Source organism: Balaenoptera ricei, chromosome 2 (genome assembly GCF_028023285.1).
Source record: "Balaenoptera ricei isolate mBalRic1 chromosome 2, mBalRic1.hap2, whole genome shotgun sequence".
Taxonomy (NCBI): domain Eukaryota; kingdom Metazoa; phylum Chordata; class Mammalia; order Artiodactyla; family Balaenopteridae; genus Balaenoptera; species Balaenoptera ricei.
Window position 1 is genome coordinate 25,696,840 of NC_082640.1, and position 218,685 is coordinate 25,915,524.

A 218,685-nucleotide genomic window follows, 5' to 3' on the forward strand; every position below is an offset into this window, starting at 1 on the left:
AAACATGAGGCCAGGGGCTTCCCTGGTGGCACAGTGGTTAAGAATCCGCCTGCCAATGCAGGGGACACGGGTTCGAGCCCTGGTCCGGGAAGATCACACATGCCGTGGAGCAACTAAGCCTATGCGCCACAACTACTGAGCCTGTGCTCTAGAGCCCGCAAGCCACAACTACTAAGCCTGTGAGCCACAACTACTGAAGCCCACGTGCCTAGAGCCCGTGCTCTGCAACAAGAGAAGCCACCGTAATGAGAAGCCCGCGTACCACAACGAAGACCCAATGCAGCCAAAAATAAAATAAATTAAATAAATTAATTTCAAACAAACAAACATGAGGCCAAGGGAAGGGCTGGACTACCCACCTCCCAAAACAGGGAGACAGACAAACAAACAAGTGCAAAATGTTTTGTCAGTGATCACAGCACATTTACAACAGGTACAGAAGAGAATGGTCTACTCTACTTGTGGGTGAAGGCCATAAAAATTCAGAAAAGGAGAAAGATGGGCTGACTTTGACAGATGAGGGGTGGAGGGACTTTCCAGGCAGAAGAAGCTTGAGAAAAGCCAAGGAGGTATGAAGTGTGGCCTGACACACTTAGAGAACTTTGGGGAGTAGTATTTGGCATAGTTAGTTGCTCAGAGGAAAGAAAAGAGGCTAGATTACAAATGCCCTGTAGGCCCTGATAAGGATTTTGGAATTTACTTCCATGTAACATAGATCGTGATATAATCTGATTCCTATTTTAGGTGGAGGTGCAGACGATGGAGGAGCTCGGGTCAAGGGGAAGGATGCTGAGGACCTGAAATAAATCCACTGAGTGGGGAAAAGAGGTGATGAATGTAGAAGAGTTAAAATCCAAAGGACTTTGACCATCAACGGAATGCAGAGGAAGTAGAAGAGGAAACGGATGAGTACTAGAGTCCCAGTTGCTAGGCCGGGCGACCTTTGAAGGTGACAAAGGTCACGGAGTCCGGGAGAAAGACTTGGGGGAAAAGATAATAAGTTCAGTTTGGGAAATGTTGAGTTTGAGAGATGATGGGCACCTGGGTAAATCTCTCAGAAGCAGCCTGATGTATTGAGCCGTAGCTGAGAGGGAAAATCTGGGCTGAATGTATAGATTTACAAGTGATCAAAATAATTAAAGCTGTGGCTAGACAGAGTGAGAATAGAAAAGTACTCCCCTTCTTGTTGGAGGATTCTCTGTCCCTGCCTGCTCTCTTTCTTGCGAGTTGCAATGCCTCTTGCCGAAGGAATTTAGCTCCCCATCCACTGGTGTCATGCCGGGGCCACGCAACTTGCTTTGGCCAGGGGTATGTGATGTACACTGCACCCAAAAAGCCCTAAGAGCTATAGCGTGTTCCTGCAAGCTCTCTTGTGTCACAAGGCTGGCACGTGCCAAACAGGGGTTGATTTTCTAGCTGAGATCTGAGCATGAAAAAATGAGGACAGAGCACAGCGTTAGTCTAACCTCATCCTGGAGGAGAGCCACAGCCCATGGCAGGGCTGTAGATGACCCTCAGTTGACATGCAGCAAGAATGAGAAACTTTTGTTGTTAGCCATTGAAACATTGGGGTCATTCATTACCATAGCAAAACTAATACCCACTCCTACCTCTCACTCCTTCTCAAATCTACTAGAATGTCAATTCCATGAAAAGCAGGGGCATGATTTTGTTCATGGCTATTTCCGTGGGTCCAAAAATGATGACTGGTCCATAATAGTTGCTCAATAAAACTTGTTAAATGAGATGTCTTCTCTAATACCTCTGTCCTCCCCTCTCTCTTAGGTAAGGACCTTGCTTCTCATTTCACTGAGAACATAAAGCAACAGAAGAGATTCATCTCACCTCCCACAACCACATTTACCAGCAGACCTACCTCTGACCCATGATTCACTCTCTTCCCCCTGTTACAGTGGAAGGACTGTCTGTGCTGCTATCTCAGGCTGGTCCCTTCATCTCTGCACCAGATCCTCTGACTGTTCTCTTACTCAAACTTTGTGCCTGCAATCTTCTCTTTCTCTCTCTCTCTCTTCCCCTCCCTTCAGCATTTTAATCAGCATACCACTATACTGTAATAACTCCTTCTTAGAAAACAAAATAATCTTTTGAAAAAGCTCGCTAATTGCCGGGGTCAGTGGGGGAGGGATGAACAGGTGGAGCACAGAGGACTTTTATGGCAGTGAAACTACTCTGTGTGATACTATCATGGTGGATACACGTCATTATATATTTGTCCAAACCCATAGAATGTACAACCCCAAGAGTGAATCCTGATGTCAACTGTGGACTCTGGGTGATGACGACGTGTCCATTCAGCGTCATCAGTTGTAACAAAAGTCCCACTTTGGTGGCGTGTTGCTAGTGCATGTGTGAGGGCAGGGGGTCAATGGCAAATCTCTGTACCTACCGCTCAAGTTTTCTGTGAACCTAAAACTGCTCTAACAACGTCTTTTCTCCCCCCAAAAGCCCCTCCTCAACAGCCCCACAACTCCCTCCAGCTACTGCCTTACATCCTCTGCTCCCCTTTAGGACACAGCCTCTCAAATGAGTTGTTCATGAACCAACTACACCACATCTCCTCCTGGATGCCAAATAGCATGGCCAAAACAGAACTCTTGATTCCAGTTCTCCCTCAGAACCCTAAACCAACTCCTACTCATCTTCCCAATCTCAGTCAATGGCGACCTCTTTCACAAGTACTCAAGCCAAAGGTCTGAGTCATTCTTGATTCTTCTATTTTCCTGACGTCTTCATCCAATCAATCAAGCAAGTCCTATGGGCTCTACTTTTTTTTTTTTTTTTTTGCCAAAATGATAGAAATTTATTTCTGTCTCAAACAATCAAGAGCCTAGAGGCTGGAAGAGAGGTTTCTCAAAGTCGGCATCAATCATTCTTTCTTGCTGTTCAGCCGTCTTCTTCCAATGACTTCTGCTTCATGGCCCAAGATGGCTGCTTGGTTTCAGCCCCCAGGAGGAGAAAGGGACAAAGAAGTGCATATCCTCCCTTTACAGACACTCTCCAGAACTGCACACCATACCTGTGTTTACAGTGTTAGGGTCAGAATTTAGTCATCAGATAGGCAAGATGGCGGCAAGGGAGGTTGAGAACTGAGTCTTGATTCCAGGAAGCCATGGGCCCAGCTAAAGATCAGAGGGAGGGGACAGTGGATATGGGAGGATAACTAGCAGTCTATAGCTCAGACTCCTTAAATGTGTTCATGATTTCACTAACTACCCTGGGAGAGAGAACTTGTATCTCCCATTTTACAGATGAGGAAGTTGAGGCAGTGAGAGACTGAAAGATTTGCCCAGCATGCTTTCTGTCCTCTTTCTCTCCTTCCTTTGCTAACTTCCTTGTTCCTGCCCTGGACCCAGAACATAACTCTCAGTTCCCCTTGATTATTTTCAAGGAGCAGGGTCTTTTCTGACTGATCGTGGGTTTGGTCACTAGCAATCTGGGCCACCTGTGGATCTGTGGTACCTGTTCCCTATGGGCTCTACTTTTTAAATGTATCCCCAAAGTGGGCACTTCTCACCGCCTCCAGACCAAGCCACCATCATCTCGCTTGGACAATGGTGATAACCTGGTCACTTTACTCCTCTGCTTTCAACTTTCCCGTGGCTTCCCATCGACTCAGAATAAAACCCCAAACTCCTGACCTGGTCTACAGATCCTGAAACAAGCCACCCCTCTTAACATTTCCAAATGCATCTTACCTCTGTCCTCTGGCTCATCCACTCACACCATCCTGCTTTCTGTTCCTAAATGTTGAGCTCATTCCTGATTTCCCCCCCAAATAGTTACATGCCTTGTTCCCTCACTTCACCCAAGTCTCTGGCCAAGTGTCAGCTCCTCCAAGGGGCTTTAAAACAAAATTTTTTTTTAAATTTTTTGGCTGTGCCACACAGCATGCGGGATCTTAGTTCCCCTACCAGAGACGGAACCCGCGCCCCCTGCAGTGGAAGCACAGAGTCTTAACCACTGGACCGCTGGAGAAGTCCTTGAAGGGCCTTTCTTGACCTCTTCACCTAAAGAAGCATCCTCACCATCCCCATCCCTGGCCTGCTTTACCTACCTGTATTGTTTTTCTTTGTAACGCTTATCACCATGGAACACTACACTGTAGGTTCATGTGTTTATTTGTTTATTGTCTGCCTCACCAGAACTTAAGCACCATAATAATGGCAAGGATTTTTGTCTGTTTTATTCTCACTATAATGCCAGTGCAATGTGCCTGGCAAACAGTAGGTATCAATAAATAGCAGTGGTAACAGCAAATGAGCTCAAAAATGAGTTCAGCAGAAAATGAAGAATTCCTTTCTTTGTATAAAACAGCCAAGTCACCAAGGTAGGAAATACAGGTAACGATAGGCAAGATAGGGATTTTTCAGAAAAAGACAGGTGAGTAAACTAGAAATTAGTCCTGTCTCCAGCCAGGATGAAATTAACCTAGTCTCAACAGCTCTCAATCTTGTCATTTTGCAGACAAGAAACAGAATATGTCACAGTAGTTTGGGGAGGAAAAATATGAGGTTACTCAAAAAGTTTTGAACTTCTCAGAAAGAAATAATTTCATCAATTCGAGGTATTGTTAATACCCCATCTAGCCATGACTGATGAGACAGATATTTGGATTCCAGGAATTTAACCACTTGCTAATGTCACTTCTAGATTCTTCAAATGAGCTCCTTTGTTCTGTATTTGTCCTCCAGGTGTCATAAAAAAAAATTTGCCCATTATGAAATAATCTTCTGGCTTCATTACCCCCAAAAGTCCCTGCTTTGTTTTTATTTTTGTTTTGTTTCATTTTGTTTTCTCAAGCTCTGAAACTAGAAGTTGGCAGAAAGAATTGTGGAAAAACTGCAAGTTTTTAAACAGAGGATCAAAGTTGCTCAGAACCTAAAGAAGCAAAATGTTATATACTTCTCCCTCCAGGCCCCTCCCCCTGCTTGGCCTGCCCAGCTGAGTTCCTGGAGGCCCATCTGCTCTTAAGAAGAGGTGAGTCCAGAGCTTAAGAGAACACACTCAGCTCCTTACATCAGCTGGTTGATTGCATCCAATTCTCTGGATTCTTGGTTGAAAATACTGACCATCCTGCCTCCTAAAACTGAAGGTGTGAGTATAAACCAAACTCTTGGTGTAAGTGTGGACTCAGATATGCCACAATCAAATGATTTCTCCCGAAACCCAATTTCATAAAGTAAAAGCCTGATGAAAACCAGTGAAGACTGATACCATATTACTCTTGTCTCTCAAAAGCAGAGCTCTGAATGGGTTCCCCATGCAATCTTCATTCAACAGATTCTTAGTGAGTTTCTGTTCTGTGCCAGGTACTGCTCTGGGAATGAAAGGGTACGTGGAGGCATTTCCAGCCTCTAAGACACGTAGAGTCGAGTAGGAATGATCAGATGTGTCTCCAGAGACCCTGGACACAGCTGTAAATTGGGAAGTGCCCTGAGAGTGATGGGATGTGGCGGGAGACCTGGGGACCCAGACATGACACCACTCCCAGCTAATTGTAAGTGTGGGCATTTCACAACCACAAGGAGAGTCTGTCTTCATTTGTAAAATGGAAATCCTGATAGTACAGGGACCTCATCCAATTTCTGTGAGAAGTAGGTGAGACAATACATGTGAAAAGCTTAGCACAGTGCCTGCCCTGTAGCATGCACTTCATCAACGTCAGTGATTATTATTAGTATTACTGAGACACGGGGAAGAGAGGGCACGTCCAGACAGAGGGATTAGGTGAGATTCCCTTTAGGACAGATGTAGTGTTTGAGCTGGATCTTAAAGAGTGAGTTAGATTTGGACTTAAGGATTTGGCAGACAGAACCAAGAACAGAGGGGGCCATGCTAGGGGATTAGTGAGCAGTTGATGATTTTCATTTTGTTTGTTTTTTCTGTAGCAGAGACAGCATGAAGGAGAATGGGGTGGGGGGGTAGAATTCATGTTGGAGAGATAGGCTAGGTCAGATGATGAAGGATCTTGAATGCCAGGCTAAGGAATCTGGGCTTAATTTCAAGGACGTTAAGGACATTTCTAAGATTCTAAGTTTTGGATAAAAGAAGGGGGAAAATTACCGTGCTCTTCAGAAAGATTAAGCTGAACATAATGGGTAAGAATTATGGAGGAGTAAGAGGTATTAATACATTTGAGCCAGGGAGGCCACTTGGGAACCTAGGTAGAGGTCTAGACAAAAAATGATACAGGTATTCCTACATACCCCCTCCAAATACCCACAGCCACTGAGCTCAGATGGAGCCCAGAATCTGCTCCAGGCAACTATTGGTAATTGATCAGCACTGGCTTGAGAGATAAAATGCATTACTACCCATCCCTGAACTACAGCCACAGTGGAAGAGGTGAGGGGGTTTTGCTGATTTCCATCTAGCAAACATATCCTGCTCTCAAACAGAAAGGGAGAAAAGGAACCTCACTTTTTGACAACCTCTGTGGCATCCAATAGGAATAGTCTTCATAAGCTACAAAATGATAGCAAAGTCAATTTTTAACCATTAGAGACGGAGGACTTGGTTTTTGATTCATACAAACCAACTGTTTGCTCCCAGGATTTTATGGGCAGGGCAATTCACAGCAGTCAAACAGTTCCTTAGAAACTAGACGTGTGAGTAGGGGAAGAGGTGTTTGATTCAAAGTGGATTTTGATTTTCCACGGCACCCTTCTACTAGTAAGATCTGGTGGAAATTACAAATTGTAGAAATTCAACTCAGCGTCTCAATAACAGGATGTACCTGTAGATTTCGTAGAATTTGCAGCAGCATTCTCTTGACACCAGTTTGAGAGAAATAAGACTGTTTTCACAGAACCAACTGGGGCCAAATCTGAAGCAGTATTACATCAATACTGCTCATCCTCTCAATGATGGCAGGCATCAGTCACAGCAGATACGGTCCACCATCTAACAAACACGGACTGAAGACCTCTGCGCTCAGGCCTCTCTTGCATTGATTGATTCTCTACTTGAGGGATTATCAATCTGACAGATATGTTTGCAGTTAGCTGGGAGCTTTTCTGATTCCCAACCCCCAAAATTAGATGGTGGGCTCTTTGCGAGCAGGAACACTTTTAAATTCCTTTGTGCATCTCCCAGTACTCACTGAATTGGATTATACTAAAGAATGCTCCCCCAGAGTGCAGGAACTATGGAATAAAGTAAATTGCGGGACCGCCAGTGGAGATTTCAGGTCCACAGCTAAGAGATAAGGGGCAGAAAGGCCTGGGGCACCACAGGCCTGAGAAAACCACCTCTTATGGAACCTCATAAGGCATACCCACTATGTAAACAACAGGCTCCCTGCACCACTTGTGGTCATCACACTGCCACTATCCAAGAAAGCAAAGGTTCTCTTCTCTTGGATTCTGACTCTGAGACCACAGCTCAGCACATCGCTCTGCTAGAGAAAGCAGGGTGTGAGATGAGAGAGCAAGGCTGCTTTCATGTGGTGCAGCTGGGTGAGGCAGGGCAGGTCTGGGCGGCTAAGCATCCCTGCAAACCCATCAGTCATTTCCCTTGTCAAGGGCCCACCTCTCTTCCTCTTTGAGTAGATCGTGAGCACCCTCTGAGCAGGGATGTGCCCTAATTTCTTGGATTCCCCAGGTCCTATCACAGCATTTGTTTAACTATAGGTGCTCAGTCAACATCTGTAGATGGATGACTTGACAGAAGTGAATCCTTTTATCCAAGTCTCACCTTCTCTCTTTCTTGGACTTCCCTTGAAGATGTTAGAAAAAATGAAATGGTAAAAAGGGCAGAAGCAGGAAAGAAAGGAGAGAAATCATGTGATTCTGAGCTAAATAGGCTTCCCTCTTTCCCAATCTCATAGAGAAAGCTGTGCTCAGCATTTGAACACATCCTCAAAGCGAATGCAACTCCAAAAGGCATGAACAAGAAATGGGCATTTGACTCAAGATTTTTGTGGAATGTTGGAGTAAATGGTGAACATTGCAAAGCAAATCGCGAAGTGTTATCCTCCAGTGATTTTTTAAATCTCTTCTGAGCTCTCTATTGTCCCCCCAAAGTTTCCCTTAATTTTTCACTCTATCCTAATCCCCTCTCTGCCACTTTCTCTCAACCCTCCTTCCCCCTCATTCATCCACCATTTCTTTTTTCTGTGGAGCAATTTTTCTCGCCCTTGGCTTCTCTAATGTGCATACTCATACCCATCCTTGCAAGGATGCCCTGGAGAACTAGTGTTTTAATACCTGAAAACAGTAATACGTGGATTCAGTAGAGAGCTCACCCTAGCAAACTTTAGTCTCCAGGATGACCCCCTCCCACGATGATCAGGGGCTAGCATCACCAGGTGGGACTCACCATCGCTCACTGTGGTCACTTATCTCTTTCTTCCTTACCCCAGCCTTCTCTTATTTCATCCTTTTTAATTTCTGCATTCATTCTTTCACAACCCACTTTTTAAATCTTTCTTTCATAGGAGAATCTGTGCCACTTGGGACTAGGGGCATTGTTGAGATGACCATTGACAAGCCATAATGGTAAGTGAAGGAAAAGTGAAAGAAGGTGATTGATTTCTCACCGCCTCTTCCTCTTTCACCTGCTACTCCTTTACCCCCTCCTCCCCAATCTAGATTCTGATAAATAGAAACAGTTTGTTATAAGCTCTTCATTAGTGGGATGGAGGGAGAGATTGGAGAGCCAAGGCTTAGGATGCTCTGGGTGATAAACAACAAAGACAAAGTTCCTGTCTTCAAAGACCAAACAAGAGAGTGGGAATGAGAGAACAACTAACATCTATCCATTAATCCAGCTTTTTGCCACTCACCTAACCTCAGCCTCACACACCTGGATTGAATCATCTGCCATCTTCTTCCACCTCCCCCCCACCCCATGCCCCACGCCCCAACACGCTGCCCTCTTTGTTTCACATTTACTAGCAACTCTGCCTGGGAGTGTTCAAGGGAAGGAAAAGATGAAACTCAAATCAATGAATTTCACTTCTGCCAAAGGTCACAACTTCCATCCTCTACCTCTTGTTTCCAAATACCAGGTATTAAAAATTGCATTTTTCCTTTGCAAGATATTCTGACATCAATCCTTCTGCCATTCCAATTTGCATCATCACCTCATTCAGGTCCTCATTATTTCATGCCCGAAGAGCATCTCAGCATCTCTGTCCCTCTAATCTCCCCTGCAACTTAAATCTCTCCTGCACCAGCTCAGGCTAATTATGTCACTTGAATTATGTCCCACCCCTCTTTAGATATTATCAGTGGCTGAAGTCCAAACATCTCATTCTGTCCTTTGAGGTCCACCTCAGTCTAAATCCAACTGACATTTCTACCCTTGGCTCCCACCACCTGTCTACTATCTCTGTTTCTATTTGGCCATAGACCACGCCTTCCCACCTCAGTACCATGCCTTCCCACCTCAGTATCCACCTACCAAGGTGACAGCCATGTTTCAAGGACAATTCTTAGCAGGTCCCGATCATATCAACCCAGTAGTTTTCCCTTCTTGAATTACTATTGCTCTTAACATGATCGTTACTGTTTGTCACCCTTTACTGCTACAAAATTGTCACAAACCTCAGATAAGGCAGTGTGGGTCAGAAATGTGTTGTCTGATGCAATGAACAGTGTCTTCTGGGAAGTACCAAGTGTTTCTGATAATAGAATTGAGCAATTTCCTGAAAAATTGAGATTCAACTTGCACAGTTAACCATCTCTCCTGGGAGGAACTTAGTTACCTTTCACCAAATGTTCCTTTCTTGAACATAATCAATGTTATCTAGCCACCTTTTCTTCCATAAAGAATCTCTCCCAGGAAAGAAAACTTCGACCTGGATTGATTGGAAATTACCTCCTTGCAGTAGGCTTGAAACAAACCTTCGACACATGCTCACAAAGAATTTGTCTGAAATTGCTTGAATAGATGCCAGTTATATTTTCATGGGTATGTATCTTAAAAAATAGCAGTTGGATACCCATGTGTGTTACACAGTGTGTTGGGTCATATGAGTTCAGCTTCCTAGAGGCCCATAACTTGGCATGAAGATCTTTAATCTGAGGTCCTCAAAGTGACCGAGAGTCTCCTGAAACGGCCTGCCAAATTCCTGGGGATTTGCTGATGTACATTTTTTCCAAGGGAAGAAATCAGAGATTCCATCAGATTCTCAAAAGCCTAACGTCCCTCCCCCCACCAAAGATTAACCACCAGACTAGAGGAAAAAAAGGCGTATGAATAGTGGATGATAGCGTCAGTCTGTTATGGAACCAGGTTCATCTTACCCAACACAGCAAGACAAAAACGCTGGGACGCTGAGGTTTGAAGCAGAGAGGGATTATTCACAAGGCAGCCAGGCAAGGAGACGGAAAAACAAGTCTCAAATCCAGCTTCCCTAAGGCAAGGGGCGGGGGCATTTATGGGATGGAGACTAAAGAAGCAGGGTGGTCTGAGGCGTAGGGAGCGTGGGGAAAGCTGATTGGGAAAAGGTGTGATGATGGTCGTTCTGCGCAGGCGTAACTAAGCTACAGGCCTCTGCACGTTCAAAAGGTCACCACGTGGACACGTGCACCTGCCCAGTTGAAGGGTCAGTGGTCCTGTTTAGTCATAACCAGCTCAGCTTGAAATAGACACAGCCAACTCCAAACTCCTAAAAGACAATTTGGGCAAATATCTTATTGTTTAGGCTACATGCCACTTCAAGGACATGCAAGTCTTAAAATGACCTTGATGAGTGAAATGGATTTAACCCAGGGTTTCGAGGATAAAGGATTAGAAAGTGACAGTCAAGTGTCTTTCCTTCTTAATCGTAAATCCACTAAGGGCAGCAGCTTTGCTCCATGGAGCCTCAGTACGAGATTCTACACAATTCACGACAAAACGGATCTGCTTTCTCCTCCTCTCCTCCCATCTCTGCCTCGACACTGTGCTGTCAAGGTCAGGAGACAAGACTGAAAGTTCAGCTCAGTGCAAACTGTAAAAGATAACCAAGTTATCTGTCTTACATGAGTCCATCTTAGTGCCGAGAGAGAGCTGGTCTTCTTATTTTGTTAGAAAAATTCAGGGGACTTTGTAATATATTTTTAAAGCTTTTCATTAATATGAATGTAAATATTTCATCATTGCAATCCATTAAATACTTAAAGATATTTTTTCTGCTGCTGTACTAGTGGACTAGGTGTTGCTTAGCTACTTGAACTTCAGCAACGTCTTGGTTCAGAGGTCAAGACGTTTCTGTGAAACTTTAAAATAATATTAAGAAGAAACCTGGATTGAATAACATGTCAAACAATTGAATCATTTAGCTAGATTTTGTGTTTAGAGCCCTACATTTTGAAAAGGTAAGGTAAAACATTTTTGGTTAGAAGCTCACAAAATGCTGGGGGTTTTTTCCATTTATGATGAGTCAGACTGAGGCTATTATGATGGTTGTTCTTACAGGATTTGAGAATGCCTGAGTCCTTCCTAAGCAAGCCTGCTGCCCCAAGGAAATCACCGATACAGGAGCATGTGATGTTTGATCGGTCTGTTGGGACCAATGATATTAGTCAGGGTAAGCTAAGCTGCTGTAACAAAAGACCCAACAAGAATGTGACTTGATGTACAAAAAAATCTACCACTTTCCTATATAGCAATTTGAGGTACATGTTCCGGGTCATAGGTAGCTGTGCTCCAGGCATTCAGAAACCCAGGTGGAGCACCCAACTTCCACGATTACTCTGGTCACAGCATTCCAGCCAGCTGGAAAGAAGGGAAGCCAGGCAGAGGTGCTAAACATCACTTCTGCTAATGTCTCCTGGCAAGAACATCACCACAGAACCACACTTAGCTCCAGGAGGCCAGGGAATGTGTTCTAATCATTCGCCCAAGAAGAAGGGAAGGATGATTTGGGGGACCTGCTGGCCGTCTCCATCCCACCAACTGTCATGGTGTGGTTGTCAGCTTATTGGTCTCTAGTCTCTGTTCTGTAACTGGGGTTTTAATTTCATCATGTGTTTATGATATTATTCAGTTTAACGAATCCCCACATTTATATCATGTTGACTTGGCTCTGTGACTAAAAGAGTTTTAACATGGTTCTCCTAACAGGACTGACTTAAACAACACATCCTAACATTTCAAAGTGAAAATGAAAAATTCCAACCTGAAATTTCTTAAAAATGGAGAAGTGAGCTTCCCAAGATAAAACAACTGATCATTTTTTTGAGCAGTGTGCAATTTCTACATTCCTCCTTTTTCCTCAGCATTCCAGTGCAGGATAAGATGTCAAATGCAAGCCTCTGATACGAGGCTTTAATTCAGCAACACCACTCATAAAAATTATAGTTATTTGACTAAAAAGACCTCCCAGACAACTATAGGAAGAAAACCTCCAGTTGAACTAATATGAAATCCATCTGCTAATTGGCGGTGGGGGGTGGGAATAAAGCTTCTAAATTATAAAAAAGACCCCCCAAATCACTATTTTTGTTTTCATAGTTTGTATATTATTTTTAATAATAAAAATGTAAAATAAAAGATGTTTAATCTATTTTGCTATTATTTTGTTACTAATAAAATAAAATGGATTTAACTCTTCTAATTATTGTAAGGAGGGGTTGAGGGAGGTTCTGTTGTAAAGCAAAAAAAATTACAGTTCAAGTTTTGATGATTTTACATAGCAGTGAATTAATCTGTGAGATTAATGTTTGCTACTTACTTCAGTCCAAATGTACCTTATAAGTCCTGGTTAATATTTCTTTGATCCTCAAAAATTTGTAAATATGTATCGTTAAATTTAACTTTACTTTAACTTCATAGAAGAAAAAGAAACTGATATAAAACTGAAGGTTTTGAGGACTTCCCTGGTGGCACAGTGGTTAAGAATCCACCTGCCAATGCAGGGGACACGGGTTTGAGCCCTGGTCCAGGAAGATCCCACATGCTGTGGAGCAACTAAGCCCGTGCACCACAACTACCGAGCCTGCACTCTAGAGCCCGTGAGCCACAACTACTGAAGCCCACGCACCACAACTACTGAAGCCTGCGCGCCTAGAGCCCGTGCTCAGCAACAAGAAAAGCCACCGCAATGAGAAGCCCGCGCACCGCAACAAAGAGTAGCCCCCGCTCACCACAACTAGAGAAAGCCGGCACGCAGCAATAAAGACCCAACACAGCCAAAAATAGATAAATTTTAAAAAAAATTTAAAAATAAAAATAAAACTGAAGGTTTTAGTAAACTTTAGGTAACTGTTACTTTCCAAGAAGAAATATTAATTCCTAAGACTCCCTAGAGTTTAAAAACATATGAATCACCTTAAAAGCTTGGAGGTCATTATGGTTTGTTTGCTTCTTCATTGCATGTGTGCTCATTCTCTGAGCTTGGCTGGATTGCACATTTGGCCTCCTTTTCCTTTTACTGCTTTACTCTTGAAGGGTGGGCACTAACCGTCCTCTTCTCCTTCCCTTTCTGAATAATTCAGCTAAAGCTTTCTGGTGGAGCAAAGGAGGGGAGACAACTGTGTGTCAGGTAGGAGGTGACAGAGTAGCCCAGAGTTGGGGGGCAGTCACAGCCCAAAGGGGGTGAGGAGGGTGTCTTTATGGGGAGACCATCCAAGATGAGGAGTCAGGGTCCAAGCAGAGTGGAGCAGCGGTCCCCACAGGGAGCAGCCCAGCGGGGGGAGTCAGAACCTGATCAGGGTGAGGGGGGTTCACAAAGACAGGCAGATACACTAGTGTTATCGGAGCCCCCCACGTGGGGGGAGGGGGCTGACACCTAGTGCTGGTGGCAAGGGTGTCAGACCTCACACAAGGGGAGGAAGTCATCCCCAAGGGGAATGACTTGGGATGGGGGTGCAGCACCCAAGCAGGGTCAGAAGGACGTCCATGGGGGCAGGGAGGGGGTGACCTGGTAAGAGCTGTCAGAGCCTGATCAGGGCGAGGGGGCCATTCCCTCAGAGTCTGGGGGTGGGCTCAGAACAGGGATTCAGAGCCTGAGTAGGGAGAATAGGGTACCTGTGTGGGGAAGGGGATGGCGGCAGAGATGAGAGACTGGTAACATACAGTGGGACTGATCAAATGTAAACAGACAAGGGCTAACGAAGCCGATTTCCCACCGTCAGGCAAGAGAGTTACCAACACATACAGAAAAGGAAAAAAACTAGAATTCAGTCCTGTGGTGCTCAGTTGGAATTGGGATGTTGGGATGTACCAGTGTGAACTCATGGTTTCCAATATGTGTAGATGGATACAGAAATAAATATAGATGTAAAGGGTGTGTGTGTGTGTGTGTGTGTGTGTGTGTGTGTACATGCATGTATTCCTTAGCTCTGTCCCTAGCTCTGTTCATTGGGAGAGCCTAGGAGTAGTGCCACCCCAATAGCAATGAGCATATCTTGGCATCAAAACACTATTTCCCTCTGAAGGAACCCGGACTCTTTGGATTAACGGCTGATTCCAGGGCTGGGACAGAGAAAGTACAAGATGAGCCTGGAAAAATCTCCTTATGCTCCCAAAGCAAAGAAGTACAGAAAGAATGATGGAGATGTGTCAAAAGGACACAGAAGCCACCTTGAATGGACTCGCAGTGGACAAACAGGAGACAGTTTGAGCACTGAAATAAATGACAGCGATAGATTATAACCCAGTGAATAAAATAGAAAATCCTGAGCCTGTACACGTAAATAAATGAATAAATTGAAAGTTTGATGTGTAACACGATATTTACATCTTATCACCAAGTCCTTATTTATCACAAAGAGGGTTAGGGTCAGGGTTATAGTGACTGTAAAGTGGGGGCCCCTGGGAGACACCGCTTGCATCAAGGGATCAAAGTGAACATCGTCAATTCTGTATTTGGAACATCACAATGGCAGCTACTCTTCCATGGTTTTGGGGGGGGTAGTTATTTATATTATACTTCCAATTTTTCTGTAAGTTTATTTCAAAACTATATGATGATAACCGTAGCCAGGCAAAATCTCCAGCTTAATAACAGGGACAGCCCGGCAGGTAACAGGAACTGCTGCACTCATCCACACGGTTGAAATGTTGCCAGCAATGAGGGTAAGCCTGCTCTGGAATCGTAGAAGATGATCCTGTCACATTTCGATAAAGTATTTCACTCCCGGAAAGAGATCAGTTCATGCTTTTCTCTGCAAACTCTGGTACTTACCCTGGAAACCACTCTTAGTTCATGTGCAGCCTTTCAAGGCCCTTTTCAGAGATCGTAATTGCCTTTCTTAGAGAATATCAGAATGTTCTTAGAGAATTATCAACAACACATATTGGAACCATGAACTGCTTTGGCTTGCCTGGATGGTTCTTCCTTTTGTCAATATTTTCACTTGCTTTCTAATATTTTTTAAATTGTATTTTACTATAACTACGTGATTACATGAATTTCCACTTAGCAAAACACAGTCAACCATTTCGTGAAAATCAGAAGATAGCTCTGATCTCTAACAGGGAAGGGATTTCCCTGGCGGTCCAGTGGCTAAGACTCTGTGCTCCCAATGCAGGGGGCCCAGGTTCGATCCCTGGTCGGGGAACTACATCCCACATGCCGCAACTAAGAGTTTGAATGCTGCAACTAAAGATCCCACACACGGCAGCAAAAATCCTGAGTATCCCAACATCGAAAACCAAAGTCCACATTTTAGTAATGATCCTTGTTTTTTGGGTTTTTTTTACAAATTTATTTATTTATTTTTGGCTGCATTGGGTCTTCATTGCTGCGTGCAGGCTTTCTCTAGTTGTGGCGAGCAGGGGCTACTCTTCATTGTGGTGCGTGGGCTTCTCACTGTGGTGGCTTCTCTTGTTGCGGAGCACGGACTCTAGGTACACGGGCTTCAGTAGTTGTGGTGCACGGGCTTAGTTGCTCTGTGGCATGTGGGATCTTCCCGGACCAGGGCTCGAACCCGTGTCCTCTGCATTGGCAGGCGGATTCTTAACCACTGCACCACCAGGGAAGTCCCCAGTAATGATCTTTTAAGAGAAAGACACATCTGGTGGCAAAACATCTTATAAAATGACAACTCACATGCAGGAACCCAGAGCATCGTGGTGAAATAATTATGGCTAGTACTGATTATAGATCTTGGGAGAGTATTCCTGAGTTCTGAGTATGGAGACCCCACCTGGATGCCCACTAGACTTTTTAAAGGGATCCGTGGTCAGACAGCTTTAGGAAACTCCTGTCCAGGACCAAGACTGCTCTCCCACACTCCTGGCATGACCTTGCCCCCCATCTTGTGTGGCACCTGCCCACTCCTCGGGGAGCTGCAAGTCTGGGGAAGGACCTCAGTTTCACAGTGACATCAGTTTATGAAACTCTAGCTGAGACCACTGCCAAGAAGTGCTTGCTCACCCTCCATCAACGGCAGGGGGAATCTCCCTCTCCTTTTCAGGGGGAAGCTGAAGAAAGGATTCATACACGAACCCCAATCCTTCTCACCAACCCCGGCCCACACCTCCCAGCAACTGAACTTGAAAAAAAAAAAGCTGGTTAAAACCACTTCCTATATTTGAGACTAGAGAAGAGAGTGGTAGGCACGATTTCCTGACTGAACAAACCAGGCTAATACTTATATAGAGCAAGTGCTGACTGTCCTAGGGACGGATGGACCAGCGAGGATGACAACCTGGGCGGACTGATCCTTCCCCAGCCTCCCAGCGCGATGCCAGCAAGAGGCTGAAAGGAAACCCAGCATTCTGCAGAGAAGTATCTTTTCTTCCTGGCCCCCACATCGGCAGCTGATCCCAGGGACCCGGAGGATGGAGCCAGGTTTGCTGATGTGGGGATTCTTCGTATTCATTGTTGTACCCGGCTGTGTGACAGGTAAGGGGTCACTGGTGCCCTCGGAGTCCTGGGAAGGCTAAGGATGTCGACTCTCCCCAGCCACAGGATCCGAGAGGCACCTAAGTAGAAAGTACGGGGAAGGGGGTTGAATCCTGGGTTCTACCCCTATGTTCACAGCCCACCGGGGGGCCCTTTTTATGCCTCAATTATCGCCGACCTATAAAGAGAACTTGGAACGGTGGGCTCTTCTGTCGCTCAAAGTCTTTGACGGCTGATTCTGGGAAGAAGAGGGTGATGTGATATTTGAATGTTAGCAGATACTAATGAGCAGAGTCCTCAAGAAACTGGATTTTCCACTGAATTCAGTTTTCCACTGCACCCACCAAGTTGTAAGACAATACTAAAAATCTACTAGGAGTCTCTCTAAGACCAGGTGAATGTGCGGCAGATATCACTAACTCATATATGAAACATTGGGATCATTTAAGAGCTCAGAAAAGTTAAGCCTCAAGGATGTATACTTTGTTTTTTACTGCCTCGGGAAATAATACCTAGGAAGTTTCTTATATGTGTAACTTTATAGAAGTTTAAAAAAAATAAGCATATGACTTTCAGAACATCAATTCTTCTTATGTTCTTATGTGTATATATGCATGTATGTATGTATGTGGGTATATATATATATATATATATATATATATATATATATATATATATATATGAAAGTTTTGAATTCCTTTCATCCTTTCAAAAGGGTTTGTCAGGTTTTTTTTTTTAAGCAATAAGAAACCACCAACTTCTACCTCAAACCTCCTTCCTAATTGAGTGTGAACTTTCTAATAACGTCTTCCCTTGCTTATGCAGGAAAACGGGTAAGATATCAGAGTCTATGATTTTATATCCTTCGTTTCTAGATATATAATGACGCTAAGTGGCCACAGAAAGATATGTTAAGAAGTGAAACAGGATGATGCATAAGGAGTCTTTTTTGCTTGCTTAGGGGAAATGACCAAGTCACTGGGCTGTGAACTGACCCAGGTGTAGGATCTTCTTTACTTTGAAGTGAAAAGTGGGCGTGATTTTAGGAAGGCTTATAATGAGATTTCTACCTCCACAGGGTCTTTGCAAAGTGGGAGGTCAAGCCAAGCCAGAACAGAAAAGTCTTTACAGTTAATCATGCCCCATCTCTGGGAGACACATTTCAAGTAAACGCGTGTTATTGCCGGCCGATGATGACTTATCTGAAGATGTGAATGGTCTTGTAGCAGTGAGGACTGCTTCATACACTCACATCTTCAAAAATCTATCTAATACGTCTTGTTCCCCTTTTCAACACTGTAGGAAATACTAAAATGAACAAGACATAGCCTCACTCCTTAAGAGAGATATAACCTAGTAAGGGGAAGAAAGGCATAGATATAATAACAGCAGTATGGGTGGAATGGGATAAGATCTAAGGGAGCGGGGGTGTATCAGGGAAAGCTTCGTGAAAGCAGCAGCAAAAAGTGCCCTGAGGGGGCAGTGAATTTCCCTGAGTGGAGATTCCAGATAGAGAGGCCCACAGGAGCAAAGACACAGCAGAGCATCAGGGAACAGCCCCCAGCCTTGGACGGGGATGTGGGGTTGCTGGGGATTAAGACTGGAAAGGTAGGATGGCGTCAAATGAATGACCCAAGGCCTTCGTAGCAAGTTTAAAAATTTAAACTTCATTTGGGAGTCAATAAAAGACTACTAGAAAGTAAAAATGACCATTTATAGAGTACCTTCTATGTGCCAGACGTATAAGTCTTCTTTTACTCTTCATAGCCCCTTTGCAAGGTGGACGTCACCAACCCATGAGATGAAGAAGACCTCAAAACTCAGAGGTCACACAGGCAGTGACAGAGCCAGGACTCAAACCCAGTTTTCTCAGCCATGTGCTCCTTCTGTTCCCTGCAGACAGGGTCCGAGCTCTACAGAGATGATTCCGTAGAGAGAGTAGGTGCACAGACAGGGCGTGAAATTGTCCCATCCAGAGGCAAGTGAGGACTTGGTAGCTAAAGAGAATGACACGGGCTGAGTTTCTGGGATCCACATATGGCTTAGGAACCACTCCAGGGTAAGAAATAATCTCATCTCAGACTTTTTCCTCCCAGGGGAACCCAGTCTTCAAATAAACAAATCTTTTTATTCCTCAGAAGGGAGAGGTTGCTAACGAAATCAATCAGACTGTCAACAGATGCAATTTCTAGCTGATTCATAAGGCAGATTTCCAGTCTGAAAATTTCCAAAGCCACCATTTAAAATTGTGATGGGTGACAGGGGATGTATTAGTCAACGTGAGTGTTTTGAGTCTCTGTATTACTGGGTCCTGGGATGTGGCTGAAAAGAGAATTCTCCTGATGTTGCCAACAGGCACGTTATTGAAGGTGCCTTTCTCAGCACTGTGGAAATTCTGAGAGTTTATCTATGCCTTGATCATCTTTCTTTCATTCTAGGAATTCTGTGATCAAATCTTCATGCCCTAGACTCAAAAAAAAAAAAAAAAAAAACACAATGCGGAAACCCATTAAGATGATATTTTTGTCTAATTATCCCTTCTTGTAAAGATGACTGCCCACACTGGAATTTCCATCTTCACGTTTGTCATTAAAACACAAAATGTTTAACTCTTCATATTTAATCATTCAATTTCTCTAGATCCCAAGGTGTTATTACCACTGTTTCCTTGCTCACCTTTAAGATGTACTTTGGAGAAGATGTATATATATATATATATATAGGGCTTTGGTAAACTTAGGAAGTACCTCATGAAACAGTTGCTACTTTCTTTAAAAACAGCATGTCTTAAATAGGCAGTGCTGTTTATCACCCGTACATCTGCTCCTTTTGAGATCTGAGAGAATTAAGGCACCAAAAAGAGTTGACTTCACTGATGGACGGTCAGCTAGAGATGCTATAGAGGACAGCTGATAAGCTCTACAGCTCCTGCACTCAACTCCACTCATCCGAAGAGAAGACTTCTTGGCTTCTTTGGCTAAAGCCCTGAGTAGTCTGGAGGCTTCTGTGTTGTATCTTGTTAAAGTCATTCCTATCATAGCGACAGTCACCCTTAAGTCAGGCTAGCCCTCAACATGGTCATTCAAGTTCACTTCCCGCTCCCTTCATTTCCAATGATCAGTAGAAACGATAAAAATAAACAGAGTTCCTTTGGGAAGGGGGGCCATGTCACCTGAGGTCAGTGGAGAGAAGAGTCAGGGATACTGAACTTTGCAGGGAACAGAAAGTGGTCCAAGGCACCTCCGAACGACCATCGTCAGATGAGGTGAAGGGCATGATTTTTGGCAAATTGCTATACCTCCCTGGGCCTCAGTTTCTCTGCAAAATGAAAAGGTTGATGGAGCTGATCCTAAGACTGACTTCTAGCTCTATCGCTCTATGTCAAGAATTCTGAACAGGAAATAAAATAAGCTCTGTGGAAAGGCCTTTTCAAGCCGGCGTACTTTTGGATGAAAAAGTTTCCAAACCGAAGACATACACAGCAGGGTCTGGGTTAAGAGACCTTTGCGGGCCCAAGTGCCGAGGCTGACGTAACATTGTAGGTTATTTCCAACTCCTGGAAGGTACCGCGCAGCACTCAGGCGAGGTTGTAAACGTCAAGGCAAAAACACTTCTCACTGCTGGGTGAGGCTTCTGCTATTTGCTTTTTGGGCATTTTTGCCCTCAAATGATTTCCTTGCTTCTCACAGGGGAGGTCTTACATGAGTGGGAACCTCCTTCTCTTCTCTTTATCTGAGGCCATTCCCTATGAGAAAAGAAAAGAGGACCTTAATTCAATCGATTGTTTCAAAAAGCTATAAGCTCTGCATCCCTGAAAGTGGTCAAGGCTTTCCAGCCACGTCGGGGGAGCCACAGAGGGGCGCGTATGCTGGCTGGGAAGATGGACGGGGCGGAATTCCAGTTCTTCTCTGCTGCCCTCCAATCTCTATGTTTTAACTTCCCCTCCTAGAAAGTGAAATTAGGGATATGTGCCTTTCATACTTTTCAAATGTAAGAGCACCCAGATGGCAAACCAGTAGATTCTTGGCTTTAGGAGAGGATCTTGGCTTTTGTTCATCATCTGCTCCCCTGCCCCAGACTTTAGGCGGCAGTGAGAATCAGAAAAGGAAGGAGACTTGGGTGGAAAGGTGACAGAGGCTGGGTAGGGGATGCCGCTGAAAAGGTAAAACTTTGGGAACTTCCCTGGAGGTCCAGTGGTTAAGACTCTGCACTTCCAATGCAGGGGTCGCAGGTTCAATCCCTGGTCAGGGAACTAAGATCCCACATGCTGCGTGGCAAAGCCAAAAAAATGGTAAAACTTTGAACTGTGGGTTTATTCGTGTCTGGTGAGCGTCCAACAGCCAAACAGCGTAAAGAGTTCCTCTATCCTTTTCCTCTCCATTAACTCCTGGGCTCCCTTTCTCTGCAAGTGTTTAAGCAGAGCCTAAATGAAAATTTGTCAAAAGTGGTGTAGAGATTTCCCAAGCCAGGCAGGAGGCTGAAGGAATGGCCTCTGATCCTTTTGGACTTAGAATCTAGGATTCCTTCTCTCCAGGCTAACAATGTGTGTCACCTTGGTACCAGTCATAGCCCACCCAGGTGCCCTCTGAAGCCACTGGGGGTCTCTGTTCTTCATCCAGGCAGGTATCAGGGGAAGAGAGATTGGAGACCCTTAACGAGCTCCCTTATTCCCTCTTTGGCCACCCTTTCTAGTAATTTCTTCAGGAAGTTCTGCTTAGGTGGAGTCAGCCGCTGCCCCAAGTATTATCAAGGGGGCAAAAAAATGGTCCATAGAACCTCACCACATAAAGACAGACCTCATTTATCACTCCTATACATACATCCTGAATCTCCCAACAGGAAGAACAAAGTGATAGCAAGACTCCATCTGGCTTAACCTTTCTTGAGTGGTGAGTCCTTGAGCAAATTTGACGAGTGCTGTTAACTGTCTCCTTAGAAAACTGTACATATGCACAAAATTTTGTGGATAATATTTGGGGTTGTAGCCTCCCTATCAACCAGGGTCTCCAGGAAGGACCTCCAATGAGGTTCTTTAATATCTGAACAGCTATTGTTGTGAGCACAGAGGATGAGACACAGGAAGATATGCTCCCTGGTAAGGGAGCTATAGTTGGCTTGGCAAAAGCAACCTAAAAGGCCTGAGTGCCTAGATAGTAAGAAAAAGGTACCAAGGACACCAGGCAAGCAAGAAAAGTGGAGAGCCAGGACTAGAATCCAGGCTTCCCAAATTCCAGTCCAATATTCCCCTTAGGTCTTCACGTCGACTCTCAGTGACATCCATCCATCCATCTTTCCATCCATTGATCCATCCATCTTTCCATCCATCCATCCATCCATCCATCCATCCATCCATATGTTAGGATTACCAAGATGGAAAAGGTCTTTGCTCTCAAACTGCTTCTGGCCTAAGACTGGAGATAAAACATCTGCTGAGCAACTCCCACCTTGAAGACTTGCCAAGGGAGGCAGCAGTGTTTGCCAATGAGTCAACAGCCATCACTGAATCCCTCCCCCTCTCAGGCTTTCAAATAAGTCACCCATTTAGGGGAAAACAATAATAGAATCATCTCTAGATATTTTAGGTATTTTCCACTCTAAGATTACTCAGGAAGTTTTTGGCTGTTTGACTTGTTTGGAGGTTACTCTGGGATTCGCCTCCATCAGGGAGAAAACACAAGTCCAACTGGGAAATGTATTTAGAGCGGTGGTTTCTAGCACGAACTGCACATTAAGTGTGCGTCTGGGAAACTTTAACAAATGATGCCCGAGCCTCACCCAAGACCAATTAAGACCACTTAGGTCAGACTCTCTGGGGATGAGAATTGGACATAAGGATAGCATTATTTTTAAGCTCCTCAAATGATTCAAGATGCGGTTAGGATTGAAATTCACAGAATAATGATTCCATGGTTGGTCCAATTCCATTGTTTTATTTCTATTCACTAGGAATAGGTGCCCTAGCACAGTATTTCCCAAAGTTTAATCTATTACAGGTCACCTAGGGACTTGTTGTGAGGCAGATTCTGACTCAGGATGTCAGGGATGGGGGCTGAGATTCTGGTTCAGGCTCCCTGTGAGGCCCATGTTGTTAATGCCCAAAACCCATTTTGAGTAGCAATGCTGTCACAGGAGAGAAGAAATATGTGGTGTGTCCACCCCACACAGAACTTGCAAGTAAAATGGGAAAACCAGTCTGGGAAAGACACAAGATCAAATATTACAAAGTGGTATGTAGCAAAGTTGATGCATGCCACAGCGACCAAAGCGGGGTAAGGTGCTTCGCGGAGCGTTCAGAAAGGCTCCTTGGAGAAGGTGGCTCTAAGCTTGTGCTTCTGAATCTCAGAAGATGGCTGGAGAGTGGCGTTTCCTAATGATGTTGCTACAGTTGTATACGTGGGTCATGCTCCTTGAGTAACAACTGAAAATTGAGGTGTTAATGAGAGCAACGAAACAAATGACCCATATTTCAAATATTGGGTTGACCAAAAAGTTTGTTTGGGGTTTTCCGTAAGACAGTACGGAAAAACCCGAACGAACTTTTTCATATTTTGTGTTGGCTGCGTGCTGAGCAAGATGAGGCTCAAATGGCTAGCAATGATCTGATAAAAACTAGCACTTTTGCTCCGACAAGAAGCACCTGTGTTCGCCTCCTCTCATTTTGATCCTCTAGTGTCTACACACCTCGTTGGGGTCTGGTAGACTTCATTCCCACAACGGGTCACTGAATCAGCATCACCAGGGCCACATGACACCTCTGGGTAACAGTCAAGAAGTCCAGGGTCTTATTTCCCTACATCCAAATTATGTCCCGACCTAGCCCTGGCCAACGGCACACCACAAGGCCAGAGCTCTGGGACCTCCATCCTGACCACCCACGTGACACTTTGCCCCCACCCACCCTGGCCACGTGGCTTTCCATCAGCCACGGTGCCTGCACTCTGAACCCAGGGTCAGGTACCCAGGAGGATTTCAGGTAGCAGAAACACTAAGGCACCAAAGTGTGGATGCCATGGTTGGGGTTGACCCGAAGCTCACAAGGGACCAAGTAAGGTGAATAGCCTGGGTCACACTAGTGAGACCTGCTTCCTGGGCTGCTTTCCCCCCTTTTCCAATCATTCTGGATGCAGTGAAAGGGCAGGCTGGCATCAGGAGACTAGGAACAGTTAAATACTTTTTACCCAAGAGAAGAAGAAAGAGAAGCAGGTTTCTAAAGAATATAAAGTAAGTGCTAAGGAGGTGATTGGTTCCTTTAAAAGAAAGAGCGTGGAAAGCCCGCTGGTCTTCAGGAGGCCCTCTTGAGAGAGAAAGCTGATTGGTGGGCGAAGCTGTGAACTGGAGAACAGACGGCTGGCTGGGGCAGCCCTGGCACAAACCCTGATCCCAGTACCCACTTTTTCCTTTGAGGCTTATTTGCCTTCAGCCTTGTTGCAGGAAACTTTTTTTTTTGGCTACGCCGCGTGGCTTGTGGAATCTTCGTTCCCTGACCAAGGACTGAACCCAGGGCCACGGCAGTGAAAGCACCAAGTCCTAACCACTGGACCACCAGGGAACTCCCCAAGAAACATTTTAAACATGAATGATAATAACAAGAGCTAATATTCACAGCCTACATGCTCTCTTACAGGCATTATGTGAAAACGTAGTATTCCTTCGGATAATCCTCAAAATCAGGTCGGCCTTGTTCTCACCCCCATTTTGCACCTGGTAAACTGAGGCTCACAGAAGTGAGTAAGTGAGCCCATGGAACACAACCGGGGTGGGGAGCGAGGATGCGAACCAGGCTGGAGTGATGCAGAGCCCGTGTTCTTAACGATTCTCCTGAACCACGTTAGTAAACAAGTTTATTTTCACTTTTTTAAAAGTGGAAGAGAGTCTGCTCTGAGGAGGTCCTGCTGCTGCTGTGGTTGTGCGTAAATGAACGAGCCTGTTCCTACAGACTCCGACCCCAGATGCCCAGCAGTGATCCCTCCATCTCCTCTAGGAGCTGACCTCTTCAGGCGCACAGAGCCCCTGCAGACTTAAATTCTCTGAATCCCGCTCTCCCCCTCCTTCTACGCCCCAAACAGCAGCTCGGGGTGTCTTTCCTGCATTTGACTGTGCTTGAAAGAAAGCACTTAAGTCGAGCCACGTCTGCCCCAGACGCCCCCGAAACAGAGGAAATTCTGAGCACCTCCGGGCATGAGTCAACCCCACCACGTTCAGGAATCTCTGCCCACAGAATCACCCACTCTTTTCTGTTTGGGCCCAAAATAGATACCTCCTTCAGAAGTCTTGCTGCTTTTTGTATCCTCAGCAATAAGAAAACAAAGGCAAGGATAGGTGTGTCTCTGAGGCATGGTGGTGGGAGTCTTCTCTGCTGTGAAGTTTTTCAGAGTGAAAACACTGCTGCCAAGGTAGACAGACAGGATGGGTGTGACAGGTAGAGAAGGGACGCAGGAGGGTGGATGGGGACAGTCTTGCCTGTGGCATCACCTTCAGGCACTGCTTCATTCCTTTGTTGAGTCATTCATTCATTCAGGAAATATTTATTGAGCAACTACTATGTGTCAGATACAGGGTTAGGAGATGAATGTAACCCAGTCCTTGGCCTCCAGGAACACACCATCCAGCAGGAGAGAAATATATCGCACAGATAATGCCAACACAAGCTGAGATCTAAAATGCAAATACAAAGAAAGAGTGGATGGAACACACAGACAAATGTTTGTTCTTATACGAGTCCCTGTACCTCTTGAAACAAGAACTGCCTCACATTTACACTAACATTTGGGACAGAAAGGAGGGCTGAGAGCATTACTTGGTCATTATCAACTACTGAAGTTATTAAAATCAAACACCGCAGATTTTGAATTTATAACAACATAGTCAGAGGATGTGCAGAAGCTTTCTTTTGCTCGAGAAAGTCCCTGACCGAGAAAGTGGGAACATTTCAGGTGGGAGTAGTTACATTCCTTGAAGAAGAAACTGATGGCTCCCACAGGCCCCAGGTATTGCAGAAGTACCATTTATACACAGTGCTGACCGATGGCACGTCCTCAGTGGAGTGTGAACCACTCCCCCATTCTAAACACCCAGGAAGGACCTTCCTCTCCAAGGAAGGGATGAAGGGAACCTAGTCAGTCCGGTTACCTTATATACTTAAAAGCAAAGCAACAGTGTTTCTTTAAAACATATATATATATAGAGAGAGAGAGAGAGAGAGAGAGAGTATGTGTTTATATGTATACATGTTTGTGTATGTATACACAAACATACATATATACTAGGTATATATACATATATGTGTATATATGTACATATATGTGTGTTTATATATATACACACGTGTATGTAATATATGTGTATATATATATGTGTGTGTGTGTGTGTGCGTGTGTGTATAACTACATATACATAGTTTCATGAAATGAGGTCCTTGGAGCAAATTGGCCCATCTCCTCAGAGAAAGATCATGATACCAAATAAAGGGCAGAGGAATCATTTCTAAGAGTTTTGCTTGAAATCCCCGAAGGCTAAGTTGACGTCAGCTTCTTCCTGCCTCGGGGCTCTGTGAGTTTCCCGGGAGTTTCGGGGGAGGCTGCGCATCTGGCATCTTTCCTGGTTGCGGCCGGGGCTGTCACGGCGTCCCCGGCTGATGAAACCCGCCAGAGCCTGCACACCCAGCTGAGTGTGGTATCCGTTTCCGGTCCCTGTGGTAGTGACACCTCTGTTCAGAGCCTGATTTAGAATAAAAGGATCTTTGTGAAGAGAAAACTCCTTATTTTAAGTGGAAAGCAAAACAAACAACTACAAAAAAAATTACAAACCCCAAAACCTTTTAAAAATAAAAGGGCAGTTTCCGCTGACATCCTGCTGACACCCAGGAGAGCACGGGGACCGCAAAGGGTGAGCATTTCAGCTCTGATGTGCAAACGGGTCGTTGTTTATCTCACTTTTGACTTTCAACGCCTTTCACTGGCCAGGCCATCAAGTTTCACTTTCCCTCTTCCCAGGGCTTCGTTAATCTCACTCCCCTAGCCTGAGTTTGCAGTGGGCTTGTGCAGAGGGTCTGCGAGCAGAGCTGTCAGGACACCTCAGCCTCCCGCCCTCCTCCTCCTCCTCCTGGGAGGGTAACTGTGTGCGCTGCACCTGTTACCTCACAGAAGCCTCACAACGACCCTGTGAGTCAGGTACCACCATGATCATTCCCATTTTACAGATGAGGAAACTGAAGTCGTGAAGCAGTCATTCCCGTGCCCAAGAAAGTGATGGAGGCGGGCTACCGGCTCCATCCCTGTACAAAGGAAGCACACAGTCGACAGGTCTCATTAACTCCCCTGGGCTTCTTAGGTAAGCCTTCCAGGTCTCATTTTAAGTCACTCTTTGATCCATCCCCAAATTAATTCTCCTGAAAACAACTTTCGTGATGCCTTTCCCCTGATCAAAGAGCTCAAATCCTTCCCCGCTGCCTGTGGGGCACACTTCCTCTGCCTGGCATCCCATATTCTTCCTGACCTGGACCATCTGCATGTCTTCTGCACATCAGGCCCCCCAGCCCGCAGGTCTCCTATTCTGCAAACGTAGCTTCCTCACCTATGATTTCAAAGCCTAGGGGCATCCTCCCCTCTTATAATCTTCCGCATCTCATCAGCCTATTTGGGATTCTTTCCAACTGGAAAGCATCTTGGGAGAGCAGAAAGGGCTCATGAACTTGGGATTCTGCAGGCTTGGATTCAGATCCTGGTTTGAACTTGTGTGACTCTACTTTCCTTTAAAACAATCGCTGGGTACCATTCTCTGCAGGCTCCAGCAGGGTGGGGGCATCTGAGGGACACAGTGTGGCAAGCACTGTGTAAAGAAATGGCGGGTGGTTCGGGAGTGCAGCGGAATGCCCGAAACCAAAGAGACGGGTCCAGGAGGCTTCCCAGAGAAAAGTGACAACGAGGGAGGCCTGCAGGACAAGCAGAAGTCGAGAAGGTGGAAGCTAAGTCGTGAGCAAGGTTAACGACAAAAGACAGGGCATGGTCCACCAGGCCAGAGAGCTCAGGCGGGGGACAGAGGTGGAGGTTGTTGAGGCTGGGCTGTGAGCTATGTCATGGAGTCTTGCCAAGTACAGGGGCTTCGACTGTATCCTGGGAGGAATGGGTACCACAGAGCGGCGTGGGCAAGGGAAGGATGCGGTCTGGGCTTTAGAGCGTTGGCTCTGGCATCCGTGCGTATGACGGCAGGCGGGACAGGGGGAGGGGATGCAGCCCCGGAGGGCGCTGAGTGACCTAGTGGGGAGCTGGTGGTGGGCAGGTTCTTCTAACCTCCATGGGTTTCAGTTGCTGTGGGTATAAAGTGGGACGCGGCGGCCTGCCTACAGTAACCAGGATATAGTAGGCGCTCAGGAAACATGGCTTGCTGGGCTTCCAATCTGCACAGCCAAGGCCCAGAGCACCTCTCCACAGGGCTGTCTCACAGACTTCTCAAACTCAGTACAGCCAGAGCTGTGGCCCCAGGCCTACTCTTCCTCCTCTATTTCCCATTTTAGTGAAAGACACTACTATCCACCCAGCTGCCCAGGAACTCTGGGCAAAATCCTTGTTCCTTTCCCTTGGCTGGCCCGGCACTCCCTATGAATCCCCAGTCCCTGCGGAGTCCAGCCTGAATGATCTCTGTACGTTAGCACCCAGCATCTGCTCTCCAAGCTCCAGCACCCACCCCACCCAAAGATGCCCGCAATGGCCTTCCCACCATGTGGGACACATGTGGGACGGGGTGGGCGGTCAGAGGCTACAGTGGCCACACGAACAGGATGCAGACACAGGGAGGAAACTATGGGTGAACGGGGTCACGAGCACCTCCACCTGTGAGGCTGCGGGTCCAAACGCTGGCCTCACACCGACTGGCTGTGCGACTCCACAAAGGTCACTGACCCTGTCGGGCCCTCACCGCCATCGTGTATGACACAGAGCCAGTAAGAATGACTATCTAATAATTAATCATATTTAAATGTTTCTTATTTATAACTATACTAATCATACTGTAGTACTTTGTATATCTTAATTTATTATACATTTAATATTTTAATTATAATAATGTACTATATAATAATCATTGTATTAATTGTCATGAATATTCCTAACAGCCTACTTCATAGGGGGCTGTGAGGACCAGAGAGGTCCATATATGTACCCCGATCAGTGCCCGGTGTGCAGTGTCTCACACACCTTGGACAGAGCGGGCACTGTCTAAGCATGCGAGGAGATGGATAGAGAGGGTCTCTAAGCCCCTTTCGGTCCCGACATTGTATGGCTTAATAAACACCCTATAGCGGAGTGAAAAGTCATCCCTTCAGCCCTGTGCTGACCGAGCCATTCAGCCCCCCAGCGGCCGGCAAGCTCCCCTACCTGCATCCGGTCCGTTTGTAAGCAGGACTGAAGGTATCAGTTCACACTACGGAAGGAAGTCTATCTGGTTCACGCTACAATTACCACATCCTTGGCGAGCCCCATCTGTCCTTTTCAGCGCAAAGCAATTCCCAGTGAATCATGGTAACAGGTCTTAAGTTCCCATGTCCTTGGAAAGTGCTGCCACCTTGGGTTTAAATTCTATAAGAAGCCCGACACAAACGCCCCTTGCAGGATCATCACCTGTGGTCGTAAAACCTGAGGTGTCTGTTGAAAGGGACAGCACCCACCTACGGCACTGAGCAGAGGGCAGGACTTCGGTGCTACCTAAGAATTTAGGGAAGACAGGAATGGTGTAGAGCTGGCACTTTAAAGGGCGCTCTGGGGAACACGGAGCCTGTTTCCTTCAGTGCTGGCTGAGGGAGGACAGCCCAGGCTGAGTCCACAGACTGAATTCATCAAAAGCCTTTCAGCTGAGGCTGCTTTTCTGAGGCCAGTCCCTGGAGTACCAGGGAGGGCTTTGGGTCTCATTTAATCGACGATCTTAACATAACCTCCTCCAGACCCTGTGTCACCCACCCCATCATCCGCCCACTCTGACACATCCTCATCCTTCTATTTATGGGGCAGCACCTGCCAACATGCAGATTTGGGAAATACGTTCAGGCTGCTGTTTGTCTACCCTGAACCCGACTTAAGCGAGTCACAGTGGACAAGCAGATCAGGGCTGCCCCCAAAGCACCAAGAACCCCAGAACCTAAATCAGCACCTTCCCCTCCGGGCAGTCTGTGGCCTCCATTTCCATGTCTGGATTGACATTCTCCATGCAAAGGTCTCATCCCCATCCAAAACGCATGGTGATATCTTAGTCCGTGCAGGCTGCTCTAACAGAATACCAAAGCCTGGGGGGCTCAGAACAACAGAACTTCATTCCTCACTTTATTCCTGGAGGCTGGGATCTGAGATCAGGGGGGCCGGCGTGGTGGGGTTTGGGGGAGGGCCGTTGTGTCCCCACATGGCTGGGAGCAGAGAGGATGCCGGCTCTCTCGTGACTCCTACAGGGGCACAAACCCATCCCTGAGGCTCCACCCTCATGGCCTCATCTCACCCCAAGGCCCCACCTCCTAACACCATCACGTTGGGCAGTAAGGATTCGGCATACGAATTTGGGGGGCGGGGGCCTCAAACATTGAATCCAAACAGCACACACGTGTGTCTTGTTTAAAACTGAGTGTGATTCTTGAGAGCAGGCACGAAGCAGAGTGTCCCAGAGTTAGGGGTATGGCGGGCATCCCCGGGAGGTGGAGTGGGGCGGCAGGTGCGGGTTCCTGCTGGCAACACCTGACCCGGGTCCTCCCAGGCTCTGTACACGTGGATTTGGGGTGCCTGCCACACTTAGGGTCCGTGTCAGCATGGCCAGCTGCTGTTTGACACCCGAATGGGGCAACGGCTCTGACGAGTAACTCTTAATCTGGATGCCTCCATCGTGTCATGCGACCTTTTCCTTTTTCCTTCTTTCCCATGTTTCCCTTCGGATCTTGAGTTTCTACCCGGCATCACACTTACCCATCTGGCATTCTTTAGAATTCCAGTGGAAATTCCATGGTTATCCAGTTGAAAAATCTCCTCGACTCCATGGTCTAATTTCTCAGAAGACTCCCCTTGGGGAAGACAGTGGGTGGGATTCACCAACGTAGCACATTTCTACTAAAAACATTATTTCGTCCCAAGAAATGGGTTTCAAAGATTTGAAGGAAAACTGCTTTTCGATTTCAGAGAAAAAACACGGGTCTATTTCTATCCCCCTTGTTTTTCTCATCTGACAACCCTTTAATTTTCATCAGGTTGACATTCTGCGGTAAACTTGCGGTTAACCCTTTCACGTACAGAAGTTTGTTATCAGCTAAGACTCCCAGGCGCAAAACACAACCACCCCAAAAGTTTCATTCACAGAAGCGTTTGAGACCCCGAAACATGAGAGCTTTGATTCAGGGACAGCTTCTGGGAGAAATATTGTTGGTTCTCAGTCTCCTTTTTTCCCTTCCAAGGGAAAGAGAAAATAACTGGATTCCCACCCATCTCCCCCACCTTCTTTTTTCTTGGTAATAAGTGTTGATTAAGGAAGAAGATGTTCTCCAGAAGGATCTTACCCTGTGAGTCACTCATTCTTGGGTTGTGGAAATTCTGACTCTTTGGTCTGGGAGGCCCAGCCGGGTCTCAGAAACTGTGGGTCAGACACACACAGAACTCACAGATGAAAAATGCTAATTACTGCAGAATGAGCCCAGTTGCACTGAGATCTTCCCCTTCAGAGTACACAGCCCCCCCTCTTATTCCCACCCAGGGAATCAGGCACCTTTTCTTTGATGACATTAAGTTGCCTTAACCCGTCCCCCCAGCCCTGAGCACAAACAAACTTGGCTCTGCCACGTTCCCCTCAGCCTTTATGCTGAACGAAGATGGATATGTGTCTGAATTAATTGATTAATAGACCATAATATCGACGCAATTGCCAATACACTCAAGCATTCATTCAGTGCCTACGGCTGCCCACGTTGAAGAAACAGTTTAAATAAATAGTAGGTGACATGGACAGCCAACAACAACCAGAAATGACCAGAAGTTTTTCAAACTAAACCATGGTGAGCTAGTCGGCAGTGATCAGGAAGTTGACCATGTTTTATTAGATGTGAAGGCCATTGTGAATATAGGTGAGAGGATGGAAACGAATGCAGAATTCTCATAAATAGTCCTTAGAAGATGAAGTCAAAAGAGACTCCATTTTCTTGCTCTGACACAATCAAGCTTTAAGTAATTAACATTTTAGATAATTTTTTTCCAGCTCACAAAGGAACCTTACATATTTTATCATTTGGTCCTAAAAACAACACTGCTCGAGAGATAATAATCGCAACAATCAAGACTTGTGGGACATTTTACAGACATCAAGGTCCTTTCACTTACATTATTTCCCAGATACATTTCTGTCATTCACACCCTTGCCATTCACACTCCAGCAAACATTCCATTTATAGTCCCCTGAACCCGGCATTCCCCCTGCCAGGGTGACCTATTCTGCTGAACCTGCCAGGTGAACCCCGTTCACCCTTCCAATGAGGTACAGTCAGGAGCAGCCTTCCTCCTTACCTGGCTCACAGGCCAGGAAGGATTCCACCCCCCCATCAGGGGCACCACACCAGGAGGCCCAGACAAGCAATCAGCATGGCAAAGGCAGTGACCTGGAGTATCTAAGAAGCTCCTGTGGTCACAAGCTCCTTAATGGCTCTGAGGAATCTGCCATCTGCTATTTGATTGGCAGACTCAGTCCCCAAAGCAAAGCAAAGAAATGCTGTCAATCCCTCCCGACAGGAGGGAGTCCAGTGTTTGACAAACCCACTTCCCAGGTTAAAGGAAAAAGAGGGAGGGGCGGTTGTGGTACCCCGAGGTGAATCACGGAGGCAGAGAACACCTCACCTGCAGGCATTTACTGTGGCACTAGCGCATCAGCTCTGTGCTCTGGGACCCTAGGATGCTTGGCTAGACGATATTTTTAAAGACATATTGGAGGCTGGGAGACACGGAAGGTGCAGGGAAATGATAAGAGGCTACTGCTCTGGCGGGTCTGCAGTTGGGAGGGCTGCAAGAGAGTGGTGAATGTTACAGAAGAGAGGGGGCGTGCGTGAGGCTCCCGCAGAGGTCCAAGCAAGGACTTTTGAGAAGGGTTTGGACCTGACGGCAAAGGAAAGTGAAATTTAAGGGAGATGCTGAAGTGTCACATCACAGGAATGCCAGGGTCACCAAGAGAAACAAGGACAAGAAGAGGAACAGAGGATTGTTTGTGTGTGTGCTTGTTTTTAACTTTTTTTATGTATAAAGTTTTTATTTTGTGATTTTCTCAGGATACATTTCCAGATATAGGATGCATGGGTAAAAAAAAGATTATGAAGATTTTGATAACTATGTATTGAAGCTCTGTATTGTAACGGTTAAGATGTTGGGCTTTGGAGTTTAGAATGAGCTGGGTTCAAATTCTAGTTCTGCTTGATCTTGGACCAGCTACTGTAAATCTATGTTTTTAACATTTTATTTTGAGATAATTATAGATTCACATGCAGTTGTAAATAATAATATCGAGAGATCCAATATAGCCTTCATTAAATTTCCCCCCAAATTATAGCATGATATCACAACCAGAAAACTGACCTTGCTACAATCCATCAGTCTTACTCAGATCTCACCAATTTTATATGCTGTCATCCGTGCATGTGTCTTTGGTTCTACACAACTGTCCCACATGTGAAGATTCATGTGACCATCACCAGAGCCAAGATACACAGCAGTTCTCATCACAAGGATCCCTCCCGCTGCCCTAACCTGGCCACAGCCACAGGCCTCCTTCTTCTCTAATCCCTGGCAGACACTAAGCTGCTCTCCATCTCTATAATTTTGTCATTTTTAAGACTGCAAAATAAATGGAATCACACAATATGTAACCTTTGAAACTGGCCTTTTTCACTCAACCTATTTCCCTTTCTGCACACAATTCTCTTACGATCCATCTTTCTGAACATAATTCCCTTGTGATCCACCTTTCTGCACACAATTCCCTTGTGATCCATCTTTCTGCATTCCTTAGCTGGCATTATCCTGTAAAAAAAGTGTTTCTTCCCTACCTACCCCATGCCACACTTCTTTAGTATCACTCTTGATTGCTATCTTTTAAAATTATTTCATTATTTTATTACTTCCACCATTGATTCTCTTGGGTTTACTAGACACACTACCGTATAATCTGCAAGCAGAGATAGCTTTATTTCTTTTCTTTCCAGTTTTTATGCCCCTACATTCTTTCATCTGATTGAATTGACTAAAACCCCAATGGCAATGTTAAGTAGAAGAAGAAATAGTATCTTTACCTAGAAGTTTTGAACAGAGTTGAAGTACCAGAGGATGGCCAGATGGAAAGGCGGAAGGCATTCCGTCTAGACTAGAGCTCAGGGCTAGAGGTAGGAATTTAGAAGAGGCAGCACAGCATCCTGTCAAGACCACGGCTCGGAAGCCTAGATGAGCCTCCAGCTCCATCACTGTGGGTCCTCTAGCTGGGTGACCTCGCTGGGGGACCTCAGGCAATTCTTCAAATCTCGTTGTGCCTTGATGTCTCATTTGTGAAATGGCAGTAATCATGATAATGTCTACTTCATAGTACAGTTGTCAGGATCAGATCAGTTCATATGTGTGAGGGCTTGTTATTGTTACTTAAAAGTGAATTAATAAACATGTACTCACACTTTCTCAGTTTTAATTTCTAATATGGCAAAAACAACGATGGATATAACCCACAGAAACAAATGCTTTGGCGGGGGGGGGATGCTCCTCAGTAATTTTTGAGAGTGTGAAGGGGTCCTGATACCAAAAGGCTTGGGAATCACTGCCTTCGTCATACTGGTTGTTAAAAATTGAAATACTTCCAAGCTTGTTGGTAAACATCTGCTGCTCTGAACCTGTCAAATGACCCTCCCTACTCATTCCCCTGGCTCCTCCCACATATCAGCACTGAAGGGTTACTGTGTGGCAGACGGGGCTCCAGGACCCTCGGCTTCAACCTCGTTGGCATCCTTGGTTCCTGACCCTGCTACCCTGCTTGTTCAACATTCTGAATCTCACTCCTACAGAGAAAGCAACTGCATCGCCCTCTGAGCTGAGGTCCATGCAAACCTTTTCTCCACACTCTGTCCTCTTCTCCCTTGCTTCTTCCTGAGACATTTATGTTTGCTATTTGAAAGAATTTCCTGAAAGCAAAAGTGAGATTTTTTTTTTTAAAAGGTAGACATGAGGGCAGCAATAGTGGGCTTTCTTGTGATTCTGATCCCATCACCTTGAGCTGTGTGACTTGGGCGATTGACTGAATCTCTCTGAACTTCAATCTCCTGCTGTACAAAGTGGGGTGACAATATATGTCCCTCTGAGGGTTGTAGTGAGCATGGAAGGTGATCTCTACAAGTGAGCAGCACACAGGCAGGGCTCAGATGTCAGTTACTATTCTATAAATAGCCCCAAATGGAGGACCTGAGCTCCCTGACTTCAAAGATAATGATCTGAATTAAACCACAACATCTCACAAACACTTCCCAGTAACCCAGATACTTTAGACATAGCTCTAACTCCTAGCTAGAGAGAACCTTCCATAGCAGGGTGAGAAGTACACTCATTCCTGAAGATAATGATGGGAAAGCACTGAACTGGGAGTCAGGGCTCCCTTCTACTCCCAGGTTTGCCACAATTGGAGGAATGGCACTCAGCCTCAGTTTCCTTATCAACAAAAGGGGAGATTAGTCTAAATCATCTTTGGGGTTTCTCCCAGCTCTCAGATCCTGGGATCCTATTGAGAGGAATAGTCAACATGTCCTATAATATTTTATTTTGAACCCAAAACACCTGCTTTCTATAAGGCTCAGACTGCTGGGTGGATTTCCCAAGGAATTTGGAGACTGTCTTTGACATTAGGTATATCTTGGGGTTCTTCTCAGATCTGACACAGAAGATGAATGTCTTTAGGTCAAGAACTACACAATTTCTTTATCCAATGCCCCAAACTCTTGATGGACACCTATGTCCCTTGCATAAAGCTTAGTAAATCATCATCTAGAAGTTTCTGTGCTTAGTGAGTTATTCTAATGTTCATCCCCGATCCCCACTGTATAGACGGCCAAGCAGAAGGACACAAAGATGAAGCCATGCACTCAGTGCTGGCTGGGCTGTACGGGTAAACATAACTTGATCTTGATTCATCCACAGAGCAAAGAATCTTATCTCAGACCCTGTCCACATCCTTTTGAAGCCCCTTCCTTTTCCTTATCTTTCACGTTACACAGGCCACAAGGGCCAGATGAGTGCTCTCTCATTTTGAACAAAAACAGAAAAGAACTTTTAAAAAAAAATCACCTTGCCCACAGCCATTTTCACCCACCCACCTTTCCTCCAGCCAGGGGAGTTCTCTCTCACTGCACCCTCTTAGATGCTTTGCCTGGGAATGACGTGTTCTGTAAGCAGATTCAGCCCCGCCTGAGGGCGCCGCTCTCGGTCCCCTGGGGGAGGTGGGCCCTCCGGAGGGGGTAGAAGAGGGGGGAAGATGGGGCAGCCACTGCTGGGTGCGGCTACAGCCCCGGTAGCATCGGGGCGCTCGAGAGAGAGTTTCAGCCTCCACACTCACCCCACTGTGCCCAAATATGCATTTAACAAGCCCCCCAAGCCACGTGTACACACATTAAAGTTTGAGAAGCTCTGCTGTGAACAAGTGAAGCAGAGTCCTACCAGCTGTAGGAAACCGACTTCCCGGCTCAAAGGACCGACTGCCTTCCAGGTGTTGCTATTTCTGGTTAACTCGAGGAACACAAAAATATATCAGCACAAAATTTACCTTAGTTCTATTCCCCTCTAAAAACAAAACAGCAAGACACCAAGGGGTAGCTTTATTTAGGGAGTGGAGTTGAGGTCATATGCGAAATGAGAGAAAGGGTGTCAGGAATCCAGATCCAATCAGGAAGCCCTGGTCTGCACCTCTCGTCTCTCTTAGTGAGTGACAGGCCACTCAGAGGAAGAGAAGGGAGTGCCTCGTTTCACCAAGTTTCTCATCTTTTATTGGACACCCAAGCAGTAGAGGCTGTACGACTGTCCTTCTGGGAGCAGTGGCGGAAAGGAGAGAGCAGACACGCCTAGGAGACAGAAAAGCTGGTCTGAATCCCTCAATCTGTTGCTGTGTAACCTACGAATGCCTAATCTTTCCCTTCCTAGCATGGGCGTGGTGAGATGGAGGAGATGAGCCTCCAGCAATCCAGTGGAGGGAAAACAAAAGGCAAAACAACACAGAAAAAAAAGCGAAGCGTGTCCCAGGGTCCCTCACCCTCAGCCACCTTCCTCCCAGACCTGTGCGGTGACACAGCCCAGAGCAACGTGGCTCTCAATTACTGTCGCTAATGTCAGCTGAAGAAGCCAAAAGCAGTCATGAATTCCTGCATTTCAGTTGAGCAGGGAATTCCTGGAGGCAACAAGCCTACAAATATCCCAAGGGAAGATGCACCTGGGACAGTGTTTCAGGGACAGGGATGGAGGCTGGGTGGGGACAGGGGGTGGGACATATGGGGTCCTGCCTGTGTCTTTCCAGTTACCATTCTTAGCAAAAATTTGAAATAAGAAGTGAAACACCTTCAACATTGGAAGAGCTCAGTTTAACTCTCAATGCAAGTCCCTTGGGAAAATTCCTTGGGATTTTTCAGGATGAATAATAATTACTGGCTCTCTTTCCCCTCTGCCTACATAAAAGGTAGGAGGCAAGACCACATCAATGTTCCTCCGAGCCCATGGTAGGACCCCTCCAGGGGCCCCAGTGTCCCAGCTCTGAGCATTCGCCCCAAGTCCCAACACGAGGTTAGTAGTCTAAACTTTTTCCTCCAATCTGCAGGCAGCACACACTTTCAAAACTCTCAGAAGAGAAAATGACATCCAATCCGGAAATGCACCAATACTTAAAAATGACAGAGAGAAAAACATTTCCCTTCCCACCTTCCAAAAAAAATTCTGCATTTGCCTCCTGAGCTGGGAGAATGGGTCAGAGCTGAGAGCAGAGAATAATTTCTGTTAGAAAGTCAGAGCCTCTGGTGGAAGCAAGAAATAGATCTGGAAAGGTGGGTGCAAGAGTAAAGGCGGAAAGGTGGGTGCAAGAGTAACGGCGGAAAAAACCCGTTTGCTGAATTTCGAGAAATTTTAGAGCTTTTGGAGTAAAACTAGAGAATGAGGGCAGCTGCCATGCTGTGTGAAAATTTGTAAGTGATAATATGGGGAAGGAGGCTGTAAAGACATTTTGCTGAGTCACATAAACAGAACTGTCTTTCAATGTTCCTCTGCAAGATTTCAGGAAAGACAAAGTGTTTTCATCCTTTTTTTTAAGATGTTGCACTGCTGTTTCTTTTACGACACCGCCCTGAGAAGGGCTTTTAAAAATCCCAGATTTATTCCTGTTAAAAGAAACACCACCCACACCCCGGGTCTACCTTTCCTGCACACTCCCCTGCCCCCCAACACACACACTTTCTTCAGGTGATACTTGGAACACTCTTCACATGGTTCCAGGGAAAAGGGTTATAGTCAAGTTCTTTACTAGTTCTTAGCTATAGACCAGGGAAGTTTCAGTGCTTCTAGATTCCAGGAAAGATGCTTTTATAAAAGGAAAGTCTGTGGGAGTAAGAAGTTCTGGAAATTTCTCTTGTCCCCGCATGACCTCCTCAGATGCTTGGGCTAATTTATGATGATCCTGGAAATTTCCATGGCCTAATTTAGAAAAGCATATCATCATGTAAATAGTTTTTAAAGACACAAAGTTGCCCCGAAGGCAATCTGTCTGCCTTCTTTTCAAATTTCTGTGTTTAGAAACTCTCTTGGTTTGTGGTTGAGTCGTCAGATTCCAAATGCGTCTGAGGTCAATCCTTGATTATTTGTGCTAGTGGATAATCACGAGAATTGCTCAGTATACTTCTTAATGATTTTTTTGAAGTAAAATTACATGTAGTGAAATGCACAGATCTGAAGTGTACAATTTGATGAGTCTGGGCTGTTAACCAACATTTCAGAAACGGAGACCTGACTGAAATAAAAAATTGTTAATTGGGGTTTGTTAGGAATGCCCCAGTGACACAGATTCAAGAAGACCTTGAATTGTTTCTCCACCCCCTCCCTCCAACTACAAAATAGGGGACACTTATAAAGGCAAAACCCCACAAGGTTACAGTTGGTGACATGAGTTGTTTATCAAGAATTATAATTGGAGCTGGCAAGCAGTAAGGGTGCTTATTGAGTAAAAAGTGGTTGGGGTCTGAAATGGTTGCATAATTTCAAGGGGAGACCTTGAGACCATAAGGTTGCAGCTGCTGGCAGATATTGTTTTGAAAATGGCTGGTGGTGTCCTTAAGTTTGATGCAGTTCAGAGAAAATTCAAGTTCTCAGTGGTGCAGGGACATGTCTGAGACCGGGTCTTCAATGGCCTCCCAACTTGAACTGTGACAAGTCCATTATAATTTCAATTTGTCATCAGGGCAAAGATGTACACTCATGTTTCCATCCCCCTACTGTCTCCTTCCAATCAATCCCCACCCACCACAAGCAACCACTACTTTGAATTCTTTCTGCATACTAGTTTTGTCTTTTCATAAACTTCATATAAATGGAATCAAACAGTGTGTGTATTTTGTGTCTGTCTTCTTTTGTTCAACATAATGTTTTTGAGATTATTCAAAGCTACTATAAATGTTTTGCTTAAGTCTTTTTGTAGGCATGTGCTTTCACTCCTCCTAGATAAATACCAAGGAGTGGAACGGCTGGATCATAGGGCAGGTATATATTTAACTTCATTTTTAAAACTTTGAGTTTTGGCATTATTTTACACTCCCAACAGTAATGGAAGTGAGTTCCAGTAGCTCCTTGCCAACATTTGGTGTTGTCAGTCTTTCATCCATTTTACCCATTCTAATGGACTATTTCATGGTGGTTTCCAATTTGCTTTTTCTTGATATCTAATGATGTCTTCAGCACATTTTCAAGTGCTTATTGATAATCAGATATCTTCTTTGGAGAAGTGACCATTCAAGTCTTTGCCCACTTACTTATTGGGTTGTTTGACTTTTAGTATTGATTTGTATTTCTTTGTATAATGTGGACACAAGTCTTTTTGTCAGATATATGTGTTGCAAAGATTTTTCTCCCAGTCTACCTGTATCATTCATTTTTTTCATTTTCTTAATGTCTTAGGAAGAGCAGAAGTTTTAAATTTACTATTATTTTATGGTTAGTGCTTTTTGTGTCTTCCCTAGGAAATCTTTGCCTATCCCTAGCTTGCAAAGCTATTTGCCTTTATGTTCTTTTAGAAACTTAATAGTTTTATCTTTTATGTTTACATCTATAATGTATGGATTTGGTGTATGGATGGATCTTTTATGTTTAAATATATAATAAAATTAATTTTTGTATGTGGAGTGAAGTTCTTTTTTCCCTATACAATTATCATTTGTTCCAGAAGCATTTGTTGAGATTTTCCCTTCCCTCATTGAATTGTCATGGTGTGTTTGTAAAAAATCACCTGAATATACCTATGTCAGTCTATTTCTGGATTTTCTATTCTGTTCCATTAGCCTATTTGTCTATCTTTTATCAGTATGTACTGTCTTGGTCATTGAAGCTTTATAGAAAGTCTTGATATCAGATGATGTGAATCCTCCAAATTTGTACATCATTTTAAGATTGTCTTAAAATTCTAGGTCTTTGTGTCTTGCCAAATTTCTACCAAAAAGTGTGTTGGATTTTTTTTTATTGTAATTGCATTGAGTTTATTGATCAATTTAAGATAAGTTGACATCTTTAAAAAAAAAAACTCCCGGGGCTTCCCTGGTGGCACAGTGGTTGGGAATCCGCCTGCCAATGCAGGGGACATGGGTTCGTGCCCCGGTCCGGGAGGATCCCACATGCCGCGGAGCGGCTAGGCCCGTGAGCCACAACTACTGAGCCTGCGTGTTTGGAGCCTCTGCTCCACAACAAGAGAGGCCGCGATAATGAGAGGCCCGCGCACCGCGATGAAGAGTGGCCCCCGCTTGCCACGACTAGAGAAAGCCCTTGCACAGAAACGAAGACCCAACACAGCCATAAATAGATAAATAAATAAATAAATTTATTAAAAAAAAAACAAACTCCCAATCCATAAACATTGTGCATTTCTCCATTTATATAATTCTTTATGTTAGCAGTGTTTCAGAACTTTCAGTTTAAAGGCCTTGCGAGTTTTCAGTAAATTTATTCCTGAGTATGTTATGTCTTTTCATACTATTGTAAATGGGATTGTTTTAAAATTTTTAATTTTCTAATTGGTGGCTCACAGTATAACCACAAGTGATTTTTGTATATTGAGATTGCTAAATTTGCTAAGTTCTCATAGTTATTTTGGAGATTTCTCAGTAATTTCATGTAACCAACCAAGTCATCTATGACTAATGTTTCTTACTTTGAAATCTACTCTCTGATATAAATATAGCCACACCTGGCAACAGATGCCTGTTTTTGTAAATAAAATTTGGTATAACTATTCTTCTCTCAGTCTCCACAGCAGAGAGTTGGTTCTAAGTCACAGGGTCCTGCCCTGTTCATATTCAGCCCAGCTGCTGGATTAAAACCCCAAAGAGTATCCTCACACACACTTCTGCCCCGCTCCTCTCTAGAGCCCCATCCCACAAATTCCACCCATGCCAGCAGCCTAGGGCTCTGATTTTTTTCCCTCTTCAGGTCAGTGAGGCCACCACTCTGCTGGCTCCACTTTGGTGCTACCTGGCAGGAAAGTGCCCCAGGAGGAAAGCCATGGCAATGGTGGGCTCACTTCATGTGCTTCCTTCCTCTCAAATAATGCTGTGCTGCATTGCCCGTTGCTAAATGCCTGCAAATGCTTTTTCACATATTTTGTCTGGTTTTAAAGTTGTTTTCAGCAGGAAGATAAATTTTGTCATGGTCGGAAGCAGAAGTCCTCATGGGCTGTTTTTCTTTTTCCCTTCAATTATTTTATCTAGCTCAGGGAATGTCCATTGTGTGCTTGTAAGTTGTTCTTTTTTAACAGTTTTAGGTTCACAGTAAAACTGAGCAGAAGGTACAGAGATTTCCCATATACTCCTGACATCACACATGCACAGCCTCCCCCATTGTCACATTATCAACATCCCCCACCAGATTGCACGTTTGTCACCATTGATAAACCTACACTGATGCATCATCATTGCCCAAAGCCCATAGTTTACATTAGGGTTCACTCTTGGTGTTGTATATTCTATGGGTTCGGACTAATAGGTATCCATTATTATGGTGTCCTACAGAGTAATTTCACTGCCCTAAAAATCCTCTGTGCTCCACATATTCATCCCTTCCTCCTCCCTAACCCCTGGCAACCTACCAATTCTTTTTACGACCTTCATAATTTTTCCTTTTCTAGAGTGTCATATAGTTGGACTCATACAGTGTATAGCCTTTTAAGATTGTCTTCTTTCACTTAGTAATATGCATTAAAGTTTCCTCTATGTCTTTTCATGGCTTGAGAGTTCATTTCTTTTTAGCACTGAGTAACATCCCATTGTCTGAATGTACCACAGTTTATTTATCCACTCATTTACTGAGGGACATCTAAGATTGCTTCCAAATTTTGACAATTATTAATAAAGCTGCTAGAAACATCCATGTGCAGGTTTTTTTGTGGACTCAGCTTTTCAACTCCTTTGGGTAAATACCAAGAAGCATGATGGCGGGATGGTACATTAAGAGTATGTTTAGTTTTGTAAGAAACTGCCAAAACTGTCTTCCTAAGTGTCTGTACCATTTTGCTTTCACATCAGCAATGTATGAGGGATTCTGTTGCACCACATCCTCACCAGCATTAGGTGTTCTGAACTTTGGTCATTCTAAAGGTGTGCAGTGGCATCTTATTGTTGTTTTAATTTGCATTTCCCTGATGACATGATGTGGAACATCTTTTCATATACTTATTTGCCATCTGTATATCTTCTTTGGTGAGCTGTCTGTTCAGGACTTTGGCCCATTTTTTTCAATCAGGGTTCTTATTGTTGAGTTTTAAGAGTTCTTTGTATATTTTGGATAACAGCCCTTTATCATATAAATATTTTCTCCCAGTCTGTGGCTTGTCTTTCCATTCTCTTGACAGTGTCTCCTAAGAGCAGAAAAATTTTTTTTTCCGTTAAATCAGGATTTATTTTTTTTAAAGCATATGGTAACAAGAAAATAACACAAAAACAAACACCGTACTCCTCTTTTTTGTTTGTTTTGTTTTACTTGTTTTTACTGAAGTATAGTTTATTTACAATGTTGTGCCAATCTCTGGAAATTTTTTTATTTTAATGAGGTCCAGATTCTCAATTCTTTTTTTCATGGACTGTGCCTTTGGTGTTGCATCTAAGAAGTTGTCACCAAACCCAAGGTCATCTAGACTTTCTCCTATATTATTTTCAAGGAGTTTTATAGTTTTGTGTTTTACTTTTAGGTCTGTGATCCATTTTGAGTTAATTTTTGTGAGGGACATAAGATGTGTGTTTAGTTTTTTTTTTTTTTTTTTTTTTTTTGCATGTGGATGTCCAGTTGTTCTAGCACCATTTGTTGAAAAGACTGTCTTTGCTCCATTGTATTGCCTTTGCCCCTTTGTCAAAGATCAGTTGTTCTATTTCTGGACTCTCTATTCTGTTCCACTGATCTATCTGTCTATCCTTTCACCAATACCACACTGTCTTGATTAATGTAACTTTATAGTGAGTCTTGAAGTCAGGTAGTATGTCGTCCAACTTTGCTCCTTTCAGTCAATATTGTGTTAGCTATTCTGAGTCTTTTGTCTCTTCATATAAACTTAGATTCCGTTTGTTGACATCCACCAAACAAGTGGCTGGGCGTTTTATTGGGATTGCCTTGAATCTATAGATCAAGTTGGGAAGAACTAACATATTGACAATATTGAATCTTCCTATCCATGAACATGGAATATCTCTCCATTTATTTATTTATTTCATCAGAGTTTTATGGTTTTTCCTCATGTAGATCTTGTACATAATTTTTTTTTTTTTTTTTTTACTTATACCCAAGTACTTCATTTTGGGGGTGCTAATGTAAATGGTATTGTGCTTTTAATTTCAATTTCCTCTTGGTCATTGCTGGTATTTAGCAAAGAGGTTGACTTTTGTATATTAGCTTTGTATCTTGTAACCCTGCTGTAATCACTTATTAGTACGAGGAGGTTTTATTTTTGGTCTATTCTTTCAGATTTTCTACATAGATAACATGTCTTCTGCAAACAAAGACAGTTTTGTTTCTTCCATCCCAATCTGGATACCTTTTATTTCCTTTTCTTTTCTAACTGCATTAGCTAGGACTTCCAATATGATGTTGAAAAGCAGTGGTAAGAGGGAACATCCTTGCCTTGTTCCTTCATTTGGCTTTTCTGATTATTACACACATCTTGTTTTAGCAACAGATTTACCTTCCGATACTTAAATTGTTGGTTGGTATTGACGTATGATAAGTGCCAGCGAATGGTATTGATGATATGGGCTGTAGGGAGAGATGAACTTTTGCAGGAGTTAAGGGTTAAGGTAAAACTCAGCCCAGTTTCTATCTGGACATTTTCTTTTTCTGGACAGGAAAAAAAGGGAGCGGAACTAGTACCTATTCTTTTTCTTTTTCTTTTTTAATTAATTTTATTGAAGTACACTTGATTTACAGTGTTGTGATCATTTCTACTGTACAGGAAAGTGGTTCAGTTATACATACATATATACATTCTTTTTCATGTTCTTTTCCATTATGGTTTATCACAGGATATTGAATATAGTTCCCTGTGTCATACAGTAGGACCTTGTTGTTTATCCATTCTATATATGATAGTTTGCAACTGACTAGCATCTATTCTATGCCTATTATGTGCCAGGTGCTCTGCGAGTTACCTTAATATGTTATTTCATGTAATATTTAAAAGAAATCAGTAAAATAATTATTATACCCATTTTACAAAAAAGGAAGCCAAGTCTTAGATAAGTAAAAACAATAAAGCTGTATAGCTAGTAACCTGGTAGAACTACAACTTAGAAACCCATCCTTCTCCCCTTTCCACCATGCTGTGTTTCTTGCCTTATTATGATTATTATAATTCCTGGAATTTACATTATGTTACATGTTCCTCTACAACTGCTGGCCCAGTGAGCCATTCAAACTGCTTTTGTTTAGTCCCTTCTTGGTTAGAGGTGGGACAAGCTGTCCAGGTTCACCTCACCTTCTTAAGGGTGTCAGGAGGGTCCTGCATCTTGGATGGGGGTGGTTTCCAGGATGACAAGATGCTGGGCAGACTGTGAGGGCTCACAGAAGGTCTACTCCACCCCGAGTGATTAATAGACGATCGGCAGATGGTCCTCTGCCAGCAGCAAGTGCAGCAACCTGCCTGGACCCTGTGCCCGTTTGCTGGGTGGCGAGGCCAGCTGTGGGAGCCCCGGCTGCCTCCCTTTTTTCTGTTTCCTGTGGTCCTTCCTGTCTGCTTCCTTTATCCAGCCTGTGACTTTTTCCTGAAAAATCTCATCTCTTGAAGCAGGAGAGTTTGTCGCGAGATATACAATGGAATCATTGCTCTGATGAGACCAGCACCTTCTCCTCCCATAATAGTTGGATGTTCAGCCACTTTTTTGAGGGTCTTTAGTGGGAAGCCAGAGACCATTTTTGGGGGCGAGGGAGGGCCAGGTCTTCGTGGTGTGAGAAGGAATTTGGTAAACTTAGAGGTGGGTTGGTGGGTGAGAAACACACATTTCCTACTCACCAGACATTGAGTGAAGCACTTTACAAATATTTCTTCAAAAAAAACCTTACAGAATCATTAATTACAGAAAGTCAGACAATCTTTATTTCCTTCAAAGTATGTCTCACAGACACATTTCATCCCTCGATTAAATCCATGTGGTTCGTCCCTCCCTTTCCTCATATCCCTTGTGCCCCCTCATTCTATACTTGCTCGGCAGGAGGCATATTCAGAATAAAACCTCATTCGTTTCCATTCATTTAGTTTAAAAGACATTGTAGTTTGGAGATGAACTTGGCTGAAGTTAAATTTTGAACCATCTCTGATATGAAGGTTTCTAAAGAAACTTCAACAGCCTTAGTTTCTCTCCAGGAAACAGTGGGGTACATACAAACCCCTTAAATCGAGCGAAGGAACGTGTGATTCAATCATATGCCCACGTTTGGAAGCTCCTGGACTCCTAAGGTGCCTTTTTGTCTTGGCAGATGCTTGTGTTGAAGACCCACCGAGTCTCAGAAACGCCACGTTCAAGGTCCTCAGGTACGAGGTGGGCACCATGATAAACTGTGACTGCAAGAAAGGCTTCCGCAGAAGGTCGCCCTTCATGCGCTGCACGGGAAACTCCAGCCACTCTGCCTGGGAAAACAGATGCCACTGCGACAGCACCTGTAAGTGTTTCCATTTGTAACCCCGGAAGGAAGGAGAAAAACTGTAGCAAAGAGGGAGGCAGGGCTTCAACTATTATTCGCACAGCCCTACAGACAAAAACTGGCTGCCCCATCTACGTGAAAACTAATGTTGGTGGTTCCCAGAATAGTCATTCACTGAACAGATATTGAATGAGTGTCTCCTAGTTCCAAGACCTGTTCCAGGTACTTGGGGATATGACAGACCCAGCCCTCAAGGAACCTATACTTCGGGGGAAGGGAGGGAGGACAGACATTACACTAATAATTACTAAACAACTAAAAATAATTCTAGTTCACAATGATGTGAATGTAGCTCGTGTCACTGAACTGTACACTTAAAAATGGTTACTATGGTAAATTTTATGTTATGCATATTTTATCACAATTTTTTTATTGAAGTATAGTTGATTTACAATGTTGTGTTAGTTTCAGGTGTACAGCAAAGTGATTCAGTTTTGTGTATACACACACACTTTTTCAGATGCTTTTCCATTATAGGTTATTACAAGATATTGAATATAGTTCACTGTGCTTTACAGTAAATCCTTGTTCCTCATCTATTTTATATATAGTAGTGTGTATCTGTTAATCCCATACTCCTAATATATCCCTCCCCCACTTTTTCCCTTTGGTGACCATAAGTTTGTTTTCTATGTCTGTGAGTCTGTTTCTGTCTTGTAAATAAGTTCATTAGCACTATTGATTAGATTCCACACATAAAAGATATCATATGATATTTGTGCTTCTCTGACTGACTTATTTCACTTAGTATGATAATCTCTAGATCCATCCATGTTGCTGCAAATGGCATTATTTCATTCTTTTTTATGGCTGAGTAGTATTCCACCATATATATACATATATACACACACACACACACACACATACACACATATACTACATCTTCTTTATCCATTCATCTGTCGGTGACATGTTGCTTCCATGTCTTGGCTATTGTAAATAGTGCTGCTATGAACATTGGGGTGTACGTATCTTTTCGAATTAGAACTTTCGTCTTTTCTGGATATATACCCAGGAGTGGGACTGCTGCATCATATGGTAGCTCTACTTTTAGTTTTTTAAGGACATCCATACTGTTCTCCATAGTGGCTGCACCATTGTCATTGCTTTAGGAGGGCCTCTCTCTAGCTTTTAAATGAACTGCCTTGGGAAACAGAGGAGTGGGCGGGCTGTTGAATTAATAGCTCCTCTCACTGCCACACTCACCCCCACGTACAGTGTTGACGGGGTTGACGGCCAGAATGGAGTCCCTTTTGGAGAGACACACAGACACAAACAATTCCACCAGAAAAATCTCAGCTCCTTCAGAAACACATTGTAGGCCATTGACATCATGTACAGAAAACCTGACTGACAGGCCAGTGCTGCACTGGCCGTGAACAGGCCCCCTGAGAGCCCCCCAAGGGCAGGGTGTGTGGGGCTCATCTTTATAAGCCCAGTATCCCCCGATATTGCCTGGCACATCACAGGCCCTAGAAAGACGCTCTTTTTGAGCAAATGAATACACGAAGAGTGTGTTGTCTTTTAAACTTTTGTGAAGCTCTCTTCTTCATTCTATCCATACTCTCTAGCCTCCCCTAAGACCCCAGGAAAACAAGTTACTCCTGGACTCAAAGAACAGAATGAAGAAAAAACCACAGAAATGCAGAGCCAAATGCAGCCCATAGACCAAGCTAACCTTCCAGGTGAGAGGGGACCCATTCTCTTGCAGGTATAGGATGTGTGCCCCAAAGGAGGAGGATCTGTCCTGCTGTCCTCTTTCCTAAGGATGTCATGTGGACAAGAACTATTGTGTAGTGTCTGCAGGCTGTTTGCTCAGCATTTCAAGCCACTCTTACAGCAGCCAACCTGGGCTCTGGGTTGCCTCCGGGTTTGGGAACTGGCCAAATAGAACTCAATTCAATTCAATTCAACTCACTTCATTTCAATTCAATTCAAAAAGCATGTTTGGGGACAAACTGTGCCAGGCACTGCGGCCAGACAATACAAACCTGAATAGAAGGTCATCCCTGCCCTCAAAGAGATGCTGTGTTTTCCCCTTAAGTACAAGGCAGTGAACTCCAAGCCAAGCAATTTACTTCCAGACATTTCTTACAGGACAGGGTTATGAAGTGGGCAGTGCCACACTGGTGCCTCTGGAAGCTGCGGACAAACACCTCCTAGCTAATGGGCTGTGGCCCAGTGAGTTGCTGCCCCAACTTTCCAAAGTTAATAATGTTGAAGTCAAGCCATAACATCAGAAAGAAAGAGAGCGCATTAGGAAAACCTGAGCCTTGTTGGGGACCAGCTGACCTTACAAGACCCCATGGTCCTACGCTAATTTGATAACCTTACGAAGAACTTTACGACCTTGTATATAATCTCATTTGAACCTCAGAAGCCAGTGAGTCAGGGAGCAGGAAATATTACTTCAATTCACTGAATAAATTGAGACACAGAGACATTTAAAGACTTGGCTAAACTCACATAACAGGACTGAAATAAGGCCTCGGGTCTCCTGAATTAGAACAGGGATCTTGCTACTAATTATTTAAACTAGTCTGAGTTTATTTTCATCTTCTATTAATTAAAAAAATAAAAACCCAATGACTAATCCAAGGACTACGCTGCAACATGCTGTTTCCAGCCCTTTTCACTCTGACTTTGTGCTGGAACAAGGTTTCTGAACACATTTAATTATTTGTTTCTCCCTGTTTCTCCCGCATCACCTTCCACAATTACTGAAAGCTTTCTCAAGAGGTCAAAGTTTACTGTCCTTACTCAAGAGATAACCAGCTGGCTCTGGCTAAGGGATACTTCACGGATTGTCTTAATGTGGAGGTTTTCACTTGAAAGAAGCAAACCCAATTCAAATGGGTTCAGACGGTTATGAATTTTACTGACTGTAAGGCAATTTGATTCTGAGACTGAAACACACGTTCAGTCATGATTTGCAAGGTGCTGCACTGAGCAGACCACCCAGGACGGGACCACTCGGCCTCCTGCTGCAGAGGGTTACAGAGGGTGCTGGGAAATGTTATATGGGTCCTTGGGGTTGTGGAAGGTCAGAGCATATATGCAGTTTCACACTTCTGGGCTTAAAGGGACCTGTGGTCCATATGTCCAGATTTGGTGGGGGCGGGGGGGTGGATTCTGGGATTAAATCAGAGCAGGACATGATGTCTGAGGTTAAAGGTCAGCCAGGTTTGGGTTTTAGTTGGGTGAGTGGAAAGTTACTGGGCATGGGAGTTTTCAGAGCTCTTAAAAGGGCCCACCTGGGTCAAGCTTCAGGCATGGCTTGATCAGGGATCAGGCTCCATTTCTCCAAGATCATCTCAGTGCTCCCCTCCTCCTGGCTTTGGGTTTGTCCCCAGTCCTTCTGCCGCGGCCCCAAGATGACCACCAGCTGCAACTCACTTAGCAGTGGGGATCCAGAAGGTCTCCACATTTCATTGGCCCAGATTGGCTTGAGCCTGCCTTTAGCCCTAAACTGAGACCACCGTTCGCACGCCTGTCTACTTATCAAATCTCTCACCATCAGCAGAAGTAATTGCTCATTCCTCTGCATTCTGAGAGCAAGCGTCTGTCTCTTGGCTGTCATCCTCACCACGTTCTGCCTGTATGTGCTTCCTTACCAGATCCACTGTCTGCTCCTTGCAGGGGGACTGGGTCTTTATGCCTTTTCACCACGTGTCTAGCAAAGGTCCTAACACGTAGATGTTATCAATACTTACTGGAAGGAAGGAAGGAAGGAAGGCAGGGAGGAAGGGGACAAAGAAAAGAGTAAGAACCATGGTCCAGTCTCTAGGAAGAGGCAACCTGGACTCACAATGTCTCCCCAACTTGCCTTTGGAATTTCCTTGCCCTCTTCCAGGTCACTGCAAGGAGCCTCCACCATGGGAACATGAACGTGAACCTTTGAAGAGAATTTACCATTTCATGGTGGGGCAGACGGTGTACTACCAGTGCACTCAGGGATTCAGGGCCCTACAGGGAGGCCCTACCAAGAGCACCTGCAAGATGATCTATGGGAAGATGAGGTGGACCCAGCCCAAGCTTGAGTGCATAAGTGAAAGGGAGAACAGTCAGTTTCCAGGTATGGAGATGCCCCCCGCCAGGTCTACCACCTTGCTGCTTCCGTCGGGCGGACCAGGCTGGAATCCCTGACCCACCCGCTACGTGACCTTGGGCAAGTCTCTTCCTCTCTTGGGGCCTCTGTTTTTTCTCATTCTAGAAAATAGACTAGATAAACTCCAAGGTCTTCATCACCTGAGGTCCCCTGTACCCTGATGGGGATAAATAGCAGGAGACGGAAGAGGAAGAAAGGTCTTCCGAAGCCCCCCTGGGTGCTACCTCACTGGCGATCCTGCTGCCCCCTTTTCTAGCTGATCCTGAAATTTTCCTTCTGCCTCTAAGCTACCAAGACTTCCTCATTCAAAAAGGAAAGTCCACATGCCATGCACACATTTCCAACTTGCTGATACATAATGGAAATCCATTATTTGTGCCATGCCACACCATTAGCATGCCCCCTCCTCTTGTGTGAGTTCCACCTGAGCTTTGCCAAAGTGCACATGTGCAGGGAAGGGACTTTTCAAGCACAAACACACATGCACACGCATGCACGCTCATTCACACACGCAGACAAGCCACCTACGTTGAGGTCTTCTGCTATTTTCATTCTGAAATCGTCTTACTATTTCTACAATCAAAAGTCACTTCCATTTGACCCTAAGTGTTAGTGGTTTCTTTGCTCACCCTGGTTTCCCAGACCCCACGTCTCCCTCTTGGATCTTCTAGGGGGGCTGCTGTGTTTCTTTCCCATAGCCTGACCCCCATGAGCCACACTGCACGCCAGGCGTGTCCACGAGCAATGGGGAACCTGTCACAGAGAAAAGCTCTCCTTTTGAGCATTTCTACTTCGTTTAATGGTTCGATGGTATTTGTATTATGATGACCCGTTTCCAAGCCACAGAAGGAAACCAGAGCTGAGTAGGCAGCGTGGGTAGAAAGTTGCTCAGAGTTCTGTAGAAAGCCAGGGTCAGGGTCACAAAATTCCCTCCCTCCTGCTCTGCTGCGGCCACTGAGCCACTTCGCTGGGACCCTAATGGGGAACCGAGAACTGAGACTCACACCTCAGCTAGTGCATCTGGGGTCAGCTGAGGGGGCTAGGGAGGGGGTGGACATGAGACCTCCACTCGCACCTTCTGTTCCACAAGCATCCTTACTCTCTCCTCCAGGTGATGAAGAGCCTCAGGAGAGCACAGATGTTCCACCTGGCAGTGAAACTTCTTTTCCCTTAACAACGAGGATGGCAGGTACCACAGGTACAGCTGGAGTTTCTTGGAAGATAAAAGGTTGGCTATTAAACCATGATGCAGGATAAGGGGAGGAGTTGGCCTGGAGCTGCCCGTAGGTGCTAGAGATGATCACACACCTGCGTGCAACCTCCCAGTCCTCAAACACTGCCAGTGTCGGAGGAGAAACAGGATGAGGGCGGCACCTCGAGGCAGAAGAACGAAATGTTCAAATGTTGGCCCCAGGCTCCCCTGGTCTGTCCTAGCTCTCCAGTAGCCTCCGAGCCCCCAGCCCCGAGAAGCCTGGACTCTCCCAGCCCTGTGCAGCCCCACGACCAGCAGTGACTAGCACCCTTCTCTCTCGTTTGCACAGATTTCCAAACACCCACAGAAGTGGCTGCGACCATGGATACGTTCATATTTACAACCGAGTATCAGATCGCAGGTGGGTAGTGACAAAACGTGCACCAGACAGAGACCAGGGGACGTTTGCTTGGTGGGTTGGTGAGTTGCTTGGTTAGTTACTATAAACTAGCTCTTTACGCTATATAATGCTTATAAAAGTCAAAGACGAATCCAGATAGTAACATGACTCGGAATCACAGGCACCGGTTGTAGTGAGTTAGGAGTGAGGTCTCAAACCAGCCTCAGCCAGTGCCTCCTGACCAGATCCTAGAGGACGAAATACCCGGCACCTGCGTGTGAGGGGAGGTCAGGGTGCGGGGATGTGGTAGAACCAGCGGAAGAGAAGAAGCATGCCATCAACACTCCAGGTGTTTCCTGGTGGGAGGCAAAAACGGGCTTTGAGAAAAAAACAAAATAAAGACCAAAACCAAGCTCTTAGAAACAGAGCAGAATGCTGGTGACCAGGGGCTGGAGGTGGGGTAAATGGGGAGGCGGGTGTCAGAGGGCACAAACTTCCAGTGAGAAGAGGAGCAAGTCTGGGGATCGAACGTAGAGCGTGGTGATCACAGCTAACAACGCTGTATTGCAGACTTGAAAGTTGCTAAGAGTAAATCTGAAATGTTCTTGGCCCAAAAAAGAAATGGTAATTACAATACATTTTGCAATGTATAAGTGTATCAAAGCAACACATTGCACACCTTAAACTTAGACAATGTTACACGTCAATTATATCTCATAAGGGGCGGGGGGTGAGTGGAGAAAAACAGGATTTGAGGCACGTCTAAGACACATAGACAGATGGATGTATGGATAACTTGACAGTTTCAGGACCACAGGAAAGCAGCATCTGGGAAATAGAACACTTTCAGGAGATGCTAAGTGTTTATCATGTATCTTTATATTTCAACATTTCTTTTACCCATCGCGGGCCTCACTCACGTCCTCTTTAACTGAGGCCGGGACTCTGAACCTTTCTGAAGAGGGTGCCTGTCAGCTGCTCCCCGCGGAAAGAGTGGAGCCCCCCTGCGGAAAGGCTTGTGCCCTTCCAGTCCACACCCCCGGCCCTGGTCCTGGAGCCTCCAGGGAAACTCTGCCTGGAGGGAGCCGCGTTCTGAAAAGGGGAGGCACAATCCGCAGCTCTCACCTCTCCGCGAGCCCTTTGCTGGGGGCGGGGACGGATACAAGGGGGCGGGCTCTCAGCCCCGGGGGCCCCCTTCCCTGACCTGCCTGTCCGTCCACAGTGGCCGGCTGCATCCTGCTACTCATCAGCATCCTCCTCCTGAGCGGCCTCACCTGGCAGCAGAGATGGTGAGTCCCGGGTGAGCGAGGAAGCCCCGCCCACGCTGGGGGGAGGGAGCGCCGCGCAGGAAAGCACCAGGGCAGGGACCCCCTCCCCCCAGCCCACCCACTTCCTCCCTCACCACCAGGGGTTTGGGGAGCAGCAGAGGGAGAACTGGCCAGTGCATGTCTTCCCAGAGTCGACCCACAGAATTACAGCGGCAGGGAAATGGGAAAGCCAAGGAAGCGAACATCCACTGAGCGCCTACTGTATGCCAGGGTCCATGCTTATCTTGCGAACATTATGGCAACCTGAAACCTTTGCTACAGCAGCTCCGGCAGGTTAAGCAACGTGGACAAGGTTGCACAGCAGAGGCCCAAACTGCAACCTCTGTCTAGTGCCCAGGACCTCTTTGCCCCTGTCAGCCGGCAGCAGAGAACCAAGGGCAGCGTCCGCCCTGGTCCTCTCCTGCGCTCCCCACCCCCCAATGCAGATGCTCACACCAGAGCCCCCTAGACCGGGAACCTGACCCACGCGACCCCACGTGTGGACTTATTTGCATTAACTCTCCCCCGCTGCAGAGGAGAACAACCTGGAGAGATTTTAAAAATACCAATGCTTGGGTGGGCCCCAGACATCAGTACTTTTTTTTTTTTTAATTGAGATAAAATTCTTCATTTTAACCATTTTAAAGTGTGTAATTCAGTGGTTTTCAGCACTGTTGTGATACACCACCAGTATCTAATTCCAGAACATTCCATCACCCCAAAAAGAAAACCCACATTTCCCAATTCCCCATTCCCCCTGCCCCATTCCCTGGCCACCACCGATCTACGTTCCATCTCTATGGATTTGCCCGTTCTGGACATTTCATGTAAATGGGACCATGTACGTACTATATGCCCTGTTGTTACTGGGATGTTAGTACTTTTTAAAAGCTCCTCAGTTGCATCTAATACATACACATCCAGTTTAGATAACCCCGAGCTGGACCCGTGGTTCTGAAACGTGAGTGCCTCAGAATCTCCCAGGGGAGCTTGTTTTTTTTAATTGAAGTACAGTTGATTTACAGTGTTTCAGGTTTACAGCAAAGTGATTCAGATACATATAAATACACGTATATATACTTTTTCAGATTCTTTTCCATTATAGGTTATCACAAGATACTGAATATAATTCTCTGTGCTATACAGTAGGTTTTCATTGTTTATCTATTCTATATATAGTATCTGTTAATCCCAAATTCCTAATTCCCTGTGGGCTTCTTAAAGCAGAGCCTGCCAAGCCTACCCCCAAAGTCCCTGATTCAGCAGGTCTAGGGTGGGGCCTGAAATTTTACATGTCTAACAAATGCCCAGGTGATGCCAATGCTGCTGGTCCAGGGACCAAACTTTGAGACCCACTGCACTAACAGTGTTAAGAATCAAGAGAGTGAAATCATTTCACACACACACACACACACACACACACACACACACACACAGAGTCAGTCTCTTCCTCCCTTTAGACAGAGGACTATGGAGACCTAGCTTGTCACTCTCCCCACCTCCCAGGGCATCCCCTACCCGCTCCGCACCGAGTGCACTCTGCCAACCCTGATATAAACCCCCCAGAAGACCCTGAGAAGATAGAGTCACCCCCCCCACCCCCGCCAAGAACCAAAGCCCTCCGACCCCACAGCCTGCCTAGCCAGAGAGAAATCATCAGATTCTTCCATTCTTTTTTTTTTTTTTTTTTTTAAATTTATTTATTTATTTATTTATTTGTTTTTGGCTGTGTTGGGTCTTCGTTTCTGTGCGAGGGCTTTCTCTAGTTGCGGCAAGCGGGGGCCACTCTTCATCGCGGTGCGCGGGCCTTTCACTATCGTGGCCTCTCGTTGCGGAGCACAGGCTCCAGACGCGCAGGCTCAGTAGTTGTGGCTCACGGGCCCAGTTGCTCCGCGGTATGTGGGATCTTCCCAGACCAGGGCTCGAACCCGTGTCCCCTGCATTGGCAGGCGGATTCTCAACCACTGCACCACCAGGGAAGCCCTTCCATTCTTATCTTGATCGTCAGGCCCACGATAAACTCCTGGTTTTCCTTGTGTCAATTAAAAAGCACAAATGATTGCAACGCAAAGGAGAAACCCTCTAGGGTTGTTGTGTTAGGAATTATTCGCATACCCGGCAACCTACCAATCCCTCTACGTGTTAGCTGATTCCTGAGGCGTTTTTATAGGATTCCGTGAGATGATGCAGGTAAATTGCCCAAGACGTTATCTTTACCCCACACACAGATTCTCTCCTTCCCTCACTGACAGGACCTAATACCTATCAAGGATCTTTGTATTTGGTAGCTTAAAGACCCAAACCTTCGGACACAAAAGGATGAAGCTATTTGGGAGTGGGAAAGGTTTGGACTTGATGTTGTGAAACCAAGAGCTGCCTGAAACTATATGAGTTTCCAAGATCTCCCAGAATTGCAATCTTCCAGGAGACCTAGACAGACACCTCAAACTGACCCAGAGAGCTGGTCCCAAAGCCTTCCTAGAATTGAATTTCATCTGCTCGTGCCCTCTTGTGGCCAAACAGAAATACTACATTTGATTTTTTAAATTTTTTAAAGCAATTACTAGGTGCTGACTTACACCAGCTCCTGAGAACCAAAAGCTAGATGTTCTGGAATTTTGAGAACTGCTTTTAAGCATAGCCATTATTAAAAATTAAAGTATATAAACTTACAGTTAAATACATTATATTAAAAACAAAATCAGGGACTTCCCTGGTGGTGCAGTGGTTAAGAATCCACCTGCCAATGCAGGGGACAAGGGTTCGATCCCCGGTCCGGGAAAATCCCACATGCCGCGGAACAACTAAGCCCGTGCGCCACAACTACTGAGCTTGCTCTCTAGAGCCCACGAGCCACAGCTACTGAACCCATGAGCCTAGAGCCTGTGCTCCACAATAAGAGAAACCACCGCAATGAGAAGCCCACGCACAGCAACGAAGACGCAATGCAGCCAAAAATGAATAAATAAATAAATTTATTAAAAGAGAAAACAAAGTTAATAAGTACTCAAAATTAATCACTTTCTAATTGTTTTACTGCATTTTACTACTTTATTCTCAGGGTTATTTGCATCTGTGTATCTGTATTGAGGAAATACTATCTATATGATGGTTTTATATTGCACGTCTCTTCCCAACTCTGTATTCAAGGTAGCTTGAAAGTGGGAGTGGTGGGAGTTTTTACACCATGGAAACGGGCAGCCTTTTTCAGAGAGCTGGTTGTTAAACATTTGCCAACACACCAGTTCTTGGAGCCTTGCCCCATGGGAGCTCTGAGCAAGTTAGGAAGTAACCAGATGTTCCCATGGGCTGAGGAAGGGCTGGGGAAGCCTAGGATTGTACTGTCTGATAGCGTTGCCACTAGCCACGTGTGGATATTTAAGTTTAAACTTAAATAAATTAAATACAATTAAAAATTAGGTCTACGCGTTGCACTAGCCACATTTCAGGTGTTTGATAGTCACACGTGGCCGTGTTATTAGACAACATAGATACAAAACATTCCCATCACCACAGGAAGTTCTTATGGTACAGCGCCAGCTAGAAAACTAGGAGTTTTCAATTCATGAAAACCCCTTAGCACAGCTAGTTGGTTTTATTATTCCTTTTATGTAGCTATTGTCTTCCATATACTTCCAAAAAAATTTGATATGATATCTCCTACATAGATGCTGGTCAAAGGGTACAAACTTGCAGTTAGAAGATGACTAAGTTCTGGGGAATCTAATGCACAGCAGAGGTGATCATAATCAACAACATTGTATTATATACTTAAAAGTTGCTAAGAGACTAGATCTTAAATGTTCTCACCACCAAGAAGAAATGACAGTTATGTGATATGATGGAAGTGTTAGCTTTAACACCACGGTGTTCATTACATCTCAATATATAAATGTATCAAATCAACACACGGTACACCTTAAACTTCCACGATGTTCTATGTCAATTATATCTCAATTTTAAAATGACTACGAGAATATCTCCTATGTACCAGGCACTTGCCAGGGGCCTAAGGATGAATACGAATGGCCCCTGCTCTCAGGAGCTTACAGATCAGTGGAGGAGAAGGGGGAAAAAATTGAGACTTTAAATGTAATTTGTTAAAGCCTAAGATTGAGGTGTTACAGAAACGAAGAGAAAGGGCACCTAATCCTATATGGGGACACCCAGAAGGCTTTCAGAGCTGATACCGGCGGCCAGATAAAGAACGGCAGGAGAAGCTGCAAGGCAGAGGGGCAGGAGGAGAAGTAAGGCAGCCTGAAGGGCATGAGGACGTCTGGGAGGATCTAGCAGTTCTGAACACTGGGCTGTAAAGTGCACGGGGCAATGGTGACAGTGGTGCTGTGGGGATGGCCAGGGACCAAGTCCTGGAAGATCAGGCCAGACTGAGGAGTTTGGGCCCGATCCTGAGGACTACAGCGAGCCACAGAAGCTTGATTATGCGATAAATGGTAGCACTGGCCCTCTGAACAGTCGGCCACAATAGAGGCTGGATTTAAGGTGGGTAATGGTGGTGGCAGTTTGATTATGTTACGATGGAATAAATCCACACAGGGGACGAGGAGAGCATGAACTAGGTCAGTGGACATAAGTTAAAAAGGAGGAAAAGGACTTCCCTGGTGGCGCAGTGGTTAAGAATCCTGCCAATGCAGGGGACATGGGTTCGAGCCCTGGTCTGGGAAGATCCCACATGCCGCGGAGCAACTAAGCCCGTGTGCCACAACTACTGAGCCTGCACTCTAGAGCACGCGAGCCACAACTACTGAAGCCCACGCGCCTAGAGCCCATGCTCCACAACAAGAGAAGCCACCGCAGTGAGAAGCCCGTGCACCACAATGAAGAGTAGCCCCCGCTCACCGCAACTAGAGAAAGCCCACGTTCGCTGCAACTAGAGAAAGCCCACACACAGCAACGAAGACCCAACACAGCCAAAAATAAATAAATAAAAAATAAATTAAAAAAAAAAAAAGGGGCTTCCCTGGTGGCACAGTGGTTGAGAATCTGCCTGCCAATGCAGGGGACACGGGTTCGAGCCCTGGTCTGGGAAGATCCCACATGCTGCGGGGCAACTAGGCCCGTGAGCCACAACTACTGAGCCTGCGCGTCTGGAGCCTGTGCTCTGCAACAAGAGAGGCCGCGATAGTGAGAAGCCCGCGCACCGCGATGAAGAGTGGTCCCCGCTCGCCGCAACTAGAGAAAGCCCTCGCACAGAAACGAAGACCCAACACCGCCAAAAATAAATAAATAAATAAATAAACTCTAATCTCTCTAAAAAAAAAAAAGGAGGAAAAATATCGAGAAATACGTGAGTCAAGTTAGCAGGATTTGGTGGCTGATCAGAAGTGAGGGTTAAGGAAGAGGGTTGACTTGGGGATGACACCAGATGTTAGAGTGTTACGGGGGACTGTTGTCACTACACACTAGGATGACATGTAACGTGAGGGTCATGTACCCCGTGGGGAGTAGCCCTGGAGCAGACCCCCTCCTGTAGCCCCTTCCCTAAGACCCACCCAGCCTCCACACCTGTAATGGTCCGGGTCTCAGGCTCTTTCTCAGCCCCACTCACCGCACAGTGATTGGATCATCACACTGTGAGGACCACGGGGCTGCCAGTCTTGACCTCTAGAGGGGTGGTCAGCATGTGGGAAAGTCACAGTATCCTGGGGTGGGATTTAAAGTTAGCGGTCAATGGGGGCCTCTATTGAATGCTCCATCCACATCAGTTTGGGGTGCAGACCACATTCTTCTTGGTGCGGTATTACACCCATGACTATGACTTGTTATATCACTACAGGAAGAAGAATAGAAGGACAATCTAGAAAACCAAGGGCAAGAAGAAGCCAAGAAGAACCCGCAGATGTCATGGACCACAATCAAAATCAAGGCAGCTAAACACTCATCCAAGAGGCATCTCCTGATCCCATGGGTTCTGGAAAGCTCTGAAGTCACATCACAGGACACCAGGCACCTGCAACCCCATCGTGAAGCCAGCTCTGTAGTATCAACGAGTGAGCTTGACCTGCGTGTAGGCAGCAAGTCCAAGGTCACTGGAGGAACGGGGAGGAAAAACCAGAACTCTTGGTCCTATTTTCATGTGTATGTGTTCATTAAAGCATGACCGGCATGGAACTCTCTCCATACCATGTATAATACAAAGAAGAGTAGCTTCATGCTAAGTTCATCCCAACTTCCCAGTTTAGAAATCCCAAGGAAAACCCTAGCACTAATGTAAATAGACACACACGCTCTCTACCCTATGTAACTGGACCTTGTTCCTCAGTCCACGTAGGTCCTTTCCCAGCCTCTGGTTGACTAGCCCATTCTCCTGATCACATCCTTTAATGAATGCCCCCTAAGAACTCTGGACTGGTAACTAGGAATCCTTTTGACCTTAGCTCAGTGCTCTAAACTAGCCCCCCTCCACTGAACCTTCAATTCTGAGCTTCTAAAGAACAGAGTCCATGGAGGAATAGTCTTTGGGTAATACCAAAAGAGGGCAACCAAGCCCTTGGAACTGTAGAGCTTCAATATTTGAAAAGATTTCACTGGAGTTAATGTCGGGAGAAGGGGCATAAGCTAGGTCCTAGGTAATGGATTATCCCGGTCAAAAAGCTTCAGCTGTACATGACTGATGGGCCACTTCAAGAGTTAGTTTCTCTTGGATTGCTATAAATGATACTCTGTGTTTGCCCAGCACGAATTTGATGTTTACAGACAGACACACAATGTGCAAATGTGTACATTTTCAAAGAAGTGTCATAAAAACACTGATAAGGGAGCAATACATTCAATGTTTATGGAAGGAAAGAAAGAAGGAAGTTGGGGGCGGGGGAGGGAGAGCATGTAATTATGCACAAGGTCACACCAGTGATCCTCAAACTGTTAGCACAACGTTGAGCAAACCAAAATCACCTGGAGGCCTTGTTAAAACATAGAAGGAGGGACTTCCCTGTGCGCAGTGGTTAAGAATCCGCCTGCCAATGCAGGGGACACGGGTTTGATCCCTGGTCCGGGATGATCCCACATGCCGCAGAGCAACTAAGCCCATGCACCACAACTACCGAGCCTGCGCTCTAGAGCCCGCAAGTCACAACTACGGAGGCCGCATGCCACAACTACTGAAGCCCGCACACCTAGAGCCCGTGCTCCACAACAAGAGAAGCCACCACAATGAGAAGCTCATGCACCGCAACGAAGAGTAGCCCCGCTCTCTGAAACTAGAGAAAGCCCGCGCGCAGCAACGAAGACCCAACGCAGCCAAAAATAAAAAACAAAACAAACAAACAAAAAAAACACGGAAGGCTGGGCCCACCTCCAGAGTTTCTGAGTTACTAGGTCTGGGGTGGGGCCTGAGAATTTACATTTCTAACAGGTTACAGGTGATGCTGATGATGCTGGTCCAGGGCCACACTTTGAGAAGCACGGGGTTTATGCCTGCACCCTCAACTCTCACTGGAAAAATCAGCCTCAGGGGCTGAGATTTCAGTGCAGATTCAGACTCTTGCCAAAAATATCAATTCTCAAGCATTTAACTTAGATGTCCAGGTTAAACAAAATCACATAATGAAGATTAATGAAAAATTTAAATCAGCAGCCAGTTTTCATTTCTGAAAGGGCAGGAAAATGTTACGAAAAAAATGGGCAGGAGTCAGCAGGTCCATATCTAGATTAAAGAACCATTTTCTGTCCTTTCTGTGACCAACCAAGTACCATCAGGTTCCATCGTCAACATCCCCCAAGTATATGTTTTCTGGGGAAACTAATGTTAAGAGGAATTTAAGACCAGAAAAAAAATTTTTTTAATCTTATTTGTCTTAACTTGAATCAAATTGGATTATCATTACTCATTTTGGGGGAGCGAGGTCTATGAGATCAAAATTTTTCCATAATACAGTTGACCCTTGAACAACATGGGTTTGAACTACACGAGTCCACTTACATGTGGATTTTTTTTTAAAGTAAATTCTACAGTGCTACACAATCCATGGTTGGTTGAATCCGCAGATGCAAAATCAGGGATACAGAGGAAACACAGATACAGACAGAAGGCCAACTATAACTTACACGTGGATTTTTTACTGCACAGAGGGTCATTGCTCCCAACTCCAGTGTTGTTCAAGGGTCAGCTGTGATTAAGATGTTATTTACCTTTTTCACTCTCATTCTCTTACAAATGTATGGTGGAGTTTTCCAGAAGCTACATGATATGTGATGATGTCATCGCTCTGGTGTTAACATATAATGAGTTTATTATTGCTGTTTATAGAAGAATTAATAAATAATATTTTTTAAATTTCTTGGTTTTAGTGTCTAAGTATCACTAGATGTAACTACATAACAAAAAGTTTTGAGGAGCATCAATACTTTATAATAATATGAAGAGGTCCTGACAGATGGCTAACAAGCACATCATCATTGGTCATTTCAGAAATGCAAATCAGATATATATATATATAATGGAATATTACTCAGCCATAAAAAAGAATAAAATAATGCCCTTTGCAGCAACATGGATGAACCTAGAGATTATAATACTGAGTGAAGTAAGCCAGACAGAGAAAGACAAATATCATATGATATCACTTATATGTGGAATCTAAAAAAAATATATGATACAAATGAATTTATTTACAAAACAGAAAAAGACTCACAGACATAGAAAACAAACTGATGGTTACCAAAACGGGGGGGAGGGGAGGAATAAATTAGGAGCTTGGGATTAAAATATACACACTACCATATATAAAATAGATAACCAACAAGGACCTACTGTATAGAACAGGAAACTATCGTCAATATCTTGTAATAACCTATAATGGAAGAGAATGTAAAAAAAGAATATATATATATATGTATATATATATATATATATAACTGAATCACTTTGCTGTACACCTGAAACTCACACAACACTGTAAATCAACTATATTTCAATAAAAATTTTTTTTAAAAGAAATGCAAATCAAAAGCATGGTGAGATACCACTTCATAACCATTAAGACAACTTTAAGGGAAAAAAAAAAAGAGGAGATAACAAATGTTGACAAGGATGTGGAGAAATAGGAACCCTCATACATTGCTGGAGGGAATGTAAAATGGTGCAACCATTGTGGTGGTTGTTCCTCAAAAAGTTAAAGAATTACCGGATGGCCCTGCACTTCCACTCCTGGGCATGTTCCGCAGGAAGGAAGAAAACCCGTGTCTGCACAGAAGCTTGTATACGACTGCTCATAACAGCATCACAGCCAAACAGTCAAGAGATGGAAACAACCCAAAGGGCCTACCAACGGAGGAATGGATAAGCAAACCATGGTCTCTCCACATACTGCAATATGACTCTGCTGTAGAAAGGAATCAAGTCCTGATAAAGGCTACAGCATAGATGAGCCTAAAGAACATTATACCAAGTGAAAGAAGCCAGACACAAAAGGTCACATGCTGTATGATTCCTTTTATGTGAAATGTCTAGAATAGGCAGCTCCAAAGAGACAGAAAGCAAATTAGCAGTTTCCAGGGGCTGGGGTAAGAAGAAAACCCTGAACAAACTGAACACCAGTGACTCTTCTCAGATCCGTCAGTCACAGGGCAAAGCTCTGCCCCCAAAGTGAAGTGACAGACAGGTGGATGCAAAGAATCAACGGCCTCCTGGAGCAGAAGGCCAGGAGCAGACTCTGGGGCAGGGAAACCTAAACCCATGACTGCTGGAGGCTCGGTGTGGACAAGTCTGGGAGGTATAAACTCCAGGGGTCCAGTCATAGGGGGCCCGACGTCTCCATGAGTTTTACCTCCCGGGGGTGAACCAGGTCCTCACGGTGACGGTCAGAGAAAACCCCCTCATGCTTGCAGCAGGGGGAGGGGGCAAAGGAACCAATTTTGAAATATACCAGACACTCTGCTCTCCTTAAGCAGGCCTGTCCCTGGGAGAAACTGCTTCCCTAACTATCTTGGGTTTTATCTAAGCCTAAGGCACCAGAGGGAAGGGAAATGCCCAAGTCTCTGACCTGCTCTACCTTCCACATGGGTGAAGGGAAATATCAACTCCAGGCTCCTGGATTCCTATCCAGGCTTTCTATCCCACCTGAGGGGTTGGGGGAGAAGCACAGCCCCAGGCTCACTAAGGAGATGTAACCCCTAATTGTAAGACAATTGTAAGATAATGGTAAGACAATCCCTCCCCCACACCTCACCATCACATCAGTACAGCTCCTGTATGATAACAGGGAAACACAGCCCAAAGACCCACACATCTTAGACATTATTTAAGAAAAAGTCTCTAGGGAAACCCAGAGAAAACCCAGGGAAAGCCAGGGAGATAAAAAACAATGACACCATAGGCAATTTCAGCCTCCACAGGTATAGTAAACGCTAAACACAGCCTAATTCCTAGGCAGACACACACAAAGCCTCACACCATAAGGCCTACCTACCTCAGTTCCTTTTACCTAGTACATCACATCCAGCTTTCAACAGAAAATTACAAGGCACGCTAGGGAGTTGCCTGGTGGTCCAGTGGTTAGGACTCGGCGATTTCATTGCCAAGGGCCTGGGCTCAATCCCTGGTCGGGGAACTAAGATACCTCAAGCCTCGCAGCCCAGCCAAAAAAAAAAAAAAAGAAAGAAATTACAAGGCATGCTAAAAGGCATAAAATGCAGTCTGAAGAGACAGAGCCAGCATCAGAACCAAATTCAGATATGGCAGAGATGTCAGACTGGGAATTTAAAACCACTATGGAAAATAAATTATTCTGACAGAGATTGCTATGACCCCTAAATCCAGTCTTCCCTTGGTAATGAAAGCCCAGGTTTTAGTGGCACACAGCCCTCCCCCAGCTGAGGATTACGTTTGCCAGCCTCCCCGGCGGCTAAATGGGCCACGTGACTAAGTTCTGACTCGTGAGACATGAGTGCAGTAAAGTGAGCAGTTTCTAAGGTGCGCTTGAAGAGAACAGGTGTGCCTTGCCCTTCCTACCCTCTTCTACTGGCTGGCAGGTAGTCTTGGTGGTGGGAGCTAGAACAAGCAGTGGAATTAAAAACTACACATTAAGTTTAACAGGGAAATAAAACCAAAGGAGCCTGGATGTCTGACATGGAGGGGCCACGCCAGAGCTGTTTACTCTTGCACTGGACATGAGACAGAAATACCCTCCCCTAGGAATAGATTGGGAGTTTGGGATTGACATGTACACACACTACTATATTAAAATAGATAACCAACAAGGACCTGCTGTATAGCACAGAGAACTCTGCTCAATATTCTGTAACAACCCAAATGGGAAAAGAATTTGAAAAAGAATAGATATATGTGTATGTATAACTGAATCACTTTGCTGTACACCTGAAACTAACACAACACTGTTAATCAACTATACTCCAATATAAAATAAAAAGTTTTTTAAAAAAATAAAATGCAGATGTGATATTTATAACAGTTATAACTACCAAAAAAAAAAAAAAATACCCTCCCCTTTAGGCCACTGTGACCTTTGCCCTCATTAGAGCAGCTGTATCAACATCCCATAACAATCATCCACCCTACATGCACCTCCCCCAAATTTGGCTTATACAGTCATATCGGTATCAAAATATTTTCAGTGGAAAATGGGACAAGAATTAGCATAGGACTTTTTTTTTAATATTCTCCTTGTATTTTTTATTTTTTTAACATCTTTATTGGAGTATAATTGCTTTACAATGGTGTGTTGGTTTCTGCTGCTATCACAAAGTGAATCAGCTATACGTATACATAAGCATATGACATTTAAGCAGACTTTCAAGTAAGTACATGTTTTCTGTTCCACAAATGTTATCTAAAAAAATTCTCCCTCCAGGAGGTGAACAAGTATATCAGAGAAAATGGCATCAATTCTCTGCACTAATTTGACTACTCCCTTACTGATCTTCAGAGAATGACTGTAGTTAATTTAAGGTGTCCCTGAAGGCTTTCCAAAAATATGGGCTCACATGGGGATGTTCCTTGCAGACGGTACTTTCCAGCTAGTCAGGAATCAGAAAGAGAGAGCTGCTGAGATTTTCAAAGCCAATCCCTTTGTTATTCCATTCCTCCTCTGAAGGAGTGCCATGCAAAACCCATGACCTCTTCTTCTACAATGTTATCCTAGTTATATGATGTTATCCTACTGATACGAGGGTAGGTTAAGAGAATATTCCATCTGGAAAAAAAAAAAAAGGCTAATAACTACCTTCAAGCAGTCAGGCAAGGTGGGTGGCTAGGTGTTTTACATTAGCAGACTTGGAACAGAAAATCTGGCTTAAGCTCTTCAGATTACCTTGACAGAATAGACCCTAATAAGAGAAGGTATGAAGTGTTTGAAATCTTCAGTGGAGTAAATGCTTTAGAGCAAAGTGATTAATTGTGCAGGTAAATACCATTAATCAGCAAAGAAGTAAAAGATGCAGCAGCAGATATGTGATGACTTCCTGTCCTTCCATGCCCTGTTCCCTGCTGTCAGGGTCTGAGTCTTTGCAAATTACACTTCCCAGATGCTCTTGCCCCAGCCATGGGCTAGGTGGCCAGTGGGAAGTCCTAAGAAGAGTCTGGAAGGCAGACGAAAAAAGAGAAGCCATAAACATTCCTTTCTGCTTTTAGCAGCATCTCCATCAGCGAGAGATGGCTGCAGGCTCCAGCAGCCTTTGGCAGCCTTGGTAAAGAGAACAGTGGTTGACTGCCACTATAGGCTCCAAAATTTTTTGCAGTTACAACAGCATTGATTTCTATAGCAGCAATAGTTTCCTCCAGAATCAGCCATGAGTATATTCCCGGATATTCAACATCCCTTATCTTAGGGAAATGGAAATTAACACTACAATGGGATGCCACCTCATACCCATCAGGATGGCTATTATCAAAAAAACAGAAAAATGGGACTTCCCTGGTGGTGCAGTGGTTAAGAATCCACCTGCCACTGCAAGGGACATGGGTTCAATCCCTGGTCTGGGAAGATCCCACATGCCGCGGAGCAACGAAGCCCGTGCGCCACAACTATGGTGCCTGTGCTCTACAGCCTGTGAGCCACAACTACTGAGCGTGCACGCCACAACTACTGAAGCCCGTGTGCGCCCTAGAGCCCGTGCTCCACAACAAGAGAAGCCATGGCAATGAGAGGCCCACGCACTGCAATGAAGAGTAGTCCCAGCTCGCCGCAACTAGAGAAAGCCCGCGTGCAGCGACAAAGACCCAATGCAGGCAAAAAAATTTTTTAATTAAAAAAAAAAAAAAAAAGAACAAGTGGTGGCAAAAATGCGGAGAAATTGTGCACTGTTGGTGGCAATGTGAAATGGTGCAGCCACTACAGAAAACAGTATTGAGTTTCAAAAAACTAAAAAATAGAACTACATATGATCCAGTAATCCCACTTCTGGGTGTATACCCCAAAGAACTGAAAGCAGGGTCTCAAGAAGATATTTGTACACCCGCGTTCATGGCAGCGTTATTCATAATAGCTAAAACATGGAAGCAACCTAAGTGTCCATCAACAGATGAATGGATAAATAAGGTGTGGTCTATCTACACGATGGAATATTATGCAGCCTTAAAAAACGAAGAAAATTTTGCAATATGCAACAACATGGATGAATCTTGAGGGCATTGTGCTAATGAAATAAGCCAATCACAAAACACAAATACTGTCTGATTCCACTAATATGAGGTACTTAGTCAGAATCAGAGACATGAAGTAGAATGGGGGCTGCAGGGAGTAGGGAACGGTGAGTTACTGTTCAACGGGTACAAAATTTCAATTTTGCAAGATGAAAAGAGTTCTGAAGATGGATGGTGGTGATGGTCGCAGAACATTCTGAATGTACTTAATGCTACGAACTGTACACTTAAAAATGGGTAAAACGGTGCATTTTGTGTTATATGTTTTTAACCACAATTTTTAAAGAGTATTTACTGCTTGATTCCATTTATTTTATATAAATTTCTGTAAAATGCAAACTAATATACAGTGACAGAAAGCAGATTGTCAGGGGAGGGGCAGGGAGGGGCACAGTGAGGATTACAAAGGGGCATTTGTGTGATTGTGGTTTTACAGGTGCAGACATGTCAAAACATATCAAATTGTACACTTCAAATATGTGCAGTTTCAATTAACCCCCCCCCCAATAAAACGCTTTCTAAAAAATTCACCTCTGTCTGAAATTCCTGGCAGGGTTCAGGGTTTTTGGGGGGTTGGGGTGGGGGACTGGTCTCTGACTGAAATGTCTTCTGGCCTCACAAGCCAGTAGGTTCAGACCAAGCCAGGCTGTTGGTGATAACCCATAATTCCTTGCTCTTGCTCCACCTGCTAGTGTAGGACTTTAGCCCAGCACACACTCACGGGCACACGCACAACACTCACAGTCTCATACACACACACACACACACACACACACACCCCGTCTCACTCAGACACCTTTGGGATCTGCTTGTCAGGACTGTATTTGCTCTAAAACAAGTTCCATGTGCCCTGGAGTCTCACCAAGTCCTCCATGAATCCTGTACCCTCAGCTCATGCCTATAGCTTTTCCTGCCATCAGGTTCTCACTCACGGCCAAGGGGCCAGACCAACGGGACAGTCTCAGACAGACACAAGGATGTCCTCCCTTCCTCCCTATGCTTGTCCCCTGGGCTCACTTCTCCAAAACCGCAAATAGATTCCTGCATCCTGTCCCTATAGGTTCACCAGACACACCCAGAGACGTGAATTTCAGTGAGCGGGACATCCAGCCCACGGAGATCAAGACGACAGTGTTGAAACCTCTGTTAGGGCCCCTGGATTTTGAGTTTCCCATATATTCGTTTTACAAATATGTAGCACCACTCTCTAGGGAAAACCTGCAGACAGACGGCTCCATAGACGGTGTGAGAGGGTGATACGTAAAGTATGATGTTTTGGCAGAGCTAGAAATTAAGGCACCAAACTCTGCTCTGTGCCCCTGCAACCACCTACACTCGGACCCATGAAAACAAAGCCACCAGATGTTAATCTGCTGTTCAAAGAACACTCCACCAGGTGTGGGACAAAACAGGTGGGGGATTGCGGGACAACCGGGAGAACCGGTTTCCTTCCCTACACCCACTCTCCCCGGCCCTCCTCCAGGTTAAGGAAGAGAAGGGATGAGGTCTAGCTCAGCACCTCCACCTTCCCTTGCTCCGCACTCTGCGGAGGTGGGTAGGTTCTGATACAGGCACCCCATTAAATTGGGACACCCACGAACCTAGGGGCAACCGTAGAGTGACAGAGACGTTTGTTAGTGTGATCCTGGTAATATTTTCATAATGTATACATGGATCAAACATCAAGTTGTCCATCCTAAGTGTATATAATTTTTATATGTCAAAGATATCTCAATAAAGCTGTTTAAAAAAAAAAAAAAAGAGCCTAGGGAAGTCTGGCTGTTTTGAGAGTAGCCAGGAACCAAATCCTGCACCCCTAGAAGTGGGAAAAGCCAGAGAGAGCTTCCAGAGGTGGTCTAAGCTCTGAGCTCCCCTCGGGGCGAACGTGGCCTGAACAGAATCCAAATGTCTCCAGGTGCCCATGTGGGGACCAGAGGGGACTGCGGGCAAGGACCTCACACTCTCCAGGCCTCAGCGAGGAAGGAGCCTGGGTGCAGGGAGGGAGTTGAGGCCAAGAATGTCAGCGAATCTCCTGCCAGGACTTGATGGCACCCAAGGACCTGCAGGATGTCACCCTCAGGGCCTGGAACAGGACACCCTCACTTACCACCTGGAGACCTCGGGGCAGAAACGGAAGAGAGAAGTCCCCCCTCCACAGAAGCGGGTAATGGAATCCTGGGATAGAATTTGAAACAAAACTCTGAGTTAATAATTGACCTGAGAGCTTACAGAAGTGGACAGAGGGAAAGCATGGAGTGGGCGAGACAGGACGGAATGCACCTGGCAGGTCAGAGGTTTAGAATCAGAAATTATTGTCTCTACTCTAAAATGCTTCTGCCACCCGGGTCCTGTGAGGGCAGCTGTCTGCTCAGTCTACCTGGAGGAATCAGATGGCATCTTTGCTCCCCAAAAGTACATCTGTGGGGTTTGTGGGCTTTTCCTTTCCTCTTCTCCCGTAGTTCCCTCCCTAGAGATGTCTCAGTCATTTTAAATGGACAAACCTTGTGCTGGGACCCTTAGAGACAAAAATATTAGAAAATAAATAAACTGCAAGTACAGTGGGTCACACTGTGCCTCTAATGGGTACAAGTGCTCACAAATATTCAGCGCTCCACCATGCAGAAGGTTCCCTCGACCACCCTCTTAAACTCAGGCACGGCTCTGTGACTTGCTTTGGCCAATAAATAAGAGAGGAGTTGTGGACTGAAGTTTTAAGAGACAGCTGTGTTATCTGAAGACTATTCAAAAGTATGTAATTTGTTGTGTTTTATTTTCTCGTTATTTCATTTTTATACCTGAAAAAAGAGATAAAGGCTAAGGCCCAATCTGCTCTCAATGACCCTTAAAACCAAATCTCCCCATGAAGTCATGTAGAATCTGATGCAAGTACAAACCCAAGCATGCTTTCCTTCATAAACTCAGGAGTCCCATAAAAACTAGCATGAAATTACCTTAAAATATGGCTCTGACCTTCCAGATTAGGTCCAGGCTCAAGAAATCAGAGGTTAACAGCATGTTGCTGTGGATTAAAATGAAGGAAATAGGCATGAACCCTAACTGGGCACAGAAAATGTCCTATTTATAAGCTTTGCCCATGAAAACCCAAGTCAGCTAGACATCATTAAAATGCCAAGTAATAATTACTACTATTATTACTAAGAGTAATAATGATGACTAATAGTAATAATAATGAGCTGCTGAAAGATGTCAGGCCCTAGGCTAGGACCCTACCTGGAATCTCACTGTATCCCAAACAACCCCACTTCTGTTCCCACCTTGCAGATGAGAAAAGGGAGGCAGAGGGAGGCTCGTGTGCAGGAAAACTCAAACTCCAGCAGCCTGACTTCAAGCCCTATCGGCTCCGCAGAGCACCATAGCACTAGGGCATCTCAATACAACACCCAGCACTTCCCCTGGAGCAGATCCCTAGCAGAACCATCATGGAGTCCCCTTCAATAATAGGAGTGTTTCCTCAGGGCCCTAATGATTATTTCAATTCCTATTCTTGCAATTTGGATTCAGTTTTCTACAATTAATCTGGATCCTAAGTGAATGAAAAGAGAAATATATTCTTGTTAGTTCTTCCAGGTGGTCTTGGAAACAATCTTTCTGATTTCACAGACTGATTTGAGGAATTGCAACCGAACATTCATCAGGAAAGAACACGCCTGGTTGAGAGTATATTTCTTTACCCACAGCCAGAATCTGAGCCTTGTTCCCTCTACTTTCTCAGGTGGAAAGGAAGGTTAAATCTTGTTCTCCGTGGCTCATAAGGAAGCCAAGATTGCTCTTGTTTGCATGGATCCCTGGACCTCTCATCAAAGATGAAGGTGCAGTTTTTCAAAACTGCAAGAAAAGTTCTATATTTCATGGACACCTATCAGTCATCACATTTTCTTTATCATTTCACCCCCAGTATAAATGCGTGTATATATTTATTGACAAATACATACACTTTGGCTTTTTCTTGTTTGGGATGACTTGAAATAAAGTCGGTGTTCATCTGAGTCACCCAGCATATTTCACCAGAGATGTTGCCCTTCTTGATCCCGTGGAGACACACCTTTCCTGGAAGAGTTTATTTATGGAGAGTTAAACTTGGGAATGATGAAGGAGGTAGCATGGCAGAGGGACTATTCAATAAACAGCTAGAAAAAGTGGGTTTTCCATATTAAAAAAAAATGAAATTCGATCTCTATTTCATAGCATGCAAATAAGTTAACTCCAGATGGATTAAGTAAGGACTTCGTGGTCAAAAGCTGAACTTTAGGGCTTCCCTGGTGGCGCAGTGGTTGAGAATCTGCCTGCCAATGCAGGGGACACGGGTTTGAGCCCTGGTCTGGGAAGATCCCACATGCCGCGGAGCAACTGGGCCCGTGGGCCACAACTACTGAGCCTGCGCGTCTGGAGCCTGTGCTCTGCAACAAGAGAGGCCGCTATGGTGAGAGGCCCGCGCACCGCGATGAAGAGTGGCCCCCACTTGCCACAACTGGAGAAAGCCCTCGCACAGAAAACGAAGACCCAACACAGCCATAAGTAAATAAATAAATAAATTTTTAAAAATTAAAAAAAAAGCTGAACTTTAAACTTTTTATAAGAAAATAAAGATGAATATCTTTCTGACTTTGAGGAAGGAATTTCTTATTTTTTTTATTTTTATTTTTTGGCCACACTGCAAAGCATGCGGGATCTTAGTTCCCTGACCAGGGATTGAACCCACGCCCACTGCATTGGAAGCATGGAGTCTTAACCATTGGACCGCCAGGGAAGTCCCTGAAGAAAGAATTTCTTTAAAAGACAAAAAAAAAAAAAAAACAAATCCTCGTAACCATAAAGAAAACAAATTTTTAATTGATAAATTTTATCATATTAAAATTCAAATCTTCATCTTTTCATCTCTTGTTCATCTGTTTTGATCTTCTGCAAACAGTGACAGTTTTACTTCTTCCTTTCCAATTTGGATTCCTTTTCTATCTTTATTTTGTCTGATTGCTGTGGCTAGGGCTTCCAATAGTATGTTTAATAAAAGTGGCGAGAGTGGGCATCCTTGTCGTGTTCCTGATCTTAGAGGAATGCTTTCAGCTTTTCACAGTTGAGTATGATGTTAGCTGTGTGTTTGTCATATATGGCCTTTATTGTGTTGAGGTATGTTCCCTCTATACTCACTTTGTTGAAAGTTTTTTGCAATGTCTTCTTTTTTTTATATAAATTTATTTATTTTTGGCTGCGTTGGGTCTTTGTTGCTGGGCGTGGGCTTTTCTCTAGTTGCGGTGAGCGGGGGCTACTCTTCGTTGCGGTGCATGGGCTTCTCATTGCGGTGGCTTCTCTTGTTGTGGAGCACGGGCTTTAGGCGCGCGGGCTTCAGTAGTTGTGGCTCGCGGGCTCTAGAGTGCAGGCTCAGTAGTTGTGGCGCACGGGCTTAGTTGCTCCGCGGCATGTGGGATCTTCCCGGACCAGGACTCGAACCCGTGTTCCCTGCATTGGCAGGCGGATTCTTAACCACTGTGCCACCAGGGAAACCCTGCAATGTCTTCTTGATTAATTTATCCTGTTAGTATATGATGTCCCTCTTTATCCTAGGATTATTCTTTATTTAATATTCTTTATCCCTGGTAATATTCTTTGTTCTTTATTCAAAGTGTACTTTGAATTAATACAGCCCCAGTTTTCTTTTGATTACTATTAACATAGCATATCTTTTTCCATTGTTTTACCCTACTTCTCTTTATATTTAAACTGGGTTTCTTATGGTATATAGTTGGTTTTGCTTTTTAAATCCAATCGGACAATCTCTCTAATTTATTGGGTTGCTTAAACCATTTATATTTAACTTAATTGTTGATATAGTTGAGTTTAAATCTATCATCTTGCTATGTGTTTTCTATTTGTCCCATTTATTCCTTGTTACTTTTTTTTTTCTCATTTCCTGGGTTTTTTTGATTATTTTTTTATGATTCCATTTTTTTAAATTCCATTCCATTCCACTATTGTTTATTATCTATACCTTTTTTGTGTGTGTGGTTGCTCTAAAGAATATACATTTTCTACTTGTCATAGTCTATCTTTAAATAATAATTTAGCACTTCACTTTAAGTGTAATAATCTTTCAGCAGTACATTCCCAGTTCCTCTCTCCCATCCTTTGTGCTATTGTTGAAATGCATTTTACTTCTACATATGTTATAATTCCCATAATACATTGTTACTGTTTTTGCTTTAGAGAGTCAATTATCCATTTACGAGATTAAAAATAAGAAAAAACTTTTTAATATTTGCCCACATTTTTACCATTTCCAGTACTCTTCATTCCTTTGTGTAGATACAGACTTCTTTCTAGTCTCATATTCTTTCTGCCTGAATAATTTACTTTAACATTTCCTGTAGTGAAGGTCTATGGGTGATACATTCTCTTGGCATCTATTTGCCAAAAAAAAAAAAAAAAACCACTATTTTTCTTTCATTTGTGTGAGATATTTTCACTGAGTCTAGAGTTCTAGGTTGACTTTTTCTTCTTTCAGTTGTTGTTTTTTTTTTTTTGGCCATGACACGTGTCTTGCGGGATCTTAGTTCCCCGACCAGGGACTGAACCCATGCCCCCTGCAGTGGAAGCACGGTGTCCTAACAACTGGACTGCCAGGGAATTCCCTTCTTTCACTTTTTAATGATGTCACTCTATCATCTTCTGGTTTGCACAGTGCCTGATGTGAAGTCTTCAGAATGTAATATCTTCCTTATGGATTATTTCATTATTTCATTCTGGCTGTCTTTAAGATTTTCCACCTTATCACTGATTTTCAGCAGTCTGATAATGATGTGCTAATTGTGTTTTTATTTGTATTTATCTTGACCAGGGTGCTTTGAGATTCCTGAATCTGGAATTTGTTGTTTTTCATGCACTTTGGGAAAATCTCAGCTTTTATCTCTTCTATCTTCCTGTCTCTCATCCTTCTAGGACTCAGTAACACATATGTTAGACAATTTCATATCATCCCAAAGTTCTTGGATGCTGGTATTTTTTTGTCCTCCCTTTTCACTCCTCATGTTTCAGTGTGGATAATTTCTATTGTCCTTTCCTCAAGTTAACTGATTCTTCCCTCTGCTAATAAGCCTGTTGAAGGAATTCTTCATGTCTGATATCATGGTCTTATTAGTCTGCTAGGGCAGGCCTTATCTCCAAATGCAGCCACATTGGGGGTTAGGGCTACAACACATGAATTTGGGGGGAAGGAGGGAAGGTCACAATTTAGTCCATAAAGAAATGGTGTTCATTTCCAGCAATTTTATTTAACTCTTTTTTAGAGTTTTCATCTATCTGGTCAAATTCCCCATCATGCATGTTGTCCACTTTTTCCACTATACACTCTTAATATATTAATTATAGTTATTTTAAAGTTTCTGATTGTTTCAACATCTGCACCATCTCTGTATCTGGCTCTGTTGACTATTTTATCTCATTTCATTTTGTTTTGGGGGGATTTCTTGTCATTTGTATTAAATGTTAAATTTTGTGTGAACAAGAATAGTAGAGACTGAGGTAAACAATATTTATACCCAGAAATGAGCATGCATGTTCTTCTATCAGCTCTACAGGCAGACCTCAATTGATTGCACTTCATTTTATTGCATTTTGCAGATATTGTGTTTTTTACAAATTGAAGGTTTGTGGCAACCCTGCATCGAGCAAGTCTATTGGTGCCATTTTCCAACAATTTGCTCACTTCACGTCTCTGTGTCACATTTTGGTAATTCTCACAATATTTCAATCTTTTCCTTATTATTATATTTGTTACGGTGATCTGTGATCAGTGATCTTTGATGTTACTACTACAACTTGTTGAAGGCTCAGATGATAATAGAATAATTAGAATAATCTTACACATCTTATAACCTTATCAATGTTCTTTTAGTTATATTATAAATGTGATTATTAAGTTAATGTATAATAATAACAGACTCTTTTTTCTTTAAAAATACAACATAATTTTATGTTTTTTATAAATGAAATTAAATAAAATTTATTTTAAATCACAGAAGGGTAATAAAGATGTCAAAATAGGCTTAATAGTATCTCAAAATTGATGAAAATAAAGAATATACTAAATGTTTTTACTTGCATCAGGGAAATGAAAATACCAGGGCTAATAAAAAGAAAATCTATAAGGGAAAAAACCCAAGCCTATCTGGAACATAGTTTCTCTTTTTAGATGTATTGTTAGGATAAGTTTAGTTATAAGAAAAAAACCAAAAGTAGCAATGACAAACAAGGTAGATGTCTATTTCTCTTTCAGGTTCAACAAATTCAACGGGAGACAGTCCAAGCTGCTTTGGTCCTCCTGGTGTCAGGAACCCAGGTTCTTTCCATCTTAGCTCTACTCTATGGGTGGCCTGTGGCTCCTATTTTTGAGAGTCCTCATGGCTCAATATGACTGCTGGAGCTCCAGTCATTATGTCTGCATTTCAGCCAGCAAGAAAGAGGAAGGGTGAAGAATGACACATCCCTTCCTTTTAAGGCTATTTAAATCAAGTGACAAGATATAAAGCACATCTCTGTTTTCAGTTTTTTGTTGGTTTTTTTTTTTTTTTTTGCAACTACATCAGCAAACAAAAAAAAAATGTCTATTGGTTTTGGAATAGTGTGTAAAGAGATGGTCTGGAAGAGATGACCTATCTTTTAGGGATGAATAATCTTGCCTAATTGAGCCTCTCTGGTCTACCAGAATGCCAGATTTTAAATCTCTTATTGGTTAGTTATTTTGGAAACATTCTCATTTTAGAAGCCTGTTTACTTCAGGATTCTTATTTAAAATGGCTACTTTATACTAGAAGTATACAAAACTTTACACTAGAAGTATCCCTAATAAAATGGCCAAAGTAAACTTTCACTTGAAAGTATACCTGCAAAACCATATCAAAGCTGTTGGCTTGCCTTGTTTCAATTTCTTAAAATTACCCATGAGCTAAAAATTCCTGTTTGAAAACAAGGTGTTTAAGGTTGTCATGAGACTTTTTAAATTTAATTTTTAGAATAAATAATATGGGTCCTCCCTGGTGGTCCAGTGGTCAAGAATCCGCCTTCCAATGCAGGGGACGCGGGTTCCACCCCTGGTCGGGGAACTAAGATCCCACATGTCGCGGGGCAACTAAGCGCGTGCGCCACAACTACCGAGCTCGCGCACCTCAACAAGAGAGCCCGCGTGCCACAAAATACAGAGCCCACGCGCTCTGCAGCCTGCGCACCACAACTAGAGAGGAGCCCGTGCGCCACAATGACAGATTCCACATGCCCCAAAGAAGATCCCGTGCGCTGCAACTAAGACCCGACGCAGCCAATAAATAAATTAATTAATTAATTAATAATACATATTTTAAAAAGAATGTTTCAAAAATATGGAAAAAAGGGTAAAACTAAATGTATACATTGAAGCATCCCCCCTTAATCCCCATGTCCCATTTATTCAGTTACCACCTCCATAGGAATGCACATTTATTGCTTTCTTGTGTGCTTTTCCAGGGTGTTATCAAATATGTGTGCTAATACAAGCAAATATAAATATATTCTTATTTTTCTCCCTTCTGACATTAAAGGCAGCATATTATACATTGCTTTGCATATTGTTTGGTTATTTGTCTTCTAAACAATGTATCTTGGAGATCTTTCTACATTCGTAGAAAGAGAACTAACTTTTTTACAACTGCATTATATTCTCTTGTATGCGTGTTACATATTTTATCCAATCACTTTCCTGTTGATGGACCTTTGGGTTATTTCTAATCTTCGCAACTATGAAGATGTTTCTTAACACATTTTTTTATAACATATCTGGAGAAATCATTTTGCAAAAAAAAAAGAAAGAGAGAGAAAGAAATGACACTAACAATAACTCTAACCCCAAAGAAATCAGTAAGAGTTTTAGGTTAATAAATACCTTATCTTTCAACTCAGAAGCTATAAGTTCTTACATTAAAAAAATTACAGGGGCTTCCCTGGTGGCGCAGTGGTTGAGAATCTGCCTGCCAATGCAGGGGACACGGGTTCGAGCCCTGGTCTGGGAAGATCCCACATGCCGCGGAGCAACTAGGCCCGTGAGCCTCAACTACTGAGCCTGCACGTCTGGAGCCTGTGCTCCGCAACAAGAGAGGCCGCGATAGTGAGAGCCCCACGCACCGCGATGAAGAGTGGCCCCCGCTTGTCGCAACTGGAGAAAGCCCTCGCACAGAAACGAAGACCCAACACAGCCAAAAATAAATAAATAAAATAAAGAATTATAAAAAAAAAATTACAATGTCTATAAAATATTATAACTTGTAGATATTTTATTCTTAATATTTTAGGTCAAGGACCCTTTTGAAACAAACACTGATGAAAGTTATGGGTCTTTTCTGCAGAAAAGAGCATGCTCAAAAAAACTTTTGCAAAATGTTCCAAGAGGTCATGAGTCACCTACTGTGATTGGTCATAGATCTAAGATTTTAAAATTCGTGAACCAAACTCATTCCAATAAATTAATATTTCTGATTTCTAGCATAGTGGAGGAATCGAAACACTTTGAGTAGTTGTCAGCCTAAAAAGATTACTACACATTAGATGGTGCAAAGCCTACGAACGGGCTTTCTTGGGCTTGCATGGTTTTTTTTTCTAAAGCAATAGTCACTATTTGCAAACCAGGAGATATCACACAAGGACCTATATTTTCAACGTTTCTTCAAAAATTAAAACTCTAGTGGCCCTGGACACACACTACTCCCGTAGTCTGCAAGAGCTTTCAGCTCACTTCCTCTCACGCCCACCAACCCAATTCCAGGATAAATCATGGGTTTGCATTTTTAAAACCCTAAGGTTCTGTCACTTTCTTCCTTGGATTTATCCTGAGTTATTTATGGATGAACTAAAGAACAAAGGAGAAAGCAGGAGGCTCATGAAAGCTGTTCCTCTTCTTCAAGCCCTCCTCACCGGAGATGAGATAAGGGAGGAAGAAGAGGCTGGGCTGGGGGCAGGAGAGGAGGGGCAGATTTAAGGAACAGCCCCCAGGGTGACAGGCCAAATTGGGCTCTTGGGTGAACAGGGGTCAGTAGGGGATTCTCATGGTGTAATTGAAAGTGGAACACAAAGCTGATTCAGCTCGGGGAGGTTTGCTTTACAAGTTTATCATCTTAGTTGGCTGTTGTCTTGCTGTAGGAAGTGACAGCACAAGTGGGAATATTGGTCGCAGCTGTTGGAACTTCCACCCAGGGTGGAGTTTCTATCCTCACCATCTGTTCATGGGGCCTCCCTGTCTATCTTCTTGGTGCTTTGGTGTGATGAGAAAAAAAAAAACTATCGAGAAAAACAACTTTGCCTTCTGAGTTGCTGCTGAGGTATTTTACACTATGATAACCTTACTCACACCCAGAGTCTGGACATTTAGATAAAAACTTGAATTGAAGTTCCCACTTTGCTTTTCCTAGGGCACCCTTTAAAATAACGCTTTACAGTGAAGCCTGTGAAAAGTTAGTGACCTCCGCCCAAGCACCTTGAAAGTTAACAGGTGCCCGCTACCCTGCTCTCCATCTCCTGCTTGCCGCCACCTGGGACGGAGGACTGATTTTTCCCCAGGGTCACTGTGCCCCCTCGCTTCTGGGATCTGTAAGTAATAATCAGTCGATGACTCTACTTCCTTTGTGCGGGTGTATTGAAACTTCACCTTCAATCAAAACGACCCCCGTGGGTTTCGCTTCCCCAAAGCGGGAGCTGGGATGCTGAGAAAGCTGCCTGCCGACCCCCTGTGGGTGACTGGTGCCGTCTCGTTCAGCAGGTCATAACCTGCATATTCTTTTTTTTTTTTTTTTAATGTTTATTTCTTTTTTTTTTTAAACATCTTTATTGAAGTATAATTGCCTTACAATGGTGTGTTAGCTTCTGCTTTATAACAAAGTGAATCAGTTATACACATACAATATGTTCCCATATCTCTTCCCTCTTGCATCTCCCTCCCTCCCACCCTCCCCATCCCACCCCTCTAGGTGGTCACAAAGCACCGAGCTGATCTCCCTGTGCTATGTGGCTGCTTCCCTCTAGCTATCTATTTTACATTTGGTAGTGTATATATGTCCATGACACTCTCTTACCCTGTCACATCTCACCCCACCCCCTCCCCATATCCTCAAGTCTGCATATTCTTAATCCATTACACCAGCTCGGCTTCTCCACACGTCTGGTCCCCACCTTGGCAGCTGGCTTGGCTTAGCATCAGAAATAATATTTCTCCCAACCCTTTCTCCACCCCTAGCTTGTACTTAACATTTTTAGCTGATAACTTTCTCTACAATCATCTGAAGTAATTTATAAAGGACAATATATTATATATTACACATTGCGTATCATATATGTAACACTTATTGAGCATTTGTTATATGTGGGGCACTGTTCAAAATGCTTTTATTAACTCGTCTGATTTTCACAACCACCCTGTGGTGTGGGTCCTGTTATTCCCATATATGCAGAACTGGAGAGAATGGTTTCAAAGTCAATTAAAAAGTAAAAGTTCCAAGCCAAATCAAACAAAAACAAACACATAGATACAGAGAACAGAATAGTGGCTACCACAGGGGAAGGGATGGGGGGAGGGTAAAATGGGTAAAGGGGATCAGCTATATGGTGACAGAGGGAAACTAAATGTTTGGTGGTGAGCACGCTGTAGGGTAGACAGAAGTAGAAGTATAATGTTTTACAAATGAAACTTATGTTATAAATCATGTTACCTCAATTTAAAAAAGTTCCAAAATTAAAAAAAAAAAAAGTTCCAAAACAACTTTGAGTTAAAAAATAAACTTTAAATAGTTGTTAAACACACTCTACTCTGACATGTTTAAATCTTTAAGATTCAAAATCCATTTCATCGCTTAACTTTTCAACTACAAAAGTGATTAAATTATGGCTATGAGGCTGCAAATGAATATAACTGAGTGATCAAGAAATGGATTGGTCTCTTGGAGATTCTACTTATCACAGGGAAGAAAGTAAGGGGTGATTTTCCCCAAGAGCAGACAAGATTTTGTGTTCTACAGTGCGGGGCTCTCCCATCCCAGGGATGCAGTTTACAGATTATGTATTTGTTTGGTGTTTGTTTATTTGATTGCAGAGTAACAGGGAGGTGGACCCAAATAGGGCTTTTCTGGACAAAGACCTTGGCTAATTGAAAGAATCTGCCTAGATTGTCTGTGAGGCTGTACAAAAAAGGGGGTCAGGTAGGTCTGCTGAGACCAGAGGCCGAAGGGTGGGTCTGGACAACGACCATCCAGAAATAACCAAGAAGATAGAGGTGGCAGGCCTCTCCCTATTTTTCCTGGCAAAATCCATGGGAAGGGAAGACAGCCATTTGCCTTTGGAGGATGGGGGGAGAGTGATATCGGATTTGTGTTGATCTTGGCAACTGGAAGCTTGGAGCCAGATAGGAAGATTTACAAAAATAAGAAAACCTGGTATTTTGTATACTTTGAGGATTGAGAAGCAATTCCTCCCTCTTACAGCCAACATCTGTCTTTCTGCTCTTCAGCAAAACTCCTCCTGTGAGTGGACTAGTTTTCTCTGGGTCCCGCTGCCTCATTTTACTGCCTCGGTGCCCCCAGGTTGGCGGCAGCAGCTAGATGCCCACGTGCTGACGCCTACAGACTTATATTGTCTTAGCTCCTAAGTCAGCGTCTCCCAAAGCCAAGGACACTATCCTTTGGTGAGCAGTGGAATGATCACCCCCAGTCTGGGAACCAGCTGTGCCTGGTTCCTAAAAGGCTCCCCGAGTCTTCATGTTGTCCTTCAAGAATCTGAGAAATGGGGCTTCCCTGGTGGCGCAGTGGTTGAGAATCTGCCTGCCAATGCAGGGGACAAGGGTTCGAGCCCTGGTCTGGGAAGATCCCACATGCCGCGGAGCAACTAGGCCCGTGAGCCACAATTACTGAGCCTGCGCTTCTGGAGCCTGTGCTCCGCAACAAGAGAGGCCGCGATAGTGAGAGGCCCGCGCACCGCGATGAAGAGTGGCCCCCACTTGCCACAACTAGAGAAAGCCCTCGCACAGAAACGAAGACCCAACACAGCAATAAATTAATTAATTAATTAAAAAAAAAAAAAAGAATCTGAGAATTACCATGTGGCCCAACAATCCCACTCCTAGGCATACACCCGAGAGAACTGAAAACGTATGTTCACACAAAAGCTTGTATTTCAATGTTCATAGCAGTATTATTCCTAACAGCTAAAAGTTGGAAACAGCTCAAATATCCATGAACTGGTGAGTGAATAAACAAAATGTGAAATATCTATTTAATGGAATATTATCCAGTCATAAAAAGGAATAAAGTACTGATACACCCTACAACATGGATGAACCTTGAAAAAATTACAGAGTGAAAGAAACCAGACACAGAAGGACATATTGTATGATTCCATTCATGTGAAATATTGAGAATAGGCAAATCCATGGGGAAAGAAAGTAGATTTGAGGTTACCAGGGACTAAGAAGAGGTGAAATTGGGAGAAACTCCTAACAGGCCCTGGGTTTCTTTTTGGGGTGATGGAATTATTCTGGAATTCGATAGTGGTGATAGTCATACAATGTCATGAATAAAAACCACTGAATTATACTCTATATAAAGTGGTGAATTTACTGTTATAGGAATTATATCTTACTTTAGAAAGTTAAGATTCTAAAGCAAGAAGGAGGAAGAGGAGAAGGGGTTGGGGAATAATCCATTAGCCTAGATCCATAGCCTCCCCTTCTTGGTGGCCCAGTGTGACATGTTACCCTCCTATCCTGAGGGTTCACTGCCTGCCCCCCTCCAGAGGACAGCCGATGGCTGAAGACCCAGCTCCCAGGTATCATCTCTACTGACCCCACAGCCCCGTCCTCAACTCCAGCTCTGCTCTGAGTGGTGGCTGCTGACCAAGCCCCCCAGCCCTGTAAGGGGCCCTCTTATTTGAAGGCCCCAAACAAGCTCCCACCTGGGTCACCCTTGAGGTGCGGACACTGTACCTCAGGGATCCAACTGTTCTGCAGGCAGGTCAGTTCCTTTGGCCTGAGAAAACAGGTCTTGGACTTTGTTCTCAGAAATAAAGATACCATATTGTTATAGGTGGAAGTGTGTCACCCCAAAAAGATATGTTGAAGTCCTAACCCCCACTAACTCAGAATGTCACCTTATTGGAAATAGGGTCTCTAAGAGGTCACCAAGTGAAAATGAGGTCATTAGGATTAGGGTGGGTCCTAATCCAATACGACTGGTGTCCGTATAAAAAGGAGAAATTTGGACACAGACACGCACAGAGGGAAGACGAGGTGAAGACACACAGGGAGAAGCCAGCCACGTAACTGCAGTGACGCACTTACACACCCAGGAACACCAAGGATTGCCGGCAAACACCAGAAGCTAGAAGAAGCAAGGAAGGATCTTCCCCTGGTGCCATCCAAGAGAGCATGGCCCTGCAGACACCTGCATCTTGGACTCCTGGCCTCCAGAAGACCAGAGGACCAATTCCTGCTGTCATTAAGCCACCTAGTTCTTGGTACTTTGTTAAGGCAGCCCTAGGAAAATAATACACATACAAAAGCACAGGGCTGTTTAGGTTTGGATGGCAGAGATTCACATGTTTTTAAAAGAAGAAACCATCAGTACTGCTCATAAAAAGGAACAAACTACTGACACACAGCAACTTGAATGGATCTCGAGGGAATTATACTGAGTGAACAAAGCTGACCTCTACAGGTTACAAACTGTATGATTCCATTTACATAACATTATTCAAATGACAAGATTATAGAGATGGAGAAAAGATCAGTGGTTGCTAGGGCTTAGGGAGAAGGTGAGAGTGGAAGGTGGCTGTGACTAAAAGAGTAGTAGTGGGAGGAATGCTTTTGATAACTGTTCCCCGTCTTGACAGTGGTGGTCACAGACATCTACATATGTGATGTGTAGTGCCCAGAACTGAATACACAAGCTCCATTGAGTGCATGGAAAACGGACTAAATCTGAGTAAGGTCTGGGGGTTGCATCAATGACATTCCCTGCTTGTGCTGTCGTACTGGAGTTATTCAGGATGTTACCACTGGGGGAACAGATGGAGACCCGAGCCCAGAGACGACCCATCCTGCCTAATTTCACTCCCAGAACTGGGGATTTCTGATTGTGCGTCCCGAGCTTTCTCACTGCACACCCGCTTCTCAATAATGCCAGGCTTAACTGGAGATGCAAAGAAAAAAAAAAGCCACCTGCAAAGCAGCAGGATGGTAGGCTAGCCGAATCGTCTAAGGCACAGAGGTGAGTAAGGGTCGGTCCTCCCTCCCACGCCCGCTTTAGAGAGTTTAAATGTTCTTGGGGAAGAAAGATGCAGCAGGAGTAAGAAAAGTGGCGGTGCCGGGAGCCAGGCAAGGCTTGGGCAGGCGGCCTGGGCTTCGCTCCCGGTCTGGGCCTGGGCGCACCGGGCAGGTGACCGGGCCAGCCGCGCCGCGGCGATATCCCCGCTGTCACTCAGCGTCGCCGGCCCGGACCAGCGGGGCGCGCGGCCACTCGTTCGCCAGCTCCTGCTCCAGGACCTTCGAAGTCGGAGCAACAGGCGGAGACAAGCGAGGCGAGGGACCGAGTGGAGCCGAAACCAGGTGTGACGCCCACCGGCCGTGTTTACGGGAACTAGTCTGCTTCCCGACAGCTTCTCCCACTCGTCGCGGGGACACACGACGGAACGGACCGCTGGGGTCACCAGGGGCGAGGAGAGCAAAGCCGGGGAGGACCCCGGGCCTCCTCAGGGCACAGTCCGGGTCCCCGTCCCGCGCTGCCGGTGGCGCTGCGGGGACCGGGCGGTGGCGCGGGGGTCACAGGGGCTTTTTCCAGGGGAGGGGGTGGGGATGCTGAGTCACGGGTCTGTCACCGCTTCTCACCTCTCCAGCCCTCGGGGGCTAAAGCAAAACCGAAAGCGAATGCGGCTCGCGGGGCGGCCGGTCTCGGAGCTGCGCCCGCCGCCTGCTCCCGGGCAGTGGGCATCTGAGCGCGCGAGCGGCGGGGCGTCGCGGCGGGGGCGAGCCCGGGAGGAGGCCGGCGGGGGCGCGGCCGAGGTCGGGCCATGTCCGGGCGGCTCCGGGGCTGCGGGGTCGGCGCCCTCCTCGCGCTGCTGCTGCTGCTGCTCGGACCGCCGGCGACGCCGGGTAGGGAGCGCGCGGGGAGCGGGAAGCCGGGCTGGGGGCGGCCCCCAGCACAAGGCTGTGCGCCAGCGCGCCGGGGACACGTGGAGGGACGCGGGGGCCGTCGGCTCAGGGCCCCGCACCCCGGCTTGCCTGGCCTCTCAAGGCAGGGAGCCGAGTGGCCGGGCTTTTCATTCTACGTTTTCCCCAATTTCCGAGGCAAAGGGAAGAAGCCGGGGTTTGCAATGCGGGCTCGGAGTTGGGAGTTTTACAGCGATTTCGAGAAACGCATCAGCCCCGCGAGGAAGGCTGTGCGCGCGTTCATCCGCCGGCAGTCCCCCCGGGGGGCGGAGCAGTCCGGGGAAAACGACTGGTCTCTACCCTCCGACCAAAGCAGGTTATATGGGTGGGTGGTGGTAAGCCGGGGTACGGACTGCGTGCGTCCCGGAGAAGTGAAAACGTGTCGGGCAGGTTGCACACCTGGGGGACCTGGCAACAGCTACAAATTCTTCAGCATTAGGAAACCGAGAGAGTGCGCGGGGGCGGGGGGGGGGGCGCCCCGGAGTACGCGCTCCCAGGCAAACGGGGAAGAACGAAGTTGAGGATGGCTGGGTGTGTTCGGGAAGAACTTTAGGTCGCACAGATGTCATTTCCCGGTTAGACTCGAACGCGTGTCCCATAGGTTGTAGATTTTCGTCCCGAGAGCTAGACAAGAGGGAGGAGAAAGGAGAGATGGGTCTGGCTTTATCCACGTTGGCGCGCCTTTATCTTGTTACAGTCACGGAGCTCTCTGAAGGTCTGATGAAAGCTACGAACCCTCTCCTCTGAAAAATACATGAATGCACATACTTCCAAAACTTGCATATAATTTGGGGGTTTGGGACCCCAAAGACCAACCATGGACTCTCCAGGAGATAGTAATCCCATGATCTGTGTGTGTGTGTGTATGTGTGTGTGTTTAAGGCAACACTCCTAATAACTTACCTCCAGTCGGGCCAGTCTACCCATTACTCCATCAGAGGCGTCCATCCACAGTTGTGGCTGGCTGGCCTGCTGTGAACCCATAGCTCTGAAGGCTTTCCTAAAGTTTAATTTTCCTGAGACTATGTTCGCATTTCCCCCAACTTCTGAGAATCTGAGTTATGTTGGTGACGGAGTCAGTTGGCTAGCCAGTGTCCCACATGACCCTTGGGGAGATGTGGGGCACAGCCAGAGCACTGGGGCAACTCTCCTGGACAATGTGAAAGTGAAATTCAGCTTTAGTCAGAACCCAGCAAAGATGAGCCATCTGCTTACAAATGCAGAGGACACTGCAGGCAAGCTCTCTAAAGCTCATCAACTGGCATAACTCTTTGACCCCACAAAGGCATTGCTGCCATCTTTTAGCTCCTGGTGTTTTAGTTTTTCTTAAACAGTTCTCTTGGGGGTACAACTGACAGATAATAAACAGTATACATTTAAAGGCGCAATTTGACAAGTTTAGAGGTAAATGTATAGTCACGAAACCATCACCACGGTCAAGAGAGTAAACATGACCATCACTATCAAAAGCTTCCTTACATCCTACATTTATCCTGACCTCCCAGCCCTGTCCCCCGGGCAACAAAGATCTGCTTTCTGTCACTATCGATTTGTTGCATTTTCTAGAATTTTATATAAATGGAATTATGCAGTTTGTACTCTTTCTTGTTTGGCTCCTTTCACTCATAGTAATTATTCTGAGAATTCTCCAGCCTCGTAACTTGTATCAACAGCCCATTCTTCTTTATTACTAGCACTGTTCTACTGCATGGATATTGCAGTTTTTTTTAATCCATTCACTTGTTAGTGGACATTTTGGGGGTTGTCTCCGGTTTTTGGCTATTACATACCAAGCTGTTATGAACATTCACATATAGGTTTTTATGTGGACAGAGGTTTTTGTTTCTCTTGGGTAGAGAAAACGGCTAGGAATGGAATGGCTGGATCACATGACGTGTGTATGCTTAATTTTTAAAGAAACGGCCAAATTATTTTCCAAAGTAATTGTACTCATTTACACTCCCACCAGCGGTGGGTGAGAGTTCCACTTCCTCCACATCCTTGTCAGCACTTGGTATGGCCAGTCTTTTTTTGTTGTTTAACTTTTTAACTTTTTAATTTTTTTACAGCTTTATTGAGATATATGTAATTGGTATATAATATTGTGTAAGTTTAAGGTGTACGACATGATGATTTGATATATGTGAATATTGTGAAATGATTACTACAATAAGATTAGTTAACACATTCATCATCATCTCACAGTTACCAAAAAAAACCTCTGTGTGTGTGTGTGTGGCCAGTCTGTCTTTTTAATCGTTCCATTCTAATAGATGTGTAGTGGTCTCTCATAGTTTTAATTTGCATTTTCCAAATAATGAATGATGTTGAGCGTCTCTTCTTGTGCTTATTTTCCATCAATATATCTTCTTTTGGTAAAGTGTCTAGTTAAATATTCTGCCCTTTAAAAAACATGAGTTATTGAATTGAGTTTTGAGAGTTCCTTCTATATTCTGGATACAAGTCCTTTATCAGATATTTGATTTGCAAATATTTTTTCAGAGTCTGTGGCTTGTCTTTTCATTCTCATAAGCGTCTAACGAAGAGCAGAAATTTTTTTTATATAAATTTATTTATTTTGGGCTGTGTTGGGTCTTCATTGCTGTGCATGGGTTTTCTCTAGTTGTGGCTCACGGGCTCTACCTTTCCTTGCAGTGCTCGGGCTTCTCATTGCGGTGGCTTCTCGTGCAGAGCACGGGCTCTAGGCACGTCGGCTTCAGTAGTTGTGGCACGTGGGCTCAGTAGCTGTGGCTCGTGGGCTCTAGAGCACAGGCTCAGTAGTTGTGGCGCACGGGCTTCGTTGCTTCGTGGCACGTGGGATCTTCCGGACCAGGGATTGAACCCATGTCCCCTGCACTGGCAGGCGGATTCTTAACCACTGCACCACCAGGGAAGCCCAGAAATTTTTAATTTGGATGAAGTTCAGCTTATTAATGTTTTTCTTTTACATACTCTGCTTTTAGTGTCATATCTAAGAAATCTTTGCTTAAGTCAAGGTTACAAAGGTTTTCTTCTATGTTTACTTCTAGAAGTTTTATAGCTTAGGTTTTACATTGATGTCTGTGATTCACGTTTTTTTTTTTTAGTTTTTATTTATTTATTTATTTATTTATGGCTGTGTTGGGTCTTCGTTTCTGTGCAAGGGCTTTCTCTAGCTGCGGCAAGTGGGGGCCACTCTTCATCGCGGTGCGCGGGCCTCACTATCGCGGCCTCTCTTGTTGAGGAGCACAGGCTCCAGACACGCAGGCTCAGTAGTTGTGGCTCACGGGCCTAGTTGCTCCGCGGCATGTGGGATCTTCCCAGACCAGGGCTCGAACCTGTGTCCTGTGCAGTGGCAGGCAGACTCTCAACCACTGCGCCACCAGGGAAGCCCTGTGATTCATTTTGAATTAATTTTTCATATAATGTGAAGTATGGCTTGAAGGTTTTGTATTGGCTTGGTTTTGGGTTTTATTGTATGTGGATATCCAATCATTCTGGCACCATTTGTTGGAAAGATATCTCTCCTGAATTGCTCTTACACCTATTTTGAGCATCAGCTGTTTATATATGTGTTGGCTGATGTAGACAAAACATCAGTACATGAAAATCGTTTATATTGCTATACATTAGCACTGACCAATTGGAAACTGAAATTTTTTAAAAAAGCAATATCACTGGCAATAGCATCAAAAAGTATGAAATACTTAGGGATAAATCTGACAAAAATGAGAAAGACCTGTACACTGAAAACCACAAACCACTGCTGAGAGAAATTAAAGAAGATCTAAATAAACAGAGGTATATCATGTTCATGGATCAGACAGATGAATATTGTTAAGCTGTCAATTCTCCCCAAATCAAAATTCCAGCAGGCTTTCTTATAGAAATTGACAAACTGGTTCCAAAATCCACATGGAGATGCAAAAGACCTAGTATAGCCAAAACAACTTTGAAACACAACTGAGTTGGAGGATCAGCACTTCTGATATTTAGAGTTAGAAGGTTACAGTAATCAGGAGAGTGTGGTATTGGTGTAAAGATGGACAAAAAGCTAACAGAACAGAGGGTGCCTGATGTTTTTAAGTGAGCTTAGAAGGGAAGTGGATACAGATGGTTAGATTTACTGCTTGGCAGTATGATCCTGGTCAGGAATTATACAGGGCAGCTCATTCCTTACAACTAGCTGGGTAAATAATAGTCTTAGATCTGTTCCTGCTAGTTTTCAGCGCTAACAGACACAGCAAGTTGTTGTCATCTGTTCTTATTCAAAAGGCCTGATTTGGAGGGGAAACCCATCATCTCGGCTAGGAGGTCATTTGCTTCTTAAAGATCCTCGTAACCTGAAAGGCTGCAGATGATTTGCCCAAAGCAGCTGGAAACGACAATGATTTGTTTGAAGATGAATATCCCTGCTCATCAGTTTGGATTTTGTTGTGCAGGGTGCTAGTGTATTTGGGGGTGGTTGTAAAACTTATGTCTTTAAACATTTTTTAAACCAGTTTTCAGAATCTGGGAAGTTTTGCTAAAACCTTTTTTTTTTCCAAATCATTTTTATCTCATTATTGCTTTGTGCTGCTACTGATAGCAAAAAAAGTGATAAAAACTCAAATGTACAAAATATGGGATTTGTTGAAATCAACTAAATGTCCAACAGTGGAGGATTGCATAAATAAAATAGGGTTGCTTTCAAATAGTATGCATCATATGATTCAGTTTTTACTAGAAGATCTAGAAGTAGTTGTCATTCAGTAGAAAAATTATAGGTTATGTCTGTGTGTATGTGTCTGTGTGTGTGTAGTTGTCCGCCTTTTCTTATTTTTCTGTCACAATTTGAATTGCTTTTGTAATGAAAGGAAATAAATAAAACTACAAAAGAAATAATGCAAAAAAGATCTAGAGTTTTGGAATTTTTTTCTAATTCATCTTTAATTAATTATAGCCGATCTTGTTTGGCAATGTTTTTGTGGCTTTATAAATTTTTCAAATTGCTCAAAATCAGGTTCTATAAAGTCACTGCATATAACATTTGTGCATTATATACATACATTTATAATCCTTTACAACTTGTTTAAACAATTCCTTATTGTTAGAGCTATTTGTAGGCTTCTGTTACCTCCCAATGGTTGAATATTTAGGTTGTTTCAAAATGTCTGATATTTTAAAAAGCACAGAGTAGGAATAATTGGATGAAAATTAGCTATAAAGAACAAAAAAGGCAAGGGGAAAGCCCTCAAAGTCTTTTTTAAATGGCAGAAATGTTTGAGGATATTCTTTTTCAATCAAATCATCACTTCAACTAACTTGTATTGGGCTAAATCACTTCTGCCAAATTGATTTCACCGAATAGTATGTAACTAAGTAAATTCATGTATAAAATCCCCTAGTATATACTCTTGGAGTCATATCCATGTTACTCATTATACATGATTGATGTTGTTTGAATGTTTCCACTTGGAAAGACTTACTTTTCTTCTGTGCAGAAGGGACCTAATTAAGGGCTCTGGTGGGGGGATATTATTGGAGCTGCATGGTGGAAGGGGTTACTCTTATCAAGAGTGTGAATAACAAACTGTAGTCAAGAGGGTCTGGAGGCAGGAAGCTAAGTTGGAGGCTTTTGCAATAGTTCCAGTAAGTGGTGATGAAACCCTGAAGCAAGGCAGTGTCAGTAAGGGAGAGGGGAGGGGGCAGATTTCCTTTTGAGTTCTACAAGTATAGAATGTATTTCATTCTTTCCCTTTTTTGTTTGCCCTTCAACCTATAGCCACTCAAGTCTTCCAAGCCTTCAAAAGTCATAATTTAAGAACTTGAACTGTGATGAATCCACCTACTACACAAAAGGTAGATTAAGAAGCTCAGTGAATGAGCCTGAGAGAGAGAAGAGAATTGATGAGTTAAGGGCAAGACCTGGCTGTGGTTGGTACTTACACTGAGTGCCAATAGGAAAAAAATGTGTTGGCTTGGCTGGCGTTTCAGCCAGAAAAATAATGAGGGAAAATGGATTACTGCGAACACAGAGAGGCTTTTACGCTTTTGAGACATTAGCGTCACAAAGAGCTTGAGGGCAGAAACCATATCCTATATGTCTTTGTATCCTACCGCAGTCAGTATGCTATAGGCATTTAAATGGTAGAATAAGAGAAAGAAAATACTGGAATGGATTCTGACTTTCCTTTAAGAATGGGAGGGGCCTGCTACCCTTGAACTCTGGATGCAAGACTAGGCCAGGGCTACTTACTCATACTAGACTGTGTAAACTGACTTGATAAAAAAGTCTGATTCACAGGTTCTGAGAAGTGAAAGAGGTGTGGCCCTACACAACTATTTTGGTGACTTCATTTAAATGATCGTTAGGACTTGTTATGTATATTTTTTGCTACTTAAGAGCTTTGAAAATGCCAGAATCTTACATTTTCTCCCATTTCCATTACTTCATCCATTCCACTCTATAGATTCATAAGCTAGTAACTAACTTGAGAAAACACCCATTACATACGGGGTTTAGATCTGTAAGAGTACCAGAGAAATATATTCCCCACCTTCAGGAGCTTACAATATTGTAAACAAGGTGAGAATTGCTTACACTGAATATCTAGGGAACAATGTCATGAGAGAATATATAGAGAAATTATAATTGAAGTATCAAAAGATGTGATTAAGGCCTCTGAAATGAAAGGTTATTGATGCAATCAAATGTGTTATCTCCAATGCACGTGTGAGAGAGTCTAGCTTTGTAAAGTTAGTTACTGGCTAGTATGTGGCTGATTGAGTTGGCTGCAGTATACTAATACCCTTGTGGATTCATGTATCAATTATTCATGGATTTATCTATCTTTGAGGACTGTTCACAATGGAAAGTAGACTCCCTTTCTTAGCAAAATGACAGAGTAGGTATTCTGAAAAACTCTCCTGCTGAAAAAAACACCCAGAAATGATAAATAATACAGAGCAAATATCTATTAAAATCCATAGCCAATAAAATAGGTAATCAACTGTTTAAGGCAAAAATAATAATAATGTGTTGTGGTGCTTATAAAATATGTAGAAGCAAAATGTATGACAAAATAGCACAAAGGCTGGGCAGAGAGAAATGAAAGTATATTGTTTAAGGTTCTTATACTATATATGTGAAGTAGTATAATTTCACCTGAGGGTAAGCTGTGATGAGGTAAAGACACATACTATAAACCCGAAAGCAACCACTAAAATAATACAACCATGAATCATGAAATTTCTATGGGACCATCTCCATAGAAAATCCTATGGAATCTACAAAAATGCTACTAGAATGTGTTTAGCAAAGCTGCAGAGTACACAATTAATTTACAAATATCAGTATACAAAATGCTAGCAACAAACAATTAGAAATTGAAATAAAAATAATGCCATTTGTGTTGGAATAAAAATATGAAATACTTAGGAATACATCTGACAGAAGATGTACAAGATTAGTACACTGAAAACTATAAAACATTTCTGATGAACTACTGAAGACGTAAATAAATCAAGAAAGATATTGTGTTTATGGATATTGAGAAGACTCAATATTATTAAGATGTCAGTTCTTCACCAACTTGATCTATAAATTTAATGCAATTGCAATCAAACTTTCAGCAGGCTTTTTTTTCCAGTTAGAAATTGATATACTGACTCTATAACCCAGTAAAGAACCAAACTCACCTTTGAAAGTAATTAACAAAGTTACAGGATTTACAGTACCTGACTTTAAGACTTATTATAAAGCTATAGTAATCACGACAGCATGGTATTGGTGTCAAGATTAACAAATAGACAAATATATCAATGGAACAGAATATCAAGTCCATAAATAACCCCACATATACTTGGTCCTGTTTCAAGATCCTACACTAAATACCACTGGAGGTCCACTACTGCTGCTGCTGGATGAGAGGAAGGAAGTTTTTTAATGCACAAAACCTGTCAAAGATACAAGGGAGAGGTTGGCTGCCATGAAAGGAAAAAGCAATATAACTGAAAACTCCAACCCTGAGAGCCAAGCACACAGGGCCAGCCTAAGAGTGAGGCTGGACTAAGACCACAGAGAACTTCCCCTGATGCCACCACATCCAGGCAAGCAAGCACCAAGTAAAAAACACAGCAGTCAGCTGCTCAAGGTGGGGTGGGCAAGAGTGTAGAAAGAGAACCCCTGTGGTTTAGATAAATAGAAAAGGACAAAAGATGAGGGTGGAGCAGGAGCACTGAGAAAAATCTTCTGCCACTCTAGCCCCCACCCTAAGCACAAGATAAGACTAGAGGAATTTGAAGCCAATGGTGTTCTGAAGGTAACCATAGCAACAACAAAATCCAAATCCAATTCAACAGCTGACTAGATTGACTCAATCCTCCCTACATCATCAGTTTAGCAGAAGTGTTCACATTTTCAGGCATAAATACTATTTATCTCAGTTCTACACACATAGTTCAGCATTCAATCAAAAATTAAGAGACATACAAAAAAGTGACAATAGCACAGTCCCACTATGAAGAGACAGAGCAATAAACAAGACTCAAGAGATGACCCAGAAATTGGAACTATCAGACTGGAAGTTAAAGTAACTATCATTAATATGTTAAAGGCTCAAGTGAAAAAGATGGACAGGATTCACGAGTAAATGGGGAATTTCAGCCGAGAGATGGAAATCATAAGAAAGTATCAAATGGAAATGTTAGAAAATTTTTTAAAAACAAAATGAAGCAAGCTTTTGACAGGCTTATCAGAACACTTCACACAGCCAAGAAAAGAATCAGTAAACTTGCAGATAGGTCAGTACAAATTACTCTAATAGAAACATAAAGAGAAAAAATGAAAAGAAAAAACAAAAAAAAAAAACCCAAAGAAGAGTATCCAAGAGCTGTGGTACAATAGAAAGTAGTCTAATATATGTGTAATCAGAATTCCAGAAACAGAAGAGAATGGAGCAGAAGAAATATTTGAAGAGATAATAGTTGAGAATTTCCCCAAATTTATAAAAGATATTCAGTCACATATCCAGGAAACTCAGAGAACACCAAGAAGGATAAATGGCCCCCCACCAAAAAAAACCAAAAACCTCATGCTAGACACATCATATTCAAACTGCTGAAAAGTAAAGAGAAAATCATGATAAAAAGAATAAAAATACATTATACACAAGAAACAAAGATAAGAATTACAGTAGACCCCATCAGAAACTATGCAAGCCATAAGAAAATGGAGTGGCATCTTTACAGTGCCAAAACAAAACAAAACTGTCAAGCCAGAATTCTAATAATCAGGAAAAATATCCTTCAAAAATGAAACCAAAATAAAGACTTTCTCTGACAAACAAAAGGTGAAAGGATTCATGACCAGCAGACTTGCGCTACAAGAAACATTAAAGGAAGTTCTTCAGGCAAAAGGAATATAATCCTAAATAGAAACTTGTATCTACAACAGAAAAGCTCTAGAAATGGTTTAAATGGAGGTAAATAAAATATATTTTTCCTTTTCATCACTCTAAAAGATACTTACTGTCAAAAGCAAAAATAGTAGCAAAGTATTGTGGGTTTATAGAATATATAAAAGTAAAGTGTATGACAGCAAAAAGTTAGCAGACAGAAACTGTACATATGCATTGGTAAGATTCTTAACCAATTGTGAGGTGCTATAATATTATTTGAACGTAGCCCATGATAAAATAAAGATGTATATTGTAAACTTTAAGGAAACCACTAAAAATAAGTTAAAGTGGTACATATGATAAGCCAATAGTCAAGATAAAATGGAATAATAATAATCAATCCAAAAGCAGGCAGAAAAAAAGGAAAATGAACAATGATCAAATAGAAAACTAGCAAAATGGTAGGTTTAAATCCAGCCACATAGGGCTTCCCTCATGGCGCAGTGGTTAAGAATCCGCCTGCCAGTGCAGGGGACACGGGTTCGAGCCCTGGTCCGGGAAGATCCCGCATGCCGCGGAGGAACTAAGCCTGTGCACCACAACTACTGAAGCCCGCATACCACAACTACTGAAGGCTGTGCACCTAGAGCCTGTGCTCTGCAACAAGAGAAGCCACTGCAATGAGAAGCCCGTGCAACACAAGAAACAGTAGACCCCACTTGCCACAACTAGAGAAAGCCCCCGCACAGCAACAAAGACCCAACACAGCCAAAAATAAATAAATAAATAAATAAATATATATATAAAAAAAAATGCAGCCACATAAATAATTACATTAAATATAAGTGATCTAAACACACCAATTAAAAAAAACAGAGATTGTAAGATTGAATTAAAAAAACAAGACTCAACCATATGCTCACTATAAAATACTTTGAATATTAGGGCAAAGATAGGTTAAAAATAAAAGGATGAAAAAAGATATACCATGCAAACAATCCCTATTAAGAAACAATTTACTGACCAGAGGGCAGACAGCAGAAGCAAGAAGAACGACAATCCTGCAGCCTGTGCAATCCTGTTCCTGTGGTGGAACAAAAACCACATTCACAAAAGGATAGACAAGATGAAAAGGCAGAGGGCTATGTACCAGATGAAGGAACAAGATAAAACCCCAGAAAAACAACTAAATGAAGTGGAGATAGGCGACCCTGCAGAAAAAGAATTCAGAATAATGATAGTGAAGATGATCCAGGACCTCGGAAAAAGAATGGAGGCAAAGATCAAGAAGATGCAAGAAATGTTTAACAAAGACCTAGAAGAATTAAAGAACAAACAAACAGAGATGAACAATACAATAACTGAAATGAAAACTACACTAGAAGGAATCAATAGCAGAATAACTGAAGCAGAAGAACGGATAAGTGACCTGGAAGACAGAATGGTGGAATTCACTGCTGTGAAACAGACAAAAGAAAAAAGAATGAAAAGAAATGAAGACAGCCTAAGAGACCTCTGGGACAACATTAAACACAACAACATTCGCATTATAGGGGTCCCAGAAGGAGAAGAGAGAGAGAAAGGACCAGAGAAAATATTTGCAGAGATTATAGTCGAAAACTTCCCTAACATGGGAAAGGAAATAGCCACCCAAGTCCAGGAAGTGCAGAGAGTCTCATACAGGATAAACCCAAGGAGAAACATGCTGAGACACATAGTAATCAAATTGGCAAAAATTAAAGACAAAGAAAAATTATTGAAAGCAGCAAGGTAAAAACGACAAATAACATACAAGGGAACTCCCATAAGGTTAAAAGCTGATTCCTCAGCAGAAACTCTACAAGCCAGAAGGGAGTGGCATGACATATTTAAAGTGATAAGAGGGAAGAACCTACAGTCAAGATTACTCTACCTGGCAAGGATCTCATTCAGATTCGATGGAGAAATCAAAAGCCTTACAGACAAGCAAAAGCTAAGAGAATTCAGCACCACCAAACCAGCTCTACAACAAATGCTAAGGGAACTTCTCTAAGTGGGAAACACAAGAGGAGAAAGGACCTACAAAAACAAACCCAAAACAATTACAAAAATGGTCATAGGAACATACATATCGATAATTACCTTAAACATGAATGGATTAAATGCTCCAAAAGACACAGGCGTGCTGAATGGATACAAAAACAAGACCTATATATATGCTGTCTCCAAGAGACCACTTCAGACCTAGGGACACAAAGAGACTGAAAGTGAGGGGATGGAAAAAGATATTCCATGCAAATGGAAATCAAAAGAAAGCTGGAGGAGCAATACTCATGTCAGATAAAATAGACTTTAAAATAAAGAATGTTACAAGAGACAAGGAAGGACACTACATAATGATCAAGGGATCAATCCAAGAAGAAGATATAACAATTATGAATATATATGCACCCAACATAGGAACACCTCAATACATAAGGCAACTGCTAATAGCTCTAAAAGAGGAAATTGACAGTAACACAATAATAGTGGGGGACTTTAACACCTCACTTACACCAATGGACAGATCATCCAAAATGAAAATAAATAAGGAAACAGAGGCTTTAAATGACACAATAGACCAGATAGATTTAATTGATATTTATAGGACATTCCATCCAAAAACAGCAGATTACACTTTCTTCTCAAGTGCGCACAGAACATTCTCCAGGATAGACCACATCTTGGGTCACAAATCAAGCCTCAGTAAATTTAAGAAAACTGAAATCATATCAAGCATCTTTTCTGACCACAACGCTATGAGATTAGAAATCAATTACAGGGAAAAAAACCTAAAAAACACAAGCACATGGAGGCTAAACAATATGTTACTAAATAACCAAGAGATCACTGAAGAAATCAAAGAGAAAATCAAAAAATACCTAAAGACAAATGACAATGAAAACATGATGATCCAAAACCTATGGGATGCAGCAAAAGCAGTTCTAAGAGGGAAGTTTATAGCTATACAAGCCTACCTCAAGAAACAAGAAAAATCTCAGATAAACAATCTAATGTTACACCTAAAGGAACTAGAGAAAGAAGAACAAACAAAACCCAAAGTAAGCAGAAGGAAAGAAATCATAAAGATCAGAGCAGAAATAAATGAAATAGAAACAAAGAAAACAATAGCAAAGATCAATAAAACTAAAAGCTGGTTCTTTGAGAAGATAAACAAACTTGATAAACCATTAGCCAGACTCATCAAGAAAAAGAGGGAGAGGACTCAAATCAATAAAATTAGAAATGAAAAAGGAGAAGTTACAACAGACACTGCAGAAATACAAAGCATCCTAAGAGACTACTACAAGCAACTCTATGCCAGTAAAATGGACAACCTGGAAGAAATGGACAAATTCTTAGAAAGGTATAACCTTCCAAGACTGAACCAGGAAGAAATAGAAAATATGAACAGACCAATCACAAGTAATGAAATTGAAACTGTGATTAAAAATCTTCCAACAAACAAAAGTCCAGGACCAGATGGCTTCACAGGTGAATTCTATCAAACACTTAGAGAAGAGCTAACACCCATCCTTCTCAAGCTCTTCCAAAAAACTGTGGAGGAAGGAACACTCCAAAACTCATTCTCTGAGGCCACCATCACCTTGATACCAAAATCAGACAAAGATACTACAAAAAAAGAAAATTACAGACCAATATCACTGATGAATATAGATGCAAAAATCCTCAACAAAATACGAGCAAACAGAATCCAACAACACATTAAAATAATCATACACCATGATCAAGTGGGATTTATCCCAGGGATGCGAGGATTCTTCAATATACGCAAATCAATCTGTGTGATACACCACATTAACAAATTGAAGAAGAAAAACCATATGATCATCTCAATAGATGCAGAAAAAGCTTTTGACAAAATTCAACACCCATTTATGATAAAAACTCTCCAGAAAGTGGGCACAGAGAGAACCTACCTCAACATAATAAAGGCCATATATGACAAACTTTTGCTGTGGAGCAAACATCATTCGCAATGGGGAAAAGCTGAAAGCATTTCCTCTAAGATCAGGAACAAGACAAGGATGTCCACTCTCACCACTATTATTCAACGTAGTTTTGGAAGTTCTAGCCACGGCAATCAGAGAAGTAAAAGAAATAAAAGGAATACAAATTGGAAAAGAAGAAGTAAAACTGTCACTGTTTGCAGATGACATGATATTATACATAGAGAATCCTAAAGATGCCACCAGAAAACTACTAGAGCTAATCAATGAATTTGGTAAAGTTGCAGGATACAAAATTAATGCACAGAAATCTCTTGCATTCCTATACACTAATGATGAAAAATCTGAAAGAGAAATTAAGGAAACACTCCCATTTACCACTGTAACAAAAAGAATAAAATACCTAGGAATAAACCTACCTAGGGAGACAAAAGACCTGTATGCAGAAAACTATAAGACACTGATGAAAGAAATTAAAGATGATACCAACAGATGGAGAGATATACCATGTTCTTGGATTGGAAGAATCAATATTGTGAAAATGACTATACTACCCAAAGCAATCTACAGATTCAATGAAATCCCTATCAAATTACCAATGGCATTTTTTACAGAACTAGAACAAAAAAATCTTAAAATTTGTATGGACACACAAAAGACCCCGAAGAGCCAAAGCAGTCTTGAGGGAAAAAAATGGAGCTGGAGGAATCAGACCTCCTGACTTCAGACTATACTACAAAGCTACAGTAATCAAGACAATATGGTACTGGCACAAAAACAGAAACATAGATCAATGGAACAAGATAAAAGCCCAGAGATAAACCCACGCACCTATGGACAGCTAATCTACGACAAAGGAGGCAAGGATATACAATGGAGAAAGGACAGTCTCTTCCATAAGTGGTGCTGGGAAAACTGGACAGCTACATGTAAAAGAATGAAATTAGAACACTCCCTAACACCATACACAAAAATAAACTCAAAATGGATTAGAGACCTAAATTTAAGACCAGACACTATAAAACTCTTAGAGGAAAACATAGGAAGAACACTCTTTGACATCAATCACAGCAAGATCTTTTTTGATCCACCTCCTAGAGTAATGGAAATAAAAACAAAAATAAACAAATGGGACCTAATGAAACTTCATAGCTTTTGCACAGCAAAGGAAACCATAAACAAGATGAAAAGACAACCCTCAGAATGGGAGAAGATATTTGCAAACGAATCAACAGACAAAGGGTTAATTTCCAAAATATATAAGCAGCTCATGCAGCTCAATATTTAAAAAACAAACAACCCAATCCAAAATGGGCAGAAGACCTAAACAGACATTTCTCCAAAGAAGACATACATATGGCCAAGAAGCACATGAAAAGCTGCTCAACATCACTAATTATTAGAGAAATGCAAATCAAAACTACAATGAGGTATCACCTCACACCAGTTAGAATGAGCATCATCAGAAAATCTACAAGCAACAAATGCTGGAGAGGGTGTGGAGAAAAGGGAACCCTCTTGCACTGTTGGTGGGAATGTAAATTGATACAGCCACTATGGAGAACAGTATGGAGGTTCCTTAAAAAACTAAAAATAGAATTACGATATGATCCAGCAATCCCACTACTGGGCATATACCCAGAGAAAACCATAATTCAAAAAGACACATGCACCCCAATGTTCATTGCAGCACTATTTACAATAGCCAGGTCATGGAAGCAACCTAAATGCCCATCAACAGACTAATGGATAAAGAAGGTGTGGTACATATATACAATGGAATATTACTCAGCCATAAAAAGAACGAAATTGGGTCATTTGTTGAGACGTGGATGGATCTAGAGACTGTCATACAGAGTGAAGTAAGTCAGAAAGAGAAAAACAAATATCGTATATAAATGCATATATGTGGAACCTAGAAAAATGGTACAGATGAACCGGTTTGCAGGGCAGATATTGACACACAGATGTAGAGAACAAACGTATGGACACCAAGGGGGGAAAGCGGCAGGGGGGTGGGGGTGGGGGTGTGCTGAATTGGGCGATTGGGATTGACATGTATACACTGATGTGTATAAAATTGATGACTAATAAGAACCTGCTGTATAAAAAAAGAATTAAGAGAGATATAAAAAAAAGAAAGAAACAATTTACCATAACTAACTCAAGAATAGATTAACCTGAATATATCCTTTCAAAACAAGAACAAGACAAAGCTTCACACTATAACCATTCCTCTTCAACTTTAAACAAGAGGTCCTAGCAAAACAGTAAAACAAGAAAAACAAATAAAAGCTATGCAGATAGGAAAAATTTTTTTAAAGATCTCATTATTCTCAGATATATGACTGTTATTACATCATAATAACTTACAGAAACATTATTGTAAAAGACTGAGCAAGACTGTGCTGAATTAAAAGTCGATAATTGGGAATCAATATTTTCTCTATGTATCTGCAAAAAAACACATTTTGATAATACGTATTTTTAAAAGATAACATTTAGAAAAGCACACCAAAAAAATTACGTAGCTAGGAATAAAGCAACAAAAGACATGTCAGTCCCTTATATAGAAAATTAAAACTTTTGCAAGAAACCTTAAATAAGTAGAGAGCTATACAATGTTTTCAGGTAAAAAGACTCAATATCTTACAGATGTCAAATCTCCCCAAATCTATCTTTTGATTCAATTTAATTCCAAGAAAAATACTAACAGGATTCTTTGTGATCACTGATAAGCTGATTCTAATTCATATAAAATTCATATAAAAAAAGTCAAGAATAGCCAAGAAAATATATTAGAATAACATGAGGGGAGAGGTTCTTGCTCTATTAAACATCAGGATTTGCTACCTAACTCCATGGTGTAGAGATAGAAAAATAAATCAATGAAATAAAATGGCCTGAAAAGAGACAAAATACAGAAACTTAATTTATTATGGAGCTGAAAAAGATAGCCTATAATAAATCTTAATGAGATAATTGACTATCTTTGTTTTTAAAAATGAAATTGAATTCTTACCTCACATCATACACAAAAATCAATTGCATAATGACAGAAGACTTCAATTAGAATGGCAAAAATACAATACTCTTAGAGAAAAATGTAGGAGAATCTCTTTATAACCCTGAGTTAGGAAAGATCTCTTATTAAGACACAAAAACCCTAATCCTAAGTGGAAAACAGTGATAAATTTGACTACATTAATATTTTAAAAGTTCTGTTTATCCAAATGCACCAAAAAGAAAATAAAGCCATAACCTGGGAAAAAAGTAGTTGTACTTATCTAAATAACAAAGAATTATATCAAGAATACATAAAAAGCATGTAACAATCAAAAAGCAAAAGACAACCTAATTTAAAAACTGGCAAAAAACACAGAAATTTTATTAAGAAACATAAATATTTCATAAACACCTCATTAAGAACAGGGAAATGCAAGTTAAGTCCAATGAGATACCATGTCGTATCCACCAGCTGGACAAAAATTAAGACAGACAAGTGTAGTGGGTTTGTATAACAAGAAATGAACTACTGCTGGTGGAAGTATAATCTGATACAGTCACTTTGGAAAACAATTTGATATTATCTAGTAAAAATGATAATGTGCTATGTCCCAGCAATGCCATTGTTAAGAAAATACCCTAAAGAAACTTTCCCATGTGCATCCCTTGTACATATACAAGAATATTCATAGCATTATTATTTGTAATAGCAAAAAGACTAAAAACAATCCAAATGTCTAACAACAGTAAACTGGATAAATTGTGGCATAGCCATAAAATAGAATAATTTAATACCAGAAGTGGATAAACTACAGCTACATGCATCAACATAAATAAAAAACATAACATTGTGTGATGGAAGCATATGTAGAAGAATATATGTAGTATGATTCAACTTATAAAAAATTCAAAAATATAAGAACTATATATTATATGGAAATATTTATATGGTATAAAACCATAAATAAGAACAAGGGAATAATTATTACAAACATCAGTACTGTATGGTGTTCATCTCTTGGAGAGATAAAGGGGGCTACAGCTAGGGAGGGTACTCAGTGGCCCCTAAGTTACTGGGAATATTCTACTTCTTAAGCTGATTGATATGTACATGAATCTTTCTTTTTTTTTTATTAGAGTAAAATTGCTTTACAATGTTGTGTTAGTTTCTGCTGTACAATGAAGTCAATCAGCTATATGTATACTTATATCCCCTCCCTCTTGGACCTCCCTCCCATCCCCCCCCCCATCCCCCCCATCTAGGTCATCACAGAGCACCAAGCTAAGCTCCCTGTGCTATACAGCAGATTCCCACTAGCTATCTATTTTACACATGGTAGTGTATTTATGTCAAACCCAATCTCCCAATTCGTCCCACCCTCCGCTTCCCCCACTGTGTCCACATGTCTGTTCTCTACATCAATGTCTTTATTCCTGTCCTACAAATAGGTTCATCTGTACCATTTTTCTAGATTCCACATATATGTTTTAATATATGATATTTGTTTTTCTCTTTCTGGCTTACTTCACTCTGTATGACAGAGTCTAGGTCCATCCACATCTCTGCAAATGACCCAATTTCGTTCCTTTTATGGCTGAGTAATATTCCATTGTATATATGTACCACATCTCCTTAATCCATTCATCTCCTGTTGGACATTTAGGTTGTTTCCATGTCTTGGCTATTGTAAATAGTGCTGCAGGGAACATTGGTGTACATGTGTCCTTTTGAATGATGGTTTTCTCAGGGTATATGCCCAGTAGTGGGATTGCTGGGTCATATGGTAATTCTATTTTTAGTTTTTTAAGGAACCTCCATACTGTTCTCCATGAGTCTTCTTTTCATGGTTATTCCTTAAATTGCACATAAACGTTTTATATACTTTTGTATATAAACCACAGTAAAAAGTGTTTTAGGAATGTACAGAAGAGGAAGAGGGTGCTGAGGAGGAGAGTACTATCCTGCCTCAAATACAACTTCTGGGACTAAATGATTACTGATCTACTCTAATCAATACTTGTCAACAATAAACTGATATAATCAACTGCAAAAAATCAACATTAAAATCCTTACTCAAAAAAAAAAATCAATAGAGAAATTAAACATCAAATTACAGCCAGCTAAAGAGAAATCAGTGAACTAGAAGATGGGTCTGAAGAAATTACTCAGACGGTGAATAGGAGAATTTAAAAGATATGAAGCCTAGAGCTAAGGACTGAGTGTTTGTGTCCCCCCAGATTCATGTGCTGAAAGTCTAATCCCAGACGTGATGATATTTGGAGGTGGGGCCTTTGGGAGGTAATTTGGTTTAGATGAGGTCGTAAGGGTGGAGCCTTGAAGGAATTAGTGCCCTGATAATAGGAAGAGACCAGAACATGCTCTCTCTCTCTCTCTCTCTCTCTCTCCCCACCATGTGAGGACACAGCAAGAAGACAGCAGTCTGTAAACCAGGAAGAGGGCTCTCACCAGAACCCGACCATGCTGGCACCCCATTCTTGGACTTCCAGTTTACAGAACTGTGAGAAATAAACATTTGTTATCTCCCAGTCTATGGTACTCTGTTATAGCAGCCTGAACTAAGACAGAATAAGAATCACATGATCAGAGTTCCAGAAGAAGGAAATATGAACAAAGTAGAAGAAATGACATTCAAGAAGATAATGGCTGAGTATTTTCCAGAACTGATCAAAGCCACCAAAGACATGAAAGATCAAATTTGGGAAACACAACCAAACAAGATAAACAAAAAAGAAACCCATACCAAGAACCATTGCAATGAATCTGTAGCACACCAAAGACAAAGAGAAGATCTTAAGTATCCAGAAAGAAAGGACAATTACTGTTAAAGAAACAATAAGTAGGCACACAAGTGGGCTTTTCAGTAGCAACAGCAACAATAAAAGCCAGAAAGCTTCAAGTGCTGGGAAGAAAAGCCATCTGCCTAGAATTGTATATCCAGGGTAACATTCAAAACAATAGGGTAAAATGGAGAGGATTCTGGGAAGATGGCAGAGTAGGGAGCATCTGGAATCTATTTCCCCACTTAGACAATAATTGCACTGGCAGAATTTGTCTGATGTAACTATTTGGAACTCTGGAGTCTATTGAAGGCTTGCAAGGTTCAGAGGAAGAACTGGATGGTAAATTGCAGTCACCTGTGGTCAACTTCAGCTCTTAGCACAGTAGCAGCTACCCATCCCCCACCCCCAACCATGTGGCAGGAAGCTGTGCAGGTGTTCCCGGAGCAGATTGCATACAGCTTGCCGGAGCCAGGATGGGCAACAAGGACCCTGTCCTACAAATATCAGGGATCTGTGCTGTGATGGATGATTGCTGCTTCTGATCACAGAGGTGCCACCAAAGGGCTGGACAACCATTGCTATAGCACCTCCCTCCCGTTGTTGCAGCCCCTCCCAGACCAGCTGAAGTGACTCCCAGGGGTTTTTTAAAGGGGTAGCACTCTTCTATATCCACCCCCCTTCATTTTTCTTTGTTTTCCCTTTTGGGGCCCAGACATTAAAGACTAGGACATTCAAAAACAACTGTATATACAGGGAAAATTAGAAAGTGACTGTGTAAGCCAGGGAGAAGTTCAGAAAATACCCAAAAAGACCTTAGGTTTACACCTCAGGCTGACCCTTGGCACAAAGACAGCCCACAATTTTTTTTTTAATTACAAAAAAAGTAAACCCTGGAGTAGGAGTGACCACATTATTAGATTCAAATGTCCAGTTTCAACCAAATGTCACAAGTCATAGAAAGAAACAGGAAAGTAAAACCCATTCAAAAGAAAAATAAATAACAGAAATTGTCCCTGAAAAAGACCTGATGGCAGATATACTAGACAAACACCTTAAAACAACTGTCTTAAAGATGCTCAAAGAACTAAAGGAAAGGGGCTTCCCTGGTGGCGCAGTGGTTGAGAATCTGCCTGCCAATGACACGGGTTCAATCCTGTGCCTAGAGCCCATGCTCTGCAACGAGAAGCCACCGCAATGAGAAGCCCGCGCACTGCAACAAAGAGTAGCTCCTGTTCACCGCAACTAGAGAAAGTGATCAGCAACGAAGACCCAATGCAACCAAAAATAAATAAATTTATATAAATAAATAAATAATTTTAAAAACTTTTAAAAAAACTAAAGGAAGAAGTGGAGAAAGTCAAAGAAAATGATGTATGAACAAAATGGAAATATCAATATATAGAAAATCTAAAAAAGAACCAAAAAGAAATTCTGAAGCTGAAAAATACAATAACTCAAATGAAAAATTCATTAGATTCAAAGGCAGAGTTGAACAGGCAGGAGAAAGAATTAGCAAACTTGAATACAGGACCACAGAAATTATCAAGTCTGAGAAACATAAAGAAGAAAGATTGAAGAAAAGTGATCAGAGCCTAAGGGACCTGTGGAAACCATCAACATATGCATTGTGGGAGTCTCAGAAGAAGAAGTAAGAAAGAAGCAGAGAGAAACACACCAGAACTTATGGGACACAGTGAAAGTGGTGCTATGGGGGAAATTTATAGCTATAAACACTTACATTAAAAAATAAAAAAATAAGAATGATTTCAACTCAACAACCTAACTTTATACCTCAAGGAACTAGAAAAGAACAAAGTTATCCTAAAGCTGGCAGAAAGAAATAGTAAAGATCAGAGCAGAGATAAACAAAATAGAGAATAGAAAAATACAGAAAATCAATGAAATCAAAAGTTGGTTCTTTGAAAAGATCAACAAAATTGACTAACCTTTAGCTAGATGGGCTAAGAAAAAAAGAGCAAAGACTCAAATTCTAAAATCAGAAATGAAAGTGGGGACATTACTACCAATTTTACAGAAATACAAAGGATTATGAGTATAATGAACAATTATACACCAACAAATTAGATAACCTATATGAAACTGACAAATTCCTAGAAACACAAAACCTACCAAGACTAAATCATAAAGAAATAGAACATCTGAATAAATCTATAACTAGTAAGGATCAGTATTCAAAAATCTCCTGATAAAGAAAAACCCTGGACCCAATAGCTTCAATAGTGAATTCTATTAAACATTTTAAAAAGACCTAATATTAATCCTTCTCAAACTTTTCCAAAAAGTGAAAAAGGAAGGAACACTTCCTAACTCATTCTGTGAGTCCAGCATTTCCCTGATACCAAAGCCAGACAAAGACAGAATAAGAAAAGAAAACTACAGGGAATTCCCTGGCAGTCCAGTGGTTAGGACTCTGCACTTCCACTGCAGTGGGCCCCGGTTCAATCTCTGGTCGGGAAACTAGGATCCCACAAGTCATGTAGCGCAGCCAAAAAAAAGAAAACTACATACCAATATCCCTTATGAACACTGATGTGAAATCCTTAACAAAATACTAGCAAACTGAATTCAGCAGCATGTTAAAAGGATTATAAACCATGACCAAGTGGGATTTATTCGTGGAGTGCAAGGATGATTCAACACATGAAACTTGATAAATATAATATACCACACTAACAGAATGAAAGGAAAACACCACATAATCATCTCAATTGATGCAGCAAAAACATTTGACAAAATTCAATACACTTTCATAATAAAAACACTCAAAATACTAGGAATAGAAGAAAACTACTTCAATATAATAAAAGCCATATATGAAAACCCACAGTGAACATCATACTCAATGGCGAAAGACTGAAAGCTTTTCCTCTAAGATCAGGAAAAAGGAAAGGATGCCTACTTTCACCACATCTATTCAACATAGTACTGGAAGTTCTAGCCAGAGCAGTTAGGCGAGGAAAAGAAATAAAAGGCATCTACACTGTAAAGGAAGAAGTAAAATTATCTCAGTTTGCAAATGGTATGATCTTATATGTAGAAAACTCTAAAGATTACACACACACACACACAAATGTTTGAATAGATCAATTCAGCAAAGGAGTAGAATACAAAGTAAACACACAAAAATCAGTTGCATTTCTATATACTAACAATAACAATTTGAAAAGGAAATTACAAAAACAATTCCATTTTCAATAGCATCAAAAAGAATAAAAATACTTAGGAATAAGCTTAATCAGGGAAATGAGAGAATTATACAATGAAAACTACAAAATATGCTGAAAGAAATTAAAGAAGACATAAATAGATGTATGGAAGACTCATACGTCCTGATTTCAAAACTTACTACAAAGCTACAGTAATCAAAACAGTGTGGTATTGGCATAAAGACATACGGGCCAATGGAATAGAATAGACAGCCCAGAAATAAACCATTGCATTTATGGCCAAGTGATTTTTGATAAGGGTGCCAAGACCATTCAACTGGAAAAGGACAGTCTTTTCACCAAATAGTGCTGGGAAAACTGGATATCTATATGCGAAAGAATGAAAGTAGGATCTTACCTAATATAACATACAAAAATTAACTCAAAATGGATCAGTAAGACCTAAAACAATTAAACTCTTAGAAGAAAACATAAGACAAAAGCTTCATGATATTAGATTTGGCAATGATTTCTTGGATGCGATACCAAAGGCAAAGGTAACCAAAGAAAAAATAGACAAATTGGACTTTATGAAAATATCAAAATTTTTTGCATTAAAGACCCTATCAAGAAAGTAAAAATCAACCCACAGAATGGGAGAAAATATTTGCAATTCATATATATGATAAGGGATTAATATCCAGAATATGTAGATTCCTAAAACTCAACAACAACGAAAGAATAACCTGATTCAAAAATGGGTAAAGGACTTGAATATACATTTCTCCAAAGAAGATATAAAAATGGCCAATGGACACATGAAAAGATTCTCAACATCACTAATCTTTAGGGAAATGCAAACCAAAACTTCAGTGAGATATACATCATACCCATTAGGATGACTGTTATTTAAAAAAAAAAAATGTGTTGACAAGGATTTAGAAAATTGGAACCCTTGTGCACTGTTGGTGGGAATGTAAATTAGTACAGTCACTGTTGGAAAATGGTATGGCAGTTCCTAAAAATATTAAAAAATAGACTTACCATATGATCTAGCAATTCCACTTCTGGTGTATACCCAAATTAATTGAAAGTAGGGTCTTAAAGAGATATTTGTACACCCATGTTCACAGCAGCATTATTCACAATAACTAAATCGTGGAAGCAATCCAAGTGTCCATCAACAGATAAATGGATAATCAAAATGTGGTATACACATACAGAGCAATATTACTTAGCCTTAAAAAGGAAGGAGATTTTGCAATATGCTACAATATGGTTTATGCTAAGAACATTATGCTAAGTGAAATAAGCCAATCACAAAAAGACAAACACAGCTTTGAGCAAGTTGTCTTTGCAATCCCAAGGAAATGGCCTGGTCTTGTGAATCACCATGTGTATGGTGTTTGGGGTGAGGTAGGGGTTCTCAGGCTCTCTCTCCCTTCCGAGGCTTCAGAATAACCCATGGCAGCAGTCATCAGTCCCCCAGAGACTCAGCACTTGACTCTGTGATATCATAGGCTCTTCCAGGCCCAGAACAACAATGCTGTCAGCTCCAAAGAGCAGAAATGGCATAAGGAAGGAAAGGGGCAGGTGAGGAAAAACCAGTTAAATACACTCCTGCCAACTAAATTCAGTCTTTGCCTAGCCTTCTCCCCTGGGGACCTCACATCTCTTGTATTCTCTAGTTACTGGTCTGTGGCTGGATGGAGACCATCCAGTCACCAGTGATACAACCTGAGGCGTCCAAAGATCCAAGGTCGATTCGGGCTCCCTCAGAAGGAAGGAACATTTTATCATAGAGCAAAGTCTAGTATTTTTATGACACTATCCATTCTGGTCCATCATCAAATGTTTTCAGAGTTGAGTTTTATGGTCATTCCCCTCCAGTCACCCCACCCCTCCACCTCTAAGTATTTCCCCAGCTCTGTTAACATACAGCAAAGGCCCCCAGAGGCAGATTTAAGATTTTGGTAGCAAAAATTTGAGATTTAATTTAAGATTTTATAGTGTGGTACTGCCAAGGTAAACACACACACGCACACACACGCACACACACAATATTTTTGAGATGGAGGTGGGGGAATTAGATCCAATTAAAAAGTATTAGAACACGGTCCAGAGGTTAAGACTCTGTGCTTCCAATGCAGGGGGTGCAGGTTCAATCCCTGCTTGGGGAACTAAGATCCCACGTGCTGTGTGGCGCGGCCAAAATATTAAAATAAAATTTTTTTAATTAAAAAAAAGTATTAGAACAGAAATTCAGAAAATCACATCAGGAAGAACCTGTAAAAGAAATCCTCATTGACAGAATCAATACCATGACCTGGAAAAGTATGAACAAAAAGTGTTAATGTGTGCTGAAAAGTATTGTAACTTGCTGTGATGCCAAGAGACTCATGCACCTGTAAATACCAGAGAGCATGGTCCCTGGACCAGCAGCATCACCATCACCTGGAGCTTGTTAGAAAGTCAGACGCTCAGGGCTTCCCTGGTGGCGCAGTGGTTGAGAATCCACCTGCCAATGCAGGGGACATGGGTTCGAGCCCTGGCCCAGGAAGATCCTACATGCCGCGGAGCAACTAAGCCCCTGTGCCACGACTACTGAGGCTGCGCTCTAGAGCCTGCGAGCCACAACTGCTGAGCCCACGTGCCACAACTACTGAAGCCCGCACGCCTAGAGCCCATGCTCTGCAACAAGAGAAGCCACCGCAATGAGAAGCCTGTGCACCTCAATGAGGAGTAGCCCCCGCTCGCGGCAACTAGAGAAAGCCCACGCATAGCCATGAAGACTCAATGCAGCCAAAAATAAATAAAATAAATTTAAAAACATACAAAAAAAAAAAAAAAGGAAAGAAAGTCAGATGCTCGGCCCCTGCCCTGGACCTACTGACTCAGGAGCTCCGGGAAGAGGGCCCAGCACCCTGTGTTTTAACAGGCCCTCCAGGGGGTTCTGGTGATGAAGGCAGTAAGGAAGATGAAGGCAGTAAGGAGCAGAGTTGATGTGGCAGAGCAAGGCCTCCAATGTGGCCGTGATGGAGACTAACGCTACAATCATGACCAAACGTAGGAAGAGCGGAAGCACCACTACTGGCCCCGGGAAATGAGGAAGAAACTCTAAAAGGTGTGGAGAGAGGACAGGAAAAGAGGGGAGGTCGGCACCATGAAAACCACAATTAGGGAAATAATTAAAATTTTCCTGACCAAAAGGTAATCTTGGTCTGAGCTGTCAAGGGCTCATAGAGTTTCCTTCAAGAGGAAATCTCAAAGAAAGGGCCCCAAGTGGCACTCATCAGGTGGTTTTTCTTTGGATACTTATTTTTTAACTTATTTATTCTGATACAACCTCAAACTTACCATGAAGTTGAAAAGATAGTACAAAGACCTTTGGAATATCCTTTACCCAGATTCGCCAACTGTTTACATTTTTCCCCATTTGCTTTACCATTCCCCCTCTCTCTAAATAAATCTACATTTATTATACACGTGCACGTTCTTCTGAAGCATTTAAAACTAGGTTGGCGACACTATGCTTCTTTATGCTTATAAATTTCAGTATATGTTTCCTAAGAACACATTCTCTTACATACCTTCCTAAAAAACAGCACTCTCACATAATCATAGTACAACTATCAAAATTAGGAAATTTAATCTTGACATAATATTATTATCTAATACTCAGTCCATATTCAAGTTTTGTCAATTGTCCCATTAATGTCCTTTTTAGCTGTTTTCTTCCTAATTCTGGATCTAATCCAGGACCATGTATCACATTTAGTTGTCACATTTCTTTAGCCTCTTTCAGTCTAGAACATTCCCAATGCCTTTCCTTTTTTTTTTGGCTGCGTTGGGTCTTTGTTTCTGCGTGCGGGCTTTCTCTAGTTCCCGCGAGCGGGGGCTACTCTTCATTGCGGTGCACAGGCTTCTCATTGCAGTGGCTTCTCTTGTTGCAGAGTATGGGCTCTAGGCACGAGGGCCTCAGTAGTTGTGGCACTCGAGCTTAGTTGCTCCGCGGCATGTGGGATCTTCCCGTACCAGGGATCGAACCCATGTCCCCTGAATTGGCAGGAGGATTCTTAACCACCGTGCCACCAGGGAAGTCCCTCTTGATCTTTCTTGATCGTGAATACAGGCCAACTACTTTTCAGAATGTCCCTCAGTTTAGGTTCATCTGGTGTTTCCTTGTGGTTAGATTCCAGTTATGGATTTGGGGGAGGGAGACCCCAGATGTGATGCTTGTGTCCTTGTCAGTGAATCGGATCAGGAGGGATATGACAGCTATTTGTCCCAGTGTTGGTGAGGTTACTTCTGATCACTTGGTTCAGGTGGTGTTTGTCAGCTTTCTGCAATATAGTTACCATTTTCCCCACTGTAACTAGTAACTAATTGTGGGAAGATTCTTCAGGACTCTATGTACCAGTCGGGATTGTGGTCCTAGGAATCTAAGAAGAGCAGAGCCACCTTGTGCAGCTGCGGGAGCTGGTTACCATCGAGGTGAGCTGTTCCTTCTGTGTCTGGAGCCGGAGCCTCCAGGCCACGGTCTGAGTGGGAAGATGGCCATAAAGTGGGGGAAGCAAGAGTCACCTGGGAGCCGTGAGGCCGAGCTGGATCCCATGTTGGTCTTTCGTCTTCCCTCCGAGACTCCAGCTTCCACGAGGAGCGTGTCCAGCAGGAGAAGCTGGTGCTCCTCATCATGGCAGTAGATACACACCTGGCCCAAAGGTGGGAGAAGCTGCAGCAAAGAGTCACGGGGCTGGAGGAGCCTGCAGATAAGTGACAGTGCATGAGCGGCAGCGGCCCCCGTCTCCCAAGTGCAAAGGAATGTGGATGCTCCTTCCCTCCTTCCAGATTGAACATAAAATCTTTGTTGTGTCACAGGCTAACTGGACACCGTGCAGGGAGGGGAATTTAGGGCGTGTGTGTCCAGCTCAGCTAAGGCAAATCTGCCACACTATGTAAATACTATGTCCCTTATTTTTGCATCCATTGTCCCTTTTTCTTATTCCATCATCCTGTCTATATTTATTAGTTAGCATTATACTGAAGGCTTTCTCCTCTCCCTTATTTAGTTATTAGTCCTTTATTTATATTAGCACAGACTTGAGTTTTGTTTTATTTTATTCCTTAATCTGTTAGTATATTTGTTTTGACACTCAGATTGTCCCAGATTGGCCAGCAACAGCCAGTTCAACCTGGCCACCAAATCCTTTTGACATGTTGCCATCATTCTCTAAGCCTTTCCCTACTTTCTGGTACCAGATATTCCACGCTCACCTTGTGCTTTCTCTCTCCCGGCCCCGGGTCAGCCTTTTCTCCAAGGAGCTGAGGTTCCTTTTAGTGGAGTCCAAGATCTTGGTACTAAATATGTTTTCTGCTTATATGTCATTGCTTCCAGGCACTGTCAGAGGACACAGGTAGCGTGTGCGCACACACGTGTACACACAGAACCACGTGTACACAGACGTGTACACACACACTATGATTACATCCTGACACCTCCAACCCCAATTCTATCCCAGCACCACAGGGTCCAGTCCAGTCGTCCCTTCCCCATTTCCATAGTTGTAACTTCTTCCTCCAACAGTGAGGACCCTGGGTTGAGTTTGTCTTACTCACTGATGAGTGGTTCCAGTAGAGAATCAAGAAGAAAAGGAGGGATGACAGTGACTTCAGACCTTTGCCCTCAGGTTTAACAGCAGAGATGGGCTTGGGAGGAAAATCTACGGATACTACAAGAAGTCACTACTCATTCACTCAGGATCTGGCCCAGCGTGCTTTGCCTTGTAAAACAGAGGTCCTCAACTGTGTGCACAGCACATTTCCTGATCAGTGTGTAAAATTCACTGTTGCTCAAGTGAATATACCGGCAATGACAACGTTTGGCAGAAGGGGTGTTGAGCTGGGAGGGATACTACCTGCTATGAATCTAAGGTGAAGTCAAACCACCACAAAGAAGACTGCATATTTACTGAAGGCTGTAAGAACTCTGAATTATTATATACACCATAAACTTAGGTACTTTTATACGCAATAAACTATCCCACACACATAGCAGCCAGCCCTGAAGGATGACCAAGTGAGTTACACATTAGCATGGATACCCTTATGCTGTGGCAGTGGCTCTTTATAACTTGCTGACATGGTCACCATTGCCTCAATGTTTTAAATCCCCTTGAGTGGGAGGGCGCAAATGTTTCATTTCAGAGAGTGCCACAGACACTCAAAGTTGAAAGCCACTGCCCTAAATGGAGGGGAGTATTTTAAGACTTAGAAGATGTAGAAAAATTTGCTGACAAAAATCCCAAACCTGAAAACAACAAAGAAAACAGTGAAGACTGAGAAAAGGTGGCCGAGGAAAGATCAATAGATTCAGAACATCATTTGAGGGACTTCCCTGGTGGCGCAGTGGATAAGACTCTGTGCTCCCAATGCAGGGGGCCTGGGTTCGATCCCTGGTCAGGGAACTAGATCCCACATGTATGCCGCAACTAATAGTTCGCATGCTGCAACTAAGGAGCCCACATGCTGCAACTAAGAAGCTGGTGAGCCACAACTAAAGGAGCCCTGGAGCTGCAACTAAGGAGCCCTCCTGACGCACCTAAGACCTGGTGCAACCAAATAAATAAATAAATATTTTTTTAAAAAGAACATCATTTGATATGAGAATCAGTGGATTAAGCTGAACTTGAGGACTACACAGCGAATAAAAACGTTTGGGAAGGGATTCAGGCGAAAGAGGTACAACCCAAAGACCAGATGGGAGAGAGAGGAAGATGAAGGAAGTAAACCTAAACAGCCAGATTTCTTCTCTCCGCTATGAACTTTGTTCATACAAATTAGTAGGAAAAATGTTTTTTAGAAAACTGGTACATTGAAATAATGATTATCTTATGATCTCATTGAAAAGAAAATGAAAATGTTTGAGTCCACTATAGAAGCCCCATAAGCGAAAAGAGAACGTTGTCACCATCAGGATGGAGTGATAAAGGACGGCAAGCTGTATGTTATAGTTTTAAAAATCTAATATTATATGTCAATGGGGCTTTAAAAGAAGAGTCAGGGGTTGGATTAAGAACAAAAAGCTAACAATCCATTTTCCCTCTTGAGACTAGGGAGACCAAAGTAAAGCCTGGAGTGACTGACCCACCGAGCTCAGGTGGGCTCTGGTATGAGGATGCTGACACCTCAGTGACAGAGCCTGAAGCAGGAGGGGAGGGTCTGACAGCTGCCCCAGCAGTGGGCTGGCCTGTCTGCAGGCTGCCGGGCACTTGACCATGGATTGTTCCAACCACACTCTGAATCTGGAGATGGCTCCTTCTTTTTTTTTGTTTAAGATTTTTTTTTTTTTTGATGTGGACCATTTTTAAAGTCTTTATTGAATTTGTTACAATATTGCTTCTGTTTTGTTTTGGTTTTTTGGCTGTGAGGCACGTGGGATCTTAGCTCCCCGACCAGGGATCGAACCTGCACCCCCTGCATTGGAAGGCGAAGTCTTAACCACTGGACCTCCAGGGAAGTCCCTGGAGATGGCTCCTTGTGATTTTGATATCTAAAGAGGCCCACCTGGCCAGCAGGATGTGGCATAAGGGGTCCAGGTGGTGGTGACGCTGAAAGTCAGGTGAGTAAGTGTCCTGGTGATTCTGGCAGTCATTCTCTGACATCCAAACCTAGGCCAGCAGCTGGGGAGTGTGGAAATCCAGGGGATGCCCTCTGGAGGAGAAGATGGACAAGACCTGGGCAGAGGGTCAGTCCCTAGTCCAGAAAGCTAGGGTTCTGGACAGAGGCGGCCCAGTCCACAGGGAGCAGGTGAGAAGGATGGTGAAAGCTGCTATTTGGGGGGCCCGTGGCTAGTCAAAGCTGACCCCAGATCCTGCCCGACCAGAGGAAGGTTCGGATTTCTAGGAAGCAGGCACAGGTTCTGTCGGGGTAAATCAAACAAGACTGGCTTATTTGAAGGCTGTAGAAGGAACTCAGCACCGCCGGAACACGCGGGTGAAGACAGAGACATTTTCCAAGGCAGATGAAGATTCACGTTCTGGAATCCAGCATCCTCAGCACGTCATGCAAAACTGTGGAAGATGGTCACATTTTCCAGACTCTGTCCCCCCGGGCGTAGCACAGGCTCTAATCTGGATAGGACACAGTCTTTTTTTTTTTTTTAATATTTATTTATTTATTTATTTATGGCTGTGTTGGGTCTTCGTTTCTGTGCGAGGGCTTTCTCTAGTTGTGGCAAGCGGGGGCCACTCTTCATCGCGGTGCGCGGGCCTCTCACTATCGTGGCCTCTCTTGTTGCGGAGCACAGGCTCCAGATGCGCAGGTTCAGTAATTGTGGCTCACGGGCCTAGTTGCTCCGTGGCATGTGGGATCTTCCCAGACCAGGGCTCGAACCCATGTCCCCTGCATTGGCAGGCGGATTCTCAACCACTGTGCCACCAGGGAAGCCCAGGACACAGTCTTATCTGGATAGGTGACTGAGCCCACCTCATCCATTTGGGAGTTGGGCTGTTCCCAGTACTCTCAGGTGGCTAAATCAGCAGACTTTCAGACTAGCACTGTCTGATCCTAGCCTGTTCCCGAACTCAGATATGAGAACAAAGGACTTCACTAGGTGTCATGCTAACAGCACTAGACCAGCTATGGAGCTGATTGCAGATCTACTGAGCATCTGTCTACAGAGAGGTGCCTCGGAAATGAAATGAAGGTCCAGGATGGGGCAAACCCCAGGACACTGGTTTTAGCCATCAAGTTTCATAAAAAGAAAATCTTAGGGTCTAAATCTTGCTCAGGGGCTTCCCTGGTGGCGCAGTGGTTGAGAGTCTGCCTGCCAATGCAGGGGACGCGGGTTCGAGCCCTGGTCTGGGAGGATCCCGCATGCCGCGGAGCGACTGGGCCCGTGAGCCACGGTAGCTGAGCCTGCGCGTCTGGAGCTTGTGCTCCGCAACGGGAGGGGCCGCGATAGTGAGAGGCCTGCGCACCGTGATGAAGAGTGGCCCCCACTTGCCGCAACTGGAGAAAGCCCTCGCACAGAAACGAAGACCCAACACAGCCAAAAATAAATTAATTAATTAATTTTAAAAAAAAAATTTAAAAAAATCTTGCTCAAATCTTTCAACTTCCAACTAATTAGAAGAAGGGGGCAATTATTAAGAAAACTTTAATTGTTCTAGTTCTGGCTTTTACTTTCTTTTGGTAACATTCTTCTGATAAAACATATCTTAGGGCTTCCCTGGTGGCACAGTGGTTGGGAGTCTGCCTGCCAATGCAGGGGATGCGGGTTCGAGCCCTGGTCTGGGAGGATCCCACGTGCCGCGGAGCAACTAGGCCCGTGAGCCACAACTACTGAGCCTGCGCGTGTAGAGCCTGTGCTCCACAACAAGAGAAGCCACGACAATGAGAAGCCCGCGCACCGCGATGAAGAGTGGCCCCCGCTCGCCGCAACTAGAGAAAGCCCGTGCACAGAAACGAAGACTCAACACAGCCAAAAATAAATAAATAAAACAAAAAAATAAAACGTATCTTATTTTTCACTCCACGTGCACTTTGTCACATCCACAGTCTGCTGGGAGTGACTTGTGTCTTGTCTCCCAAAAGGCTGTCCAGAATCCTCCCAAATGGCCTCACAAGTCTTCTCAGCTTCAATTTTACCCTAAGCTGCCCTAACTTGACCAGAGAAAGGAGAAAATTCCTAATTCTAGGATCTCCTACATTTTTCACCATTCATTTAGCAGCAAAAGCACTGAATACCCACCCTTGGCATGGTTTAGCCCTCTCTTGCCCTGTGGTCAGCCAAGGTTTCTGACTTCCTGTGGCAGGGTATTTTAAAATCCCCTCCCCCCCACTTTTTTATTATGAAGTATTTCATATATTTAAAACAGTATATAATATATACACATGACTAATATTCTTCCAGTCCTCATCGGTGTAGCCTTTCATCTATGGCCAGTGGTTACCCCGCGGGGTCCTGGTTAATGCCAACAGCTATTCTGATTGTGGGGCTGAGGGAGGGCTTTCCTGAGGAAGCGATGTTGAACTAAGCTAAGAAGGGTGGCAGGCGATGGCCAGCCAAGATGGGCGGGGGAGGTGCACGGTGAGAGGCACGGGGGGACCAGAGGCCAGTGTGGCCAGAGGGAAGAGTAGCTGGAGAGGCAGACAGGGCCGGGTCCAGCAGAGCCTTGATTTTAGTTTTTATTCTAAGAGCAGTGGGCAACCGAGAAAGAGTGAAGTCATCAAACTTGAAGTCATCTGAAGATGATGCCAGCTGCCTTGTGGAAATGGATTAAAGGCTTGTAGGGATAGCAATCCAGAGGCTAAGAGATACTGAGGCTGGAGACTGATGGGAGTGGAGGGCAAGAGAGAGGGGTCTCTATTGATGACCCCTGGTATCTAGCTATGCTGAATGGCTGGTACTTGAGGCAAGATTCTGGACAGCTTCTAGATGGTGGGGGCCCTTCCTCAACATCTTCCACATGCTTGGAATCTGGAGTGTATCCCCAGGGGCCCCTACGATAATCCAGACCCCGATTATAAAGTTATTGACTACCACCCAAGTGTTCCCTCGGAGCAAGCTGAAATCTCTTCATCTCTCCCCTCTCATCTGCACTTCTGCAGGCATCACGTGCCCAGCTCCCACATCTGTGAAACATGCAGACATCCGAGTCAAGAGTTACAACCTCAACTCCAGGGAGCGGTATGTTTGTAACTCTGGCTTCAAGCGTAAAGCCGGGACCTCCAGCCTGACCGAGTGCATGTTTAACAAGACTGTGAACATCGCCCACTGGACCACTCCCAATCTCAAGTGCATCAGTAAGTGCACTGTCCCTCCGCCCCTCTTGCCAAGGCCACGCAGAGAGCAGACTGCAGTGTGGGCAGCAGAATGAGGTGGCCTTGACATCTGGGTTGAGGACTGAGACTAAATAAAGCAATGGGCTTCTAAACACACCTCCGGGAGGTGGAAATACATGGGCTTTGGGGTCACACAGTTCTGGGTTCAAGTCCTGGCTCTGCCACTTAACCATCCGTGAGACCTGGGGTGAGGGCCTTAAGGTTTTGGATCTCTTTGTTCCTCATCTAGAAAATGGACCTTATGTCAACATTGTGGCTTGTAGGAGGATTAAGAGAAATCTGGTAAATATTAACTATTATTACCTCAGTGCTTTAAGATCACAGAAGCAAGAATTTGGCTACAGACAAAGGTGTGTGCTCACAGCATGCTTGTTTCCCAGACAGCATTCCCGATTCCTCCCTAGGAGACAGACTGCAAGGAAATCACTCCCCGTTCTCCTCCCCTGAGAGCAGCATGGAGAGCCACAGAGCAGAGACCCCCTTAGCCCAGTTATCACGTCTGGGGTCCCGCCAGAGCCCAAGACTGAGTGTGAGGAAAGATCTCCAGAATCCCTTTTTTTTTTTTAACCATCCACAGCTGGATAACCACACCAGAAGTCAAACAATCTTGGAGTGGAAGCCAATAGTGCTATTTTCAGGAATACTAAGCCCCGTACCCTAGAAAAGGAAAGGTTAATCTGTGGTCTTCCAAGAGAATGATGATTCAACAAACATTTATTGCACACGTGGTGCATGTCCAGCCGTGATACTTTCTCACGTAATATTTGTGAAAATCTGCCACTCCTCTCTGGGGAAAGCAGACAAGCGGGGCTGTTCAACAGCAAACTCACGGCTGGGGGACTCCTTGAAAAGCCAGACTCCCTCTGGCTTTTTGAATCTGTATTGAATCTGTAGCGCTGAGATCGCCCTGTACCCCTTCCCCTCCCCCTGCGTGGCCGCCCTGCAGGCATCAGAGGCCGGGCAAGGAGGGAGCCTTTGCTTGTTGCAGAGGAATAGCTGGGCTGGGAACATGGCGCCCACGGCATCCTGGGGCCATTGGAGGGATGAGCTGGGTGAGGACGGGTCTGAGCAGTAACTGCAGGGAGAACACAGATGTCTTCCTCGGTCTAGTCCGGGGGACCCACTGGAACCGTAGTCCAGGGGCAAAAATAAGGGCTTTCCACTGTACGGAAAGTGACTGTTTCTTCAAAGTTCCAATTCCTCTGGGTGAATGAATCGAGGATGGCAAACTGAATAGGGCGGGTTGCAGGCGGAAGGGGAGAGGAAAGAAGGGGGCGAGGCCTGGAATCGTAGACTTTTAGAACCCAAAGACTGGAGGAACCTTTAGGTCTCATCCCCAAAGCCCCCACCTTTTACCACTAACAACAGCCTCCGTTATTTTCCCCAACCTTTTGTGCCAAAAACAATCCGCTGAGTAATCATTTATTCTCCCACGCAAAAGCCAGCGTTATAAAGCTGAGTTGCTATCGCTGCTATCATCCCAGCCAAAAATAAAACACAAGTGATACTTAACTTGTGCAGTCTTTCTGAAAGGCTAGAAAAAAATAGTGTGCAGTCTGTTTGCAATGGGAACTGCAGACTGATGCTTGTTTATCTCTTGTGCTTCTGGCCTAGCCTAGGGAGCCAGACGTGTCCACTTTAAATTTATATATTTATTTTTGATTTACATCCAGTTCTGAAGCCACACCAGGTTCCGCCCTCAGGATCATAAACGCCATGTGGTTATCCTCTCTCTAGGAGACCCCTCCCTGACTCACCAAACGCCACCCTCCACAGCAGCACCGACAGGGGTGACCCCAGAGCCAGACAGCCCCAACCCTTCTGGAAAAGGTAGGAACGTCACAGACTGTCTCCGGACTCTCATCCCCTGATGCCATCCGGTCCACAGAGAACCCTCAGATTCGTGGACCACTGCCAGGGTTCCACTGCAAACACCTCTTATTCACGTCAAGAATGAGGATTGACATTAGTTTCATTTTCCCTTTTAAACCAAAGTAGCCTGATAGCCAGGCTTCACAGGTGCATAAATAATAATGGTTTAAAATCCACTCTTAATAGGCCAGATCACACTTTGTGGTAGAAACGTAGCCTCAAGAATGGGGGAGGGTCAGAGGTTCTGACTGCCTTGCACGTCAGCCTTCCCAGGTTTCATGGGCGCTGGCAGAAAACCTGACCCTTCTGGGTCAGAGATGGAAGACTTTCCTACCCGGCACCACAGGCAGCAGGACCGTCAGCAGGTTTCATCAAGTCCCTCGTCCCCACATGCCTTAAGCAGGCCTAAACAGATGCCCGTACGGGCAGCCTACGTCACTGGAGGGGAAGCCTGAGCAGGAGCCTGAGTGTTTCACTGCTGGCATGAACATGTCTGCCCTGTGTTCCAGGGGGAGGCGCTGTCTCCACCTTCCAAGTCCATCTAAACATCCTTGAAAAGTCGGTGCCAAGAAAGGGCCGTCAGTGCCCTGCTGGCAAGATGGGCAGAACCGGGAGAGACCCACGCAGAGCCGTCTCCCAATAACCTGTGATTGCTTTAGTACAGACGCTTGCACGAAGCTGCCAGGGTTCTGCATTTCCACCAAGTCTTAGGTAAACTCTACCCCAATTTCCTCAGCACTGTCCTGATGTTAAGAAAATCCGAGCTCTTGGAGGCTGAACATCCTGGGACAACATGCGCTGTATCCTCTAATACTCTCTCTTGACTCCTGGTTTTCTGTGGCCCATTACCCACTGTGAGGCTTTTCCTGGTCCCCGTCTCCTCCTTTCCCTCCAGGCACAGCCATCCCACTGTGGTTGACGGTGCTGCTCAGGCCGCCTCCCTGGAGAGCCGGTTCTTAACCGTGGATGCTCGTTGAAATCTCCTTGGAACTCTGGGTGGTCTGGGGAGCATCTGGGAATTAGGGTTCTAGAAGCTCTCCTGGGGACCCTTACTTAGGTGCCCAAGGCTGAGAACCACTGCTGAAGGGAGGATGGAGAGGCGGGAGCAAGGTTTCCTCCCAGTTACTTAGCCGATGACAAACGGAAGGAAGGGGCTGGAGTACCCAGAATCCCTTTGGTCCAAGTCACACCTGTTTCAGGTGGCCTCCCCCAGCCTTGCCTTCATGCCCCAAACACCTGGCAGACGCAGCTGCACAGTGAAACCTCAGACATGAGACTGATCTCCCAGGCGGGCGCCATGGCCACGGGTGCCCATGCTCTGCCCACGTGGCTGGGAGAGCGTGGGGAAGCGGCCCGACTGTATGGCCCGACAGCCCGGGATGCAGGGCTCACAGCCACCCTTGCGCACCCTCTGCTCCAGGGCTGGGCTCCTAAGCACCGTATTGTCACAGTGGAAGACCCATTTTTCACAGAAAGAGAACAGTGGAGTTGTGCCGCCACACTTTACACTTTGGGGCAGCCGTTGGCCAGTGAGGGATGGGGAGGTAAAGGACAGGTGGCCCACCCTCCCCAAGATGGGGGCCAAGCCAGGACACGTCCCTCAGGTCCCCTCTCTAAAGGTCAGAGGGGCAAATCTCAGGTTCCCCTGATTTCAAATGTTTTGTGCAAACATGTAAAAAGTAAACTAAAATCAGCATCCCAATGTCTTTTGGCCAGTACAGTTCCACTTGTTTATCTGAGCTGGGTCTCCTGGTAAACACTTCTCTAGTGCCTGGTTCTACTCAGATCTTTGGGATGGTTAGTTTATGCGCCCCATGATAAATAACCATAAATCCTCTAGCGTCCTCAAAAGCCCCCTGGCCATTCCAGATGGATGAAGATGTTACCCACTTAAGGGGTTTTCCCCCAGAGCCCTGGAGGAGTTTGCTGGGGGCGGGCTGGCCGGGGCGGGCTCACGAGAGCCGGTGTTAGTACACTCTCTTCCAAAGCCGAGAAAAGACACTGTTCTCAATATTTTCGTTGTCCATGTCTTGCACTTCCCTGCAGAGCCAGCTTTTACTTCCAAGTTAGACACCACAGTGGCCACAAGGCTGGCTACCGGACCAGGCTCCAGGCTGATGCCATCCAAAGCTCCTTCTGCGGGGACCACAGGAGTAGTCAATAATGAGCCCTCCCAAGTCCCAGCTCAGACAACAGCCAACGCTCCGGAACACACCCCCTCGGCCTCGCAGGACCCGCCCGGTTAGTGCTGGCTTTGCGTGCTGGAGGAGAGGGCAGCTCCCACAGGCTGCTTCTGAGTCGCAGATCCTGAGCGAATGGATTGCATCACACCATCCAATCTGAAGTCAGGATGACTGAGCAACCCTCTGCCTCCTGCTCTCTGCCACAGCCTTGGTTCTCTGTGCTCCACCCTGGCTCAGCTCAGCGGGGAGAGAAAGCCTGTCTCCCACATGTGACAAGCCTCCCCGTATTAATCCACATGGCAGAGCCTTTGCCAAGAATCAGAATAAGATCTTCCTCCTCCCGATATGGGAGGGCAGAGGAAGCTTTCCTTGATCTGGAATCATAATGTGTGGGATGGGGGAGCGCTCGGTAATCGGCATCTTCTCTAAGGGTGTATCTGATTCTTAAGCATGGCCCAGCATCGGAATCAATGACCCTGGTTCTGTGCTGAAGTGAGGCTGGTTTTGCTAGCTGTGACTCTCTCAAGGCTTTAAGATGGGAGCCAAATTGTCCAGGATTTCTCTTGCTTAGTGAGAAATTAGTGCCTTTAGGACCATGGCAATAACTGAGCTGCAATCTCTTCTCTGCAGGTGCATATCAGTACAATCCCAGAGCTGTGACTGGTAAGTATTTTCCTTTGTCCTGGTGGTGTTTATGCTCAGGAGATCTCAGTGCCAGGGTGCTGGGCGGACCTGGCTTATGCCTGCTGTCCCGGCATGGTCACCAACAGCTGCCTCTTTCACTCTCGAAAGTGTCTCTGTTTAGGTAAGTTACATGATCCCCCTGTTTATGGAATTCTAGCTTGACTATTTATCTTAATGTTGGTAGTTTCTCACTGTCAGGCTACTGGCGTAGAAGCCAGAGTTGGTACATCACATTACACTGCCATATTCATTTAGTGCACCAGGAGTAAAGGGTTTATCTTTCAGACTGTATTATACCTCTCATCTTTCATAGCTGAAATACATTTGCTGCAGTTTATATGCTCAGCCTTTAACAGGAGCTACCCCTATATTATGTCATTCATCTGTTCAAACAATATAAATTGAGTTCCTATCCTGTGCCAGATATGGTCCTAAGCTGCAACGAAATGCAGATTTCTCATTAAAAAGCAAATGGCACTTTACATGTCCTTCAGCTTATGGAAGGTTAACGGTTTAATTTGATCAATTAAGTATTTATTGATTACCCACTCTGAACCCAGCAGAGTGCTCAGTACTGGAAGAAACAGAAAAGAAACCACTGCCCAGGAATAAGGAATTGACATTCTCACTTCAAAACTACCTTCAGCAGATGCAGGCACACGGCACATCAAATACACTACCCCGCGACTGAACTAGTTTGCAGGGACTGCCGAGAAATGACGATTCCCTGGATGTTCACAGAGGACACATTTAAAATTGAAGTATAGTTGACTTACAATATTACGTTAGTTTCAGGTGTACAGCATAGTGATTCAGTAATTTTGCAGATTATACTCCATTTATGTTATTATAAGATAATGGTTATAATTCCCTGTGCTGTGCAGTATATCCTTATTGTTTATCTATTTTACGTGTAATGTTTCATATCTGTTAATCCCTTACCCCTAATTTGCCCCTCCCCCTTCCCTCTCTCCTTCGGTAACCACAAGTTTGTTTTCTGTGAGGCTCTTCCTGTTTTACAAATACTTTCATTTGTATTATTTTTTTAGATTCCACATATGTGATATCATACAGTATTTCCTCTTTCTCTGTCTGACTTACTTCACTAAGCATAATATTCTCTAGGCCCATCCACACTGCTGCAAATGGTAGAATTTCATTTTTTTTTTTTATGGCTGAGCAATATTCCATTCTATATATATACCACCTCATTACCCATTCATTTGTGGATGGACACTTGGGTTGCTTCCATGTCTTGGCTTGGAAAATAGTGCTGCTATGAACATTGGGCTGCACATATATTTTCAAATTAGTATTTTCATTTTTTCCAGACATATAGGCAGGAGTGGGATTGCTGGATCATATGGTAGTTCTGTTTTTAGTTTTTTGAGGAACCGCCAGACTGTTTTCCATAGTGGCTGCACCAATTTACGTTCCCACCAATAGTGTAGGAGGGGTTCCCTTTTCCCTGCACCCTCTCCAGCACTTGCTATTTGTAGACTTGTTGATGATGGCCATTCTGACCGGTGTGAAGTGATACCTCATTGTGGGTACAGAGGACCCTTTCATCACCCACACTGAACAGTGGCCACTGGCCACCTCGGCCGCCTTCCCCACTGTAGACCCAACATCACTGTAGGTTGAAGTCAAGGCGGGGGCTCCTCGCCCTTCTGGGCTCCTGTGCAATAATCCACCTTTTCTCCCCTCTTTCCTCTGTCTCGCCAAATCTCTTTTCCTTTTTCTCCAATCCACGTGCCCCCTAGGAAATACAAAAGGGTGGAGAACGTGGCGGTTGATATATTAATCCATTGCTTTGGTGATTCTGGTTTCTTTACTAAATTTGCCTGGAAATAACTGAGGAAGAGGCCAAGGGTCTGAGTTCAAGTGGCTGGATTCAAATTGCTGTGTTATATCATTGGCTCAGGGGCGCTCTTCTCACTTGAGTTTGAGTCTGCAGTTTTTATTCTCAATAAGAAGAAACAGGAAGCAGCATTGTGAAAGTGGAACTATAGTTAACATCAGCTTGCCTTTTCCAATAAATCTCTCCATGGACAGTAAATGCATGCCAACCTGATTAGTCAGCATGAAGGAACAGTTAAACGGAGAGAGTCACATCTCTGCTAAAAAAAATTTGTCTTTTAGTCATAATGATGATTAATGTTAAGTCTAAAAACTCAAAACAACTTCCACTAATTTCCCATGTTTTCCATTACTTTTTTTGGAACAACTTTTCTATGCTTATTTTTATTTACTTAGGTGCAACTAGTTATGTTTCTGTAACTTCAGTGTCTCTTCTGATTACAGGATCATTGCAAAAATATCAGGAAAAAAAACTTTTTAAAAAAGAAAATAAGGTCATCTACAATCCTAAAGTATTACCTAATACTTTGGTATATAGTCTTCAAGACTTTTCTGTGCGTATGGATACACACATGGCTTACTGGAAATTTTTTTCTATTTCTTTTTATGTCAACCAGCTTTTTATACTTAAAAGACATTGTAGACATCTTTCCACGTTAACAAATGTAGATTTCATAGTTTTAAAAAGCTGAATAATATTCCATTGTGTGGGTATGCCACATTTTATTTAACTAATTTTCTACTGACAAGAGATTTAGATTAACATTTTAAAAATTATTTTAAACAATACTTTAGTGAATACTGTATATATATTTCTTATTTCCTTAGAATAAATTTCTAGTAGTGGACTTAGTCAAAGGAAACGGTCTTCTCCAAAGCTTCTGTTACATGTTGCTAACTGCCGTTGAGAAAAACTTCACCCATTTCCTCTTCTACCCTGCAGAGAATCTGGGTATTTCCCCTCATCCTTATATTTGTTTTTCAGGAAAGTTCTATTTTTAAGGCCACGTCATGGGTGATTCATCCTTGTACACACGGCTGTGTGCTGTCCGTATAGGTGCAGGTCTGAAAAGCTCAACAGTTCAGGAGATGAATGTGCCTCCTGGTCCACAGTGAGACTCCTGGGTCCCCAGACGTTCAGGGTTGTCATCTTACACACAGGGCACATAGGCGATTTTTTTGCAGGGAGATTTCACAATAGCAAGGCAAACTGGCCAAATCTGCTTGGCGCTTATGACCGATACAAATGTTTTAAAGATAGTTCTGTTCAGCTTGCCCTCAGGCTCAGCCCTCTCGCTTCCATGTGAAGATCCCACCCTCCCTAACAATCTCAAGCCATCGTGCCTGGGGCCCTCCACCCTCAAGTCCCCCTCCCAATGCTGGTCCTTTCAACTCCGAAGAAACATGTGTTCCCCTTTTCCTAAACTGTTAACCTTATTCTCTTCTAATCTGTAACACCTGCCTCATGACACCCTTCTTAACACCACCGTAGACAGTTGCAAATAAAAAAACATAGTAAAGATGAAATTGGAAGAAGAATGGCACTGCCTGCTATTGTTTCTAAATCAGGATTCTGTGAAGGTGGAGAAAAGGGGGACATTGTGGCGGGGACAACCGAGGAGGATCCCTGCCCTATTTCCCCACCTTCGGGTTTAGCAGCAGCTTCCTCTCCTCCTGGGGTGCTGGTGCCCTCGCCCTGATGCTCACGCCCAGCTTCTGATCGCTGAGGCCCTTACTTTCTCCTCTGGCCTCACTCCCGTCCCTGCCCCATCACCCATGCCACGTTGATCGGGAAGGACGAGGATGCGGATAACGCGAATGGGGATGGTTTGAACTGGCAGTGTTGGTGGGAAAGGAGTGTCCTTTCTGCCCAGACGTAGAATAGGCTGAACAGCTGGACCTCAGGGAACTGTTAGTAATGGTGAGCTGGCTAGGAAGGCATCTGGATCTCGATGCAGGAATGTAAACCGTAAAGAATTTTCAGTCTCAGAAACAAATCTGACGCTGGGCCTTCGAGCTCAATGCCAACTCAGTTCTGCTCTCTTTCCAGCGGCCATCTCCACGTCGGTCGCCATGCTCTGTGGAGTGTGCGTGGTATGTCTTCTGGTACTTTACGTACGTTACATAAGGTCAAGGTGAGTAGACGGAAGACTCGCACCGCACAAGATGCTTCCTGGGCTTCCCTGGTGGCGCAGTCGTTGAGAATCTGCCTGCCAATGCAGGGGACACGGGTTCGAGCCCTGGCTGGGAAGATCCCACATGCCGCGGAGCAACTGGGCCCGTGAGCCACAACTACTGAGCCTGCGCGTCTGGAGCTTGTGCTCCGCAACAAGACAGGCCGCGACAGTGAGTGGCCCCCGCTTGCCGCAACTAGAGAAAGCCCTCACACAGAAACGAAGACCCAACCCAGCCAAAATAAATAAATAAATAAATAGTGTTCCCTTTAAAAAAAAAAAAGATGCTTCCTCCCCCAAGAAAAGGGCTGCATCCGGATGACCCCAGGCCTGCCCTGTCCAAGGAAGACCCCCTTTCCTGGCTGTAGACGCAGGCACTTCCATGCACCCCGTCTGTGTTCACCAAAAGGAGTGTCGGGGCTGAGTGGTCACTGAGTCGGGCCTGTGCCCTTCACTTTCCAAAGCAGCCCGCAGGCCACTGGTCAGAACCGGGCAGCCAGAAGCCAAGAGATGACACGGGGCCAATTCACCGAAAGCCGATTCAGAAGGAAAGAAGGTTCCAAATAACCAATCTGATGGATCTGCAATTCTGATGATATAGTCACGAATGTATTCTTCTTGAACGTACTCGTTAAATACAGATATGCTTCCCCATAAATAGGCTCATTCATGTTGGCCTTGGAATTTCTAACACTTGAAATTCTGTATTTCAGCAGTAGTGGCAAGATTGTTTCTGCCACTTGCTGAAATTTCAGTTTTTATTATTTTTCTAATCTTTACGCATTTTTACTATTCCTTCGTAAAAGCCTCAAGTGGCATATTAGCCTTGATTTTGTACTTCCATCAGTTAGTAGCCAGTAGTTTAGAATTCCATAGTGATATGGCTGTTCCAGACATATCAGGTGTGTTGAAACTAAACTTTTAGTCACTAGTTATAAAATATTTTTTTCTAAATATTATATCAAAGATTATATCACACTTCGAGCCTACCTTTGACAAAATGAACATTCCATGAAATGCTACTGTAAAGCCAAAATGAAAAACAGCCATCAAAAAATTCACACAAATCTTCAAAAGCTGTTAATACCATCCCAAGCAAAAGAAATGCCACAAACCTCAAAGTTTAGAAATCAACAAAGTAAGGTTGATATTTTACCTAAAAATTCATCAAAAAATCCCCCCAAATGCTAAAATATTAGCAAAATAGAAAATGATTTTTAAAAGGATTTTAAGAATGCCATTACAACTAAATACCACATAAAATGTTGTAGTTGGAATTACATTCTTAGGAGATTATAATGAATATATATATTTTTTAATTTCCTTCCATTACTTTATTTATTTTAGTCTTTGGCCGCGCCCCACGGCATGTGGGATCTTAGCTCCCCGATCAGGGATCAAACCCATGCCTCCTGCATTGGAAGGCAGAGTCTTAACCACTGGACCGCTGGGGAAGTCCCAATAATGAATATATTCATTGACTATATTAGAAAAGAATATATACACAATCTTTTTTAAGAATACATTAAAATATATTTTTAAAAAGGATTTGTAAATTTGATATATATGGCCAATAAATATGCTCATAAAAGGAAAACATCAATATTCACTGACTATATTATGGAAAAGTCATAAATATATCTATAAGAAGAACTGGTAAACCTGATAAGTGTGACTACTTGGGCATTTGGTGAGTCGATTCTTGCCATAAACTGATAATTTGCAAATAGGTTATTAGGTAGATTTGTCATTCAACAAGTTGGCTTTTAGAAAATTGTTTTTGGTAACTTGGCCTAGAGTCCTAATTTACAGTTTAGCCCTCACTCCAAGGAGCTCAAAGTGCTTACTCTAAAACATCCTAAAAGTTGCTTATCCTCAGGAGGTAGACTGTATAATCCACAGACCCACATACTCAGGGCCTAAAACACATGTCCAATGACAGGGAACTGTGGAATTAAGACGCTCTGCATCCCTAACTCTTGGCTTCTCAAGGACTGATTAATATTTGGTTTTTTGTTTTTTTTTAAATTAACTAATCTATTTCTTTATATTTGGCCGCGTTGGGTCTTCGTTGCGGTGCACGGGCTTCTCACTACGGTGGCTTCTCTTGTTGCGAAGCACGGGCTCTAGGTGTGCGGGTTTCAGTAGTTGCGGCGCATGGGCTTCAGTAGTTGTGACTCATGGGCTCTAGAGCGCAGGCTCAGTATTTGTAGCGCACAGCTTAGTTGCTCCGCGGCATGTGGGAGCTTCCTGGACCAGTGCTCAAACCCGTGTCCCCTGCATTGGCAGGCAGATTCTTAACCACTGCGCCACCAGGGAAGTCCAATATTTGTTTATTTATTTAACACTTACTAAGTAAATGTCAGGAGCAGTTTTAAAAGCTTTGTAACCATTACACCATTTTTATTAAGATTGTCACACCTGGCTTAGCCGGGCTCCTGGTGACTCGCTCCTTCCATGGTGCCTGGCATTTGAACCCACCACCTTTAGCAGAGGGAGGATTGGCAAAGTGCGGGAGGCCACTCCAACAGCATTGGTAAACCTTGGTGGACAAAGGGCTTAAAATACCAAAATAAGATTTAAATACCACCTGTGAGTGGAGGCAATCTAGATGTTCTCCATCAGAGTGCCCAAATGAACTATCTTTTGACCTAATCTCTCCTCTTTTCAAAACCTGTGAATTACCTGCGTTACAGGCAAGCTTACCAGATACCCAGTGTTGAAATGGAAAGCATGGAGGTCGTGCCAATGACCGGGGGAACCGACGCCAGAGGGGAGGGCACAGAAAACTAACCACACGACCTAGGAGGCTCCAGGGGACGCCGAGGATAGCAAAGGCCACAGTGAAGGCCCAGCTCTGCTCCAGCCAAAGAGGACCTAGAGAAGCCTCAGGGCGGTGGCCTCGGGGAAAAGCCCGCCAGGGTGAGAAAACATCCTGGTACCATTTTACCGACTGCCCAGCTCAGGCACCGCCCGTATGAGTGGGTTCTCCGGTTTCAGGACGGACACTTGCTCCCTGCCCTGGGGCATAGGGCCCAGTCCCCAAAGTCCCAGTGGTCGACACTTTCCCAGGAGAGAGTGAAGGCCTCAGGTCTTCCTATCAGGGCTTTTATTTCATCATGACATTTATTCAGGACAGCTTATCCGCTCAATTCTCTCTCCCGTTCCTCACCTGGACCTGCAGTTTACAAAGAAAAGAAATACGCTCGAGGCTCCAAGTGAATTACAAGGCTCCTCCTGGCTTGGGAAATGTTTACAAGGATGACACCAGCATTTCAGCTCCTAAAACCTCTCTCTCAGCTAGGTGCTCTGCACACACTGAAAGGGAGCAGAGAGATTGTGCCCAATGAATCCTCTTGATTTAAAGGTTCAGAAAGAAAACTGAACTTGGTGACATTTTCTATAGATGTGCACTTATATTTATATCCTTGTCTTTTATAGCTACATATTATAAGATTTGTATTTTGAAATTGTGCCTTGTATAAACAAAATAAAATGTCTATTTTCAATACAAAAAAAAAAATGCACTGAAAGAATCACGAGAAATGTACCACACATAAAAAAAGGAGATCAGGAATGCAGAGTCCCAAATGGTTGAGCTCAGCTTTTCTTTCTCAAAGGAGAAAAAAAAGACTTGTCTGAATCCGAGTCAGATCACAGTTTTGGAGAATTTTTAAAAGCATTTCCATGTCAGAAGCAACGGGTGGCAGGTTGTGCCCCAGGCATGCCTGGTACACACACTGTCTCTTTCCCTACAGTGTTCTTTTCTTTCGTGCTTTGATGCTTATAACTTTTGTTTATATAATCATGGGCCTGGTCCCACCTCCTCATTTTACAGATGGGAAAACTGAGGCCTAGAGAAGTGACTTGCCCAAGGCCATGTGGCTCAATTAATGCCAGAGTCTGAACAGAGTCGGGATGGGGGCAGGTGCAGGGGTAGGTCTATAAACCAGGTGTCAGCTGCCCCATCATACAGCACAAGCATCCGCGAGGTGGGGCATAGGCACAGCAACCAATTCACAAGCTGCCGTGGCTCTCAAAGTACCATTTCTTATAAACTTCTTCATGTTCCCTGGTAGCGCAGTGGTTTAGAATCTGCCTGCCAATGCAGGGGACATGGGTTCGAGCCCTGGTCCGGGAAGATCTCACACGCTGCGGTGCAACTAAGCCTGTATGCCACAACTATTGAGCCTGTGCTCTACAGCCCACGAGCCACAACTACTGAAGCCTGTGCGCCTAGAGCCCGTGCTCCGCAACAAGAGAAGCTACTGCCATGAGAAGCCTGCGCACCACAACGAAGAGTAGCCCCCGCTCGCCACAACTAGAAAAAGCCCGCGCGCAGCAACGAAGACCCAACGCAGCCATAAATAAATAAATAAATTTATTTTTTTTTAAAGTGAAGGAAGGAAGGGGAGGAATTTTAAATGGCTGCTTTGGGGATTTCAGAGCCACACCATTTTCACTATCTGCAAATATCTGTTTCAACAAGTAGGAAAACTCATTGCTAACACATGAGCTGGGCCATTCTATTCACTATTGGCCTTAAGTACTTGATTATCCTGAACCTGCCTGATTACCTGAACTTTTTGCTTCTCTCTTCAGCTGCTTGCCCCTAAGTTTCTAGAGTTTACCATTAACTAGATCCAGTTTGTTCTTACAAGAATCTTTAAGTGTATGACCCTTGTTATTTTTAAAACTAACTTGACAGGAAAAAAAAAAGGGCAGATGTTCAGTGGAGCCAGGAATCTGAAACGTTTCTATGGGATGGAAGAGAGCTGAGTCACAGGGATAGTTCAAGGATTTATGGTTCAAAATCACCATCATCTTTGCTTCCAAAGTGACATGACGACCTCTGGGGGGCAGTGGGGTGCTGTTTTGAAGATGCAGAATCACCCGGTTCAGGTCCACCACAGAAGTCTGCGATCTACCAGGCACCAACCAAGTTCAAGCTGGGTAAATTATACGACAAAAATTAGATCTAGACATAGAAGCAGGGCTGGGTGGAGTTGAGGTCTAAAAGGACCAAGAGGGGTTGGGTGGGGACAGATCAATCAATCAGGACCTTTTTTTCTTTCGTCCTTTTTTTTAAGTCTAAAGGGGTAAAATGAATTCTCTTACCAGGTGGTGTAGTCCTTCTAGGGAAATGTTTAAGTAACCTCTACGATGCCAGAACATACCATGGCCTCAGAATTTATCCATCAAGCAGTGATGAACATCTTGAAAAGAACTGTGCTTTCATCTTTGAATTCTGAGAGACTGATACAGTGCCCTGAAGGTCATTAACATGCTAGATCAATACATTAAAATATTCCTAATCACAGTAAGGCCAAATTTTCTGAGACAGGGTAGCAGGTTCTCAAGCAAAGCTACAAAAGAAGTGATCTGGGGGGCACTCAGCCACTTGTCTTTCTGCACCCATCTCCCTAATCTTCTTTGACAGCTCCAAGCACTGCTTCAAGTTCTACATCTGGCCCCCATTTTTACACACAAATAGTGACTGATGCCCAGAGGGCTTGGCCTGGGAGGACACAAGGTGACCTGGAAGTGAGGAATAGACATGGAAACCATAACAACGTACGCTGGAAGGGCAGATAAACGGTATGCGGGGGTCTCAGGTGCACCTCTTATGTGGCATCAGGACCCCCTTCCTACTCCCTCCCACCTGCCCCCACCTGTAGGCTGCCTGCGAGAGTTCTCCAAAACTACCACTTCCCCTCTCCTACCCGGAAGCGCCAATCCAGCCAACCTGGGAGGGTCCTGCAGGCAGACCTGGTGTGAGGCTACCTCCTCCAGTTACCTGTCACCGCATCGCAGGCCACCCCAACAGCAGCTCCGCACCACCGTTACTGTCTCTGGGGGCCGACTGGGCTCAGCCAGGCAGTTCTGCTCTGTGTCATCAACTCAGCTGCATTCACTTAGTGGCTGGGCTGAGCTGGAAGGTCTAAGAAGGCCTCACTCACTGCCTGGGGCCCCAATGCTCCCCTGCGTAAACTCTCCACGTGGCTAGCCTGGGCTTCCTCACAGCATGGCGGCCTCGGGACAGCCAGACCGCTTACAGGCGGCTGAAAGAAGAAACCACCAGGCCCCTCAAAGGTAGGAGCTGGCACATTTGATGGGCATATCTGTTGCATTTTATTGGTCAAAGCAAGTCGCCAGGCCACCCAGCCCCAAGGGGAGGGGGGATGACAAAAAAGGAGGAAAGGCATCAAGGGAAACCATCTTTGGAGATTATACCAGAATACTTCCCAGGGGCACCAGAGAAGTGGCATTTATCTTTCGATCCTTGGCACTCCATAAATCCAGGAAATGTTGGACCAATGAGTGAAGAGAATGATCGGGGGTCAGTATCTGCCAGGCACTGAGAAGAGTCGATCTTTTTATTTTTACTTTTTAGTGGACATGGTACACAGGACCCAAAGGGATTTGCAAGTTCTGTAGCTGTTAGGTCTTTAGCCCAGATGATGTCGCCAGCTGGCTACAAACCTACATAATTCACATTTTTCCCTTCTCTCTCATTTCCTGTGCTCCACATTTGTCATGAAGAAATCTGATTGCCCATCAACTTTTTTTATCTTAACTTGATTTTCCTTGATCAATAAATTAGACTTCGACTTTCATCTTTTTAAACCCTCCTCTAGACATTACTAGGAAGTAGGAGAACAGGGACCAAAAAGGCACATTTAAGGGTTTCTCGGTGTTTCTAATTGCCCAATCCACTTTCTTCGATTCTGGCCTCAGAATTTTGAGAACGTAGCTGAGAATCTTGAGTTTGCTTGTTTTCCCGTAAGGCTGCGCTGCTTGAAGGCAAGAGCAGCCTGATTCAGATCAGAGCATCCCCAACACCTCACATAGCGGGAATCTATGAGGAATTCAACGTGTGACTATTTTCACAGAATTTATAAATACATGGTGCTACATTTATGAGGGAATTGTGGTTCACACTGTTCTCCCCTAAGGGCCTGTCTAAAAATCCACCCATTCTACTTTTGTGGTCTTGAGCTATCTGGGATGTAACACTCCCTCTTCTCCAACTTGGGGACCCGCCATCGTGTGGGGCACCCTCCCTCCCACAACGCAGAAAGGCCAATATCCCCTCCACCGACTCCCACCAGGTGTGGGCCCCAGAGCCACATGAGGCCCATCAGATGCCCTCACCTGGTGAGAAGCGCTGACTATGGGATGAAGGAACACAACAGAACTGATGGAGCAGTGCCCAGCAAGGCTTCAGGGGCATCCAACGTTGTCAGGCTGCCTGTGTCCTAGCTCTCCAGACTGCTGTGGTTCCTACCTGTTTCCCAAGCCTAATCCTCCAACCTCCTGTGATTCTACGAGCCCCCAACACTCTTCCAATACATCTTCTCTTTCCTTGTTACAGATTCAGTTTTCATTACTTGTCACTGAGAAGGTCCCACCAGTATGGAATTTGGTACTAGTAACGGGTATTGCAAATTACAGAGAAGTAGGGAAAGAAGGAATAGCTTCAAATGGTTATCTGCCTTAGAGAGGGCAGAAAACAGCGTAAGCTCGGCTAGCATGCCTGAGATGGGACTCCAGCAGCCCAGGGCAGGCAGTGAACTAGTTCCCCAGGAGTGGCCTGGAACGGCACGCCCGCTGAAGGCCCAGCTCTGGGAGGCTGCACCACAGCTGGCCTAAAATATTGTGGGTGGAGAAATCCAAGGCCATAGACGGGTGGCTACTATTCATGGCATTGAATAATTTAGATAAGAGAACACAGTTCAAATCCCTAAAATCTCTATTCAAGTTTCAAGCCACAGTCTAAAACCTAGAGATTCTGTAACCACTGAATCGCATGCCTTAGAGGTGTAAGGCCAAGAGGAAACCCAACTTAAGAGCTCAAGTCTTCACAGTGTTGAATCATGTTAGCTGAATTTACAGCCACGGCAGGTTTAAGAGACCTGAGGGCTGGAAGGCAGAGCACTGATTGGATGAGGACGAGGCCCCAGGACTGGAATTAAGAAATGGGGCGGGGGGTGGAGGGGAGATAAACTGGGAGATGGGGATTGACGTATACACACTACTATATATAAAATAGATAACTAACAAGGACCTACTGTATAGCACAGGGAACTCTACTCAATACTCTGTAATGACCTATATGGGAAAAGAATCTAAAAATGAGTGGACATATGTATATGTATAAAGATTTACTATGCTGTACACCTGAAACTAACACCACATTGTAAATCAACTATACCCCGATAAAAAAAAAAGATATAGTGGAAATGTGGAGGCTCACAAGCCTCCCAACTCCAGCCCCACGGACCCTCCCTCATCCTCAGCAGCAGCCCGTTTTACCCGGTAACGCTGCTCCTCGCTTGCTTCAAGGCAGCATCACTACTTCCTTGGTTGAGGAGTCACCTTGTCAGCGGAAGCCTGTGGCCCTGTTCTACCCCCGGTAGGCACGGGAAGAGAGCTTCACAGATTATGCCAGCCAGACCCTCAGGATCACGTAGCAGCCTGTTCGACTAAATCACAGCCCTCACAAGGGCCATCCAGGGCCTTTTTCCAGGCTGCCTCCTCCACCTTTCTGCCCACCGCTTCCCTGTGTCCCCACAGGCCAAGCACGACGTCCACGGTCAACCCATCTGCCAGTCCTTGGCCATTCTCTCTACATCCAATCTACCTTTCAAGAGCCAGCTTGATATTTACCTGCTCCAGGGAGCCTTCATTAGCTACTCAAATGTGTGAAATCGTCTGCCTCTGAGCCCCTATAACCTTTATTACGTGTCCTATAAATGCGGAGTTTGCTGAATAGTACCTCAAACAGTGGCAGGAGCACAGGACTCGGACTACCTGAGTGCCAAGCTCTCACTCTACCCTTCGCTGGCCCTGTCACCTTGGGAGAGTCACCTAAGCTATAAGGACCGACATTCCATCTTTAAAGTGGGGATAACAACACCTGCATTGTCCTTTTCACAAAGGTGAGAATCAATGGGGTGTTTGAAAGTGCTTTCTAAACTGCTCGTCTCTCTCTCTCTCTCTAGACACTAGAGATGCTAAGTGAAGACCTGGTTCCTACCCTGTAGGTGCTTACAGCCTGATCAAAAAAAGGGGAGACATAGCAAAACAAAGCGAAGCAAAAACTTCATACCACACATTAGCAGATATAAACGCCACATGGGGCGTGAACACAGTAATATTATAATGTTAAGCTCAGGAGGGGAAGAAATCACTAAAAGGCCTGGACACTTGAGGAATATTTTAGATGTAATGGGACTTGAGTTGAAGTATGGGTGTGATTTAAATAAATAGAAATAGGCAGGGAGGGTTCTAAATAGGGGGAATGATACAGGTAAAGACAGAGGGAAGCAGGTGACAAGTTCATAAGAGAAGGAGGCAGTTGGAATGACAGACCACTTGTGGGGCTGACATGACAGACGAGGCGGAAGGCAGACTGTGGAGCTCCATGCTTCTCTTACAACCCCCGGGGTGGCCTGTGACACGAGCTGGTTCTGGGAGGACTGCTTGATGACTATTATAAACAAACAGAAACAAAAGCAGCCTTAAAGAGCAATGGTCTTGTAGGGACTGAGTGCAATCAGCAGAATCTTAGGGTCTTGCAAGTCCCAGGTGCTACCCAAAGGTCCCCTTCTGATGGACGCCATCACCATGAACTTGGATGGTTATCTGTCCAGGGCTGTTTTCTCACTTCTTTGGGCAGAGAGCCAAAAGCACTAATTACAAAACAAGCATGTAATCTTCAGAGCCCCCTTTGAGATGAATGTGATCCAGAGGGCGCCTGAGCTTCTCTATTCCAAGTTGTCCAGGGCCGCCTGGGCTGCATGTGGCTGCGGTGTCTCTGGTCTGTTCCCAGAAGCCTTAGAGCCTTAGCTTGGGGGCTTCCCAGGGGGAGAGCTTAGAAAGAATTCTAGTTGCCACCCCAAGTCCTAATTATAGCAGCTACACTTTAACTGGCAGTAAAATTTGGTTTGAAGAATGCCATGGCTGAGAACATCAGAAAGCCTTTGATGCTTTGTTTTTGACAAATGTGGGCTTTTTGAAGAGTTCTAGTTCCAACCGTTGACATGGTGGTGCTGGAAATACCACGGGTTTGGAGATCACACCTGTTTTAACCCGAGCGCTATTCTATGTGCTACTGATCAATCACTCTAGAGGCTGCTTCATCATCTGCTCCTCCAGGTTTGCTGGGAGAACTAAATAAAATAATGTGCAGTCCCGAGTATGTCTACCATGCTAATAAATGCTGAAGTCGTTTCCTGGACGAGATCGATGTGTACACTGGACAACCAGGCCCTGGCACCTGCTTGCCCCTCTCCTTCCTTTTCAAACGAGTTCCCACTTTTGGGGTATTAATTCTCTTCCACACCATCATGTATATCAAAGGAAGCAGACCTCATTACAGACTCCAGGAAAGCAAATCCTGATTATTTTAAGCTACCCTCCTGCTAGCGGCTGGGTTAGGAATGGGCAAGTGACCCGGTTCTGACCACTGAGACGTGAGGGGAAGCTCCTGGGGAAGGGTTCCTTGCTCCCAAGAGACACAGAGGACAGGCTTTCTTCTCACTGCTGCATCTGGACACACTGCCCGACAAGATACAGGCAGCCCGCCGCGGGGAAGCCAGCCTCGCGGCAAAGCTGACACTAGAGATGGCAGGGAGGCCAGAAACGGCCCGCCCTCCTCTGCGAAACCGTCACATTTCCTGTTCAACACCCTTTAGAGCTTCTGTCTGGGGGACTCATGGTCCCAAGTGTCCTGATACTGAATTTGGTAACACAAAGTGGGGACGGTGTAAGTTACCCTGAGATGTGAAATAGGCTGAGCAGAGGGGGAGGACAGGACAGTGAGGTCCCTCCACCTCAGGCCAGGAAGCCAGTGGCCCTTCCTCATGCAGCTCCGAACCACTCATTAGAATGTTACCTTTTCTGCCACGGGCTCCAGATCAAGAAAACGTAATACTAGGAAAATGATTACATTAAAAAAATCCAGGACCATTGAATTGGACATTTAAAAAAGGAAAAAAACCATCCAGGGTGTTGAGTCCTGTCGGCTACTTCTTGAGGCCCTGGGTAGGTTCTTTAAAGGATGACCTTGGGTGAAGGCAGAGCAGATAATAGGCTTTGCAAAGAGGACCCATCTGTTTGCAGCCCAAGTTAGACTGATGGTCTGATTGCAGCGAGAAACCCCTGCAAGGTTTGAAGCAGGATGGTGACATAATTTAGTCTTCACTTTAAGACTACGCGTCCTGGGACTTCCCTGGCAGTCCAGTGGTTAGGACTCCACACTCTCACTGCCGAGGGCCCGGGTTCCATCCCTGGTCGGGGAACTAAAATCCCACATGCTAGACAGCACGGCCAACAACACAACGACAAAAACAACAAAAAGACATGTCCTTCCACGTGGAGAAGGGAAGGGAGGGGCCAGAGGAGACGTGCAGAGCAGCTGAGGATGCTGGCATAGGCCAGGTGGGACGAGACAGAGACCTGGTCCAAGCGTCAGAGGATAGAGAGAAATGGGTGGACTTGAGATAGTTCAGAGGAAACGTCAAAAGAACTTGCAGTGGTGCCATTTACTGAGTTGGGGAGGGCGACGGGGGGACCCCGCCTATTTCACATCTCAGGGTAACTTACACCGTCCCCACCACCACATTCCTAAAAGCCCAGAGGCTCAGGGTGACTAGGAAGGACTGATGGAAACGACGAGGCTTGAGGGAAAGCATTAACCACAGCAGTCTGATTGGAGAGATGCCTGAGTCCTGTGTTAGCCCAGGTGGCGGCGCAGGGGCAGGCCTGCCGCCACCGCAGGAGCAGGGTCGGGCCTGCGACACAAGACCATCTCCCACACGGGACCTTGTACTTCTGTCCACATTAGTGTTTAGTAAACTGTGTTTTAGTAAATCTAACCCCTTGTCTTCTCCATCAACTGAAAGTTCGGTGCTGATCTCAGTGGGCTGGGTGCTTCCACCTGTCGACACCTGCTCCAGACATTCCACACTCGCTCTGCAAGACCTTACCTGTGACTTCACTAAAAATAAAATAACCGGGTGGGAGCCACCTGAAATTCCGCCTAATCACTTACCTGTGCACTGACCTGGTTTCCTTTATATTTCAGGTCCCAACCCATCAACCACCTGTGTCTTCCCTAGCTCATCTTTGCTGTTATTTGCCACTCCAGATTTCCTAGTCCCCTCCCTGACACCTCACCTCTTCCAGCCTCGCTTCCTGAGACTCGTCCACGTGGATGGTGTCCGTTTCTCCACCTCCCACTCGTGTTCTCGAAGTTTATCACCCGGCACAGAGATGAAGTCAGGAGTTACATACGGTCCCCTACCAGAAAGCACCTCACCTCCCCTCCCAAAAGGAAAGCATTTCAAAACCTTGTAGCTGATTGTTTGGGTGTGTATCTCTGGATCTGCAAGTAATAAGCTCCCAGTGACTTCTATTTTTAGGTTTCAGGCATCATAACCGACTTCCTACTGTGGAAGAGGAAGATGGAGCCTCCCCTTCTCACCACCATTACACACCTCCCTGCCGACAGGCCCGTGTGGACACTATTAATACTATGAAGATTATGTGCAGCTGAGCGGTAAACCATGGTCACTTTCTCTCCCCTGTACAACACATCCCTTCAACTATTAAAGACTTAATAATCGCCTTGTTTCCCCATCCCATTTGCTTCGTTTTCTGTGTGTTTCTCACTAACTCCAGGGCACACAAGAGCCCTTTACTAAATATCCTGCCCAGGTGTCCCTGCCCTCCTGGGTCGAGCTCCATGTTTCCTGGGGAAGGTCCTCCTCATTCTTGATTGGCCCTTCTCTTTGCTGTAATTCAATCCTCCTGTAGCTTCCTGAGGAAGGCGGAATGGTGAATGACATTTTTACATGTGAATGACATTTTTACGTGCCTTTGTTCTATTCCTCCTTTGGCTGGGTTTGCGATTCTAGGTTGGAAATCACTTCCCCTGGGTTTTGAAGGTGCAGCTCCACAGGGCAGGGATTGCATAATCTGAAGACTTTTTCATTCCTGGACGTTTGTACGTAGATGAATGACATTCTTCTTTCTGGTAGCCTATAGGATCTTTGTCTCTACTATTCCTGAAACTCCACCACAATGGACTTGCTGGAGGTTCATCTTCATACATTTAACCAGCATTTCAACCTGGAAACTCATATTCAGTTCTGGGTAATTTTTCATGATTAAAAATAAATTTTTCCAGCCTGCTTTCTCTTCCTGAAACTCCTTTGGCATCCTGATGCTCAACCTCTTAAAGTGGTTCTTACTACTGTTCTCCTTTCTAATTTTTTTTTTTTTTTTTTAAAGAAACCAGTCAGTTTAATTATCGTACCTCTGTAGGTAATCTGGCCTCTAACTTTGGTGGCTTTTAAGATTTTCTCTTTATCTGATATTCTAGAATTTCACCACAACCTGTCTAGATGTAGCTTTATCTTTGTTTAACACACTTGATTCTAGAGTTTACTGTTTTTTTTAATTAATTTATTTATTTTTAAATTTTTTTGGCTGTGTTGGGTCTTTGTTTCTGTGCGAGGGCTTTCTCTAGTTGTGGCAAGTGGGGGCCACTCTTCATCGCAGTGCGCAGGCCTCTCACTATCGCAGCCTCTCTTGTTGAGGAGCACAGGCTCCAGACGCGCAGGCTCAGTAGTTGTGGCTCACGGGCCCAGTTGCTCCGCGGCATGTGGGATCTTCCCAGACCAGGGCTCGAACCCGTGTCCCCTGCATTAGCAGGCAGATTCTCAACCACTGTGCCACCAGGGAAGCCCTAATTTTTTTTTTTTAATTGGTACAATTCTTTTTTTTTTTTTTAATTTATTTATTTTTGGCTGCATTGGGTCTTCATTGCTGCACACAGGCATTCTTAGTTGCGGCGAGCAGGGGGTACTCTTCATTACGATGCGCGGGCTTCAACAGTTCTGGCATGCGGGCTCAGTAGTTTTGGCTCGTAGGCTCTAGAGCACAGGCTCAGTCATTGTGGTGCACAGGCTTAGTTGCTCTGTGGCATGTGGGATCTTCCCGGACCAGGGCTCAAACCAGCGTCCCCTGCATTGGCAGGTGGATTCTTAACCACTGCGCCACCAGGGAAGTCCCTCCTTTTCTCAGTCTTTGTTTTTGCTCAACTTCCTGGATATTTTTTCAACTTAATTCTTTCAACAACTCTACTGGTTTTTTATTTTATACTTTTAATTTTGTCTCCAAATACACACACACACACACACACTTGGTCCTGATGCTTCATGGATGCACTATCTTCTCTTATTCTCTGAATATATTTAAGAAATTTAGATGTTTTCTTTTCCCTGCACAGACCGTTTCTTTCAAGTTGATTCTTTTCTGTTTGTTTTGATATCCAACCTTCATCTTGGAGGCTCTTTTCAAATAGCTGGCGATCCACATCTGGTTGGTTTGCTGCTCCTGTTTAATAAGAGTTGAGCACTAAAATCCTGTTTGAAACTCTGAGCACTTAGGTGGGGTCTGAAGATGGTGGGTGCTCTGGTTGGCCAGTCACCTAAGGAAACTCTATGTCATTGTTGGTGTTTCTGCTGAAGCTGGTTATACTCCCTAGAGAAGGCGCTGTCAATTTCCCACCTAAAGCATGTGCACGTGTGTGCATGTGTGCATATGTGTATCAAACTAGAATGTTGACTCTTAACCCCCCAAGGTGATGGTCTTAGGAGGTGGGACCTTTGTGAGGTCATAAGGGTGGAGCCCCCATGATGGGATTAGTGTCCTTATAAAAGAGACCCTAGAGAGCTCCCTCGCCCCTTCCTCCACATGAGGACACAGTGAGAAGACCCCATCTATGAACCAGGAAGCAGGTCCTCAGCAGACAAAACACACACCAGCGCCTTGATCTCACACTCCCGGCCTCCAGACCTGTGAGGAGTCAGTGTCTGTGGTTTACAAGTCTTCCGCTGCAGCAGCACAAGCTCACTAAGGCCGATGGCCTTGCGTTCACTACGGCCCCTGCCTTCAGCTGTGCCTGGTCTCACATGAGATGCTCCTCGATTTCATCCTCCCCAGAGATTAAACCTCTGGATTCTGCCAGGGCTGAGGATGAGACGTTGCCCAGTTATACAGAACAGGAAGAACGTGAGGATTCAACTGGCTTTTAAACAAACTCTCTGCCACTGTTCCCAGCTCCACCTTTACCCCTACTTCCATTGGTTCCCGGTGCCATCGAGTCCCACCTCTTTTCAGAGTTCTTGGGCTCGGGGTTCAGTTTTCTCGGGTGAGCTGTCAGTTATCCTTCACTTATCTGCCTTCCAACCTCCAGAATCTTGTGGCTGTCACCTTCTCCATGTTCTCTGTCCTAACAGGTTTATGCCTTAAAAAAAGAATCCTATTTATCATCACTGGAGTATGGTTTCAGGAAGCAACCGAAGTACATACGTATGTTTGGTCCATCCAGTTATCCGAAGCACCCCACCCACATTTTAGCCCCCACGGTCTGGCTCGTGGCCTCACTGAAACTGACCACACTAACATCGTCACCTCTGGCTCTGTACCTTCATTGCCCTCGGTCTGGACAGTGCTGGATGCTGAAGCCCTCTCCTGCTTAAACCCCTTCCTCTCCTGAATTTAGCGGCAGCTCTATCTTTTGGAACTAGCTTTCACTTCCTTCACAGAATCCTCTTCCTTTTTCCTCCCAAGCCTGGTTGTCCTCTGCTCTTTTCCTTCTGGACCCTATGCTGGGGTGAGCTCAGAGACCCCTACACTGATCTACCTCACCCACCACTTACACATGACAGCTCTAAACCCTCTGCTTCCAGCCCAAACCGGTCTGCTGATGTACACACCTGTTCCCCCAACAGCCTCCAGGACAAATTTACCTGGGTTTCTCATAAGCACCCAAACTCAACATGTCAAAACCAAACCCATCACTGTTTTTATACAAATCTACCACATCCTATGTTTTCTGTCCCAATGATGGGTACCCTCACCCACCCTGAAAACAGGCCAGAAGACCGGGGGTCCCATTGGGATTCCTATCACCGACTCGCCACTTCCACTGAAGCACTAAGTCCTACTGATTCTACCTTTTAATCCTGAGAGCAGAAGTTCTCAGAATTCAGTGTGTATCAGAATCACTGTAGGGCTGGTTAAGTGCCAGCTGCTGGGCCTGTCTCATGGGTTCTGATCCAGTAGATGTGGGTGAAGAACAGAATGTGCATTTCTATCAAGTTCCCAAGGGATGCTGACGCTGCTCACCTGGGGCCACACTCTGAGGACCACTCACCTAGGTCCATCCCTTCCTCACCAGACCCATTTTGCCTGTCTTGGTCCAGCCCAGCAGTTGTCATTTCTTACAGAGATCACAACTCTGAGCCTCTTAATTGATCTGACCTTCTTAAAACATCCTCCAATCTACAACTGGAATGTTCTTCCTGAAAACAAAATCTGATGTCTTAAAATCTCTCATTGACTCATAGTCTTTGAGGATACCACCCAAACTCCTTCGTGTCCAGGGCCCTTTGTTACCTGGCCCTCACTAGCCAGCTCCTACTATATACATTCTCCAGCCACACACATCTCATTTCCCCAAGCCTTTCCTACAGTGGCGTACCTCTAGTGAATGCAATTTCAGGTGCTGATGTTCTGTGACATTTAAAAATTTCTCTTTGCCAATATTTCAGGTTGGTCAAATACTATCACCTAGTTTTTAAAAAATCTGAAGTCTGAAATACATTTTGAGAATAATTATGTGAAAGGAAAAACTAATGCATAGTCTACAATGCACTATGATATTTTAACACTTCTATTCCAAGAATAATTTTTATTTTATTTCAAATACCTTCTAAACAAATGGATTATGACATAACAGAATTTGTTTTTATATGAGTAACTCTGCATCAGAACCTCTATATACATGATAAAGTCAAAGATAGAGACAAATCAGAAATCCTAACTTTGAAACAAAAAAACTAGAACTTGCTATCAGTAGACTGCACATTCTTATACAACTGAAAAAAGAACTCCTCTAAGTTATCAAATAAGAGGGATTATTTAAAAATTAATGAACCAAAGAAAAATATTTGCAACTAGTTTATAATTATTTTTTCTCCCAATTTACGTGGTGTAAAAACAAAAACAAAACAAACTTCTACAGAAAATTGTGCACAAAAATACATTAACAACTAAATGAAATCATGGAAGCCCCATATTTTAAAGACTATACCTTATAAAAGATCTAAAAGATTTTCATTTTCATGTAGTGTTTAGTTTACATTTTTGAATAATGCTTTTACTCTTTCCATCTAATCACTTATATTAAAGTGATAATGGATATTTAACACTTATAGATAAGGGTTTGGGATTAAGAGATGCAAACTACTACGTATAAAATAGATAAGCAACAGATATATTGTACAGCCCAGGGAAATATAACCATTTTTAAAAACTTTAAATGGAGTGTATCTATAAAAATATTAAATCACTATGTTGTACACCTGAAACTAATATAATACTGTAAATCAACTACACTTCAATAAAAAATTTTTAATAAAAATAAATAGAATATAATTAACTTTATAAGTATATTTAACAAAATCCTAAGTTTATATAGGAATTTCTATCTTAAACTGATTACTGATAAGAAACTAAAATAAATAACATTTCTATTTTTACTGTGTATTTAAAAATTGTTTTTCTATTTGAAACACACCAACCATTTGATTTTACTGATTTTTTAGAAATTCTTAACGCTTAAAAAATAAAGTACCAGCATCAATTCCTGGATCCTATAATTTTTTAAAATAAGTACCAAAATACTAGTGCTGACATTTTGCCCTGGTAGTGCCGTGACCACCAACACCTTCATGTTGTTCCTTCTTTCTAGAATATTCTTTTCTTCTTTAATAGCTAACGACTCACCCCATTATTAAAAACAGCTCCAGCACCACCTGCTTTGGTGGTCCTCCGACCTCCCCTCTGAGAGAGACACCCCTCCCGCCCCAGAGCAGCAGTGCGGCCCCCTCTCCAGACGCCCTCTGCCCCACACCCGAGCGGCCCGCCTCCAAACACCCCACACCCATCACACTTCTTACTGTCACCTCTCCGAGTCAGGACCACGGCTGACTGCAGACGCCTGCGACCAGGGCCCTGCCCCACATCAGGTGCTCTGAGAAGGCCTAGAGAATTCATGACTTCTCCCCAATAAATAAGTTGCTTCCCCTCTGGTTGGTAAAAGCAGATTTCCAGAAAACGTGTTCACGGCCCCTCTTGCCACCCACCCCCACAAACCCCTCTTTTGAATGACTCTGAGCACTGTGACCTCCAAATCCAAACCGTTTCCTTTCATGTGCTGTTTTGCTCTGAGTTAACCAAAAGCACCAAATGAGGAGAGGCCAGGCCAGGAATGCCGGCGGAACAGATGAAAGCACCCCGTCCCACCTCTGTCTTCAGGGCCCGTTCTGTGAATTCTCTGCCATATGCAGATGTTAACGTGTCCCTCACCCTTTCCAAGAACCCCAGCCCGATCCAACAGCACCCCTGCTTTACTCACCGGCCTGCTCGCTAAACTCCACTAGAGGCCTGCCGTGGGAGAGGTTAGGGGCGGCTGCAACAATGAGGCTAGGAGTCTGCTCTCCACTCCGCTGACTGGGCTCAGACACTAGCTGGTGAGCTCTCTGGGCAATGCCCTCACCTGCCATCTGGATCCCTGAAGTGCTGCATGGCAAAAATGTAAAAAACCAGATCCATGTACGGCTAAGCGACGTGGATTTTTCCACTGGTCTCTATAAGAACAGCTTTATTACGACATCCACCCAGCATCCCCAGGCAGTGAACTAGGTACCAGCTGCCCATCTCCACCTGCTCCTGTCTCCCCCCAACGTGGCTGGCCTACTCCGGCTCCCTCTCAAGTATTTCTGGTCTTCCGTTCTACCTGTGGGAACACAAGGCGTCTAGCTAGTGTCACTTGTTATATGTCATGCTGCCTCCCTGTTCAGGCTGTGAACCCCGTGATGACAAAGTTGCACCCTGTGTCTTATACATGTGTGATTCCCCACAGCATGAAAAAAATCTCATTTTTGATGCATTAGTTGTCACCCTGGACAATAAGCCTCCTACTCTGCTTGGTGTGCACTGTGAACAGTTACAGAGCTTTGAAAAGGGTAAGCGGAGAAAAGGAGAAAGTCCAGAAACAGCAGGGCTGAAGGCAGGGGCTGTCACACCATGGAACGCCAGTGCTACAATGCCTGTTTAATCGAAACCTTGTAATAAAAGTTTAAATACATAATTTTCCTTTTTCTTTTTCTTTTTTTTTTTTTTTTTTATCAAAAGACCATCCCCTGCACCCCCAGCCTGCTGGCGTGGAGGAGGGGCCGTGGGGTCTGGCTACCTCCAGGGGTGGAGACACGGCAAGTCCAGCTCCAGTCGGCTTCATCTTCCTCGGAGAATGCTCTGTGAGTGAGTCCGGTCTCGGGGAGGGAGCCCCCACGCCGCCGTCCGCGGGGGCAGGAGTCTACCCAGCATCCTGGCCGGTGGAGAGAGCTCCCTGCACCTTAGAAGACGAGGAAGAGCAGGGCCTCGTGCCGGGGCAGCACGATGTTCTCCACGGTGCGGTCCATGGCGCGCACCTGCTCAGGGGAGGCAGTCAGGAAGGCCAGCGGCCCGATGCGCTGCTCCGCGCATGAGTGGCACAGGTACCCACCCTTGTTTTCCTTCCTGTTGCTCTGCAGGGCGGGATGAGAAAAAGGGAGCGGGGGGAACAACTGAAGGGCAAGCGTTTCCCACCAAGAAGCGTGAACCAACCACCACCAGTGCCGCCATCATGACTGATGCTTTCAGACCCGCCCGTGTGGCCCTGAGGCCGTACCTCCCCCAGCACAAGCACCCAGGGTGGACTCTGCTCTATCAAATCCCCCAGAACGTATCAAGGTGAGGGATGAAGAGCCAAGAAAAACCTAACTGGGCCTCCAGGTAAACAGTCCTCACCTGAGTGTCCACACAAGCCCACCTCCCAGACTGTGGTCACCCAGCCTGGCCCCACTGTGTCCAACGTCTGTGACACTGAGGCCCACCGGACACCTCCGGGCCTTCCTCGTGGAAGGATCGGACGAGCTTCCCCTTCACCTCCCTCACCCACAACCCAGATGGGCACACAGACGACTGAACTAAATCCTACGGAGAGCAGAGGTCACGGCCGAGACACGTACATAGGTGATGGGCAGCTTCCGCATGGTGAGCACGGTGTCCATGGGGATGGCGTTGCTGCACTGCCCCACGCAGCAGCGGACCACGCCTGTCTTCAAAACATTACTCGTCAGCTCTGCTTGCAAGAAGTACTCCTGGGAAGGAAACAGTGAGGACAAGAGTCACAGCAATGCCTCTGCCACTTCCTACTTGGACACCCCAACAGTTGAGGGCTGTCAACACTCTGTAGACCTTGCACAAGTCCCGGAATGAGAAGAGCACTGACCCCTGCATCTTCCCTCCGTTTCTCTACCTTCTTCCTGCCTGTAACACCGTCTCCAAGAGAACACTCACGGCTGGATCCAGTCTAGCTGGATTCTTGCTAAGACGGCCAGTTTAAAAAAGAAAGGTTTAATGGACAAATGTGAAACTGTTGGCTATAATGATATTTCAGGACTATTTCTGGATTTTATCTTAGGCTGACCTGTCCCTGAATCATTAAGGATGACTTGTATATTCTCTTTACAGATGAGCTTAAAAAGACCTGCCCGTATCAATCCTGCCCATTACCATCTCACAAACCTTTGGCTGTCCTAGGGGGCAAACACTCAACCTCTCTAAGCCCCAGTTTCTCCATCTGTAAAACACACAGAAGCCAGCACCCACTACACCCGGCTGCTGTGAGGAAGACACACAACACCGAGAGCTAAGTGCTTAGCGACTGCACACAGTGGGCACCCAGATCAAACGCCAGACGGGAAATGCCATGAGAACAGGGACCAGGGTCTGGTCTGCTGCTGCTCCACAGGAGGTTAATAAGGTTCTGGCATACCAGTAAGACTGCAAATACTTGCTGACAAAATAATTATGATTTCATGTTTTTCTGGATTACAACTGGCTATTTATCCAATTTTTGCAAAATCCGTGTCCAAGGTTCTGATTTATGTGGTTTTTCTCTCTTTCAGGATCTGGCTACCTGTTTTAGGAAAGAACAGAAAATATATGAACACTAGTGTTCCTGCCAATCTAACTGTGGGAAATCCTTTCTAAAATAAAATTAGAGATTTTCTTGGAGTCCTCTTTGCCCATCTGTCATCACGTTCCCTCCCTATGGGAAAGCAACATCATGAATCTGGCATGCATCCTTTCCAATCCATTCTAAACTGGCTTTACACTTAACCTATATTTCTAAGAACATAAGGTGTCATCTTATAGGTATTTATTTACATAAGTGTTATACTGTTAGTTTGCTTCTCATCTAGTACATTTCTTTTAAGTGCTATACAGGATTCAATCATCTCACTCTCCCACATTTTATTAAGACAGTCCCTTTGTGTGGAGACTGATGTTGTTACCAAATTATTTCCAACAACGCAGCAATGAACATCCTTGTACATGATTTCCCGCCCGCACATGCAAGAGGTCCTCCAGGGCTTTCTACCTTTTCTGACCCCGATCCACGTCAAGAAACCCACTCAGTGTTACAATTCTACATACACACACATGTATGTATAAAAGACTGAAATCAGTTTCACAAAATAGTATGTAACCTCACATGCTGTTGACTGATTCCTCCTTTAGACTTTACTCCACTTCCCTTTTTTTTTTAAAAGATCATCATAACCCACTAACTAGGTTCCTAAATTGTTAATAAATTGCAATCTACAGTTGGAAAAACCCTACTGCAGAGCAGCGGTTTTCAAACATTTTGGTTTCCCGACTCCTTTACACTAATAAACATTAAAGGCTCCAAAGAAGTATTGCTTCCATGAGTTATAACTACTAATGTCTACCTGATTAGAAATTTAAACTTTTTTTTTTTTGGTTGTGCCGGGTCTTAGTTGCAGCTCATGGGCTCCTTAGTTGAGGCATGTGAACTCTTAGTTGCGGCACGCATGTGGGATCTAGTTCCCTGACCAGGGATCGAACCCAGGCCCCCTGCATTGGGAGCCTGGAGTCTTAACCACTGCATCACCAGGGAAGTCCCAAATGTTTTTAAATGTTTATTAATTCATTTAAAACATAACATAATAAACCTATCATATGTTAACCTGTATATTTTTATGAAAAACAACTGTATTGAAAAGAACCTTAACAAGGGACTTCCCTAGTAGTCCAGTGGTTAACACTCTACCTTCCAATGCAGGGGGCGTGGGTTCAATCCCTGGTTGGGGAACTAAGATCCCACACGCCACGCAGTGCAGCCAAAAAAGAAAAAAGAAAAAAAAAAAAGGGTACCATGAAAACAAACCAGCTCAATAAAAGTAAATAAACAGACTGGACAGCTAATATGTCAATTAGTCATTGTGTTCTACTGCCTGTAACACTTAAATAATGGCTCAAATAATTGCAGGGTTTTTATTTAAAAAAAAAAAATCTTAACGAGAAGAGTAGCATTGCTATACATTTTTGCAAATCTCTTTCATGTCCGGCTTAAAAGAAGGCAACTGGGCTCCCATCTTTGCCTCTGGGTTCAATCTGTGGTGACGACATGCCATGTGGCCTCTGGAAAACTCCACTATACACTTGTGAGAGCACTGAGGGAAAAGGGAAAGTAACTACCCAGTATTATGAGAAGAGCACGGAGTACACGTACAGTGTGTATTGTGAAAGGTTCCCAGAAGGTTCCCCTGACCACACTTTGAGAACCAGTGCCCACCCCCCACCATCCTGGCCAGAATCTGAAAGGACAGACTTCTTCATTCTCACCCATCGGACAATTTTAGGTTGCATTTCCCTGACCATCAAGGAGGTTGCATAAATATATATTTTTTAACAGATTCCCTGGCCCCTGGGGCTTCCTTTGCTCATTTACCCACTAGGTTGCCTGTGTCTCAGGAATGTGTGGTTCTTTATGACCGTGTGGGTCCTCTTTTCCACAATCACATAAGCTCCAGGAGGGCAGAGTTATGCTTGGCTTGTGCCCACGACCTCAGCACTGTGCCCAGAGTACAGCTGCGCTCAGTAAGCACATGCAGGACAGATGGGGGAAGCGTCCCCTCCACTCTGTGACGGGTCTTTTAACTTCATGCAAAGCAGCGGCCGGCACAGTGAAGGGCACAGGCCCTGCAGACTCACCTCAGTTCACAGCCCAGTCTACCCCTTTGGGGTAGTGCACCTTTGGGCAAGTGACTCTACTCTGTGCCTCAGCTTCCTTATCAGTAAAACTGGCAAAACAACAACTGCATCACAAAAGATGTTTTTTTTAAGGGTTAACTATATGTTAGCTATTACTTTATCACACTGAAGCTTTACATCTCGATGCAATCAGATTTACCTGTTTTATGATTTACTATTATATGTCCTGCTTATTAATCTCCTCCTAAATGCCAGGCCTCCCTCGGCCCCTGCCCCTGGAGGTCAGCGTCTCAAAGACAAGTAGCCGTCTTTGAGGACCCCGACACTGCTCCCAATCGAGCGTAACGCAGCTATCTCATCAGCTCATCACAACCCTTCTCTAACCGCCTCCTCTGAGGTGCGGTGATCGCCATTTTGCCAGTATTACAGACTAGGAAACAGAGGTACAGAGCGATGAGTAACTTGTCAAGGTCTCAGAGCGCCCACGTGGAGGAGCCAGTCTGACCCGGATCTGTACAATCGGCCCCGCAAAGCCTCACAACAGGAGGGGATGCTGCTGTCCCGCATCCCACAAACGCGCACCGAGGGCTGACTGTGCAGGCCCTGTTCTAAGGAGAGGCCCGTGAGCGCTGGGTTCAGAATCCAAGATGCTGAGGCTGAGAAGCGTCTCTGAGCAACCAGCATAACTCCACATCATTTAATAATTCAATAATGTAATGATCCCCTCGCTTCCTTAAAACTTAAAGAAACAAAAGGTGTTTACCTAGATTTTCTAAGGGGGTCAGAGAAAAAGCAGTCTGCCTGCCCTACTCTTGGTTACAGGGGAGACCAGGATGGCTCGTCACCCTACAGGTGATAAGGTAGCAGGAAACAAGGGCTCCCTTTTGTTCTAAATCCTCACCAGGCACGACTTGCTTTCACCTTCTCCAGTGACTACCCTCCTCTCCCCCTCCAGAGCCTCCAAGATCCCCCATGAGCTGAGGGTAGACTTAGCCACTTCTGAAACAGGATGTCCCCAAATTGATTCATATTGCAGCTGTGATGAAGAAAAAGCAGAAGTCCTCACGCAAGGTCCTTCAGACTTAGAAACATCTAGTCATGCAAATGGGCAATATTTCTGGGGCTTCCTCAGAGTCCCCCTGTGGGCCAACAGATGTTTCCCAGCCCAGCCTCAGTAAGGGAGAAGTATTTCTCTAGAGTCCATGTTCTTTTTTCCATGGAGAAAATTCATTTTCCCCATAAAATATATGCAGTGACCAACTGATAAGCTTCCAGTTAGTTTTAAAAAGCCTATTAGACTCTAATACATAACTTGTGGGACTCTAAGGTATAAAATTCATGTGATGAATTTGGCAATATCTAGAAAAATGACACATCCATTTACCCTTGACCCAGAAATTTAGACTATAGAATGTATCCCCAAGAAGCACTGGCAAAAACAAAAAATGACTTGTGCATAAGATTATGCATTGTGGTATTAGTTTTAAAAGCAAAAGATTGGAAAGAACCCACTATCCATCAGTGAGGAGCTACATAAATCATGATAAATGGACACAGTGAATACTACTCAGCTGTAAAAAGGAGAAAGAGCTTTAGAAACTGATAAAGAGCCAGCATCAAAAAATCTAGAAACAATAAATGCTGGAGAAGGTGTGGAGAAAAGGGAACCCTCTTGCACTGTTGGTGGGAATGTAAATTGATACAGCCACTATGAAGAACAGTATGCAGCTTCTTTAAAAAACTAAAAACAGAACTACCATATGACCCAGCAATCCCAGTACTGGGTATATAACCCTGAGAAAACCATAACTGAAAAAGATAACATGTACCACAATGTTCATTGCAGCACTATTTACAATAGCCAGGACATGGCTGGCTATTGTAATAGCTGTGGCTGTTTCCATAACCTAAATGTCCATCAACAGACGAATGGATAAAGAAGATGTGGCACGAATATACAATGGAATATTACTCAGCCATAAAAAGGAATGAAAATGAGTTATTTGTAGTGAGGTGGATGGACCTAGACTCTGTCATACAGAGTGAAGTTAAGTCAGAAAGAGAAAAACTAATACCATATGCTAACACATATATATGGAATCTAGAAAAATGGTACTGATTAACCTAGTGGTAGGGCAGGAATAAAGATGCAGACGTTGAGAACGGACTTGAGGACACAGAGGGGAAGGGGAGGCTGGGACGCAGTGAGAGAGTAGCATTGACATACACACTAACAAATGTAAAATGGATGGCTGGTGCGAAGCTGCTGCACAGCTCATGGAGATCAGCTCGGTGCTTTGTGATGACCTAGAGGGGTGGGATAGGGAGGGTGGGAGGGAGACACAAGAGGGAGGGGATATGGGGATATATGTATATGTATAGCTGATTCACTTTGTTATACAGCAGAAACTAACACAACATTGTGAAGCAATTATACTCCAATAAAGATGTATTAAAAAAAAAAAGAAACTGATAAAGAGTGATTTCCATGTCTATTTCTCAGTGACAAAATGAGGTACAGAAAATTACAGAATGCTACTTTCTGTGAAAAAGGAGAACAGAAGAATACATATATACATATTTGCAAAAAGAAATACTGAAGGATAAATCAAAAACTAATTTTTAAAAACTAGCTATTGGGACTTCCCTGGTTGGCACAGTGGTTAAGAATCTGCCTACCAATGCAGGGGACACGGCTTCGATCCCTGGTCTGGGAAGATCCCACATGCCGCAGGGCAACTAAGCCCGTGTGCCACAACTACTGAGCCTGCGACCTAGGGCCCGCTTGCCGCAACTACTGAAGCCCACGTGCTCTAGGGCCCACATGCCACAACTACTGAGTCCGCGTGCTGCAACCACTGAAGCCTGCGCGCCTAGAGCCCTTGCTCCACAACAAGAGAAGCCACCGCGATGAGAAGCCTGCGCACCACAACGAATAGCAGCCCCTGCTCGCCGCAACTAGAGAACGCCCGCGTGCAGCAATGAAGACCCAACGCAGCCAAAATAAATAAATAAATAAAAACTAGCTATCAACAATGGAGGGAGAGAAAGTCTGCAGGAGACAGGGAGGGAATGAGACTTCTTGGGGATACACCTGTTACAAAGTTTTCACTTTGAAAATGTAAGTTTTATACATTCAAAAAAGATAATCAAGCAGGAAAGCAATTCTTTTAGGAAGTGTAGACAAAGAAACGTATCTGTCTGCAATTAAACTGGTGATCAAACCACACAGAGGGGAAAAGACTCATCTCAGGCACCTTCAGAACATGCTGTTCTGACTGCACATCCTCAGTGGAATGTGGGGAAACAGAGCTGGTAGGAAATCTTAAATTCCATACAGTATTCTGCCAACAGTAATACTGGTATTACTTTAAAACTTTTATACACAGCATAGTGTAAATAAGTAAGTAATAAATACTGTTCGGAACCAAGATTTTCAGTGTAAGAGAAAAGATTCAAGCGTTTAAAAGAAGTAAAAATCCTTAAAGGTTAAATCTGATTGGGCTGGAGAACCACAAGTGATGAGGTTTATAAATGTAATTGGCCACCGGCTCCGACAGTGCGGACACAGGGCAGCCTCACAAAACGGGAGCAGAAGGACAGCAGGTGAAGAAAAGGTTTTCACTGTCTGTGGTGCACACTCGGCAAAACACTCTGAGGAAAAGTGAGGAAGTGCTCGTGGTCACAGCTGGGGCGGCGGCTACTCCCGGGGATGGGGGTGGGGTGGGTGTGCTGGCAGGCCACCAGGAAGGCAGCGGGGACAGCTGGCAGACCCACTCTCCTGACCTGGGTGGACGCCCACCTCACGCCTAGTTGCACCCGCCTGTGTGTTGTATACATTTGTGTCATGTTTAACAATAAGAAGTTTAAATTAAAAATTGCAATTGGAATTATCAGTATGATAATAATCAGAACTGTTGATTTTTCTTTTCAAAAATACGGATTTCCTAGCTCTGTCTACTAAAAAGGTGAACAGTCTGAGCATCACTAAGAGGGAGAGGATCTGAAATCACTGCCTCCTGATGGGATGCAACACAAAGCAAAGCCCCCTGCCCACCCCCCCATGGAGGATTCTGGCCAGAACAGTTAGACCCAAATCCAGTCATGCCCCTGCAGTGACTTCCAGTGATGGGGAGCCCAGGGCGGGGGACAGCAGAACAAACCCAGAATGGGAGATGTTCTGGGGGACAACCAACTCGGTTTCCACAAAAAGACAGGAGCATCAGAAAGGACGCAGGGGGTCCTGGGCTGCTCTAAATTAAGAAGCTTAAAAGACCTTATAACCAAACATGCGTTTGGGTCCTAATTTGAACAAATCAACTGTAAAAAGACATTTCTGAGATAATCATAAAAGTATGACTGCAGAATGGGTAGTAGAGCCCATATGGAACCACCATAAATTTTATAAGATATAAAATGGGACCGTGGTTACGAGAGAAAGGTCCATGGTGTTTTAGAGATGTGGACTCCAAATATACAGAGGTGATTTGTACATGGGAATTCGATATACCATTTTCTCAACTTTAAAAGCCTCCAAATTATCCTTATGTAGCCCATGTTGTGAAATGATATCACTGTTCTACAAGACCTCCATTAAAAGTCACGGATGTGACAACCTGCTTTTGTTACAGATCTAACCACTACCATAACACAGGTTCTACAAGAAAACCATACTACAGGTTCTAAAAAAAATTACTTATGATCAAAGTTTACGCAAAAACTCACACAGTAGGTACAGATTATTTGTACATAAAAATTACTCTCCTACTTCACTCCCTAGGGTACTGGTTTTAGAGGTTAAAAAAAGCCGTGCTTATCTCTACACTAGGAGTCAGCAAACTGCAACCAGGGGCCAAATCCAGACCAGCGTCTGCTGCTGTCAATAAAGTTTTATTGGGACGTGGCCCACCATTTGTTAACAGATGGCCCACGGCTCTCTTTGCTGTGGTGGCAGAGTTGAGAAGATGCAGCAGAAACTGCAGGCCTGCAAAGCCTCAGATATTTACCGTCTGGCCCTTGACAGAAAGAGATGGCAGCACTCTGCTCTAAGTCCTCTCTGGAAACCCCACTGGGTGACCCAGGTGCCACCAAGGGTGCAGCCGATGAAAAAGGCTTAACAGTTCTAAGCACTGACACATTAGCTGTTACACACAGCGAGGGCCAGGCGAAGCAAAGCTGCTGGGGAAGCATGCAGCTGACTTCAAATTCCAGAAACATTCTATGGCCAAACAGGCCTGTCTTAGAGAGGCATGGAAGACAAATGCCAGAGAGGGTTCAGAGAAAAGTGCGATAAAAATGCAAGGGCATCAGTCTCAAGCAAGAAGCTTTTGCTGCCACGACAGGTCATACAGAGTATTCATCTGCAATTTCTCCCTTTTAAGCGCTGACACACTCCTCCTCAAGAATGTGAAGAGAAATGCTATTTGCTAACTTGTTTACCGTCTACCTCTCATCCTAGAACTCAGGCTCTGTGAGGGGAGGAATTTCTCCTGCCCACTATCACACCCTCAGGGCCTAGACACGCACTTGGAACACATCAGACGCTCAACAGATATTCAATTGTGAGCATCAGGGTTCTGTGTTACCACCACTTACCAACTCTGAGACTGTGGACACCACTTACTAAAAAGGACCACTGCCCTCCATCTCCCCCAGCCCAGGTCCCAAGCCGTCAGCAGCAAAGCTGAGATTCCACGGCTCCCAGTGTTCTCACCTCTGAGAGAACACGCACTGCGGCACTTGGACTAAATCTTCCTACTGTACGAAACCTCACACGTTTTGGAGACGGCTAAGGAAAAAAGAGTATTTATAGGGACTTCCCTGGCGATCCGATGGTTAAGACTTCCAATGCAGGGTTCAATCCCTGGTCAGGGAACTAAGATCCTACAAGCCATGCAGCACAGCCAAAAGAAAAAAAAAAAAAAAAAAAGAATATTTACAGTCCCTTTTACGTGTAAGTTTTACGTTTCAGGCTTAAGAATCTTTGGTTCAGGGAAAGACAGACGAAGTAGTAACCATTAGCTCAAATTTCTGTTCTAGTTTCAACCCAAGAGGGTTGAAAAAACTGAACAGCTTATCCTCCAGACCTTGAAAGGCAGAAAAGATGTGGAAATGAGGGGGTGGGGGAGGGGGCTGGTCTGTGAGGGGTAAAGAGGAAGGGCTGACACTTTCCTGCTTCTCACCAGGGACAAGGACAGGTACCTGAACACTCGCTCTCCCTGGCAGGACACATTCTGTCCAAGTCTGGAGTCTACCAGTTCAAAAGGGACCAGGGAGCGGGAGGAGGACGTGCAGACACAGAGAACACTCTTGCTGAGCGCTAACTGAGCAGGGAGAACTTACCAAAGACATGGGCGCGGTTGGTATTTTAAAAAGAACTTTTAAAACTGACTCAGGAAATAATGTAGAAAAGAACCCAGGATTTTGTTTCTGTGGTTAGGAAGGACCCTCCCCCACTGGCAATCGGCCTCCAAGCACCCAAGAAAGAGAAGCCCCTCTCTTCTGATGCAGACCCCCAACCAAAAGCCTCGAAGGCCCCAGGTTGGCTGATCCCTTATTCAAACCCAGTAAAATCTGGACGTTGTTAAATTAACTCGTGCTGTCCTCTTACCCCAGCCAAAGTCAAGATGTTCTCCAGTGACCTGGTCATGATGAGACGCTTCCTGGCGCGAGTTACTGCTACATACAGCAAATTCCACTCATCCTCAGAAAACGACTCTGAAGAAAGCAAAGAGAAAAAAAATATCAACACAGAAGCCTGCTTACAGAAATTTATATTCTCATCTAAATGTTTACTACTCGGGCCTTCCCTGGTGGCGCAGTGGTTAAGAGTCCGCCTGCCAATGCAGGGGACACGGGTTCGATCTCTGGTCTGGGAAGATCCCACATGCCGTGGAGCAACTAAGCCCATGCACCACAACTACTGACCCTGAGCTCAAGAGTCCACAAGCCACAACTACTGAAGCCCGTGCACCACAACTACTGAGCCTGTGCTCTAGAGCCCACAAGCCACACTACTGAACCCATGCGCCACAACTACTGAAGTCCATGCATCCTAGAGCCTGCGCCACAACTACTGAGCCCACATGCCTCAACTACTGAAGCCTGCGTGCTCTAGGGCCCACATGCCGCAACTATTGAGCCCACGTGCTGCAACTACTGAAGCCCACATGCCCTAGAGCTTGTGCTGCAACTACTGAGCCCACGTGCTGCAACTACTGAAGCCTGTGCGTCTAGAGCCCATGCTCTGCAACAAGAGAAGCCACTGCAAGGAGAAGCCCGTGCACCACAACAAAGAGCAGCCCCCGCTCACCGCAACTAGAGAAAGCCCTCGTACAGCAACGAAGACCCAACACAGCCAAAAAAAAAAGTTTACTACTCCCCATCGCCCCAAAAAACCCTCAGGATTTGCTGGCTTTATAAGTGAAATTTTCCTACAAACACCAACTCCGAAAACAAACAAAACCCTAACAGACTAGGGGCACAGAACACTCAAATTTTGACTCCATGACTAACAGAGAGCTTTTGTTTGTCTGTTTGCGGGAAAATGTCAAATGGTTTTATTCTAGGACTTAAAACCAAAACAACAGCACTGATACTTAGATGCTTAGAGTTTAACAGGTAGCCTTGAGTATAAACTGATACAAATGCAGACAAATGATAGAGTGCTTACACTAACCCCTTGTATGATTTTCGGGCCTCTTTAATAAAAAGGAGAATTAATTAAAGAAAAAACACCTTGGTGAGCAGGTAAACTGTATGTTTTAGAACTTCTGTCTGGTGGGGAAAAACCCACAGCTGAAGAGCTGGTGCAGGTTAAACAGGACGCAATAAACACAGCTGCCCTCTGAGCAGCCCTGAGGGAGGTGGACCCTGGAGGCTCAGTTTTTCTAAATACACAGTCTAAGAACAACAAATTTAGGAGCAGGAGGATTTTCTTGTTCTAGAAGGATCCTTCCAAGAAGCCACACCGTCCAAGAAAAAGCAAGGCAGCCCTGCAGTGAGGCGCCAGCGGTCTCCTTACCGACTCTGAAGTGGGGCAGCTGAGCAAGGTTGTGCCTAGCACAAGGCACTTTCACGAAATCATCCAGGACATGCACAGTGTCAAACTCCAGGCCTTTGGCCTTGTGCACAGTGCCCAAGATGTACTCTGGAACAGAAACACAGCGGACGGGCAGATGAGGGGGTGACGGGGAAAGAAAGGAAAGAGGAGAAAAGCTTACACTTCCCACCACACTCCCAAAACGCTAATTACGTTTTCTTGCCTGGGTGCGGCTCTGCAGAAAAAGGGGGAAAGAGGAAACCTCAGTCAGAAAAAAAAGAGAGAGACAAAAAGAAGACGAGGGGAAAGTAGAAACTTGTTGCAGGTGTTGCGAACACGGCCGAGTCCCAGTCCAGAGCTCACGGCGGCTGCCCACCGCCTGCTTCCTACGCACGAGGGGACAGAGGCCCAGAAGAGGCTGGGGTTTGCCCAGGGTCACCCAGTAGCAGAGATGGGACTCGGGAGCCCCTTCTACGGGCTGAAGTAGAACAGAAATAAAGGGGCCACAGAAGAACAGCAGCCTTGTTCCGCTGACACAGCCGCCCCTGGTCACCCGTGATGTCCACGCTGGCAAGAGGCAAGGGAGGCCGGCTGCCCCCGCCCCCAGGGGGAAGTGAAGAGCCCCCGTGTCCCTCACCTGCGAAGTCCAAGTCCTCTATGTGGCATCTCTCTATCCTTTCCACCAGCTCTGGAATCCGGATGTTGTACTTCTCCACGACCGCAATCTTGGCTTCCAGCTCCTTGTCCTCGGCCGCAGTCACATACCGCTTGAAGCCGCTGAAGCCTTCTTTGTGCACCCACCTTCTGATGAACCTGTCTTTAATGACGAGGTTTCCTAGAGGGAACACGCGTAGGGGTCAAGGTGACACAGGCTGCGCCAACATGCACTCCTAACTGACCACATGATAAACGAACGGTCTCAGAGCTGGAGACCCAGGTCCAGGCTCGACGGCATCACTAACCTGCCGCGAGCGCCTGGGCAAGTCAGCGCAGTGACCTGTGCCACAGCCCCTCCAGCTCCAAATTCAGGGTCAAGAGCCCTGCCTTTGACATCCTTGTCTGCTTCTCAGGGATTCGAAATTGCGCAGTAATGAAAAAACGAAAGCGCTACAGAAATGTTAGAAAAGGATCACATGGGGCCCATGCTGAAGTCTCGGTGTGTGAGGTCGCCCGGGCAGACAGAAAGATGGTGGGGAAGACGGCCTAGGGGCCAGTGTGAGAGAGAAACTTAGACTCCTGAGAAAAGGGTCTAGAAAGAGCCATCGGTGCCTCTGAAAACAGGAGGTCTCCGGCATCCCACTGTTGATGAGAAGAAGCCACACCGGCGCCTCCAGAGCAAACGAGAACTGACTCAGAATCTGCCCACCCGCCTCCACCCCGCCACTGTGGTGCCTGCGTCCACCCCACGCAGCAAGGAGGATACTCACGTCTCTTCCGTTCTTCCTCCGGCTGAAGAAGCGTCCAAATATCAATGATTCTGTCCAATCCAAATGATTTAATCCCCTGAAAAAGTTTTTCGGTGGGATTTTTTGGTGTTTTGTTGTTTTTAATTTTTTGTTTTATTTTTGTTACTGTTGTTAACAGGACAAAGTAAAGCAAACATAGAGGTGGGATTTTGAAATAAGACGCTCTTTTTGGAAACAGAGTCAAATTGCACCCAAAGCATAAAGACAGCGAGTGGGAACCTTCATCACGCACAAAAGCAGAGGCTACAACGCAGCCTGCAAACTCGGGATGACCCAGTGCTAAGCTCTGGCTGCTCCCTCAGACTTCTCCTATGTTTAAAAAAAAGGCAAGAACTAGCTGCATGTTGCTTTCATGTCAAAGAAGGCAATTTAAATCATCTACCTTCCAGGAATATAAAACAGCTGCAGCGAAGAAGACAGATGAGACCTGAATACCGAGTGTGGAGCACAAACACTCGCCGCTGTTTCTTCTGAGGAAAGAACTAGACTGTCTACAGGTACTGGATTTGTTAAAAGGTCAGCTCCTGGAGGAGAGGGCCTGACCCTCCCAGTTCAGCCCACCTCTACCGGGAGGCATGTACTGAGCGCTGACTGGGGCCCAGGACAGAGACAAAGGCTCCACACTCCAAGGGTTTAGATCATTTGGGGAAGGGACACATAAAACATTAACATCAAACAGAGACCAAAATAAGACAGTACAGATTAAAACGTAACCAGAAGTGATCAAGTGGGATGACACATGTGGGAGTGAGAGAGGGGAGAGAACAAGTTCACATCCTGCCCGGCGTGGAAGATGCTCCAACAGTACCATTTCCTTACAATAACAAAGATGGCTAAACTATGCTACATCCACTGAGGAAGTATTGTAAAGTCACTCAAATAGCAACATGGGAGAAAATATGCTCGTGGGTGGAGTAAAAAACACATACTCTTTTATGTACACTCTAAATGCAATTGTGTAAAAATACACAACTATAAGGCCAAAGACATAAATAATTAGCAAACATGAGAATTTTTACATAAAACACTGAGATTAAGGGTGATTTTTTTCCTTTTAATTTCCAAAACTTCTGTAACTTGGTTACATAATCTTTATAAATTAAAAAAAGGAGCATCAGAAATTTTTTGATTTTGATTCACATACTGTATGTACTGAGGGCCTACACATAGTAGGCCCTGAAAAATATTTTTGTCATAGATGAACGGGTGAATGTCTCTTAGACATAAAACTCTGCTTCCAAGAGTTAAAAACGCCCTACACATGTCACTCAACCCTCCTAGCTTCCCTGTGAGACAGGCAGTGTCGCTGTCCCAGAGACAGAGGGGCTGAGTCGCCTGCCACAAGCCACACACAGTTAGTGAAGAAGCAGAGCTAGAACCAGTGTCCACTCTGCATCCGGAGCCCCGGGCACCTCTCAGCTGTGCCCTCACCTCGCCTGTCTTACACGACTGACCATCACACCCCAGGACACTCACAGGCAGCCAGCAGCCCCGCGTGCACACATGTGAGAAGGGCATTCATTTTTTTTTTTTAAAGAACGGAGGAAAAGGTCCACAGTCCTTGCTGGGCCAGACTTTACAGGACTCAATGGACCAGAATGGCCAGGGGGAAGGACTTCACAGCGCAGACTCGGGAACAGTCACAAACCCAAATGCCTGTGTGCAGAGTAAGCCTGGATATGTGGGCCGTTTTCATCGGCTCTGTGTGTTGGCAATGTTTCTGTGCGAGACCAGAGAACAGAAACGCACTCTTACCCCTATCAGGTGGATCCGGGCAGGCACTTCTCCTTCCGTCACCCGGACAGCCTCATCAAACACGTTGGCGTTGGTCCGGGACAGCAGGGCCACCTGCCCCTTCGTGTCACCTCGAATGCCACCTTTTGGGAGAGAGCACAAACTCTAGGGCAAATCCAGATAAAGAGGGAAGCTAATCTGTGTAACAAATACGAGTAACTGAAAGCCTTACTCTGATGGTTGCCTCCAACCAAAGTCTTTTTTCTTACTCGCTTGCAGACATCCAAGATCGTAGCTCCCACATAGGCAATTTCCACACCAAACCTAAAACTCTGTGGGAGAACAACACAACGAAAGGAGTTAACACCCACTGAAGAATGTGAGCGCATTGCTACCACCGCCAAGGCCTGGCCTCGCCAAACCCCACTGAGCACCTCTGACTCGCCCGACCTAGAATGGGTACTTGGAAATTCCCTACTGTAAACCGACTTACACAGAACAGGAGCTTGGCAAGCAAAGAATCACTATTCTAAGTTTTCAGAATAGCATTTTCTATCTTGAAACCTGAGAGCTACCTGCTTTTCTTTATCTCTTGCCCCCAAATCCAAACCTTGACAACCTTCCACCATGTTTTCTACAGTCGTTTTCTTACCACTGCTCCCAGCGCAGCTCAGAGACCCCTACCTCATGCCTCCCCAACTTGGCCTCCTTCCCTCTGCCCGTTGAATCTTTCCCTCACGTGTTCATCAAGCCCTGTGCCTCGCCACAAAAAGGAAGAGCACTCCACGAAGAAAAGGTGACGTGTGGACTTTCAGGACTCCTGCAGCCTGGACAGCCTTAGCCCCTTCATTCCCCGAGACCAGCAGCAAACTTTTCTTTTAAGCAAATCTACCATTCTTTCCAAACTGCCTCTAACAAAGAAGCATATATTATACAGAAGATTAAGGGAGGAAGGGGGCCTCTCCCTGCCCCCCAAGGCTCCCTCAACATTGATTCAAACCCTACATAACCGGCCACGGGACTAACCACCATTTCCTGAGCGTTCCTTGCCCTCCCCCTGCCGTGCTGCATGGCAGTAACTTCTCAGCCTTCAAAACGAGGCCCGACACACTAATCCCTTGACCACTGTAGCTGGAAAGACACCATTCTTGCCCAAACTCGTGGTATTTATTGCCTTTTTCCATTCACTTATAACTTAAGGTAATGAAGTATTATGTACTTTGGTGAATATCAATAACACAGCCTAAGGAAAGCAAGACTTTCAACAAACAGTACTTTGTTGCTATAGAACTATTCTAAGTGAGCCATAACACAAATTATAAAGATCCACGAGTCCATACTGACACAAATAAATAAATGAATAAATAAATGGAAGAGAAGACACAAAATCTCCTTTGCAGAAGAATTCCAAATAATCTATGTAGACACTCCAACTCTTGTTCCCGAGTGAGCGCTGAGGGCAGTGACTTCCTTCCAAGGCACACAGTGTGGAGGGGTGGCAGTGGGAGTCACTTCACGGTGAAGAGACCTGCCAAGCACCACTTCAGCCAGGGGACCAAGACAACATCATCAGTTATAAATCGTGTTGACGGGGGACTTCCCTGGTGGCACAGTGGGTAAGACTACGTGCTCCCAATGCAGGGGGCCCAGATTCGATCCCTGGTTGGGGAACTAGATCCCATATGCATGCCGCAACTGAGAGTTCACATGCCACAACTAAGGAGCCCACCTGCTGCAACTAAGACCCAGTGCAACCAAATAAATAAATGAATTTTTTAAATAAATAAATAAATAAATAAACCACGTTGACAGTATGGGCCCCCAATACCTTGTAATGAAAATGGCAATTTTTCTTCCAAGGCCTTCCTCCCAAAACATCAGTGCAACCACCAGACAATCACCAATAGAGGGGTATCTGACAAAACACCTAACCAGTCCTCTTCAAGGTCCAAAAACAAGACAAGTGTGAGAAACCACAGAGCACAGCCAACAGGAGCCTAAGAAGACTTGACAACTGAATGCAGATGGGGTCACCTGAATAAGATCCTGGAACAGAAAAAGGACATTTGGTAAAAAACCAAGGAAATCTGAATAAACTATGGACTTTAGTTTATAATAATGTATCCACGGTAGTTCATTAACTGCAGCAAATGTACCACACGAATATAAGACGTGAATAATAAAGGAAACTGAATGTAGGATGTGTAAGAACTTTCTATACTATCTTCTCAACTCTTCTATAAATCTGAAACTAAAAAACGTCTATTAAAAAAAATTCCTCTGGGTTGACGCCACCCTAAGTCACTACAGCAAACAAGGGAAACTCCAGGAAATAAGGTCACTGAGTGGGCTACAGGGCCTCCTAGAAAAGAACAGAACACAGTTCAGATGACGCTGGCATTTTCGCTGGCAGTCTCACATCCTCTTACTAGAAGTGAGTTTCTTAAATGCAGTGGTTTTCACACCTTTTAGTCTCAGGACTCCTCATACTTTAAAAAATTAGTGAGGACCCAAAGACCCTTTCATTTACGTGAGTTGTACTTACCTACAATTACCACATTAGCAACTTTAGTGCATTTCAATATAACAATAACCCCATTACATGATAACATACAGAACATATTTTTAAAACGGTATTTTCCAGGACTTCCCTGGTGGCGCAGTGGTTAAGAATCCACCTGTCAATGCAGGGGACACGGGTTCGAGCCCTGGTCTGGGAAGACCCCACATGCCTTGGAGCAACTAAGCCCATGCGCCACAACTACTGAGCCTGCACTCCAGAGCCTGCGAGCCACAACTACTGAGCCCACGGTGGCACCCTAGAGCCCACACGCCGCAACTACTGAGCCCTCATGCTGCAACTACTGAAGCCCACATGCCGAGAGCCCGTGCTCCGCAACAAGAGAAGCCACCTCAATGAGAAGCCTGTACACCGCAACAAAAAGTAGCCCCCGCTCACCGCCAACTAGAGAAAGCCCGCGTGCAGCAACGAAGACCCGACGCAGCCAAAAAATTTTAAAAAAAATTTTTTTAATGGTATTTTCCAAAACAAAAGTTAGAGAGAAGAGTGGCACTGTTTTTACATTTTTGCAAATGTCTTTAGTGCCCAGCTTAAGAGAAGAGAGCTGAATCTCAGAGTTCTGTCTGCATCCAGCCTGGTGTGACAGCCTCACAAAGATGAGTGCTGAAAAGGGGAGGAACATGTAACAGCCTTTCCAGACAATCAAGGCCCCAGGAGTTGCCATGCTCATGCTGGAAACAAGTTTTCCAAAATCTGGACTTCACTTGAAAGCAAGAATTTTATCTTCAGAAATACATATGTCAGCTGTTTTCCTTGAAGTCACAGTTCATAGCATGCATTTTTGAGAAAATGCCAAATCCCCAAGTCTGAATAACCAGAGTTGGTCCGTCAGCTGCTCGTTCAAGCACAAACTTAAGAAGCAGTGGTGGAGCTCACAACACAATCACAAAAGTGCTCCTGGTCAGACAGCAGCACACTGCAGGGGCAGAAGGACTTCATCCTACTTCCCATTTCATCACACAGACCATGAGAGAGACGGACTCAAGGGTCTGCAGTAATGAAATTAATCATTTTTCCTGTGCCATCAAGGATGTTCTTAGTAGGGACTTCCCTGGTGGTCCCGTGGGTAAGACTCTGCGCCCCCAATGCAGGGGGGCCAGGTTCGATCCCTGGTCAGGGAAGTAGATCCCGTATGCATGCCACAACTAAGAGTTTGCGTGCTGCAACCAGAAGACCCCGTTTGCCGCAATGAAGATAATAAATAAAAATAAATATTAAAAAAAATAGTATTCTTAAAAATAAAGATGTTCTTAGTGAACTGCCTGCTTTCTTTTTTGACTCAGTGCCTTGCAGTGAAGAATAAGGCAACTACTAGGACCGGCTGGTGCCAAAGCCGAAATTCTCAGCCACAGTCTCACCACTGACTTTGCATCATCAGTGCAAATGTCAACATAGTGCAAGAGGCAGATAAGTATTATGAAAACAGTTTTGACTTTGCAGACCCCCTGAGAGCCACGGAGAGCCACTGCTTAGAGGCACGGATTTGCTACACACAGTGAGCCTCATGAAAAACCTCACATGGGGCCCGGCAAGTAGTCAACACTGGAGAACCAGGGCAGGGAGCCACAAGGCTTGCGTGCATATACGCGTCTGGGGACTGGGAAGCAAAGACAGCGCTTACCTGTGTGAGATAGAAGACATGCGTGTGAGGGACTGTGAACAGAGCGTTGACTGCACCTCGGAAGGTATAGATCTGTTGGTGTGGGTCCCCCACGAAGATTTTCCCACATGGCTGAGACAGAACTATGTTCATGATCGCTGCGACCAAGAAGATGGAAAGTAAGGGCTCTGAAGCGACACCAACCCACGGAGCAAAAAGAAACCAAACTAAAGACAGAAAAGGATGAAAATGCTTGCACACTGGACAACAGAGTTATCTTTCCCTCCAGCATAGGTGCACTCAATCCAAAGAAATGATTTTATAACAAACAAAAGAAACAGCTTCTAACCCTACGAATGCAGATTATTTTTACTCCTAAATAAATTATTGAGTATAAGAAACCACATAGGCAAATATAAAATGAGACAAGTTATCTTCTCTGATATTATAATTAAAGGCCCCAAAATGACCTACCAAGTCACACTATTTTCTATCAGCCACTGGAAAAATACACAACACAAATTGTTCACTCTAAATTGACTACCTTTTCCCCCTCCGCATGAGTTTCAACCCAATCATCTGGTGACCTAGGCTCAGCCAATATTTTAAGAATAGCGCAAGCAAAACATTTAGAGAAAATTAAGTCTCCTTTGGGTGAGGGGTGGGGGTGGAGAGACTAGTGCTGAAATCCACAGTCAGACAGCAAACGGTTTCTGAATGACTAAGCGTCACACGCTCCTCCTCATGACAGACAAGAATCATCGACTTATGCACACACGTGCCCTCTTACACATTCACAACACTGTTGCTATGTGTTTGGGACTACTGGTGTCCTGAATGGTTTATCACCTGGGGTACAGTCCTGGGCCTCGTCCACAAAGATGGCGTCAAAAGAGGCCAGCAGAGGCTTGCTGAGCTGCCAGAGTTTCAAGTAGCCTACAAGAAGGGGCAGAAGAGTCAGAAATCGGAACGAGGCGGGTCCACAGCGGGGTTCAGGACTGGGCGCATGCGTACCGTCGTGCGTCATATGGTAAGCCTCCTCCTTGCACTCGCCCAGCTTCCGCATGTTGTCCCAGAGTCGGCTCGCTTCGAGGACACCGTTCTAGAAAGCAAGTGACATGGTGATGTGAAGGTCATGACCCTGAAATCAGGAGTTCATGTCCATGTGCAGGGGTCAAAGCAAAGGCCCCAGCTCACGGTGAACGGCAGCCCCTCCCTGACCTCCCCCGGCTCTACGAGGGCCTCGTGTCAACGTCAGGAGCCCAGATGGGCAAAAGCCAGGGGCTGGACCACACCCAGTGGTAGAGCATCGCTCAGGGAGCACAGCATCTGATGAACCAAGAAAGGCTGGATGATTCCTCTAGATTTATGACTTACAGTTAATTCATAAAAAGTGTTGTCAGGGCTTCCCTGGTGGCGCAGTGGTTGAGAATCTGCCTGCCAATGCAGGGGACACAGGTTCGAGCCCTGGTCTGGGAAGATCCCACATGCCGCGGAGCAACTAAGCCCGTGAGCCACAGCTACTGAGCCTGCGCGTCTGGAGCCTGTGCTCCGCAACAAGAGAGGCCGCGATAGTGAGAGGCCCGCACATCGCGATGAAGAGTGGCCCCCGCTTGCCGCAACTAGAGAAAGCCCTCGCACAGAAACGAGAACCCAACACAGCCAAAAATAAATAATAAATAAATTAAAAAAAAAAAAGTGTGGTCAATGACTGAAAAAACTTGATAAAAATTAGAAAAGAGAATCGCATCTTTAGACCCTGGACCAGCAGACCCCATGACGAGCTCTTATAAACCCTGGGCAGGAGCCCCATCTGTGAAATGGAGGACCAGGCTGAGGACTAAGCAAGATGAGTGCTCTTCACAGAAAACCCTGTACACTTCGCAGCCAGCACAACCGGCCTAGGGTCTCCCCTCCACCTCTACCTCCTGCCAGCAGCTCTAAAGACATCAAAGACCAGAACAAACCAGCACCGTGTCGAGCCCTTGTTCCTCCCGAGCCCTAACTCCAAAGGGACTGAGACACTCACCAGCTTCTCGCTCTGCTCGACCATGACTCTCTGTCCCTGGCTGTTCTTACACCAGATGGGCACGTGGTCGATCGTCAGCTCGTCATCAGCCGAGGCAAAGAAGTTTTCCAGAGTCTTACATACTAGCTTGGCCCTTATGAAGCCACCCTTCCCTTCAGCGAGGACAGAGTTGACCATGAAGGGGGTTAACTTGAAGAGATTCAACTTCTTCTTCAATTGGTACCTGCAACACACATCCCAAAGGCACAGGGTTGGCTTTTGTGGCAACTCGGGATTTAGTGTCTCCCCCAGGCCTGCCCCCTTCTCTCCGATGACACCACCAGGTCACTGGAAGTGGCACATACAGGTGACGAAAAAAAGCCAGAGGAGCTGAGTGAGGTCCTCGTAGGATTGGAAAGGGCTCCGTTACGCTTTCCAGAATTCACATCTAATAACCCAGGAGATGAAGCGGCTCACAGCAGATACCACTATTCCAAGGTGTGGACCAGACTCCAGGAGGCCCCAGGGCGGACCCTCGAAGCTCCCTGAAACTTTCTCGTCCAAAGGGACGCGGCTCAGAGGCCCTGGGTGCCTGGAACAAGTGCCCCTCAGCCCCGTCTTCTTCCCTCCAGCTTCTGAGGAAAGCCTGAATGGGTCAACCAGACTGGTGATGCCCTGAACTTTAGGCAAGTCACTCTGACCTTCTGTGCCTCAGTTCCAGAGACATGAGAATGCCTCCCTCAGTGAGACAGTGTTATGCTTCCCTTAGTAACAGTATATCTCTATGGGGTGGAAGTATAAATTACTCAATCTATGACCATATTCCCTGCTTGTAAGTGAAGATAAAGCACTAAGTTTTCTCCGAGTCACTGTGGTGTACTGACTGCAACGTGAGAGCAGTAACTGGACGTAATGGCAACAGTGGCACCACGATGCTCACTTGCGCCCGATGTGTCCGTAGGCCATGGAGTGGAAGGTCTTGCAGATGACATTGCTGGGGAAGACGAGCTCGGCCTGCTTGGCGATGCTCTTGTTGAAGGTCACGTACAGAAACCTGCTCTCGGACCACTTCTCAGCGTACTTGACCAGGGTGGAGGTCTTCCCAGTGCCTGGGGAAGCCAAGAGCAAGGGAGGTGACCCTCTGACCAGGAATAAAGGTTCCCACAGATGCCATAATCGGGTCCCACCCATGCCTATCTCCCCGCTTGCCTGGGACCAGATAGTGGCAAGTTCTCCCGTACTGACGAAAACTAAAAACGGTGCCGTGAAGGGAGCAGCAGACTCAAGACAGAGCCACCTGGGTTGGGGTTGCAGCCCCTGCAGCTCTAGAGAGGGGCCAGTTCTGTCTGCTCCTCAGCCTGTGTGGGTAACACTGACCTCATAGGGTGTGCAGGATAATTACCCAGGTACCCAGCAGAAGAACTCATAAACGGTAGCTATGCTGGCCTAGGCACCATTCATGCTTTGAAAGCAAGAGCGTGAAAATGAGATTCAAGGATCCTTCCAACCCGTTCTGAACTATCCTATCTGCCCCTCCTCCCCGCCTTTCATTCAGTTATTCAGTTAGTCAACTGCCACCCACTGAACAAGTATTTCCTGAGCACCTACTGCACATCCAGCCCTACGCTAGGCACTGGGAGCATGTCACAAACACAAAGCAAGGTTCCTGCATTACAATCTAGTTGGGAATAAAACACCAACAGAGTTGGAACAACTGGAACAAAAAAAAAAAAAGAGAGAATAATGATAACACAGTAGAGTGAAAAAGAATATGGATCTGGAAACAAAAAAGAAAATCTCGCTTATAAAAGAAGAAAAATAGCACCTCCTTTCCTACCTACCAGGGCTGTTTGAAGATCAACAGATCAATGACATAGTGTGGAGGTGTTAACAGAAGGTGCGTGTTGGCTATTCTTCCTATGTAATCAGGCACCAAACAGTTAATACAGATTAGTCACAGTGAGAGTTCAGAATCACGGAGGTCTCAAAGGGCTGAGGAAGCCTCCACCAAGAAGACACAGAAGTGACAGGGGTCAACATCAGATAGCAGAGAGATAGGGGGAGTAGGGGGTGGAGAGGGGAGGGGAAAAGGCACGTTTCTGGAGAGAAACAGATCCAGCTTTGAATTCTACCTCCACCACGTATTTGCTCATTTAATCTGGACCACATCATTTTAATTTCCCTGAGCTTTAAAACCTCATACATAAAGTGAACCAAAAATTCCCTGGCCATCCACACTTCCACCACGGGGCGGGGTGTGGGTTCAATCCCTGGGGAAATAGGATCCTGCATGCCACGCGGTGCAGCCCAAAAATAAATAAATAAACCAACCTCACAGAATGTTAGGATTAGCACAGGGCAGACATTTAATAAAGTGGCTGTTGTTTTTAGTAGGATATTTAGGCAGAAAAGAAGCGGGAAGGCATTCCAGGTAGAGAAAATAGTATGAGCAAAGGTTCAAAAAGCAACCAAGTACTTTAAGAGCCAGGAAGCACAATTAGCTGACTGAGGAATGTATGTTAGAACCAAAAGGTAGGAGGCCCTTCTAGACTTCACCCTATAGAAATCAAGGAGCTCCTGACACTGTCTGAATAGGGGATTCACATGACCTGCCGCCCCATAAGCAATCAGTGTCTGAGCAGATATGATGATACATAATAGGCTGAATCAATCCCAGTGGCATCTACCCCACAAACAAACTCCTATGGACCATTTGTTCACCAGGAACTCCAGTATGGATGCCCCCCCGGAGTGGTAAGAAAAAGCAATTATTCCTTGGCAACTGCTTTTTAGATGATTTAATTGCAGCAGTTCAATAACAGATTAAGGTAAAGATATTCTGGCAGGTGGCGGGTAAGGTGGTAAGAGGTATTTCAGGAATGGCAGCCCCCTTACCTGCAAATGCCATAATTTTTACCACCTGGAGAGGTTCCATCTTATGGCTTAGGATCAGCTGTTGTTCATGTGTCAGCTGGATGGTTGTTTTCTTGCTGTAATCATTACAGAAAAGAAATTAGGAAAAGAATAAGGAATTGAAAAGATCAGGTGATGGACTGTCAAAAATGAGACAGGAAACCAAATGGGATGAATAAAATTTAACCAGAAAAAAGGGGAGGGCCGCCCCCCCTTAGGGTGATTAAAATGTTCTAAAACTGGGTTATGATGGTGGTTGCACACTCAGTAAATCTACTAAAAATTACTGAATTATACAATTAAAATGGGTGAATTTTATGTAATGTAAATTATAACTCAATAAAGTGGTTAAAACAAAACACCTTTTCCTCTTTAAGTACGAGAGTCAGGAATCAAAGACGACAACACACACATCCTTACAGACATACCCTGGCCAGACCGATGGTTCCTCTTTGACTTCTGTGGCCTGAGCACAGGAATTCTCCTGAAGATACAGGCAATAGAAAATGTTGTAGTGAATCCTAACAGGAAAAAAGCAGATTAGAGATTTTCAAATTCAGTCACAATCTGTATCTTATTTTTCCTCAGATGTTTTTTAGACTCCTAACCATTGCTAAAAATAAAATATATACCACCATTTTATGAAAAAAAGGGAAGAAAAGGGTTTAAATATACCTAGAGCTGAGCTATATTTACCTGCACCATTGGTGGTAAATATTTGGAGAGCACGGTTCTGGGAGAGGTGCCTGGCTGCGGTGGGCAGAGGCAAAGGAGATAGACCAGGACGTGCTCTTTGGGGAACAAAACGTAGCCACGTATGAACACAGAAGGTTCCATCCACTCCAGGCTCAACAGCCCTGAAGGGAGACACTGTCTCGGGGATGGTGTACGACCCCACGGCACCTCACATTCACAGAGCCCACTTGCCTGCATCGCTGCCCTCAAACCTCACGGAGAACCTGGTGGAGCAGTGGGTGGTGGGGCTCGCCCAGCGGTAACGCGGGGAAGGGGCAGGGCGGGGACCAGTTACCGGTTGCTGATGTTGATCCCTTTCTCCCGCATGGCGTAGAGCAGCACGGCAATGCAGTACAGGGTCTCGGTGATGTCTGGCATGGTCACTGTGGAGCTGGGCCGCCGGAGGCAGAACAGCAGCTGCTGGATGTCATTGACGCTGCTGGACAGGAGGACGATGGCCGCCACCAAAGCCCACACGTTGACACCCTGAGGAAGGAGGTGGACAGGACGGGAGACGAGACCCAAAACACAACCGGTAAGAATCACATGGGACAGCCGGTGAAGAAAGCCAGGTTTGGGGTTCGTGTACCTTCCTCAGACCGTCTAAACGGAGCGCAAACTTCCCGAATGACATTTGGGAAACACCGGGAATGTCTCCTTTTACCCTGGATTCCTTCTTTCTCATCATTTTTGGGTTTGAGTTCTTAAGTTTTCTTTGATTAAATAACATTTATAAAGTACTTAATGCAAGACCCTGCACAGACGTGATCCTCCTGCCTGCTCACCAGCCCACTCCAACCCCGCCAGGTCAGTGTGAGCTCTCAGGTCCAGACACTCAAGTCAAACAAGCTCACTATTAAATGGGTGCCCACCTGGGAGGCACAAAAATTGGGGGATCCAAAAAAGACAGCAGTCTTTAGGGGGAAATCAAGACTGACAATTCAATGGCATTAAGATGTTAATTTACTACTTACTTTATATTATCATTACTTAATACTTATTAAATATTAAGTTAACTAAATATTAAATTATTGAAAATTTATTATTATGGACACAGTATGCTCCATTTATTAATGTCTAAGAAAATGTTCACTAACATGGAAATATCAATAATAGACATACAGGGACTTCCCTGGTGGCTCAGTGGTTAAGACTCCACGCTCCCAATGCAGGGGGCCCGGGTTCGATCCCTGATCAAGGAACTAGATCCCACATGCATGCCGCAACTAAGAGTCTGTAAGCCACAACTAAGGAGCTGGCAAGCCGCAACTAAGGAGCCCGCCTGCCACAACTAAGACCCAGCACAACCAAATTAAAAAAAATAAGAATAATAATAATGGACATATAAGTATATAACTATCATTCTTAACGTTACTGCAAGCCTCCCTGTTAAGAATGCATCCACAAAAAGCAAAGTTCCACACACCTTTCACTACAACCATACTGGGAAACAAATCTCACTCCATCGACAATCACTTCACTAAAGATGGACAGAGAAATGCACATGGCTGGATTTCCAACCCTCGACTGGCCGCAGAATGAGGCTGAGGTTGCATGTGGCTTCCAAAACAAAATTTAAGAAGAATCGCTATCCAGATGAGAAGCCACAAGACAAAGGAAACTGGGGACTATTTCCAGCTTCTCATTAACTCACTGTGTGTCAGTACAAAACCCTTCTTTTCTCTAGTTCTTTCAAATAACCCAAGGTGTCAACAATACAATGGGCTGCCTTGTAAAGAAATCCTTACTAATCAAAGTGTGTAGAGGCTAGATGACCATCCTTTGTTGGGACTGCTCAACAGAATGGGAAATTGGATGAAATACTTTTTAAATTCCTTCCAAATTAAAGAATCTGTAACAATGTAGCCTTTTATTTCTCTATGGGACCAATGACAAGATTAAGGCTTCAAAGCAAAGGCTGAAGGAAGATTTTGAAAATAAATCTGAAATAACCTTCAACCAAACTTGATCACCAATACACTTTCTTCCAAAGAGAAAAGGTGTCGCCTCCCCAACCCTCCCCTCCCTGCAGCCTCTTCACGTACGGCAGGGGCAGCGTAGAGATCGGGGAGGTGTTGGCGCACGCAGGCCTCTGCCTCGGGGAGGAGGAGGTGATCCCTCAGACTCCACAACGCCCGTCCAGGGTCCACACTCGGGGAGCACTTAGTGGTGGCTGTGTAGCTGTAAGACATTCACAGCAGCGTCCATGGGATAGGTGATCCATTAAGTGCTGATTTCTGGGAAAGGACTTTGGAAACCGACTTCCTCCCAGGAAACAGGGACTCACCGGATGAGGTTCAGCACACACAGGTCTGACTCCTTCTCTATGCCATAGCTCGAGAGGATGCCGTCCACTTTGCTGACTGCTTGCTCTTCATTCATCAGGTATTGGTGATACAGCTTTTTCCAAGGAATGAACTAGACAGTTTAAAAAATCCAAAACAACATGCAGGCAAGGGCTATTAGAGAACTGATCAGGCCACAAACATATAATCGTTTGAAAAACAATCATAGTCTACAATTCAAAAGCTGGGCAAATAGGGTAGAAACATTACACAAATTTTAGTTGGAAACTAGGAGAAGGGGGCGGGGGGTCCTCGGCTTCGGTTCCGACATTAACTTCTTACAGAATCTGGGAAGAGCTAGTGCTTCAATTTCCCTATCTGAAATAGTGTCCTGTCCCTTTTGGGACACTAATGGCTCAGAGCTTCAGCGAGGATTAAATAACATGAGAGTTGTGGCTATACTAAGATTAGACAAAATAGACTTTAAGTCAAAAGTTATTAGAAGAGGGACTTTCCTGGTGGTCCAGTGGTGAAGAATCCGCCTTCCAATGTAGGGGACACAGGTCCGATCCCTGGCCGGGGAACTAAGATCCCACATGCCACAGGGCAACTAAGCCCACGTGCCACAACTACTGAGCTCACGCACTTCAACTAGAGCCTGCATGCTGCAAACTACAGAGCCCACGTGCCCTGGAGCCCACGCCACAACTAGAGAAGAGAAAACCTGCACACCACAACTAGAGAGAAGCCCGCGTGCCACAACAAAGAGCCCACGCGCCACATCGAGCGCTGCAATGAAGATCCTGCATGCCTCAATGAAGACCCGACGCAGCCGAATAAATAACTTAAAAAAAATTATTAGAAGAGACAAAGAATATTACTTGATGATAAAAGGGTCAATTCACCAAGAAAATATAACAATTATAAATATACATGTACCAAATATCAGTGCTCCTAAATCTAGTAAGGAAACACTGACAGAACTGAAGAGAAAAACAGACAGCAACATAATAACAGGAGACTTCTATACTCCATTTTCAAGAATGGACAGAACAAACAACACTGGACCGAACAGACATATACTGAACACTCCGTCCAGCAACAGTAGAATATACAATCTTCTCAAGTACACACAGAACATTCTCCAGGAAAGATCACGTACAAGAACACAAAACAAGTAAGTCTTAACATATTTTAAAAGACTGAAATTATAGAAAGTATGTTTTTCAATCACTATAGAATGAAACTAGAAATCAGTAGCAGAAAGAAAACTGGAAAACCCACAAATATGTGGAAATTAAACAACACACTTAAAACAACCAATGGGTCAAAAAGGAAATCACAAAGAAATTAGAAAATACCTTGAGACAAATGAAAACAAAAATACAGCATACCAAAACGTATGGAATGAAGTGCAAGCAGGCCTAAAAGTTAAGTTGATAGTTATAAAAACTTACATTAAAGAAGGAAGATCTGGATTTCCCTAGTGGCGCAGTGGTTAAGAATCCGCCTGCCAATGCAGGGGACACGGGTTCGAGCCCTGGTCCAGGAAGATCCCACAGGCCGCGGAGCAACTAAGCCCATGTGTCACAACTACTTATCCTGTGCTCTAGAGCCTGTGAGCCACAACTATTGAGTCCACGTGCCTAGAGCCCATGCTCTGCAACAAAAGAAGCCACCACAATGAGAAGCCTGCACACCACAATGAAGAGTAGTCCCCACTCACCACAACCAGAGAAAGCCCACGTGCAGCAATGAAGACCCAACACAGCCAAAAATAAAATAATTTTTTAAAAATATTTTTAAAAAATGAAGACAGATCACAAATCAATAACCTAACTTTACACCTAAAGGAACTATAAAAAGAACAAACTAAACCCAAAGCTAGCAGGAGGGAGGAAATAATAAAGACTAAAGAGCAGAGATAAATGAAATAGAGAATAGAAAAATAGGGAAAAAAACCCAATAAAACTGTTTTTTTTTTTTTTTTTTTTTTAACAAGATCAACAAAATCGACAACCCTTAGATATATTTTGGAAAAAGAGAAGATTCAAATAACTGAAATCAGAAATGAGAGGGGAACATTACAACTGATGTCACAGAAATAAGAAGCCTTATAAGAATACTATGACCAACTGCAGGTCAACCAACTGGATACACTAGAAGAAATGGATAAATTCCTAGGAACACACAACCTACAAAGACTGAATGATGAAGAAACAGAAAATCGGAACAGACCAATAATAAGTAAAGAGATTGAATCGGTAATCAAAAGCCTCCCAAAAAGTTAAGAGTCCAGGACCAGACTGCTTCATTGAAAAATTCTACTGAACATTTAAAGAAGAACTAACATCAATCCCCCTCAAACTCTTCGAAAAAACTGAAGAGGAGGGAGCACTTCCAGACTTATTCTGAGGCCAGCATAACCTTATACCAAAGCCAGACAAAGACACTACAAGAAATAAAAAGAAAATGAGAGCTGTGACAAGGTCACTGAAAATAACCACGTCATTGCTGGTGATGATAAAAACTGCATTATTCTAACATTTCAAGAGATAAGGATAAGCTGGGATATCTTCCCAAAATCTTCTCAAGCAGAATGGAGGGAAACCTCATCTATCCCCAGTTCATGTCAGAGAGATCTCAATTAAATGGGTAGAAATACTGACCCAAAACAGAGTTCACAACTAAAAACAGAAAGCTATTTCTTAGAAAGTAGGAGACAAGACCCCAGGCAAAGAATGGAGCAAGAGCGATGTGAAATTTCCTCCAAAATCTTTTGGGCTTGGAAGAGAAATGTACTAAGTTTTGATATATCCACCTTTCCCTCCATCTCCAAGGTTTTAAACTTCAATGCATTTGAAGAATAAGTTAAACTCTCTACCTCTGGTTTATTCCCAATGTCTGGTCTAAGGGACGTACAAGCTAAGCAGAACATTCTACCAGCCCTCAGGCTTACTGGAGACCTGAACCTGGGAAGTATAATGACACAACAAAGGGAAGGGCAGGGCGCAGGATAACGGTATCAGGAAATCCTTTCTGAGATCACAGGCTGCCCCTGTGTCATCTTCAAAAGGTACTCTTGTGACTAAACGCAACACTCATTTACTAATCACCTACTATATGTAGAACATTGTGAGACACAGTGCCAAATGCAAAAACAAACAGGACAACCAGCCCTCTAGCAATGCGCTAATAATTTAAAGGGAGGAAGAAGGCTCTCTAAGACCATAACAGAACATGATCAGCTTGAACAGAGGTATAAATCACTATAGTAGCACAAGGAAGAGAGTGAGAGAGTGATTTCAATGGGATGGAATGGGAAAGCGTTAGTCTCAGAGGGCAGCCTTGAAGAGGAAAGACATCAACAGAGCTATGAGGGGCCCTTTCGGTTGGCTGGGGGAAGTGGGGTGCAGATTAGACCAACATAAGGAAAGTACTGTGCAGTCCACGGTTGGGAAGCAGAACATCATTGGTTGTGGCCAGAATACAGGGATGGACTGGAATGAAGTCAGCAATGAGCCTGGAATAATGAGGCGGGACACACACAGAAGGTCCCAGGTGCCTCCGGGAGATTGGGATTTGATTCTGGAGGCAAATGGACACCAACATTTCTGAAGAAACGTCACTGTCAGGAGTACGCATTAAGTGAAGCGAATCCATGAACTTTTAGAGAAAACATGAGAGAGCAAAAAGCACTTTCCGTACCAGTGGATCACTGATTATCTCCCTCCAAAAGTGGCACACCAAGCTCAGATTCCAGTAGAGGTCTTCCATGGGGAGGAAAGCAAAGATGTGCCTCAGGACCTCGCTGGGCAGGCTGCAGATGTGGCTCTGGGGTTCCTGGCAGGGCGAGGTCCCAAGAAGCCCATAGTAAGAGTCAGGAACAGGATCAGGACCAATGTCCTCCACCTCCTGGCTGGATTCTCCAGGCTGCGCAGAGAACCACGACACACCGTCCTCTGCTTCCTGTCTGCCTTCCCTGGGCCGTGTGCACGACAGGGACAGATGATGCCGTGGGGTCTTCCTAGAAACCCCATCCCACTGACTGGTCCCTGTGGCTTGATTCCTCTCGTCCTCGAAGGACCGAGACCGCTTCCCTGACGAGCGTGGCCATACTGCTCCGTCACCTCCCTGAGGCAGGGCACAGTGGCCTTCTGCAGCAAAAATCATCTCGTCCTCCGAGTCCTTAGAGCTGTCCTGGCCCACAGAACTGCTTTTGGCCATGTCATTGGTGCACCGCTGCTGGCCAGCGAGGAAGAATTCAGGGTTGTATCCCGGGCATCCTCGACCTGGACAGAGAAACCAAACAAGGTGAACGAGAAATGAATAATGACTGATGACCCTTTGCTGACCCAAATAAGACAAACTAATTTTCAATTATCTATTTTAATAGAGGAAAGAGACAAGGATGTATTTTATTGGTCAACTGATTATATAAATAGCTTAATCCAAAAAACATTTATACCGGGCTCTATCATACAGTCAGATACACATTTGGAAAGAGACAGAGACCAGTCTTTGGATGGTGTGAGGACCACACTACACCTTGCAATATATACAAACTGAATACCTGAACGGACAGGAGTACACGAATGCTCACATTCACACATCTGCTCATAAAATTCACCTCTCCTGGCTTGTTCTTACCATTAAAAAAAAATAATCTAAATTTGCGTAAGTAGAAAGGAAAATGCTTTAGATTATCAGGATACAGTAAAACCCACTCTTCTCATTTGACAGTTAAAACCCTTTCAATTGATTTTTATTTCCTCCTGTGAAACTGACACATTATTTAAAATATAAAAATCAGAATTTTCTTCCTATTATTAGAGTGGTATCTAATCTAGTCTATACATTCATTCAATAGGTATTTACTAAGCACCTATGATTTGGAAACAAATATAAACTGTATGTAAATCATATAATAAAACAGTATATATAGTCCCTGACCTCACAGACTTTTCAGGCACTCAGAGGAATCCAACTGGTGATTTCACACATCACCACGGCATTTTTAAATTCCTATAAATTATTGTAAAATGCCAATGAAGTATTTAAACACCTTATCAATATACAACAAAATATATGGTACCTTCCTGAAATGGCTGTAGCCAGAATTCTCACTTTAAAAATTAAGAGAGTGGATCAACTATACTTCAATAAAATTTTTTTTAAAAAGGAAATAAAACAAATTAAGTTTTAAAAATTGAAAGTAAAAAAAGAGTGGAACAAAACTACGTTTAGCTTTTAACAGGATATAAAACTTACTACTTTTTTCTATGTTAGAAAAAAATTATAACTGCTTCTGGGGCAATGTGATAGAAACCCAAGTTTTGAAGTCAATAGGCCAGGGTTAAATTCTGATGTTTTCTAATTGTGGAGTTAATTACACCAATATTTATGAAGAGCTACCACCTGCTCAGTGCTAGGACTCCACACTGAAACACACATGCTGACAAGTCTTTATCAGTAAAGAACTCACAACACAGAGGAGAAGTTGACTTATACACACAAAACAGACAAAATATCAAACACTATATAACCACCGAGTTTAAAACTGCCTCATACAATTGGTTACAGTGGTTCCAAAAAGTGGTAAACAGAGACTACAATCACATCACAAGAATTGAAGATGACTAGTGAGATCTGAGTTGGATTCTGAAATGAGATATATCACAGGGAAATAAGGCAATCTGGATTATACAAACAGGTATTAATGAAAGTGGGAATTCACTTAGCACTAGATGGGTCATAAGGAAAACAAGCTGCCAGAAGTAGAGCCTGCATGTAATAATGTCAGGGGATTGAGCCTGAGTCCCTAATAGTAACAGGGAACATACCACACTGGAGGTTCTTGAGAGTGGCAGTGACATTACAGAAAATGGTACTCAGGAACATTATTTGATATTCGAGCTGATATGGAAAAAATAAAGTCTGAAGGCAAGGAGAGGGTTATTGCAGCAGCCCAGGTACGAGGTGACAGAGGGCACAATCTACCGTAAAAGCACTGAGTGAGGGGACATTTGGGAGAAAAAGAGTGATATGGTGGACCTAGTGATGGACTGGACAAAGAGGACTGCTGAAGAGTCAGGAAATCACGACGGTTCCAGAATGGAATCGTGGTGATGCTGGGACGTGTTCCCTACCACGTTATAGTTAAGCCAGCTAGTGGAATTCACTCAGCCGTGCTTTTCTGGGGCTTTTACCAACCACTGTGATAGGATGGAATTTTCACAGAAAACTCACAAATAGTGAAAAAGTGTCAAACTATTGCAACAGAACCACAAGATCACAGTAGCAGTATTTACAAATACCGGGAGATATTCAAAGGCCACACACACTACAGATTCTGAAACGCAAGGTATTTTGGGGGAAGACATACCTCTAGTCCCTCTTTTGGTTCTGGGTCTAGGATAGAGACCGTGGTTCGGGTCTCTGTTTGTCCATCTTTGACCGAAGGGCTGGGTCACGGCCAAGTGACTCTGAGCCAGATGTTGGCAGTCGACGGCTGTAAGATGCTTCCGCTTAAACCGTCTCACTGTTTTGTATCAACAGGCAGAAGAAATGGGACACTTGTTAGTTATCACCAATTCTACAAGCTAGCCAGCAAGTTAACCTTTTCAGGAATACAGTGGCTGTGGGCCACCCCAGCCAGCCGTTTCCCTCTTCCCCATATTCCCATCAACTTTCAGTCATTTTATAGTTTCTTTGCATCTCTTCCTTAGGATTTGAGAATCCTAAAATAAGATCCTAAAATAACCTTCTTTTCCACCTATCATACTTTGTAGAAGCCCTGATCATGAAATGCTCATTCAAAAGGAAGTTGCCACTAATGGATAAATGGAGATCTGGTAACTTTTCCTTGACTTCAGCCAGGCCATTTATACTACCATAATAACCATAAATATTTTAAGAGTTGGCTATAGCTTTTCAAAAACAAACTCATGCATCGTCCCCTGTATACACCAGCTTCCCCAAGTCTGAGAAGCAGAAGGCACTAAGCGGACAGTCACAGTAGATTTCCCACCCCCACTGTACGCCTCTCCCCATGCACCCCACCCCACCCCGTGCACCCCTCTCGGCCCCGAGAGCATCTCAGCATCGGGCACTGATGTAAGAGGACAGGAGCAAGGCCCCCAAGTAGAAGAGAATCGAGCCCACTTTTCAGCATCTTCAGAGGAGGAAATTACATATTCTCCCTCAGCAAAACACTACAGCAGTGACTGTGCCTAGAATTCTGTCTCGAGAGTATTGAAATATTTTTGTTTATATTAGTCATTTTTCTGCCAGGTATTTTTTCATTCCTATTTCTGCATTTTATCGCATGTAAGATCTAACTACCTCCTTATGGCATTAAATAGAACAGTTACACTACTGTACAACAGAATAGTTACACTTAAAAAAAAAGAGAGAAGACAAGAACAGATACAAGAGAATTAAAGTGACCCTTTAGGGACTCCCCTGGTGGCGCAGTGGTTAAGAATCACCTGCCAATGCAGGGGAGATGGTTTTGATCCCTGGTCCGGGAAGATCCCACATGCCGCCGAACACCTAAGCCCATGTGCCACAACTACTGACCCTGCACTCCAGAGCCCGCGAGCCACAACTACTGAGCCCATGTGCCACAACTACTGAAGCCCACATGCCTAGAGCCTGTGCCCCGCAGCAACAGAAGCCACCGAAATGAGAAGCCCGTGCACCGCAACGAAGAGTAGCCCCTGCTCGCCACAACTAGAGAAAGCCCGTGCACAGCAACGAAGATCCAACGCAGTCAAAAATAAATAACATAAATAAAAATTTTTTAAAAATAAAAATAAAAACGTGACCCTTTACAGGAGATGGTCAACAGAGAAATCAGTTCCTGCCAGTACCGTATTTTCACAGCTGCTAAAAATACTCCAGTAAACTGTAGTATCAAATGCCAGAATCTCACTCAACATTTCCCGTAAGCCTGAAAACGTCTGAAACCAAGACACCACTGAGTATATCTGATACAGTTTATAATCTTAATAACTCCCCTCAGCCCTTAGCTTCTTCAGAAATGATCCTTCCAAATTTCAGTTTATTCTTTCAAGGTTTAATGTAAGTTTAAAAAAACTTCATGGATATTTCGAGACTTTTTTTTTTTTTTTTTTTATAAATGGAATGTACTGGTTCTTTTTTTTTTTTTTAGAAATTCACGTTCTTTTATTTATTTATTTATTTATTTATGACTGTGTTGAGTCTTCGTTTCTGCGCGAGGGCTCTCTCTAGTTGCGGCAAGTGGGGACCACTCTTCATCGCGGTGCGCGGGCCTCTCGTTGCGGAGCACAGGCTCCAGACGCGCAGGCTCAGCCATTGTGGCTCACGGGCCCAGTTGCTCCGTGGCATGTGGGATCTTCCCAGACCAGGGCTCGAACCCGTGTCCCCTGCATTGGCAGGCAGATTCTCAACCACTGCGCCACCAGGGAAGCCCCGAGACTTTTTAAAAATTACTTCTACACACAGAAATAGTTCTACAGGCCCCTCTGAAAGAACGCTAGAGACCTTTTCACTACATGAATTCAGAGTTAAGATGCAGTGGTATAACTGTTAAGTCATGAAGAAGTACTTAAAAATATGCTCAGCCGGGCTTCCCTCGTGGCGCAGTGGTTGAGAATCCGCCTGCTGATGCAGGGGACACGGGTTCGAGCCCTGGTCCAGGAAGATCCCACATGCCGTGGAGCAGCTAAGCCCGTGTGCCACAACTACTGAGGCTGTGCTCTGGAGCCCATGAGCCACAACTACTGAAGCCTACGCGCCTGGAGCCCGTGCTCCACAACAAGAGAAGCCACTGCAATGAGAAGCCCGTGCACTGCAACAAAGAGTGGCCCCCGCTTGCCGCAACTAAAAGCCCGCATGCAGCAACGAAGACCCAACGCAGCCAAAAATAAATAAATAAATTTATTTTTTAAAAAAATGCTCAGCCGGATAAAAGCAGTGTCACATAGTGAGGGGACAGTGGACTTAAAAGGAAAAAAACAAGGTGTGAGCCCTAAGCTGGCCACATAGTGGCCGGAGGACCCCTGCTCACTTAGCCTCTCTAAGACTCAGGGGTGTTACAATGATTAAATGAGAAAACACACTCCAAAAGACTTGTTAAACTATAAACCCCTACACAAATATACACATCTGCTTATTCTGTTAAACAAAGCTTAGATGTGACTGATTCGCATAAAACATTGAAATAACTTTCAAATTATAAAGATGTTACCTGATGGCAAGACGTGAAGTGTATCAGCAGTCCAATTACAGCCTATTCTGTATTACTGAAAATACCTTTTAAAAAGCCAAGGGACTTCCCTGGTGGCGCAGTGGTTGGGAATCCGCTTGCCGGTGCAGGGGACACGGGTTCGAGCCCTGGTCCGGGAAGATCCCACATGCCGCGGAGCAACTAAGCCCGTGCGCCACAACTACTGAGCCTGCGTGCCTAGAGCCTGTGCTCCGCAGTGGGAGAGGCCACCGCAATGAGAAGCCCGTGCAACGCAACGAAGAGTAGCCCCCGCTCGCTGCAACTAGGGAAAGCCGGCGCACGGTGGCGAAGACCCAATGCAGCCAAAAATAAAAAATAAAAAAAGCCAAGTCATATATCTTAAGTGCTTATTATGAACAGAAAACATCCCCTCCACTATAATGGTTTTACAATTATTTTGTTGTTGAACATATTCCTCATACTTACAGAGGCAGAAAAAATGAATGTGCAGTTTTTCTATGTTAAAACAATAAATTTGGGCTTCCCTGGTGGCACAGTGGTTGAGAATCCGCCTGCCAATGCAGGGGACACGGGTTCGAGCCCTGGTCCGGGAGGATCCCACATGCCGCGGAGCAACTAAGACCGTGCACCACAACTACTGAGCCTGCGCTCTAGAGCCCGCGAGCCACAACTACTGAAGCCCGTGTGCCACAACTACTGAAGCCCGCGCGCCTAGAGCCTGTGCTCTGCAACAAGAGAAGCCACCACAATGAGAAGCCTGCGCCCCGCAACAAAGAGTAGCCCCCGCTCACTGCAACTAGAGAAAGCCCGCGTGCAGCAGCGAAGACCCAATGCAGCCAAAAATTAAATAAATAAATAAATTTATAAAAAAAAAAACAATAAATTTGAAATTTTTCCATATTAAAAAAAAAGCTTGAAGTCTGATTACTCTTTTTAAAAATAAGACACGAAAGTTTACCTCTTCTGCTCAAAATCCTTCATATTACAAAGCCAACAACCTAATTGCTATTTTTTCTGAATGGGGACCTCTGGGCTGACTGGCAGAAGAGATAAGAAAGCTACAATGGGCCTTGCAGAACAGAGTTGGCCCTTGGGATCCGTGAGTTCCGCACCTGCGAGCTCCACCAACCACAGATGAAAAACACCAACACGACCTGTGGTTGGCTGAATCCGCGGATGTAGGATCCGCAGGTCCCTGTCCACAAGGTGGACTCTAAGGGGCCTGAGCCCTCTCGGATTTCAGTGCCACAGGGGGTCCTGGAACGAATTCCCTGCAGAAACCCTGGAATGACTATACTGACGAATCCTGGCCCCTAATTCAGGTGCTCCAAACATACTTGGGTCAACTACAGGAGCAGTTGAAGAATTCCAGCCAATAAACCCACTATCCCTGTAGATCCCAGATATGAGACTGATCTCTGCTTTCTCTTCAAACATTCCCAACTGTTTCAAAGCTGGCAAATACAGTGTCCAGAATTAAAACTGGAGACAGTCTAGAAAAATTATCAACAGAGAATATCTTATTTAAAGACGGTTCCATAGATAAAATCACAAAGGAATAAGATTAACAATATCAAACCCTCAAATTCATATGACCCAGGACCTTGGTGTTGGCACAGACCTGCAGGAAGTGTTCTGCTTCCAGAGTCCTGGTACATCCCAGAGCGGTCCTGCACGAAGCCATCACAGAGCAAAGGCTAGCAGCTGGGTGCAGAGGTGCCCACACTGGGCCATCTGGCCTCTGGGTACCAGCACAGCCGCCTACACTGTCCACCTGGAATGGTCCCCGCAGCCCTGACTGCTCATATGGCAAGCAGAGCTAACACTTTTACGTTCTTACTTTTCTGACTTCAGTGAGAGGTCAGAAACCGAGACTATTCTTTCTGCCTCTCAGGTCTCTGAAAGATGAAGCGCTGTGACTCACTGCACGGGGAGCTGGGGCCCCCGCACCTGTCTCCAGAGTTAACAAGGCACTTAAGTCAAAGGCCGTGTGATGCACTCGGATCCGGAGCTGGGAGACTTCCTCCCTAACAGCCTTGGTTCCCTTCTCATCACAACGAGGACCCTGACAAGCTGCCATGCGGAGTTCACACCACGGTCATGTGGTTTGAACCAGACAAGACACATGAAAGTACCTAGCGACACCCATGCAGAGGCTGACAAAGCCCAGCAGCTCAGAATTACATGTGGACCACACCGTGCTGAGTCTCCTAAAAGATGCCTACATTTTAACAGCACCAACGTTCTTGTGAAGTTATTTAAAATTACTACAGTAAAGTTCTAACCACCTTCTGTTCTTGTTAATATACTTCTAAACCAGCAGTTCAAATACAACTTTATCCCAATAAAGATGCTCAAATGCTACTTCTTGCTTCCCTGGGTCCCCAAACCTCGTGCTGCTCCTCCGTCCTCTGAACACCAGGTGCCCTTTGCATTGCTCTCCAATAGCACGTATTATTAGAAGCTGCTCCCGTTTCTTCAAGAAGCAAACCTGAAGTGGTCGGTGAGGAACGTGCACCGTTAAAGGGATGGAGGGAGATGACAACCAAACTACGTGAGGCCCCAGAGGCCCAGCGGAATTGTCTCCAGGCCACAGTGGGTATCTGTACCCTTGGAGACTCTACCACAGTGACTAATAGAAATGTGTCACATCCCTCAGATGTGACGATAGAAAAACACTGGGAAAGTATGAAAACCATTTGTCAAACAGAATTTTGCTCCTTCCCACGCTTTTTCTGTGATGGTCATCTCACAGAGAGATGCCTCACCGGACCACAGGAGCAGTTCCCAGCCTTGCATCTCAGTCTGAAGTGGCAATCACCTGGACTGTGGCCCTCTGCCAATCACCGATCTCTTCACCTTGATGATGATCTGTCCCGCCCACCCCCGCCCCGAGTCAGGCACACTGCTGGAGATTAGACTCTCCTCAGCCCCCGTGGAACGATCATCACTAAACCTGTATGAGACCACCAGCCCTGAAAAGGCAGGGAACATGTCTCATCAGCTTCTTCCTCAAAGCACTTAGCACGACACTGTGCAAATAACAGTTACTCCAACGCTTATTGAATGAGAAGTACGTGCTATGACTCAATTCTGTTGTAATTCGCCTAGCTTCATTTTGTCATCTTCTTGATTGCAAGACAATTTAAAAAACAAGTCACACAAAGCAGAATGGAGTGCTCCTGGTTTCGTGGTGAAGACTGTCGGTCCCCTTCCTCCTTGGCACATGGCTGGTCCACACTTCTCCATCGCGCTGGTAGCTAGAGGCCCCACAGAATGTGCATAGAGGGATGTGCGCCTCTTCCAGGCCTGGCCCATAAAAGCCTCTCCTGCTCCTTCCTCCGTCCTCTGCTCCCATCCAGAGAAGGGAAAGGTGACCCCAGGGAATCTTAGAGGCCACACATTCGAAAAGGAAGACCCTCCAGCAGCCTGGGTCCTTGGATAACTGCTTTAAAGAGCACCACTCCTCCCACACAATGCTCACACACACACACACACACACACACAAACTGCAACCACCCGAGGCTGTTATGGGATTGAGAAATGAGTTTGGATTGTGAGGTCATTACACGTTTGGATCTGTTTGTTACTGCGGTCACACCTACCCTAACCATTCTAGGATCATTTGAAATTGACACCAAGTCACTTCTCTTCTTCCCCTACCTTTGTTAATCATAATTTATACCAAAAGGCCTGCAGGACTTCCCTGGTGGCACAGTGGTTAAGAATCCGCCTGCCAGTGCAGGGGACCCGGGTCTGGTCCCTGGTCTGGGAAGATTCCAAATGCCACAGAGCAACTAAGCCTGTGCACCACAGCTACTGAGCCTGCGCTCTAGAGCCCGCAAGCCACAACTACTGAGCCCACGTGCCACAACTACTGAAGCCTGCGCGCCTAGAGCGCGTGCTCCACAACAAAAGAAGCCACCGCAAGGAGAAGCCCACACACCACAATGAAGAGTAGCCCCTGCTCGCCACAGCTAGAGAAAAGCCTGTGCGCAGCAACGAAGACCCAACACAGCCAAAAATAAATTTAATTAATTAATTAATTAAAACAAACAAAAAGGCCTCCAAAATTTACAGGTTACAGACCTAAATGGACAAGCTGAAGATAATAAGTGCCTACAATTCCTGGAAGGAAAGATTAAAAAACCACTTAAAAAAAAAAAATCAAGATAACTCACCAGCACAGGTGCCTGACTGGAGATACAGCTCATAACAAGAACCCAGCTGGGTGGTTTTGCTAATCTAGAGAAACCCAACCTCATCCTGTTAGCTCCCCACAAGCCTCCCGCCCTTCTCGGAGGGGCTCCGTGCAGATCAAGCAGACACCCTCCTGTTTCTGGCGAGACAGCAGAGGTGCCCACAGCTGGCCCATCGTTACCAGGAGCAGGTACTTCACAGGCCAAACTGCGCCCTCAGAGAACTAAGAGCCCAATCTGAGCAACATGAACGGTGTTGGTCCCCAACTCCAGTGCGACAGAAAGTATTCATTCAACCCAGGCAGCACTCTGTAGTAATAAAACCACCCTGTATGTCTCTGAGAGACCTGCAACAATTATCTGTACAACTATATTTAATATAAGTTATTTACATACAAATTATTACTATTACTATAGTATGGTTTTTTAATTTATTTATTTAATTAATTAATTTATTTATTTGGCTGCATTGGGTCTTCGTTGCTGCATGCGGGCTTTCTCTAGTTGCGGCAAGCGGGGGCTACTCTTCATTGCGGTGCGCGGGCTTCTCATTACGGTGGCTTCTCTTGTTGCGGAGCATGGGCTCTAGGCGTGCAGGCTTCAGCAGTTGTGGCTCGTGGGCTCTAGAGCGCAGGCTCAGTAGTTGTGGCGCACGGGCTTAGTTGCTCTGCAGCATATGGGATTTTCCCAGAGCAGGGCTCGAACCTGTGTCCCCTGCATTGGCAGGCGGACTCCTCACCACTGCACCACCAGGTTAAGTCCCTATAGTATGTTTTATTAACGTCTTCTTAATCGTTGTTTAAGCATGTATTAACATGTCTTCTGCCCCTAGACTGAAAGCTTTATAGTCTGTTGGGACGTGCAAGGCACTCAGCCCCAGCACCCGACACTCACTGTTCCATAAATATTAATGAACAGAATGCATTAAAAGAACAAATGCACAACTACGGCACTTCCCTCTGAAGAAGATGAGGTTGTCTTCTTTGGCTTTGAAATCCTACACTATGTTATAGGTCCAACGTGCTTCACAGCTTTTGGAAGTTCTTTCACGTACTCTCATCTGATCCTTGCACAATCCTGCAATTGTGCCAGGATGACACTGGGGCTAGGGTGATGGAACTTAGGTCTTCTGACTCCTCAAGCCCAGAGTTCTTTCTACGGAAGGTAATATTCTCTCTTCCACATCCAGAAATATTCAAAGCAGCTTCTAAAAACCTCAGCTTTAATTTCTCTGTCCCTTTTTAGAATCACTGTGGAACACCATAACCAAAGATAGCAAGTATTTAGAAAATAGCAAGCATAAGGAAAATATCACAAAATACTGTACACTCAAAATGGAAAAACTTCCAAATATTTTGTCCCCATTAGCTCTACAAGAAGCAAACGCAGAAAGGAAACACAACACGCAAGTCCTCACTCTCAGTGCAGAGCTGGGTCCCTGCCAGCACTACATCCCGCTTCCCTACAAACCCAAAGGTTCAGGCTCGCAGGCCCAACCTCACTTAGGTGCCCTCACACCCACAAACACCTGCTCCTCCCTTGGAACAGCACTCACTTATTACAGCAAACAAGGATGGCAAGAGCTTTTCTACGTGTTTCTCGCAAGGAAAAGAAAGAATAGGGAAAGAATGGAAATACAAGAAAACAACCATTACTTACACACTAGAATTTATAGATTTGAAAGGCTTTTTTCTACTGTCAATTCATCCCACAACCACTTTTAAGTATCTATGATTTCCCAGATTCATTATAAACACCATGAGGGCTTCCTCTCTTGGCATCTCTGGGGTCAAATGCTATTTGAGACACTGAGGATTCAAAAACAAATGATGTCACCTGTCTATAAGGCAGCTCTCAAAACACACACATATTACTATACGTAAGGCACTATAAGTGCTACACAAATGCACTTACGAAATGAAGAAAAGTGACCAGTTAGGAAGGATGAAAAAGGCTTTATGAAGAGTTCAGCCTTGCACAATGAGTAGGATCGGGGAAGGCAAAAGAAACAGTGTGTGCAGAAACACAGAGAACTAGCACAGCAGTGGTGTGCCGGGTTTCATTAGAACAAGAGGCTCATGGATTGTGGAAAAGGATGGAAAAGAATTTGGAAACACAGAGGATAAATGTCCTTAAATATAATGCCAAGGTATTTGGACTTTATCGTGTAGGCAATTCAGAGAATCATCTCGCTTTTCTAAGCAGGGTCAATGACCAACCATATTTACACATTAGAATGGTAACTCTGGAGGCAGGCAGAGGATGAGTAAACATGCAGACTGTCAAGAAAACAAGGCAGAAAGTCACTTTACCAACCGAGGCAAGAGGTGGTCAAGGCCCAAGGGCAGCAGCAGCAAAAACAGGGAGAAGGGGAAAGTGAAGCCTAACAAGTTTTTTTCGATTGGTGAGACTGGAAGAGAAAAAACAACACAGGTAACTGACATTTCTAGCCAGAACTCAATGATCACATCATTAACCACGTTAAAGAATAAAGGAGAAATCGTGTTTTCGTTTTAATCACTTCTTCCGGGAATGAAGGGAAAATGAAAGCTTTCAGTTTTGAAAATGGCTGTTTGTTCTGTTCTAAAATTATCTGTAGCATGCCAGGTTAAGCTCCAGGAGGTACTCTGAGATATGAGACTTGTCCTCAACACGTCTGTGAGTGACAACTGGAGACATAAGATTCGAGACGCTCTGGTGAGATGCTCTAAGAGCAGATGATTCCACTGACAGATGAGCAAAGACAGAATTCATGTTCAATCTTCAAATAAAATCAGCCTAGGAAGGACAGAGGGGAATGACAAGCAGAGAAAGATGATGACAACAAATCTGAAATTAGAGTTCTAAGTCCAATGCCAAGTTTGGTGTTCACACACTCACAGGTCACAAAACATGTCAAATGATCACGACACCGGAACCATGAAACACAACAAAAGATAAAGACAGCCAAGCAGCAAATCACAATGCCAATGAAGGCCACATGCAAAATGAGTCACTACAGGGCACACCACAAATTCCAAACACCTGCACAGAAAGGAATGAGCAGACCAACTGGGAAACCATAAGACCCCAGTATAGCTCCATCCATTAGCTTACTGTCAAGATCTGTCCCCTCTACACCAAACTTTTGCTCCAGAGAACCACAGGGGCTGTAGGCAGGTTAACATACATTGTCATCTAGTTATCTAAAGGGGGACGCAGACCAAAATAAGTTCCTAAAGAAGACAGGAGGGGCAGAATTGCACATGGGATACCAGTTAAATAACCAATCATCTGAATTTCAAATATTGTCCTATAGTGCAAACATGTTTTGTTTTTCAAAGCAAGGAAGCTGGAGGCGTAAGGCAAGAGAAGTTGGAATCACTGGCAATGAGGATGTGGAGGGGGATTAACAACAAAAAGTGTGAAACTACCAGATACCTCCACTCCCACTTGCACCAACACCAACAGCTGCGCTAAGACCAATGCTCGGCATGTCCTAAAACTTGATGCACTTCAAAGCACTTTTACACCTTCCTTTTTTTTGGAGGTGGCAAGATACAAGGGAACAATAACTTTGGCAAAGCTGATACTGGACCTGGTTCTATCTCTGATGACTATCCATATTACACTCAGTTAACCAAATTCAATCAGCTCACGAGTAAAATGAGCTTGTTTTCGTACTAGAGGTCTTTTTTCATTTTATCTCCCTTAATCTATTTGAGCAGAGTGCCAAGCACTAGCTCACCCTCACCCCCCTCACCGGGGGCTACCATCCTTCTTCCTTCCAGAGGTCTTTACTAGCTGTACTCCCGTGGGAAAATCGCTAACTTCTTTAGGCCTCAATTTCCCCACCTGTCATGATGCCTTCCTTACAGGGTTGTCTGCGGATGAGATAATTAATGTAAAGTGCTTTGTAAACCAGAGTACAAGATGTAAAGCATAATTGTCTCCAGGCCTGGCAAATAGCAGCTGCTCCCATTTTATCTCTAAAGGAACTGAAAACACCAGGAGGGTTAAATGACGAGCATCCAGGAGGATCGGGTGAAGAACTCAACACCTACACTCAAATCTCCCATCACCCCACACAGCTTGCTCAGACCTCAAGTACCCTCCACCCGCTCAAGGCCCTCCCACATCACCTTAATTTTCTTAATATTCAGGTTAGGGGGAGGGCGACTGCAAACGAAAGAGGCAAAAGGATACCATAAAATGACTCGCCCAAGGTCAAAACAGCAGAGCAGAAGGAAAGGAAACGCTGGCTGCCCCCAGCGGAGGCCACGTCTCCGCGACTCTCACACCGCCGAGCAGCGCCGCGCCCCCGCGTCCCGGGGCGCCTCGGCCTCCCGCGCGCGCACCCCGCCGCGCCCCTCACTGCTCCCCCCCCGCCGGTCCGCGCCCCTCTGCGCCCGCGCCCGGCCCGGGCCCCCAGTCCCCCGCGGACCCCCTGAGGCGGGACCGCTGAGGAACCCAAAGGTTAGCGTCCACACGGCTGGGCCCGCCCGCGCCCCCTGCCACGCCGTCGGCCTCACGCACTATGGCACTCCGCACCAGGGGTCCCGCCGCTGCCGCCGCCGGGCCAGAGCCGCCCAGCCACCCAGTCCCAGCATCCCCCGGGCAGCGCGAGCCCGAGAAAGCCGCGGACTTCCTCCACCAGCTCCGCCCCCGCCGCTGCCCAGGGAAGAGCCCGCCGCCGGCGCTGACGGAATGCGCCCCTGGCCAATTGGAACGCGCGTGAGGAGGGGGCGCGCTTACGGACTTCTCTGGCGACCAATCGAAACGCGTATCCGGAGAAGGGGCGGCTACCGCTAGCGGGCCCCGCCCCGTCCTGCTTCCGCTAGGGCGGAAGAGGCGAGCAGAAACTTTCCCAGAGTTCCTCCGAGCTCGGGGACCCACTGAGGGGCCGTGGCAGTCGGGGTGGGGCGGGGCCGAGGCCGTGGGCGGGGCAGGCTGCGGAGGGCGGGGACGCGCGGGCCCCACCCCGTCTCGGCGGGTCTGCGCTGCGTGTGACCGGCGCCTGTAGCTGCGGTCCCGCGGTTCACGTAATGTTTCGCCCCAAAGTGAAACCAGTGCGGACGGCAGCCTCCGAGCGTGCGTTCGCGGCGGCCCGCGGGGCGCGTGCTCAGCCGGAGACCTGAGCGCCCGCCCGGGGCGGAGCCGGCAGGGCGAGGCCGGGGGCGTCCGGGGGAAGGGTCGGGAAGGGCCCCTGGGGGGCGGGGGCGGGACGGGAGCGGAGCCAGGGGCCATGGCAGCGCCCGCGGACCCAAGGCGGCTGTGCCGGCTGGTGCAGGAAGGCCGGCTGTGTGCCCTGCGGGAGGAGCTGCGGGCTGCGGGGCGCGCCGGCTGCGCCGGGCCGGCCAGGGACACCCTCTTGCATTGCGCCGCGCGCCACGGCCGCCGGGAAATCCTGGCCTATCTGGTCGAGGCCTGGGACCTGGACATCGAGGCCGCCAACCGAGACTACAAGCGGCCTCTGCACGAGGCTGCCTCCATGGGCCACCGGGACTGCGTGCGGTACCTGCTGGGCGGAGGGGCCGCGGTCGACTGCCTGAAGAAGGCCGACTGGTAGGTGGCGGAACTTGCAGAGAGACCCTCACCATTCCCCGCAGAATCGTAGATTCCCGCTCCTTCGTAGGCCTCCACGACGTAGCCCTTCAGCCTTCCCCTATTGAGTAGAACATTGTTGCTACCCTTGTTGGGTTAACTGCTCCGATCTTCTGTTCCAGACTGCCTCCCATGATAGAGCAGAGAACAGTAAAGTACATGATCAGATAGAATATAAGCAAACTACAAATTGTCTATATGTCCTACGTATAGCATGAGCACCAGGGCGGGATGTTCTTCTAGGAACATCTAGCTAAATGATTACTTCACCAGTGACATTGTTTTAACTTTCTACTTTGAAATTCGTAGTTATAGGTTCTCAGAAATTTGCAAAGACATGGGAGAAGTCCCATGCACCTTTCCCCCATCTTCCCCCAAAGTTAACATCTTACAGCCACAGTAAGGTAACAAGAAGAAGGAACCGCAATTGCTACAATCAGTATACTTACTCGGATTTCACCAGTTATACGTACACGTGTGTGGGGGGGGTGCTCTGTGTGATTTTATCACATGTGTAGCCTTGCATGACCACCTCCACAGTCAACGATGCTCACCTGTCACCATCACACAAAGTAATTGCATTGTGTTAGATCCACATTGTTTTCAGTACTATGTCTGTCCACCTCCTTAGAGGTTATGAACATCTGAAGATTCATAACATAATGAAGTTCCTGAATGGATCCACAAGGGATTCCTGATCTGATATAAATAAGGAACACATCAGACAGCCAGATAGCTAAACAAAGTGCATCTTGCCGACTGGCATGGGGAGGAGGGGCGTAGACCTGGTGACTTTTTGAGGTTTGCACTTTGGCTGTGACTAAGCACAAAACTGATTTTCTTATGCTTATCCAGTTCTATGGGTAAGGAAACAGTCTTCCCAAACAACCGTTAAAAGGGCACGTTTCATTTGATTGTGTGCTTAGGAAGTGCAGTTACAGTGAGACATTTTTGCCTGTTCTCACCTTGCTGGCTTTCTCAAGTCCCTTCCCTGGATCCATTCCCTCTGTGAAGCACTTCTTGAAGATTCCAACCTTCATTTGTCTGGGTGTCTCCCTCCTGATTTCCCATTCACTATCATTACTACATTACCAAAAATAAAAAAATCAAAATAGTGTTGGTAATTAAGTAATATCAAAGCAGTCTCAGAGGACAGATCCTGGCTGAGACCCATGTAGTTATGTTGAGCTCCAGCTAGGCCAGCCTCTGGGACAGGAGGTAAACAAGACCTGCCCCTGCTTCTGAGAGTCATAGCAGATGAGAAGGCAGAAGCACAAAATCACTGATGTGGGAGAAGAGGAGTTGATAGTGATGTAGTTCACTGTCCCATAGTTGTGGACACACATCAGTTCAGAACCTTATTGTAATCATGCCGTTTCATTTGCTCCACCAATGTAGGCTCCTTACGGCAAGGCACTATGTCAAATGCTCTTTTTAACTCCTTTTCAGACAGTTTAGTAATCGGTTACTGATTGAGGTGAATGGGGTAAGTCCAGCAGAGTACCTCTTATGCAGATATTCAGCACAAACTGTCTGTGATTTTGACTAGTTCTATTCCAATTCAGTGCCATACTAAAAACTAGTTCAGAAAAAACTTTGCCTCCTTAGTATTCCCCACCTGTAGGGGCACCCACGTCACAGTCATTTTCCCCTTGTTAATCCTCCCAGGGCCCTCACGACAGGCAGGGAAGTTGCCAGCCAAAGCTGTTTTCCTGCTTCCCAGACTCCCGAGTCCTCAAGGTCTTCCGTCTCTGCCAATGGTGTGCATTTTTCTGAAGCCCTGGTCGAGTGCTTCTAATGCTTCAGCTGCCCTTCCATCTGACAGCTTGTGCCGATTGACCTTAGGACTCCTCTGATGATGGCTTGCACAAGGAGGAATCTTGAGGTGGTCCAGGACCTCGTGGAGCACGGCGCCAATCCACTCCTGAAGAACAAAGACGGCTGGAACAGTTTCCACATTGCCAGCCGAGAAGGTGACCCTCTGATCCTCCAGTACCTGCTCGCTGTATGCCCAGCTGCCTGGAAGACAGAGAGCAAGATCGGGAGAACCCCGCTGCACACAGCAGGTATGGCCCGGAGCTGTGCGGGGTGCCCCCCACCAGGGAGCGAGGGGTTGGGGAAATGGCAAGGAATACGAGCAGCTTTGGGGTATTTTGGCAAGCACTTAGTTTCTAAAACCAATGTCACCCGGCCCTTAACATGCTCTTCTTTCTTGTTTTAGGTGACTTTTCGCATACATTTGTCTTCTCCTCCCCAGTTAGTTAGACGGTAGGCTGGTTCTGTTCCTTACTAAGTCTTTGACCTTGGGCAAGGAACTTAGTCTCTTGAGCAGGTTTCCTCAACCACAAAATAATGATGATGATGATGATGCCCGTATCACAAGGTCGTAGGGATTAAGGCACATGCAAGGCCCTCCGTGCAGTGCTCCACACGCAGTGAGCACAGGACAGCTACAGCTGCTATTTTCACAACCATTTTGACATTATTAAAAGCAGAAGGAAAGGGGACTATCCTTATACATTCAGCAGTACCTACTATGGTGCTGTCCATTTAAATAAATATAGGTGCTTATAATTAAATACCAGGGCTCAGTGGGTGTGACTTATCTAGTGACAATGTTGAATATAAATCTGGACTACCATTTTCATTGTTTGGAGTAATTATCCTTAACTCTGAACTGTCTATTTGTAGATTATCTTAGTTAAAAGCAAAAGCGCAGCGGTACAAGACAAAAGGGGCATTAAGTAGACCAAGAGTCCAGATCAAGACATTTAGAACATAATCTTTAGCCCTCTGGGTAGCACATTGAATTAGAATACAGGGCTTTTAGGTTTCTCTGAAATCAATACCTGTGACATGATGTCATTGAGGAGATAGGCACACAGTTATTCTGGCCACAGTTAGGGACCAAAGAATCCTTTATAAAACTTTGCACATGAGTGGAAAAACTTCTTTGCTCGTGAATTGTTTGACGAACTACCCTGCTGTTGTGGAGAAACAGTCACTGCCCAGTCATTCACACAAAATAGTGGAGAATAGATAGTCAAAATCTTTTTTTTTTGGCCACACTGTGTGGCTTGTGGGATCTCAGTTCCCCGACCAGGGATTGAACCCGGGTCAGAGCAGAGAAAGCTCGCAATCCTAACCACTAGGCCACCAGGGAACTCCCTCGAAATCTTTATTATAGAGGATAGTTATTTCTAGCAGTAGAATTAAATTCCTGGTTATTTTGTCATGGATTACTCTTAAAGTGTTTTACATTTCTTGGGCAAAAACTGACTGGCCCTAGGGATTTGTAGCACGAAAGTGAGGAGGCAGGTTTAAGATTGAAAGTTTGCCATCAAAGTCTCATAAAGACAAGATAAGCAAGTGTAAGCCTTGTACCTGTTAAGTGAAAACATCGCCCTTTACCACTCATCCAGCTAAATTTGTCTTTTTCTGGGGCGGTGGCAGTGTATCTAACTTAATACTCTTTCCTGGAAGTTACAGCTAGAGGGATGGGGCACAGAGAGGTGCCAGGAGGGAAGAAGCATTTTATTTTTGTGCTAAAAAGCTCTCATTCTCAACTTTCTCCACCCAGCAATGCATGGCTGTTCAGAGGCAGTAGAGATGCTTCTTCAGAGGTAAGAACAAAACAGCAGATTGAGGAAAAATATTTGCTAATTGACAGTTCATATCAGTGCTGCATAATATCAGAGCTCAGACAAAATGTTCATAAAGAATCTAAAGTACCAAAACAGACATGAACAAAAGACTTAAGCAGATAAAGAAGGTGAAACAAAAATAGCTAACAAACCTGGGGAAACATTAGCCTTTTATCTGTTCATTCAACAGACATTCATATACTCACTCAGCACTCACTGTACCAGGCGCAGGGGCTACCACAGCAACAAGATAATGTGGTTTCCCCCCCAACCCATGGAACTCACAGATGGTCAGGGAAGACAGACGCTGCCCACGTCGTGTGAGTCTGATGAGCGTTACAGGGAATTGTGAGGTCCCCACAGCAACATGGCACGTGGCCTAGGGGTGAGGGATCTCGGCCCCAGTGACACTGACGCTATGACCTGGGGGAGGCTGAAAGTGGGGGGCAGGGTGGAGGGGGCATTCCAGGCAGGGGTGACAGTACCGTGAATGCTCAGGGCCGGGGACAAACACAGTGCACGGCAGAGACCAAAAGAAGATAGGCACGTGCTGTGTCCCAAGAGTGACGGGGAGACTGCAGAGGAAGGGCGATTCAGGTCCGGTGGGACGCTGGGCACCACCTGAGGATTCCAGATCTTGTGCTAAGCGTATAAGATACCACTGAATAATAAGAGATTTGCATTTTTCAAAGATCCCCCGGTTGCAAAACAGAATGGATTGGAGGGGGAGCAAGCGTGGGTGCTGTGAACGCAGTCCGGCGGCTGTTGCAGTTGAACAGGAGGGATGGTGGTGGCTGGACCACGATGCTGACTATAGGGTGAAGAGAAAGGTCTGGAGACACTTGAGAGGTAGAATCACCAGATCTCGGTGAATAAAGGGACAAAGGGAATGAGGGAGAAGGACAAGTCCAGGATGATGGCCAGGTGTCTTGCTTAAGCAGCTGGTGCTGTGCTGGTGCCACCTGCCGAGGTAGATGACACCTGGGGAGGAGGGGCAGGCTTGGGGAGAAGCTGGCAGTGTCACTTTCGGGCATGTTGAGTCACATGTACCTGTGAGACACCCAGGCAGAGACATCCAGCGGGCAGTTAGACACAGATTTTAGCCCAGAGGAGAGGTGTGGGCTGAGATACAGGAGTGGGCCTCGTCAGCATAGAAGTGACGATTGAATCCATAGGATGGAAGTGGTTACCTAGGAGACGATGAGTGAAGAAGAGGAGGCCTAATGCAGTGCCCCGAAAGCATCACTGTGTAGGGCTTGCCTCCTACGCGTTGGGACTGTATACCTGCAGTCATAAATACTCCTTCCTTCATTCAACAGATGTTTTCTAAGCACCTGCTGTGTGTGTTAGGCACTGGGTGATAAGCAGTTAACACTGTTCTTTCCCTAACAGCCTGCAGGCTAGTGTGGAAGCCGAGTATAGACACACAATCGCAGAAATGTCATAAAATTTCAAATGGTGATGATACTACAAAGGGAAAGTCCACAGTGCTATGCGGGAGCAGGGGTCGTCCTGTAGATCTGGGCGAGAAGATGGGCCTCTGAGGTCCTCCTGAAGCTGAGATTGGAAGGATGCCTTGGAGTTGGCCAGGTGAAGAATGGCACTAGGATGCTCCAAGCAGAGGGGACCAGCAAGTGCAAAGGCAGCAAAGAGCCTGGCACCCGGGGGAGCAGAAGGAGGTGGGACAGGCAGGACCCTTGAAGGTAGGAACAGAAGAAGATGGGACAGGTGGGAGGTAGGGCCGAGAGGAAGGGGAGACAGGTGTGACCACGAGGAAGGTAGGAACGGAAGAAGGGAGGACTGGGGAGAAGGGAAGACGGGTAGGAATGGAAGGAGGTAGGACCATGAAGCAATAGGAACGGAAGAAGAAGGACGGATAGGCTGTGGGACCGAGAAGAAAGTGGGACCGGACAGAAGGGGGGTCGCCTTAAGCACAGGGAGGAGGGGCCAGAGGATCCCGGAGAAGTGAGTGGATATCACATAATCCTGACCATGGGAGGTCATATTGAGGTTTTAGGCTTTGTCCTTTGTGGTTGGGAAGTAGTTAAAGGTTTTAACCAGGAGAGGCTGTACCCAAATTACATGGTGAAAAGATTACTCTGTTAGTGGTGAGAACAGAATGGCTGGGCCGGAACCAAAGAGAGAAAAACAGGTAGGAGGCTGTTTCCTGTTGACTTGGTCTTTGTTTTTTCTTTTTCCCAGCTGCATTGGGTCTTGGTTGCTGCACATGGGCTTTTCTCTAGTTGCAGCAAGCGGGGGCTATTCTTAGTTGTGATGCGTGGGTTTTTGTTTTTTTTTTTTAACATCTTTATTGGAGTATAATTGCTTTACAATGGTGTGTTAGTTTCTGCTTTATAACAATCGGCTATACATATACATATATCCCCATATCTCTTCCCTCTTGCGTCTCCCTCCCTCCGTGCGTGGGCTTCTCATTGCGGTGTTCTCTTGTTGTGGAGCCTGGGCTCTAGGCGCACGGTCTTCAGTAGTTGTGGCACACGGGCTTAGTTGCTCCGCGGCATGTGGGATCTTCCCAGACCAGGGCTCAAACCCGTGTCCCCTGCCTTGGCAGGCGGATTCTTAACCACTGCGCCACCAGGGAAGTCCCTGTTGACTTGGTCTTAAGGGGTGAAGACAAAGATGGAGACAAAGATACAGTTTTGTTTAATATTTTGGATGTAGAATTGAGAGGTTTTGGTAATAGATCGGCTATGAGGGATGAGGGGTGACTTCAAGGCTCTGCATGAGAAGCTGGAGAGATCACAGTCCCTAAAATGTGACGAGAAGCTTAGAGGAGGAGCAGGTTTGCTGGGGAAACCAACCTGCTCTCGAAGAGCTCGGTACAGATACTGAGGTGGGGAAGGAGGGCAAGCACTCCAGGTTCTCACGGATCACCTATGAGGCAGGTGGTCAAGAGTCAGCACCGTTGGGTTTGAAGCGGTGACTGTGCCCAGCTGTTACTTTGTGTTTGGGCTCTAGGTGCCAGTATGAACCGGACTGCAGAGACAAGTGTGGCCTCACACCCTTCATGGATGCCATTCAGTGTGGACACATCGACGTAGCCAGGCTGCTCCTTGAAAAACACAAGGTATGGAAATGGTTTGGTTTTATCCCTTTAGTTCTTCCTACAAGTTTTAGATCATGGGATAAACAGGAAGCATTGTTGTTCAGATCATGGGTTCACATCTCAGCTCTGCCACATCCCCTGCTCTGAGGTCCCCTTTACCTCTTTAAGCATCAGTGTTTCCATTTGTAAAACAGGGTTACTATAAGGATTAAATAACATAATGTACATAAAGCAGTTAGCAAAATAAGTATTCAATAAACAGTAGCTGTTTCATAATAATAACAGCAACAGACTCTCCCCAGTAACTCTATTTGTTTGGCACTTTAGCCTACAGTGTTGAATCTTAACCATTTTTTTGGTTAGAGCATCCTTTGAGAATCTGACAAAAGCTACATATGTATCATCTGCCCAGGAAAATGTATGTAGACCACAGAGTTTTGCCAAAATGTCAGAAGTCCATGGACCCAGGTATCCCTGCTCCTTACTTTTGTTCATGTCTCTCCCAACCTCTAGGCTTGCATTTCTGCTGAGGACTCCCTGGGGGCCCAGGCCATCCACCGGGCAGCAGTCACTGGGCAGGATGAGGCCATCCAATTCCTGGTCTCTGAGCTTGGCATCAACGTAGATGTGCGAGCAGCCTCCACCCACCTCACAGCACTTCACTACGCAGCTAAGGTTTGTTTCTTTCCAGAACAGTGTTCCTGCTTCCTGAGGCTTGCCTAACCCTGTTGATGAGTAACCCTGTAGTCGTGGTTCTTTTGCTCGATCTCTATGGAAAAAAGAAATTGCCCATGACAGACTCTTAAAATGGTCATGATTCTAAAGCCCTGTGTCCCTTTAAATAGAAACCTGCCTTGGGCTTCCCTGGTGGCGCAGTGGTTGAGAATCTGCCTGCTAATGCAGGGGACACGGGTTCGAGCCCTGGTCTGGGAAGGTCCCACATGCCGCGGAGCAACTAGGCCCGTGAGCCACAATTACTGAGCCTGTGCGTCTGGAGCCTGTGCTCTGCAACAAGAGAGGCCGCGATAGTGAGAGGCCCGCGCACCGCGATGAAGAGTGGCCCCCACTTGCCTCAACTAGAGGAAGCCCTCGCACAGCAATGAAGACCCAACACAGCCATAAATAAATAAAAATTTAAAAAACAAAAAAAAAGTAGTGTATTGTTTAAAAAAAAGGAAACCTGCCTTTATTTGTTTCTGGGTAAAAACTGAGAAGAGCCCTTTACTCCATGTAATGCCTGGGCTCTACGTTCCCTCCTGCCCTTTTTTGTTTTCAGGAATAATGTTATTTGAAGCTGTAAAAATCCATCGTATGAAGTTCCTAGTTCCTTATTCTTTTACTGGATTTCAGAAGATTTCTTTAAGTAAGAAAAGGGAATTGCATTTACTGGGCTCTCTGATGTATGAAGTATTGAAGACACACAAAAGTTTTCGCTAGAAAAATAGCCACTATCTTTAATATTATCAGCTGCCTGCCTTTACTTGTTTTTCTAGCAACAGGATTAAACATTTTTCTGGTGAACTGCACTCTCCTGCCTGTGTTCCCCCTTTGAGAACATGGGTATACAGTTGAGGGTGGGCTAAGGGCATGGTCTTTGGTCACGGGGATAAAAGCGAGTGGGAAGATTGAACCTGCAGCCTTGGTTTCAGTCTCAGCAGGTACTGACAGGCTAACTGGCTGGACAAAGGTATATCGATTGCTTCACAAAGGACAATGCCAGCTATGATAAGAATCCCATCCAGGGGATGTTACACTCTTTTCCAGCTTATTTCTCCCCTAAAGATTTAGCAAAGAGTGTGTTTGCTTGGGAGATTTAGAATTGTGTTTTCTGAGTAAATCACAAGATTTATACTCCTTACACTGAGGGAAACCCAACCATAGTGGTCAGTGATTTGGCTACAAAATTGATCATCTGTATTCTAATAACTAAACGTCACCTACATCTTTAATGATTTATGCTGAATTTCGAGAGTAATGTGACGAGCCTTCCTTTAGATACGAAAATTCAGTTTCAGCAGTCGAGTATTTTAGAAAAAGCACCTAATGTGCATTAGAGTTTGTGTCTAAGGCTTGCTTTTGTCATCATTACAGTGGTAACAAGTTTATTTCAACACTCAGGAAGGACACATAAGCACAATCCAGACACTCTTATCCTTGGGTGCCGACATCAACGCCAAGGACGAAAGAAATCGATCAGGTACGACCTCATTTTACACGTGCTTTGAAAATTATTAGTAAACTGAATGTAAACAATGGACTTTTATGTTAAAATCATTACACTTTTAAAATTATTCCTCTAGTAGCTCAGCAACTTTTCCTTAAAAAAGCACCTCCTCCATTTGCAAAGCTATAGAACTGCTGTTACCATGGTAACGATGATGACTACTACTCCTTACTGCTGCTGGTATTACTGTTGTTGTTTTTATTATTTTAAACCACACAACGTATGTGACATCAAAGCACTTTGTCTTAATCCATGATCACACCAGCTCCCCAGGTGTTACATAGATTCTTCATAGGTCTTCTCTCTACGGAATGTATTTTAAAACCTTAATCACTATATTTTTTTAGATTTGGGGCTCAGAAAGATATTTTCAGAGCTCATTCCTTAGACTTGGACTTTAGAATAAACCTTCTCATTAGCACTCTGTGCACCAGTGACCATCTTGCGAGGGTTAAGCAGGACCTTGTGATGCTTCACAACTCACTCCAGGGCTGCAGAGGAAGGTCACTAAGTCCCAGGACACAAACTTTCTCCTAACGACAGGGGAGCAGGACCCAGGATCATGGCTCACAGCACATCAGAAACCCTCAGCGCCAATTTCTAACCAGAATGGGAAGATGTGTCAGCATTTTTTGTTTCTGTTACGTCATTCTTACTCATGGTGATATTTTTACTTACACAGAGAATTCACAAAACTTTGAAAATGTCTTCTGTACTATTTAAAGTCTCCTATTTCTCATTAACTTACTTTGTTGTTTTAGACAAGTCTCTCAAATTCTCTCCAACTGGTTTTGTTGCTTTTAAAACCATTTGTGACCAAGTCAGGTTAAAAGGAAAAATGTTTTGATCCAGAATAGGCAAAGTCATAGGGAAGAATACGGAACTATGAAATCTGTGCAATTGCAAGAGTCAGTGTTTTTATCAGGGGCATCCTGCTCTCCAGTCAGTACTGCTGTAGGTGATGCACTGAGCTGGGTGCCTCTGTCCCCACCCAGCCCTGCACCTGGCCTGCGCGGGGCAGCACGTGGCCTGCGTCAAGTTCCTCCTGTGCTCTGGGCTCGGGGACTCTCCGGACATGACGGGCGCCCTGGCTCAGCAGCTCACACGGAGTCCGGACGTCCTTCAGTGCTTCAACCACAGCGCAACAGCTGAGGGCGTTTCCAGAGGAAAACAGTGAACCCACAGTAATTCACGTCCTGCTGCTTGAATCCGTTGCAGATGCAGTGAAATGGGCCAGTAGCCAGTGTTTTCTGCCCTCCCCCTCCTGCACTCCCTGCTTTGGTGGTGGATTCCCCGGGGATGAGGCGGCTGTCTTCCTGGCTGTATGACTGCACATCGCACAGTCAGAATCTTTCCATAATCTCTGATCCACTTTTTCTGCCCTTCCAGTGGAGTCAGATGATGTTGATGAAGTCGGTGTCTGGAATCCTTAGAGGAGCATGAAAATACAGTGTACATACTGTTATGTATGTGTGTGAAATGTTTTATAATAAAGAGTGTGTGGTGAGGCCATGATAATAATATTTAGAATATAGCAAGTTCCTATTGCATTGAGCTGTAAAACATAATTGGCCTGTATACTTTCTTCTTTCATAGGCTTTTCATTGGCATTGCAGTGGTTTAACTTTTGGCTTCAAAGCCTGCAAGGAAATGCTGGGATCTGTTTACATAGACATTTACAAGGAATGGAAACGTTTCTATAGTCTAAGCACTGCTACTTGAGCTATAATGTTTTAATCTTGAGGTTATTATTTTTTTAATGACAAGTTCTGTATTGGCTCCCTTTGGATAATAAAGGCATCTGAAAACGCATTGAAGATATTTACAAAGCTTTTCCACGACCTCATTTGAAAAATGGGGTTTGTCCCACAGGTCACATTTCCTGTCCCACCTGCCACCTGCCCACGGAAGCTTGTGGCTGTGGAGAAGTGAAACACTCGACATTGTAACTTTGAAAAATTTTGTAGCAACTTAAACAGATTGAAGAAAGGATGAGTCCTCAGGCATTTGGATTCTTTTCCTGTTTCTTTTCCTTTTCTTTTTTTCTTTATATGCAAATAATAATTATTAGTCCAAGTCAATCTGTTAAAAAAGCATTTGCATCGATCACAAGCAAGACCCAGTCCCCTCGTTCAGTGTCATCTGGTAAGAACTCGTCACACGCCCTCACCCCTGTTCTCAGCATCGTGCCAGGCTGGGCAAATAGCAGGAATGTCCAGTTCTCCGTTATTCCCAGGTGGTGCTGGCTGATTTTTATCCCTAACAACCAGATAAATGTTCTGGTAGAAACACGACTGGAACCTCTGAATCACACACTGTCTCCATCTGCACCTCCTCCAGCTGCAGTTACCATTTCCTGTTGCTCCAGAGATGTCTTCGTGTCCCTGCCTTTGCGTCTGAGGATGGCCTGTTACGTGCATCCCTACTTGCAGGTGGGACAGAAAGACCGGTCTGGGGCTGCCCTTCTCCCCTCAACACACACGTGAAGCAGCTTTTTCTTTGCAGTGACTGCACACAGGTGTGTTCCCACCCGAGCTGTGCCTCTGTCTTACACACTCGCCGTGATGATGGTCCGTCAGGTTATGCTTGGTTCTCCAGTACACGGCTCTCCATTGAAAACGCCCCTGTAGCGTGGACAGGGCTGTTGGATGCTGCTGCCAAAGCTACTCGAGAGCCAGAGAGGGCAGTGATGATAGTAACATTCACTGTGGCAAAGACAGTGGTGATGATATAATTACAACCTATTACCGCAGTAGTAATATATTGAGAATGCTAATGACAATGGTGGTGATCATTAGTATTATTCCCTCACTTCCTAATTATAGGTACTTTTCTCACTTCCTTTGGGTCTTTACTTAAAAGTGGGGCCGTTCCTTGGCCACCAGATCTAGAATTTCGTTCCCTCCTTCAACATTTTATATCTTCTTCCCTTAGTTCATGTTTTCTCCATAGCCATTTACCACTGTGGAATATACCATCTGTCTTGAGTTATTTATTTTCTCTGTTGTCTGTCTCCCCCACGAGAATGTAAGCTCCTTGGCCAGGGTTTTTGTGTGTCTTGCTCACTCACTATATCTACAGGGCCCAGAACAATGCCTGGCACATGGTAAGGGTGTAGATCATGAGATAGCCAACGAGTGAACGATAACTTCTGTTTCTTGAGCACTTACTGTGTCCGGGATGCTGTGCTGAGTGCCTTTCCTGGCCAGTCTCGTTCCATCCCTGGCTCTTACAAGGGGCAGCCCCTCCTGATTATCCTCCATCTCAAGCATCCTTTCTCATCCCGACCTCCTTAGAGAAGAACCTGTGCTTGGTTCCCGGTTCATGGGCACTGCCGGCCCCTGCCGCCCGGCTTCCTCACTGCTGCTCCTAGGTCACCGGGACCCAGTTGCCAAATCAAGTGACGTGCCTTTAGCCCTCATGTTACTGATCCTTTCAGTTCAATTATCAATCAATCACTCCCACCTTCCGGAAGCTCGTTTCTTGTCACCTCTGACAACACGCTTCTGGGTTTTCCTTTCTGAGCTTCCTTTTCCGTCTCTGTCATGAGCGTCTCTGTCAGGGCCTATCCCATACACGCTTCTGTCCCCACTCAGTACTGTCGCTGTGCCGAGTGTGCCTCCACCCGCCTCATCCACTCTCATCTCACTGCCCCCTGACCGCTGAGCCCCTCCAGCCCTGACCCTCTGCTTCCAGCTGTACGTTTTTGCATGGATGTCCCAAGGCTGCCCCACACTCAACTCGCTCAAAACCTAACTTCCCCCTAAAATTAAAAAAAAAAAAAAAAATTGTAAATCAACTATACCCTAATATAAAATAAAAAATTGTAAAAACAACCCTAGTCTCCCCCAAACTGTGTACATTCATTCTGCGCCTGCTGCCTGAGCTGTGACACCGCCCTTCATCCCGCCTCCCCGGGTCCCTTCCTTCTGCAGGAGGCCCGGCCAGTCTGGTCGGCTCCATCCTTACAGTGACTCCCTGGTTCAGGCCTCGGCTTCGCATCCAGACCTCTGCTGCCACAGCCCCGCAAGTTCTTCTCCCGCGCCGCCTCAGATGCATTCCCCGCGCAGCCGTCGGGGCTCTGACGTGACCAAGGGCGCTGACCGCTGATGCTGGCCGCCACCTTCACCAGGGTTCCCAGCACCTCGTCCACGACCCAAGTCCAGAGACCGTGGCCGGTGCTTCCGAGAGCACAGCTGATCTAGGTGAGAGGTCAGAGCAGAGGCTGGAAGGGATACAAAGAATTGCTGTCATTTGAAAATAAATGGTACCCAACACACATTACCAGAAAAAGTTATACAAGAAAGTATTTACAAGACAACAGTAGAAAAGGGATTGCAACATGGAAAAGAAAGCACAAAACTCACGCCCAGAAAATGAGTGCTCTGCTCAGGGGGAGCAGCACTTTATCCAGCCTGCCGTTCCTAGATCCGCCAGCAGGTGGCGGCACAGAGCAATGTCCCTTTTATTCGCCCAGGCTTTTTTTTTTTTTTTTTAGAGCCCATTGTAAAATATAAAAAAGTAAAGGAGAAAACAAAACCGATCATTCCGCTGCCCTAAAATGACCACCCTTACTTCTTCCTAGTCTTTGTAAATGTACATAATTGAGATGATGCTGTATGTGCAATTTACCCCAACTTTACATCTCAAGCACATCCTAATACCCTTCAGAATTCTGTGACCTTTTACTTTAATGGCTGTCTAATGCCCCATCGTATGACTGTCCACACTTATTCTTTTATGTTGTCATTTTGGGTTTATTTTGTCTCGTTAAGATGAGATGTAGATGGGATAACCAGTGAAGCTTTGTCAAATTCGACTAAAAGCAGGGTTAGGGAGCGGGTCCTGCGGGAGGCGGGGGAGGGGGACCAGAAGCCCCTGGAGACCAAGCTCCAGGTGCACAGGAGAGTGGAGGGAGGGTAAGGAGACAGCTTCAGGTGGACTCACACCAACACCTCAACTGACATCGGTATTTAGAGGGAGTGGGGTTGGTGGAACACGTGTGTTACATTTTCTACCATCGTGAATAACAATGTGAACTTACATTTGACGGTCTGTAGACTTGTTAAAATTGCTTTCATAAGCCGGCAAGGGTGTAGAGGGTTCAAGACCCAATTTGAGAGAGGGAAGTGATGTTTATCGAGAAAAACGAGGTAGAAGTGGGGCCTGGCCTCTGACCTGAGCCGTGACAGTAGGATTTGCTTGGCCTGCATGAAGAAGGCCTATGGGAAAGCATTTGTAACATCCCCCAGAAAGGTGATTGACTTTGTAACGTGGACAGGCCAGGGCCTTCCTGAGAAGAGCACTGGGGAATATTTACGCTCATCAGCCACCCAGGTGCTGCCACGGGGCCTTTTCTGGCCCGAGAATGTCAACCTCAGTGTGGACGCAGGCATTTCAGCCAGCCTCATGGTGTGAGCTAAACCTCTTTTTCCTTCTTCCCCGTCTCTGGAAGACTCAGAGCATACTTAAGGGTGGGTGGCATTCCGGGGGCACATGAAACAAGATGAAAAACACCGCAGAGTGGTGATTACCTCTTGTTCAGGGTTCACTGCTCCAGGCATTCCTCGCCCGGTTACCAGGGTGGCCTGAGGACCAGCGGTGCTGCTGGCAGGATCAGGGCGCCTCTCCAGGCTCTGCAGTTAGCAGAATCCAGCTCACATCCAGAAGTGTGGCTGGAAGGGAGCCCAGGAAACGTGGTTTATAATCTTCCTGGTCCTGCAGCGTAGGAAATCCCATAAAGAGGAGGTGGCGTTTGAATCCACACACCCACCATACTCGGTGTTGCTGGAATACCTTAGCACATCTACCACCTGAGATCAGCACAGCCCCAGGGACTAGTCGCTAATGCCTGTAAAATAATCCCCCCAAAGGAGAATCATTTAAGAGTTCTTTGGACTTCAAAAATAGCCAAAGAATTCAAGTGACAGCTTATGGCAGAAAATCTTTTTCAGTTATTGAAATTAGGGCATAACTAAGAACATCCAGAATACCACACACACGGTTTAGGTGGTCTTGGTATAACCGGTAGGGGTGGGACAGCAGTGACTGCAAAATGAAAGTAATTAGCATGTACATGCTCTGTTAGGGGAGACTAAGGGGAAACAGGTGTTCAGCCTAGAAAAACATTCCAGTGGATTTCCTATGAAGTCAATGTGTCCTGAGTTTAACTTTGAAACAAATTAAAAAATTGAAATAAATAAATAAATAAAATAAAATCTACCACCTGGGAAAGTGCCTGATTCCCACACACCATCACCAGAGCTGTGCTACCACATTCTTTTTTTTTTTTTAATGTATTTATTTTATTTATTTATTTTTGGCTGCGTTGGGTCTTCATTGCTGCACGCGGGCTTTCTCTAGTTGCGGTGAGCCGGGGCTACTCTTCATTGCGTTGCGCGGACTTCTCATTGCGGTGGTTTCTCTTGTTGCAGAGCACGGGCTCTAGGTGCGTGGGCTTCAGTAGTTGTGGCTCATGGTCTCAGTAGTTGTGGCTCGTGGGCTCTAGAGCGCAGGCTCAGTAGTTGTGGCACACGGGCTTAGTTGCTCCGCGGCATGTGGGATCTTCCCGGACCAGGGCTCGAACCCGTGTCCCCTGCATTGGCAGGCGGATTCTTTTTTTTTTTTTAATTAATTTATTAATTTATTAATTTTTGGCTGTGTTGGGTCTTCGCTTCTGTGCGAGGGCTTTCTCCAGTTGTGGCGAGCGGGGACCACTCTTCATCGCGGTACGCGGGCCTCTCACTATCGCGGCCTCTCTTGTTGCGGAGCACAGGCTCCAGACGCGCAGGCTCAGTAGGTGTGGCTCACGGGCCCAGTTGCTCCGCGGCATGTGGGATCTTCCCAGGCCAGGGCTCGAACCTGTGTCCCCTGCATTGGCAGGCAGATTCTCAACCACTGCGCCACCAGGGAAGCCAGGCAGGCAGATTCTTAACTGCTGCGCCACCAGGGAAGTCCCCACATTCTTAATTTCTACTAACTTGATATACCATCTCACTGTTGTAATCCTGCATTTCTTTAATTATGGATCAGATTGAAGATCTTTAGATTGATTTACTGGCCATTTACATTTTTTCAGTTTTTATCAGCATTAGTTACCTATGACCTAGTCAAAAACAAACTACCCCAAAATTCAGCGGCTTAGAAAACAACTGTTGATTTCTCCAGAGGCCTCAGGTCCTCCGGTGGTTTGCTGATCCTACCTGAGCCGGGCGGGTGGCGTCCTGTCGCTTGAGCCAGCCGTGCAGGATGGAGTCGGCTCTGCTTTGTGTGGGTCTCTTCCTCAGTCAGGCTGGCCCAGGCTTGCTCTCCTGACAGTGGCAGGGATTGGACAGAGGAAAAAGAGACTCCAGCGCCCTTCTGTCTCTGCCCTGTGTGTGCAGACACTCCCATCCCATCAGCCAAAGCAAGTCCTCCTGCCAAGCAGAGCATGCGCCAGAGGGCACCGCCCAGAGCCTGGATACTGGGAGGCCATTGATTGAGACCACTGGTGAAATCAACGTCTTGCATTATATTTGACTGTTGTGTTGTTTGTCTTGATTTGTAAGAGCCTTTTTTATATTGAGTGAATTAGCTCTACACAAAATTCACGTGGTAACTAAAATTTTTGGTGTGCATTTATAAGTGAAGAAAAAACAGACTACAGCACTGCAGAGATAATTTCTTATATATCTCCTTTTTTTTTTTTTAATTTTATTTATTTATTTATTTATGGCTGTGTTGGGTCTTCGTTTCTGTGCGAGGGCTTTCTCCAGTTGCGGCAAGTGGGGGCCACTCTTCATTGCGGTGCGCGGGCCTCTCACTATCGCGGCCTCTCTTGTTGCGGAGCACAGGCTCCAGACACGCAGGCTCAGCAATTGTGGCTCACGGGCCCAGCCGCTCCGCGGCATGTGGGATCTTCCCAGACCAGGGCTCGAACCCGTGTACCCTGCATTGGCAGGCAGATTCTCAACCACTGCGCCACCAGGGAAGCCCCTATATCTCCTTTTTTAGAAAACCTCTTTTGAATAGATATGGTCGTACATAGAGGCTAACTAAAATGCTTGGAGTGGAAAGACAGCGCCTGGATGCAGCGGGGTGTGTCTGTTTGGATTAGTCTCTGATAACTTCAGAGCACCTCTCAGATTCTAGACCATTCACCTGTGCCAGCCTACAGCATGCATGGACTTTATTTTTCCCCGTTTTGCTGAAAATCCGCAATCAACTAAGATTCAGATGAACATAAAAGACCTAGGAACAAAGTCCAGCTTGCAGGTTACCCTGTCCCTTGGTCCACAGCTCTGGTCTCACTCTCTCCCCATTCTCCCAGCTGACGTGGGCTTAGCTAGCTCAATTTAATCATTTAACATTAGATGGAAACAAAAATCGCTTAGTAAGAAAGGTCTGCAAGTAAAGAAAAACACGTACTCCAAAAGCAAAGAAGAATGGACCATCTGCTCCATGAGTGTGGATCCCATATTTTCTCAAAAATACCTTCCTGACCTTATACGCATGCACGTGGGGAGGGAAGATCAATAAAACATTTACACACATAACTTTTCCTTCTCAGAGCTTCCATCGACTCTATTCACACCTCCTTTGTTGCCTACATTAGTTACAATATAAATTCTCCCATAGCAAATACCCAAAATAACAGAGGCATAAACACAAGTGTATTTCTCTCCCAGGTAAGAGCCTGGGCAAAGCCAACCTAGGGTGGGTTAGGACAGTTGGGGACAGACAGACCCCCAGTGTCAGTGGTCCAGGCCCTAAGACTGCTCACCAGCCTGTAAAGGGAGTTGCACCCCCGTTTTAGGAAGGCAGGTGTAGGGCCTTCCCTGGTGGCGCAGTGGTTAAGAATCCACCCGTCAATGCAAGGGACACGGGTTCAAGCCCTGGTCCGGGAAGATCCCACATGCCGCAGAGCAACTAAGCCCGTGCGCCACAACTACTGAGCCTGCGTTCTAGAGCCCACAAGCCACAACTACTAAAGCCTGTGCACCTAGAGCCCATGCTCCGCAGCAAGAGAAGCCACCGCAGTGAGAAGCACTCACGCCGCAACGAAGAGTGGCCCCTGCTCACCGCAACTAGAGAAAGCCCGCGTGCAGCAACGAAGACCCAACGCAGCCAAAAAAAAATAAATAAAAATAAATAAATGTTTTTAAAAACCTTTAAAAAATTTTTTAATTTTTTTTAAAAATTAAAAACAAAGGAAGGCAGGGGTATCATTTCCATTCCCGTCCCGCTGGCCACAGCTTAGCCATGATAGCGGGCAGAGAATCAAAGCTGGGGGCCAGATGGGGTCTCTGCCTCCTGCCATTTTCAGAGCTGCCTTGATGAGGGCTGTTTGTGTGCAGTCACCTGTCCCCCCACCCTGCACGCACACACACACTCACTCCCTCACCCCAGTTTTTAAAGTCCCGAGGAGCAGAGCACAGCCCATTCATTCAGAGATGCGTGACGTTGTACAGACACAAGAGGCCACCTGTGCAAACGGTATGGGGGGAGAGGCAGGCTCTGTCCCGCATGGAGCGGGCACGGGTCCTTGTGCCAGTTACTTCCCCTCTCTGCGCTCGGTCTCCTGGTGGAAGGTGTGGCAGTGGCACTGCCTTCCGTGTTCACCGTGAGGATTCAGTGGGGTTGTGCTTGAGGTGACCGGCACATGTAAGCACATGCATGTCAGCTGCGGGCATCTTCCCAGGTAACAGCAGCAGGATAAAGAGTCAGGGCTGACGCCCTATGGAGGCATCATTTGTATTTCGTGTCCTGAATTTTCTTTCTCCTTCCTTCCTTGGGGACATCTCCCCACTTGGCCCTCAGGTGCCTCCATTTTCTTTTTTTTAATCATTCTTTTATCTTTAATTAATTAATTTACTCATTTATTTATTTGGTTGCACCAGGTCTTAGTTGCAGCAAGCAGGCTCCTCAGTTGCGGCTCACCAGCTCCTTAGTTGCAGCTCACGGGCTCCTTAGTTGTGGCTTGGCAGCTCGTTAGTTGTGGCTTGCGGGCTGCTTAGTTGCGGCATGCTAACTCTTAGTTGCAGCATGCGTGTGGGATCTAGTTCCCTGACCAGGGAGCTTACCCGGGCCCCCTGCATTGGGAGCGTGGAGTCTTAACCACTGGACCACCAGGGAAGTCCCCCTCCATTTTCTTTACTGAAAAGAAAATTTCATCTCAAAATCTTTATCCATGCTAAGATGTTAATAAATGAATGAAAAACTCAAATTTTACCAGTCCCTGAGTAATCTGCATTTTACCAGGGATCAAATTATTAAACTGAACGAATGAAGCTCTCAAGCTGAAATGCATGCACCATTCAAAATGTAAAGAGGGATTTAAAAAATGTGTTCCATCTGGGCCTTTCCTCCTATCTTCCTACTTGAGACGTTTTCCATCCCTTTCATGACTACGTCTTGTTAACATTGTCTCCTTTCAGCATCCCAGGTGGGTCCACTTTTCTCCAGGTCCCCTGCTACCCACCCAAGTTACAACCAGGATCCTCTTGTTCCAGTTACTATGGCTGCGCGACATCTTAGCCCAGAGTCTAACGGTGCAAAGCAACGTTTCCTGCGCTCATGGATGCTGTGGGTCAGGGATTCAGACCAGGCACGGCGGGTGGCTCGTCGGGTGTCCATGTGGCTGGTTGGCGGCCACAGGTCTTCGCAGGGGCTTCCCCCGGAGGCCTCTCCCTATGGGCTGGTGTGAGCTTCTTCACAGAGTGAGACTGGGGTCCCAGGGGTGAGCATGCAGGGAGGGGAGGGCAGGGTGGGCAGAATCCACACTGCCTTGCCCTACCTGCCTGGGAAAGTCACTCAGCATCACCTCCCCACCTGCCATCCGTCAAGGCCAGCTGGGAAAATCTCACCCGGGAACCAAGGGCGACAGCCTCCACTTCTTGGGGGGAGTGGACAAGTTCCAGAACAGGTGGGACAGCAAGTGAGCCCCTTTCCACGCTGCCTCCCCCATGTCTCTCTCGCCTGAATTCCTATAATGGCCTCTGACTGGTCTTGCTTCTTCCACTTTGGTGCTTCCCTTTGTGTAATTCTCACAAGCAGCCCGAAAAGCTTATAACAGGTTATATCATGCTCCCACTACCCGCCGCCAACTCACCATCTTCATTTGGGGTGGAGCTCAGTCCCACGCCACCCACCGCGTAGAAACCTCTCTCTGGGTCCCACTTCCACGTCGACGGCCTGCCTTCAGTTCCCCAAACTGACCAGATTTTCTTACCCCTCAGTGTCTTCTGGAAATTTCTCTTGACTTGTCGTGTGAGTTCCTCCTGTTCATCCTGGCCCCTGAGCGCCACCCCCCAGAGAAGCCGTGCCGGACCCCAGCCTCAGAGCAGCCCTTCTGCAGCACTTTGTCCCATCCCTTCACGCAGCTGTTCATAACTGCCCGGATAATGCCGTGCTTTCCTATGAAACGAAAACCCACAAGATCAGCATCCACATCTGCTTTGCTGTTGGCATAGTGTGGAATGAATGAATTCCACAGTGAGGAGCTGTGGGAAAAGGACCAGCCTCTACCCTCACGAGTCTGATGTCTGAGAGAGGAGCAAGGCTTGTTCCGTGACTACGTGACAGGCACAGTGTGCTGGGGGCCGGGAGAGGAGACAGCTTCGCAGAAGACGTGTTATCTGGGCTGGGCCTCGAAGGATGGAAGTGATTTTGATTTGTGGGCTTTCTGAGCAGAGTCCACAGCAACGATATGATGTCGTGAGGTTGGGGCTGCCAGAGAAGATGCAGTTACATCTGCATTTCAGGTAAACCACGGGTACTGTTTAGTATAAATATGTCCCAGATATTTTGCAGGATATAATTACACTAACAAAGTATTCGTGGTCTATCTGAAATCTAGATTTAAGTGGGTGTCCCGGGTTTTCACTTGCCAGGTCTGCTGACCCTAAGTGAGACTCCAGTTCACAGAGCATCCTTGCCTCTGCTGGGCAGTTTCTGCTGAGCAGTGGCCCCTTTGTTTCCCGTCTCACAAACCAGGGACAGAGACAGCGTGAAAAGTCATGTGACTCCTCTGTGGGCATCTCAGCCCCTCGAGATGCCATGTTCAGGTGCCTCCGAGCTCACCCGTGCCGAGTCAGAGCAGGTGTGTAGGATGAACGCCAGGAACCAGGCTTGGGCAGCAGAGAACTCTCCCTGCCTTTCACTGTCTGGGAGACTGCACCAAGGTTCTCGTCTGTACAAAGGCCACAACACCCACCTGGCAGAATCGCCAGAGTACAACGCCTGGCACACTGAAGGGGCCGAGTGAAGAGTTGGCACTGTGGCATTGTTATTTTGTTTGTAACCTGTTGTTAAAAGCATCTCCATGGCTTACTGTGTGGTGTCGGTTTCCCCAATAGCAACAGGGAACAGTATTGTCAAAATTTTTCAGATCTTAGAGTTTTAAGTCTAAGAACCCATCCAGGGACTTCCCTGGCGGCCCAGTGGTTAAGACTTCGCCTTCCAGTGCAGGGGGTGTGGGTTCGATCCCTGGTCGGGGAGCTAAGATCCCACATGCCTCGCAGCCAAAAAACCAAAACATAAAAAAACAGAAGCAATATTGTAACAAATTCAATAAAGACATTAAAAACGGTCCACATCATAAAAAAAAAAAATCTTAAAAAATAAAAAGAACCCATCCAGTCCAGTGGAGGCTCAACAAAGTTCAATAACTTGTCTGCCCTACAGCCAAGTGTCTGAAAACCCAGCTGGCGCCCTGCCCTCTTAGTCACGGGTGTGACGCTCCCCGAACGTCCAGTCACCCAGGCATTTCTGCATGAAGGCATCAGGCTGCATCACTACCTCTTTCCAATAGTTGGGAGATTTTCTCTCTTTTAAATATCAGTGAGAGGGAACTTCCCTGGTGGCGCAGTGGTTAAGAATCTGCCTGCCAACGCAGGGGACACGGGTTCAATCCCTAGTCCGGGAAGATCCCACATGCCATGGAGCAACAAAGCCCGCGTGCCTCAACTACTGAAGACCGTGTGCCTAGAGCCTGTGCTCCACAAAAAGAAAAGCCACCACAATGAGAAGCCCACGCACTGCAACGAAGAGTAGCCCCCTCTCACCGCAACTAGAGAAAGCCCACGCACAGCAACGAAGACCCAAAGCAGCCAAAAAAATAAATAAATATCAGTGAGAATTGTGCCGAGGTAGGAGTTTCAGTTTCCCACTCCATTTGCCTGGACATAATCCAGAAATTGTCTGACCTTTTCTCACTGGCCTCAGCACCGAGCTTGACTTCTCGGTGGGGTGCATTTCCTGCCCCCTACACATACACACACACACACACACACACACACACACACACACACACGTCTTACTCATTTTTTTCAGCACGTAGGACACCCCCCACATGATAATAACCAAACACTTTTACTGTTCAGGTGTCCAAAATAGTAAGTGGATCGAAAGTGGGTTGCTAATGACAGCAGACAAACAGCCCGACCACGTTTCCCCTGCTTTGCCTTTTGGTTTTCATCTCAGTTTCGTTTTGCCAAGTCAAAGGAGCTCACAGGAGAGGCCGGGCTGCCAGGCCAACAGCAGGGCCTGAGATCGTGTATCTGGGGCTCTTCTATAGTCAGTATCTGCATTGCTTGGGTTAATTGATCTTCACCATATTTTTCCAAATGTCAGGGAAGAATGGGACCAGGGAGAGAGGAGCAACTGATTGTGACATGAGTTTCTCAGACTTCCCAGCTTTGTGACCCATTGCAACAGCTCGGCTGGTTTACCGTGGGGACCTTGCCCACCTGCCAGTGTCCAAAAATGGAACAGGGGTCCCCAGACCTCAGGGATAAACAATAATCTTCCCTTTTCTCTTAATCCAAAGGTGGGGTGGTGCACTCTGTTGGCAAGTAGCGTCCTTCAAAACGATTAACCCACGAGGAAGTGGGGGGAAGGGGCAGGGACAGGGAAGGACCAAAAAAAAAAAAAAACAACCCACAAAACATCTCGAACCAGTTCTGCTTTACAAGTGGTTTTCAAGCGATTAACAAGATTCTATTCTCTAGATATTTTCATGGGGCAAATCACAAGACAGATCGTCCCCCTGGCAGATTGGCGAGTAAATACATCCAAGGCTATGTTATAAACGAAATACCCAGTTCTACAGGAAGGCTCGAAAAATACCTCTGAGTAACATAAGAGGAAGTTATGGTGAGGTTGTGATTTAGAGTGCAAACATTTGAGAGGGGGCTCCCTGAGAAAGAAGCCAACAGCTTAGTGGGCAGTTTTCCAGATTTTTATCTATATGTATGTAATCAAATACATACATTTGCAGGGGAGGGTACTACAAAAACTATGATCATAATTTAACACTTTCTTTTGGGGGTTCACTTTCTTTTTTTCTCATAACTATATCTTGGACATCCTTCCATACTAGTACTTTATAGGCACACCTTATACTTCTCAACTGCTACATAGGGTTCTATTGAGTGGGTATAATTGCAGGTGCACATTGTAACCCAAATTTTATCTAATAGCATTATAGTCAAACCAAAAGGCAATTTTAGGGGATTCAGTGTAATCATACTCTCATTACACAAATACAATGTTTCTACTTTATCATATTTTCTTCCTGCCCTCGTCCATCTGCACACACGTTCTCATCACTCGTTCGTTTAACCGCGAGCCTCTCACGGATTCCCTGCTCCCGAGGGCTGCTAGGTGCTGCCAGGTCCTAGGGACTGGGCATGGCTGGTTTTGTGAGGGAATTGACAAAACAAGCAAACGTATCAAGCCAAAGTGTCATTTTTAAGACCCTCCAGTTGCTCTGTAATTTAAAGTTAAATGTAAACAGGCCTTTTGTACAAATGTTACATACCTCCCTGAAAAAGCAAAAGACTCTCATTTCTGTCAGATGCTTTTATCAAAGGCAGAATTCCCTTTCCCTGTCCTGGGTCTGTTTAGTCACAGTGCGTGGGAATCCCGGGGATGGGGTGGGAGGGCAGTGCTAGGGTTTGGTGTGTGTTTGTTCGTGACAGCATTTAGCAAGCTGGTAACTTTACCTCACTGTTCTCTCAGTTCCTCTGAGGCCTGACAGGAAGCGGACTGTTTTTTCCGCATATCCTCCGGGCCACTGCTACCCTACAAGAAGTGTCAAGTGTAGAAGCTGCAGACACATCACCTATTCAAACATAAAGATAGACTCGGGGACTTGGATTATTATGAGAACAGAGATGCTAAACTCCTAGTAGGTAATAAGTATTTTATTCTTTTGTGAGAAAATATGTCATATTAAGAAATTAAATTGTTTATTTAGCAAACTCAACAATGGATATTTAATACTATTAGTATTTATTAAAATGCTTATGAGGCATTTAAAAATATTGTATATCAGACTTGCTAAAAATAGAAATTCAAGTAATTAAGTTTATTATGAGTAAAGAGGAATTGTGGAAAGGGGCACAGTGCCTTCTGGAAACTTTCTTTTAAAAACAGCTTTATATAATTCACACACCATACAACTTACCCACTTAAAGTGTGGTTTTTAGTGTATTCACAGATACTTACAGCTCTCACCGATTTTAGAACATCCTCACTGCTCAGAAAGAAACCCCATGCCTTTTAGCCATCATGCCCCTCCTCCCCACTCCCACCGCCAGCCCCTGCAACTGCTAATTTACATTCTACCTCTATGGATTTGCCATTTCTGGACATTTCATATCAACGGAATCATACGTCAAGTGGTCTTTTGTGACTGCTTTTTTTTTAAAGTGCTTAGTTAATTAATTTATTTATTTATTATTTATTTTTGTCTGTGTTGGGTCTTCATTTCTGCGCGAGGGCTTTCTCTAGTTGCGGCGAGCGGGGGCCACTCTTCGTCGCGGTGCGCGGGCTTCTCACTATCGTGGCCTCTCTTGTCGCGGAGCACAGGCTCCAGACGCGCAGGTTCAGTAGTTGTGGCTCACGGGCCCAGTTGCTCCGTGGCATGTGGGATCTTCCCAGACCAGGGCTCGAACCCGTGTCCCCTGCATTGGCAGGCAGATTCTCAACCACTGCCCCACCAGGGAAGCCCTGTGACTGCTTCTTTCATTGGCTCAATGTTCCCAAGGTTCGTCCAGGTTGGAGCATGTATCAGCATTTCATTCCTTTTTATGACCAAATAATATTCCATTGTGTAGATAGACCACACTTTGTTTATCCGTTCATCAGCTGATGGATATTTGAGTTGTTTTCACCTTTTGGCCGTTAACGATTAATGCTGCTATGAACATTCTTTCATAAGTTTGTGTGGACATGTGTCTTTGTTTCTCTTGGATGTATACCTAAGAGTGCTGGGTCCTATGACAGCTCTGTGTGTAAGTAGGTCCAGTGTATAAGTTCACTTGTTTGAGGAGCTGTCAGACTGTGTGACAAAGTGTCTGCTCCATTTCGAATTCCCCCCAGCAGTGTGGGAGGGTTCCGATTTCACCACATCCCCAGTAGCACCTGTTATTGTCCGTCTTTTCAACTCTGGCCATCCTGTCGGATGTGAAGTGGTTTTGATTTGCATTTCCCTGATGACTAATGACATTGAACATTTTCACGTGCTTGTCTTTTTTTTCAGTTGAAGCGTAATTGAGGTGTACAACGTGGTGATTCGATGTTTTTATACAAAACAAGATGATCACCAGTTGGCCTGTCTTTTTATAATGAAATGTAAATAAACCTTCTGGAAACTTTTATTTCTTCCTCTCTTTCTCCTTTTTCCCACTAAAAGAGCACTGGACAAGATGATTACTTAAATGCAGTCCCTGAGCACAGGATGTCAAGGTCTAGTGGAGGGGATAACACAAAAGGGGTGGGGGTCTGGGGGCTTCCTAGGAGGCAGAGCACTTGAAGTGAGTTGAGAAGAGCATCCCAGCTTGCCTGTGGCCTTAGGTGAGTCTTACTCTTGATTCTGTTTCCAGCATATATTTAAATTAAGAGGATGGTGAAGAAAGTGCCTCAGTGCACCTGTGCTCACTCAGAGTCACCTGTTTGTCAATTTAAAGAGCAAATACTGCTATTGAGCCTTTTGCGAAATAAAGCTGTTAAATAGCAGCTTCTGGTATACGTAGAAGAGGCTGTCACATAATTTGGGGATTATAGAAAGACCTCCTCCCCATATAAAATATATGTCCAAATACCTCCCATCTCTCTGCAAACAGACTGCTGCTACCACAAAAATCTCATTTTTACTCTGTTGAGACATTATGTCATCAGGGAGGGATAATTTCTCCAATAACTGGTTTACTAGTAGAGGTCAGTTTATTAACATTAAATTTAGAGCTTGAATCCTATCCTGCCACTAACCAGCTGTTTACCTTGGCCAAATCCCAATCTCTCTGAGTCTGTTTCCTTATCAGTACAGTGGACTTAGCAATACAGTACCTGCTTTCTGTGCTAATGACGAGGGTTAAATGAACTGGCTAACAATAAGTACTAGCTAGTTCCTGTCCAAAGCAGAACTGCAAAGCAGTGGTCTGAATTTGTGTCAGAGACCTTGAAAGAACGGAACAATGGAACAGACAGGTGGAAGGGGATTCTGGAGAAGAGAAGGAGGGGTCTGATGGGTGTCAGAAAGGGGGCCTTAAATGGGGAGGAAATGCCCAAAATAAGGGGAAATGGAGGGGGCATGCCAACGCCTTCGCTTTTCCCAAGCCAACTGCAGAGTGAAACCTTCAGGGAACATGCATGCATTAACTCCAGAGCCACACCTGCCAACAGGTTCTGTCTGATGCCATCGTCTGATTCCAGGAAGCGGTCCCTAGCCTCCCAAGTCCCCACCGTCCACAGCGCACAGCCCAGACCTGAGTGGACTCCATTGCCCGGGGCCCCTCAGACGTGAAGTGAGGTGCTCTGTGCAGTGGAAAGAATTGCAGGGTGGCAGTTCACCCAGAGGAAAATGTACTTCGTAGCTGCTTCATCCACACAAGGGCCGCTTGGTCCTGCCCCGGATGCTGTGCAGCGGCAGCAACGGGGCAGGGGACGCACAGCCCTTGCAGAACAGCCCTTCCTCCCGTCTCTGAACAAGCACGCTCTAAACAAGCTCCAGCAAGCACAGCCAGGCTCAGGGCTGACCCTGCAGTGAAGGCCCAGCTCCCGGGTGAGAAGCACCAGCCTCCTTGTAAGTCAGAAGAAAACGGAACCGCGGGTCCCTGCACACAGCTGCGCTTGCCTCCGTTACTCAAAGCAT

The 218,685-nt window shown here is 45.0% G+C and overlaps 4 protein-coding genes across 11 annotated transcripts; 3 read left to right on the plus strand and 1 right to left on the minus strand.

The window, feature by feature from the left end:
• The first annotated feature begins 16,740 nt into the window (after positions 1-16,740).
• On the plus strand, positions 16,741-59,146 carry IL2RA (interleukin 2 receptor subunit alpha). The gene is made up of 8 exons (XM_059915327.1): positions 16,741-16,804; positions 46,018-46,200; positions 47,814-47,927; positions 50,096-50,317; positions 51,462-51,548; positions 51,892-51,963; positions 53,165-53,231; positions 59,044-59,146. Exons 1-8 carry the CDS (start codon positions 16,741-16,743, stop codon positions 59,066-59,068), a joined length of 834 nt encoding a protein of 277 aa, XP_059771310.1. The 3' UTR covers positions 59,069-59,146.
• A 24,803-nt stretch (positions 59,147-83,949) lies between these two features.
• On the plus strand, positions 83,950-138,609 carry IL15RA (interleukin 15 receptor subunit alpha). The gene is made up of 6 exons (XM_059909185.1): positions 83,950-84,031; positions 117,023-117,217; positions 118,994-119,086; positions 121,175-121,369; positions 121,942-121,974; positions 138,121-138,609. Exons 1-6 carry the CDS (start codon positions 83,950-83,952, stop codon positions 138,390-138,392), a joined length of 870 nt encoding a protein of 289 aa, XP_059765168.1. The 3' UTR covers positions 138,393-138,609.
• Positions 138,610-145,208: 6,599 nt separating this feature from the next.
• FBH1 (F-box DNA helicase 1) lies at positions 145,209-190,665 on the minus strand. Of its 2 annotated transcripts, none has more exons than XM_059912159.1 (21): positions 190,547-190,665; positions 178,983-179,138; positions 176,306-176,889; positions 172,600-172,730; positions 172,358-172,493; positions 170,608-170,798; positions 170,006-170,098; positions 169,560-169,654; positions 167,605-167,773; positions 166,686-166,908; positions 165,671-165,758; positions 165,506-165,592; positions 164,678-164,814; positions 160,708-160,807; positions 160,497-160,618; positions 158,703-158,778; positions 157,913-158,110; positions 157,258-157,383; positions 155,845-155,951; positions 146,180-146,311; positions 145,209-145,696 (listed from the first exon to the last, which is right to left on the minus strand). In XM_059912159.1, coding segments are annotated over exons 1-21 (3,123 nt in total). In that variant the 5' UTR covers positions 190,548-190,665; the 3' UTR covers positions 145,209-145,525. The 2 variants fall into 2 exon arrangements, with proteins under 2 accessions (XP_059768142.1, XP_059768149.1); XM_059912166.1 differs by having other exon boundaries at positions 190,562-190,641.
• A 571-nt stretch (positions 190,666-191,236) lies between these two features.
• ANKRD16 (ankyrin repeat domain 16) lies at positions 191,237-203,331 on the plus strand. Of its 7 annotated transcripts, XM_059912175.1 has the most exons (8): positions 191,237-191,575; positions 193,460-193,680; positions 195,195-195,237; positions 198,238-198,346; positions 198,839-199,000; positions 200,444-200,522; positions 202,890-202,981; positions 203,055-203,331. In XM_059912175.1, the coding sequence occupies exons 1-8, from the start codon at positions 191,256-191,258 to the stop codon at positions 203,055-203,057; spliced, it is 1,029 nt and encodes a 342-aa protein (XP_059768158.1). In that variant the 5' UTR covers positions 191,237-191,255; the 3' UTR covers positions 203,058-203,331. The 7 variants fall into 7 exon arrangements, with proteins under 7 accessions (XP_059768158.1, XP_059768153.1, XP_059768156.1 ...); XM_059912170.1 differs by having other exon boundaries at positions 202,890-203,331; XM_059912173.1 differs by lacking the exons at positions 202,890-202,981; positions 203,055-203,331 and adding an exon at positions 202,146-202,867.
• Positions 203,332-218,685: the final 15,354 nt, after the last annotated feature.

What these genes read in the sequence shown, in the direction of transcription:
- IL2RA (XM_059915327.1), top strand. Translation starts at nt 16,741, where the DNA reads ATGGAGCCAGGTTTGCTGATGTGGGGATTCTTCGTATTCATTGTTGTA. An exon ending in TGTACCCGGCTGTGTGACAG is followed by an intron (nt 16,805 to 46,017) that starts GTAAGGGGTCAC and finishes TTGTCTTGGCAG; the next exon opens with ATGCTTGTGTTGAAGACCCA. An exon ending in GGAGAACAGTCAGTTTCCAG is followed by an intron (nt 50,318 to 51,461) that starts GTATGGAGATGC and finishes TCTCTCCTCCAG; the next exon opens with GTGATGAAGAGCCTCAGGAG.
- IL15RA (XM_059909185.1), top strand. Translation starts at nt 83,950, where the DNA reads ATGTCCGGGCGGCTCCGGGGCTGCGGGGTCGGCGCCCTCCTCGCGCTG. An exon ending in CGGACCGCCGGCGACGCCGG is followed by an intron (nt 84,032 to 117,022) that starts GTAGGGAGCGCG and finishes GCACTTCTGCAG; the next exon opens with GCATCACGTGCCCAGCTCCC. An exon ending in TCCCAATCTCAAGTGCATCA is followed by an intron (nt 117,218 to 118,993) that starts GTAAGTGCACTG and finishes TCCTCTCTCTAG; the next exon opens with GAGACCCCTCCCTGACTCAC.
- FBH1 (XM_059912159.1), bottom strand. An exon ending in AGATAATCAGTGATCCACTG is followed by an intron (nt 172,731 to 176,305) that starts GTACGGAAAGTG and finishes TAAACTGTCTAG; the next exon opens with TTCATTCCTTGGAAAAAGCT. An exon ending in GGAGGAAGAACGGAAGAGAC is followed by an intron (nt 158,111 to 158,702) that starts GTGAGTATCCTC and finishes TGTTCCCTCTAG; the next exon opens with GAAACCTCGTCATTAAAGAC.
- ANKRD16 (XM_059912167.1), top strand. Translation starts at nt 191,256, where the DNA reads ATGGCAGCGCCCGCGGACCCAAGGCGGCTGTGCCGGCTGGTGCAGGAA. An exon ending in TGCTCCTTGAAAAACACAAG is followed by an intron (nt 198,347 to 198,838) that starts GTATGGAAATGG and finishes CCCAACCTCTAG; the next exon opens with GCTTGCATTTCTGCTGAGGA. An exon ending in CACTTCACTACGCAGCTAAG is followed by an intron (nt 199,001 to 200,443) that starts GTTTGTTTCTTT and finishes TTCAACACTCAG; the next exon opens with GAAGGACACATAAGCACAAT.